The following is a 229,131-nucleotide window of genomic DNA, read 5'->3' on the forward strand; positions in this document are numbered from 1 at the left end:
TCAACCGCTGCGCCACCAGGGGAGGCCCCATAAATTGTTTTTCTATTAATGTGTTCACATTTTTTTGATAAATACCTAGAAGCGGGCTTGCTGGATCATAAGGTATTTCCATTTCCAGTTTTCTAAGGATTATCCACACTATTTTCCACAGAGCCTGCACTAATTTTACACTCTCACCTAATGAATGAGTGTTCTTTTCTTTACACCCTTATCAATACTTATTTCCACTTATTTCCAGTCTTTTGGATATAAGCCATTCTCGAGTGAGTTCTGGATATAAGAACTCACGAGTGAGTTCTTAACTAATACTGCTTTTAATTTCATTTTCCTTATACCAAGTGATGCTGAGTATTTTTTTCATGTGCCTGTGGCCCATATGATGTCTTCTTTGGATGTGTTAATTTAGATATCTTGCCCATTTTTTGGTTGAGTGGTTGGGTGGTATGAGGTCTTTGTATATTTTGAAAATCAATCCCTTGTTGGACATGAGAGGTTCTTAAGATGAGAGAGAAAGCATAGTTGCAAGCAGTAGGAATAATCCAAGAAAGAGAGGGAAATGGAGCCTCCCTGGTGGCACAGGGGTTAATGTCTCAGCGCTATCAAGCTATCACCAAGTGGCATGACTTTGATCCCTGGCCAGGGAGCTACCCACATGGCGCAGCAGACCTCTCCTGTCTTGCCCACTGCTTCCCTCAGCAGTGTATTTCAGTCAACCCACCTGTTGCTCTCCACTCTGCCTCTGGTGAATCCTCTTATCCCCCCACACCTCTGGCCTAGACTCCAGTTCTTTTATGCATAAATAAATACACCTTTTAAAATTAATAAAATAAAGAGGGGAAATGATGATTCAGGAGAAAGAAGGGAGTACTGCTGGAAGAATATCATTAAGTGGGTAAAAGGACTAGTACCTAACTCACCAGTGGAGGGGTTGGTCTTAATGTAAGCATAAAAACAGTTAATTTATAATCCTAGACTGGAAGGCAATGTACCTGGGCCAAGACGCTAGTGGGTAATTGTATAAAAGGGGTTTGTGCAATTTCTATGAAATTGAAGCTCTAAATACAGATCTTCATATGATAGGCATCTTCTCATTCAGGATTCAGCTCATATATCATCACCCCATGTGGTGGAGCGCCCCCTGCCTCATCATTCTGGTCTCAACACTTATTTTCTTCACAGCACTGATCTCAATTAGAAAATTTTGAATTATTTTTTTAAATCATTTTCTGTTTCTTTAGTATTGTGTTGAAAGTTCCATGAGAGCCACAACTGTTAATCTTGTTTGGTTCTGGATCTCCAGTCTCTAAGACAGGGCCAGGTACATGGTAGGTGCTCCCTTTACTAAACCCTTTACTAAATAATTGATTGAATGAATGAGAGGAGCAGGCTGAGGGCTTTATTACTGTCTTGGGTTAAGTGAGAAAACATTGATGAACATTTTACTTCACTAAGGACAAATAAAAAGATTTGCCTAATGTGTTTGAAATATATGTCATAGAGCCAAGCACAAGTCATGTGGGATTTTGTTTGTTTGTTTTAATCTGGTAATGCATAGCAGCTTAGGGACAGGATGCAGGCATTCAAAATTGGGGATGGGCAGGACAACTGTGACCCAAGGATTGAGCAAATTGTGCTGACAAGGACAAGGGTATATATGATTACCACTTCTATATGACATTGTACTAGAGGTTCTGGTTATGACAGTGAATCATAGAAAAGAAGTGGCATCAAAATTGGAAAGCAAAAAGTAAAACTCTCAATTTACAGAAGTCAATTTCACATGTATAAAAAATCCTGTGTATTCATGAAAATATATTAGAACCACTCAAGTTCAGTAAAGTTACAAGGTGCAAAATCCATATACAAAAATCAACACTTGGAATGAACATCCCAAAAATGAAATTTAAAAAATTCCATTTACAATATCAGCAAAAATAATAAAATACTTATGAGTAAATATAATGAAAGGAGAGAAAAACAACACTCTAAAACTATAAAATATTACTGAAAGATTTTTAAAAGATCTATATAAATAGAAAACATCCATATTCATACATAGATCTTAATGTTGCTAGGATTTCAGTTCTCTTCTAAGTGAGTTATAGATTCAGTGACATTCTAACAAGAATTTAAGTTGATTTTTTAATATAAATTGACTAGCTGTTTCTAAGTTCAGAGGTATTGAATAGACAAAGCAAACATACATGTATATTTATACACATAAAGAGCAAAGTTGGAGGACTCACATTTCCTGGTTTCAAAACATTGTATAACAACAGCAATCAAGACAGTGTGAGACTGGTGTAAGAGCAAACAATGAGATCAGTGGATGCGAAGTGGGAATCCAAAAATAAGACCATGTTTTTATGGTCAGTTCATTTTGAGGAGGATGTCAAGAACATTCAATAAGGAAATACTAATCTTTTCATAAATGAAACTGGGGTATATGAATATTCAGCTACAGATGATGTTGGGCACTTGTCACAGAGAATATGTACAAAAATAACTCAAAATGGGTCAATTTCTTAAATGTAAAAAATAAAACAATAAAACAATAAACAATAAAAAACAATAAAACAATAACATTACTAGAGGAAAGCATTACTAGAGTTAACATTACTAGAGTTAATTTCCATGAACTCTGATCTGGCAAAATTCTTAGATATGATAACAAAAGCAAAAGTAATAAACCGGATTTTATCGAGATTAAAAATTTGTGCATCTGAAGACATTATCAAAAAGATGAACAACAATTTATAAAATGGGAGAAAATACTTGCAATTTATTTTTAAATGGATATATTTTTAAAAGATTTATTTATTTATGCATATAGGAGCTGAGATGTAGGCCAGAGGTGTGGGGGTGAGAGGATTCACCAGAGACACAGTGGGGAGCAGAACAGGCAGATCTACTGGAATACACTGCTGAGGGGAGTAGCGGGCAAGACAGGAGAAGTCTGCTGTGCCATGTGGGTTTCTCCCTGGCCAGGATCAAATTTGTGCTGCAGTAGCTGCAGATTGCTTCATAGTGCTGACGCTTAACCCCTTGTGCCACCAGGGAGGCCCCTACTTGCAATTTGTATGTCTGATAATAAGCTAGTATACAGGATATATAAAGAGCTCCTCAACTCAGCAACAAAAAGACAAGCCAAGTATAAAACAGGGAAGCAGGGCTCCCTGGTGGTGCAGGGGTTTAGTCTCAGCACTCCAACAAGAACTGTTCTGCCTGCCAACCAGAGAAAGAAACCAGAGAAAGACTGCAAGTGGTTCAGGAGCAGATTCCCCAAGGGGAAGGCTCCACACAGAGCTAGAAAATCAATTATATTGAACCAATGTCAGTAGCCCTGGGTGGGCAGTAAATGAATCCTGACTCGTGCAGGGCTGGCATGCCTGGTGGAGCCGCCAAATGCCCAAGACACTATTGAATGACTAAAGTGTTAGTGTACCAATTGGGGCCTCCAGGTTACCTTTCTTCAGACCAAGAACCAAACTTTATAGCCCATTAGTGTTCAACACCAAATGGGCAGATCACCTGCATGTCATCCTCAGAGTTTAACAGAGAATTGGAATGAGTAATTGAAACATTTGTTGACTAAAACAGGAGATGAAATCATGAAGGGCATGCTTACATGCTGTCATGAGGGTAAGCTCACACTCAACATGAAGAGTCAGATTCTGGGCAGCTGGTGACAGGATTTCAGCCCTACCTGGAAAGTTATTCAGCCATGAAAGGTAGTGAAGTACTTACTGATACATGCTACAGCATGGGTGAACCTTGAAAATATTGTTCTAGGAGAGAGAAGCCAGTCACAAAAAGATCACATATTATATTACTCCATTTATATGTAATGTTCAGAATTGGAAAATCTATAGAGATATAAAATAGATTAGTGGTTGCTTAAGGATTGGGGCTTGGAGGACGGTGTAGGATTAGGGAGGTGACAGTTGAGGGTTCAAGTTTCTTAATAAAGTGGTGAAAATATTTTAAAATTAGCTGTGGTAATAGTTGTACACAACTGCAAACATACAAAAAACATTGAAATGTATATTGTAAATGCACAAATTATATGGTCTGTAATTTATATCTCAATAAAACTTTTTTTGTTATTTTAAAGCGAGGTTATCTTTTATAGATATATACTAAAATAGCTCTGGATGAAAAAATAAAAGATATCTGGGATTTGCTTTAAAAGATTCCATTGGGGGGCCTCCCCAGTTCCGCAGCGGTTGAGCGCTGGGTTGCAAAGCTGCCAGCAGCTTCTGCAGTGCCGGTTCGATCCCCGGCTGCTCCCCGGCCACTGGAGGAGGGTCCCGCATGGCACGCAGACCTCTCCTGCCACCTGCTGCTCCCCTCAGCAGTGTACCTCGGTCCCTCTGCCTGCTCTGCTCCCCGCTCTGGCTCTGGTGAATTCTCTCACCCTCCTGCGCTTCTGACTGTACCCAGTGCTTGTATAAATAAATAAATAAATAAATCTTTAAAAAAAAAAATTCCATTGGGGGTGGGTGGGAAGGGGAACAGAAGACATAAGATTGGCCTCAAATTGGTAATTTCTGAAGCTGGGCACCTAGAAGTTCATTATAACTTTCCTTCACAGTTGTGAATGTATTTAACATTTTTTTTTTTTTTAATTTTCTAGAGGCATGTCTTATTTATCTATTTGTTTGTTTGTTTGGTTTATACATGCACTGGGTACAGTCAGAAGGGAGGGTGAGAGAATTCACCAGAGCTAGAGCGGGGAGCAGAGCAGGCAGAAGGACCGAAGTACACTGCTGAGGGGAGCAGCGGGCGGCAGGGGAGGTCTGCACGCCATGTGGGACCCTCCTCCGGTGGCCGGGGAGCAGCCGGGGATCGAACCGGCGCCGCAGAGGCCGCGAGCAGCTTCGCAACCCAGCGCTCAACCGCTGCGCCACCTAGGAGGCCCTATTTAACATTTTTCATAAGAGGAGAAATGAAGAAAAATCACATGCAGTGTTCTAAGTCACTCAGGAAGAGGGGACTGTCACCTTCTTTGATGAGCAATTATTTAGAGGCCCTGTCCATAGCATCTCAGATCAGGGAGATGAATTATTGAGGGGAATTTGAGAGGCATGGAAGCCATGGACTGTGGACAGGCAGTGAACGCAGGAGCTGGTTTGGATCCGGGCAGCTCAGGCCCCTCATCCCTCACCCACGACCAACAGGCCATGCTGACTGTGGTGGTAGAAGTAGAGCAAAGTAGAGGATCAGGTAAGAAGTCCACATACATTCATTTCCAGAGATCGTGCAGCCTGGGGAGCCTCTTGGCAAGGAGGCAGACTTGACCATCTCAAGTTAAGAAGCAGGCAGGACTCGGAGTCCTGGGAGTTGTTTCCCTTGTGAGAGTTGATGTGAAGCCCCCTTTCTCAGGCCCTGAGGAGACCTGTCACTCTGTGCTCCTGGAGGGGGACCAGAACATGTGCCTGTTCCAGCCAGGGACCCTGGAGAATCAGGTAGAGCTGGGATAGGTGTGGGTGGGAGCAGAGGAAGATGGACATGACACCGCTGACCCCAGCCCTGCCCACAGGAACAATGCCTTGCTTTTGACAGAGTCCTGGGCCTTGATGCTGCTCAGGTAGGGGGGTCTGCTGGGCAATGCAGGAGGATGGGAGCCCTCAGTTGAGCTGGGGGGTTGAGCGCCTCCTGATCCTTTTGCTCAGAGCAGGCTGGATTAGGGCACCCCAAACAGGGGCATATGCTTGTGTCTCCCTGCAGGAGGCAGAGCAGGAGCTGCTAGCACGAGTCCAGTCCACACTGGGCTCTGTGGGCCGAGGGTACAGTGTGGCCCTGCTGCTTCGGGGTCGGGAAGGAGAGGCACCCCGGCTTGTGCCCCAGGTAAATCCCAGAGGAGCCAACAGACCTAAGTCTCTGGAGACTCAGCTGTTGCCTCTTCCAGAAGACTTTCAAGAACCTTCCCCTACCCATCCTAGCTGGACTAGGTGCTCCTTCTTGGAACTCCTAGAGTCCCTGGGATGTTTTGTCAGGGTCAGAGCAGGTGGTGTGCATAGATCAAATATCCAGAGAGGTCTAAATTTCATAGTTCTTTGAAATACCAATAACGATAACAAATTTAAAAGCTTTGTTTCGGGGGCTCCAGCAAAATGTTCCCAAATCAAAACTGCTATCTCAGAACCTTGTCATGGGCCCCTCTCCTAGCTAACAACAGGTCCCACAAAAACGTCTGCTGACTTGTCTGGCTTACCATGGACCATGAGGGCCGGGGCTCCTTCTGTCCTGGAAGCCATGTTCAGAGCACCTAGCACAGGGCCAGGCACAGACGTGATCAGACACAGACATCACCAGGCACAGACGTCACCCAGCCACAGATGTCACCCAGCCACAGACAGCACCCTCAGGAAATGTTGAAAGACAGACCAGTCCTTTCTCAATCCCCACTGACTCCCTTTTTCCACTTTAGCTGCTGCAGATGCTGTTTGAGGAAGCCCGGCCCCTCAGTAACTCTGATCCTGTGCTTAGTACCCTTAGCCTGGTGCAGGTGAGACCCAGGAGCGGGGAAAGTCAGGATCACAGTGATGCTAAAGAAAGAGCCCAAGGCCTGTGGGGAACCCTATGTGGCTGCTCTCCGGCATCCCCTTTTACCAGACAGAAGTGGCTGGCTTTGGTGCCTGCTTGGCCCAAAGGGCCCCAGGGGAGGCTCCTGGGAGGCAGAGGCTGAGGAGAGGCTTGTGTGTAACAGATATTGTGTGTGAATCCAGCTCAGCCCCAGTGGGAGGACGCGGGACCTGCTCTCTCCAGGAGCAGAGAACCTGTCGGTGCTGGATGTAACCCCTCTGGGCTTGTGAGTTTCTGGGGCCCAATGGGGATGTTTGTCTGAGGGAGGGCTGACACCCCTAAACCAAGACCTTGGAGGTTACTCCCCACTGCCACCCCAGGGGAGGGAAGCTCTGAGCTTGGGCTCATGCTTATAGGGTCAGGGTCTGTGCCCAGGAACCTCCATCCTTTCTCCCCTTCAGGCCATTCCCCTCCCACATCCTCCCCCTTCCTCTCACCGCATCCACTTACCCATCTTCATCCTGGGTGTTTTAAGTATCTCACTGAGCAGAACTTCAGTTTCTCCATCTATAAAATGGGCATAATCCCAGCTACCCTCTTTCCCTCATTGGGCAGTTGACTGTAATAAAAACAAGATCCTGAAGATGATAGGCTTTTAGGGGTTATACTGAACTTGGAGGTGATTCTTACAGGCTCTTGGGATCTCACGAGCTCCCCAAGCTGTGGTTCTAGGGATCTTGACAGAACCCAGATGTTTGGTAGCTGAGCTCAGCATCCTCTTCCTCCAGGGTGGTGGCAGGAGCCAATGAAGTGGAGGTGCCTGACTCAAGAGCTGCCTCAGACTTGTACTTGCAGGCTGCAGGGGGTGAAGGCAGGTGAGGACAGGAGGGTACCTGTGCTCCTGCCTCTGTCCCCTAGGCATGTGGCCTGCGCCTACCCTCTCCTTCACAGTGGCTCTTCTCTGCTCACTCTCACCATGTCCTGCCCCGGACCTGTGCCTCCTCAGGGGCCTGGAACCCAGGGCATGTGGCGAGGGGTCTTGCGCATCCTGCAGCTCCCAGGAGCCCGGTAAGTCTTGGAAAGTTGGGAGGGGGGTAAAATATTGATGTAGAGGCCCATCGCTCCTCTCCTCTCCTCTGACAGGGAGGGCACATCAGAGCCTGGGCTAAAATCCTTTGTTGGCAGATGGTATGGTCCAATGCAACCAGGTAGAGAATTAGTGGAATGAATTAAACGTAAATATATCCAGTCACTGTTTTAAGTGCATGGGGTTGGGGCGGGAATGGGAGCACTTTTACATATAATGTCTTCAAATATTTTAATCTGATTTTTCGTTTTTCTATTACTTTTTATTTTTATTCTTCAAATTCACTTCAGTTACTTATATTTCTTCTGTTCTATCAGACTAAAAACTTAGAAAGAAGGCCTCCCTGGTGGCGCAAGGGGTTAAGCACTGCACTATGAAGCTATCCGCAGCCTCTGCAGCATGAGTTCAATCCGTGGCCAGGGAATTACCCACATGGCGCAGCAGACCTCTCCTGTCTCGCCCGCTGCTCCCCTCAGCAGTGTATTTTTCAGTCAGTCTGCCTGTTCTGTTCCCTGCTCTTTTTTTTTTTTTTTAAAGATTTATTTATTTATTTATTTATACAAGCACTGGGCACAGTCAGAAGCACAGGAGGGTGAGAGAATTCACCAGAGCCAGAGCAGGGAGCAGAGCAGGCACAAGGACCGAAGTACACTGCTGAGGGGAGCAGCGGGTGGCAGGAGAGGTCTGCGCGCCATGTGGGACCCTCACCAGCGGCCAGGGATCGAACCGGCGCTGCAGAGGCTGCGGGCAGCTTCGCAACCCAGCACTCAATCGCTCCTTAACCGGGAGGCCCATTCCCTGCTCTGCCTTTGGTGAGTCCTCTTACCCCCCGCATCTCTGGCCTGTATCTCTGCTCTTGTATGCACAAAAAAATAAATCTTTAGGAAAAAAAAAAAAAACTTAGAAAAAACGTAAATGTCCTAAATCAAGATTAGAAAATTCCCAAGTAACCCTATCTTTACTCCCGGCTTTATGCCCTTTATTCAATACTCAAAAGTTATTCAACTTGAATTGGAGATAGAAATGCATCATTTCAAACCAACTTGAAATATCTGTAAAATCATGGAAATATTGCCAAATTCAAATATGCCTGAGAGGCAGAAAAAGAGAAAAATGGACCTCCCTGGTGGACTAGGGGTTCAGTCTCAGTGCTACTACCTCTATAGCCTTCCTGCCCTCCACAGGGAGCTAACCCACATGGCACAGGACACAGCAGACCTCTCCTGTCTTGCCTGTTGCTCCCCTCAGCAGTGTACTTGGGTCAATCTGCCTGTTCTGCTCCCCACTCTGTCTCTGGTGAATCCTCTCACTCCTCCTCCCCGCCCCCGCACCTCTGGCCTACACCCCAGAGGTGTAGGAATTATTCTTTAAAAACAGAAAGTACCATAAATTCCAGACTATTCCAAAATCTTTTCTTTCTTTTATTGTGTGAAATTTTAAAAATAACAACTTTATTGAAATGTAATTTATATTCATTCTTTTGCTTGGGAATATCCAATTGTGGCATCATTTGCTTAAGAGACTGTTCTTTTTCCCCACCAGATGGTCATGGCACCCTTGTCAAATATCAGCTGACTACAAATACAATCTATTTGACTATATATGGATTTATTTCAGCACTCTTGATTCTAGTCCATTGAGATACATATGCCTTTTCTCATGCTGTGGAATTTCCCTTTTTTCCTACTTAGTTGAATATTTTTTTAAGATTTATTTTATTTATTTATGCATATAAGAACGGGAGTGCAGGCCAGAGGCACGGGGCATGGTGATGAAAGGATTCACCAGAGAGAATGGGGAGCAGAACAGGCAAACTGACTGAAATACACTGCTGAGGGGAGCAGTGGGCGAAGACAGGAGAGGTCTGCTGCGCCATGTGGGTCACCTCCCTGGCCTGGGATCCAACTTGTGCTGCAGAGGCTGTGGATAGCTTCATAGTGCTGAAACTCAACCCCTTGGGCCACCAGGGAGGCCCCCCTTTGTTGAGTCAAAGGACTCTCGTGCTCTCCTATGTGGATAAATCCCACTTAGTTATGATATGCAACCTTTTTGATAGGCTGATGCATTCAGTTTACTAATATTTTGTTAAGGATTTTTGTATCTATACTCAAAAGGGATATTGATGGTAGCTTTCCTGTGCTGTCTTTATCTGGTTTTGGTATCAGGATGAGTTAGGATTTCTTCTCTCTTAATTTTTGAAACAGTTTGGGAAAGATTGGCATACTTCTCTAAATGTTTGCAGGAATTCACCAGTGAAACATTTGGTTCTGTTTGTTTCTTTGTTGGGAGACCTTTGATTATCTATTCAAACTCTATACTGTGTCTTTGGATCTAAGATGAGTCTCTAACATACAGCATATAGATGGATCATTGTTATTTTTAAAATCTATTCTTTTAATCTCTGCCTTTTAATTGGAGAATTTAATTCATTACACTTAAGGTAATTATTGATAAGGAAGGACTCAGTTCTGTCATTTTGCTATTTGTTTTCAGTAAGGTTTATATCTTTTTTGTGTTCTTTAATATTGCCAATATTGCCTTGTTTTCTGTTTAGTTGACTTTTTGGGTAATGTTGCTAGGGACTGAGTATAATGTTGCCATAGACTGAGTTGTGTCCCTTCCATTAGTCATATGTTGAAAACAAAACCTCCAATGTGATGGTGTTTGGATGTGGGATTTTAGGAGGTGATTAGATCATAAGGTTGGAGCCCTCAAGGACATTATATTAGTGCCCTCATGAAAGGAATTTCAGAGAATTCCTCATCCCTTTTGTAATGTGAGGACAGAGTGAAAAGTCCTCTATGAACAAGAAAGCAAGTCGTCATCAGACACTGAATCTGCTGATGCCTTAATCGTGGACTTTCCAGTCTCCAGATTGAGAAATAAATTGTTATTTATAGCACCGCAGATGAACTAAGACAATTTATTTTTTTCTCATTACCTTTTTCATATATTTTAAAGTTATTCTTAGTGGTTACCTTAATAATTAAACTTCTAACAATCTAATTTGAATTAATACCAATTTAGTTTCAATAGTATATAAACATTGTACTTCTATTGTATCCACCCCTACATCTTATATTATTGTCACAAATTATATCCTTATGCATTATGTGCATAAAGATTTATCATAGATTTATTATTTTATTCATTTGTCTTTTAAATTATGTAGGTAAAAGTGCCTCCCTGGTGCTGCAGGGGTTAAAGTCTCAGTGCTATCAAGCTACCTGCAGCCACTGCAGCATGAGTTGGATCCCGCCAAGGAGCTACCCACATGGCGCAGCAGACCTCTCCTGTCTCTCCCGCTGCTCCTCTCAGCAGTGTATTTCAGTAGATCCACCTGTTCTGCTCCCCACTCTGTCTCTGGTGAATCCACTCACCCCCCCACCAAACCTCTGGCCTAGACCTCAGCTCTTGTATGCATAAATAAAATAAATTTTTAAAAATAAATAAATTATATAGGTAAAGGAGGAGTTACAAACCAAAAATTCAATTATCCTGGCATTTTTTTTTTGGTAAAGATTTATTTAATTTATGCATATAAGAGCTGGGGTATAGGCCAGAGGTGTGAGGGGTGAGAGGATTCACTAGAGACTGAGTGGGGAGCAGAACAGGCAGATCTACTGAGATACACTGCTGAGGGGAGCAGTGAGTGAAACAGGAGAGGTCTGCTGTGCCATGTGGGTCACCTCCCTGGCCTGGGATCTCATTCATGCTGCAGTGGCTGCAGATAGCTTCATAGTGCTGAGTCTTAACCCCTTGTGCCACCAGGGAGGCCCTATGCTGGCTTTTATATTTACATGCATAGTTACCTTTCCTGGTATTCCTTGTTTTTGCATATAACTTTGATTTAACATTTACTGTCCTTTTACTTCAGGCTGAAAGAATTCCTTTAGTGTTTCTTATAAGATAGATCTACTAGCAATGAACTCCTTCAGTTTTGGTTTAACTGGGAATATTACTATAATTTCTCCTTTATTTTAGGATAGTTTTACCAGATATAGGACTCTTAGTCAATAAGGTTTTTCTCTTAGCACTTTAAAAAAATTTTATTTACTGAATATTGTTTTATTTATTATTATTTTTAGTGTATTTATACATTTTATATATTTTTGCATAGAAGAACTGGGGTATAGGCCAGAGATGCGGGGGACAGGGAGGTAAAAGGACTCACCAGAGACAGAGTGGGGAGCAGAACAGGTGGATCTACTGAAATACACTGCTGAGGGGAGCAGCGGGCGAGTCAAGAGAGGTCTGCTGCACCATGTGGGTAAGCTCCCTGGCTGGGGGTCGAACTCTGGCCATTGAGGGGTAGTGCTGAGACTTAATTCCTAGGCCACCAGAGAGGGGCCCCCCTTTTTTTTCTATCATTAGACTTTATTGTTGCTTTGAGAATCAGCACAGACATTTCACTTTGTGCACAAGTCTTTTACGTACCAAAAAAATCTCATGATTCTTTCTAAACATTTATTCTGGAGACTTTCCAGCTCAAACTCTGGAGGCAAATTTTCCTTAACTGGAAGCCCTTTTTCTTACCTCTTTAAATACGTCCTCTCAATGCCTTCTTGCCTGAATAATTTCTTTTTTTTTTTTTTTTTTTTTTTTTTATAGAGGCATGCTTTATTTATTTGTTTGCTGGTTTGTTTGTTTGTTTTGTTTATACATGCACTGGGTACAGTCAGAAGCGCGGGAGGGTGAGAGAATTCACCAGAGCCAGAGCGGGGAGCAGACCAGGCAGAAGGACCGAAGTACACTGCTGAGGGGAGCAGCGGGCGGCAGGAGAGGTCTGCGCGCCATGTGGGACCCTCCTCTGGTGGCCGGGGAGCAGCCGGGGATCGAACCGGCGCCGCAGAGGCCGCGGGCAGCTTCGCAACCCAGCGCTCAACCGCTGCGCCACCGGGGAGGCCCCTTGCCTGAATAATTTCTAATGAGAAATTGTTTTTTAATGTTACTGCAGAGTTCTTGAGCACAATAAATTTCTTCTCTCTTGCTGTTTTCAAGATTCTATCTTTGACTTTGGCTTTTGACAGTTTGATTCTAATATGTCATTTTATGGCTCTCTTTTGAGAGTATCCTCTTTGGAGTTTGTCCAGCTTTTTGAATGTGTAGATTCATGTATTTCTTAAAATTTGGGGACTCATTGACCATTACTGCTTTAAATACTCTTTCTATCCTTTCCTGTCCATCTTCTTCTGGAACTCTATTACATAAATGCTTGTATACTTGATAGTGAAACACAAGTCTCTTAGGCTCATTCCCTTCAGTTTCCTTTCTGCTCTTCAGACAGGATAATTTCATTTGACCTGTCCGTCCGGTCACTGTTTCTTTCCTGCGTCTGCTCAAGTCTTCTATTAAATCCCTGCAGTGATTTTTTAATTTTAGTTATTGTACTTTTCAGCTCCAGACTTTCTACTTGGTTCCTTTTTCTAATTTCTGTTCTATTATTGATAGTCTCTATCACTGGGATAGCATTTCTTCATTTCCTTCAGCTTTCTGAGCATTTTTATTTATTTATTTAATTATTAAATAATAAATTTTATTTTTATATTCCCCCATACAACTGCACATGCCCCATTCTGACCCCAATCCCTCCCCTCCCGGCCCCCACCCCCCAAAAAGTGTCTCTGGTTCATAGTTTTTTGTTGATTTTGATTTTCACTTTCTTATAGTTATTCTTTTTCCTGATCCCTTATTTAAGTTTTCTAGATTCCTGCTATGAGTGAGACCATCCGGTATTTTTCTTTTTCTTTTTGGCTTATTTCGCTGAGCATGATCCCTTCCAGCGCCATCCATGTTGCTGCAAATTGCATGTGTTTATCTTTTTTGAATGCTGAGTAATATTCCATGGTATATATGTACAACATCTTCTTGATCCAGTCATCTGTTTTTGGGCATTTGGGTTGTTTCCAAAGCTTAGCTATTGTAATTTCTGAGCATATTGAAGACAGCTGAGTTAGAGTTTTTGTTCAGTGAATCCAATGTCTGTATTTCCTCAGAGACAGTTCCTGTTTATTCACTTTTCTTGTGAGTGAGTCATATCTTTTTGTTTATTTACATGCCTCACAATATTTTGTTAGAAACTGGACAATTTGAGCATTTTTAATAAAAACTGCTCTTTGTGGTATAGGTCTCCTAAGTATTCATTCTTTTTGTTTGGTGTTCTGACATTTTCAATGTTATTATGGGTAACCCTGGAAACTGGATTCCCCCTCCTCTCTGGGGTTTACTATTGTTGCTTGTTGTGAGCTACAGCCATATATTTGCTTAGTGACTTTTCCAAATAATGTTGCAAAGAGAGAATTCACTGTGGTCATTGAGGTCTCTATTCTGTTATCTCAGCGGTTAACTAGTGGGCTGACATAGAATTTCTTAGATGTTTGGGCTCAGAAAAGCAAAAATAAGCTAAAAATAAAGGAAGAAAAGAATGAGAGGAAGGACAGGAAAGGGATAGAAAAAGGAACAAAAAATTCATATTATCTCACTCCTTTGTGCTCACCCTGGCTATTTACAACTCTGCCTTAACCTCACTTCCTGCTCATACTGAGTCTAAAAATCAACCAGTGGTAAAAAGCTTGTGGTTTGTCTCAGACCTTTTCAGCATGCAGCACAACCTGAGCAGGTATGCAAAAGTCTTGCTAGGTTCCCTACACATAGGAACTTTTCAAAGTCCTATTGCCCTCAAATCTCACTCCTTAATATTTTCTCTTCCTATTTGTCTGTTGTGTGTCTCAAAATGTTGTTTTTCCTTCTTCTAATGCTTTGGTGGGGGGGCATCCTCTTTATAGCTGCTCTGCTCTATGAGAGTTCCAAGGTAAATAAATGAAAGGGGAGCTCCTTTTGTCAGTTTTTGTGGGAAGCCTCACATAATCAAAATAGACAAACACAATTCTCTGGGGACAAGATCCATTCTGCTCCCCCAGAACCAGGTTTGCCCCTCCAGAAATCTGGGCTGTTGTCTTCAAGACCACTCCGTGCTGAGGGTCTCCCTGGTGGCCTAGAGGTTAAGCTCAGTACTGTCACTGAGAGGGCCTGAATTCAACCCCGGGCCAGGGAGCTGATCCACATATGCTGCAGCAGACCTCTCCTGTCTCACCCGTTGCTCCCCTCAGCAGTGTATTTCAGTAGATCTGCTTGTTCTGCTCCCCACTAAGTCTCTGGCAAGTCCTCTCACTCCTCAGGGCCCCCCACCTCCCACCCCTGCACCTCTGGTCTACACCCCAGTTCTTCCACCCCAACAAAAACAAACAACAGACTACTCTGCTAGGGAGGAGGTTGGGGGCTAGGCTGAGTTAAAACACCACAGAGCCCTCAAACCTTATTTAAGCTGCCTTTTCCCTGGTTAAGCATCACTTGTTTGCTATAAAATTCTGATTGTTTCCCAGAGTTCCAGTAAGATTGATTCTGATCATTTTTGCCAGATATCTGTGGGTGGAGAACTCCAGAGTTCCCTCCTCTCCATTTTTGCTGATATCCCCTTGCTATGCCATCTTTATTTTGAAAAATCTGTTAGCACTTCAAATATTTTAATATAAATTTACCCTTTTTAAAGAAAGATTTATTTATGCATACAAGAACTGGGGTGTAGGCCAGAGGTGTGTGTGGGGGGTGAGAGGATTCACCAGAGACAGAGTGGGGTGCAAAACAGGCAGGTTGACTAAATACACTGCTGAGGGGAGCCGCGGGTGAAACAGGAGAAGTCTGTTGCACCTTGTGAGTCAGCTCCCCGGTGGGGGGATAGAACTCATGCTGCAGTGGTTGCTGATAGTTTGATAGTGCTGAGACTTAACCCCTTGCGCCACCAGGAAGGCCCAAATTTTACCCTTTTTTAAACTGAAATACTTTTTGAAATTGAAGCAATATTGCTTTATAACATTACATACATTTTAGGTGCATGGCTTTTTATTTCTTTTTAATTTTCTTTATTTCAATAACATTGGGGGTAAATGATTTAGGGGAGTAGGTTTACACCTCTTCAGGTGTATGTTACACTTTACCATTTTTAAATTGGATTTTCTTTTTCATTCTCTCTTTTTTTTACTATTGAAGTAGAAAAGCTCTTTATATAATCTGCATCCAAGTTTCTTGTTAGATATGTCAAGTCTTGACTATGAGAATATACTATTTGTGTAATTTTTAAAATAATAAAATAAAGATCAATATAGGGTTGCTAATCTGTCTGGAGTTGCAAGAGTTCCTGAGAAGAGTCAACCTTTCCATCAGAAAGCAATTTGGGCCTTCTCTTTGCCCATCCACCAGTGGGCATCTCCTTTCTTCCTCCCTCCTCTGGCAGAGACTGCCCCCTGCTACAGGTATTGGCACGTGAGGTTGCTGGTGAGGAGTTGGAGGGCTCTCTGCCCTGGATTGTCTCATGGCTCCTGGAAGGAAACAGCTACAGTGCCCTGCTTCTTCGTCTGGACCCTCAAGGTGGTCTGGGGGAGGGCATGGGATTCATTGGGAAGTTCTGGGGTCTTGCTTTAGGCTTGTGCCCTCTTCTCACCTGACCAGCAAGATCAGATGGGAGGGCCAGGATTCGGAAATGTCCCTGGGTGGCGAGGTTGCTAATGTCTTGAGAGGAAGACCAATGGTAAAAGTAACCCCCCACACTCCAGAGACGTTCAACATCTCACCAAGTGTTTCTACATTGACTATTACATCTTTGATTCCTACCACAATCTGATGAGACAGATCTAATTTACAGATGAGGAAAGAGACACAGGCCTAATTTATAGAAGAGAAAAGGAGGATCAGAGAAGGGAAGGTACTTGCCTATTTTTACATCCCCATTAAAAATCAGGTGTCTGTGACATACAATGTTAGGGCTTAGGGGAGGTCAAATAGAGGGCATAGATCAAACAAGAATAGCTATGCCTTGATAATTGCTGAAGCTGGGTCATAAATAGATGGATTTTCTATACTTTGTACATATTTGAATGTTTCCATGATAAAAGAACAATTGAAAAAAAAGTCTGGCACTCTCTCTCCAAAATCAACAAAAACACTTTTATTTGCCCAACAGGTTCCCAGACTTTCCCCTCTGCCAAGCCCTGTGGAATGAGGAAGATAAATTGGGGCAGCTCATGCCCTCAAGCATAAAGCAGTGAGGGGAGGTCATGTGTTTAACGGCCAGTTTGGCATCATGTTTAAGGGCACTGGTTTTACGTCAGGAAGAACAGGGGTTCATTTGCAGCTCTGCTACTTACCAGGAAGTTGCCTGATTTCTCTGGGCTTCAGTCATCTCATCTGGAAAATGGAGGAAGGAGAGAATAAATTAGAATGTTACGTGAATAAAAAGACAATCTAGGAAAAGTCTTAGCACAGTGCCATCAAGTATTTATAAAACCTGGTAGCTGGTAGCTGCAGGTTTTTTTAAACCTTTTTTTAAAAAGATTTATTTATTTATACAAGAACCAGGGTACAGGCCAGATGCTCAGGAGGGTGAGAGAATTCACCAGAGACAGAGTGGGGAGCAGAACAGGCAGACTGACGAAATACACTGCTGAGGGGAGCAGCAGGCAAGACAGGAGAGGTCTGCCGCGCCACGTGGGATTCTCATCCACTGGCCGGGATCGAACCCATGCTGCAGAGGCTGCGGATAGCTTCACAGTGTGGCGCTCAGCCGCCTGCGCCACCAGGGAGGTCCATGAATAGAATCATTAATAAAAATTAAAATATTACAAGCAGTGTACTTTAGAGTCCAGAGGCAGGGGTTGATTCACTCTGAGTCTCCCCTTACTAGGCAACTCCCTGAGCTTGCTCCAGGCTGCTTTGCTGGGGGTGGCAGAAAGGAGGACGCAGGTGAAACAGGTGAGGCCTACACTGTGGAATGCAGTAGAAGAGGCCCGGGCCCGACGCAATGGCCTGAAGAGCCTCCGTTCAGGCCTCCTAGGGGATACCCTGACGGATGATGGACTCAGCCAGCTGGGCAGGGCACTGCGGGAACTAAAGGTGAGCAAGGCAACGCCTGGAGGTGATGGGGCAGCAATGACCAGAGCCTACCCTGAACCCTCTCTTCATAGGTGGTAAAAGCCTGGAGCCAGCGCCTAGAAAGCTGGACACTCAAAGAGGTCAAAGCTGAGGCCGTGGGGATCCCAGAACCACAGGTATGTCTTTCCTCGCACTCTCTCAGGTATACGCCCATTGATGTCTATCTTTCTCTCTTGTTTTTAGGGTTCTAGGAGGGGCCCTTCCTTCTTTCATTAATTTACTGATTCCCAAACATTTAATGCCTGCTCACCATGTGCTGGGCAGAGTGCCAGGTAGGCTCTGGGAACTCCTTGACTTCATGGGGTTTACAGTTTACACCATCAGCACCCTGAAGGGCCTATCACCACAGGGTTCTACAGGACCAGCTAAGTTAGTCTTGGCAAGAGAGGGACAGAAGATTCCAGGGAGGAAGCTGGTTTCTGAAAGAGGTGACTGGGGCGATGAGTGAACAGTCGATGCGGAGAGAGTGACAGGCAAAGTCTCAGAGCTCAGTGAGTAGTTGGTCTCTTTGGGGGCTGCAAGCACCTCAGCTTGTTGGAGAATAATGTTTGAGTGAGAGTCGGGGAGGACAGAAGAGGCAAGTAGAGGCCAGGTCACACAGGACTTCGTAAATTTATTGAGATGTTTGGACTTTGTTTTGAGAGGGAAGCCACAGAAGTATTTTAAGGAGGGAAGAAAACATTGCTTCCGCCTTTCAGGTGAGCAAACTGACACGCAGAGAAAGGACGTGGCTATCTCAGGGTTGCTGGGTCATGGAAGGCAGCAGAGGTACAGCCACACCCAAATCCTCAGACTATACAGTGCTTTCAGCACTTTTGGCTGCATGGCATCTCTTGGGCAGGAGAGGGCGCTGTCTGCCAGGATTTGCCACAAGGTGGCTGGTCCTTCCATCTCCTGGTTCTGCCCTTCTCATAATTACTTAAACTAGGGTTTTCAGGTCCTGGGCCTTAAGAATTAGGCAAATAAGACTTCCCGGAGCGCCGCGCAGGTGTCTGGCGGGGACGTGGGGCTGGTGGCCGAGGCCTCTGGTCTGGGATGAGCCGCGCTCTCGGTGGAGGCAGGAGAGCTGAGCCGGAGCCATGGCCAGTACAATGGTAGCAGCTGGACTGACCATTTCTGCTGCAGGATTTGCAGGCCGCTATGTTTTGCAAGCCATGAAGCATATGGAGCCTCAAGTAAAACAAGTTTTTCAAAGCCTACCAAAATCTGCTTTCAGTGGTGGCTATTGCAGAGGTGGATCTGAACCAAAAATGACAAAACGGGAAGCAGCATTAATATTAGGTGTAAGCCCTACTGCCAATAAAGATGCTCATTGACGGATTATGATTTTAAATCATCCAGACAAGGGAGGATCTCCTTATATAGCAGCCAAAATCAATGAAGCTAAAGATTTACTAGAAGGTCAAGCCAAAAAAATGAAGTAAATGTTACGATGAATTTTAAGTTCTTAGCAGTTTATGTATAAATACCAACTTTTTAATAAAATGCTTCAAAGCTATAAATCTTAAAAATGATTTAGCATAAACTAAAAGCCTTTGGATAAGATTTTTTTGTTTAAATTGAGCCCTATATGAGGGCTTTAGATCACTGTAAGTAACTGATGCAGATATAAATCAGGCTATTTGTAACTCATAAAATTTGGAGATTAATATTCAGTTATGGATAAACAAATGCGATTTGAATAACAATACTGTTCATTACTCATTAAATTTTGTACCTACTTGAAGGCACAGTGTACATAAAATTTCTGTTTTCAGTAAGTATCCAGTCTTAATGGGAGACCAATAAACTGGCAATGAAAGTTAAAAAAAAAAAAAAAGAATTACGCAAATAAGCTCTCATTTATTGATCAGTGCCTACTTGCGCAGTGCTTTGTGTGCTTATCTCTTTTTATGCTCTCTGCAATTTTTTTAAATCAAATGTTATCAATTTACTGTTCATTTACAAACCCATATAATTTGGGGGGGGTACAGTTTCATACCTAAACATGTACACATGCTTTACTCAACCACCACCAAAACTCCAATGCCAATACACTGTCACATTACCCGTCCCCTCTGTTCCTCCCTGCCCTGATCTGTCTGATTTCAAAGGCCTGGTTTTAACAGATGCTGTCCTGGCAGGGTGTGCACTGCTCACTCGTACTATCTTCTCAGCAGGCGACAGATTCGGCAGCAAGCTACAGCCCAGGCCTCCAACAGGAACCCCAAGGTGGGTCAGGAGTTTGGGGTGAAGCAGGGGGTCTTCTCTACCTTTGATATGCTTAGTTGCATTTTCCTTTGGTGGCAGGGAGAACAGCATCTCTGGGCACTGAGCATTACCAGAAGCAACGTCTCACGGACTCTGGGGAAGAGGTAATAACTTGTGAATCCCAGAACACTGGGTGCTATTGGGGGAGTGAAGAATTACAGAATTTGAGATCCCAGCTAATATGTGTCCTGCTTGCCGTGCCCCAACACCAGGGAGATCTATGGAGTTTCGAGGAAAGGACTAAAAGGGCTACTAGTTGGCTAAAGAAGGAGTGTGGGAAGAAGCTATTTTCCTCCTGGGTTGAATTAGGGATATGTGACTCTTAGGCGCCTCCATGGCTGAGCCAATACTTCTTCCACCAGGGTCAATGAGTTTCTGTTCTGGATCCAAACTCTCCAAGCTGAGTTAGATTCTGATGTAGCTCTAGTAATGGGGTTCTCTTGGAAAAGCTAGGCCTTGTGTCCCAAAGCTGAATGCACATATGAGCCTACAATGACACCATCTATGCCCAGCAGGCTCCAGATGTGGCCCTGCAGTTCTTCCTGGCCCAGGTCCGGAGGCAGAGACTGAGAGAACAGCACCACATTTGGATCCAAGAGCAACTGCAACACTTGGAACAGGACAAAGTGACAGAGGACCAGGTCAAAGATCTGCTTGCTGGGGAGGAGTTGAGGGGCGTCAAATAGGGAGCTGAAGCTTCTAGTCAGGCCAGGTGCTGTGCTGAGGTCCAGCGCCAATCGCAACAGACTGCAGCACATCCTCTCTCATGGCCCTCAAGGCTTGTGGGGGATAGATGAGGCAATTCTCAGTGCTAACTGCTGTGATGGGTGGAACTAGGGCCTGTGGGGACGAAGAGGTGCACCTGACCCTGGCTGAAGTGGATCTGAAAAGATGGCACCTAAGCTATCTTTTTTTAAAAATTATTTTTATTTTTGCATAGAAGAAATGGGGTGGGGCCTCCCCTGGTGGCGCAGCGGTTGAGCGCTGGGCTGCGAAGCTGCCCACAGCCTCTGCAGCGCCAGTTCACTCCCCAGCCACCGGAGAGGGTCCCACATGGCGCGCAGACCTCTCCTGCTGCATCCGCTGCTTTCCTCAGCAGTGTGTTTCGACAGTCTGGCTGTTCTGTTCCCCACTCTGGCTCTGGTGAATTCTCTCACCCTCCCGTGCTTCTGACTGTACCCAGTGCTTGTGTAAATAAATAAATAAATCTTTTTTTAAAAAAAAAAAGAAATAGGGTGTAGGCTAGAGGTGCAGGGGATGAAAGGATTCACCAGACAGAGACTGGGGAGCAGAACAGACATTTACTGAAATATACTGCTGAGGGGAGCAGTGGGCAAGACAGGAGAGGTCTGCTGCGCCATGTGGGTCAGCTCCCTGGCAGAGGATAGAGCTCAGGTCATAGAAGTGATAGTGCTGAGGCTTAATCCCTAGGACACCAGGGAGGCCCTCTGAGTCCTTTTTTTTTTTTTTTTTAAAGATTTACTTATGCATACAAGAGCTGGGGTGAGAGGATTCACCAGAGACAGTGAGGAGCAGAATAGGCAGATGTACTGAAATACACTGCTGAGGGGAGCAGCGGGCGAGATAGGAGAGGTCTGCTGTGCCATGTGGGTCACCTCCCTGGCTGGGGATTGAACTCATGCTGCAGTGGCTGTCTTAACCCCTTGCACCACCAGGGAGGCCTGTAAGCTGAGTCATTTTTTAAAAAAAGATTTCTTTATTTACGCATACAAGAGCTGGGGTACAGGCCAGAGATATGGGGAGGTGAGAGGATTCACCAGAGGCAGTGGGGAACAGAACAGGCAGACCGACCGAAACACACTGCTGAGGGGAGCAGCGGGCAAGACAGAGAAGTCCACTTTGCCATGTGGTTTCTCCCTGGCCGGAGGGGGATCAAAGTGCTGCAGAGGCTGCGGATAGCCTCACAGAGCAGTGCTCCAACCCCTTGCATCACCAGGGAGGCCTCTCAGCTGAGTCTTAAAGGACAAACTAATCAGCCAGAGGAATTCACTAGATTCTGAACTTCACAAGGGCAGTTTGTACTTATCACAGAGGCATTCAGAAAATGTAACTTGTCTGAGCAAATTAAGAAACAGAATGTGGGCCTCCCTGGGGTGCAAGGGGTTAAGCACAGCACTGAGGCTGTCCACAGCCTCTGCAGCAGGAGTTCCATCCCTGGCCAGCAAGGGAGCTGCCTGCATGGCAGGGCAAACCTCTACTGTCTAGCACACTGCTCCCCTCAGCAGTGTATTTCAATCAGTATGCCTGTTCTGTTCCCCACTCTGGTGAATCCTCTCACCCCCTACACCTCTGGCCTGTACCCTAGTTCTTGTATGCATAAATAAATATTTTTTTTTTATTTTTTGTGGGACCCTCGCTGGTGGCCGGGGATCAAACTGGCGCTGCAGAGGCTGCAGGCAGCCTCGCAACCCAGCACTCATCTGCTGCGCCACCAGGGGAGGCCCATAAATAAATCTTTAAAAAAATAAACAGAATGTGTGTATGGGCTGTGGGGACACACATGTTCTGAGAGGACAATACTGCATGAGCAAATTTGAAAGTGAAGCAATGGCAGCATGGAGTCTGGTTGTTGTAAATTATCCACTTGACTGCTTCCTGGAAGGCTAAGGAGACTGGGGTGGGCCACACCTCTGGACTTGGATGATTGTGACTCATGAAAAGGCACGTGTCATCTTAGTGGCCCATTGGTCATGTGGTCATTTCTTGATCCACTGTTTCCACATCTGTAAAATTGCAACTATTCAGATGGTTGTTTTACTGGGTAGAATAACACACATGAAGTTATTTAGAACAGAGCCTGGCACATAGGTGGCACTAAGCATATTATGTATTATCATTGAAGGCCTCCAAGGAGAGGCAGAGACAGCACTGGGAACAGACAGTTCTTAGACTCCAGCTGGAGGCCCTTCAGGTGGAGCGGGACACTGCGGAGCAGGACCTAGTGGCCCTCTATGACCTGCATGTGCAGGCTGCCCGAGCACGGACACGCCATGTGCTGCAGGTCAGTGGGAACAGGGGGACAGCCCTGAGTTGGTTCAAAGAATGACTGGCTAACAGTTATTTCTGACCCTGGGCACAGGTGTTCCGAGCCTGGCGAGGGCTGTGGGAAGAGCAGGCCATGACCAGAGAGCATCATCACCGTGGCCTACTGGCATGCATTCTGCAAGAGACCATCGACCTGGCCACACAGAACCAAGAGCTCCAAGCCCAGAATCAGCAGCTTGGAAGGCTGCAGACTAGGCAGGGGGCAGTGATGCCAGATCCGTGTTCAAAGGATCAGGAACCCTTTGGGGACAGTTTTTCTTCACCTCATCCTTAAGGGTCCTGGAAGGAAGAGGAAGTTGAGGCACAATGACCAAGCTCACACTCATGATGGATAATTATTACCACCACTAACCAGGTCTCACCGTGCCAGTCCTTCCTAAAAGCTTAGTGTCCATTATTTCACTTAGCCCTTTGTACTACTACCACACCAAATATTTAGGTCAACAATGGACCAAATTTGACATTAGTCTCCAAGTTCCAATTGCTTAGTGACATTATAGTTGTCACCATCATGTTTTATGTTGGCAGCAGCCACACCTCTGTGACCTTCACATAATGAAAAAATTGCTTAAAGAAGCATTTCTTAGAATGTGTCCCCACTGCTAAGTGACCAGGATGGTAGTAGGTTGTATTTGGCCCTTATTTCAGACATCAGTCAATTAAAGATAGGAAAGGCTAAGAATTGCTCAAGGAAAGTCAGCTAGTGATAGGGTCTTTCTGGTTGGCCAAAGTCCTTCACAGTTGTTGCTTACTAGTTTCAGCATGTGTCTGAAACAGAGCTAGTAAAAAGAGGAGAAAACCCTCAAGTCCTGCTACCTAAAATTCTGCTTCAAGAGGTCAGGGTGTTTTTTTTTTTAAAACAAGTTTGCCAGGTACTAGGCCACAGGTGGATGTTCCCGCGTCCCAACAGCAGATGACAGATGAGAATGTCTGTGAGGGAACCAGAGCAATGGAGACTTTTCACATTGAGTCATTAAGAGTTTTGCGAGTCGGGCCTCCCCTGGTGGCACAGGTGGTTGAGCACCATGCTGTGAAGCTGCCCACAGCCTCTGCAGCACCAGTTTGATCCCGGCTGGCGAGGGTCCCACATGGCGTGGCAGACCTCTCCTGTCGTGCCCGCTGCTCGCCTCAGCAGTGTATTTTGTCAGTCTGCCTGTTCTGTTCCCTGCTCTGGCTCTGGTGAAGCCTCTCATACCCCCATGCATCTGGCCTGTACCCCGGTTCTTGTATAAAAAATAAATCTTTAGAAAAAAAAAGTTTTGGGCCTCCCCAGTGGCGCAGCGGTTGAGCGCTGGGTTGCGAAGCTGCCAGCAGCTTCTGCAGCGCCGGTTCAATCCCCGGCTGCTCCCCGGCCACCAGAGGAGGGTCCCACATGGCGCGCAGACCTCTCCTGCCGCCCGCTGCTCCCCTCAGCAGTGTACTTCGGTCCTTCTGCCTGCTCTGCTCCCCGCTCTGGCTCTGGTGAATTCTCTCACCCTCCCGCGCTTCTGACTGTACCCAGTGCTTGTATGTATATATGAATAAACAAATAAATAAATAAATCTTTAAAAAAAAAAAAAAAAAAAAGAGTTTTTTGAGTATTAGCTTGTCCTGCCAGGCCAAGCACGTTCTATTCTCAATACTCCCTCCAAATCCCCTGGGGCATAAGTTTTGTGCTTCAGAGAAATTTCAAAAGCTTCATGAGAGAATTGTCTTGGATTCACAGAACCCTCACAGCTTCTGCTGGCAGGAGCTAGAATCTTTTTTCTCCTAGTTTATGTCACTCCAGGGATAAGGTACTCGGGGCACCAGAGGAAGGAAATTATGTTTGTGAGGAGCTGCGCGAGAGAGAGGACACAGGACAACCACGGTCAATCGTAGGAACCACCTACTCTCCGGAACACTTTATTAAGACCTTATTGCTGACGCAATTAGACATACTGATTGAGTTATCCGCATTTCCCTTGTCTGGTCCCAGGCCACTCTGTGCAGAGCTCCTCTAGGCTGTTGGGAGATGGGATATACTGCCAGGCGGGTCAGGGCCTAGAGTGGGAAGGATGGCACCTCCTAGGAGCTGCAGAGGGGGCAATGAGCTTCCAGAGGGCCGTTGGGTTGAGCAGAGAGAGGTCAGGAGTGTAGGCTTAAGCCAGAGCCCAGGGGCAACATTCCCTGAGATGAGTCAAGCCCCAGCCCTCTTTGGGTTTTCCAGAACAGAGGCTGGGTATGGCGAGCAGTACTGTGAAGGAGCAGGGCACTGTCTCCAGGTGCTGCTGGAGCGAAGGGAGCCTGGCTGCTGGGTGTATACTCTGGCATCTGGGCTTTTCTGTGTGACAGTGGGGGTGAGAATCCCTTATGAGGGAGTCATGCACCACAGCTGGGCTAGAGCACCCAGAATCAGGCCTGGGGGCAGTGGGTCTGCTGGGGTGACCCCAGTTGGCAAGGAAAGTCAACTGTTGCCAACACCCCACTTGAAGTGACTGTATTCATGCAAGATGAGGCAGGTAGCCTCCTCCATCAGGGATGGGGTCATTTCTCAGGCTTAGGTATTAATGCTCCCTGAATTCCTTAGACTGCAAGAATGGGTGTTTTTTGCGGGGGCAGATTAAGAGCTTCCTTAGCCAATCCTACTTTTCAAGTCTCCCAGAACTACTCTTTCATCCACCCACCCCCAGAGACTAAACTGGCTGCTCTCACTTCCCCAGCTTTTCTCACAAGGCACTTGTCAGAGGGCTGCTGTGGGGAGGGCTGGGAAGTGGCTCTGATGGTGGTGGCCAGTCTTCAGTGTCAGGAGTCAGGGTGAGGTGCTCAGGGCCTAACGGCTGCCATAGTACAAACGTACTGCCAGGCCAATGAGCAGCGTGGCCAGGAAGAAGGCAGCTGTGAGCTGCAGCCGCAGCAGGGCCGCCGAGAGCACGGCGTTGACCACCAGTGAGCAGGACACAACAAAGAGGCGTGTGATGCTACTGCCGTGCTTCATGACGGCTGACATGAGCAGTCCATTCAGTGCCTGGCTCAGCACAACGAGCGCTGCCCATCCTGAGAAGCCCTCCAGGAGGCCTGGGCCAGGGCCGCCACCTGCGTGCAGACCGAGGTTCAGGAGCACACCGAAAGTGTAGAGGAAGAGGTTCTGAAGTGCCAAGGGCAGCCGCTGCCGCTTCATGAGCAGCTCTGTGTACACGGACGACAAGCCTGAGATGAGACAGTATAGGACGAGAAGCAGCAGTCCGAGCGGAGTGATGTGCAGGGGCATGGGGCTGGCAGCAGCTGCCGAAGGGGACCCAGGAAGGGCGTGCCCAGGGTCCTGGAGACCACCAGCGGCGTAGCAGGCTCCTGCAGCCATCAGCAGCAGCAGGGCTAAGCCCTGGCGTGCAGACAGCCGGTGCCGGAGACAGAGGCAGTAGAACAGGGCTGTGCTTCCGATCTTGAGATTGCTCAGCACCTGGTAGGTGCTGGGGTCCATGTACCGCTGAAGATAGATCACCAGGTTGTTGTTAGCCCCGTACAGGAGGGCTGAGAGTGCGAAGGGGGCAGCCTGGCGCCAGGGAAGGGCCCCTCGGGGCCATGTTTGCCAGCCTACCAGGAGGGAGAAGGCGCATAGCAGCAGCTTGGTCAGCTCAGTCAGCAGCACGGCTGACGAGGGCCGGAAGGGCACTCTGCCATCCACATGGCACAGTGCCAACAATGGGGCATGGGCACCATACATGGCAGTGGACAGGAGTAGCATCAGGGTCCAGCGGGCCTGCCTGGGACGGCCCAGGCCTGGCATACCCCCTTCCTCTATACTCATGCCCCTACCAGGCCCTGGGTTGCCTTTGTAGTTAGCAAGGGAACAGGCCACAGGGACTGTGACACGTTTGGAGAGAATCAAGTTATGGAGCCCACTCCCAGGAGGGAGTAGCCATGACACATCGCCAGAGAGAATACTGAGGTTCAGAATCAGCTGCAAACTCCACAGTCAGGGCCAGAAAGGAGCTAGTGGCCCTAGAAGCCAGTCTTAGGGCCAGTCCCATGGGGTTAGGGCGGGAAGGAGTTTAGGGTGCTGGCTGAGGAGCCACTGTCCACTCTCTGCAGGAAGGGAAGCAAAGATGAAGGTGGCAGGAAAGCTGGAGAGAGCAAACGGGTGACAGTCGAGGAAGCCAAATACGGCATCTGTGGTCGAAAGGCCTCCACCTGCAGGCCCCTTTTGCTCATCCTGCCTCCCCCATGGGATCCAGAGCTAGTTGGGCCCCTTGCGCAGTGACCGTAGATAGTCCCTCAAGGTCTTCTCCACATTGGGAACAGCATATGCCTGAGCTGCATAGATGCCAGTGCAGGTGCCCACAACAAAGCCCAATACTGCTGATGCCCTCAGTTTGGCTACCACATAGCCAGCCAGGAAGCCCTTGAGGAATGGGGAGGACAAGAGCGAGCCATCCTGTGGAGGAAAATGGAGGAGGACACTTAGCCAGGCTCCTCCCTTCTGTACTCAGGAACTACTCAAGCATCCTACCACTTGCACCTCCTCATTCTGGAAGTAGTCTGTAGCAGTCTATCCAAAGATGGCTTCAAGGTTCTACAGGCAGAAAAAGAACCTAGAAGTCCTGATCACACAATCTCAGAACCTTGAGGTGCAAAGGCTCCAATCACAGAACCCTACCGCTACAGGACACAAGCTGTCGCTGTCGTTTCCATACCTGCTTCTCCAGTCTTGCTTCCTAGCATGCTCCCATACTACTGCAGCCAAATGGAACTGCTGCCACTTTTTACATTCACCATGCTACCTCCCACCACAAGGGCTTTGCATATGCTGTTCCTGCTTTCCCTCTTCACCCAGTTTATCCCAATTTAAGATTCCAGTTCAAGTCACAGAGAACAGGCCCTCAATAGCCACTTGGTGAATAAATCTTTACCATCCATTCAAAAGCATATTGGGCAATAAAGTCTACAAGGGGGGTGGAAGAAAGATTCAGCTTTACCTGGCCCACACCACTGCTGACTTCGTCTTCCACACGCCGCTGCAGGTGCTCCAGCTGGTTCTTAAGAAATGCTAGGTCCTTAAGCTTGGGCAGAGAATCCTATGACAAGGAAGAGGCTGACTCTAGCAGACTGACACACTCCTATCCCTTGCTCAAGTCTATCAGTGGCTGGTATGGGGTAGGGGGCAGGAGTGGTGTAAGTCTGAAAAACTTCTACCATAAAAACCCTCTGAGATGACATTGAAAAGGAAGAAAACCAGTGAAATGTATAGAATTCACTGAGGGACTAGGGAGGGCATGACAGATGGGATCTACACTAGTAACTAACAACATCCCTTACAACTATTTTAAATAGCAACTGTCTAGGAGGAGGCAGGAAGGAGAGCAATGGGAAATTCAATTAGGTGTATCAGGAGAGCAGTAATGAACAGAATATACACTACCTAAAAGTGCTGACTAGTCTTTCCAGTCTACTGTGTCTCCAGGCCCAAAACATAGACAGGGCAAGTTCTCCATAAATGTGTGGGTTGTGCACAACTTCTAGGCCAATAGTGAGTAATGTCATGAGGGAGTTCCCTGTACAATTTGGGAGCAATCTGATTTCTGCCTGGGCTTCTCCCACTTTCCCCAAGGCCATCCCGAGCTGAATGAATAACTGGATGCGCTAGGGCGTGGGCTTGGGGAAGGGGAAATGGCTGGCTGCAAGACTGTGGGCAAAAGAACAGTTTGCTTCCGTGTAGGAATGAAATTGCGTGTGCACGCAAAGGATTGAATGGTTTTGAATAGTCGTGTGGATTTGGAAACACAGTGTGTCCGAGAGGGAAATTTCAGGGGCCAGCGGATGGAGCAGAGTGAGAAGTGTGGCAGAGTTGAATGTGTCTGAGCAAGACTAACTGGGGACCGTGAAAGCTCCGGAAGGGGTCACCTGGGTGATCCCGGGCTCCGCTTGCCTCTCCTAGCGCACCGCCACCTCACTCCCAAAGGCCGAGACAGTCCCCCGGGCGAGAAGTCCGCCCATAGAGGGAACCTGGGGCACCCCGACCCACCAGCTGCTCCACTGTCGCCTCTCCCCAGAATTAGAAAAGTGTGACCATCACATCTGACTGACTGCAGATCACCCTCACGCACTCACCTTGTCATCCGCCATCTTCCCCGCCGAACTTGTTGCGCAGGCGCAGCCCCGCCCCTCAATGCCGAGTGCCGCGGCCATCTTTACCGAGGGCGGAGGTACTTCCGGGGCATTTTTGGAAAGGGCGGAGGCGCTTTCCTGGCGACTGAGACTTCGCCCTCTCCCCCGCCGCGGGAACTCCCGCGTGACCCCTCGCGTCTGGTCCCGGGCAGCGTTCGCGCTTGCGCTCACGACCTAGACGCGATGACCTCACTTGTTTACTTGTGCACCCGGGGACGTTCCCCAGACCGGTTTCCGCAGTTGACGAGTTCACGGTGGCGCGGTGATGTCAGTGGCTGGGCTGGCGTCGGTGCGCCTCCCTCGTACTCACGCACGGAAACGTGCATCCACTGGGGAATCCAGACGCTTATTTACACGCGCCACCCATCGGTCCTTCCTCTCCAGCCTCCGGGGGCGGCCCCTGCCCCGCCCCGTTTTTGTGCGGCGCTTGCGGGCCCTCCAGACTCCGGCGCAGAGAGGCTGGGCTTATAGGCGCAGCAACTCCAGAGGTCGAGCTGGGCTGAGAGTCAAGGCCGGCGCAGGCCGGCGGGGACGCGGCCGGGGCTATGCTGGGCAAAGATTACATGCTAGCCATCATTCTGGTCAACTGCGATGGTGTGCACGGAGGGGCCCGATGGGTGGACTCGAACCTGAAGGGGGGACGAGGGAGCGCCGAAGGCTGCCGGAAGGCTCAAAGACCGGGAGGGGGTTGGGGTACGTGTCAGGGTAAAGACCGGGGGACGAATAAAGCCTGATCTTTGCGCTGCAATATCTGAAATTGAAAGTCCGAATCCTCAGACGGGACCTCCAGTCCAAGGGTTGCCCCATAGGGGTGAAGAAAGATTATTCTGAACCCCTGAATATGTCCCCCCCTTTCCAATCCTGTCCCCCTCCCTTCCTTTGCTTCTGTAGATGACTTGTGGGGGGACCAGAATCTGGAGGGTGAGCCAGGCCTTCCCCCTGGCTGGAGGAAGATTCGGGATGCTGCAGGTACTTACTATTGGCACGTACCTAGCGGTAGTACCCAGTGGCAGCGCCCGACCTGGGAGCCAGGAGATGCAGAGGACCCAGGCACGGTAAGTGGAGGGTAAGGAGGGGACGGACCTGCGCCCTTATGTGGAGCTAGGCCTGCTGCTACACTGACCTAGCTCTCTCTTTACAGAGCACGGAGAGGATTTGGGGACTTCGGCCCCCCAAGGGGAGATCCTTCTCCAGTTTGGAGAGCTCACTGGATCGGAGGTAACATAGATAGGCTAGGCAAAATGAAAGACTTGGGGTTCCATGGCATCTAAAGTTAAAGCTGGTGTCAGTCTGTTTCCCAGCCCAGTTTCTGGAATCTGTCCCGTGTTTGGGGCTGTTTTGTGTTCTTGGCTCTGTCCCATGTTATTGACTTTCAGTATTTAGAATTTGTCCCTTGTTCCAAGCGCTATCTTTTGCTACATGTTGTTTTCCATATTCTGTGTCCTGATCTAGCAGGTTCTAGACTTTGATCACTGTCTTAGGCTCTGCCCATGGGGCTTCCTATCCTGTGTTCTAGGCCTCTTGCCCTGATTTGGGGCTCTGGTTCACAGTTTGGACTCTGCTCCATATTTGCAGCTTTTATTCTACATTCTTTGTCCTGCCAAATGAGACACCACACTCTATGATACCTTTGTTTAATATGTCCTGGACCCTGTTCTGCTCTGGTTTTATATTAGAAGTACTAAATTATGTGTCTTATCCCATATTTTTGTTCCCATCAAGTAGTCTGAGCTTCACCAGTGTCCCTTCTGTAAGAAGTGTTCCTCTTACCAGTTCTGCTCTGTTCTAGTAACTCTCTGTCCTGGTTTGGTGAGGAATCCTACATCCAGAGCATGGAGCCAGGGGCTAAGGTAGTCACATGAGCTTGAGGGTCAGCCCAAACCATGGGGGAGGGCCGCAAGGGGGAATGTCAGGGATGGGATTGGGCTGAGCAGAGGTGATCTGGGTGCATGGAGCAGGTACCAGAGGGTTTATATGTGTGGGATCTTTGATACCTTCCATCCTACTCCACCTCTACTCAGGACCCTCCTGACCTTTCCTTCAACCCCAACAGTGCTTTGCAGTCCGCTCTCTGGGATGGGTAGAGGTACCTGAAGAGGACCTGGTGCCAGGCAAGAGCAGTATTGCAGTGAATAACTGCATCCAGCAGCTGGCCCAGACCCGTACTCAGAGCCGGCCCCCAGAAGGTGCCTGGGGCGAGGTGAGCTGCTGGTCCTTTAAGGGGTTTAGCCTAGTGCCTGGTAGAGGTAGCTTTCATTGACTTGCTTCTCCCCAGTGGCAACCACAGTCATCTGAGCTCTGGACTGATCTCTGTCCTTGGCAGGGCCAGAACATGCTAATGATCTTGAAGAAGGATGCCATGAGCCTGGTGAATCCCCTGGACTACAGTCTGATCCACTGCCAGCCTCTGGTGCACATCCGTGTTTGGGGTGTGGGCAGCTCCAAGGGCCGGTGAGGAGCCCTATATTCCCCCCACGTTATAGTTGCTCCTCCCTCCCCCTTGCAGCCTGTGATTCCCACTGATGTTTTTCCCCTGTACTTGAACCCTTGGACACAGATCCTCTGTCATGGATCCAAGCTCTGCCTCCCCTGCCTGGTCCAACACTGGTTGGGGAGGGTGGGCCCAGCTCAGCAGGGACGGATGGGGGAGAGCCTGACAGGCTGGGCTGATTCTCTCCTGTGCTCCCACATGCTTCTGGAACAGTGACAGGTGAGTAACGGCCAGGTGTCTTGAGCCCCAGCCCTGACCTCCCTGTTCTTCCCCTGCCATGTCCCTTGCCTGACTTTACAGCTTCCTGTAGGCACTACAGGCCCCTGCCACTCCCCAGTCGCTACCTCGGCCCCATCTCTGCCCCTGTCCCAGCCCCATCTCTGACCCTGCCAGGGACTTCGCTTTTGTGGCGGGTGACAAAGACAGCTGTATGCTCAAGTGCCATGTGTTTCGCTGTGACGTCCCTGCCAAGGCCATTGCCAGTGCCCTACATGGGCTCTGTGCTCAGGTAAGGGTCACGAGTGGTGCAGGGAATGTGGGTGAGGAGCTGGGCTTGAGACTTCCCAGATGGTCGGGGCAGGTGGTATTGGCTCCCTCACCTCAAGGTCCCTCTCCCTGTGCCTCACACTGACTCATTTGTGTTCCAGATCTTGTCAGAGCGAGTGGGAGTGAGCGGTGGCTCCCCATGCTGCTCCTTAGACCCCATCTCCCCTGAAGACCTGCCGCGGCAAGGTATGGGAGGGAAGGAGCTGCCCTGCTTTGGCCAGAGGTGGAGTGGGGGGTGGGGTCCTGGCTATTTAGTATTTCCCTGGAGATAGGGGGCTTCTGAGGTGCCCTGGTTCCAAGGATCTCAAACCCTAAATTGGAGGAGTGCCGTGGCCTTTCTCCTGCGCGCTCCAGCTCTCTCAGAGGGGTGGGGAAAGGTGTCAGTGAGAGAGTGCCCAGGCCACTCTGTGTGTGTGTTTCAGTGGAGCTGCTGGACGCAGTGAGCCAGGCTGCGCAGAAGTACGAGGCACTGTACATGGGGACTCTGCCGGTCACTAAAGCCATGGGTGAGGACTGAACGGGCTGGAGGCCGTGGGCTGTGTAAGGTCATGAGGAGGTGGGACCTAGCTCCTTTTCTCAGCTCTCATGGCTCCGTATACCCCGGATGTACCACTCCTGCCAATTCAGGATTCTAAACCCTGCCCCAGTATTCTGTTCCTGTCTCCCTGAACCCCAAGTCAGTGAGAAGGGCTCTTCTTTCTTCATGTCTGTGAGACACCGTGTTGGGCATTTCCCTCCAGGTATGGATGTGCTGAACGAGGCTATTGGTACCCTCACCACCCGGGGGAGCCGGGATGCCTGGGTCCCCACCATGCTCAGTGTATCTGACTCTCTCATGACTGCACATCCCATTCAGGTACCAGAGGGTGAAGTGGGGGGCTGTGGAGGAGGCGGTGGGTATAATGAAGGGTCACTGCTGGCTTCTGGGAGGGTTCAGTGTGTCCAGCCTGTGGCCCTGTAGTGACTAGGCCTGGTGTGGGCAGGCAGAAGCTGGTGCAGAGGAGGAGCCACTGTGGCAGTGTCCTGTGCGCCTCGTGACCTTCATTGGTGTTGGCCGCGACCCACACACCTTTGGCCTCATTGCTGACCTGGGCCGTCAGAGCTTCCAGTGCGCTGCCTTCTGGTGCCAGCCCCATGCTGGGAGACTCTCTGAAGCTGTGCAGGCTGCTTGCATGGTGAGTTCGAGGTGGAGTGGGAGGGTGGGGTTGCCCATGTTTTCAGTATTGGGAACTGAGGCTCAGGATCAGTCTTTTCTCCAGAGATTACAAACCAGCAATCCCAGGGTTGGCTGTCATTCTATTTGGTCCTCCTGCTGTTTTTAGTAAGTTTTAGTTACCAGCATATAAAGGCTGGGACATTTCACACAGTGATTGCTATTCTTGTTTTTCCAAAAATGCCCGAAGCTCTGACACTGGGTCTATACACAAATTTCCACACTCAACTGAAATCATGGATGTGCTATGCCCTGTAGAGTGGACACTGCTTTTCCTGCTCGTCTAATTTAGTTTATGTCCTTGTATCTGTAGGCATTTGGGTGTGGGATGCTTACACTCTGCTCTGTTGGTTCATTTTGCTCATTCCTTAACAAGTATCAGTGCTTTCGGGTTACCAGGCATGGTACTTGACTGGGGGAGTTCAGTGGAATAGAGGGCATAGCTCTCATCCTTACAGAACACTGAGGTTAGAGAGAAGGTAGTTTAGAACGAAGGTACACCACAGGATGATGGAGACACACCCTTCTGGGGTTCAGAAAGGTTATCCCAGAGAGGTGATAGAAAAGCCAGAGTTGAAAGAACAAAGAGGAAGTAAGCCAGGTGAAGGGAGTGGGCTGGAAGGTGTGCCAAGTACAGGGAACCCCAGCAGAGAAGGTGAGAGATGTTAGTGGATTAGAGTATCTGGAAGAATGTAGTGTATCTGGAGTACAAGGCAGGAGTGGGTGGAGTGAGAGAAGGGGGCAGAAAGAATGGCAGAAATCAGGTCATGGAAGAACTTAGAGGTCACAGTGATGAATTTATTTTATTCCAACACTTCAAACCATTGAAGGGTTTTGGACAGGACAGTGAAGTCAAGTTTGTGGATCAGTAAGACCACTTAAACTACAGTATAGGTAAAAGATTTGGAAGACTCGAGAAGTACTAGGAAGATCCTTGGTTAATTGCATTGGGAGTTTGGGTTGTCCATTCTCCCTTTGACTAGGGAATCCACTATGCTTGAGACCAGTCCACCCCTGTGAGAGATGAGAGTCAGCACAGCAGTCGGTGAGGTTGGGGGCACAGGTTCTGCAGGCAGAGCCAGGTTTGAATCCCAATTCTGCCATTTTCTGGCTAGATGACTGAGCAAGTCATGTGTGCTCTCGCTCTCTTAATATTTAGTTAGTAGAAGAACTGGGGTACAGGCCAGAGGTGCAGGGTAGGGGGCGTGGGGGTTGATAGTGGTGAGAGGATTCACCAGAGACAGAGTGGGGACCAGAACAGGCTGATTTATTGAAATACATTGCTGAGGGGAGCAGCCAGCAAGACAGGAGAGGTCTGCTGTGCCATATGTGGGTTAGCTCCCTGGCTGGGGATCGAACTCAGGCGGCAGAGGTGATAGCGCTGAGACTAACCCTTAGGCTACCTCGGAGACCCCATGTGCTCTCTCTAGATCTCAGTTTCCTTATTTGCAAAATGGGGATAATGACACCTAATAAATAACCATGGATTAAGTTAGATTATACAAAACACTTAGCATAGTGTCTAGCCTTCCTTGAATGCACAGGAAATATCATGTTTTGTGTTTTTTTCCTACCTGGAAGTGCTGAAGGGGTTCCAATGTGGCTTCCTAACAGCCTCATATTAGACCGATGCCTTCCTGCAGAAACTTTCAGGGAATCCAGGAACAGAAAGGACCTGGAATCTTACATTCACCTTCTCCCTAGGTTCAATACCAGAAGTGTCTTGTGGCCTCTGCAACTCGAGGCAAGGCCTGGGGTGCTCAGGCTCGTGCCCGCCTGCGGCTCAAGCGGACCAGTTCTGTGGACTCTCCAGGAGGTCCCCTGCCTCTCCCTCTACTGAAAGGAGGAGTTGGGGGTTCAGGGGCAGCCCCTCGAAAGAGGAGTGTCTTCTCTTTTCTTGATGCCTTCCGGCTGAAACCCTCTTTGCTCCATATGCCCTAAATTGATCCAGGAGGATTGGGGAAAAGAGGCTCTGGCTCCATGCTCAACTCTACACTTTCACTCCCCAGGGGCCTGTAGCCTCTCCCCCCTTGGAGCCTTCTCTGCCTGCCCCTCAGACCTTTGCCCACCCTCTATTTATTGCCCAATTTATTGTTTATGTGGGTGACTGAGAGGCCCTGCATCACAATTAGGCCTCTGGCTTCCCTTCTCCTGGGTCCCTGTGTTCCTTGCCCCTGTCTGATTCTGGACAGTTGGCTCTACCTCAGCAACACTTTATAGCAAAATCATTACAAATAAAAATTCCTCAGTGACCTCAATGGGTGTGAGTATATTGGGCCTGGGTCAGAATTGGGGGTTAACATGTGAGGTGAGTGAGTCTGTTTGGTGTTGGTGGCTGCTTACAGTTGCATGAGAGCCGGGGTGAGAGGGAAGCCCGAAGTCCATTCATTCAACAGGTAGATCTTCTAAGGTCTTTTCTATGCCAGGCACTAAGCTAGTCACCGGGTATGTAGTAAGAGTCAGGAGTTCATCTTTTGATACTGTCAGAAGGGGGAAGACTAATGAATCAAAGACTAAAAATAATAGGTAATCTGAGGCGTGATCGGAACTCGGGTGAGATGTGACTTCAAGAGTCGGCATAGAACACCGAAGGAGTTTTAAGTACTAGTTATTGAACTTAGTATAAATGTGAGGTGGAGGTGAGATTTCAGAAACCCACCACTGAGGGCCACGTGTGGGACAGGAGATGCCTGGTGGTTTAAACGCGGGCCTCCAACACTGGCGCGATGGGACCCAGAGCGGACTGGGGTCTAGACCGCCGCCTCCTGGTAAGAGGCTCCGCTGCGTCATTATTTGGAGGAAATTTCGAGCCCCTTGGGGAGCCGGTGTAGCGTTTCGGGTCCACCCTCAAAGGCGCCAGGGGGAGCGGGCTCGGGCGGCGCGCCCCAGCCCGCGGGGCCTTGCGGCCGCCCCGGAAGTGACGCGCTGCCCCGCTGGCCGTGCGGAAGTGGAGATGGCGGAGCTGTACGTGAAGCCGGGTGAGCGCGACCAACGGGCTGGGGGCGCTGGGGCCTCCCTGAGGCGGAGGCTGGGTGCGGTTACCGCGTGGATTGCGAGCCCCGGGTTTCCCCCAGGTTCGCTTCACACGTCTCACTTCCGCAGGCAACAAGGAGCGCGGCTGGAACGACCCGCCGCAGTTCTCCTATGGTCTGCAGACCCAGACCGGCGGACCCAAGCGCACGCCGCTCACCAAGAGGGTTGCCGCCCCGCAGGATGGATCCCCCAGAGGTGCGTGGGGTCCCTGAGTGCGGAGACCACCGAGATTGGGCGGTGCGCCGATAAACCTGTCCGGAGGGCCCTTTTTGCTCAGTTGAGGACTCCCCTGAGAAAGCTTGGAGCCCCACAAAAGATCTCAGGGGAGGCCTTTCAAACATCTTTGGGGTTGTATTTTTCATTCTCAAATTTTATTTTCAACCTGCGCCGCTTTCCAGAACTCCGTAGTGATATATCCATTTGTCTATTTTCTACATCTTCACTTGGATTAATAAGCATCTAGGACTTAACGTCTTATTCACCCATTTATTTTATCCTGCGACCCTGAGGTCGACCTAGACAGCAGTAAACAAGAAAGAGGTTTCTGTTCTCACGGAGCCCACACTCTTAGCTCTGGAGATACACATGGAATAGTAGTGAGGGCTCTGACAAGAAATAAAACGGTGATGTGCCTGAGGGGCTGATATTTAAGCTGAAATCTGAATGATTGAAAGCTAGTGACCGAAGATCAAGTGTAAGAATGTGCCACGCATTGGAAACAGCTGGTCCTGCAATGGGAACAAGTTTGGCAGATTCAGACAGAATACCTAGTGGCTAGAGCACCTATGCACTGGAAATAGATATGAGATCTGAAAAAAGTAGTAAGGTGCCACGTCACAGTGGGCTTTGTAAATCAGGATAAGGCATTTGTATTTTCTATGTGAAATTGGAAGGCATTGAAAAGTTTAAGTAGATGGGTCTTTAAACTGGGTCAAAGCCCCACCTTTTGGCATGGGAAATGCTCAGGGAGAGACTCAGATTCAGGTCTTTCATCGTCCCTCTATTCTTCATACCTAGAACACTGCATTGGAACGATTTAAACCAGGGTTTCTTAACCTTGGAACTATTGACATTTTGGGCTAAGTAATAGTTTGTTGTGATGAACTTTTTTTTTTTAAAGATTTATTTATACAAGAACCAGGGTACAGGCCTGATGCACAGGAGGGTGAGAGGATTCACCAGAGACAGAGCAGGGAACAGAACAGGCAGACTGACGAAATACACTGCTGAGGGGAGCAGCGGGCGAGACAGGAGAGGTCTGCTTGCCATGTGGGATTCTCACTGGCTGGCGGGGATCGAACTCGCGTTGCAGAGGCTGTGGACAGCTTCACAGTGCGGCGCTCAACCGCCTGCACCACCAGGGAGGCCTGTGATGAATTATTTTCACATTGTTGGATGTTAGCAGCATCCCCAGCCTCTACCCACCAGAAACCTTAAGCACCAATCCAGATCTGATAGCCAAAAGGGTCTCCAGATGTTGGGCTTAGGGCAGAATCTTCCCCAATTTTTACATCTATATGTGTGTGGAAAACCAATTTTAGGGAAGAAGTGGGAAGGATTAAGAGGCCACAAAAAATAAATTAAGAGGCTATTACGGTAACAGGCAAAATATGATGATTTGGACAAGGATGGGAGTTCTAGAGATGGTAGGATAGACCGATAGGGAGAAAACAGCAATGAGTAGATATAGGAGGTGAGGGAAAGAAAAGCGTAACTTAAATTTTTTGCTTGAAGAACTGGCTGGGGTATTGTTCATTGATACGGGAAGACTGGGGGATAAAGGTTTTGTGAGAAGGGCAAAAGCAAACTTTCTGTTTCTGCCATGTTAAATCCGGGCTGCTGTTTTGGGGAGAGATCTAGACCAAATTAGAGAAACGAGTCACCATCACATGGATGGTATTTGATGTCATTTCTGCTTACATAGAAAGTGTGTGGACAGACGACCAAAGATCCAAGACAGAGTCCTAAGGCTCTCTAGCATTTCAGCATTGAGTAGGGAGGAGACTGAGAAATAACCAAAGAAGAAAGAAAAGTAAAATTTACTCTGGGAGAGAGAGACTGCTGAGAGGTCAAGTTAGATAGAGAAAAATGACTACTAGTCGATAATTGTAATGACCTTAAGAACAGCTTGTGGAGTGGTGAGAGTAACCCAGCTGGAATGGGCTGAAGACAGAATGTGAAAAGTAGAGTGATTACAGACGTTTCATTTAAGATATTCTATGAACTACCTGAAGATGAAATAGGGGGAGGCCTCTTTAAAATACAATAAAAATAAAAAAATAGGGGGAGGCCTTTTTAAAATACACTAAAGCATCTTCAGCATGTTCTTATGCTCAGGGATGACTCAGGAGGAAGAGAGACCTGCTCTTCAGGAGGAAAGCGCGAAGGCAGGGAGGTGGGGGTGTACAGTAGGGCTGGAGAGGGTGTGGGAGAAGAGCAGGGAGCTTTCATCTACTAGAGGAGGGAAAGTGCCCTAGATGCAGGTGGGCTAGTAGAAGTGGTGGAAGATGAGAATTCCTGTCTAATTGACCTCTATTTTCTTAGTGAAATCTGAGGGAGGGGCAGAACTAGAGAGACAGCAGGGAAAGGAAAAGAAGGGGGAGAAGGCAGAAGAGTTTAAAAGAGGCCAGGTGTGGATTTAAGGCAAAGGGTAGGATTTAATGTGTAGCCATGAATTTTAAAGTCTAACTCATCAACGTGATTCTGTTTTTCTTCCCAACAAGTGCAGCCAAGCTGGGTTTACCAGAAAAGTGGACAGTGAGAGCAGATCAGTTAGGTGAGAGTGCTTTTGTAAGAAGTGATGAAGCTGGGGTAGCTGAGCTGGAAGCGGAGGAGGAGGGGTCCAACTGTGGAGGTAGTATGGTGGCGAGACAGGCAGAGGGGAGTGAGAGGCTGAGGTAAGGTGTAAAATACATAACCATTGGAGAAACCAAGAAATCAAAGGCCACCTTAGTAGAGTAACTGTCCATGTGGATGTACATTTTTTTATTTTTCTCCTCCAGTAATGGTCCCATTGGCCCCTTACTAAAGCCAGAAGCCATGAGTCATCTTTGACTTATCTCTCTGCTCCACAAAGTCCTGTTGTTGTCTTCTCTAAATAAGATCTCAGACCACTCTATTTCCCCTCATCTAGTCTCTGCTGACATGCTCTTTCCTGGACTTCTCCACTAATCAACCAGCTATTGTTCCTGCCTCCATTCCTGACCTATTCTCATCAGTTTTTTACATGCTATACAATGAATGTCTTAAAACGCCATGTAGTCACATCCCTTGCTTTTATAAACCCCGGGTGACTTCCTATTAGGTTTAAAACCAAACTTCAAAGCCCTGCAGGGTGTCGATCCCCTGCTTACCTCTCCCTTTGTTGTTACTAATTTCCAGCCGCACAGGCCTTGGTTCTCTTCCTTGAACAAGTCAGTTTCCCTGCCTCTTGGGCATGGCGCTTGCTCTGCCTAGCGCACACAGTTCCTTCAGCTCTTCATGGCTGCATCTAATATCCATTAGATCTTCACTCTGAACACTTTTTGCTGCTACACATTAATCTAGCAGCTCTACCTGTATGCACAATTACTGCAACCCTGTAAAATAACTATTATTTTAGTATTCCCATTTTGCAGAAGAGGAACCCAAGCTCAGAGGTTAAAAGTAACTGCTAAACATCACATACTGAGTGAGCTAGGGTAACTTACATATCACCTTAGAAAGGCCTTCCATGAACAGTCTAATTATGTCCTATTATATTTTCCATTTTATCACACCATCCATTCTCTTTGTAGCATACAGCATAATTTGGTAATTTTCTTTTTTTCCCTCTAGAATTTAAGCTGAGATCAGGAACCTAATCTGGCTTATTGTTCTATCTCTGTGGCCTCGCTTAAAAAATTAAGTTAGAGTTGAGCTTCTTACCAATTTAAATCATAATTGCTTGACCCTGCTTTACCTTTTCAGTCCCCACCTCAGAGACTTCTCCTGGGCCATCCCCAATGGGGCCTCCACCTCCTTCAAGTAAGGCTTCTGGCCCGCCCCCTATGGGGAGCTGTCCTGCCTTCAGTGTGGAGCCCACAAATTCCCCAGTCATTGAGTCAGAGACTCTCCTAGAAGAGGTGCTGAGACCTTTGGAACAGGCATTGGAAGACTGCCAGGGCCACACAAAGGTAAGCACTGGCATGCATGTTGGGTGATGAGGAAGGCTCCACTGACCCCAGATGCAGGTATGGCTCCCGGAGTTAATCTCTGACCCTCTCGGCAGTGGCTCTTAACCCTTTTTGAGTTAGGAGTCCCTTTGGGATCTGCTGGGGATTTCACAGAAAAATGAACACAGGATTTCAGGAGGGTTCATGGAGTTTTGAAGACCATTTAGTAGAGATGTGTAGGGACACAAGTTGAATTGAACTCCCATTAGTGATAACAGCCTGGTTTTTGTACCCTTACATCACTCAGAGCAGACCCTGCTGATTCTGTGCTCAGGCAGAGAGGGAAAGCCTCCCCACCCCCCACAAATCTATAGTGTTGTCCTAAGTTCTGTGGCGGCAAGGGATCTGAAGATTCTTAAAAGAAGGTTAAAATTGCCTAGTGATTTCTATCTCTTGGGTCCTTAGTTCTCTATTTGTAGAGTAGCACAGCAGAATGAGTTTGAGAATTTGAGATATTCCTGAAACTGAAAAATTCTAGGCACACATGTACTTTTCTTAAAAGGAGATTAATAGTTTTTACTAGTGTCTCACTGGGGTTTCTAACCTTTGGGTAAAGTACCAGAACATGAAGGTTAAATGCAAAGTCCTTTGGACAGAGAAAGCCGGTGCTGCCTGTGTGCACTGCCTCCCCTTGCCCGCTGGGCTGGTAGCTGACTGGGAGGGGGCATCTATCTCTCAGAAGCAGGTCTGTGATGACATCAGCAGACGCCTAGCTCTGCTGCAGGAGCAGTGGGCTGGAGGGAAGCTGTCAACGCCTGTGAAGAAGAGGATGGCGCTGCTGGTGCAGGGTAGGAGTGGGTCCCTGGTGGCGCAGCCCAGTTCCTTCTTCCAGCCGTGCTGGCTGACCTGGGACAGGTGCTGAGAATTTGGCTGAGAGGGGAGGAATGGGAGCTGTGTTTCTTGCTTAAGGCTACCTGCTCAGCCCCTCTTTCTCCTCAGAGCTTTCAAGCCACCACTGGGAAGCCGCAGATGACATCCACCGCTCACTCATGGTTGACCATGTGACTGAAGTCAGTCAGTGGATGGTAGGAGTTAAAAGATTAATTGCGGAAAAGAGAAGTCTGTCTTCAGAGGAGGCCAATGAAGACAAATCTACAGCCACAGCTGAGAAAACCCAGATCGTACCAGGCATCCAACAGGCTCCATAATTCTGCGGGTTCCCCAGACTCAAACCACACCATCTCCCATGTGTTGGCAATGGAGGCCTTCTCATTTGGCTCCCTCTTAGCACTTGAGAGACTGTCTGCCCCATTGGGGTCCTTGGCCTGACCCATCTCTGGGGAAGAGGTCTCACCCGGGCCACTTGTTACCCATAACATGGATTTCAATAAAAACACCTCAACGGCAGGCCCTGGTTTAGGAGAGGTGCACCCTGTCCTATGCCAAACTGTCCCCCCCCCCCCCCCCCCCGTGTCTTTGACTACCCTGTTCCCCAGGCATCCAGCAAACCTGTTTTTCCTCCATGCTCTGGACATGAGCAGATTACTGCTTGCTACTTCCCCCCTCCCCCCCAATTAGAATGAAAAGTACCACTCTTGCTGGGCTGAGCAGCACTATCTTTGGATGATTTCATTTCAGCATGATAATAGAAGCTGAAGTAGCACAGGGGATTTCAAGAAAATGAGACTACCCTATTCTGCTACTACCTTTGAGGTATATGTAAAAGGGTAACAGTGATTGGAATGAGATTAGGAAGAACGTAGCTGTAAAAATTGAAGGAGAAATTACCTCAGATGCTACAGGGATTAATTAGAACCAGAGATTTGAAAATGGCTGTATAAATTAAAGGAGAAAAGGACCAGATTACTAAACTGTGGGATTATGACTCTGACTTGCTGAATAAGCTGCTGCCTCAGTTTAGGCCCTAACTCTGAGGACAACAGAGCCATAATAGGTGGAAGGGGCCACAGAAGTTTGTGTCATGCTATGAGAAGGGAGGGTAGAGGTTTTCAGTGTCAGAATAAAGGGGGTGGTACTTAACAGGTGAGAGGCAGAAAAGGCACGGAGAGACAGTAGAAGGCTGGGCGCCACCTCTTCCTGCTTTGGAATAGCTAGGGAAGGACTGCCGGGAAAGTCCAATTCCAGGAATGCTGCGTCCTGGAAAGACTGGGACAGTCCCTGGCAGGGGCTAGACTATTACTGTTCATGGTTTGGCAGCTCTTGTAGCCTATCCCCATAGCTTCAGGCTCTACTTGCTGCTGGAAGTGGGCCCAATGGAGAGGGACCTGGGACCTCTGATCCTGACTAGGCCAGCTGGGGCATCTCAGCTGTATGACTGAGATGGAAGATCAGCATTGAGGACACTGGAGCCAAGGCATTTCTTTGAACCTTTACTAAGCAGAAGGTGACATACTCCATTCCCCAGTCCTAGCCTCAGCCCTTAAGCATGGAGGGCTCGGGGTTGGGAGGAGTGCCTACAGACCACAGAGAAAGTAGAGCAAAGGGCTTGGCAAGTTGCCCACTCCTATCTCTGGTCTAGCTGCCTCAGAACTAAGGGAGGCCCAGAACCAACAAGTCACTCCCTTCCAGATTAGATGAGGCCAGTTGGCCTTTGGCTACCCCTGGAAGAGGTGGTGGCAGGAACGGCATGAAGGATCCCTCTAACTCCATACACACAGTCATCGGCACTGGATTAGATGTCCATTTCAAATTGTGCGTCATCTGGAGAAAAAAAGAACTGTTTCAGGCTGAGGGTTTGCAAGCCCAGCATTGGTGAAGAAAGTCCTCCTGGAGTAGAAGCCCCACTCTAGTGAAGTAATTTTTAAATTTTAGGCCCTGCTTTCCTTACCGGGTATCTCTTCCTCTGTCTCCTTCTGCTCCTTCAGCTCCTCCAGCTTGGAAGGTGGGGCTGTTGGAGGAGTTGTGACCCCGGGAATCTGAGGGAGGCAGCAGGGTGGTGTCCGGGCAATGGGTGAGTTCTTGCACTCCAGCAGGAACTTTCGGTCGTAGGTGATCCTGGTGCCTGTCAAGGGATATAGGTAAGAGGCAGCAATTTGGGTACAGAGCTGTCTGGAGCTCTAGATGCAGGCCTTTTATTAGAGACCCAAGAGTCTCAGTTCCTGTATATTAAAAGGTTAGGGCTCTGCAACCTAGCCAGGATCTCAACCAACTAACCTGCACAGCCACATTTGGACCTGAACAAGATGTGGCTAAGCTCCATAAAGCAAATGGAGCATCCCAGCTGGTTAGTTCTAGGAGCACCACCAAACTGAGAGCTCAGGTTTGATTTTAGGCAGGCTGCCACTGTACAGTTATGCTGGCTGTGGGACTTGACTGCTTTAGTCTACTTGGTGGGGCCCAGCTCTTCCACCTCAGCTAGATCAGGAAGCCACAGATGTGAAGGCTTTTCAAAACTCACCCTGCCACCTGGGCTTTAATTCTCTGATGGAAGGAGTTGTGTTCCCCGTAAAACACAGGCACAAAATGTCCTTAACCTGACCCCTCCCAAGTCCCAGTTCAGGCTCAGCCCTGACCCCTCCCAAGTCCGATTGGGCTCAGCCCAGCCTAGAGGAACTCTGTGTCCTCATAAAGGTCCTGCCCTGCTCTTACCCCTCCCTCCGCCTCCACGTGGCAGCAACCCCTGGTTCAGGAGCCCAGGATCTTCTGATCCGGGGCTGCTGGCCCAGCCAGCCCAAAGACTCTAAGTCCCTGCCTCCAACTGCCCAGTCCCGCGGTAGCTGCTTGGCAAGACCCAATGTGTGTTCCTGAGGCTGCGGTCAGATGGGGCCTCAGTGCCTGCTCCCAGGCGCCAAAGTCTGAGAGGGCCAATGAGTAAGTGGCCAGAACCCAGCCCAGCGATTTCAGCCCAGTCACCCGGAAGGAGCTGTGTTGCAGCACTCTGAAGTTTTAGGAACTTGAGTTTCGGCTCCACACAACAACCCCCAAGCCCCCCAAATACAACCTGCACAGGCGCCAGTGGACAAGTCCAAGTCTCACACCGCCCGGCCCCGGGCCCCCGCCCCGCCACGGCACGCGCGCGCGCTCGCCAGCGCTGCCTGCAGATCCCGTCCCTGCCCGCTGACCTCCCGGGGTGGTGGCGTATAGCGTGCCCCCCGGCGTAGTGCTGTAGCAGTCGGGCAGTCGGTCCCTGCCCCCGGGAATCGGGCAGCTCGTGGACGTGGACATAGCGAGCGGGACGAGCAGGAATGCAAGCGGCTGGTACTGAGGACGCTGAGCGCAGCTGAGTCTGAGGCGGACTCAGTCGACCACGTGCGGCCGCAGCAACAACACCAGGACGACGTCACGCCCGGGGCGGGACACCCGCCGTCACTCAACCCGACGGTCCCGCCCTACCTGCGAGGGAGCAAGCCCAGGCTAGCATAGAAGCTGGAAGGAGTCCCAGGTCCTGCACTGGCCTCCAGACCCTCCTGGCCTCCAGACCCTCGTTGGCCTGACTGCCCGAGCGTTGCCAACTTGCTATTGGTTGTTTCCAGCTGGGCGCTGGGGGCAGGTGACCTATGACACACTTTACTCCTATCTCTCTCAACAATTTTGGACATTAAAGCACTATTACTGGCCACATTTTACAAGGGAGGAAACTAAAGCCCAGAGAGGTGATTTGTTTAAAGTCACATATTGTAGGAGAGGAAGCTGAGATTTAAACTTGAGTAAACCTGTGCCCTTCAGCACAGCTGTGTTCAGCCTCCCATTAATGAATTACAGTACAAGATGGAAAGTGCTCTGATGGTCCAGTGCACAGCAGGAAGGTCAGGCCAGGAGGTGTCCTTTCTGGATGGAGACCTGGGCCCAACTATGAAGGATGAGTCAAGTTTGGGGGATAAAAGAGGCCTGTCCTTTGATCTCTCTGCCACAGCTAACCCACCCCAGGAAACTAAGAAAGGGCAGGGAGGCTTTGGTTTTTATCTCCCAGGAAAGGAAGGCTGGAGAGAGTGTGGCCTTAGGTTAGATTTAAGATTTTTTGATGTTGGTACAGTGATATGATATGAAAGGAGGCAGGAAGACTTGGGAGAGTAAGTACTAAGTCTAATACCTGTGTACTCCAAGAGCTAGGGAACTAGAGAATATGTTGTTGGCTTTTAGAGAGAAAACCAGATTCATTATTCATGCAACCTGGATGCAGAATCAAGAGTTTAAATCAGTGGATCAACAGTGATGGTTACCTATTAAGTGTATGGGAGCTTAAAAGAAAACAACAACTATGCCCAGGCCCATCTGCCCATATAACCTGAATAAGGGACTATCAGGTCTCTGCTTACCAGGCAAATTACTTGGGACTCACACAAATATTATCAAGATCAAAAATGGTAAGTAAAAAGTAATCACAAAATAGGTTTGCAATTAGTTCATCAGATTCATGGTCTTGTTTTCCAAATCTGTTTCTGAAGCCCAGGCTTCTGCCCTTTATTGGAGGTGGACTTAATACACTTGTTTATATAAAACCACTTTTTTCATGCTCATTGCCAACAGGAGAGAATGAAGGTGAAGGAAACTGCCTGTTGGCAAATAGTGACAAATCTTTGAAGATGAATAGAAAATGTAACATTATTAGAGTCCCCTCACTCCAGGACAAGGTCCACTGGGAAGACGTCATAACCTGCCACATTTTTGGTGGAAGATATCTATGGCTAGTTAGAGAACAAGGTGTTCAGAAGCTGTTTTCCTACAGGCTTGTTTGCCTCTTTCTAGGTTTACAGTGTGGTCCAAAGGTCGTAAAACAGTGGGAAAGTACTGTTTTATACTAAGTACTTTTCTCTGTTTGGTTTGAAACTATTATTCAACCAGCTATTCCCTTTCTAGAAGTTACATCTAACAAAGATTGGTCCCCTTGGGCCTCCCTAGTGGAGCTGGGGTTAAAGTCTCAGTGTTATCAAGCTATCTCCACCCACTGCAGCATGAGTTTGATCCCTGGCCAGGGAGTTGACCCACATAGGGCAGCAGACCTCTCCTGTCTCGCCCTCTGCTCCCCTCAGCAGTGTATTGCAGTAGATCCACCTGTTCTGCTCCCCACTCTGTCTCTGGTGAATCCTCTCTCCCCGCCTCCCTGCACTTCTGGCCTACACCCCAGTTCTTGTATGCATAAATAAATAAATAAAAAGCAAACAAACAAAAAAAAAAAACCCCAAAAGAGTGGTCCCTTTGTGCACTAATTTTGCAGTTTGGAGGAAGTTGGTCAGAATCTACAAGAATAGATGAAAACTGCAGTTCCAATTCCTGAGATTTCTTACCTCTGGTTAGGAGAGGACCCCATTGGCTGTCCAACTCTCTTCTTTGGTCTGCTTAGCTGAGTTGATGGGATTTCCCCTTTGAGAGCAGGGACTGAAGGAAGCAGACTGGCCTATAAAAGGGCAAGTCAGCACACTGTAGCCACAATAGGTTTAAAGGGTCTTAAAACAGCAATAATTTTATTGGTGGTGGGAATTTTATTACATTCAACACTACTTTAAATAAGTGGGTCCAGGAATCTTGATGATACAGAATCATTCCTTAAAAGAACTGTTATTCACAATGGGTACGATCTATGCCCCAGCAGGATGTTTCTTAATGATTCGAGGGCTCACTATGGATAGGCAAGGTTTTCTTCTGCCTCCACTAAATGCTCAAAGTCATTAGTGGTCTCCACAGAGCAGGCTTTTGATTCCATGTGAGAACTAATGGTAGGGGCTCTCAAATCTCAGCAATGTAAATGTTCCATTGGCTTCAGAATTCCCATACTTTATATTCTAATTCATAAGAAAACCTGTGAGATCTAGGAGACTCTCTTGAGTTCATTTATGTTCAATTTCATTTTCAGATGAGATAATTGAAGCTCAGAAATGAGAAATGACTTTCCTGAAGCTAGAGAGCTTAAAGTGGCAGAAATGAAAATAGAATTTAAGCTTCTGACCCTTGTTTCACTGTACCCATGCTGCCTCCCCCCAAATCCCTTATATATATTTGAAAGTAATTAAGTTCTTACCTGAGCTACGTTTAATCCAAGGTTCAGGATGGTAAAATAGCAGTAAAGTAATGCCAGGAAGAGGCAAGACAGAGGAAGAAGAGATTATAGCAGGCAAAACGGGGCAGGGAGTAGGTTATTGGGATCCAAGTAGAAATGAAGGCAGTGCTGATAAGAGGACACAGAGAAGGGTACCCTAAATAACTACTCTCAACTGCACAGCACGTTTCTTCCTAATCTCTGTAGAGGCTTCTCATAATTACCTCCTCTGCTCATGGGTTTTAGTTCCTGACCTGTGATAAAATTCCTTATCCTAATGCCCTCAGAGAGCAGATGACAGGCCTAAACCCTCTTGAATTAAATACATAATTAAAATGCACTGTGGATAATTAAAACAGAACAAAACTCACCTTTTGATCCCACTGAATAACTTAATATTATCTCTCACTAGCATATGTTTCATTAAGAGTAATTTCAATCGTTTCACCATTAGGTGATTTTTTTTGACTAGTAGCAAGTGAAAACAGCAAGATATGTAGGTGATGCAAGGGTCTTTTGTCCCCTTCAAGGTAAGGGGTCACTTGAAAATACCTGACATGGTTATCAAACACTATAGAGGAAGTAGCTACAACACTAGTGATACTTTCTGAATTCATTAAAAATGAGCTGAAATATAAAATGATACAGAAGACAAAGAATCAGGTATGTCTAACACAAAACAAGCATGGTATGTCTGATCTAGGGCTTGCTTTAGGAACCAGGCAGAGAAGATTAAGAACCCTTGTTGGCATGAGTGCTGCTTGTGTGGTTCTGCTTCTAGTTTCTATTTTTTTGTGTATCCTTCTTTACCCCTGATAGGTATTTTGGCTTTTGTATCAGCCTGAAACATTTTCTCGTTGACCTTTTCAGATTGTCTGTACCTAAGACAAGGAAATTCTACTACATTAAAACATGATCAAGTTGATGACGGTTCTTTTCAGTGGGATAGTTTTTCCTTCTCTATTGCATCAGATAGTTTGGCCAAAGCAATCCAGTCCAGTGTTCCTGTGTTTAGCTTGTTAAATATATTGGTTCTTTATACCTGGGGCCATGGAACTAAGCCCAGAATTAGTCACATATTTATTAACATTACTCAGCTGTTTCAATAATACAACAGTTATAGGAGTCACCTTTACCCCTCCCATGTCCTAACCCAGGTAAAACTTAAAACACCTATAACCAAATAAATCTTTAGGTTAACAAGTCAGAAAGCACAGAATGAACCTGAAGTTGATGAGCTGGGTATCCCTAAGTTTGATGAGTGCTATCTGACTGAATTGCTTTTGTTCACATACTCTCAAACTATAAAGAGTCAAACCTATCAATGGCCTATCTGCTAAAGCCAGATAAGTTGCAGGGACTTGAAACTTTCTCACTTATAATAATAAAATGATAGGGAAGAGAATAAGGAATGTTTAACACAGACTCAGTAGAACTAGTCTGAGAAGTGCTTTTTTCAAGGCTGCCTAAGAATGGCGTCTAAAGTGTAAACTGTGATAAATAATATTCAATATGGTTCAGTATGATTGTGAATTGGGTGGTACCTGCATGACCACTGAAAGGATCACACCCCACTTCTAAATACTGTTCATCTTTTTATTGAATATTCTGGTAAATATTTCACATTAATACAGGCTACATTAAGTAGAGCCACTATACGACAAGAAATTTACTCAACTTTTTCCTTTTAAGTATGTAAACAATTGTACATGTATTTACCACCCTAAAAGGTTGAAACATGTAATCATCTAATTCTCTTCTGCATACAAGTAGCATTCAGTATGTTTAGCCAAAAGCACTAAGTTCAAAATGGCTAAACTAACCAGAGAACATAATCAGATGGATAGGAAATCACATTGTTCTTAGACAATGGTCAATCAAATTTCCATTGCTAAAGCCTCAGAGAAAATTTCTTAGTTAGGCACATTAAAAAAAAAAAAATCCCCAGGGTTCTTCCAAGGTCATAGGTTTCTCAAACAAGGCTAAAGAGTAAGACCTTCTAACTTAGTTGACATATTTGAGATGCATGTTTCCAATATGAGGTGCCCACGTGCCAGGCCAAATCTGAAAAGGGGGAGGAAAAATTGGAATTTCTAATTAGGAATCTTTAACATTTACAAAATGAATATATAAATGCAATGGCAATTCACTGTTTCTGCCTAGGAAGAATATATATACAATGAAATAAAATGTTTAGTAGTATCATGATATTGAAAAACTTAATTCAGATCAAGTGGTCAGATGTCATGACTTAATATTCAGAACTCGTACTACCCAAAGAATTAAAAGAATGACACAATAAATCTGAAAAACAAAAACCATTAAGTCCATTTTACCTGCTGGGCATCAGTGCATTCTGTTGAATTTTGAATAACTTTTATCATAGGGTTCCAAGCAGGATCTGGGTTGTGAAGTCCATTAAACAGAGGGCCTCCTGGAACATCAGCAAGCTGAGGATGAGAGGGTATTATGGTGCCTCCATACATGGAAATTGGTAGACCCTAAAACAGCAGAAAGGTTTAATCATGAAGTAATTATAAACGATGATTCCATAATACCAGCTTAAATCTCTCTAATTTTCCTTCATTCAAAGAAATCCAGAGGATCCTGTAAGTACAACACTGTAATGTGTTGAGAAATCAAAAGTGGCTATCTGCATCAGGGAACATTCTCTTCAATGAGAAGAGGAAAACACAACGAAATTCAGTATCAAATTATCAGAAAATTTCCCAAATTTGATGAACACATATCATTTCTCAACTTTCCTAATTTCAGTTTCACTAATAAGCTTGTGCTAAGAAGAAAAGGGGAATTCTGTATAACTGCTTAGGGCCATAATCTAACTTTACACCAGCCAAGCTCTCAGAGCAAAGAAGAGGGCATTGGAGAGTTCATAGTCAGCTTTGTAGAAGGGCAGAAGCCTCCTTCAAATCTCTTGCAACAAAACACAAAGCAGCAAAACCCAAATCTCTGGTTCTTTTGGAGGATTGGGGCATCTTCAGGATAGTTTGAGGACAAAGTTTTGTGTACAACATAGCACCACTTTTGAAATTGGACAAAAGATCTGGCAAAGTTGTGGAAACAAACTAGTTACACCAAAAGGGAAAATTATTGATATATAAACTATTCAATATAATTATTCAATATAAACTGTTCCTTAGTCACCAGTGTGACTACATTGATTGGGAAAGTGTTGGACAAGTTACAATGATGTTTGTCAACTCACTTTAGAAAAATCCACAAAACTGCTTGCCATAGGCTGATGGAAAATGTTAGAGGGGGCTACCATTCCAGAATCATCTCTCTCCATTGGTTGATGCTGGGAGAATGTGCTTGGGTCTGATAACTGTTGATGCATTGGATGGTTCCCTATTACAGACTGTGACCAACCCGATAAACCTTCTGGAAAGAAGAATTGAGAACAGGGTTTGATATTTTTTTGGATAAAATAACAACATTACCATTTTATCTTTTTTCACATTCATTTTTATCAAGATCATTCCACTGAAGAACTCAGAGCACAATCATGACAATCTCTGCAAACTAAAAAGCAAGTTCCTAGAAAACTGAATGAAGTAATCTGAATACCCCAAACATTCTACCTTGTCATTCAAAAGATTAAATGGTTTCTAAAAGGATTTGTCCCCTTTTGTACACTGGAAGGCTTGAGGAAAAAGAATATACTTTGCACCTTTTACTTCTAATCAACTCTATTTTATTATATACTATTATTATAGTTTTTACATATATTATTATGTCCCACAATTAATATTCCACATTCTGAGACTGGATTCAATTCTTCAAAGGTATGAACGCTCTTCACTGACAAGCATAGGAACTAAGTTTTGTTTTGTCCTCCCTCCACCCCTGCCTTGTTTTATTTTTAAGGAACTCTGTTTTAATGGCAAAATCATACAACTTACTTAAGATATTCCTCCAGACAAAATGGAAGGCAAGGCAACTGTACCTGACATAGCGTTGACACCAAATGACCAGATTCCACTGTGTCCAACAGGAGCAACAAAACTGGTCCCCACAGGGGCTTGTGTGACAGACCCTCCTTGCCGAATCCGGGCTAGTCTCTCTGTTCCAATGGGAGGAGGTATCTTTCGATCCTGACTGGCACTGCCTCCTTTAGGTTGTCCCAATGTTGGTGGGGCAGAAGTGGCTGAAAGAGGTGAAGATGATCCCGAAGAAACAGATGGAATAGGAGAGTCACCTGGTGACAAAATATTTCTCTATTGTTTTATTACATATAAAAATTATAAGAATATGAGAAACCTTGTTGGAAAGATCTATTCCACAACATAGGTTCTATAAAGAAAAATTTCATTTTATATCATTCTAAAAATATATAATCTCTATAAACATTTTCTATACTACTTATGCCTACAATAAGCATAAAAATCGTCTAAAATTTTTTCACAATGAACTAAATGTGACTAGAAAGGAAGGCTATGCTGTTATTCTAGTTCTAAATTTTCTCAAAACATCTATCTTCAATCTTAACTTAAAGGTGGCAATGTTTGCACACCACCAAGTATGTTGTCTAGAAAATAGTTGGTGGCTTTCTACACTTAACTGTCTTTCTTCTTCCTTTTCTACAGCCCCTTTTCCCATAATGAAGGAAGGTTAAATATTAACAAAGTATCAAGGGATTCAATTCACAAATTTCATTTCTTAATGAAACTCTCAGGTAATACTGGGTAGTTCTCCTTGTCAACAGGGCCAATATTCACTGACTACCTCATGATGCTCCTTTAAAAAAAAAATTAAATCCTATTCAAGTCCTTTCAGAACTTCAACTGTTCTAAATATTGAAATAAATGGTCAGAACACAGGACTCCTTTGACTAACAATAGCAATAATATAATTTCCTAAAATGCAAAAATTAGAACTCAATCCTATCAATATTACCAAATATATAAATTCAACTTATTTTCAGATTTAAGAAATTATTTCACAATACTTCTTCCAAAGGGTTCTTTTATAAAAGCTACTTGTAGTATTTCTTTTTTGATCCAAGTCCTATCGTAGATATTTATGGCTTGGCTCAGAAGAGTAGCTTGACCCTTCTCAAGCTTTCTATCCTACAAATGATCAACAACTTTTAACATGACTGCAATACAAACCGTGGGTATCCGCATACCATTTAGTTTACTAAATTATAATAGAGATTTCCCTGAAACAAACAGTTAATAACTTTTTCAAGACTCTTTGGAAGATTTCCTCCAGTATTCCTACATGAGTTTGAAGCACTTGTCCAAGGATGGGGAGAAAAATGTTGTCTGTTGAAACTGGGAGTCCCAATAGGAGCTGGCCCTTGCAGGAATACCCGAGTTCCTGGTATGCCGGAAAAACTTGTCAGAGGAGCAGAAGAGGAGGACGGGGAGCTGCCTGATGGGTCAATAGATGGTAACCCTGAAATAAAACAGGTCCGAGACATTTAATTAGCTAAGGTGTTAAAGTCCAAAGTCCAAGGTTTACATCATTCCTTTTTTAAAAGAAAGCATGCTTTTGCGGCCATCGCTGGAGCACCGGCGGCCAAAATGAAGTTCAATCCCTTTGTGACTTCTGACCGGAGCAAGAATCGTAAAAGGCATTTCAATGCGCCATCCCACATTCGTAGGAAGATCATGTCTTCTCCTCTATCCAAAGAGCTGAGGCAGAAGTACAATGTCCGATCCATGCCCATTCGGAAAGATGATGAAGTTCAGGTTGTTCGGGGACATTATAAAGGACAGCAAATTGGCAAAGTAGTCCAGGTTTACAGGAAGAAATATGTCATCTACATTGAAAGAGTGCAGCGGGAGAAGGCAAATGGCACAACTGTTCATGTGGGCATTCACCCCAGTAAGGTGGTTATCACTAGACTAAAGCTGGACAAAGACCGCAAAAAGATCCTAGAACGCAAAGCCAAATCTCGCCAAGTAGGAAAGGAAAAGGGCAAATACAAGGAAGAAACAATTGAGAAGATGCAGGAATAAAATAGTCTTATATACAACTTTCATTAAAAACTGCTTAAATGAAAAAAATAAATAAATAAAAGAAAGCATGCTATTTACTTTTGTAGATCATAGCAAAATGAATCCATTTAGGGCCTCCCCGGTGGCGCAGCGGTTGCGAAGCTGCCCGCAGCCTCTGCGGCGCCGGTTCGATCCCCGGCTGCTCCCCGGCCACTGGAGGAGGGTCCCGTCCCACATGGTGCACAGACCTCTCCTGCCACCCGCTGCTCCCCTCAGCAGTGTACTTCAGTCCTTCTGCCTGCTCTGCTCCCCACTCTGGCTCTGGTGAATTCTCTCACCCTCCCGCGCTTCTGACTGTACCCAGTGCATGTATAAACAAAACAAACAAACAAATAAATAAATAAAACATGCCTCTATTAAAAAAAAAAATGAATCCATTTATGTCATACCTTATGTAAAACCCATTTTTATTTCTTTTTTTTAAAAAAGATTTATTTATACAAGAACTGGGGAACAGGCCAGATGTATGGGAGTGTGAGAGGATTCACCAGAGACTGAGTGGGGAGCAGAACAGGCAGATTAACTGAAATACTCTGCTGAGAGGAGCAGTTGGGCAAGACAGGAGAGGTCTGCCGCACCATGTGGGTATCTCCCTGGCCGGCCTGGATAGAACCTACACTGCAAGAGGCTGCGGACAGCTTCACAGCGCTGTGCTCAACCGCCTGCGCCACCAGGGAGCCCCCATTTTTCTTTCTTATAGTTAGGAAGAATATTACCAAACAGCAGTAGATATGAAAAAATGAGCCCAATGTTCAAGAATGACAGTGACTTGGAGTAATGTTCAGGATAATCTCAGAGTTTTCCCTGGGCATGGGGGGAAATGCATGTTACGACTAAATGGTACCCACTGATATTTTCTTGCTTTCCCTTATGTGGAAATTCTTAAATTGTCAAAACTGTTTACAAGCAGGGCTTATTCATCCATTTAAAGTATCCAATTCAAAAGACTTTAAGCATATTCACAGGATTGTGTGACCATCACCACAAACACTTTTTTTTTGTCTTCCCTAAAAGATTGTATCCATTATCTGTCATTCCCCATCTTTCTTTGCTCTGTACCCCTACCTTTAAGCAACTGCTAATATACTTTCTTTTTTTTTTTTTTTTTAATAAATGAGGTCCATGTTTATTTGTATTTTTTTTTTTTAAAGATTTATTTATTTATTTATACAAGCACTGGGTACAGTCAGAAGTGCGGGAGGGTGAGAGAATTCACCAGAGCCAGAGCGGGGAGCAGAGCAGGCAGAAGGACCGAAGTACACTGCTGAGGGGAGCAGCGGGAGGCAGGAGAGGTCTGCATGCCATGTGGGACCCTCCTCAGGTGGCCGGGGAGCAGCTGGGGATCGAACCGGCGCTGCAGAGGCTGCGGGCAGCTTCGCAACCCAGCGCTCAACCGCTGCGCCACCGGGGAGGCCCTAATATACTTTCTATCTTTACAGATTTGCCTATTTATTCTGGAAATTTCATACAAATGGAACCATACGATATTTGTTGTTTTGTGACCGGCTTCTTTCACTTAGTATAAATCAGCACTTCATTTCTATTTAGTGCCAAATAATACACCATTATATAGGTGCAACACATTTTGTTTTTCCATTTATCAGCAGATGGACACTGGTTTTTTCCACTTTTTGGTTCTTATGATTAATGCTGCCATGAACATCTGTGTACGTAGATAGAATTACTAATCATATGATAACTGTTTAACTTTTGAAGAATTATCAAACTTTTTTCTAAATTCTTTACCATTTTAAATTTCTACCAGTAGTGTTTGAGGGTTCCAAATTTCCTTTCCCATCTTAAATATCAATATTTTTTACCCATAATCCAGGAGAATAAACAATATCCACCAAAGAAGAGAAATCAACAAAATAAACCAGTTAAGAAGAAGGAGGTCATGTATATAAATCCTGGATTCCAGCAGGAAGGTAAGGATTCATGCTTGCATTTTAAAGTTACTGTTTTTCATTAGCAATAAATAATTTTGAAGTTATAGATTTGGATAATTAAGATCCCCAACCCTTGTTTTCTAATAAACTAAGTAGGTAATTTCCTTGACCTTTTTTTTCCCAGAAATTTATAATTGCACATCTTCTGAGATGCTATATGTGAAGTACAAAGAGCTTAAATATTGGAACATGAGAGATCTAAAGTCAAACTCTGCTTAAGGCACTCTAAATTCGTAAGTCAAGGATTAATGCTTTCTACACAGCCTGAGCTAGGCAATGACCCCGACTAAATTCCTTCACCCTTAAGGCCTCTGAAAAACCTCTCCCAGTTTCCCTAAAATGAAAAGTTAAAATATTTTGAAAGAAGACATACATGTGACCTACAGGCACATGAATAAATGCTCATCATCACCTGTCATCAGGAAAATGCAAATAAAAACCACAAAAAGATACCACCTCACACTCTGAGAGGGGCCCATATCAAAGACCAGAAAGGAGAAAAAGGAACCCTGTATAGTTGGTGGGGATGCAGACTGTCCAGCCCCTATGGAAAACAGTAAGGAGGTTTCTCAAAATATTAAAAACAGATTTATTATATGATCTAGCAATTCTACACCTACCAAAAAAAATGCAAAGACACTAATTTAAAGGGATACACCCACCCATCCTTGTATTCACTGCAGCATTATTTACAATAGCAAAGTCAAGGAAACAACCTAAGTGCCCAAAGACATATTAGGGAGATGTGGGAATATACATAATGGAATACTTCGTGGCTATAAAAAAGACTCTTACATTTGTGTTAACATGGGTGGAACTGGAGGGGGATTATGCTAAGCAACATAAGTCAGAAGGAGAAAGACATACACCAGAAGGTGTCACTTAATTGTGAAATAGAGAGGAACAAAACAAAAGGCTAGATAAAACTAAAACAGTAACAAACTTTAGAAATCTGACAGGAGAACTGAGGCTACCAGAGTGGGAGGCAGGATGCATAATAGGAGGGAGTACAATGGACTATGGGTGGTGTAGTGACATACACCTGGAGGGTATGTTACTATCTCAATCATATGCAGCATTATAACCATTGTTGCCTCAATAAAATAAGTCCCTTTAAGTAATTGAAAAAAAGATTTGGCACATATATACAATGGAATACTGCTCAGCTATAACAAAAAAAGATGAAATCTTGCTGTTTCTGATATCAGTGGAACCAGAGGGGATTATGCTAAGCAAAATAAATCAGGAGAAAGAGAGATACTAGATAATTTCACTCACATATAGAATATAAAGAAACAGACAAAAACTAAACCAAAACAAACCCTAGAAACCTGACTGCAGAATTCAGGCTGTTAGAGGAGGAGGTGAGGGATGGGAAGCAAAGGGGAGAAGCAGCCCAATGGACTATGCTGGAGGATTATGTGTGCGTTGATGGTAGGCATGGATGTGATAGATGGTAGGCATAGATGTGATAATCATACATCTGAAATGGTATGTTTGAATCCATACACCTAAATTATATAAGTGCTATAAATCAAAATTACCTTAATAAAAAAGTTAAAAACAAAAGTTAAGTGGCAACAATGCTTCTTACCATTCTAAGTCACAATTTATCATCTGTTTTTCAGAATAGCACAAAATTAATTAAAATTGGGCTTTTAGGGCCTCCCTGCTGGGGCAGAGGTTGAGCGCTGGGCTGCAAAGCTGCCCGTAGCCTCTGCAACGCCGGTTGGATCCCCGGCCGTTGGCAAGGGTCCCACATGGCACGCAGACCTCTCCTGCCATGCCCGCTGCTCCCCTCAGCAGTCTACTTTGTCAGTCTGCCTGTTCTGTTCCCCGCTCTGGCTCCGGTGAATTCTCTCACCCTCCCGCACTTCTGACTGTACCCAGTGCTTGTATAAATAAATCTTTAAAACAAACAAACAAACAAACAAATAAATAAATAAAATTGGACTTTTAAAAGATTCTGGAAAATAGGTTCTGGTTTTCCAAATATCTCTAAGCTAACACTAGCCTTATCTCTCTCTCTCTTTTTAAAAGATTTATTTATTTATGCATACGAGAACTGGGGTACAGGCCAGAGGTGCGTGTGCAGGAAGGTGAGAGAATTCACCAGAGCCAGAGCCGGGAGCAGAACAGGCAGACTGACAAAGTACACTACTGAGGGAAGCAGCGGGCATGGCAGGAGAGGTCTGCGCGCCATGTGGGACCCTCGCCAGTGGCCAGGGATCGAACCGGTGCTGCAGAGGCTGTGGGCAGCTTTGCAGCCCAGCGCTCAACTGCTGTGCCACCGGGGAGGCCCTAAGTTTTAATTTTAATTTTTTTTCCTATTTTTTCATTCTGTATCTTTCTTTTAATGCCTCAAGCAGCTAATTTTTAATTTTGAGAAACTAACAACCAAGTCTAAATTTGTCTTTTAAAAACAGGAGACAACAAATGACCAGATCTCTTCAAACAGCTCCACTGAATGTAAATAATATAGAGTACTATTAAAGAAGATCTTTTAATATCCAATCTGAGCACCCAAGACTGAACACAAAGAACAATACAGATTATGGACTGGCGCCTACAATTTTGTAACTCACTTTTTAAATCTGAGAAATGTAAATGAATCACTATGATTTTATTTTATTTATTTATTTTTTTTGGTGGGACCCTCGCCGGTGGCCGGGGATCGAACTGGAGCTGCAGAGGCTGCCTCGCAACCCAGCGCTCAACCGCTGTGCCACCAGGGGAGGCCCGAATCACTATGATTTAAAAATGTATACTTGGAACTCTTGAAGCATTTTACAAGTCTTTTTTCATTAATATCATCTTACACCAATTCCAAGAAAATGAACTGACATAATAAAGTGTAACCTTCTTGCTACAAAGGACAAAAGGATTATATAAAGAATATAAAGCAGTTCATAATATGTATTTACTTGCAGCTACTTTTTGTCCACTAAGCAATCATTAGAATCCCAAAATAAAATGCAGTAATAGTTATAATAACTTACCAACTGGACTAGTAGAAACTCGCTGGGAAGGTGGTCTGAAGCCAGGTGCTTTGGAGTTGTCAGGGTGCACGTTTTCCAAGTGTCCGAGTACAGAGTTACCCAGGAACGCTGACTGAACAGTGAAAGAGGCATCTGCAGCAACCCGAGAGGAGAGCGGACCATCTCCCCAGCCCTGGTTAGCCGGAACCTGACTGCTATCAAAAAGACTACTGAAGTGATTGAAAAGTGTGGCTGGGCCAAATGTAGGCTGCAAAGACTTATTTGCTGGATTAATGTGCATCTGAGAACCATTCATGATGTTCATGGCTGATGAAAGCTGCACTGCAGCTGGTGGGCCTTGAGGTGGTGTTAAAGGTAGTGGATTTGTAACAAAAATAGACTGGGGATCCTGGTGTATAGTTGCATTGGGTACCACTGAGTAAAAAGAACCTCTGGGCTGCATTCGATGGGAAACTCGAGGTGCTGGTACAGCTAATTGAGGTAAATTATTGGAGTCCTGATTATCAGCAGCAACCAATCTGGGTGATGCCAAAGTCAACGAAGCAGGTTCTGAGTTAGATGAAAAAGGCATTGTTGACATAGGACTTAAATCAGACACGCTGGATGGCTCTGCCTCCTCTTGTGTGTTATTGGAGGGAGGAGTGGGACTACTGGATGAGTGAGTTTCTGGAGCTCCTGGGGTGTTGCTGGCAGAGTTACTGCAACTATTTCCAGTAGAAGATGGGGTACAGAGGTTTGCCATGGGTTGATCCTGTGTGGACACTTTCTCTTTGGGGGGTGGCATGGCAGAGAAAGACTCCATCTTTTGTGAAGAAAGTTGTGCTTGCGGTGTATTTGCAGGTAGAAATGTTGTGGGAACTTGCCCACTAGTGACAGGTGCAGAGGAGACGGAAGGCAGGGAAGAACAAGTGCTTGTCACAGAAGAGATCACTGTTGATGGAGGACTTGTCTTAGGCACACAGGCAAACAACTGCTTTCTGACTGATGAAGGAGTCCGGGTATTAGTCACACATAGTTGTTGACTGGCAGCAACTACAGAAGAGACAGTGATAGGACAACTGGCAGTAGCTAGTCCAGCAGACTCTGAGGATAAAACAGTCCCATTCTGGTTAGGTAGACGGCATGTATTATTATGCTTTGGAGAGCTATTGGTGTTGCCAGGATTCACAGGTCTCACTGGAAATGGTCCCCAAGTGTTAGGAGAGGGTGAAAAGCTTCCTCCAAACTGGGCCATGGGTAAGCGTGGATGCCGTATCTGTTGCATAGTTTGCGCAGCCAGCAGGGCAAAATGAGGGTGGGGATAAGCTAAGGGTAGGGAGACTGGGAAAGAAGAACGTACATTTGTTGGAACGTTCTTATTAAGTTTATTAGGAGGCTGGAACGTAGATAATGTTGTTGCCTGTGAAGTCACAAGAGCTGGAGCACCCAAGGGAAATGCATTTTTACTGGAAGCTGCTGTGGTGCCTACTCCAGATGAGAAGTTTGCATGGATGGATTTGGTACTGGCAGGTGTTCTGATATGATTTTTAGGTATCAAGTCTTCTAGTTCCTTAGCTGGATCTTGAATAAGTGCATTGATAAGTTGAACTGCATATCTTGTTGATTCAGTACCACCCCTGATGAAAAAACATAAAGCAAAAAAAAAAAAAAAAAAAAAAAAAAAAAACGTAAAAAGTCAGGTAATTTTAACCATCAAATAAAATTCTTGATTGTATCACACTTAACAAAGTATGCTTCTTATAAAATTTGGTTACTACACTGAACTAGGAATATACATTTTCCACAATTACCTAATTGTGATCATTCTCTCTCCATTCTTATCTTTTTGTTTATCCACATCAATATGGGCACCAGTAACGTCTTGTATTGCAGTGATATTACATCCTCCTCTTCCCATTATCCTGGAAACCACAGAGGCTGGAACAGACAATTTCTTTGACCTATAAAATGAAGACTACACATGAGCTTAGGAAAGTAATTTGAATAGTAAATACCTTTACTAAATAGATTGTAAATATCTTTATTAAATCTCAGTAGTATGCTCATGGGGACCTGTAATGTTTCTCAAATTTCAAAGAGCAAATTATTATTAGATGTTTTTATTTTAGAAACTGACCTCTTATATTGAGCTTAATTTAGTAAGGATATAAATTGCTATTTAAAATAAAAATTGTACTTAAATCACTGATGATGTAAGCATTCAAATCTACCCAAGGGCCTCACTGGTGACGCAAGGGATTAAGTCTCAACACTATGAAGCTATTGCCAACCACTGCAGCATGAGTTCGATCCCCAGGGAGCTAACCCACATGGCAAAGCAGACCTCTCTTGTCTTGCCTGCTGCTCCCCTCAGCACGGTATTTCAGTAAATCTGCCTATTCTGCTCCCTGCTCTGTCTCTGGTGAATCCTCTCACTCTGCCTTCCGCACCTCTGGCCTATACCCCAGCTCTCTTGTATGCATAAATAAAAAAATTAAAAATTAAAAATCTTCAAAACAAACGACTCCCTCCAAAGCCCTACAAATTCACCCAAAAGAGCACATTATCTAAACTGCAATGTATTGATTCTTTCTAAATTAAAATGAGTATGAGTGTGATTGAACTCCATATTGGGTAACAGGCTAGCTCATCAGTACCATCAACTTATACTCAGCAACAAATAAATAAAGCCTCAGATTTAAACTACACAAAACTCAACTCATAAAATTTAAGTGTGGCACTCCACCTGTGAATGAGGCAAGCAGAGTCAGAGAGAAGACCAGAAGTTAAGTCTTAGGATTTGACAAGATGCCTGGGGTGCCCCACAGGATTATCAAAGAAAAGTGTGTGTTGGCAGAACCAGTTCTCAAGATTAAAGCAGAATCAGATGAGAGTAACATTTATGACTTTCACATGCTTGTCGCTGAATCCCAGGATTCCCCACTTTGAGGGAGGAACCTTTAAACTGGAACTATTTCTTCCAGATGAATGCTCAGTGGCAATCACTAAAGTATGTCTCACGATCAAAATCTGTCACCTTAATGTAGACAAGCTAGGAAGAATATATTCATCTATCCTGAAAAGTAGAGCATGGCTAGGCTATATTTCATGATTTTTTTTTAAAGATTTATGCATACAAGAACTGGGGTGTAGAACAGAGGTAAAGGGAGGTCAGAGGATTCACCAGAGATAGAGTGGGGAGCAGAACAGGCTGATCTACTGAAATATATTGTTGAGGGAGCAGGGGGTAAGACAGGAGAGGTCTGCTGCACCACGTGAGTAGCTCCCTGGCCAGGGATTGAACTTGCGCCGCAGTGGCTAATGACAGCTTGACAATGTTGACTTTGACCCCTGTGCCACCAGGAAGGCCCAATATTTCATGAGTAACATTTAAATTGATCTGATTGGGCCTCCCCGGTGGCGCAGCGGTTGAGTGCTGGGTTGCGAAGCTGCCCGCAGCCTCTGCGGTGCCGGTTCAATCCCCGGCTGTTCCCTGGCCACCAGAGGAGGGGTCCCACATGGCGCGCAGACCTCTCCTGCCGCCCGCTGCTCCCCTCAGCAGTGTACTTCGGTCCTTCTGCCTGCTCTGCTCCCCGCTCTGGCTCTGGTGAATTCTCTCACCCTTTCCCGCTTCTGACTGTACCCAGTGCTTGTATAAATAAACAAACAAATAAATAAATAAATCTTTTAAAATAAATAAATAAATAAATAGATAAAATTGATCTGATTGTCGAGTGTGTATTGTTTCTCTAGTTTGGCCAAGATTTTTCTTTCTTGTTTGAATGTAGTGGACATATTCTTAGAAACATCATAGAATAAAAGCTCAAACTTATGAATTCTTTGGTTATTAAATGCACATTATTAAATTTATGTTTTTCCTGCTGAATTGCATGAGCAGAGGGTATAAGTATCATCTGAACTGTGAGAGACGTTTAAAAGCAAAGGGCTCTCTTCTGCTTTTATTAATTTCTTACACTACAGTTTAAGTAAAAAACACTATAATGAAGGCAGCTGTCAGGATTATCTACAGGGGTGTGGGTGGCTTTATTTTATTTTCTTGAGGAAGAAGGTAGTTTTATTAAATTATGAGCTCCTTACTTGTTTCATATTGATCTAATTGCACTGGTTAAAACCGTATGTTCTCCAGCCAATTTTAACTTTACTTAAACACTAGGTAGATGGAAAAGCTTGACTCTTTGAATCAAAATGGGACTATCAATTAAAAATCAGAGCCCTCACTAAAATATTGTCTTTGCTGTTTAGTATAGAATCTTCTCTTAAAGAAGCTTGAGCCATTTTGTATGGTTTATATAGAAACTTTTGTATATCTTGTTTTAATAATTTTTTAAAATTCAAAAGCCAACATTTGTGTGTCACATAAAATATGTATACAAAATTTACACATTGCTTTAGGCTACTGTGGATTTAGCATGACACTACAGTTTAAAATAATAACCATATTCAAATTATTCATTAATTGAATCTTCTTGCAAAAGGAAAATAAATATGTGAAAGTAAAAGATGAGACTAATAATTCTTACCTTCGTACAACTTCTTTCCACCCTTCTTCTCTTTTTTGTCCCCTTTTAGGGCTAGTCAGATTCAGCTTTATGTTTGGAGAGCTTAATGGCAATGACACCGACTTGTAGCCAGTTGATAAAGAATTAGAATTCACTTCACCTTCAAGTCTGAAAAGTGAGAAATATCAATAAAGTAAATAAAAATTAAAGATAAATTTTAAGGCAGAAACTTGAGACTATTATTTAATAGATTAAGTTATACCAAAATATTTTAATTCAAAGTTGGCATATTTAATCACCAAAATTCAGAAAAATAGAAACAGGATAGAGTTAATCTATTTTAGTATTAAAATGGATTCAAAAGTCAAAAGTTGGAACCCATAATCAATAATAGTTACAATCAAAGTATGCTAATATTTTAATTTCAAAATTAAATCATAAAAATTTCTAATATCATTCCATAACTGGGACATGATTATAAGGACACAGGTGAATTTTACCTTTGAATACTCAAGATAGATAATGTGGTAGACTTAAACTGTTTTAATACAACTTGGGCTTAGAGAATGTACTTCAAATTCTTGTTCCAGGCATGATAAAGAAAAGGTGGATGCAAAGTTAACCAAGTAGAAAAACTTACCGTGTTTGAGGTTTGGAAGTGGCAGTATTTGACTTTTCATCTTGGGACTGGAGTAGCAGTGTGGAATATCTCTTATCACTAGAGGAATTCATATCCATAGTAAAATTTAACTCTTGGCTTTTACCACCACTGCTACTCTCACTATTGCAATCTGTGCTGTCCAGGTTATCTGAATCACTATTTCCACCTGCACCACCACCTCTGGGTTCTCCATTTATTTTACTTTTATCTGTCTTTTGCTGTGCTAAAGATATATGTTGTTCTGGTAATATTAAATGTGCAGTGGGAGGGGTCTCTTTTATTTTGTTCTTCTTGTTTTTCCGATTGGTACTGGGTGTTGTCACTACGTTGGCTCTTTTTTTCCCAAATACATTTGTGAAGGTTGCAGATGTTGCAGAGATTCCAATTGTGGTGGTGGTGGTTGCACTAGGAGGTTCTATGGGAACTTCTTGCTCCACTGAAATGACCAAAAACAATAAAAACCACACTGAGAGCAACAGAACTTAAAAATTCTCAAAATAAATCATGATATAATATACCTAAAAATTCACAACTCTATCCCTTAGGCCCTATTTTCCTTTCTCTAGTATTCACTAGTAAATAAAGAAACAAATAAAGAACAAATATACTATGTCATATTTAGATGTCTAACTTGACACAAATCATATACACCATTAACCTCTTTAAGATATGAAGCGGCAGTCTCATGAACTAACCAAAAATCACAATACAGTTTGAATTTAATAAATTTTTCAAATAATATTTTAGAATTAGAGTGAGGTTATTCGCCTACTACAAGCACTGCCAGATGGTACAATAACAACTTGAAAGTAATGAGAAACTAGGGACTCCCTGGTGGTGCAAGGGGTTAACACACAGCCTATGAAGCTCTCTGCAGCCACTGCAGCACCAGTTTGATTCCTGGCCAGGGAGCTACCCACATGGCACAGTAGACCTCTCCTGACTTGCCTGTTGCTCCCCTCAGCAGTGTACTAAAGTGGATCTGCCTGTTCTGCTCCCCACTCTGTCTCTGATGAATCCTTTCACCCCCCACCCCACAACTCTGGCCTATACCCTAGTTCTTGCATGTATAAATAAATAAATCTTTAAAAAAAAAATTTGAGAAGCTAGACCTCTCCCCATTTTCCAATTGGAGGAGGAAAGAGTAGGGAAGAACATGAAAACTAGCTGGTAAAACCAGTTTTTTACTGCATCATTATAGGACAAACAATGTTCTACTTTAAATTACAATTAAACTTTGAATTATGTGTTTACCTTCCCCTTCTGTTTCCCGTATCACTTTACAATGTAAAATATTCAGAAATACTATAAAAGTATTAATTTCATATTAAAGTAACAGCAACTATAGATAACGAAAACAAGAAGCACTCAAAATGCAGTTGATAAGCACAACAGAATTTTATCACTAACTCAGATAGGTCATTTCTTACCATCTTCATCATTCTCCTCTTCATCTTCATCTTCTGGTAGTTCTGAATTCTCCTTAGGTTTGTTTTCTTCATCTTCTTCCTGCTTCCTTTTCTGTTCCTCTTTTTTCTTTTTTCTCTTCTCTTTTCTTTTCTCTCTCTTAGCTGCGAGAGCCTGCTTTCTGCTCTCTTCTCTTGACTGAAAATATAGTAGGCAAATCACTTATGAAAATACAATAATTTAAAATAAAGGAGAAATAATCTTATTTATGTTCCATGAGGCTTCCCATGGATGTCAGTTTCAAATCACATTTATAAGAGCAACAAAAGAAAAATTAGATAAACTGGACATCATCAAAATTAAAAGCTTTTGTGCTTCAAAAGAACTATCAAGAAAGTAAAAAGACAATCCATAAAATGAGGAAAAATATGCAAATCATACATCTGGTAAAGCATTTATATCTAGAATATAAAAAAACTCTTGAAACTCAATCATGAAAAGACAATTAAAAATGGGCAAAGGATCTGAATAGATTATTTATTCAAAGAACATATACACATGGTCAATAAACACAGGAAGAGATTGATGCTCAATATCACTAGCCATTAGGGAAAAGCAAATCAAAACCATATTGAGATACCCATTTCACATCCACTGGGATGGCTATAATGAAAGATAAAAAAAAGTATTGGTGAGGTGTGGAGAAATTGAACATTTATATACTGTTGGTAGGAATGCAAAGTGGTTTAGCATTGGAAAACAATTTGTCTTCCTCAAATGGTTCAACATCAAATTAGCAACTTCATTCATCGATATATACTCAAGGGAAATGAAAACATGATCAAACAAAACACCTAAATTTCTGAAGTGAAAACAACCTAAATGTTCAGATGAGTGGAAAACAATATGTGATACATCTATAAAAAGGAAGATTGTTCAGCTTAAGTTTTGAAAAGAAATAATTGATACATGCTCTACAATACAGATGAACCTTGAAAACATTGTGAGGTTAAAGAAGGCAGTCACATAGGACCATTCTAATCATTCATGTAAGTGTGTAATTTTATTTAAATGAAATGTCCAGAATAACCAAATCCAAAGAGACAGAAAGTAGATTAGTGGTTACCTAGAATGGAGGGTTTGGAAGGCTGAAACCTAAGGGGTATGAGTTTTTGTTTTAGGATAATGAAAATATTCTAAAATTGATTATTGTGATGGTTGTACAATTCTATGAATATAGTAAAAGCCATTGAATTATACACTTTAAATGGGTGAAATGTATGGTATAGGAATTAAATCTCAGTAAAGTTGTTTATAAGCTACCTATTTGCCCAAAATGCAGTTATCATGATTCTTTTTTTTTTAAAGATTTATTTATTTATTTATTTATACATACAAGCACTGGGAACAGTCAGAAGTGCAGGAGGGTGAGAGAATCCACCAGAGCCAGAGCGGGGAGCAGAGCAGGCAGAAGGACCAAAGTACACTGTTGAGGGGAGCAGCGGGCGGCAGGAGAGGTCTGCGCACCATGTGGGACCCTCCTCCGGTGGCCGGGGAGCAGCCAGGAATTGAACCAGCGCTGCAGAGGCTGCGTGCAGCTTGGCAACCCAGCACTCAACAGCTGCGCCACCGGGGAGGCCCTATCATGATTCTTATAATACAAATTTCACTGGGAAAATACTGACAAGAGGCTATTATACAAATTTTCCCCCTACTCTGTAAAATTTGTAAGAGACACACACATTCATGATTCTAATCACCTTGAAATTCGGCTAACATCTGCTTTGGTCAGTACTAAAAAGTATTATTTGTTTCAGAAAGAAAGTCATAATAATATTAATAGTTGTCTAGCACCACAAATGAAAGTTTGAAACAAGTAGAAAACAAATCAAGTTACTCCTTATTCTATGGGAATTATCCAAACAGGCTAACAGGCTCATCACTGAATTTGTCTACAGAGTTTAGGTCTCTCGAAAATCAAGCAAAGTATTTTCCTTAAAACTGTAATTTCCCATTCTGGGGGTAAAATGATTAGTCTCTGGAATTTTTAATTGTCTAAATTGGAGAAGAGCAAATTATGGTCTAAATGCCAAATCTAGTCACCTGCCTTAAGTTTCTATGACCCTAAGGCTAAGATTGGCTTTTGTGTCTTAACTGGTGAGAAAAAGATCTCCTGACATGTGAAAATTATATAAAATTCAAATTTTAGTGTCCATAAATCAAGATTTATTGGAACACAGTCACATTCATTTAGCTATTGTCTACAGATGCTTTGTGCTACAATAGCAGAGACAAATGGTTATGATAGAGACCATATGGCCTGTAAAGGATATTAACCATTAGGCATTTGATGCAGGAGATCAAAGAATTAATGACGGTGCTAAAGAACTCTGGGAAAAGCAATGAAAGCAGAATAGATGAAATGGAAGAACAAATAAGTACTCTTGAAGACACAGAAATAAAAAGAACCAAAACAGAAAAGGAAAGAGAAGTACGAAGGAAAAAGATCAAAGAAAGACTTCGGGAACTATCTGACTCCATTAGGAAAGGAAATATAAGAGTTATAGGAATCCCAGAAGGAGAGGAGAGAGATGTAGGAACAGAGAAAATATTCAAGGAAATAACTGAAGAGAACTTCCCAAATGTGAAGAAGGAGCTGAAAATTGATATACAAGAAGCAAGAAGAACACCAAACTTCCATGACGAAAGGAAAAATACAGCAAGACACATAATAGTAAAGCTCCCAAGAATCCAAGACAAGGAAAAAATAATGAAGCTGACAAGAGGGAAGAAACAGATAACATTCAAAGGAAAACCAATCAGACTGACATCAGACTTCTCCAAAGAAACACTACGGGCAAGAAGAAAGTGGAGGGACATAGTCAACAGACTCCAAGAAAACAGATGCCAACCAAGAATACTCTATCCCGCAAAGCTCTCCTTCCTCTATGAAGAACGAATAAGGACCTTCCCAGACAAACAGAAACCCTGGAATTTCATTACGATTAAACCCCCACTCCAAAAAATACTAAAAGGAGTCCTAAAGCCAGAACCTCAGAGGGACGAGTAACAATGAAAGAAGGCCAAAAAAAAAAAAAAGTTATTAAAAGAATAAATAAATAAAATTAAAGGAAAGACAAACACAATGGCAAATACAGATGCTAATATATCAATATTAACTCTAAATGTAAATGGACTAAACTCTTCAATAAAAAGACACAGAGTCGCAGGCTGGATTAAGAAACAAAATCCAACCTTTTGCTGTCTCCAGGAAACACATTTAGCTACAAAAGATAAAAACAGACTCAAAGTTAAAGGATGGAAAACAATCCTACAAGCAAATGGGCCAAAAAAGAAAGCAGGAACAGCTTTACTTATATCAGATAAAACAGATTTCAAACTCAAAAAGGTAAAAAGAGACCCCAACAGTCACTACATTTTGATCAAGGGGACAATACTTCAAGAAGAAATAACACTCATTAACATATATTCACTAAACAAAGGAGCACCAAAATATATCAGACAACTATTATCATCTTTGAAAACAGACATCAGATAAAACACATACATAGTGGGAGACTTCAACACACCACTATCAACAATGGATAGACCAACGAGACAAAAAATAATAAGTAAAGACATTAAAGCTCTAAATAAGGATCTAGAGCGCTTGGGCTTAACAGACATCTATAGAACACTAAACCCAAAAAAATCTGAGTACACATTTTTCTCAAGCGCACACGGATCATTCTCCAGAATCGATTACATACCGGGACCCAAGACAAACATCAACAAATACACCAAGATTGAAATCATACCAACCATCTTTTCTGACCATGAAGGCATCAAAATAGAAATAAATCATAAAAAGAAGGCAAGGAACTCTATTACCTCATGGAGATTGAAACCCACACTACTGGAAGACCACTGGACTAATGAGGAGATAAAAGAAAAAATTAAAAAATTCTTTGAATTGAATGACAAGGAGGACACCAATTTCCTAAATGTATGGGATGCAGCAAAAGCAGTAATAAGAGGAAAATATATAGAAATAGAGGCTCACATCAAGAAACAAGAAAGAACTCAAACAAACAACCTAATCTCGAAGCTCAAAGATCTAGAAAAAAGAAAAACAAAAAAACCCCAAAACCAGTAGAAGAAAAGAAATAATAAAAACCAAAGCAGAAATAAATGTAATTGAAACTAAAAAAACAATCCAAAAGATCAATGAAACCAAGAGCTGGCTCTTTGAAAAAATAAATAAAATAGACAAACCCCTAGCCAGGCTCACAAAGGAAAAAAGGGAGAAAGAACAAATAAAAAGGATCATAAATGAAAGAGGAGAAATCACAACAGACACAGCAGAAATCAAAAGAATAATCAGAAACTACTATGAACAGTTATATGGAAACAAGTTCAACAATCTAGAGGAAATGGACAAATTCCTACAACTCTACAGTCACTCAAAGCTAGATAAAAAATAAATAGAACACCTAAACAGACCAATTACAAGCAGCAAAACTGAAATGGTAATCAAAAACCTCCCCAAAACAAAAGCCCAGGACTTGAGGGATTTACAAATGAATTCTACCAAACGATCAGAAACGAATTAGTGCCTATCCTTCACAAACTCTTCCAAAAAATTGAGAAGGAAGGGATAATACCAAACACGTTCTATGAAGTCAACATTACACTAATACCAAAACCGAACAAGGACAACACAAAAAAAGAAAACTACAGGCCAATCTCCCTAATGAACACTGATGCAAAAATCCTCAATAAAATTTTAGCTATCAGAATCCAACAATGTATCCATAAGATAATTCACCACGACCAAGTAGGATTCATTCCAGGAACACAAGGATGGTTCAACATCCGAAAATCAATCAACATTATCCAACACATCAACAAAAAGAAATATAAAAACCATATGATAATATCAATAGATGCCGAGAAAGCTTTTGACAAAGTGCAACACCCATTCATGATAAAAGCCCTTGAAATTCTTGGGATACAAGGAACATACCTCAACATCATAAAGGCCATATATGACAAACCAACAGCCAGTATCATTCTCAATGGTGAAAAGCTGAAAGCATTCCCATTAAGATCTGGAACAAGGGGGCTCCCTGGTGGCACAGCGGTTGAGCGCTGGGTTGTGAAGCTGCCCGCAGCCTCTGCAGCGCCAGTTCAATCCCTGGCTGCTCCCCGGCCACTGGAGGAGGGTCCCACATGGTGCGCAGACCTCTCCTGCTGCCTGCTGCTCCCCTCAGCAGCGTACCTCGGTCTTTCTGCCTGCTCTGCTCCCCACTCTGCTCTGGTGAATTCTCTCACCCTCCCGCACTTCTGACTGTACCCAGTGCTTGTATGTATAAATAAATAAATAAATCTTTAAATAAAGTAAAAAAAAAAAGGATCTGGAACAAGACAAGGATGTCCACGCTCACCACTGCTTTTTAATATAATACTGGAAGTCCAAGCCAGAGCAATAAGACATGAGAAAGACATACAAGGAATCCAAATAGGAAAAGAAGAAGTCAAACTATCACTATTTGCAGATGTTACGATAATATACATAGAGAACCCCAAAAACTCCACAGAAAAACTAATTCAACTAATCAATCAGTTCAGTAAAGTGGCAGGATACAAAATCAACACGCAAAAATCAGAGCCTTCCTATACACAAACAATAAATCTGAAGAAGAAATTTAAAAAAACCATCCCTTTTATTATTGAAACAAAAAAAATCAAATACTTGGGAATAAATCTAACAAAAGAGGTAAAGGACTTATACAAAGAAAACAATAAAACACTGTTAAAAGAAATAGAAGACACAAAGAAATGGAAAGACATCCCCTGCTCATGGATTGGAAGAATAAACATTAAAATGGCCATCCTACCAAAAGCAATATACAGATTCAATGCTATTCCAATAAAAATTTCAATGTCATTCTTCAAAGAAATAGAACAATTATTGATGAAATTCATATGGAATCACCAAAAACCCCCAAATAGCCAAAGTTCTCCTGAAAAAAACAGAAGGGAATGGAGGCATCACACTCCCAGACTTCAAACTATACTACAAAGCCATAATCATCAAAACTACATGGTATTGGAACAAGAACAGACATACAGACCAATGGTATTGAATAGAAAATCCAGAAATAAACCCACAGATTTATGGTTAACTAATCTTTGACAAAGGAGCAAAGACTATGCATTGGAGCAAAGAAAGTTTGTTCAATAAATGGTGCTGGGAAAACTGGGTCGCTACATGCAAAAGAATGAAGCTTGACTACTACCTCACACCATGCAGAAAAACCAACTCAAAATGGATGAAAGAACTAGACATCAGACCTGAAACCATAAAATACATAGAAGGAAATATAGGCGAAACACTACGTGATATGCACATCGAAGACATCTTTACAGACACATCACCCAAAGCAATGATAGTGAAGGCAAAGATAAACAGCTGGGACTACATCAAATTAAAGAGCTTCTGCACAGCAAAAGAGACAGTAACAAAAACAGAGAAACCCCACTGACTGGGAGAACATTTTTGCACACAACACTAATGATAAAGGACTGATCACAAAAATCTACAAAGAGCTGATGAGACTCAACAAAAACAAAAATAATCCAGTCAAAAAATGGGCAGAAGAGGGCCTCCCCGGTGGCACAGCGGTTGAGCGCTGGGTTGCGAAGCTGCCCGCAGCCTCTGCAGCACTGGTTCGATCCCTGGCTGCTTCCCGGCCACTGGAGGAGGGTCCCACATGGTGCGCAGACCCTGACTGTACCCAGAGCTTATATAAATAAATAAATACATCTTTAAAAACAAAAAAATGGGTAGAAGAGCTAAAAGGAAACTTCTCTGAAGAGGAAATGCAAACGGCCAACAGGCATATGAAAAAATGTTCAACATCACTTGCAATCAGGGAAATGCAAATCAAAACTACAATGAGATACCATCTTACACCAGTGAGAATGGCACATATTAAAAAAAACTAGCAACAACAAATATTGGCGAGGTTGTGGAGAAAAAGGAACTCTCCTGCACTGTTGGTGGGTGTGCAAACTGGTCCAACCACTATGGAGAGCTGTGTGGAGATTTCTTGACCTACTAAACATAGAGCTTCCATATGATCCAGCAATTCCACTCCTAGGTATTTACCCAAAGGACACAGAAACATCAATTCCAAAGGGCACCTGCACCCCTATGTTTATAGCAGCACTATTTACAATAGCTAAGCTTTGGAAACAACCCAAATGCCCAAAAATAGATGACTGGATTAAGAAGATGTGGTACATATACACCATGGAATATTACTCAGCATTCAAAAAAGATAAACCATGCAATTTGCAGCAACATGGATGGAGCTGGAAGGGATCATGCTCAGCGAAATAAGCCAGAAAGAAAAAGAAAAATATCGGATGGTCTCACTCATAGCAGGAATCTAGAAAACTTAAATAAGGGACCAGGAAAAAGAATAACTATAAGAAAGAAAATACAAAATCAACAAACAACTATGAACCAGAGACACTCTATGGGGGGTGGGGGGCGGGGAAAGGAGGGCTTGGGGTCAAAATAAGGGGGTTGTAATTATATGGGGAATATAAAAATAAAATTTAAATAAAAAAAAACCATTAGGCATTTGATAGAAAAGTCTACTGACTAAGAGTTTTCATACACAGCTAAAAATAATTTCATCACTATTGGCATGAAAGCACACTGGCTTTTTAGGGAATTAATGACCACATCCTTGGGTAGATAGAAAAAAATAAAAATTACAGACAAGGGAAAGGACCTCAGTAGTCAACTAGCTTCAAACATCACTTTAAAGTGAATATAAATTTTTCCCCTTATGATTTTAACTGAAAACAAATTTATCATGGAGGTAAATTTATCATGGAGTTAAATTAAAACTTATTTAATACTCTAGGACAAGCTTTAAGGCTTCTACTTTTCCTTCTATTATAAGTAATGCAACAATGAATGTATTTATACATTCCCGTCTTTTAGCTGTTGTCTAAATATTTACCTTAGGTTAAATATCTATAAATGAATGACTGGAATAAGGGTTTGTGCTCTATTGTCTATTGTCATTATCATTTTTTGATTCATTTGTCAATTAATCTTAATAGCTACACTAATTTAGAGCATTCATCAAAATCATAATAGAGTATGACTTTTTTTTTTATTAATTTCTCCACATCCTTGCCATCAATAGCAATCACCAAACTTAAATTTTAAATTTTGCCTATCTGGTCAAAAAATTTTTAATCATTCTTACTGTGCATTAGTTAATTCATAAAATTGAGCATTCTATTTACTATTTTTTTCCTTTTTTGTTCCCCACCACCATCCTTTATATCCTTTTGACCATTCGTCCCTCTCAATACCTCTTAGTCTCAGAAACCTCACTGCTTACCAATATCTGCTAATTTTTAATAAGTATTTCAGGTTGTTGAATTGTCTAATGTATAGATGTTCAATATATTTCATTCTGAATTGCTTTACTATACATAATTCACTCGAACTACTTTCATTTTGCTGTTAATGGCAGCATTTCATTTTTCCTTATGGCTGAATGGTATTCCTTTATGTGGATTTTCTTGATCCAATCTTCTACTGGGCATTTAGGTTGCTTCCATGTTCGAGCTATAGTAAATAGTGTTGCAATAGTATCTTTTTGTTTGTTTGTTTATTTATGCATATAAGAACTGGGGTCTAGGCTGGAGGTGGGGGTGGTGGTGGTGAAAGGATTCACCAGAGACAGAGTAGGTATTAGAATAGGCGGATCTACTGAAATGCACTGCTGAGGGGGGCATCGGGCAAGTAGGAAAGGTCTTTTATGCCATGTGGGTTAGCTCCCTGGCTGGGGACTGAACTCATGCCACGTTGGCTGTGATATCTTGATAGCACTGAGACTTTAACACCTGTGCCACCAGCGAGGCCCCAGATTTCCAGTGTTTTACTAAATTTCTTCTCAGATGAGTATTAAAACCACTTAGACAGTAGTACCATTTGGTAAACTGTAATTTGCATGAAAACAAGTCCTTCACTCAGATGGTTCAGAATATTGAGGTCAGAATAAAAAATTGATGGTGGTTTGGTAATCTATTAATCATTTCTGTTTGAAAGATTTTGTGAAGATTATTGGTCATATATTGCTGATTTATACTAGCAGATTTTGAACAATTTCTGAAAAAGAAAATTATTTCTCCCACTCACCTTTTCCAGGTCAAGTTCCTTTAAAAGAATACTTGCATTCTTATTTGCTTCTGCAGCCTGTTGGTCTTTAGCTTTCACAATTGTCTCAACACACTGATGACATTTTTTCAATAGTTCCTATATTAGAAAATGGAATTATATGAAAATAGGAAAATCCTATATTAACAGGTCAAAAAAACAAAGCAAAACAACAACAAAAACAAAATAAGCCCCAAACTTGAGCTAATGAGCACAAAAAAGTTCAGGGATTAAAGCTCAAACAGCTGAAAAGTCCCTAAATCAGATAAAGCTACCCTTTGAGTCTAGTCATGTATCAGTCTTTCATCAAGATAAGGCGCCATTTCCTAAAAAGTGAATGTGTTCTTCAAACACTTTCTAATCAGGCTAATGATCAAGTAATAAACTTTAGCTTCAGTCACTATTATTACAGTGTATATTAATGAAGGACATCTCAAAATAATTTATCAAAAGAATTACATTCATTCTCCACTTGCAAATGGAAAAACGAAAGCATAGGAAAAAAAAAAGGAAAGCATAGAAAGATCATGTCATTAGTCTCATAGAAGACAAAAAGAACAAGTTGTTAACTGCACACACTGACACTTAATTTCATAGATAACAAAAATGTGCTTCAAGAGCATATTAAACCTACCTTATCTGTAATTGTTGCTATGTATCTCATGCATTCTATATCAGAAGGGAACTGATTGACTTCTTTCACCAAATACTGAACAACTTTTACATGACCCTATAAGGAGCGCAACAAAAAATACACAAAAGAATCCATTAACATTTTATCCCTATATTTAAACTTAAAAATGAAAGGTATAGTATCACTTCCATATCATTTACTAACCTAAAATTCAAATTATGAAAACAAGAAGTGTTGCGTTAATAAACTGAAAAAGATAAATAGAACATGCTAAGGAATATATGGGGGGCCAAAGGACATTTTTCTTTAATTTAGTCTGCCACTAAAAGTAATAAAACTTTATAGAAAAAAAATCTAAAATCAATCTATTAATAAAATAAAAATTGAAAGCATGAAATTAACCTAAATCTAAAAGAGAAATTAGTCCTGAAACAAAGAGAATGTTCCGGATTGCAAAGAATTATTTTGGCTCTCAGACAAGGTAGATGGTCATATTTATCTAAGTTCTATGAATTGAGTATTAGGTAGAACACTTTCTAAATGTCATTATCAAAGGCTGAGTGATCTGTAATCAATTCTAAAAATACCTATTTTAACATTAACCAAATTTGTATAGTTTCCCCCCATTAAGGTTTGAAAAAATCCTCAAGAACGAGAATGATGGTGACAAAAATCAGAAAAGAAGTTGCTTCTGGGGAAGGAATTTTGGAATGAGTATGATAGAACTATCTAGGATTATAGAAGTATTTTATAACTATATGGAGCTTGGGTTACACGACTGTATGCATTTACCAAAATTGAGCTTTTCACTTTAGATCTTTACATGTCATTAGAAATTATATCTCAATTAAAAGTAAAGAAAAAATTTTTAAAAAGAATTAAGTCAAGGGCCTCCCCTGGTGGCGCAGTGGTTGGGCGCTGGGCTGCGAAGCTGCCCGCAGCCTCTGCACCGCCAGCTTCATCCCTGGCCGCCGGTGAGGGTCCAACATGGCGCGCTGACTCTCCTGCGTCGCCTGCTGCTCCCCTCAGCAGTGTATTTCTCATCATTCTGCCTGTTCTGTCCCTGCTCTGGCTCTGGTGAATTCTCTCACCCTCCCACGCTTCTGCCTGTACCCAGTGCTTATATAAATAAATAAATAAATCTTTAAAAAAAAAAAAAAAAAAAAGTCTAAAAAAAATTTTAAGTTTTTTAAGAGACACAAACTGTCTTCACTCAGTAGCTTTTTAATGATCACCTAGCACGTGTCAAGTACGTTATTAAACAGTGGATATAAAAGAGTGGTGGAAAAAAGTCATGAATTTTGATCTTCATAAACTTTCCAGTCTATATATCCTTATGTATACTAATAAATTTGAAGAATACACTCATTTTTGTTCCTCCTTAGGTAGAGAAGACATCCATCTATATATATTACTTGTACTTAAAGGCAGTGTTTAATGGACAACATAACAAAATCAGGCAAGATATCAAATGATTTACCAACTAAGTTGCTTATAGTGAACTACCACATAAATCTTATATTTGGCCACAAAGAGAATGGAAAGATAGCAGTGATGTGTGCATGGAAATAGTCTATACTCCAAGATCAATTTAACATTCTCACATAATTTCACAATTTATTATTAGTTTAAAATTATTAAATTTTATCTTTTCCCCACTGTGTCAAATTACCTTTCGAAATGCTGACATAAGAGGTGTAATTTTTCGATTATCTGCTGCATCCACATCAGCACCTGCTTGCACTAGCAACTGCACCACATCGAAATGACCACCATTGGATGCCAACCAAAGTGGTGTGTTTCCCTTCTTATTACGAACATCAATATGAGCTCCCCTATAAAATCAAAGAATGTTAATATAGTATGTTTCCTATGACAAGAAGCTAACATTTTCTATTTTTCTCTATTGCCTTTTATTACTTACAAAATAGCTTGCAAATAATTTTTTTAAGTCAATAAAGTAAAAACACTTTTAATAACTTTAAAGGCTCTGAAAAGGGATCATAGGAAGTTGTATATAGAATATATATATTACTCACCTATTAATCAGGAGCTCACAAAACTTGTAGTGACCTTTGTCTGCTGCTATTGTTAAAGCAGTATCTCTTGAGGAAGGCACAGGAGGGGCATTAACATCTGCTCCTTTGTCAAGGAGAACTCTTCCAACCTCTGCATATCCTCCAGATGCAGCTTCCATCAAAGGGGTAAGACCAGTCTGTTTAAAACAAAAAATTATTATAATAAATTAATATGATTTCTTTAAAAAGCAATTGACTTATAAGTGAACTCTATTCTGATTTTCTCTTATAAAAGAGCTAAGCAATATTCATTGTCTTGAATTATACTAAATAGAAGTAAAAATTGTTAGGTTAAGTTAGATAAGCTAGAGTGAATTCACTTATCCTAACATAGGCTTCTACAGTTATAAATTTATACATGAGACTAACTTCTGTACAACAAAAGAGATGTTTAAAAATGAATAAAAAGAAAATTAAGTGGTACAATATTCAATGGGAAAACATTGTTGAGAATACATTCTAAGAATGCAGTTTTTAAAACTCAGAATAAATTCTTTAAATTCTACTCACACTTGTGTCAATAGATTAAAATGTCACTTCATAAATTTTATTTACCTGTCTTTTTCTCATTAGTCGCCAACATTTTTGCCAAAAGATATTTCCTACTTGTATCATTTCCAAAATAATAATGAATTTCATTAGGGGCCTCCCTGGTGGGGCAAGGGGTTAAGCTCAGCACTGTGAAGCTATCAGCAGGCTCTGCAGCACAAGTTCAATCACCCATCGGCCAGGGAGCTACCCACATGGCACAGCAGACCTCTCCTGTCTTGCCAGCTGCTCCCCTCAGCAGTGTATCTCAGTAGATCTGCTTGTTCTGCTCCCCACTCTGTCTCTGGTGAATCCTCTCACCCCTCGCACCTCTGGCCTGTTCCCCAGTTCTCGCATGCATAAATAAATAAATCTTTAAAAAAAATGAATTTCTCTAGGACTTCTAATAGATAAGTGGGTCACACTGAATAACGCAAAAAGGAAAACTAGAAGGCAGTTAAGACTCATTTCTCTTTGCAATAAAAAGTCTGTGGGAAAATTATACTTCCTAACTTCTTAGATTAAAAACATAAATGTGTGGGCCTCCCTGGTGGCGCAGCGGTTGAGCGCTGGGTTGCAAAGCTGCCCGCAGCCTCTGCAGTGTCGGTTCGATCCTCAGCTGCTCCCCGGCCACCGGAGGAGGGTCCCACATGGCGCGCAGACCTCTCCTGCCGCCCGCTGCTCCCCTCAGCAGTGTACTTCAGTCCTTCTGCCTGCTCTGCTCCCTGCTCTGGCTCTGGTGAATTCTCTCACCCTCCCGCGCTTCTGACTGTACCCCGTGCTTGTATAAATAAATAAATGAATGAATGAATGAATGAATAAATAAATAAATCTTAAAAAAATAAATGTTGCCTTAAATTTTAAGAAATAATACAAATAAAGTTTATGAGGAAATATGAGCTTTCATGTAAACCTTTTCAATTTGAATGACTCTAGATTGGCCATTGATTATAAAGAATTCTATGTAAGTTACTTATTACAAGGACTCTAGGGACCTAACAATTATATATATATATATTTTTAAAGATTTATTTATTTATACAAGCACGGGTACAGTCAGTAGCGCGGGAGGGTGAGAGAATTCACCAGAGCCAGAGTGGGGAACAGAACAGGCAGATGGACCGAAATACACTGCTGAGGGGAGCAGCGGGCGGCAGGAGAGGTCTGCGTGCCATGTGGGACCCTCGCCGGTGGCCAGGGATTGAACCAGCGCTGCAGAGGCTGTGGGCTGCTACGCAGTCCAGCACTCAACCGCTTAACCACCAGGGGAGGCCCAGGACCTAACAATTATAAACCAAGAATACGAAACACTCTAAGTGCCAAAATAGTCATGAAATTGTATCTTTCACAGTCAGATTAGATTTTAGTTGTCTTATTTTTGTAATTAAAACAGTACTTTTTTTTAAATGTTTTATTTTTGCATTGTAGAACTGGGGTGTAGGCCAGAGGTATGGGGGTCGGGGGTGGTGAGAGGATTAACTAGAGACAGAGTGGGGAACAGAACAGGTGAATTGACTGAAATACACTACTGAGGGGAGCAGAGGTCGAGACAGGAGAGGTCTGCTGCGCCATAGTGGTGATAGCGCTGAGACTTCAACTGACCTAGGCTACCTGGGAGGCCCAAAGCATAACTTTTTTGACTGCGGCTTTTTTTAAACAATGATAAACACATTAAAGAAGTTTTTAATGTGTCTCATTAAAGAAGTCTCATTAAAGAAGTTTTTCTTATATTAAAGAACTCTTAAAATAATCTTATAATACACAAAAATTGCAAACTAGGGGATAGATCCACTCACAGCTGAGGTTGGAAAAAGTACTTATTCTTTTTTTTTTTTTTTCATTGTCTTTAATAAGTATCACGGATGTGAAAGTGTCGCTGACCCTGTGTAGCACAATTCCCCTGTCAGGGGGCATCAGTTTTAACTCATGGATAATTTGAAATAACATATTTGATTTGAGTTGAAATTCCATATTCTTTCCACTAGAAATATATCTGAAGTCATTGACAAGTTATAAAATTCTTACCTTGTGCCTCCCCGGTGGCGCAGCGGTTGAGCGCTGGGTTGCGAAGCTGCCCGCAGCCTCTGCACCGCCGGTTCGATCCCCGGCTGCTCCCCGGCCACCGGAGGAGGGTCCCACATGGCGCGCAGACCTCTCCTGCCGCCTGCTGCTCCCCTCAGCAGTGTACTTCGGTCCTTCTGCCTGCTCTGCTCCCTGCTCTGGCTCTGGTGAATTCTCTCACCCTCCCGCACTTCTGACTGTACCCAGTGCTTGTATAAATAAATAAATAAATAAATTTTTAAAAAAAAAAAAGAAAAAAAAAATTCTTACCTTTGCTCTATGTTCAACATTGGCTTTTCGGTCCAGAAGCAAACTCACTACTTCTGCTCGGCCTTGGAAACAAGCCAAGGTGAGAGCCGTGTTCCTATTGGTCTCTATCTGGGCATTAATGTCTGAACCCATATCAAGGAGCAGTTTCACCGCAGGAACATGTCCATTCATTGCAGCCAACATCAAGGGAGAAATACCTAGTTTACTCCCAGTCCTAAGTGGGGGTAGGGGGGTGAGGGAGGAGAATGTACTTAGCAAATTAAAATATTATGTTGCCTATTGTTTTCTAAAAAGCATAGATAATATTAAAGACAAAAATGCTTTGGTCAAAATGGTTGACACTAGAGAACAGATTTCATTTATTTAGACTAACAATAAGGAATAGGAAAACCTAACAATTTAAAACATAACCCGCATTTCATAAATTTCCAGCTAACCTAACAAAGTATTTTCTGAAATTAATACCTCTTTAAAAACAGTCACTTTAATAAACTTGTAAGTTATAATTGTTTATAAGCACATAATATGAATGATAATTAGAAAGTGTTGGAACTTAGAAATTAAGCATTGTCTTAGTTAAAAATTGGATTTGTCCAAGTAATAAAGGAAGATATTTAACTTCAAGGAAGCAACTTACTAATTACAAGTAGTAAAGTGGACAGGTGATAGATACCTTGAATTAATTTCTGCCCCAGCATTAAGCAGAATCTTAATGATATTAACATATCCTCCAGACGCAGCTAGACTCAGTGGCGTATAATCAGATACATTTCTGTGTTCTTTATTTGCACCCCGAGCCAGCAGCAAGTCTACCACCTACAAAATAAAATGTGAACAGAGAAATCCAGCATATTCCATGGGCTGAACTTTTAACGAAGGAAGCACAAAAAACGGGACTTAAAATTTCCTTGTCTAAATATCTGACATTTACTAGGCCCTATTATATATTACAATAGTAGAGAAATGGAATCCATTTTATATCTAGGAATTTAGAGCTTTGAAATCCCGATTATGTTGAAATAACACGATGTTACTCTTCTTATTCATCAACTGTTAAGTGATAATTGACATTTTATTTGATAGTATTAAGTTTCAATCAGCCCAATAAATCAAAGTCTAAGGAGTATTCTTATTTTGCCTAAAAGGCAAGAAACAAATTGCTTATAAGGGCACTTATTGTTCGCATTAAACTTAATATATGGAACAGATCAAAACATATAGTAAGTTTTATTCATGTAGCTAAATTACAAAGCATATGCATATTTAAAATACATGCAAAATATTTACAAAAATGAAAATTAATATTAACACACCTCTTGTCGTCCACCAGAACATGCCAATGAAAGTGGAGTATCCTTAGTTCTTTCAGATTGAGCTTCTATATCTCCACCTTTATCTAAAAGGATTTCAACAACTCCAACATGTCCTGCTGTTGCAGCCAGGATCAGTGGTGTAAAACCTAAAGTAGAAAATTAAAATCTCAGACAAATTTTCCTTATTAAGTGACTGTTTTCAATTCTCTATTAGTAGAAAAAAGCTTTTTAGGGCAGATACTTATAACCATTTAACATAAAACTGCTCTAAACTTTCTTTTGGTACAAAAGGAAATGCTAAGTCAACAAAATTATTAATGTTTATACACATAATGAACTTTGACACCCTGCATTCTCTTCCTTTGGATTAAGGAGAAAGACAATTCCAACTTGCTAGACTTCATGGATGATTTACAGTCTAATTTTTGGAGAATAATTTGGCTCTATTGATAAACACATTTTGATATTCTCAATTGAAATATGTTTATCCATTTTTTCACTGAGGCAGTCTAAGAACTACTTAGAATAGTGAAATCAATAGGGATAAAACTAATTTTCCCACATAACTACACTCCAGCTTTATTCTGACTTATCTTACCTTTTTTGTCTCTGTGCTCAATTTTAGCATCTCGTGCAATGAGTACAGACACAAGTTCTTCATGACCACCTGCACAAGCTAGTGTTAAAGCTGTGTCATGATTACTTTCAGTCTAGGAAAAGGAAAAAAGAAAAGTTTTTTTTGTGGGGGGGGGGGGTTGTTTACAACAGAATTCTTAATCAAAAAGCAAATAATACTTATTTTCACAACAAATATACAATAATTTTCCTTTCCAAATAAAGAAAACCAGAAAGTAAAAAATAAGTTTAAATAAAGCAATTTACTCACATGTGCATCGATGTCAACTGAAGGGTACACAGGGGGCATAGACTGGGAAGTCACACTGCTTGGAGACTGTGAGCAGGGTTCAGGTGTAAGACATTCTGTAGTCTGAGAGGAACTGTTTGAACCAGTGGGCACTCTGCTACTCACAGCTGAAAAACAATATTTATACTGCTGAATTCTGCTTAAGAGAGTAAAACCACAGAAAAACACAGAAAATAGAAAATTCTATAAATAATAATGTAGTCGTTAAATCACAAGTTTTGGACTCATAGATCTATTAAATCCTAGTTTAATTCCCAGTTCTACCACTGACTTTCTGATCTTCAGCAAGTAACTTAATCTCTCTGAGCTTCAATTTTCCTTATATGTAAAATGAGTACCTGCCTTGTAAGGTTTTGGAAAGACCACTTGTGATAATACAGGTAAAATACTTAGTATGGAACCAGTGGATAATACAACAAATGGTAGTCTTTTACATTGTTAATAGGGAGAAAATAGTTTCCAATGAAAAAGTAAAATTTTGTAAAAGACAATTAGATAAAAATGCCCTGAGAACAACTTAAAAAAAAAAAGAGGGGTGGGGTGGGGAGAACAAATAACAAGTAGATGATTTCTCATATAAGTTGCAGAGTATTTGTTTTGAAAATTCAGTGTTTACTTTGAAGATTTGCTAAACTGAATCAATGTCTAAAAACCTATTTTTTAAAAATGAGTATTGGGACTTTTATTTGGGATCTCAAAACTTGGTATTTGAAAAGTTGAGTTATTTGAAATTACATCTTTATGTTTCTATCTATTACCTATGTTTCATCAGAGATGGAGTTTGCCCCATGCAGGGGAAATAGGACCTATCTTAGAGGGATGCTGTAAGTTGTCCATAAAGAAATGTACATAATGAATTTAACACAGTGTTTGGCACATAGTAAGTGCCAAACTATTTTTCACTATATTGAAAAATAAAAACACTACTCACTAAACAAAGAAAAATTTCAGAGAAAAACCAGATAATCAATAATATAGAAAAGAGAATAAAATTTCAGTGATGGCAATAACCTTCTAGTACCTAAACTAAAAGTCAATCAAAAACACACATCTTAAGGGAAATGTAAACATTTCAAGAATTGGAGAAGATTTTCTCTCTCAAATTGTGATACGACTGGATTCCAATCAACGATACTCTATGTAAGTGTGAAAGACTAAGTTTAGTATAGTACTTTTCTTAAATAACTTAGCAAATTTTAAGATGCTAGATATGTTTCACATATGCCCTTCTTTCCTCCCCACTAATACATATAATTATCTTAGCCATATGAATTTCTGCAGCTTCTGGCATGACAAAAATACATAAATAACTTAACTATTGGGTTACAAGTAGGAATGATTATTATATATATTTGTATCACTTATAAGAACATGTACAATGGAAATAAAGTTAAAAAATTTCTGCCATTCAATGAATTAAAAGCAGTAGTTTGTTATACATTCTCAAAATACTGATATGTTTGGAAAACAGCTCTATAAAAGACACTAGAGATTGAGATATAGTACCTTATAATAGTAAGACTTTAACAGTGGTGTTATAATTACTAATATACACCTTACGAAAGATCTACTTTTCTGTATACTATAAATTTTGTTTATTCATGTTATCTTTCTGTTACTATGAAAAACAGACTTTAAAAATTTATTAAATACTTGATTAGAGTTCGAGGCCAGAATGTGATATTATAAGAGACTTTACAGAGCTGGTTTTTAAAAATATTCTTTTAACAGGTCTATTACCAAAAACATGTTGTTACATTAATTACTGTATACTTCTATACATGACCTTCAGAAACATTCCATAGAAGTGACTTTCATAGGAATAATCACATATGATGAGTTATAAAGACAAAACTAGAAAGTAGCAAAGACTTTAAAAGAATATGGATCATAAAACTGTTATTCAGATGAAACTGTAGCAGGACTGTTACATTTTCATAAATCCTAAAACATATCCTACCTCTGAAGGAAATGTCTCTTAAAATAACTAAGATCACTATCACAAAAGTTACCATATAATTCAAATTAAATTTATGCTCTATGCTAAAATGGGATGATAGAAAAACTAAGTACAATATGCTACTTAAATCTTAATGATATTTAGGATAATCTTGTAGGCTATATAGATGATAAAAGCCTTACTATATAAAAATCTCAGATTGCAGGTTTATATAAACTATGTTGTGAGATTTTAAGAAGGTAATCTGTTTTAATACCTATTAAAAATTATTCAAAAATAAAAAGCTAATTATCTTTTCATTCTTAAGTCTGTGTTGACCACATGGGATTATTTAAATCAATATACTTTATTTTTATTTTTTTTCTACTTAAATTTTTTTTATTATCTTATTTTTAAATTTTATATATTTTTTACATCATTTTTCATTTTTGCACAATGTATGCATTTGCATCTTGGTTATATATTTCCCATACAATTCCCACCCCCCTCAATATTTAAATCAATATACTTTAAATTAGTTTGTTTTAAGAGTTTACTAGGGTACCAACAACAGTAACATGGTGAAATCAACATACTAAGTTAAACCTTACACACACATAAAATCTCAGTATAAAAATAAGGGGAATTTTAATGTAATAAAATCTAAGGAAATAATATCTTTAAGATAAATTCAGAACTTCAATTTGAATGAGATGCTTGTATATTACATCTAAAGTTCTTAAGCCTGGTTGGAATGAGTGTGAATCTTGGCATTTAATAGCAACTTAATTTCCACAAGCTTCATTTTTCCAACAGAAAAAGAGAGGTGCTATTTTACAGGAAGGATGATAATAAATAGTCTACAAGATAATATATATAAAGTATTTAGCACAAAGTATGGTACTTGATAAGTGCTTAATAAACATAAGTAAATTGGTTGATTTTTAATCTTTATATATTAAGAATGAAAGTGTTACTAGATGTTTGTAAAACTACTGAATGATGAAAACTATTTTGAATTTCACTAAATTGTTTTAAATTTCCAGTCATTTGAACTGAGAAATCTACTATTATGATAGTATCTAAAATTCCAACATATACTTTAAGAAGAAAAGGACCTAAGAACCATGCTCACAAGCAAGACTTTATGTACATTCTGTCTGGAACTAGATCAAGGATAATACATGTAAGATTATATTTAAAGGCTGAATTAAGTAAGTCAGCTAATCACAGCACAGGACTAATAAATTACATATACAACTAACTCATTCACATGACATTTTCAGACTAGAACAGCAATAAAGAAAAAAATATTCCTAAAAAGAGTAAAATTTATTGCTATTATATATGGGTACTCTCTAAAGTAAAACTCTTAAGACATATAGCATTCTCTATTAAATATAAGGGGTGAGAACTGAATTTTGTTTAGGTGGAATTAATTACATCTTTGGCTTGAACTGAATCCTACTGATAGGTTAATATATTGATTATAGAATTAGATATTCACTTAATTCATCCTAGTCTAATTTCTTTTATCTTTCAATTAAGAAAATTACAAGAAACTCAGACTTAATAAAAATAACATTTTAAAACATTGAAACAGATCATCACTTGAAACAAGGAAAATCTAATTATTGCTATATATTTTAAGATAAACTTATTAAAAATGAAAAATTTTATATGAAGATAAATTTTGTATTTATTGTCTGATTTGCAAGTTAAAGCTTACTAACAAAAGACTATTATACAATATGGTAGGCCAACAATCATTAGATAGTAATGTCTAACAGAGAAATTAAACTGCACTAGTATATGTTAACATTATGTAAAATTAAAAGATATTTTCTGAAACAGTTTTTTGAAGTTACATGTAAACTTTGTAAAAGAGCATTTCAATTTAACAAATACTACAGTAAAATAAACAAAATTTCATCTCCCTTATAAGAACTATTGTATATATAACCATAAAGTAATTACCAACAAGTTCCCTTTAAAATTTTTTGTAGATTCTTAAAAGGGAAAAAAAAAAAAAAAACACTTCCTAAATTACAATGAAACAAAGGTTTTATAGTTGCAAACTGAGAATTAGGAGCCTTATAATGCTAGTTATAGAACCCAAAGTCTTAAAAAAAAAAAATAATACTCTTATGTCTCCAATTTCATCATTATATGCTTATACCCAGATTAGAAATGAGAACTATTAATGAATCATGAGTTAATTCATAATTATAACAACTCTCAGCACTAATGACATAATGTTAATTTGAGTTAATTGGTTGTAGGCTGAAGACTGAAAAACCCAAATTAAAAAATAAACTCCTTAAAATATTTCCCAGCATTTTTATTTTCTTTATGAAAACTAAGCCATTCCTCCTCTGCAGAATGATACCTTTTACATCAGAGGAGCCTCACAGGCAGTATTACAATTCTATAACCACTGGAAGACACACATATGTACAATTAAATCCCCAATTTAAGTAATCTTATTCCACATTTTTAAAGATTCAGTAAAGATTAGGAAGACTAAAGGCTCACAAAAGAAGAAAGAAAACTGGGACAGCATAATTGGGATGGGAAAAGGAAAGGAATATGACAAGAGGAAACAGACAACAGTAAGGAAAAAAATGTTGCAATCAAGAGACAGAGGACTGGCCTGCCTTTGAATATCACTCCAGCTACATCTTAGTTCTTGGTCTTCATCCACTGTCAACAGCCATTCTGGCTGCATTTCTGAACTGGACTCTCATGGAGGTGATACATTCACCAGCCATCTTTAGGAAGGTAAATGATTAATTGCACTCTTTTCCCACTGCTGCAAGGACAATGAAAGGGAAAGTAAACTTGGTGCACCTCATTTCATATCTAGTTGTAAATTTCCACACAACAATAAAAAGAAACATATACTTTTAAGATTATCAGGCCTTTCCTTTTGTGTATGTGCACGTGTGTTGTGTGTCTCTGTGCTTTCACCAAGACAGTTAACACAAATATAAAATAGATGATAAAGCCAATGTACTTTCAATCTTCTGATCACAAGTACTGCAACAACATAAAATGCTTAATCTTTGGATCCCCCTTTAATTAGAAATATTTAAATTAATCAGATAAAATTCTAAATGAAGAAAAGGCAATGTGATTTATAATTATGATTACCAAACATGAAAATCACTAGTACGGAAATTTACTTTATAATCTTATGTGAGTATTTCTAAAACCTACAAAGAAATACAACTTTGAGATTTCTTCCCTCATACACAACACGGAGTAGTTTTGATATCAAAGGTCTAGAATAAAGGATCATGGCAACTTTATTTCTTCACTTTGCAATGTTTAAAAACCAAAAAAAAAAAAAAAAAAAAAGAGGAAAAAATACTTCTTTGTGTGTTAGTGCTGTTGCATTTAGTTAAATTCACTTCCAAAACATCTCAAGAAATGAGTAACTTTACAAAGATAGCTCTAAAATGGAAAAGTACAAAGTCAGGGTTCTGGGAGGGCTGTGTAAAGAAATTGAGCACACAGATTAAAGAGAAATTATTACAGATATATTTCTTAACCCACCTGCTATCAGGTCATCAAGAGTGTCGGTAAGCGTCTGGGCTGGAGTTGCAACCATTAGTCCATCTGGTTCTTGAACTAACAGCCCCTGATCATGTCCAGTAATAGCAATCTGAGGCTGTCCTATAATCTGATGATTACCTGATACTTTCTGAAGTTCAAGAGAATGTGTCCCATTAGAACCTAAGTCACTGGAAAAGTTACACTGTGATGATAAAGGCTGGACTGGGACAAAATCAATTTGTTCTGCCGATGGTGGAGACTGCTGCTCATCATCAACATCATTATCTTTAAATAAGATTGTGTCAACCTGAGATAACTCTGAAAATTGATCCTCTGGGAGACTACCATCTCCTTCCCCTTCTGGGAAGTCTCCTCTATGAGAGCACTGCTGGTGTAGAGATACTGCGTCTTTCTGACCTTTGGTTTCCAAGTATTCTTTGGTAAATTGCTGCTGTGTTTTCATCTGCAACTGCCTTTCCACTTTTTGCAGTTCTTTCAGTATTTTCTTCTTCTTCTGGACTTGTTCTTCTCTGTTCTTTTTGAGTTCTTCTATCTTATCTTTGTTCAGAGGTTCACCTTGAATTAACTCCAGTGACTTAAGCTGTGCTTTTTCAATAGCACTAATTCTCTGTCCCAGTTCATTCAGCTTGCCTTCAGTCTCCTCAACTATGCACTCCAAAGGCTGGTATGGGTGAAAAGGTGGCAGTACGTCCTGATCTGCTACCTGCAGGGAACTGGACTTCTGCTTGGATGTACCTAAGCACATGAAAAATGTTTGAAAAAGTGCCATGCTAAAAAAAAAAAAAAAAAAAAAAAAAAAAAAAAAAAAAAAAAAAAAAAAAGAAAAAAAAGAAAAAGAAAAAAAATCAGCCCCCCGCCACCCCACACACGGACCTCCCTCCCAAAACCCTTTTAACTAAAGCTGTAGAATGAGTGTTCAAAGATTCATACCAGTGATAGGTAAAAACTATACTTATCTATTCAGACAGCATAAACTGGGATATTGCCAATTCCAAAAAAGTAAATTTTTAACTTAAAAAAATCTAATCTCTAGGACAGGAAAATTTTGAAAATTGAGAAAGACAGGGACAGAGAGAAAAGGAAATCAAAGAAGAAAGAATTCTGCTTATTAAATTGGACTTTTTAAAGAACATCAAATCTAAATTAGTATCAAAATAGTGTTAAATTGTCTATCTTTTTTACAATATTAACTGTGCAAGTAAAGGTTACCGCAAGAAACTATAGCTTGTAGATCAAAGCAAGGAAAACTATTTTTCAAGTTGCCCAAGTATTTCTCCTATTATATAAAAATATAACATGAAATATAACATGAAATCAATTTTTTCAAGACATATCCTTTGAAATTTTTCCATTAAATAAATCTTTAACATTTCTGCATCTGAACACTCTATTAAACTTATATAACAAAGGACAATATTTCTAAGTTTAAATAAATTCTTCACATAAAAGTCTGAGAAAAACAATGAATGTTACCTAAGAGAAAATAGACTTCCTATACAAAATTACTCACATTGACAATGTATGTTTAAAATGAAGTAAATGCATACTATATTAAGGCTTTGAATAACACTTGTTACTTTCATTATGACAAAATAATATTAACAATCTTAACATCTGGACATAAAATGCAAGAAATATACAATAACTACTGTGATGTAAACTCACGGCTTAATCTTCTTGTTTCAGGAGAACTGGGACTACTCAACAATAAAAAGGAGCAAACTACTAATACATCCTACAACATGGATGAGTCTGGAAATCATGCTAAGTAAAAGACATCAGATAAGAAAGAGCATATATTATTCAATTCCATTTATATCAATAGAAAGGAAATTAATGGCTGCCTGGGATTACAGTGGTAACAGGATTAATCACAAATAAGCGAGAGGAATTTTTTTGAATGATAAAAATATTCTAGATGCTGGTGATGTTTACAAAACTGTAAATTTACTAAAACTCACTATACTATTACACTTAAATGAGCAAACTCTATGGTATGACTTTTTTTAACTTTTTTTTCATCAATACATGGTAAGTTGGTTAAGGAAAGTAAAAAAAGGAAAGAGAGAAGTCTGCATAGACACAGACAGGCAGTCTTAAAAGAGCTGCCTGTTATGTAAATTAAACAACAAAGTTGTTATAAAGAAAGAACTGGACAAAAAACATAGCTGTCTCCTCTTTTAGACTGCAATCAACATATGTGAATAACACAGGTTAGTGAAGAATTTAAAAACTAAGATCTAATGCACTGCCAATGATTCTCAAGTTCAAAGAGAAAACATCATCTATTAGCTGTAAAATGTTCGTAAATTGCAAGATGGTGACAAAACCAAAAGACAAAAATAATCAGAGATTCAACTGCTTTTTTGCTAGAAATGGAGATTTCAAAACTGCAGGTAGCTCAAACATTTGCAACATGTTATTACTGAAAAAGTCATAACTTTCCCCTAGATACTGCCTTGAACAAGGTCAGAAGACTACAGTTACAAAAGTAATACCAGATGGTCTCACCATAGCAGGAATTTAGAAAATCTAAATAAGGGACCAGGAAAAAGACTAATTATAATAAAGTAAAAATCAAAATCAACAAACAACTATAAACCAGAGACACTACAGGGGCGGGGGGGGGGGAGAGGGAATAGGATCAAAACAAGGAGGGGGTGGGAATTGTATGGGGACTATAACCAAGATGAAAATGCATACATTGTGCAAAAATGAAAAATGATGTAAAAAGTATATAAAATTTAAAAAAAAGCAATTTTCAGCAAAATGTATTGTCTATATTCAACTGTATTTTTCTATTTGATCAAAGTGGTGGGAAAAGACATCCTTTCAGAGAAAATCTGCTAGATTTGTGAGACAATTTTATAACTATTTCCATAAGATCACACAGTGAGGGATACATGGTTTATTTGTGAAAGAAAAGTGAGATAACTGCCATAAGCAGCAATGTATAAATCTGCTAGCCCAGTAAGGAAATTCTGAGTCATAATGAACAGCAACAGAATAAATTCAGTCTTCTGCAAAGACTGAATGCTCTCTTGAACACTCATTAACTTTAATATACCCCGGTACAGTCGCTGTGTAATCTGTATTTAAGATTAAGAAAAATTAGGTAAGAAGATTACAACACGAATCAGATTTATAATTCTATACACTGGACATTCACAGACTTAAAATCTTTCAGTGTAATTATCCAAAACAAAACTTGAATTTTGAGTACAATAACAGATAAGAATGGTCCTATTTTTAACAAATAAAAATGCAAGAAGCTCAGAGTACAAGATTACTAAGAGTAGATTATTTAACTGAATATAGAGACTATAAGCCTAAAACATATATAGCATGAAAAATAGAGGATGGGAGAATAATGCACAAAAAACAGTTCTTCCATAAATAATCAATGCTGAGTATATATAAGTATGAAATTAATAGGATTGCTTAGATACAGATCTAAGCACTGACACAACAGCATCAGAAGCACATAGCAACAAAACAAATAATGTCACCTAATTATTCCTAGAAGCTGAAGCAAAGAAGCAAAGCCTTTCAATTTTGGGAAAGCAAAGACTATGACAAGTGTCCTTTTAGCAATAAAATTTTCAGTAGGTAGGATGGTAGTAGTGTAAGATGCCAGAAATTAAGAGTTCTATCTCTTGCAAACATCTTCCTCCATCAGCTACAAATAAGCAAACATCTACTGGTGGTACTGGGTGACATCATGGAGTACTATTTAGGAATATAGATAAAGTCACTATCCCATCTCTTTGGTTTGGTTTTCCATCCTAATTTCTTCACCTTTCTCTTTTCTTCCATTAATGAAACAAGAAACAGTTTGTAATGGGAAACCACAAGACAATTTAGAACATTGCTTTTCTTTTTTATTGGTGTTACAGAGTGAGGCACAATAATACTTGCCCAGTATTTAGTTTACTATTGAAACAAAGACTTTAATTCTACCAGCTATTTTTTTTTGTCTAAAATAATTAGTATACTGTGCAACAGAATGATAATGACCAAAGGAAAAAACAGATGACATACAGATGGATAAGATTTGGTTTCATATTTTCTTACTTAGTTTTATCTAATTAAATTTAAACCTTGAGGTGTAATTCCCTAGCTTGCTTACATTGCCACATAGTATTTTACCAGAATAATTTTTAAGCAGCATTGACATCTGGGACTTAAATAGGAAAAAAAAATAAGGTTGATGACATAGAATTGAAAATAACAGTATACCACATGTAGCAGAACATACATCATCTAATGGAATCTGTGTTTGGATAAATATATACATGTTTTGTCCTGGGTTTTAAAATAAAATATTTATATTTTAATATGAAACAGAAAAGTTGTGATCACAGCTAAAAATGAAAGCCACTAGCATAGAACTGATGACTCTATCCTTTATGTCTAATCTCTCTCAATATTTCCCAGTGTAATGGAGTATGCTAAACATCTTTAACACAGTAAGATTAACTAAGGTGTCGAAAAATGGAGCATCTGTGTTATATACTGAGATTAATTCAACCTTTTGCCTTTAACTATGAGCAGTCATTTATTAAGAGGCATTATTAAATTTGGGTATATGTATGTCCACATAAGCTTGATTACATATGGAATTCTACAAAACCTGAGAATATTAGTAGTAAAATTTCCCGAGGAATACTTAATTTCATTTATTTACCTATAATTCTTCTATACAATTTCAATGATTTAACATAAAAATGAGAACTTTTCGTGTAAGTTATTCTATAAACTCTAGGAGACAAAGCAGCATGTTAATTTCTTACTTCACATTTAAGTTTGTTTTGACCTTTCCCCCACCATTTTAGAATACTACTTGATTTGTTCAAACATCCTCTTTAATCACATCACTCTTGTTTAAAAAATTCTTAATAATTTTCTTTGCCTTCGAAATAATTTATATTCTTAGCCTGGCATTCATTAATAAGGTCAACAAAAACATGAACACCTAGTACAAGCAAGGCATAGAGGAGCATGTGAAGATGATGAGCAACATAAACCCTGCCCTTGAGGAGCTTACAGTCTAAAAGGGGAGACAAAGATGTACAAATCCAAATTTAAGAATAAAGTCAACAGTTGGCAAGCACAGAAATGGCGGAGGATGAGCAGGGAGGGGGAATATAAGAACCTTTTTACATTGCTGATAGGAAATCAAACTATTGCAGCCATTCCAGAGAGTGAATTTATAATACTCTGTCAGATAAACATTAGGCATTCCTATGGTAGGCAATTCTGTTCCTGAGTTTGTCCTATAGAAATTTTCACAGATACATGAGGAGATTACACTAGGATTTTCATCACAACATTTTCTGTTGTGGTGGTGAATTACAGGTAATCTGGGTAGCCACCACTGAGAAAAAGTACAGGTAAAAACTGGAGGATATACTGGGTGAAACACTACTATAGGTAGGAGCAATCTAGAGGTAGACCATGGATAGATCTTAAAAACAATATTCAGTGAAAAAAGCAAAAAACTAAACATGTACTAGAGCACAATACTATCTGTATAAATTAAAAATACAAAGTAGTAAATATTCTCTAAGAGCTTATGAGAACAAAAGAATCTGCATATCAAACACATCAGACTAATTGTCTGTAAGGCAAGTGGGGGGATGAAAAGAGGGATAAAAAGAAATAAAAGAGAAGCCATGATGACAAAGCATCAGCAATTGTGTATGATTAATTCAACCTTCTATACTTGAGGCCCAAAAGGAATGGGAAGGGAGAGACCAGAGCCAGAAGGATGATCTAGTAGAGTGTTACAGTAGTAAGAGAAAAGAAATTACTCAACGAGGCTTGAGTTGCACATAAAAGATGTGTTTGTTGTTTTTTTAAAAAGATTTATTTATACAAGAGCTGGGGCACAGGCCAGATGTGTGGGAGGGTGAGAGGATTCACCAGAGACAGAGCGGGGAGCAGAACAGGCAGATGACAGAAAGCACTGCTGAGGGGAGAAGTGGGCGAGACAGGAGAGGTCTGCTGCACCATGTGGGTATCTCCCTAGCTGGCTGGGAATCGAACCCGCACTGCAGAAGGTGCGGACAACTTCACAGTGCTGTGCTCAACCCTCTGCGCCATCAGGGAGGCCAAAATGATGTGTTTTGATAATCCCACATCACTTTAATGCTTTGCTACTGAGTAGTTGTAAGTCGTACAACCTGCAGAGGATAATCATGAGTCCTCTTTTTTTAGAATCTCTGCAGCATCAATTACAACAAATAAGTCAGATGCAAAAACGGCTTCAATCAATTTTGTTTACAAAATTTATAATGGAAAGGCAAAGGGCTGATAGTCCTTATGCGTCCTTTCCTATCTGAAAATTCATTAACTGTGGTTAATAAAGCCAAATAATGCTAGAAAACTGAACATATCATTTTCACCTAGTTTCCCATTTTGTTTAGAGAGGTGTTTCTGAGGTCTCTTGTCAGATGCCACCTAGAATCTCCAACACTTAAAAACCAGCAATCATGAGATTAAGTGCCTAAATCAGGAGAATATGGGTCAAGATGGATGGACCCTGCATAATGGGTCATGGGTGCACATGCGTCATGAACAAAGAATAGCTGAGTAGGATATATGAAAAACACCCAGGTAAGATTTGAAGAATGAATATTTTTCAAAGATGCAGACTTTTGTTTGTTTTAAATAAACAATAAAATGTTATAAGAACATGAAAAGATGAGAGCTAGAAAGGGCAAAGTGTGCTAGATTTTAAAAACACTTCATCCATCCCTAGTCAATATGCAACTCAGATGTAATACTGTATACTGACTCAGAAGAAACAAAACCATCAAATAGCAATTTTATTATTCAAAGTAATACTTCTACAGACATGACTGAGAATTTTTAAGAGAAAGAGCTACTTTAAGGAGAAAAAAGGAGTAATACATTTAAATAATTACAGTTTTTCTTCCTAGTTAGTGTATACTCTTATATCATCAACTAATCTTCCTCATTTACATTGATACAATATTCTATGATGCACACATTATTTATAATATTACATGTTAACACAATGCATTACCAGTTTTGATTCTGTATAAATATTAAGTTGGCAGTGTCACTTAGCAGTTGATTTTAATTATTTTCTCCCCTAATAACTTAATAAAATGAAAGATCCCTTAAAAGGTTATTACATTTTAATTCTATTCAGTAGTAAAACATCAAAGTGAAGAAAATAACTTACTCAGCATAAGAAGGTACTTCAGTAAGCAAAAATATGATTACTTGTGTAACAACTTAAAAAAAAAATCACTACCCAAGTACTTCTGTTTATTTACATATTAAATCTAAATTTAAAACATTTTCCTTCCTCTCTGCACATACCACTCATCCTTCCTGACTTATTTCTAGGTTATTTTGTGGCTGTGAGTTAATAATTTTAAAAAATTATTTCTTAGTACTAAATTTTCCTAGTCAAAATTATAATAGTCTTCTACAGGGTTTTTAGCCAAGTAAAAGCAATCTGGGTTTTTTGGTTTAAATAATTTACTAAAGACTGTTAGTAAGTTATGATGTTCAGCTTTCTTCACAAGTACATGCTTAAATTTTCTTTTTATTTGTTAAGATTAAAAATAGAATTATTAAATTTATGAAAAGTCTGAATAGTTAAATGTCCAAAGGAAAACTGATGGCATTAGCCCAAGTCAGAGAGACTACAGATATTTTATCTCAAAAATTAATCATCTAGAAATGAAATAATCCTTGGGAAAGGCCCTCAAAACTTCAAATTACTGAAATTGATGTAATAAAATATTCTTCTATTTGCTGCTATAACAGCTAGTCATACCCAACTTTTCTTAAATCATAATAAACACGAATACGTACATACAACACCTCACTGTAATGTCAAAAACGTAGGATTTGATTATCACATTCTGTAAAAACAGGCTCATAAATCTGTTTATTTGTACTTTTTTTAATTTTTTAATTTTTTTTTAACAGAGTCATTTTTTTTATTTATTTGTTTGTTTGTTTATACATGCACTGGGTACAGTCAGAAGTGCGGGAGGGTGAGAGAATTCACCAGAGCCAGAGCGGGGAGCAGAGCAGGCAGAAGGACCGAAGTACACTGCTGGGGGGAGCAGCGGGCGGCAGAAGAGGTCTACGCGCCATGTGGGACCCTCCTCCGGTGGCCGGGGAGCAGCCGGGGATCGAACTGGTGCCGCAGTGGCCGCGGGCAGCTTCGCAACCCAGCTCTCAACCGCTGTGCCACCGGGGAGGCCCTGTACTTTTTCTTTTTAAGTATATTTTACTCTTTAAAAAAAAAAGAAAAAAGATTTATTTATTTATTTATGCAAGCACTGAGTACAGTCATAAGTGCGCAGGAGGGTGAGAGAATTCACCAGAGCCAGAGAGCAGGGAGCAGAGCAAGCAGGAGGACCGAAGTATACTGCTGAGGGGAGCAGCGGGCGGCAGGAGAGGTCTGCGCACCATGTGGGACCCTCCTCCAGTGGCCGGGGATCGAACCGGCGCCGCAGAGGCTGCGGGCAGCTTCGCAACTCAGCGCTCAACCGCTGCGCCACCAGGGAGGCCCTATTTGTACTTTTTAATGTCTTACATACTATTTTATTTCAGAGAACTCAAATATGACAAGTGAGGTACTTTATATCTGCAAATGGAAAAAAATATCAGCGTTCATAAAGTTGAGTCCTTTAAAAATAGTATATACTCCTCCCTTAGCATTCACTTGGATATTATCTATGTACTTTTTTGATAATTATTTGTTCAGGTTCTATACTGAATTGAATTGGGCTATTAAGGCTTAACTAGACAATAAACACAAATTTTCATTCCTTACATTATACTACTGTTTAAAGAACAGTGAAATGGAAAATAAATGTCTGATAAATTTCTTTTACTTTAATAGATTCAAGAACTTGGTTTGCCACTTAAGTATTTTCATTTGTGCCATATGAAAGGTAGACCTAACAGTGTGTTTACAGAAAAACAAGAGCCATTTTTCACAGTACTTATGCCTTTTTTGTACCAATAGCCTATAAGACTATCAGCATTTGTCAAAATTACTTACCTCAATTAATCATGGGTACACAGGAACCATTACACTGAAAGTACTTTCATGAATTCATTGACTAGGTGATGAAATACCCATTTTAAGGAAAATAATTAAGTGACTAACCTTTCTGTACTCCCAAAACAGCAGGAGAGTTCTCCTGTGACGTTCTGTCAGGTTCCTGGGGAGGTACAACCATGGCAAGTGTATGCATTGGTACACGTGGAACCTAAAAAGTCAACTCAGAAAAAAATAATCTCAGACCAAAAAAACCACAGAGACCCATAAATAAAAGAGAGATTCTGTCTTAAAGTTTCTTTAATACCACCAAATTCACTTATTTCTTAAAAATTAAAAAAAAAAAAAAAGCCTTCACCAAGGAATAACTTCTGAGAACATTCACTGGGCAAATAAACTCAAGCCAACTGTATATAAGTAGTTAATGATTTAAAGCTAAATGTAATTAATATTCCTCTCTTGTTAAGGAGAAAATCTTAATGGTTCTCATTATAACTAAGAGTACAAGTCATATATTCACTGGTCAAGTTAACCTACATGGTAAGAAGGAAAACAAATCCAGATTATTTCCTGAATTAGGGTATATTAGCATTTCTCAGCATAACTTCATAGAAAAGAAATTAAGATTTTTAACTTTGTATACTTAGTACATTCTCTATATTCTCACCATATTTCCAGGTAGGTTTAAAAATTAATGACTTTTTGGTGCATACATCTTGTTTAGTAATACTTTCCTAGTTGAAAAAAGCAGTCATTTGTAGGATAATTAATACTGTCTTGGGAGGTACATTAAGGGAAAGGCTTTCTCTTAGTCTAAGATTACGCTTGAAGTATTCATTAAAGAACAAAAAAACTTAAAGACTTAGTTGTGGTAAGATGACAACCTCAAATATTTATATTTATATTTGGTATTGGGTGTTTTTAAAAAACACTATTTTCGATGAATAAGACAAAAAAAATTCCATGTACTTTTGAAGAAAATAAATCTTAAAGAATATAGGACCATGTTTATCCCAAAACACAATAGAAAAATCAATGCATTTTGCTTAAAACAAATTTTAAACAAAAACTCCCAATCTGAAGGAAATTTATATTTACAAATAAGGTCCATTTTACTTTACCTGAGATTGATCTTGACAAGGAGGGGTAAGCTGAGACACATCTGGGGTTGGAACTGACAGAACATTGTTTGGATAATCCAGGAGATAAGAAACAACATTAGTATGGCCACCTTTTGCAGCTTCAATGAGCATTGTTGAGCCATCCTAAGAAAAATAACACCATAAATTATTTGTAAATTACTTTTTATGATTGTGATGCACATTTTTTTTTAGAAACTTGCATGAAATCAGAACACATTTACATAGTAATAAATTTTAGGTCCTAAGACAAACATTTTTAATGAAGTATATGTATTTATTTATTTACTTATTTTTATGTAGCATACCTTGAGTCGATGAGTAGGGTCAGCTCCATGAGCCAAAAGAAGCTCAACAACTGCCAGGTGACCTCCCGCACATGCCAGCGACACTACTGTATGATCATTATTGGCTGTAGCCCTATTCACATTGGCACCTTCAAAGAAAAATTACAGTAATCATAGCAAAAGTTGGGATCACATCAATTCATGGACAATATCATTTTAAAGATTTTTTTTGAAGTACAACATAGATATAAAATAGTGCACAGACAATGAGTGTACAGCTTGAAAATTTTTCACAAAGTGAATACACCTGTGTAACCAACACCCATATCAAGAAACAGAACATTATCCACATACCAGAAGTCCCATCTCCTTGTGCCCCCTTTCAGTAACTACCCACCCCTCCAACGATAACTGCTATCCTGCCTTCCAAACTAGTTTTAGTTTTTAACTTTATATGAATAAAATCATACAGTGTACTCTTTTGTGTCTGGCTTCTTTGGCTCAATATAATATTTGTGAGATTCATCCACACTGTTGCGCGTAGTTGCAGTTTGTTCATTCAATATCACTTTTGAAATGGGAAATCTAGAAGACTAAGATTAATAAATATATACAGTTAACATGAGCATCACATAATACCAATGTGTAACTCTCAAATGTTTCAAAGACATTTTTCATCTACTTCTAGGAATGTGGCAATATAGCCAGGATTCAAAGTAGACAAAACAGATTTTTTTTAAACAATATTTTAAGAGTCAGAGGACCTGGATATGGAGAGTAGATATAAGATCATCCAAATATGTTATCTGAAAGGTTATTTGGTAAATTATTCAATTGCTGTATACAATATGTCCTGAAGAAAGTCTAAATGCAAAATACTTTCTTGGCCTTTATTTGATAAATTATTTTTGATTCCTGGAAGAACTGGTTTTTGCTCTACCTCGTATAATCCCAAATGGTCTCAACCAGATAGGTAACACTATAGCAATACTCATTCTTTGTTCTTTCTTTCTTAGTTCCAGATTTATCATACGAAAAGGAAAATAAACCTATGGTAAAAGCACTATTATTAATTCAACTTTCAGAAATACCCTGCTGAACCTAATCCTTTTTTTTTTTGGTGGGACCCTTGCAGCCCAGTGCTCAACCGCTGCGCCAGCAGGGGAGGCTCCGAACCTAATCCTAACTTGCATAAAAGTAGCTTTTGGGAGAGGAAAGGCACACAAATTAACATCCTTCCATTAGCAACATGAGATTGTTGTTAAAGTTGTTAATAAAATAGTGAGATTGTTTAGGATTTATTATATCCTAGAAGAGCTGTTAGTATAGAGTAGAAAATCTTTTTTTTTTTTTTTTAATAGAGGCATGCTTTATTTATTTGTTTGCTGGTTTGTTTGTTTGTTTTGTTTATACATGCACTGGGTACAGTCAGAAGCGCGGGAGGGTGAGAGAATTCACCAGAGCCAGAGCGGGGAGCAGAGCAGGCAGAAGGACCGAAGTACACTGCTGAGGGGAGCAGCGGGCGGCAGGAGAGGTCTGCACGCCATGTGGGACCCTCCTCCGGTGGCTGGGGAGCAGCCGGGGATCGAACCGGCCGTGGGCAGCTTCGCAACCCAGCGCTCAACCGCTGCGCCACCCGGGGAGGCCCAGAGTAGAAAATCTTTAATCAAAATCAATCCTATTCCTAACAAGTCTAGCTTTTCTTAAAGATTTATTTTTTTTATTTTATTTATGCATACAAGAACTTGGGTATAGGACAAAGGTGCAGTGGGTGAGAGGATTCACCAGAGACAGAGTGGGGAGCAGAACAGGCAGATCTACTGAAATACACTGCTGAGGGGAGCAGCAAGTAAGACATGATAAGGCTGCTGCGCCATGTGGGCTAGCTGCCTGGGCTGCTATTGAACTCATGCTACAGTGGCTGGTGATAGCACCATAGCTTGTAAGCACTGAGACTTTAAACATTGTGCCACCAGGGAGGTCCTAACAAGTCTAATTATATGCTTAGTAGTGTAGTTGTTTGATACAAGATAACCTTCTACATGGTTGAAGTAAAAAGGTTTTACAGACTGTTATGACATTTTATAAAAATATGCTTTACGTGGTAGCAAAAATGTGATATGAAGAAAATAAAAGTAATCTTACTCAATTAGACAAAACAGTGCTATTTACTCAATACAGACATTTTACATTTGGCTTATACAACTTTTGAGAGCAATTATATACTATTGAGTTGGTGAAAACTTCAAACTCAATACTAATTAAGAAAAATTCTAATAAGCACCTCATGAACTCTACACTTAGTAAATAAATAAAATACAGCAACAAAAGACTAGAGCACAATTCTTACAATGTAAATAAAGTAGCTTTAACACAACTTGCAACAGTTTATGAATATTCAGAAATGTAGCCTCTTAGAAATGATAACTGGTATTTTCTTTACCTTTACTAATAAGAAACTGCACAGTGCATAAGTGACCAGCTCTTGCAGCTTTCATCAAAGGTGTCCTTCCACCTTCAGACTCATGTTCCTATTGAAGAAACAAAAAATCAGTGCCAATCATTAGCCATTTATTTTAAACACTTAGTATCAATGACATAATGAAGATTTAACACTCAAGTAACCACTTACACTACCTACCTCAAATCCACACTAGATGAACTCAGTTTTGCATATCAAACAATAACCACTAAAGACAATACTTATGTTCAGTTTGACTTCCAAAGATAAATAATTGCAATTTTCTAATATTAAGTTTAAAAAGATATTTTCCTAATTATTCATCTGAACTGTGAAAAAGGAACCTTAGGTCTTGTAGGGTGATTAAGGAGGATCTTGATCTTATATCAGAACCCTATTAAAACTCTATCATAAGATGGAAACCAAATTCTGAAGGGAAAAAACACTGCGGTATTTCAGGGTAAAGGGAAAAAGAAAAAGAAAAATATACCAATGAGCAGGTATTTTGAGTAGAAATAAAATACTTAAATAGACAAAAATAAGCAGTTTGTAATAGCATAAAGATGGCTATTTTTTTCAAGGAAGTTTGCCAGCAAAAGGAATAAATGATAAAACAGCTCCCAATCATCCTAATACCAACTGCCAGGAAAAGGAGCCTGCTTGTGTAAATAGTACTGTCTGCTGGGAGAACTGCAAACTCTTATACATTCATCTAAGTATTAAAATGTAGCAGATACATGGTTCTATGAAAAGTTCTCTCACCTAACCCCTCTTTCACTTTGAATGCAAACATAAATTTCTATTGTTATGGTCCTCTTTTGTTACCAAGAAAAACTTGATAAAGAACAGTGATTAGGTCAACTCTATTCTAATAAACTCAGAGAATCCTTCAGCCACCACAAAGTGTGCTCTGTCAACAGAAAGCAATTTAGTCTATTTACATAACTATATCTAATCTAAGATTTAGGCAAATTAACAATGACAAACAAGAATAGATTGTCAACCTAATGGTAAGTTTTAAATGAACTGCAGTAACAAGAATTCCATTCTAAAAGAAATGTATATTTTTATAGTGTAGACATTCTAAACCTATAAAAATTAATCTTTGACTTTTTAATTGTTACTATAGATTAGAAAACAATCATGACTAACTCTTAAGGTATGGAAGAATGAATAACTATAGATAATGCCAATGACTTAGCTTTAGAATGAATTTTAAACTTACACTGAAATGTAGGTTTAACTAACATTCTGGCAATTTACACCAAACACAGTGGAATACACACCATGAAAACTTTGTTCAGAAAGATCTAGAAAGTTGTCCAGTTTTTCCATCTGATTTGTTTCTGAATTAATATGATCAATTACATACTGGAAATAGATTACTCTGTATAGCAACTTATTATTTCCCCCTCCCAGCTCAGGACCTTTTTTTTGAAGCAGTTCTCTCTTCCCTGTAACACTCCTCTATTGATCCCTTTTTAACCTTCACATCTCAAGTCATTTCCTCAAGGAAGACTTTCCTGAACTTCCTGACTATTCTTCCTGACTAATACTGACTTTAAATTTCTATGAACCACTCCTTGAAAGTTCCAATCATCTATTGGTTTGTGTAACTATTTGGTTAATATGTCTCCGTCCTCTGAAAGAACAATTGTGTCCATTTTTGCATACCATTATATACCTATTATTTAAAATAATGAAATGCTTGAATTCTGTTTACCAAGGAAGAACCTAAGCATAACTGACCTCTTATATCTTTCCTCTCATAGTACTGAGGTTTGAAGTTTTAATTTTCTACTAGGCAAATAAAAGAAAGAAAAGTTAATTTAACAAGAAATTAAGACTAGTAGTTAAACTTAGAGTAAGATATTCATTATCTGCATTTGATAACACATCATTACTAGAACATGGGTAGGCAATACTAATGTCACTTTTTCTTTCTTTTTCTTTTAAAGTTTTCTTTCTTATCTCTTAAGCTTAAGACTGGTAGTGATACCATCAATATAAACAAACCCCCATAAGTAATGGCAAAGGCAAAAGATTTTTGAAAGCTCTACTTTAGAATAAACTTTTAAAGTAACTACTAATTCTGTATATTTAAAATATACTTGTTATATAAAAAATCAGAACATAGAATCCCAAGACCCTCACCCCAAGTTGAATTTCAGAATCCAAGATACTAGTAAAATTTTTGAAATGAAAGGTGTGGAAAGCTACCTATTTTTCTCTCTAGAAATCTGTTACTTTGGTTTGAATACATTTTAGAAAATGGTTGGTAAAACAATGCCACAACTTCATAAGTATATGCAGTATTTCATGCCATAAAATAATGCATATCCACAACATATTTGTTTCATAATATCTGACCCTTAAATCCTCCTTTTAAAATAGGAATCAAATTTGATCAACTACTTACTTATGTAGGATGGGTTTCTTAGTACAACCAACATTTGTTCAAGATCAACAAACTTTTAGGACATAAATTATGAATTTTTTCCTTCATAAATACTGAAAATTATTTTCTAAGGTCATAAATTTAGATAGTGCACAGTTTAAAACTTCTTCCTCTGTTTTTGGGAACTGAAATAAAATAGGAATAAGCTATCCCTTGAACATTTGGTAAAAGTCACCTATAAATCATCTGGGTCTCTTCATTGGATGGGTGATTTGTTATGTGGATATTTCAAACAGTTTGTTATGTGGATATTGCATTATTGAGGTTTCCTATTGTTGAGTCTATTTTGATAATTTATAGAAAAATTGAGTATTCACTTTATCTAAGTATGCAAATTGACTGGTCATACAATTGCCAGACACAAATTTTAAAGATCTACTGTATTAAGCAATTATAATGTGCTTTAAGTTTCTATTATTTACCTGTGCCATTTTCCCTTTTTTAAGTCTGGCATATTTTACCTATTTCAATACTTCCTTTAAAAACTCAGCCTTTAATTTTGCTTTCTATCCTTTAACTTTTTATCCTTATTTTTGGCTGTTTTCTAGACTATTAACTTCTGCTTTTATCTATATTGTTCTTCTTTGTGCTGTTCTCTTATTAGTCTCATTTACTTTCACTGTAAATTTCATTTACATATATGTAAATTTTCCTTCTCAGGACCACATTAGTTACCTCCTTTCACCCACGTGTGATATGTAGGTTTTGTGATTTCTATTTTGTAATTTTTACTATGATTACTCCTTTACGCCATAAACTATGTAAAAGCATCATCATTTTCTAGATATATGAATTTTTTTAAAATTTACCATTAATTTGTAATTTTAAAGCAACAGAGATCAGAAAATGTAGTTCATGAATAAGAAGCTTGTTTTCAAGACTTTTTTGTAGTCTAACATGGACAATTTTAGACATGTTCCATGTATGGAGGAAAGTACAGCACACTTATTGGAAACAAAGTGTTAGCATATTTCTAAAATCAAACTTGACATTTTTTTTCTTAATCACTGCTTTATCTATTTGATGTATAAGTATCATAGAGAAGGGTGTGGAGAAAATCCTACCACTATAAATATAGATCTATTTTTCTTGTAGTTTAGTAATTTTCTATTCTAGTTGAGGGCAGACTGTTATCAATTAGTTGCAAGTTAAGTATCGGAGAAGCATTTATCTCTAAAACTGTTTTGGCTTAAAATTTCATTTTAAGGAATATTGATAGGAATATTGCCTAAGATAATCTTTTCCATCACTTTGATGGAAAAAACCTTTCCCTGTCATTTCTGCTTCAGGTTTGTCTCCTAGAAGCATTATTTGCTAGTTTTTGATGTTAAATGTAACTCAAAAGTCTTTGTTCTTGAACAACTGATACAGTAGGTATATATTTGTTCTGATTACTGATAAATATTTCTGAAATTTTTAAAAAGTTTTCAGTACCCAATCCCCTGCTGAACAACACAAGAACTCAAGCATGGCATTACCCTTCTATTCACATCCTTCCACATGCCCACATTCTTCCACATGGCTGTCTGGGAGTTTATTACTACTTTGGTTTTAAGCATAAAATTTTGGGGTTTTAAATACTAAAAATTCATAACATTTTACCAATTTCTTTGCTTACCGTACCTTCTGGCATTCCACGCCTTCCTCCAGGGTTCACTTTCCTCTTTATTGATGTACATATCTTTTAGTAGTATTTTGGTAAGGGTCTGATGTGTAAGTTCTTTTATTCTTTGTAGATTTGAAAATATGCTTATTTTCCTTTTCTGTAATGGTAGTTTAGTGCAGAATTCTATATTGTGTTGTATTCTCTTGTTATTTTGAGGGTATTATGTCTCATTGTCTTCTTTGATTATTATTGTTGATGAAAAACTACCTTTAAAAATCTGATTGCTGTTCCTTTGTATTTTTTCATACAGTAACTTTTAAGATATTATTCTTTATCATTTAAATCCTGAAGTTTCATTTGTTCTACTTACTGATTGCCTCTTCAATCAAGGATTTGTTTCTGCCTGTAATTCTAGAAAATTTTCCATTATCAAATCTTCAAACACTGCCTCTGCTTTCTATTTTCATCCTATCCTTTCCTTCAGGTATTTGAAATAGACATACCGTGGAGCTTTTCAATCTATCTTTAAATTTCTCTCTCCTATTTTCTCTCTGTGCTCTATTGTTATTTCTTGTTTTATCACCTGATTCACTCACTAGTTCTTTATTCAATTGTTTCCAATATACTGCTTATCCTAGTTTGAGTTATTTCTATAATTCCCCTCAAACTTTATTTTTATTTTTTATTTTTTTAAAGATTTATTTATTTATTTATACAAGCATTGGGTACAGTCAGAAGCGTGGGAGGGTGAGAGAATTCACCAGAGCCAGAGCGGGGAACAGAACAGGCAGACGGACGAAGTACACTGCTGAGGAGAGCAGCAGGCAGCAGGAGAGGTCTGCGCCCCATGTGGGACCCTCGCCCAGCGGCCGGGGATTGAACCGGCACTGCAGAGGCTGCGGGCAGCTTCGCAACCCAGCGCTCAACCGCTGCGCCACCGGGGAGGCCCCCCCTCAAACTTTAAATTTGTTTTATGTCCACCTGTTTTTAACTCATAATTATCAGTTTTGTTGTCTCACATTGTTATGGGTCACAGTTTAAAATGAGCAAGTATAAAAATTTCAAGATCAGTCTTTCCTTGGGCCTGTATTCTCTTATTCTGCTGCCTGCGCTTGCTTTTGTTATAACTATCTCTCAATGTAGATTTGTTCATGAGCTTTATAATTTGAAAAAGCTTTATTTGAAAAGCTCATTTTGCAAAGGAGTTCCTTTTTCTTTTCTTTCCATCCACAAAATTATCCCTTTTCATCAGATGGTTTGAAAGGTGCTCTTAGAGTCCATTTCAGAAGTAAATCTTTCATTGATGAATTAAGCTTCTGGTCCCATGAAATTTTTCAGTGTATCTCACTAAATCAAAGAATGATGTCCTCCAAGTTTTTAGTTGCAGTTGTCTTTACTTCTTTCCTCTAAAAAGAACAACTGGCTCATTTCTGACTGCCACCCTAGGCATCTGCTTATGAACTTTTTCCCCTCTTGGCTGTCAGCTAGGTCAGTAAGTTCCTAGCTCCTTGCTTCATTCAAGTAGACTAGATCTAGGCTGGCTCCCTATAAGATGTATTCAGTTCCTATTCCTCTATAGAAGTTGAAATGCCAGCCCCCCACAGCCCATTTATTTATTTTTATTTTATTTTATTTTTTTGTGGGACCCTCGCCGGTGGCCGGGGATTGAACTGGCGCTGCAGAGGCTGCGTGCGGGCAGCCTAGCAAACCAGCGTTCAACCGCTGCGCCACCGGGGGAGGCCCTGCCCATTTATTTTTTAGGTTTAATTTTCCTTGGGTCTATACATTCTGCTATTGATTCATGCTCCATTTATACTTCACAGAATTCTTTCATATTGTTTTGAGTATAGCTATTTATTTTTAGTTTTTCTCCAAATTTTCTTATTATGTCTATGTACTTGAAATGATAGAGAGCGGAGAGGTTTCAAAATATATAGCACTTTACCTTCGTGACTAAAAGCCATTTGTACTTACATTTAAACAACATTAAGATAGCTGAAAAGCTTTCATTCAATAAACAACCTAGGAAGACAGAACTCGGCCTTTTAAAAAAATTAAAATGTTTTAGGTGTTTTGTGTATATCTCAGCTTCAGATCAAGGAAAATTGTTAAGTTTTCTGGCTTTGAGTAGTAAAAATTTTAAATATGTACATGTGTTATTCCTTAATAAAAAGTTAACATTTTAAAAGTGGGAAATCATACTTAAAAATTTATTAAGGGAAGTTAATCACTAGCTTTTAAAATATATTGGTAAGTGAGTAATTAGAGCTTAGAAGGCCCCTAAAAGTTAATCTGTGAAAAGTACAGCGCGAAGTTCTGGTTCTGATGAATTAAACACTATGAAAAAGAAGTGCAGGTTTTTTGTTTGTTTTTTTTTCCCCCTATTATGCTGTAGATACAAAATTTAAACTGTTTATTTAAAATAAATTTATTTCCTTTAAAAATCACAATTATGGGCACCCAAGGCATATATCTAAACATTGTAACTATCCCACAGAGGCAGGTTTTCTTAAAGTTCCCCTGTCTAGGGGAAATGACCAGAATTACAGGAGAGGGGAGGGAGACTCTTATTCTATATCTATGTTTGAGAATTCTGATACTCTCCCTAGGGACTATGTTCTTCCAACCCAACACTGCATATTATTAATTACCTTAGTGACCTACTACTACTGATCAGATTCACATCCCTCAAGAGAAGTGAAATGGAAAAAAAGATTAAGAGGCACTGTTCTAGGGCTTGGGGTTAAGCTCAGTTTCTAAAAATTGCAAGTAACAAACAGAAAAACCAAGCTTATTCAGTTTGGATGGAGGGAGAATGATTGGTTAAAAAGACAAGTTGGGAAAAAGAATAGAACTCAACAATGATGCAGAATAATCTATATGAACTCTAGCAATGTCTCAAAGTGTGGAATAGGGAGGATATAAAGTCTCCTGGGATATCAGTTAAAATGCAGACTCCCCATTTCAGAATGAGAACCTTTAAAATTGGGTCACAAACCTAACTTTTAAAAAGTATTCTAAGTTTTGAGACTTGTTACTTGAGAAATAGATTTATAATCATATTTCTTGTAACAAATGTGGGGAGAAAGACTTTATCTGAAATAATACTCAGCTTTACATTCTGTAAAGGAGTCTCAGATATAACACAAACAGCAAAAATTCATATTACTTTTTTCAAAACTATAACAACTGCTCATTCAACAACTCATTGAAGATAATAATAGTGACTTGATACAGAAAAATTAATTTTAGGTGGCCTACATTAACTGTGATCCAATTCAAATTTACTTCTAATTTAGATTAAGCATTATTCATGAGGTAAACAAATTTCTCTGGACTGCAATGGATATTAAATTTGTTTGACTTTTAAAATAACAAGTATAAATCCCACACATTTTTTCCAAAGAAAGTAATGCCTGTTTATGAACAGTATCAACCTCTTAAAATCCAATTTCATAATGAGGTAATAGGAGACAGTTTTAAGAAGAAAAATTTAACCTTTTAGGACTTGAACAAAATAATATATGTTTCACTAAACTATGTTTTTGTTAACTGTAGGATTATATGAAAACAATCAAACGTGTCATTCTAGATCTGAGTATCAGATCTTGATGAACAAAATTGAATGCTAAGGAATTTTCAGATGAGATTTTCTGTCTGAGTTATCTTAACTGGAGAATATAAAAAAAAAAAAAAAAAAAAAAAAGAAAGAAAGAAAATCCATTTTCACCTAAGAGATTTTTTTAGGAATACAATATAAAAAGAATACTAAGGAAGCAAACTACTAGTAATGTAAATCTCTCTTTATTGTAACGTCATAAGCTTTATCAACTGAAGAGGATTTCCTTTGTCACCCAGCAGGGCCTTGGAACTTCTTGGTTGGAATTCAGATATCCAGAGTTCTGGTTACCTACAACATCTATTCTTTTTGTAGTAGCTTACAAGCATCAAAGGCCACCCTCACCTGATGCTTGGCCGGATCTATGCCCTCCAAAATAGTCTTCATGTCCTCCTGCTTGTCCTGTGAAAGGAAAAAGAACAACTCACGGATCTTATTCCAAAAATTAAAATCACATTTGGCCATGAAGACCTTGTGACTGAGACTTCAGATGCTGGCCTTTGTTAATTCAGGATCTTCAACTAAAAAGATTCTCGTCTGTAGAGACCATAAACTCATGAGTATTATTTTTTTAAAGGTATGATAATGTGGTTCTCTATCAATTATAATTTCAATATAAACCTTAACATATGCAGATAAATTCTGCTGAATTATATCTCATGTCTTTATTTCCAATACAACTAAAGTCACAAAATCAAGGATGGTATCTTTTATCATCTAGCCAAGGAAAATAATTAAAGCAAAAGACATGGGAACATTAGAAGTTGGAAGGAAAAAGGAAAATATTATAAGATGATTAGTCAGGTAGTTCTCCAGCCTTCTCACTCATCAATATAAAAATAGTGTGCAAACTTTTCAACTAGAACAGAAATCTTCAAAGAGATTAAGAGACAGAATATCTGAATTTTCTCTAGATCTAGACTTCTGATGAGAGAAAATACTTTACAGTGAGAGAAGGATACAGTTTAGAAAATGGTAGTAAGTTTTGCAGGCATTGAACAGAGTCAACTATGTCTCCAAATCAAAGAAATATAGCCTCAGCAAGGTTTCACTAAGTCACTTCTACCTCCTACCTGGATGGTTTGCTTACTCTAAAGGGATACATGTTCCTCTGAGAGATTTGGTAAGAAAGCATTCTGAGACAGCTAGCTGATTTGAAGAAGTTGATAGTTAAGACTCATTTCCTTTCTCTACCCTATCCCCATATGAATCTCAACATATAGCAAGCAAGCCTCATTCAAATATGAATAAGCACAAAGTATTCAACACAAAAACTAGTAAGAAGTTCCTACGAAAAAAAAGTAATTTTAGTTTACTATTCCCTTGTAAATTCAAATAAAGAAAATATGAAGTTTTTAAAATGCTGAACAAATAACAGCAAGATTTAGAAGTGAGTAGAAGAACAAAAGGAACTAAGTAATAATGAAACCATGAAAATCTCACAGAAGCAGCAACAACATATAGAAAAAAATAGTGACCTGGAGGATACGATTAAGAAAGAATGCAGAGGAAAAGGACAAAGAAATGAAAGGATTAAACATAAAGATAATTCAAAAGAGGGAGATCAAATATATAAAGAGGTATTCAAGGGATATAACAAAAGAAAAATTGAAAAATAAGAAATAGAGAAGAGAAATCTAAAATCTTTAGTTAAAAAGTATGTGTTGTTTTCTAGGAAAAAACTCATCCAGACTAGTAAATACTAAGATATACTCCAATGATGAAATTACAAAGGTTTAAGCATAATAAAAGGAAATTTATGATAATCCGGGCAGAGAAAGGAAGTCACACATGGCAGGGAATATTCTAACAAGATCTGGTGATATAGGGGGCTTAGAATTTTGAGAGGAAAACAAGATATTCAGTAAGTTCATATTTGGTTACATTCTTTCAAAAATATAACATACAACAGCTTCAAAAATGAAATAGCAACTCTGAAATCTTTTCAGAGGCGGGGAAGAGTAAATTCAAATCCATATCAGCCAGCCAAAAGATGAGTTCAGAATTAAGAAGCTACTTAATATGAAACCCTAGTAAAGTAAACAATGGCTTTACCTTAGTAAAGCTAAACATACAGTAATACAACTGTGAGAAACAGGGTCATTAAACAGACTGTAAATATTATAAAATCATGACTGTAAAAAAAAATAAAGTCTCATGAAATCCTATAGTGGAAGATAAACTAATCTCTATCTGTTGGAGTCAATAGATACTGTCTGTTTTTTAAAAATCAATATGTTCTTTAAAGATATTAACAACATGTCCAAATTTGCATTTGTAAACAATGTCTCAATATTCTTCCAGAAAGTAACCTTATACTTGTGTTTTATATAGTTCACCAAAGCTATGGGAACAATTAATGAACAGCTCATAGGGCTACTTGGAACATAGGGAAAATTTTTGATAAAACAAACATGGGGACTGCATCAGAGATTAGAAAATTAAGCTATTCAAAACAGAAAGAAAAAAGGAAAGGTAATGCATATAAATAAGAATATGGTGAAGCAGGAGATAAAACAGAAATATAGACTAAATCAGCGTTTGAGAACAATTTGGCAGCAATAATCAAAACTTTAGATGTAGACCCTCCAATAACCAAAGATTTTCACTTCTAGTAATTGATCCCTATATAATAAGAAAAGTTGCAAAGATATGCAAATGTGCTTAATATTTAGTGCAGTACCTTTTGTAATATTTAAAAACTGTAATAACCCAGATGTTTATCAATTAGAACACTGGGTACCTGTGAAAAAAAAATGAGAAAACTATAGGAACTTAGTTTAAAAACATTAAACTATTGATAATAAGAAAGCACGTGGTAACAAATGGTAACAAATGGTTACATGTGGTAACAAATCCATTCATAAGCTATTCATTAATTAACATAGTCCACATACACTGAATATATATGTGCTTGGGCATATAGAAATGTTTAAGGACACACAACATATTGCTTAAATTAAAAAAAAAATCTTTTTTTTTTTAAACTTTTTTTTTTATAGAGGCATGTTTTTATTTATTTATTATTTATTTGTTTGTTTGTTTGTTTTTTGTTTATACATGCACTGGGTACAGTCAGAAGCACGGGAGGGGGAGAGAATTCACCAGAGCCAGAGCGGGGAGCAGAGCAGGCAGAAGGACCGAAGTACACTGCTGAGGGGAGCAGCGGGCGGCAGGAGAGGTCTGCGCGCCATGTGGGACCCTCCTCCGGTGGCCGGGGAGCAGCCGGGGATCGAACCGGCACCGCAGAGGCCGCGGGCAGCTTCGCAACCCAGCGCTCAACCGCTGCGCCACCGGGGAGGCCCTAAAAAAAAATCTCATGAAAAAGGACTTGATTCATATTTCTGTATCAGTCAAGATTTAATATAGATGACAACTGATATTTAAAATTTTTTCTTTAAGGGGAGTCCAAATTTGTCCCATTTGTCCAAATGGGACAAATTTATTTCAAAGGAAATAAACTCAAGAAATATGAATCACAGCATTAATATATCCATGTCCAAATAACCTAGTTTCCATTAACACAAATGTTCTAGGAAAATACCCCATAAAGTTCATTTAGCTGGAAAACATAGTACAGGGAAAGCAAAGGTCATAAAGCTTTATGGTTAAGGATGAAAATTAGTGAGACCACTATGACATAATCAAAGGGTTCAATTTCTTCATTAGTGCAAAGTGCTTCAATTTTTATTAAAATGTTAAAAATAAACCCTTAAAAACTAGTCAATCCTACAGAGAAAACTGAATAGTAAAAACCAAAATTCTATTTCAATAATACATTGAATATATGAAATCAAGCATTTATAATTTTTTAAATGTTTTCATCAAATTTAAATAAAATATCTCTGAAGTGATACAGAAATAAACAACACTGATTGTCAATAAAGAAGGAAAGAGGTGCTTAGAGGACACTTTTAAACTTCAAGAATTTTGAACCACATAAAGATGTGAGCTACTTAAAAATAAGAAAAAATATTTTCCACTAATTATAAACTTATTTCATACAAAAATTTAGTTACAATAATGAGGAAAATAAGTGATTAAAATGGGACAAATTATTTTTCAACTATTATGGCAAAGATGGCATAATTAGTGACATTGAGTGTCTCCCATACTTTAGGTTATTTTTTCTGATCCACACCATCTAAAGCAGATACATTTTGAGCATAAAGAAAGAAACCACATTCTATCTTATGTCCTCAGATCTTCTTTTTCCACCTGCATCTTCAAAGTGCAAAACACTTTGAAGCAAAATGGCAATCTAAATTCCTTGTCTCTCTTAAAAGTCAAAGCAGAAAAAACAATCTTAAACAAAGGGAAGTCTGTAAATTTGAAGGTATATGAGAAGAGATGCCAATACAAATTTCTTCTGTTATTTGAAATAAACTTTAACAGCAGGAAAAGAACACATTTATAATTCGGTAAGTCCAAAGATAACTAGGAGAGACTATAATCTTGACTGATCTTAGTATTTCACAAGGAAGGGGAAATGGTTTCCTCATGACAAAAATCCATGCAAAGGAAAATCTTCCTATTTCTTTGAAAGTACTTAAGTAGTATAAAATATTGATAATACAGTTATGGTGGAAGAGATATTTAGCATTATAATGCCAAATCATGGTGGTACCCTAACTAATTATGTTTGAGATTAATAACCTAATTAAAAAAATCTATAGAATATAATAAATCAAATCAGCTAATTACTAATTATAACCCCCAAAATAATGTATGGGGAAAGCTAAGATACATGTAAGTACATACAAAGATGTTAAGAGGTCAAATAATTGATATAACATTTATCATCATTATTAGTCATGATGATTTATATAAAAAATTTATTTCTTTAAGGATCTCACCTTTATACATTCTTGGGCTAACAAAGCACTCAAAATCATCTAATCTACCTAATACCTCCAAATAGGTAGGTAGTATGCTTACTTCTTCTTTAGAAGTCACAAGATTTCTTCTTTTTTTTAAAGATTTATTTATGCACACAAGAACTGGGGTACAGGCCAGAGATGTGGGGGGTGAGAGGATTCACCAGAGACAGAGTGAGGAGCAGATCAGGTGGACTGACTGAAATACACTGCTGAGGGGAGTAGCAGGTGAGTCAGGAGAGGTCTGCTGCACCATGTGGGTAGTTCCCTGGCCAGGGATGCTGCAGTGGCTGCAGGACAGCTTCATAGGCTGTGTCTTAACCCCTTGCGCCACCAGGGAGGCCCTAGCAGTCATAAGATTTCTTAAGCCCGATCATTAAAGGTCATCTGGTCCAAGCTACTGATAAAAAAAAGGGAAAGTGGGAGAGGAAGAGGAGGAAACCTGGAGAATTTAAGTGATTTGTCCAAGGATACCCAGCAGATCCAAAGTAAGATTACTTATATGACTGCAGTAAAACAGTCCAAAAATAATACTAATTTCTTTTATAGGTGAGGATTTTGAGACAAGTTTTTACCTACAAACCAGTGATTTGATATCTATGATTAAATTGTAGGTGTCTTGTTAATGTTCAGTGGCATCATTTCTATCTAATAATACATTATAGCCTTTGTCACTCATTAGGCATCGATAAACATACAGGATTATAGGAGGGCTTCCAGAGGCATTTCTTCCTTTTAAAAGTTACCTTCTAAGAGCAACAAAGGCCTACAAACTGCCAAACTGTGTCACAAAATTTCTTTATATAAGTATAGCTATTATAAAATCTATTAACCTTCTCTATTATCTGTTAGTTGTTTATGATAGGAAATACTCCTTGAGTTTTGGGCCTACTGATCAATTATGCTACCCTATACCTCTCCTGGAAATGAAAACCCAGAAGCACGGACAGAAAGGAATACTTATTTACCAGATTATTGTATCACTCTTTCTCACATTACAACTTTAGCTTTGTTGAGAAATACATGTGAAGGAAATTCTAATGCATGCCATGAAAAAAAGAGATTCTATCAACTTTACAAATGGTTTGAAGAACAAAAACACCAAATCAAAACACTACTTAATAGGTTAGCCAATACAATATTGCCACCTAAACATACTGTATGCAAACTATCACTGAGGGCCTTTGAAAATTGTGACCTGATGCCATCATAATTAGATAAAGATTGTGTCTATTACCAAGAATTAGTAGAATCCAGAAAAATACAGAAAACAAAGTAGGTCAAAATTAAAAGCAAACAACAGGAAGGAAGCAGCAGAGTAATCCAAGCTACACTGTTGAATAATTAACAGCAAGTTCTCACTTTGAACATGGGAAGTGAGAGTGAAAGGGTCCAAAGGACTGTGGTAAAATAAATCAAGTCATAAAGATTTTAGCTGATGTAAACTCTAAAGATGAGAATAAGCATGACATATTAAAACACTGCCTTGTGACCTAAGACCAGTAATTGGGGAGAATGGCTTAAAGTAAACCACCACCAGAGCAGTAGGTCAAACTGCTATGGGAGTTGGCCAACTTTAGTTTTTAAATTGTGCTTCTTGATTGCTTCTGGTCAAATTTGTAAGGACACTAATACTATGAAAAATTATTTTCAGAAAAACAAGATTACATGCTTTCCATAGGTGGGATTTTTAAAAAAAAAAATGCATTTCTTTTAGATTTTATCACATTTTATCACATTATACCTATAACCATACAGATATAATCTGGGCCTAATAAACAAAAATGCTATGCAAAAAAAGAAAACAATTAAAAGAATAACATTTATTTCAATATACAACAGTTCCCATTACAATGGTAATGAGACGAAAATTGCAGGAAGATATAAACTGAGTCATTTGGTCAAGGTTCTCTACTTGTAGAGTAAAAGCTCAAGGCTTATAGAATAATTAAAATTATCCTTTTTAAAAAGATTTATTTTATTTATTTATGCATACAAGAACTGGGGTGTAGGCCAGAGATGTGTAGGGGTGACAGGAATCACCAGACAGAGTGAGTAGCATAACAGGCAGATCTACTGAAATACACCACTGAGGGAAGCAGTGGGCAACAGGATAAGTCTGCTGCACCATGTGCTTAGCTCCCTGGCTGGGGATCGAACTTATGCTGTAGTGGCTGGTGATAGCTGGATAGTGCTATGACTTTAACCCCTGAGCCACCAGGGGGGCCCTGTAGTTAAAATTATTGTACATGTTAAAGAGGGAGAAATTTTAAATTAAAACTCAGAAAATTAATGGAATTTTCATTTTATTTCATTTTTGATTTTCAACAGGAACATTTTAAGTAGTCTGTTTAAGAATACTAAATGAGTCTAATTGTCTTAGCTAATGAATTATTCAAAATTATGCAATTATTAAAAAGTTAGATAAGCTACATATTAATTGATAATATATAGTGTACTTTCACTGGATATACCTATAAATATTTTCAATTTAAATATTTTTATAACTAGAAAATTAAGTTTTGAGTAACTTTCAAGTTATAGCATGCATATATTTTAGCAAACCATCAATATGAATCTTTTAAAAGTAATGAATATGAAAATTTCTAGATGACCTTTAAAACTAAGTTCTAAGTTATACCGGCTACACATTTAGAATGAAAAGCCTCAGTTTACCCTAAAAGACAATACAAGAAAACTAAATAGTTGCATAAAATTTTTCTAAAACTGTAACAACCTAACTGATTCTGATACAGAATATTTTTTAAATGAGAAACAGCCATCAAACTCCTTTCAAAAATCTGTATCAAAACCTTGAATTGTGGCAAAAGTTAAGCTCTAAAATCTAACAAATCATACAGATTATGTTCCAAAGATTGATTTATATATTGTTATATAAAACTGAGGGAAAAAGTAGATCCCCCAAAATTAAAGGTTCTTAGCCAGCCAATAAAAATATCTGTTAAACTTAAGGATCAAGCAAACTTAAATATCAAGAACACACCTATGGGATGCCAGGAATGGAACAGATCTCTACTCCATTTAATGGGAGTGGGAAGTCTCCCATCTGCAAACCACTAGAGGAGACTATAGACCAAAACCGGTACTACGAGGTGGCATCAAAGAATGGAGGGCATGTAAGATGTTACTGCTTTTATAAGCCCAGCTAATAAGAATTATCAGTCACTTTTTCTCAAGACTGATTTGCCTGCTTTATTCAGGGTTTTCCCTGGCGCCTACATGGCTTACTATCAAGCTTGAAATTATAAAGCTCATTTACAGGTTTTAAATATAAAATTTGCTATAACTGCTCATATTTTCCACATTCTCTATAAGAACAAGTATTATTTGTAATAATAATTATCAGGAAATGAACTAATTTTAAAACTGTCTCTCCAGACAGTAAAATATTAAATAGGTAATATTTGTTAAAACCAAAAGTCAATGTATGAAATAATTAAAAAAGAAAAAAAGAGCATTGTACAGTTATTAAACCTAACAAAGCATCTCAAAGTTCAACAAATGAATAATTATGGTTTATCAACTTGAGATATTATGCAAAAGAATTTTAAAGACTATAGCAACATGGGAAAGATTATGATGGAATATATGGTGAAAAACTAGAAAAGAATAATTACTGTAACTGTATGTAGATATGACTGCAAAAACAGGTTGCAAAGTAGAAAAATAATTATTTTGGAAAAACTGTATTCTTTGTATTTAATTAGGCTACAGATTTATCTGAACCACTTTTTTTAATCTTAAATTTTGAACATAAAATGGTATAAGTTTAAATCTATCTGCTCATTTAATGCAATTCTTCTAAGGAATTCTAATCACAAACCTAATTCAGACAACTATTAAAATAAAATATTTAAAAATATTTCACAGATTTTTAATATGGTGAAAAATCAATAATGTTTTGAAATATTAGGATGCATCTAACAGATCATTCCTTTCTCCTGTTTAATACTGTTAGATTAACTCTCAATAGATTACAAAAGTGATTTTTTGTAGAAAAGCTGGAAATTCAGATCAGAAAGTAGAGGATAAAGTACCATACTGTTTAAAAAAGCATCTCAACTTTATCCTATTATTTTACTTGAAATGATAAAATACTTCAATTCTTAATTTTTACAGATGACCCAAAGCAACTCTACAAAAAGAAAAAATATTTTACAAAGGCAGCAGATCTACTTAAAACCTCTCCATTATAACTCTCAAACAAAAAAGAACACACCTTTCAGAAATTCTAACTGATAGGGCAGATCCTGATTATGAAAATGTATTCTAGCATTATAATTGCAATAGTTAAAATTAGTAGAAATGATAATAAGTAACATAACCACACTATATCATTATTTTAGTCAATAACTGTTTTCCAACAATGTTCTCAGGTATCTTTGTGAATGTGTTATAGAAGATGGTTTAAAAGGCAATACTTGTGCAGTTTTTTCCAAATAGCTGAAGCAAATAAAGTTGACTACGGCATTTATTTATGTATATCTCACATGGACTGTAGAGAAATAAATAATGAACAAAAAAGAAATATATCATGGAATTCTAGGGAAAAGTCTGGAGGACAATTTATGTATCCTCACAAAAGAAAAATTAGTCAAAGTAAGTATTTCAACAAGTATGAACCTTTAAGTGGGTTATTATTTACAGTTATCCACATTTGTAAAGATTATTACACATATGAAATGGCTATCTAATTTGAAAATCTGAAAATTCAAAATAGAAAGTACTAAAAGAACAGAAAAATCAAATGCAGTAATAATTTTGTTAATAGTGGTTTTGTTTTCAATTAGAGAAATAAAAGAAATCAAAGGCACTTGACAGGTTTTTCTATTCTGTAAACCTGCCACTGAATTTATGATATAGATGTCTAATAAAGAGCAGTTAAAAAAAATCAGTGTTGAAATGAAGAAACAGTTTTACCACAGAAGAGACAGTATGCTCTATTAAACACTATTTTTAAATACATTTAATAAATGCAACAATTAGAGCAAACAGCCAAACTTTTATTTTATATAAAGCATGCAAATTATTGATCTTTACTAGTGTTTTTAAAGGTTAAAAATAAAAAACATTTACATTAACACAAAAATATTTGAAATTAAAAATATCTTACTAAGTCGGCCCCTGCTTGAAGTAAAACATCTGCAACATCTGTATGTCCATTTTCACAAGCATAGGTTAAGGCTGTGTCTCCTGTTGCTGTTGTAGCATGGACATTAGCACCTAGTAAACAAAAACATTCATTTACTTTGTGAATTATAAAACTATATTAGTTACTTCAACTTGGTAAACTGGTGAACTAATAAAGATATGAAAATAATCAGAATGTATTTTAAATATCCAGTTTCCTTTAAATATGCTTTTTAAACAAAACTTTGCCTATACATCCCTAGTAAAATATACCCTAGGAAATAAAAGAGCTACAAAACAAAAGAAAGCAAAGTTTCATCCATCAGATTGTTGTAAATATTGGTTTAAATTCTAGGATGGTCCTATGGATACTGTGGCAAAAATTAATTGAATAATCCTTTGATGGGAATTGAAATTTTTGGCATGGTTGAGAGAAAACACAGATTAGAAAGCGTGAAACAAGGTTTTGTGATTACGTAAAAACACCCTGGCTCTGGAGCGAAAGTACTGACACGAACTCATGATGTATTTTATGGATAAGAAAATAAGTATTTCCTAACTCTGACCAGTTGAAAAGAACTAGAGACAGTGACAGGCCAAGTAAAGATAGTATCTTTAGTTTAAACTGTTATCTCTAGATACCATTTCCTATTATACAGAGTTAGAGCTTCTTAGATAAATGATTGGTTCCAAGACAGAAACAGAATTTATATTAGGTGCACCTGAAACACCTTTGCAAATCAGAATTCAAGGAAAGCATCAGAGACTATAAAGATGCCATATCAAAATGTTTAGGAACTAAATTGATCAAATATAATCACAACATTGTAACTTCTGACAATTTTTTGCAACAAAAAGAATGAGGACTATGATTGGGTAAAAGTCATCATATTTGGGTTTAAACCCATAAATTTTAGATGATGTCCAACTCAAAACCAAAAAACCACTTCATTGGTCACCAGTGAAGGATGTTAGGTGACTACCTAAATACCAGTTCATTTTGGAAACTGGTAAATCTAACTAGGGGGAAAAAAATCAAACATATTATCACTCCTATATGCTTTATACCCGAGGGTAACCAAATAATTGATATGGGGAAGTTTCTTTTTTACTGATGTATTCCAGCTAACAAGGAAAGAATAACAGAATTTAGAATATCAACACTAAGCAACTCCAAATGAGTTAGTGAATCTAAGTAATGATCATCAATGGCTAATAAAAAGAGACATTTATTACCTCCTGATGAAAGTACACAAATACTACCTATGAAGAAGTCCAGTAACACACAAATACATACATGTATCATAGCAGATACCAGTGAAGTCTCTAGATCTGATTACTGCTTTTAGGAAATACAAGGGGCACAAAAACAAGTCAAATGAAATCATGGAGGTTAAAAGAGGCTTATTGAATCATAATTAAAAAGTCATTAAATACACACATTTACAAGATTATCAGGAAAATACGAAAACTACTTGGATATTTAATGATTAATATTAAAATTTTAGGTAGGAAAATGGTTATTTTTTTTAAAAAATGATATTTTAGAGGTACATACTGACAAATTCATTTATAAAAATAATTTTAATGATTTTCAAATCAGAAATTAAACTAAAAATATTTAAGTAAATAAACATCATTTTATAAGAATAAATGGGATACGGAAGAAAAAATGAACTGAGACTGAAATGAGATTGGCCATTAATTAAAAAATATTAAAGCATGAAGGGAATTCTATGGGGACTACACTTGAGGGGGTGGGGAGAAGCAAGTATCATTTAAAAATGAACAATGACGTAAAAAATAATAAGAAAATAATAAAAAAAAGTATTAAAGCTGGATGATGGGTTCAGGGTTCATTGTACTATATTTTCTATGTGTTCGAAAATACACCACTTAGCAAAATAGTTTTTAAATGTTTTTAGTTTATAAGCAATGTATGAAAAGACCTATTGGAGGATTTTTTTTAGCCGTATACTATAAGAATTTCATGTTAATAAATCACACTCTAATATGGAAAAAGGAACTTTTTAGACAGTGATCTATTAACAAAAATGTGATTTCCAAACTGCTGAGATAGTTCTCGAAACTATTTACTTCAAATTAGCAAAAGTAACTAAACATGAGAATCAATGTTGACGCAATAGAAAAAAACAGTATTAGGAGTTCTCAGTTTGAATACTGGCTCAGTCACTTACTAGCTTATTTACTAACAGGGAAGTTACATAACATGGTTATAACATAAGTTTCCATATCTATAAGAATGTGTTTAATATTTCTTACTATATAGGGGCAAGTGACAACAGAGATAACACAGGAGCTGAGCAGAATGCCTGGTATTCAATAATTTCTTAGTAAATATTTACTCCATCTTGTAAAAGCCTCTTAAAATAGCATGACTTTACTTGACAGAAGGATGAAAGGGGAAAAAAGAAGAAAGGTAACCACTAATAGAGAAAGTCTTGAATGGGACAGAGATAGTTAACAAAAATGATGGCAGAACAAAGGCTGAATAAAAGTATACACTAACTATAGTAATCAACAGTATCCAAGTGAGGAAGAGATCAGCTTGTATGATTGTTTTATACATTTGTTCAAAAGCTAAAAAATCATCCAAAGTTATAAAGAAACTAACAATAATTCAGGAAAAAACTGAGGTTGGCCTACTATATTCAAATTAATGTTAAGAGTGGAAGTCCCAAAAGGATGAATACTATAGTTCTGCTAAATATTTTATTCTCCTTTACATATTTACTTATATTTCAAGTTTTAAACAACATGTTAGATGTGGACAAAGTAAAATGTTTATATTCTTTCTAAAGGATATACAAAAGTTTACGTCTGTATTTGGATAAATTTTTCTGGTATAACTTTACTTTGCTTTATAAAACTATAAATAATCTATATAAAAGTACTTATTTTCTTACTACTGCTTAACAATGTATAAAGCAAAAATTATTTTAAAATTAAGTACTTCTGGCCCCCAAAATGAAAATCTCACTTGCTCTTTTTTTAAAAAAATTTTTTGAGAAGACTTAGAAATGTGAAGAAATGATCAAGATTGAAGATGCCAAATTATAGTCTCTATTATGTCATCCCAATCTCCTCTAATTTTTTAAAATATTTTTTTCCAATCTCCTCTTATTAACAAAGAGTAGGAAGAACTAACTTCTGCCTCCAGAAGGCACAAATCATTCAATAGAGAGGAGGTCAATGAGAAGCTTTATGGTCATTAAGCAAAAATTAATAACAAGAAACAATGTAAAAAATTACATTTTTAGAGACTTGGGAACCTAAAAAGAACAATCAAATTGTGAAACTATGCTTCAACTTTCATAAAATGAACAAGTTAAATAGCTCAGTTATAGAAGCTTTATAAAAGCCTTTTTGTAAAAGACATTTTAAAGCTACATACCAGCAGTCAGTAAATATTTAACCAACTCCAGGTGACCCTCCTGAGAAGCCTCCATCAGAGGTGTGGAACACCCAAGTTCTATATCAGCCCCTGCTTTAATCAGAAAGTCTGCAACTTCAGAAAATCCTCCACAGCAAGCCAAGGTAAGAGCAGTTTCTTGAGTTTCTTCTGTCTGGGCATTTATATTTGCTCCTGGCATTAGAAGGGGGAAAAAGCATAATATATGATAAAACTAGTTGCTAAAGACTTACGACAAAGATATTAATTGCTCTGAATTGTGATTATCATCTCTACTATTTCTACTTTTGGAGTTTCTCCTATAATCAGTGCAAAAAAATTTTAGTTGTAAGTAATCTACACTGATACTGACAAAACATGCAAAGCGAATTGATTGTTTTTATTAAAGAAGTAACACTACCTTGTGCTAAGAGTAATGCCACCATTTCTTCATGTCCCTCCCGAGCAGCTTCCATCAGGGGAGTGTATCCTTCATCATTAACTTCTTCAAGATTTGCTCCCCTTTCAATCAGTAGAGCTGCCAATTCAACATGTCCTCCACAGGCAGCTAGCGTTAATGGAGACTCGAATGAATCTGCAGGCATGTTCACTTGAGCACCACTATCCAAAAGCAAACGTGCTACTTCTACATGTCCATCCTGCAGATTTTCACAAGCAAAGCAAGAAGGAAGGAAATTTTTTTAAGTTTTTTTTTTTTTTTAAGTGGGAGAAAATAAACAACAGATTAAGGAAAGGAAAGGAAGAAAAGGAGAGGTAGCTTAGATGCATATATATTACCATTCCCATTTGGGAAATTTAAGCTCTGTCTTATGAAAAGTCAATGAATATTATTTTGCCTTACTTTTTTTGAGCAAGCGCAAATATTTCCAAGAGAATGAGACTTATGACAGTTATAATTCCACAGAATTTTAAATTGTCACATTCTTTTAAGTTCAAAAAACTGTTAATTCCATAGTCAATGGCATGTCAAAATAATTACTGTTTATACTACTGTCTGGTCATATACAATTAGTTATCCCTCAAACTTGTCATGTTTAAGCATAGAAACTGTGTTAGATCTATGATAGAAAGGCTTGGCAAAAATAGTAACAAATTCTGTGAGATCATTACCACTTGGGGGGTAAAACTCCTGCGGATACTATCCTAAATTTTCCTCATCATTTATTTGTTGCAATTAGGCAAAACATTTTACAAAGATTTAAAAACAAATATTCACTTGTAAATAATTTTACCATGTATCAATATATGTAGAGAGCAAGGCAATTAACAATACACTCAGAGAGGGCTATCTTCAAACACCACTAATGTTCTTTAGTTTCAAATTCTTCAAATTTTTGTGTAGGCCTTAACTCTTGTTTTAGCATAAAGTCATATGCTGTATTGGGCCTCCCCGGTGGCGCAGCGGTTGAGCGCTGGGTTGCGAAGCTGCCCGCAGCCTCTGCAGCGCCGGCTCGATCCCCGGCTGCTCCCCGGCCACCAGAGGAGGGTCCCACATGGCGCGCAGACCTCTCCTGCAGCCCGCTGCTCCCCTCAGCAGTGTACTTCGGTCCTTCTGCCTGCTCTGCTCCCTGCTCTGGCTCTGGTGAATTCTCTCACCCTCCCGTGCTTCTGACTGTACCCAGTGCATGTATAAACAAAACAAACAAACAAATAAATAAAAATCATAAATAAATAAAAATACATGCCTCTAAAAAAAAAAAAAGTCATATGCTGTATTGTTCTATATTTTATAATGACCAAAATATTGCTAATGAAAACCAAAACTGAATGCAAAAGTAATTATACATTTGGACAATTCTTTTTCATTTTTGAACTCTTTTTCAAGAAATAAAGAAACCTTAATTAAATGTTGGCCTTCAGGGCCTCCCTGGTGGCGCAAGGGGTTAAGACGCAACCTATGAAGCTATCCACAACTACAGTGACACGAGTTTGATCCCCGGCCAGGGACCTACCCACATGGTGCAGCAGACCTCTCCTGACTCGCCCACTGCTCCCCTCAGCAGTATACTTCGGTCAATCTGCCTGTTCTGTTCCCCACTCTGTCTCTGGTGAATCCTCTCACCTCCCCCCCAACTCTGGCCTGTATCCCAGTTCTTGTATGCATAAATAAATCTTAAAAAAAAAAAAAAATGTTGGGCTTCATTTTCCATTAAGAGCTTGATGATACTTAACTAATTTTTTTCTATGTTGCCTGTATTGTTTCATCAAAAATATCTTTTAATCAGAGAGTAGTAGCTCTAAAGAGACTTACTCTCCGATCATAAACAACTATAAAAACTAGGAAAAATGAGAAAGCAATTGTTTAGAGGTCATTGGAGAGCAATGAAGCCTGGACTAGGATTATCGAAAATGCAAGAAGGAAGCACATTAGATGAATGCTACATTCACTCTTGCTTTCTCTCTGCCATCTTCCAAAAGATGGACCAAGTTAAAGAGAGCCTAACCAAAGAGTAAAGACCTCTTTGGGCAAAGAAACAAAGATTAGGCTAAAAGCAAGACAAATAGTCAAGATTTGGGGAGTATGGGTAGTATACCCCAGAAAAAGAAAACACAGGAGTTCCAAAAATCTATATAAAATTATCCTAGATAACTTGGGAAATTCCTGAGTTCAACATACCAATGATGAGACTTCAGGATGCCTAGCAGAAAATAGTCAGACGACTTGGGAGTCCATACTCAGTCAGAACAGAGAAACCTTGGTGAATATTCCACACTTTCAACTGAGATAGCAGAGGGAGATAACCAAGCAGTTAAGACTTGAGTGCTTACTCTAGGACTAAGCAATAATGAATGCCCTAGGAGTAAGAGCTAAGCTGAAATTAAACTTCAATAGGATTAGAGTGGTCTACTGGTATTTTCACTGCTTGCTAGGATACCATCAACAGTCTTAAAAAGAAAACAGAGTAATCCAGAGTATCTAAAAAGCACCAACAACATATAGCTAATAATTAAAAATTACTAGATATACTAAAAGGCAGGAAAAAGTGATAATCCACATATAATGAATAAAAGTAGACCCAGGCACTAACAGAAAAGGACTTCCAAATAACTTTATATTAAAGAAAACGGAGGGGGAAAACTAAATGGATGAGAAAAAAAATTTCAACATAGAATCAATATACTAAAATGCTGTATCATTAGTTGCATTTGAATGTAAATGGTCTAAACAAATGAATTAGAAAAAACAGGAATTGGCACAGTGGGCTATGTATATACTAAAAGACCCAAAATATATTCTGTCTACAAGAAACTCACTTCCATATAAATGATACAATTTTTAAAAAAGGATATCAGACAAATATTAATCAAAGGACAGCAGAAGTAGCTATATTAAAATCAAATAAGTGAGACCTCAGAAGAAAGAAAACTAGCAGCAACAAAGACTTTATACAATGATAAACGGGTCAACCCAAGAATATAGAGCAATTCTAAAAATGCATCAAACACAGCTCCAAAATGTAAATTGTAAAGCAACTAAAAGAAATAGACAAGTCTACAACTACAATTGGAGATTATCAACACCTCTCAATAATTCTTAGAACTTGACAGAATATCAAAAAGATGTAGAACTCTACCATCAATTAACAAGATCTAATGAACATCATAGAATAAATACTCTGCCTGCTCTCAGGTGAATATACATTTCTTTCAAATGCCCACCCTGACTATAAAACAAACCTCAAAAATTTTAAAGAAGTTTAATCATACACAGTATGTCCCCCAATCACAATGGAATCAAACTAGAAATCTTTAACAGAAAGTAACAGAAAAATCTTCAAATGTTCGAACATTTAGAAACTAAACAGCACATATCAAAATTATCCATGGGACACAGAGGAAGTCTTAAGTGAAATTTGAGAACAGAATGAAAATGAAATACAATATATCAAAATCTGTAGAACACAGCTAAAGCAATGCTGAGAAGAAAATTGAGTATTAAATACAAATAATTGAAAAGAGGAAATGTCTCAAATCAGTAACGTAAGCTCTCACTCAAGTCTAAAAAAGTGCAAAACAAACCCAAAGCAAGTAGAAAGATAAAGTGGAATTAAATAAGATGCAGATTAGAGAGAAATTTTGAGAACCCAATACTGATTCTCTGAAAAGATCAATAAAACTGACAATCCTTTAGATAGACAACCAAGAAAAAAAAAAATTGAAATTACTAAACTCAAGAATAAAAGACACTGATATTGACCAGAGAAATAAAAAGTATCTATATGCAACAACAAAAAAAAAACAGATAACTTAGATAAATGGCCAAGTTCCTAAAAGACATAAAAGCCAAAACTAACCCCCCCCCAAAATAGAATTATCTGAACAGACCAATAAATTGAATTAAAAATCAAGAATTTTCCCACCTATAAATCTTACTCCCAGATATATACTCAACAAAAATGTGTTCCAAAAGACATGTACAAGAATATTCATAGCAGTTTTATTGGTAACAGGAAGTCTAGAAACAACACAAACGTACTTCATAGCAAGACTAGATAAAGAGTGGTATATTTATACAGTGGAATACTACACAAAAATTTTAAAAAATGAATGAGTACTATAAAATGCAACAATGTGAATAATACTCCTATAAATAATACTGTGTGAAAAAGGCAGAAAAAATATGTATTTATGATGACATAAGGTTACCAGAGCCTCCCTGGTGGCCTAGGGGTTAAATCTCAGCACTATCACTGCTAAGGCTTACTAAGTTCGATCCCTGGCCAAGGAGTTAACCCATGTATGTGTAACAGATCTCTCCTGTCTTGCCTGGTGGTCCCCTTAGCAATGTATTTCAGTAAATCTGCCTGCTCTGCTCCCTGCTCTGTCTCTGGTGAATCCTCTCACCCCCCACACCTCTGGCCTATACCCCAGTTCTTCTATGCATAAATTAAAAAATCTTAAAAAAAAAAAAAGATTGTGGTTACTGTAATGCTTGGGAGAGGGCAGAGGTGAGCCACCTGCTAGAGAACTATCTCTTAATTTGGTTGATTAAATGGTATACATACATATGAAATTCCAGTTATCTACTTAAGATTTGGCAGTTTACTGTATGTAAGTTAAACACAATTTCAAAAGTATTATATTTTTCATCATTTCCAGGAGAAAGATTCCTGATGTACCCTGCAAACAATTATTTAGGAGAGTCATTAAAAAACCATAATAATTCTTCCAATTACTAACTTATTTGTTGTATAGATTGCTAACTAACTTTTCCCTATAAGTACTATACTGATGATCTTTACTTACCTTGAATTGTTGGCATATCCTTGTTAGAACAAGGTTATCTTGTTCAAAAATAAAGTAATACAGATACGGCTTGAGAATTGTTTTCCTTAGGAGTTGTGCAAAGATGACTGCAAATTCTTTACCACACCCTCTCATCAAGAGATAAATTTTATCTCCCACACCCCTCTGAATGTATGCTGCTCCAAGACTGCTTTAGTCCGTAAAATTTGGTAGAAATGATGCTGTGCCAATTCTAAAGCCTTTCTCTTAGAACGCTAATTCTTGACAGCCCATGGAGAGATCACCCAAGGAGGTCCCAGACTTCCAACCATCACCAGCAAGGTGCCAACCTGTGAATTAAATCATGTTGGAAATTCTAGCCAGTCACTATCTGACAGCACTGCATGTGAAACTTCCCCACTAAAAGAAAACAACGGAATAAATCAACCCAGAGTCATGAGAAATAACAAATAAGTCACTATCTTCTGAGTGATTTATAATACTGTCATGGACAACAAAATAGAAATTACATAGTACTTACTTAATCACATCTCAAAAAATATTTTCACTTCTAGGTAATTAAACTTGTCTTAAACACTCAGCTTTAATTTCTTTGTATTTGATGTCTTGTTTATAGATATGCATATATGTATGATATCTATGTGCCCACAAAAGAAGTAAAATGGTCCCTGGATTTATCTATATGATCAAATATACTAGAAATAATTTTGAAATCCAGTATTGTTTTATGTTGCCTGTATTGCTTTATCAACAAAGGCTTACATTTGCTAAGTACTATTCATTAAAATATTTTTATTCTGAAAGTTTGTGCTGTCAACAGAAAATTTATGTTAAGTCTTTTTGCAACTGTTAGCATATGCAAATAAATTATTGGCACATATATTTCATTTTACTATAAAATTTACCCATAATTTTTCTAACAAATGAAAATTTTTAAATTGCCTCAAATAAGAGTAAACATGTTAATAGCAGAAATATTTTACAGAAAAAATAAAACCTACACTAAGGCAGGCTATCACATAACCTTGTACAACCTACACAATTATTTGTGGTAGGCCTAGGACTTGAGCATCTGCTACCTACCTAATTGCATGATTTGGGGAAAAGATTATTGAATTTTCTTGTTTTTCAGTTCTTTTAGTTATGAAATGTAGAAAATGGGGGCCTCTGTGGTGGCGCAAGGAGTTAAGTCTCAGCACTATCAAACTATCAGCAGCCATCACACCATTAGTTCAATCCCCAGCCAGGGAGCTGACCCACAATATGGCTCAGCAGACCTCTCCTGTTTTGCCCACTGTTCCCCTCAGCAGAGTATTTCAGTGGATCCGCCTGTTCTGCTCCCCACTTTGTCTCCGGTGAATCCTCTCATGCCCCCTACACCTCTGGCCTACACCCTTGTTCTTGTATGCATAAGTAAATAAATCTTTTTTTAAAAAAATGTAGAAAATGGCCTTAACTTCCATTTTAAAGAATTTATGTTGACAGCATTGAAGGTGAATGATGAATCTAATCCGAGGTTATCCTGAAAATAAATAAATGCTTTATAGGATATCCATAGCGTACATATTAGTCAATATATATTCAATGTCAATTTGCTATATAGGATTTTAATATGAAGCTTACAAAAACATTAAAAATGTGTCCACAATCTCCAAAATTAGGTTTAAGCAATAATTAAAATCAAATATATTACTACGAGATTACATGTCACCATCCTTTCCAAAAAAATATACTCAGGTATTACTTGTGTTTAAAATCAGGTTAAGAAATAACACAAACCAAAAATCACTTAAAGGAACTAGAAAAATACTAAACTAAGCACAGAACTAGTAGAAGGAAATAATAAAGATCAGAGCAGAGATAAGCAAAATAGAGAATAGACAAAATAAAAAAAAAAAAACCCATAAAAGTTTATTCTTTGAAAAGATCAACAAAATCAACACACCTTTAGCAAGCTGGACTAAGAAAAAGGAAAAAAGACTCAAATCACTAAAATCAGAAATAAAATTGGGAATATTATTACTGATTCTTCAGAAATAAAAAGGGTTCCAGGATTAAGTTACCATGAACAACTATGCACCAACAAATTGGATAACAGATGAAATGGACAAACTGCTAGAAATACAAAACCTACAAAAACTAAACTATGAAGAAATAGGAAATCAGAATAAATCTATAGCTAGTAAGGAGAATGAATCAGGAACAAAAAAAATCTTTCAGGGCCTCCCTGGTTGAGTGCCGCACTTGTGAAGCTGTCTGCAGCCTCAGCAGCACGGTTTCTATCCAGGCTGGCCGGCGAGAAAACCACATGGCCTGGCAGACCTCTCCTGTAGTGCCCGGTGCTCCCCGCAGCAGTGTATTTCGTCAGTCTGCCCGTTCTGTTCCCAGCTCTGTCTCTGGTGAATCCTCTCACCCTCCCGCGCATCTGGTCTGTACCCTGGTTCTTGCATAAAAATAAATAAATCTTTTTTTCTTTCTTTTTTAATGATTTATTCATTTATTTATACAAGTACTGGGTACAGTAAGAAGTGCGGGAGGGTGAGAGCATTCACCAGAGCCAGAGCCAGAGCAGAGCAGGTGGAGTGATAAAGTACACTGCTGGGGGGAGCAGCGGGGCAGCAGGAGAGGTCTGCGCGCCATGTGGGACCCTTGCCAGGAGCCGGGGATCGAACCAGCACTGCAGAGCCTGCGGGCAGCCTCCGCAACCCAGCACTCAACCGCTGCGCCACCAGGGAGGCTCAATAAATAAATCTTAAAAAAAAAAAACAAAAAACCAACCTTTCAACAAGTAAAAGTACTGAACTTTACTACTTCACTAGTAAATTCTACCAAACATATCAGTAAGACTTAAACTACTCTTTCTCAAACTTTTCCCAAAAACTGAAGAGGAGGGAACACTTCTTAATGCATTATATAAGGTCAGCATCACTACGATACTAAATTCAGACAAAGAAAACTACAGACCAATATTCTTTATAAGCATTAATGCAAGAGTCCTCAGCAAAATACTAAAAAAAGTAATTCAGCAGCAAAAATCCCACGACCATGTGGGATTTGTTCCTGGAATTCAAAAGACAGATCAATATATACAAATTGATCAACGTAATACGCCATATTAACAGAATAGGGGGGAAAAATCATAGGATCATCTCCACTGATACAGAAGGAGTTGACAAAATAAAACACCCTTTCTTTCTAAGAATACTCCACAAAGCAGGAGTAGAAGTAAAGTACCTTAACATAACAAAAGTCGTATGTGAAAAACCCACAGTTGACATCGTACTCCATGGTGAAACACCGAAACCTTTTCCTCTAAGATCAGGAACAAGATAAGGATGCTCACTTTCACCATTTTTATTCAATATAGTATTGAAAGCTCTAATCAGAGCAATTAGGCAAAAAAAAAAAAAAAAAAAGCATCCAAATCAGAAAGGAAGAAGTTTAATTATCTCTGTTCACAATTGATATACTTGTATATGTAGAAAACCATAAAGACGATACACAAAATATTGACAGGTAATAAATTCAGTAAGGTACCAGAACACAAAGTCAACACATAAATCAGGTGCATTTCAATACACTAATAGTAAATGATCCAAAAAGGGTATTACAAAACCAATTCCATTTACGATAGCATCCAAAAAATAAATAAATAAGGGCCTCCCTGGTGGTGCAGCGGTTGAGCGCTGGCTTGCGAAGCTGCCCGCAGCCTCTGTAGCACCGGTTCGATCCCCGGGCTGCTCCCCGGCCACCAGAGGAGGGTCCCACAAGGCGCGCAGACCCCTCCTGCCGCCCGCTGCTCCCCTCAGCAGTGTACTCCGGTCCTTCCGCCTGCTCTGCTCCCAGCTCTGGCTCTGGTGAATTCTCTCACCCTCCCGCACTTCTGACTGTACCCAGTGCTTGTATAAATAAATCTTTTTTAAAAAATAAATAAATAAAATACTTAGGAATTCAAAATAAAACACCTGTATAATGGAAACTACAAAATATTGCTGAAAGAAATTAAAGATATAACTAAATGGAAACATGTTCCATATTTATCAGTCAGAAGACATAATATTGTTAAGATGACAATACTATCCAAAACGATCTACAGATTCAATGTAATTTCTATCAAAGGCCCAGTGGCAATTTGGCAGAAATAGAAAGGCCCATCCTAAAATTCATAAAGAATCTAAAGGGATCCTGAAATAGCCAAAACTATCTTGAAAAAGAAAAATAAAGTTGGGGACTCACAGTTTCAGATTTCAAATTTTATACAAAGCTACAGTAATCACAACACAGCAGTACTGGCTTAAAGACAGGGATAGATATAAATAGAATAGAATACAGAGCACAGAAATAAACTCTTACACATATGGTCAAATATTGCTGACAAGGGTATGAAGACCATTCAATTGAGAAATGACAGCCTTTTCATTAAATGCTGTTGGGAAAACTGGATATCTGCATGCAAAAGAATGGAATTAGACCCTCACCTTATACCACATACAAGTATTAACTCAAAATGGATCAAAGACAAAGCTTTATATCTTTGGATTTGGCAATGATTTTTTTTGGATATGATACAAAAGGCAGAGGCAACAAAACAAAGATGAGCAAAGGATTTGAATGGACATTTCTACAAAGAATATATACAAATGGCCAGTGAAAACATGCTTAGTGGCACTAATCACTAGGGAAATGGAAATTAAAAGCACACAATACCACCTCAAACCATTATAAGCACCATCAAAAAATAAAGAAAATAACTGTTGGTCATGGATGGAGCTGGAAGGGATCATGCTCAGCGAAATAAGCCAGAAAGAAAAAGAAAAATATCGGATGGTCTCACTCATAGCAGGAATCTAGAAAACTTAAATAAGGGACCAGGAAAAAGAATAACTGTAAGAGAGAAAATATCAAAATCAACAAACAACTATGAACCAGAGACACTCTATGGGGGATGGGGGGCGGGGAAAGGAGTGCTTAGGGTAAAAATAAGGGGGTTGTAATTGTATGGGGAATATAAAAATAAAATTTAAAAAAAAACTGTTGGTGAGGATGTGGAGAAATCAAAAATCTGGACACTACTAGTGGGAATACATAACCACTGTGGTAAACAGTTCCTCAAAAAATTAAAAACAGAATTACCATGTGATTAAGAAATGCCACTTTGGGGTATATAACCAAAAGAATTAAAAGCAGAGACTCAAATAGCTATTTGTACACCCATGTTTACAGTAGCATTATTTATAATAGCTAAAGCACAGAGGAAAGCCAAATGGTTGTCAAAGGCGAAATGGACAATCAAAATGTGGTTTATACATACAATAAAATATTATATAGTCTCAAAGAGGAAGGAAATTCTGACATATACTGTAACATGGATGAATCTTGAAGACATTATACTAAGTACTTTGTCACAGAAATACAAGTGCTATATGATTCCATTTATATGAGGTGCTTAAGAATACTGAAAATCAGAGATAAAAGTAAAATGGTGATTGCCAGGGTATAGAGTTTCAATTTTACAAGATGAAAAATTCTGTAGATAGGGACTCCCTGGTGGCGCCAAGGGGTTAAGCATAGCACTGTGAAGCAATCTGCAGCCTCTGCAGCACGAGTTCAATCCCCAGCCAACCAGGGAGCAACCTACATGGCCCAGCAGAACTCGCCTGTCTCGCCCACTGCTCCCCTCAGCAGGGTATTTCGATCAGTCTGCCTGTTCTGTTCCCCACTCTGTCTCTGGTGAATCCTCTCACCCCCCCCTGCATCTCTGGCCTGTACCCCAGCTCTTGTATGCATAAATAAATATATCTTTAAAAAAAAAATTCTGTATATAAATGGTAGTGATGGTTGCAAAATATTATGAATGTATTTAATGCCAAAGGACCGTACACTTAAAAATGGTTAAGATGGCAAATTTTATGTTACATGTATTTTACAACAATTTAAAAAGTTGAAAAGAAAAAGTTTACCAGTGTTGTGATTTTGCAATGCCTGCCTTTTGTACTGTCTCCTACACTGACAGATTTACTATCAAACCATTGTATACTTCCCCTTTCCTCTCTGATAATGTACAGATTTTTTCAAATCTTTACGGATCTTATAATGAAAATTTTCAAAAAACCCCACTAACTTTTAAAGGCTTAAACACACACAACCTTTTCTTCCCATAAAATCTCAAGTGAACACAATTAAAAATTACCATGCAAGCCTCCATTAAGGCAGTATGCATCTCATCTGTTTTGTGTTCTTGATCTGCACCAGCATCAAGTAGAAAGCGAACCATATCCAAATGGCCTTAAAAAAAAAAACAAACACACAAATTAAAACACAAAGTTTCTAAAGACCTGAGGATCAATTTAATACATAAGTGTTAAAAAGGGAATTTTTTTCTTTCAGATGCCTGTACAAAAATTTTAAGGCAAAGTATTTTGCATTCAATTAATCAATGAGTTTTATAAAGCCAATCCAAAAAAAGAAGGTTCTTGTCAAAGTCTATCTAAATTTGATTTAATCAATCTAAAAAATACACAAGTCAAGTAAAGCAACAACAGTTATTCTTTTATTTAATCTGTATAAACTATCAAATTAGAAGACCAAAATCAAATAGAATGCCAGTTAAAGTATGTTTGGCTATTTTTTCAGAAAAACAGCTTTGAAATAACCATAAACTCACTGTGGTAATAAATAGCAGGCACAGAAAACTCCATTCAAAATAATTTCAAACCCTCTTGATATATTTAATATATAAAAAGTCTTAATCATCAATAAGGCACACTTCAATAGAAAAATGGATGAAGGACATGAAATGGCAATTCAAAAAAGAAAGGCAAATGATGAAAAGACTATTAAGCCTTCCTACTAAACAAGCGCGAATAAAATTAAACACCATTTTCACTATCAAAATGGCAAATATTAAAAAGAATGATAATACCCAGTGTCGGTGAGGGTGTAGGGTGGGGTAAAGGGTACTCTCAAACACTGCTGGTGGGAGTGTAAATTGGTTCAACCTTTCTAGAAGGCAATTTGGCAATATGTATCAAAAGCCTTAAAAATGTCCATACCCTTTGACCCAGCAATTCCACTTCCAGGAATTTATCCTAAGGAAATAATCAGAGATTAGGCAAAGATGTCTGTACAAGGATGTAATCACAGTGTTTTTAATAATAGTGAAAAACTGGGAACAATTCAATTGTCCAAAAATAGGCAATTATGATGGATCCATCTGATGTATTTGGCAGAGACTGCCAGTTCCCTACCCAATATTCATCTCTCATTTCTTCTTAAAAACAGTACTCTGATTTCATCTGAGTGGCAACATGTCTGACTAAAAGACTACATCTCCCAGTCTCTTTTGCTGCTATGTATAGTCAATGTGAAGTAAGTAGGGATTTAAGGCAGAACTTCTAGGAAAACTCCTTAAAGTAATATGACTAAACTTGAAGGCATTCCCCATTTTGCCCTTACCCTCTTCATCCTTCCTAGAACATGAATTGCTGGGGCTTTAGCTACCATCATGGATCGTAGGTAATCTTGATGATAGAAACTACATAGTAGGATGGTAGAAGAGAAAAATATAATTCTGAGATCTTGCTGCAATGGAACTGCCATAATAGCTCTTAGATAGCCTATCTTTGGACTTGATTTTTTGCTCAAGAGAAAAAGATTTTCTTTTATTCACATCATTGGTAATTTAGATTTTATGAAACGTAAACGAATCTACTTCTAACTGAAATTACAATACTATGTGACCATCAAGTTATAAGAGTTATTAAGATGGGAAAATGTCCACAACATACCACTAAATAAAATACAGATTGTAAGTGTTAAGGGTACAATTGTTTTATTTATATATGTCTGTATGTCTTTATTTATACATATACTTAAAAACACTGGAAGTAAATGAACTGAAAATATTCTTTACGTGCTTTTTAAATCTTTACATGTCATTGTAAAATTTCTTTAAGATACTCTGTTTTTCAGGTTTTTTCTATCAGTGTGGTTATTATTGAGTGTGTATTATTTGTGAAACAAAGGTTGGAAAAATCATATAAAACAAAAGTTATTAAATAATGGAAATCCTTTAAAGTCATGCTAAGAATTTAGCTGTCTTTATAATTAATTGAATAAATTTGAGTTAAAATAATAAACATACACTGTGAAACTATGTTATAGGAAATACAGGCTAAATAGACTTGCTATATAATCTCTTATCTGCTAGATAATTTATAGGACAGGAAAAACAAGCAATATAAAATTAACTCAAATACTCAATACTCAAATATTCAAAGATTTTATGGAAAAAACTATAAATACTCATATATGTTTAGAAAGTACCTTTGTAGCATGCAAGTGTAAGAGCACTTTCTTTGAATTCATTAGAATGAGTGTTGATTCCTGCCCCATGATCTAGAAGAACTCTCGCAACTTCCACATGACCTGCACTGGCTGCTTCCATTAAGGGGGTGTGTCCATTTTCATTATGATCTTCGATATTGGCACCTTCATTAAGCAGCACTTTTACAATGTCAACAAATCCTCCAGCACAAGCATAAGTTAGTGCAGTGTTTCCTAACAAAGAATAAAAGGAAATACAAAATTATGACAAAATATAAAGTTATGCTAATGTATTTCTCTAGTATATCTTTTTAATCTCCTTACATAAACCACTAGAACCATCATTAAGGGTTTTTTGTTGTTGTCATATTGATTAGAAGCATCATCCTAATTTTCTTGTTAAAGATTTTCCTAAATTCCAATATAAAAGAATATATACTATAAATGTCCAAATAACATAAATGTCCACAATCTTAAACCTGAAGACACAGATTAATACTGTTTGATACTGGGGGTGACTGCAAATGGGCACAAGGAATTTTTTTGTTGTGATGGAAATGTTCTAAAATTAGATTGCATTGAAGACTGCTCTACTCCATACATTTCCTAAAAATCAGGTACACAAAAACTGGTGAATTTTATGGTATGTAAAATATTCTCAATAAAGCTTTGAGGACCTCCCCGGTGGCGCAGTGGTTGAGCGCTGGGTTGCGAAGCTGCCCAAAGACTCTGCAGCGCCAGTTCGATTCCCGGCTGCTCCCCGGCCCACCGGAGGAGGGTCCCACATGGCGCACAGACCCCCTCCTGCCGCCCGCTGCTCCCCTCAGCAGTGTACTTCGGTCTTTCTGCCTGTTCTGCTCCCCACTCTGGCTCTGGTGAATTCTCTCACCCTCCCACATCTGACTGTACCCAGTGCTTGTATAAATAAATAAATAAATCTTTAAAAAAATAATAATAAATAAAGCTTTGAAAAAGAAAAGGAAGTGGCTACATTTAATCTATACATCAAGGGTAAGTGGGACCCTACATTCTGGGGTCAAAGGGAAAACTTAAGTAAAAGCAGATACCTAGAATAGTCAGCACATTCCACATCCCCTCCATAGAAATGCATGTGGAGACATGGTTTTTGGTCTCTCTCTAGACTCACTGCTTTGGACTATGAAAGGACGAATCCTGGGAAAATGTATTTTTAACAAGCTCCCTAAGTGATTCTAACATGAAAGCAGTAGGCGTAATTTGTTAAGCCAAACAATTAAGTTAATTAAAAATTGAACTTGACCTCAGGCAAGCCCATTCCTCTCTCAAGATGTCTATCCTACTACCTTTTGAAAAATAAAGGTGTTGGAATAATCTGGTGCTTGCAAACTGAGTTCCAAAGAACTTCAGACTTCCCCCTAGAAGTTCCTCAGAGACAACAGAGAGGAGATGGAGAGCACCTCAGGACCTTAAGTCCCCACCTCTACCTGTTATATTTCCCATTTCGTCTGTGTACCATTATTACATCTCTGCTTCCACGTACTCATGTTAAAGTCTGGATTCTCGGATAAAGCATTCTACTGAACAACAGCAGAATATGCATTCTTTTCAAGTGCTCATAGAACGTTTTCTTTGCAAATTCAACAAGACTAAAATCATAAGATCTCTTCTTACCACAGTGGTATAAAACTAGAAATCAACTAACAGGAGAAAAACTAGAAAGTTACAAAAAAACAAGGAAATTAAAAAAGACTCTCCTGAAAAAAAGCAATGAATCAGAGACGTGAAAGTAAAAAAGCAACTTGATGTAAAATCAAAATTTTTTTTAGCTGAAAGCAACTTCAAACCCCAAGGAATTGGATGATCTCCAAGAATCCTCAAAGAGAAATTTAAAATATCCTTGATGGCAGCAACTTCTTTGCTAAGTATGAACAAACAAGTATGTACACGGCATTAATGTTACTAATCAAAAGCAAGTTATTTAGCACCCTATTTTAAAATCTTTTGCTGTGATTCCACAATGAATCTCACCTCCATTAAAAAAAACTGGTATAACAATGCAATAGATTATACAACTCTTTTAAATGTTTGTGAATAGTTAATAAAGTAGAAAATAAGTGGTCAGATACAAAATTGCATGTAGACTATGGTGAGTTCAAGTATGTAACTATACAAAAATATTGTAAGGCATGAGATTAACATGGTAACAGTGGTGTGAATTTCTGTGCCACAGAGATTTTCAGAGAGTAACCCTTTATCCTATCTACTTCTCTTCATTTTTCAAAAGTTTTTATGAGATATACTTTTATAAAGAGACAAATAAATCTGATGGTTCTAACAAATGCATTGCTTTCTTTTATGTAACTATGAGAGATACATTCTGATGTAATTGATAAAAGGAGTGATTTTCAAAGGTTAAAGGGTGCACACCAAATAAATTGCAAATTTATTTAAACTGCGAATTGCAATAAATGATTGGCACAGCCCAGTTTTCACATTCCATACTTGTATTTCATATAAAAACAGAAGAAAAAGGGAAATATCAAGGTGTTTTCCCTAAGGAAACACCTTAGGGTGATGTAGCAATGGCTCGGTGCCAGTAGTGGCAGGAGCAGTAGCAACAGTAGTAAGGGCTTCTTAGTCATCTACATTATTGCCATAGCATTTAATTACTTCATATTCTATTGAATTATAGTTTTAATTGTTTTATCTATATTACTTCGTATTGTCTCTTTGACTCAAAGCTAACCTACTTGAAGACAGAGAGATTTTAGTTATCATGTCTTCCAACTGGCCAAGCACAGAGCTTACAAAAAAACGAATAAACAACAAATACATTTTGACCTAAGTAACTCAAATAATTAAACAATATTCAACAAACTTTAAATGAGTCTATATTATTCTTCATTACCACATATATGCCTCTAATAGTATGATCTTTTACAATTTTCTTAATATATGAAATATTTGCTAAAAACAAAATGCATTCTTAGGATTTATTATAAATATCAATTTACAACTTTTAATATTTTCTTAGCTTATTTAATAGCATTCAATGCCATTTTGAAAAATCACATTCAACATTCTAATCACTCAAAATTACCCTAATCATTCAGAATATTCTAATCATTCAAAGTATTCCTTTTTCTTCTACTACTATACAACTTAGAAACACTTTACATTTTCTGAGTAACATTTTCTAAATTATAACTTGCATTACTACATGTAATTCCTTGAACTCCTTCCCTTTTTCTGTAAATGGCAACATTTTATCTCTCCTAATGGCTGAATAATATTTCATTTACCATGTGACTCAGCAAGACAAATACAAATACCCCTCAACAAAATTCCTTAAAATTTTTTTCTTTAAAAGTCCTCACCCCTTGGCTTGTCACTTAATTTTTTTTTCATCAAATTTTATTGATTTGCCATTCATTTACAAAAATATATGTTTGGGAGTTTTCACATTTCTTCCCTGATCTTTTGAAGATTTCTGTTTATTTAAGGGGGTTTCATCATTCAACAGTATAGGGCTGAAGATTGTTTTAAAAGCTCAGCAAAATATTATCATATCAGAACTCAAATTGCTCAGAATCTAACTGTTTAACAGTCTCAAGTAATTACGTATATCGATGTTACAACTAAGACAAAATGGCTGGCAGAAAACCTAAAATCCCTCCTATGGAGTATTGTATATTTTAAAAATAAAATTACTTTTACATTTAATATTTACTTAATGGTATGGAACACTGATAAGCTTATCTTATTAGTAAATGCATTTATTATACCTGACATGATAAATCTGAAGGTAAGTATTTTCAGGTTAATCTAAAGTCAAAAGTAGTTGTATCTAAATGAGACAAAGAACTATAAGAAATGTAGTTTTTAATTTTGCCTTTCTATATATTACAAATACTCTAGAAAAAAGGAAATTGTCAACAATAGGAAAACTGTTACTCTTGATCTACAAGACTCTAAGTGTGTTTTAAAGATTTTTGAAGATATTAATCTATATTTTACTCAGAGATTCTGAACAAGGGATAAGAGTTTTCTGTCGGTTTTCAACTAGTTTTCCCTAGGGACCTTTTTCATTGTCACAGGTTATAATTAATTATCAATTGGTTTTCCTCCAACTAATGTATCATTTTCTACATACCTGTTGCAGACTGGGAGTTGACATCTGCATCATGAAGAAGTAATAATTTCACAATATCTAAATAACCTCCACTGGATGCTGCCATTAAGGGAGTTATGTCTCCCTTATTTCCTCGGTCTTCAACGTTAGCATGCATAGCAAGCAATACCTTTAAAACAGACACACAAGAAGGAACTGTTAATTCTTACTATTAGTACTATTTCTAGAGAATGTACTGAATTTAGAAGATATTCTTTTAGAGGAAAAATGAAAAAGAAACACATTTTGGGAAAACATGCTAATATTCACTGCTTAAAATACCAGGCTAGATGCTATATTTTATAACACTATTACTTATTAATCTTTAAGTAATCAGATTAGCCATCCTGTTATAAAATGTATCTTCTCTTGTCAAATGATTTATATTGTTTGGGTTATATAAAAGAGAACAACAAGGGCCTCCCCGGTGGCGCAGCGGTTGAGCGCTGGGTTGCGAAGCTGCCCGGTGGCCTCGGAGGCGCCGGTTCGATCCCCAGCTGCTCCCCGGCCACTGGAGGAGGGTCCCACATGGCGCGCAGGCCTCTCCTGCCGCCCACTGCTCCCCTCAGCAGTGTACTTCGGTCCTTCTGCCTGCTCTGCTCCCCGCTCTGGCTCTGGTGAATTCTCTCACCCTCCCGTGCTTCTGACTGTACCCAGTGCATGTATAAACAAAAACAAACAAACAAACAAATAAATAAAACATGCCTCTATTAAAAAAAAAAAAGAACAACAAAACTATACTCACAAGTGAGAAACTAATTGGTTAAGCACATGTCTCACGTAGAGTGAGAAAAGTAAATGAACTGCGGTAATTTAAATGAATTAAATGAAATGAAAACAAATCACTACTTTGTATTATAGTTGTGTACTAGTGCTAAAGAGAAGGTTAAAATACCATTTCTATGTATTTCTTATTCATGAGGACTAGTTTTGAGTAAATGGTAGAAAAGTGGACCAATGCCAGTTGTATGCATAGGCAATAAAATTATCTACAGTTTCAACTTTACCAACTGCCAAAAAGAAAGACCATGGAATCTATCAAGTTTCTCTTATTAGCCATGAAAACAGATAAATCATCAAAATACTTCCACAATTTTAATCACTAAGGATTACTTCTGCTTACTTGTGCTAATTCATAATAGCCAGCTGAACAAGCCAAACACAGCAGGCTTTCTCCTTCTTCTGTATGTTCATTTACACTTCTGCCTTCATCTAGCAATTTACGAACAGCATTCACATCCCCATCTGAACAAGCTTCTGCCAGACTGCGACTGCAAACAAAACAATCAACAATTAACCGACACAGAAAGAGTCAGGGTTCTGTAACAATAAACCATTCTCCCTTTATGCCTGTGGATGCCACCAACTAAGCATCTAAAAGTCTCCCCTTCCACTGCCATCATATCTAAGTTAGAGTCTCCCAGGGAGCTAGGACAGCTGTGGAAGCTCTTTATCAGAGGTTAAACTTTGAAACAACCAATGAGAGACTAAGAAGTCATTTTACACAATGGGGAAAGCCCACAGACTGTGTGTTAACAGATTCAAATACCAAGTGATCCAGAGGCTCTGGGTTTTTCACTTACGCCACAGTGGAGGAGGTGGATGCAGCCAAGAATGCAATGCTACACAAGAAGGATGGATGGAAAGAGTTGTAGTTGTGGAACCAAAAAGGACTATGTCAAAAGAAGGTTCTCAAAGACCCCAAGCCCATTTAACTGAAAAAGATTTTTGTTGGTGGCATTAAAGAAGACACTGAAGAGCATCACCTAGATTATTTTGAGCAGTGTGGGAAAACAGAAGTGACTGAAATCATGACTGATCAAGGCAGTGGCAAGAAAAGAGGCTCTGTTTTTGTAACCTTTGATGAGTGTGATTTTGTAGACAACACTACGAATGTCCACAAGGAAAGCCCTATCTAAGCAAGGTATGGCCAGTACTTCATCCAGCCAAAGAGGTAGAAGTGGTTCTAGAAACTTTGGTGGAGGTCATAGAGATGGTTTTGGTGGGAATAACAACACTAGTCATGGAGGAAACCATAGTGGTCAAGGTGGCTTTGGTGGCAGCCATGGTAGTGGTGGATATGTTGGCAGTGGTTACCTACAATGGATGTGGTAATGACAGAAGCAACTGCAACCGTGGTAGAATCTACAATGGTTTTGGCAATTACAACAATCAATCTTCAAATTTTGGACCCAGGAAAGGAGGAGACTTTGACAGCATAAGCTCTGATTCCTATGGTGGTGGAGGCCAATATTTTGCCAAACCACAAAAAAAGGTCCTGTGGTGGTACCAGTAGGAGAAACAGTAGCTATGGCAGTGGTAGAAGGTTTTAGTTTACTGCCAGGAAACAAAGTTTAGCAGAAGAGGAGAGCCAGAGAAGTGACAAGGAAGCTACAGATTACAGCATATTTGAGAATTCAGTGAACTCAATGGTGGCAGAAGAAATGTTTTAGACAATGCTCACATATATGAGCAAAAAAAAAAAAAAAAAAAAAACACCTTGAGGACTGTATTTGTGACTCATCATTTAACAGATTAATTTAGTTCCTGTTCTGTGGAAAGTGTAAAGCATTCCAACCAAGGACTTAATGTATAATTTTTTTTTGCACTCACACTGTTGATAGTGTGATCATGACATTGAATTTTTAATAATAAAATGTATTATGTGTATTTTTAATAATAATAATCATACTAAAAATAGCCATACATAGAAAACTGTTGATACAGTAACAAAAATATGAATATATTTTTAACTGAGCATCTTTGTTTGCAATACTAAGTATTTGTGTACAGCAAGCAAGCCAGTAAGGCAATAAATTGAGTATGAAAATAGCCATTATTTTTTTCCTTCAAAATATTCTAACATATTAAAATTTTAAATGCCTTTAAAAGCATTAGACAGATACGTTTTTAAACTTTACCGGTAAAATGATTCCCAAAGACATATAAGACACAATCCTATGGGTTAAAATTTTAATAGCAGGTGAAAAACTAAGTAAAAATGTTATTGCAGAATGATTTTAAAAATTGGTGACTCCAAATTTTAATGTGCCTACACATCACTTGTGTTTCTTGTTAAAATGCATATTCTGATTCAGTAAATCTAAAGTAGAATATGAAATTCTGCATTTTTAAGCTCTCAGGTAGATGCTGAAGCTGCTAGTCCATGAACCATATTTAGCAAGCACCTAGATTAATGCATTGATGCTCAAGCTGTTAGTTTAGAGTTTAAAATAAACTCTAATTTTTAAATTTTAAATAGAATAAACTCACAATTTTTAGAATAAATAACTTCCTTAGCAATGGAAATTATTTAGTTTGGATTTTTATTCAGTTTGGAGATCTCACAGACACTAATATAGTACATTCCACAAGAAAACTCAGAGAATGAGGGGAATGAAGAAAATAAAACATACATTTTATATCCATATTAAAAAAATACACTTATATCCACTCTAACATCCATTTGTTAAAATTTATAAATCCCTCCAAAATACATGTTTAATCAAAAATTGCTATTTCAACATTCACTCAAGAAAGTCAATAAACACATACGTGTCCACTTGTCCTGCATTGTGGCTGTTTTCTGCTCTCATTCGTGTCAGTGCGGCAGCAGCTTCATCCAGTGCACAACTTACTGAGGATGTCAATCTCCGGAGTACCTCAGGATCTGCAAAAGCTTTACCATCAGCAGTGGACAATTTGCCAATTCCTTCAAGTATGCATCAATCAGGTTGTGCAGAGGAAGAAAAAGTAAAAAATGCAAATTATAATTACATTTGTAAGCATTATCATCTAAGGTAAAAATGGCATAGTCTCCATAGATAAGGCTAACAGAAGGTAAGGCTGGTAATTTTCATTGGGTCACTAACGTCAAAAGGCATATCCACCTGTTTTAGTCTTTCACCTTCACATGGTACATAATATTAATTTGTCCTTTATCTAAATCCAAGTATAACTTAATATGATGCTTATATCAAATGAATAGTATTTCTTTCAAAATATATAGCTATACTATAAGATATCAAGTACAGGATCCCATTTGTCTATACCTGTTTCAGTAATAATGAAGAGGATATTCTGTAATATTATAAAATATCCAATTGTTTCTTCCTTTGCTTGAAATCCTAGAACCATGTTCTGGGTCAACACTGTAAATTAAATTCATTTTAATTTTTTTATATTTATTATGTGCTTATAAGGTGCTTGACACTAAGACAAGAAAAGGTCAATAAGGGAAAATTCCTGTCCATCAGAGTCCACATGTCCAGTAGGACTATCAGATATCTAAGTTGTCATAGATCTTTTTCTTTAGATTCAGTGATGAATCAATTACTACCATAAGAGAAAATTTAGCTGATAAAATCACCTATTATTGCTGAAAATGAGAATATTCAATAAAATTTTGAAGAACCCAGAAAAAAAAGGGAAAACTTACCCAATAAAATATAGTGTATTATGATATTATGCAAATTATAATATGAAACTCACACTGAAAAAGAATAATTATATCAAGAGTATATAACAGAGGGGCCTCCCTGGTGGCGCAGGGGTTAAGACGCAACCTATGAAGCAATCCGCAGCCACTGCAGCACAAGTTCGATTCCCTGCCGGCCAGGGAGAAACCCACATGGTGGGACAGACCTCTCCTGTCTCGCCCGCTGCTCCCCTCAGCAGTGTACTTTGGTCTGTCTGCCTGTTCTATTCCCCACTCTGTCTCTGGTGAATCCTCTCACCCCCCTGTGCATCTCTGGCCTGTACCCCAATTCTTGTATAAAAATAAATAAATCTTAAAAAAAAAAAAAGAAATTTCTTTAAAAAAAAAAAAAAAAAGAGTATATAACAGAGACCCCTCCCTCAAAAATATCCTAGATCATCTGTAAATTCAATATATGATAAAGATTACATTTCATTATCAGTAGAGACCAGAGGGCTTATTTCATAAGAACTATTCAGAAATTGGCTACCATGTGAAAACTGAGTAAGAACTCTAATTCACATCATTCACAAAAATAAATACCAGGTAAATTTAAGATCTAAACGTAAAAAATTAAAACTAAAAAATAACATTAATATTATACTACGTAGAATTTTATCATATAGAATTTATCATGTAGAACTTATCATGTAGAATTTTTACAATGCTGATATAATCCATGAAAAGATAAGCATATATATAATTTCTAAAATTTCAATAAAAAATTCTACATAAAGCCATAAAGTTAAAAAACTGGAAATAAATCAATAGCCAATGATTTATCTCATTCACAAAGAGCTACTAGATAATTTATATGGATAATATAAAATTACTATAATCTATGAAATTGACCATAAAAAATTGGTTGGGGTGTGAGGTCCTCTCAAAAACCATTAATAGACCTGTTGGGGTACCAATTCAATAATAGTTATCAAATTTTTTAATGTAAATAAACTCTGATGTAGTGATAACCACATTGTCAGAATCTGTCCTCTGAAGATAGCTGTACAAGTAAGAAAAGTTACAAATATTTAGGGATATAAACTGCAGCATTATTTCTGATATGAAAAAATTGAAAATATGGAGGTTCCTCAAAAAGAAAAATAGAATTACCATATATAATCTAATAAGCCTACTTCTGGGTATTTCCTAAAGAATATGAAAACACTAATTTGAAAAGATGCAAACACTCTTATTTTCACTGCAGCATTATTCACAATAGCTAAGACAGGGAAACAACCCACGTGTCCAAGACAATGGATGAATAGATAAAAATATATATCTGTGTATGAATACACAGAGGAATACTACTCAGCCATAAAACAGATTATCTTGCTATTTTCTTTTTTTAAAGATTTAATTATTTATGCACACAAGAGCTGGGGTGTAGGCCAAAGGTGCAGAGGGTAAGAAGATTCACCAGAGACAGAGTGGGAAGCAGAATAGGCAGATGAATTGAAATACACTGCTGAGGGGAGCAGCAGGCGAGACAGGAGAGGTCTGCGGTGCCATGTGGGTTAGCCCCCTGGCTGGGGATCAAACTCGTGCTGCAGTAGCTGCAGACTGCTACATAGTGCTGACACTTAACCCACTGCACCACCAGGAAGGCCCCATATCTTGCTATTTTCAACAACACAGATGGCCCTTGAAGGGATTATGCTAAGTGAAATGAGTAAGGAGAAAGACAAATACTGTATGATTTCACCCATTTGGAACATAAAGGGGAAAAAAAGCAAATGAACAAAAAAAAATAAATAAATCCTTAGACTCTGACAACAAAATGGTGGTTCCCAGAGGTTAACAGAATTGGAAAGGAACAGAGGAGGCCAACTTGTTGGTGACGGATGGTGACTGCACATTTGGTGGTAGATGCAGGATGAAATATATACAGTTGCTTAAGTGAAAATATGTTCTCAGAAAACTTCTATAGCTATTATAAGAGAATGTTACTGCAATTAAAAGATTTTTAAAAACTGAAAATAATGTAAGTATTATTAAATAAGGAATTGGTAAAATAAATTACAGGCACCCAAGCAATACAATATTATCTTTTAAAAGGAGAAAGAACAACATGTTATGGAAGTATTTCACAATAAGTGGGAAAAAATAGTTACTTTTGCATGATATAAGCCTATTTTATTTTTTTTAAATTATGTATATTCAAACATAGACATGTATTTATATAAGCACAAGGGGGAAAGAACAGAAGTATATGTAAACCTTAACAATAAGAAGGTTTCATTATCTACTTAATACATTTCATATTGCTTTAATTATTTTTAATTCATTCATTTTTAATTGAGGTAATATCTGGAAATCCCCATTAGGTGTTGCCACTGTAGTGTCCTTACCACCACATGATTCATAGTCCACCACTGCAGTCCACTGTACTTCCTTCCCTCTTTGTTCTTATGGCCCCTGACCCCTAAGCCCTTCTGTATGTTTTGGTTTTGTAGTCAACCTTCAAGTGTCAGTTTTTACTTGTTTTTATCTGATCCTCAGTTATTCTATATTCCATCTATTAGTGACACCATATGGTATTTACCTTTCTCCTGACTTAATTCACTTAGCATTATCACTTCCAGCTTCATCCATGTTGCTGCAAATGGCATACATTTATCATTTTGATCACTGTGCATATATACCACATCTTCTTGATCCACTCATTTGTTTTTGGGCATTTAGGCTGTTTCCATAATTTAGCTATAGTAAATAGCGCTGCAATAAACACCAGTCTGCAATTTTCCTTTCAAATTAGTATTTAATTTTTCCTGTTGTATGGCAAATCCATTTTAAAGTTTTGAGACACCTCCATGCTGCTTTCCATAGGGCTGGATCAGTTTGCGTTCACACTAGCAGTGTAGGAGTGTTCTCTCTCTTCTCCATGTCCTCACCAGTACTTCTTTCTGACCTTTTCAATATGGGCCATTCTCACAGGTGTGAGATGGTATCTTACTGTGGTCTTAATTTGCATTTCTATGATGATAAGTGATGACGAACACTGAATGTCTCCTTTGGAGAAATGTCTATTTCATTCTTCTGCCCATTTTTTGATAGGGTTATTTGTCTTTTTTTGTTCATTTGTATCAATTCTTTGTAGATGTTTGCTATCAGTCCCTTGTCAGATATATGGTATGCACACATTTTCTCCCATTCAATAGGGTGTCTTTTTAGTTATGGTTTCTATTACTGTGCAGAAGCTTTTAAGTTTAATGCAGTCCCAGTTGTTTATGTTCTCTTTTGTTATTCTTGCTGTTGGGGATGAATCCCTAAAGACATCACTGAAGCTTATATAGTGAAATGTTTTGCCTATGTTTTCTTCTATGTATTTTATGGTTTGATGTCTTACATCTGTCTTTTATCCATTTTTAACTGATTTTTGTGTGTGGTGTGGAGATAGTGATCGAGTTTCATTCTTTTGCATGCAGCTGTCCAGTTTTCCCAACACCATTTATTGAAGAGGCTATCCTTGTTCCAGTGTATATTCTTGGCTCTTTTGCCATAGATTAACTTTCCATATAAGTGTGGGTTTGTTTCTGAACTCTCAATCCTGTTCCATAGGTCTTTGTGTCTGTTTTTGTTTCAGCACCAGGCTATTTAATTATTATGGCTTTGTAATATAATCTGATGTCTTAGAAATGTGAGGACGCCATTATCTTTTTTGTCAGGATTGTTTTTGCTATTTGGGGTCTTTTGTGATTCCATATGAATTTACGTACAGTTTGTTTCAGTTCTTTCAAAAATGCCATGGGTATTTTTATTGGGATTGCACTGAATCTGTATATTGCTTTGGGCAGGAATGCCATTTTGACAATATTAATTTTTCCAATCTATAAACAGGGAATATTTTTCCATTCCTTTGAGTCTTCTATTTCCTTTAACAATGTCTTAGAGTTTCCTTTGCATAGATCTTTTTATCTCCTTTGTTCGGTTCACATCCAGGTGTGTGTGTGTGTGTGTGTGTGTGTGTGTGTGAAAGATAGTGAACAGAATCACTTTCTTAATTTCTTCCTCTTTTATGTCATTGTTTGCATATAGGAAGGAAATTTTTTTTCAATGTTTTATTTTTAAAGATTTATTTATTTATGTATATAAGAGCTGGGGTGCAGGGCAGAGGTGTTGTGGTGGGGTGAGAGGATTCACCAGAGGCAGAGTGGGGAGCAGAACAGGTAGATGCACTGAAATACACTGCTGAGAGGAACAGTGGGCGAGACAGAAGAGGTCTGCTGCACCATGTGAGTTATCTCCCAGGCTGGGGATCGAACTCATGCCCTACACCACCAGGGAAGCCCGACAATTGATTTTTGTGAATTGACTTTATACCCCTGCCTAATTGTTCTAGCTAGAACCTCAAGTACTATGTTGAAAAATAGTGATGAGAGTGGAAATCCTTGTCTTGTATCAGATCTTAGTGGAAAGGATTTCAAGTTTTCACCATTGAGACTATTAGTTGTGGGTTTGTTGTAAATAGCTTTTATTATGTTATATTCCATTTATCCCATTTCTTGAGGGTTTTCATCATAAATGGATGCTGGATCTTATCAAATGCTTGCTTTCTTAGTATCTATTGATATGATCATATGGTTTTTATCTATCTTTTGTTGATGTGATAAACTACTTTTATGGATTTTTGGATAATGAACCGCCCATGTGTCCCTGGTATGAATGCCACCTGGTCATGGCATATGATTCTTTTAATGTATTTTTCGATTCATTTTGTAAGGATTTTATTGAGGATTTTTGCATATGTGCTTTTAAGGGATATTGGTCTGTAATTTCCTTTCTTTTTCTTTTTTGTTTTGTTTTGGTATTAATGTATTTGGCAGTATTCCTTCATATCAGTTTTCTGGAAGAGTCTGAGCAGGATAGGTATTAGTTAATCTAATCTGAAGGTTTGGTAGAATTCACTTGTTATCTAGTCCTGGATTTTTTTTTTTTTTTTTGAGTTTTGATTAGTGTTTCAATTTCTTAGCTTATGATCAGTTTGCTCAGGATTTCTCTTTCTTCCCTATTTCATCTTGATGGTAATGTAATTCTAAAAATTTGTTCAGGGCCTCCTCTGGTGGCGCAGGTGGCTGAGCGCAGCACTGTGAAGCTGTCTGTAGCCTCTGCAGCACCGGTTCGATGCCGGCCAGAAAGAGTCCCACAAGGCGCGGCAGACCTCTCCTGTCTTACCCACTGCTCCCCCCTCAGCAGTGTATTTCGTCAGTCTGCCTGTTCTGTTCCCCACTCTGTCTCTGGTGAATCCTCTCACCCTCCTGCACATCTGGGCTGTACCCTGATTGTTGTATAAATAAATAAATCTTTAAAAAAATCTCTAAAAAAAAAAAAAATTTAAAAAAATTAAAAATTCGTTCATCTCTTCTAGGTTATTGAATGTTAGTGTATAGTTGTTCATCATAGTCTCTAATTAGCCTCCAAATTTCTGCAACATGTGTTGTTGCAGAATCGCCTCTTTCATTTCTGATCCTATGTATTTGAGATTTCACCCTTATTTTTTTAGAAAGCCTTGCTAGAGGTTTGTCTACTTTTCAAAAAAATCAGCTTTTGGTTCCATTAATCTTTGGGTATCTTTTTAATTTCTTTACTACCTATATCTGTTTTGATTTTTATTATTTCTCTTCTACTGACCTTTGGATTTGTTTGTTCTTTTTCTAATTCTTTGCGATGACAAAAAAAGGTTATTTTATCTGTGTTCTTTCTTGTTTCTTGATGTGGGCCTATATTGCTATACATTTCCCTCAAAGTACTGCTTTGCAACCTCTCATTAAGTTTTTGGAAAGTTGTCTCCTTGTTATTTGTCTCGAGGTGCTTTTTTATTTCCTCTTTGATTTCTTCATTAACCCAATAGCCTTTCAGTATTGTGTTCAGTCTCCCTGTATTAATGGATTTCCCTGCTTTCCTATGACAGCTGATTCTAGTTTGATGCTTCAATGGTTCAAGAAAATGCTAGATATGATTTCAAGCTTTGTAAATTTGTTGATATTTGTTTTGTGTCCCAGAATGTGGTCTCTTCTGGAGAATGTTCCATGCGCACTTCAGAAAAATATGTATTGTTTTTGGGGGTACAGTGCCCTGTAAATGTCTATTAGATCCATGTAGTCTAATTCTTTGTTTAAGGATATTATATCCCTGTTTATTTTCTGTTCAGTTAATCTATCCATTGGTGAGAGTGGAGTATTAAAGTCTCTGAACACAAGTGTTTTTGCCCAGTGTTTATGCTTTACTTATTTTATAGTATGTATATTTATACTTTAGAGAAAAGGGCACAAAAGAACAGACCCCAAGGAAGAATCATGGGGTGCCCAGAAAAACAGAAATGAGTTTAAAATGCTTAATTATGGAATCAGGGTTATAGGACAGTACTCACAAGAGTCTAGTGTCAACCTAAACCAGAGAGCAAAGATGTACTACCACCTATAATCAGGCCTGGTCTGGGAAAGGAAAGGAAATTAGCATAGAGAAGAACTGCAGAAGAGAAACACCTTTAGTTCACATTTCACTCTGCTATAAGCAAAACAAGTAAGTGTAAGGTACTAAAGCACAGACAAAAAAAATTTAGAGCATACCCATGGCACTTGTATTTCAGGAGTCTTATACAGCACATATACCTAAATCACAACTAGCAGACTCACAAGAAATCCAGACTAGAGGGAAAGGATGCCAACAAAATTAGCAATATGACATTATATATACATATATATATATACACACACACACACACACACACTATATATATTATTATTACTATATATTATATATTATTATATTATTACTATATATTACTATTATTACTAGTCCTGTCCTAAATCTAAGTCTTTATTGGATAGTTATTTAGTTTAATCCAATTTTAAGTTTCTATCAGTTCCAAAAAACACATTAGATGGACTAAATATCAACCTGCTACATATGGTACCTACGGTTTTCCGTAATAGGATAAAGTTAAAAGAAATACAAGATGATATAAAATAAACATATTCCTAACATATTATCTGTCATCGCAAGACTATCTATACAATGTCTAGAGTTTAAGCATCAAAGTACACAAAATTTTAACATTTACAACTTACTGTCTTAGAAGACAGAAAATCATTGTTTCCAAGGTTTATTTTCTTTCTACCAATATAGATATGAAAATACACAATTTCTTTTCATTCTTACTCTTCCCCGGTAATTATTTGGTGAAATACAACATTGTTTTTCTTCTTTCAATATGAAATGTGATTTTTCTGAATACCTACCTTTAATATTATGCGTCTTACAGCACTAAAACTAAATGAAAATTTCTGTAGGCATTTTAATTTTCTGCATTTTAATAGCTTTAACATGGGATTAAAAGACACATATCTGTGATACATACATGATATATTAAGATACAGCTATATGGGACTCTTAATAAATTTCTAGGCACTATTTTAAAAATCAATCTGATAAAATTCTTATGTTTAATATATGCATAATTTATATTAAATAAATAGACTTACACAAGTGAAAATACATTGGGGGCCTCACTGGTGGCCCAGGGATTTAGTCTCAGCGCTTTGACTACTAAGGCCTGCGTTTGATCTCTGTCAGGGAGCTAGCACATATATGGCGCAGCAGACCTCTCCTATCTTGCCTGCTGCTCCCCTTAGCACTGTATTTCAGTAGATTCGCCTGTTCTGCTCCTCATTCTGTCTCTGCTGAGTCCTTTCACACCCCAGGCCCCTGGCTTATATCCCAGTTCTTCTACTTTAAAAAAAAAAAAAAAAAAAAAAAGTGAATATATATCAGCAGCAATATGAAAAATTAGAAAAATTTAACGTTCTTCTTAAAACAATTTTATGAATTTCTTTCATTACAGTGTAAAGGAAACTTTGTATAGCAAATAATGAGCAGGTTGTATGATATAAAATGTGGTAAGTAGCTATTATTTTTAGAACATATGCTCATCACAGATTTTTCTTTCCTGCAACTTCATAATAAGAAGTTAGCAATGTTTGGTATATTTTGTACCAAGTTTGTGTTCAATGTCTTAAGTCAAAAATAGCCATGCATATTAAGTCACACATAGACTAAAATGAAAAAATATTAAAATTCATGCAGAGTTCCTTAAATCGGTTAAAAGATTCATAATCTGATGAACTAAGCTTATCTCCCACATTTTTATTTTATATTGTAATTGGTATTAGACATGTTTTCCTTGAAAAGTAGCTGATTATCTAATACCTTGAAAATGTTAGTGCTGACCTCAGATATCACTTACTGAAAACTTTCCACCAAGAATCTTTTAAATACCAAATGTCAACTTTTCTTTAGGAATAAAAAATACAAATTTGAAAAGGATTTCAAATTTTATACATTAAATAATGAGGGTATCTCATATAGTTTATGTAGAGCGAGTTAATTCTTTTTAGCTGCTTTTAACAAAGCAGACAAAAAATAACATACCTGCTGCTTCTAGCAATGCTTCTAGTCGTGCCTGTGTCTCTGGATCCACAGTGCGTAAGTCTGCTCCTTCTGCGGTACTTGATAAGAATATCTCTGACGTTGTTTTAAGCACTGGATTATCCAGATCTTCTTGGTCCAATATAAATGATTCAACCTGTTTATGAATTAAAGATATCAATTACTGTTAGAATAATTACAATTTAAGGTGACTTGTGAGTTGTAATTTAAATATAACCAGATTAGTTATTGAGGCTATAGGAAGGGAATTTAAGAGTCTCCCAACTACCTGCTTATCTTCAGGTATGTTTACAGGTATAACTCAGGCGTACCAGATTCATTGCATATCTTTTGTGCTAACACAGAGCTTAAGAAGCAGTGGTTGATTGTTTGTTTGTTTTATTAATAAAACATGTACAGGAACACAGGTCATAGGCAGGTGTATACAGGACTAGATAGTAAAAAGATGGCATAACATAGGTAAGTTATTAAAGCACAGTTTTTATTTAGTCAACTCTGACTCTCAAACAAAAGAAAGTAAGATTTAGCCCACTGCCAGATATCTAGAGTCATATAGACAAGAAAGGTCCATGAGGCTAAAAACCATTCCTTGTTTGTTCACTGCTCTACCAGTGGGTCTTCGAATACAGCATACATAGCAAGTATTCAATACATACTGATTGAAATGAGTGTCAGAAGAAAATCAACTTATGAAAATAGACATGAATCCTTTAATTTCAAAGTTAATTCTAAAGTAATTTTCTTAAAAAATATGCACAATCTTCCTCAGATTGGAAATGTCTATCAAAATGCCCTTCAATTCAGTAATTCCACATTTAAAAATCTGTCCTTAAAATATTACCTGAAAGCCAGACAAAAAAGAGTTTGCAGATACAAACCATTCACTACAATTTTCACTTAAATTTATGAATGCTTTCTTTATGCCATTAAATATGCTTCAAAACATTGTTTTTTAAGATTTATTTATTTATGCACATAAGACCTGGGGTACAGGCGAGAGGTGCAGGGGGGTGAGAGGATTCACCAGAGACAGAGTGGGGAACAGAACAGGTGGAATGACTGAAATACACTGCTGAGGAGAGCAGTGGGGAGACAGGAGAGGCCTCCAGCACCATGAGGGTCACCTCCCTGGCCGGGAATTGAACTCATGCTGCAGTGGCTGAGGATTGCTCCATAGTGCTGCGACTTAACCTCTTGCGCCACCAGGGAGGCCCCAAAACATTGTTTTCAATGACTGCACATAGTCCATCCTATGAATATACAAAATATACTTACCAAATTCTCTACCTATTTATATGTTAACGTTTTCATTTATTTTATTTTAAAAAAACAACATTGATATGATATAGTATTATATATATTATGGAGATAAATACAGCATATCTTCATCATGGAACATTTTAAACCTTTTCAAGTTAAAGATTCCAATTCTCCCCCATTTATTCCATGACCTCAACAACTATAACAAAAGGTGTGAAAGCATTAACTACAATTAAAAACACAAGGGGGGAAAACTGTAATAGGGAATTTGATAAGTATATTTTATATATTCATAAGATGGACTATATGCAATCATCAAAAACAATGTTTTGAGGGATATTTAATGTCATGAAAGCATTCATAAAAGTAAGTGAAAAACACATGATTTAAAACAGTAGCATCTTGGGCCTCCCCAGTGGCACAGCGGTTGAGTGCTGGGTTGCGAAGCTGCCCGCAGCTTCTGCAACGCCGGTTCGATCCCTGGCCACCAGGTGAGGGTCCCACATGGTGCACAGACCTCTCCTGCCGCCTGCTGCTCCCTTCAGCAGTGTACTTCGTCAGTCTTCCTGCTCTGCTCTCCGCTGTGCCTCTGGTGAATTCTCTCACCCTCCTGCGCTTCTGACTATACCCAGTGCTTGTATAAATAAATAAAATAAAATCTTAAAAAAAAAAAAAAAGTCCAGGGCCTCCCCGGTGGCGCAGCGGTTGCGCTCTGGGTTGCAAAGCTGCCCGCAGCCTCTGCAGCGCAGGTTCAATCCCCGGCTGCTCCCCCGGCCACCGGAGGAGGGTCCCACAAGGCGCGCAGACCCCTCCTGCTGCCCGCTGCTCCCCTCAGCAGTGTACTTCGGTCCTTCTGCCAGCTCTGCTCCCAGCTCTGGCTCTGGTGAATTCTCTCACCCTCCCACGCTTCTGACTGTACCCAGTGCTTGCATAAACAAACAAACAAACAAACAAACAAATAAATAAATAAATCTTTTTTAAAAAAAGTCCAATTTGTGAACTGTGTGTATTTCACTCAGTTTCTAAGGCGGAATCATATTTAAAATAAATAAATAAATAAAACAGTAGCATCTTTATTTTATTTAAAAATGTATTTATATTAACATGAGTCATCATGTATATAACCATGAGCAAATACTTACATACCTATGTCTATAATATGCAAGTATCTATAGGCAGGGACTATGTATACATACAGGAAATCAGGAACAGAAAGGTTAAGTACCTCTCCAGGATCACACAGCTAATAAATGGGAAAGCCAGATTTCAAACCCAGACCATAGAGGTACAAGAGTCTGTGTTCTTAACCACAAGGCACAACTACCTCATAGATTTATTTTAAAAAAGGATCACAGGGCCTCCCTGTTGGCATAGGGGTTAAAGTCTCAGTGCTATCAAGCTACTGCCAGCCACTGATGTATGAGTTCAAACTCTGGCCAGGGAGCTAACCCACATGGCACAGCAGACCTCTCCTGTTTTGCCTGCTGTTCCCCTCATAAGTGCATTTCAGTAGATCTGCCTGTTCTGCTCCCCTCTCTTTCTCTTATGAACCCTCTTACCTCCCACACATCTGGTCTAGACCCCAGTTCTTATATGCATAAATGAATAAAATGAATCTTTGAAAAAGGATCACAGTATTTTTGGACAACATTATTGACATATTTGGCTATTTGGTCATCAGTTTTCACAATGACATTGCACCAAATATGCTAAATAAAGACAGTAAAGTTAAAATGATTCGGAAACATTTTATAACCTAATGACATACTATGATTTTACAAAATAATTCTTAAACTACAGAGTTAATAATATTAAGCCATATACTATGTTGAACCAAGCTTCTTTAATATATAATTGACACAGATTCTATTCTAGACTCATGTCTACAGGTAAATGTAGACCAGCTGTCAAATGATATCTAAAGGTAACTGCTTATATAACAAGAAGCTTGGTACAAGTCCAAGAAATTATTAGGTATTTGCAGATTTATATACTTGCCAGTTGTGAAATAGATTAAACCATCATTTCAAATTCTGAAATTTTACAAATTAGAGATGGCATGTATTTATATGTTAACTTCTGTTCCATTTAAAAAAAACCAACAAAACAACATTAGTGTGATGTGGTATTATATATATTATGTGGTATTATATATATAAACACAGCATATCTGCATCGTGGAACATTTTAAAATTCTAAGTTAAGGATTCTAATTCTCTCCCATTTATTCCATGACCTCAATAACTATAACCAAAGGTGTCAAAGAGAAAAAATGAGAGCCTCCCTGGTGGTGCAAGGGTTAAGATGCAACCTATGAAGTAATCTGCAGCCACTGCAGCACGAGTTCGATTCCCGGCCAGCCAGGGAACAACCCACATGGCACAGCAGACCTCTCCTGACTCACCCGCTGCTCCCCTCAGCAGTGTACTTTGGTCAATCTGCTTGTTCTGTTCCCAACTCTGTCTCTGGTGATTCCTCTCACCCCCCACACCTCTGGCCTGTACCCCAGCTCTTGAATGCATAAATAAATAAATCTTTAAAAGAGAGAGAGAGAGACAATGATATACCAATGTGCGTTAAAGGGAGAGAAATCACTTTTAGCTTGAGTAATCCAAGAAAATTTTGTACAACAAATAGCATGTGAGAGCTACATTTTGAAGAATGCATATAATTTCAATAGATGGGGGTAGAGGTAGAAGGGAATGAAAAAAAAAAAAAAGAAGGCTTGAAGATGCACTTGCAAAGTGATTAATGGCCCACCTCACAAAACATAAGATCTTTCATATATTGTTGGCCACCGTGGAAAAGTGTGGCAGTTCTTCAAAAATTAAACAGAATTACTGTATGACCCTGAAGTTCTACTTCTATGTACAGCCAGATTAACAACACTTTCTATGGTGGTACCAATAGGCTATCCTACAGAGCCTAGATGTGTCGCAGGCTGTGCTGTCTACTTGCACTCTATGATGCTTATACAATGAAATCACCCAGTGATACACTTCTCAAAATATATCCCCATCATTAAGAGATACATGACTATACACACCTAAGAGGACTGAAAACATGTACATTCACTCAAAAACCTGTACAGAGTTGTTCATAACCGCATCATGTTATGCCCTACACATGGAAACCCAAATGTCAACTGACAAATGGTTAAACAAAATGTAGTATATCCAGACAATGGAATGCAGTCATAAAAGGGATTAAGTAATGACACATACAATACCCCAGAAGACACTTTAAAACATCATGCTTAGTCAAAGAAGCCAGTCACACAAAGTCACATATAATTCTATTTAAATGAAATGTCCAAAATAAGCAAATCCATAGAGACAGAAAGTAGATTAGTGACTACTTGTAAAGTTAGGAAAGAGGAACGAGACTGACTGCTAATGGGTCTGAAGATTCTTTTTGGAAGGATGGAAATGTCTATAGTAAGATAATGGTGAATTTTGCACAACATTTTGAACATACTAAAAATGGCAGAACTGCATACCTTAAAATGCTAAATCTTATGGTAAGAGTTACATCTCACTTTTTAAAACACCATAAAGTATCTAGAATACAACTATGGCTTTAGGTTAGAAAGAACTGGGGACAGTTTTGAGTAAAAGGTTATTTGCTGCCAACCAGGTCACCACTATTACAAAGAGAAAGAAGCAGCAATGTCATCATGAGTATCAGTAATGTTAGCACCACATGCACATGACAGCACATTCCTAAGTTCTTGGGAGAATCAAGTTCAGAATAACAACACGAAATAGAAATGTGCCCTTTGCCTTCAGAGGGCTTATAACTTCTCTGAGAATTGTAACTCATAAGAAAATTTCTGAGTCTACTTCTCCAATGTTTTAACAGTGTACATAAATTCAAGTTTTGACCAGCTCAAAGGAAAAATTAGTGCATTGGAAACCAACTAGGTTAAAACACCAGTATCCTTCAGATACTCTGTGTGACTTCAGGTAATTTATTCAATATTTCTGACATTTCATTTCATTCTCAATAAACACAACACTTACTCCACCTATCTTACAGTGCTATTGACATGACATAATACAATAAAAGTATTTTAAAATTAATAAAACACTAAGTAAATATAATTTTTAGAATATAATTCTGTGTGATTGCAACTTTTTTGCCTTGTCCCTCACCAGAGCCTAGCTTCAATGGCTTCAAACTGGTAGAATTACACTGAGAATCTAGCATGATGCATTTTTATTAGCATTCACTTGAATTTTCTTTCTCCTATTATGTTTATTTTTTCAGTGTTATTGAGATATAACTGATATTTAACATTGTTAAAAGAATTTTACGTCTGTATATATTGTGAAATGATTGCCACAAGTTAATATGCATCATTTTACGTAGAATTTTTTTTTCCTGTGATGCTCATTTGAACCTTCAAGTGCACTTTTGGACATTTCTTATTTACATTCTTACCTAGTTAAAAGATCAAATTTTAAGTAGTTAACAACACTTGTGGAAAAAATCAGAATTAGTTACACTTATGTGAGTTATATATTAGTTATACTTATTAGTTATACTTACACATATCACTAAACACATAAATGGTTTGTGTACATTTTTGTCAATTAGATGTGCCTAAAAATACTCAATTTTACTATTGCCTTTTTCCTATCTTTAAAGATAGGTGAATTCCTATCTTTAAAAACCCATCTCAATATAAAACCAATAAAAGAACAAAATATCCAATGTGCCTATTACTTTGTGAATATTTGGGATATTATTTTTGGTAGTTCATAAACATCTTATGTGATAAACCTGTTGAAATATATTCTTACAATTTTGAGTATAATATATCTAGATAGTATAATATATCTAGTCAGTCAAGATAGAAACCATTTACAGCTACATGGAGAGATTAAAATCAGTTCCACACATTTAATATAAAAGGCTTGGGGACATAACACACAAAAAGTCTACAGCATGGATATGCCATTCTATAATAATGACATATCTAATGAAATAAGTCTTCATCATGTAAATGAATATAAAAACCTCAGTTTCTCACATATAGTTAAAAGCTTACAGAAAATTCCTTATTGCTTAATGGTAAAGTTACACAGCTCATCTTATCCTGAAGCATCAATTAGCAACAAACAAAACATTCATCTTTAAAGGCACTGTTTTGCCATGGTAAGAAAGTTTACTTCAAGTCTTAAACATTGCAGATATTTTTTCGACCAATGGTTAGGTACAAAAATAAAAGGTGAAGGAAAATGGCTAAGAGTTAGTCTGGCCCACAAAAAACTACCTGGTTTTTCTCTTTAGGTAATCTCTTCTAATATGCTAAAGGCAAATCAGTTTCTATTTTCCTCCTCAAAAGTCTTTTCCCTGCTGCCTTTTTTTTAAAAAAAAAATGAGGGTTTTAGCCTTAACTAAAATTTAAACAAAGGCAAGGAGGAACACACATTTTGTCTCATTTTTTTATCCCATCTGACATTTCAGAAATGAACCACTGGATGGCAACAGTTACAAGGGAATTTCACCAGATTCAACTATTATTTCATTAAAAACAAACAAACAAACAAACAACAACAACAAAAAAAACAAAAACCCTGAGTCATCCTGGTCAAATCTAGTTAGAAAAATCATTTATTAACCCAGCTATGAGTTGGCCAAAACTCACCTACACTAAAAAAAAAAAAAAAAAAAATTCTATCAGGCTTCATTAAGTAAGCAGTGCTATATATAATAAAAGTTTTCAATGTTGGGCCTCCCTGGTGGCGCAGCGGTTGAGCGCTGGGTTGTGAAGCTGCCCGCAGCCTCTGCAGCGCCGGTTCAATCCCCGGCTGCTCTCTGGCCACCGGAGGAGGGTCCCACATGGCGCGCAGACCTCTCCTGCCACCTGCTGCTCCCCTCAGCAGTGTACTTTGGTCCTTCTGCCTGCTCTGCTCCCCGCTCTGGCTCTGGTGAATTCTCTCACCCTCCCACGCTATTGACTGTACCCAGTGCTTGTATAAATAAATAAATAAATCTTTAAAAAAAAAAAATAAACTGTTTTAAAAAAAAAAAAAAAGTTTTCAATGTTAATATTTTAAGTCTTATAATAGTAAAATAATAAAACCAATAACCAATTATTACCTTCTCCAAGGTTGTATTTTTGGAAATAGCATTGCTAGTTAGAAAAATTTGTAAAAAAGAATATTCTATCATAAAACTTCCATATTACACATTTTTGTGTATATATTCTCCAGTCATGTTGTCAAATGCAATTAAAAAAAACAGCAAGCTCTCAAATATTTTGAAAATACATTTTTTACAGACTGTCTTTTAATAAACAAAATGGTTTATGAATTTTTTATTTTTAACACAATACATGATTTTGTATTGAGCTAAAGACTAAAATATTAGTAGCCACAGTTCATTTCTGATAACCTTTAAGAATAATTCCCTAAGTTCCAAATGGAGCTATGACCAAGTTCATGAGAAGGCTAAAATTTATAAAATATTACCTTTCCTCACAAACCTTCAAAAACAAAGTTCCCTTAAGAAATTCAAATTTGTGGCACCTCCCTGGTGGCCCAAGGGGTTAAGTTTCAACACCATGAAGCCATCAGCAACCACTGCAGCACTAACTTGATCCCCAGCCAGGAAGGGGACTCACATGGCACAGCAGACCTCTCCTGACTTGCCCGCTACTCACCTCAGCAGTGCATTTCAGTCAATCCACCTGTTCTGCTTCCTACTTTGTCTCTGGTGAATCCTCTCACCCAACATACCTCTGGCCTGTACCCCAGTTCTTGTATGCATAAATAAAAACAAGTAAATAAATCTTTAAAAAAAGGAAATTCAAATTTGATCATTAAAAATGGGATGCTGGGCCTCCCCGGTGGCGCAGTGGTTGAGCGCTGGCTTGCGAGGCTGCCCGCGGCGGCCGCCGGTTCGATCCCCGGCTGCTCCCAGGCCACCAGAGGAGGGTCCCACATGGCGCGCAGACCTCTCCTGCCGCCCGCTGCTCCCCTCAGCAGTGTACTTCGGTCCTTCTGCCTGCTCTGCTCCCCACTCTGGCGAATTCTCTCGCCCTCCCGCGCTTCTGACTGTACCCAGTGCATGAATAAACAAAACACACAAATAAATAAATAAATAAAACATGCCTCCATAAAAAAAAAAGTTTAAAAATGGGATGCTATATTACACATAAAAATGAAAATAACTCTAGTATTATATACCTTAAAATCTATCATATTGCAACCAAACCATTGGACACAAACAAAATTAGAGTGTATTCTAAAATACACAGTGGAAGAAACTTGATAACCTAGGTTCAAATTCAATCCTACTTGAAATATTCTCCTAGAAGGATGTTTGCCATTTGACTTATTCCTATTCTGAACTTTAAGTGTAAGGCACAGTGGTTTGTTAATTTGAAAAAAAAAATGGGATGCTAAAACATTTTAAATGTCAAAAATGTACATTTTTAAAATTATCCTTGCTATTTTTCTTCTTTTTTAGTTTATATTTGAATAGATCATCATGTTGTGACCTTTCCATACCCAAATTAAGCCCTCTACTTCAAGTCAGCAGCATTTACACAAATTTTAGAATGCAGGTGACTTCCTATTCATTTCTTCTTGTAACAGTGAAAAGAAGAGGTCAGTGTTCCACAGAAAATTACTAAAGGACACAGCAAGCACTTTTTGCAAAAAAAAAAACACTGTACTCCAAATTTGCAACAGTGACATCCATCACAAAACATGCCCCAAGATGCACTCAAAGGAAGGAAGTAATAAAGTTGCAATCCAGGACTTCATAATGATACATTTAAGAATGAATTTTGAGGGACTCCGCGGGAGCGCAGCGGTTGAGCGCTGGGTTGCGAAGCTGCCCCCAGCCTCTGCAACCCCGGTTCAATCCCCGGCCACAGGGCGAGGGTCTCACATGGCGCGACAGACCTCTCCTGCCACCCGCTGCTCCCCTCAGCAGTGTATTTCGGTCCTTCTGCCTGCTCTGCTCCCTGCTCTGACTCTGGTGAATTCTCTCACCCTCCCGCACTTCTGACTGTACCCAGCGCTTGTATAAATAATTTTTTGAAAAAAATGAATTTTGATACTATATGGCTCAATACAATCAACAACAATATTTTGAAATAGTAGAATGAAAAGGCTGTATTTTTTTTTTTTTAAGATTTATTTATACAAGAACTGGGGTACAGTCAGAGTCGCGGGAGGGTGAGAGAATTCACCAGAGACAGAGCAGGGAGCAGAACAGGCCGACTGACCAGACCGAAGACACTGCTGAGGGGAGCAGTGGGCGCAGCAGGAGAGGTCTGCTGCGCCATGTGGGACCCTGGCCAGCCGGACGGGATCCGCTGGGATGTAACCCGCGCTGCAGAGGCTGCGGACAGCCTCACGGCACGGCGCTCAACCCACTGAGCCACCGGGGAGGCCCGAAAAGGCTGTATTCTTTAACCTAAAAACATTTCAAGTTTCTTTCTACAAAAAAAATTGTGCTCCCTATTTCAGATCCACTATTTTTTTCTCAAAAAACATAAATAGCATCTTGGGATTTCTGATACTTCACAAAAGCACGAGAAAATCATCCTGCTTTTTCTAATTCTAAGTTAAAGCTGGAGAAAATGAACCCTACTTTGCCCAGCTACAGAAACTTCATTTCTTAACTATAGTTTTAATGTAGTCGCTATTATTTTTTGAAGTCTCTAAATGTGATGGCTTTTTAAATATCTATCATTAAGTGCTTTTAAAAAAATCATATATACAATGGCCTCCCCGGTGGCGCAGCGGTTGAGCGCTGGGTTGCGAAGCTGCCGCGGCCTCTGCGGCGCCGGTTCGATCCCCGGCTGCTCCCCGGCCACCGGAGGAGGTCCCACATGGCGTGCAGACCTCTCCTGCCGCCCGCTGCTCCCCTCAGCAGTGTACTTCGGTCCTTCTGCCTGCTCTGCTCCCCCTCTGGCTCTGGTGAATTCTCTCACCCTCCCGCGCTTCTGACTGTACCCAGTGCATGTATAAACAAAACAAACAAACCAGCAAACAAATAATAAAGCATGCCTCTATAAAAATAATAAAAAAAAAAAAAAATAAATAAAAAAAAAAAAAAAAAAAAAAAATCATATATACAATGGCTCACGTGTGTCAGCATTTTCCACATATTATTCTATTCAATCATCTTAACTACTTGATAAGATAAATTGAGTGATCTTCATTTTAAGTAACTGAAATTCAAAAAAAAATTAAGTGACTTGACCAAGCACACATAACCATGCAGGGATCTGAAGACAGGTATTTCAGACTTCAAAGCTGACACCTCCTTTACCACATCAAGTGTACGAAGTGAATCTCCCAAATAATGGAATATAAAAATAAAAATACTAACCAATGAAGTAAGCAGAGAATCTAGAAGTATCATGTCACAATTCAACCATAAAAGTTATGTCAGGAAAAAAAAAAAGTTATGTCAGTAAAAAAACTTACTTAAATATAATGGATTTAATTGTATTTCCTCTCTCCCAGAGTTCCTACAAGGACAGACAAGTCATGCTTGTGTTTGGTAATTTCTGGCAACGACATCTACATTATTTCTAACCAGTACACAAACAACAAATTTTGTGACACAATTGGTTTTTGGAAAAGTAGACTGCTCACATACTCATTAGAAGTCACAAGGAATGAAGTATATGGCAATTAAGGACATGAAAATCTTAACTTTGAAAAAGAAACATTACTCTGTATTTTCCCAATGATAATAAATGGGTTTTGTTGATTTCAGAAAGAAGTCCTGGCTTCTGCTCTAAAAAGAAAATAAACATTGACACTCTAAAGAAGCACTCAATTTTAGTAAGTTAAAAAGAGCCTCAAACATCTATAAACCTCCAATTAATGCCATTAAGACTAAGAGCAAGAAACCTCAGAATGCCAGACCATCTGGCTCAGTGATTTTAGCTAATCTGTTTTACCTCTCTGACATTCATTTTCCTCAGTTATAAAATAAGAATGGCAATTAGTATATTACTGGTTTATTGATGATTAAGTATAAAAACATTAATAAAAGTACATAATAGTGTTTAACACATGGTAACTCCTCAACAAATATCAATTATTATTATGATTACTACTATTAGTACTATTAAATTCAATTTACCTAAAGACCTTATCTTTCTTACTCTCTACACTTTGTAAAAATAATATAAAATCGGGGCCGTCCCTGGTGGCGCAAGGGGTTAAGTCACAGCACTATGAAGCTATCAGCAGCCAGTGCAGCATGAGTTCAATTCCCAGCCAGGGAGGTGACCCACATAGTGCAGCAGACCTCTCCTGTTGATCCCGCTGTTCTCCTCAGCAATGTATTTCAGTCAATCTGCCTGTTCTGTTCCCCACTCTGTCTCTGGTGAATCCTCTCAGCCCCCACACCTCTGGCCTGTACCCCAGTTCTTGTATGCATAAATAAATCTTTGAAAAAAAATGTAAAATCCATTATACCTGTTTTAGACAAACAAGTAACCTGAGCATATACAATCATTCAACATTTATTAAGCACTCACCATGAGCCAGACATTCTACTATATACTGGGAACACAAAATTAAATAACATGATTCCTGCTCATTAAGACAGATAATCAAATAAATGTAATAGTGTACCAGAAATGCTATGATCTATACACAATTACACAGGGAACAGAGTGGAAGGAATGGTCAATTCTAACTGGGGTAGTAAGGAAGAAAATCAGTTGGAGATGACAACTCTGGAACAAGAAAGAATCCAACAGGATAGGAAAGAAGGACAAAAGTGACAGCAGCAGTGTACAGTAGTGGTAATAAACATGGACTTGGGAGTTATAAACTTGGACTTAGAGTCCAAAATACCTGAATTCAAATCCTGGCTCTCTCATTATTAGATATACAATTTTAATATATGTTACAGAATGCCTCTTAACTTTGCCTTCCTTATCTGTAAATTGGAAATAATACACCTTTCTTCTTGAGAATACGTAGATTAATTATTAGCCCAGCAGGCAATAAGCATTCCGCATATATAGTAGCTAAAATGATTTTAGAAGCAGTGGAAGCAAATATACCAGGGCATAAATGTCTTGATATGTTCAGAGAACTACAGCAATTTGATATGGCTGGAATATAAAATGCAAATAAAGTAGGGTACAGCAAGAATAGGATTGGAAAAATAGAAGCCTAAATCCTAAATAACCTTGTATGCCTTTATAGAATGTACAGAAAGGATTATTTGACAAGGGAGTGATATAATTAAACTTACAGTAAGTGCAGAAGACAAATGATGGTTTGACACAGGGTAAAGGGAGTAAGAATAGGAAAAGGGACAAACAAGATGTTAAGAAAAACCTATCAGACTTATGCCTGCTTAAATGAGTGTGGTGAGAAAAAATAGCAGATGGGAACTCTGAGGATTCTGACTACAATGACTAGTTTTAAAGCAATACAATTCACAAAGGTGGGGGGTTATAGGAATGGAGGAAAAAATGAACTCAATTTCCGAACTGGTGAGCCTGGGATGTTTATGGCACATATATACAGGAGACAGGTGGAAGGCCTCTTAGCAAACTGATAAAAGATGTGAGAGAGGAAAGCCACATGGATATCTAAGAGAAGAAAGCTACTGCAAATGCCAAAGGCACAGAAGCAGTACATGCTTGTAGATTTTATAGAACATAATGAAGCACTTGTGGTTTTGCTTAAACATAAGTACAAGACCATTTTATGCTGATGGACTTGGTATCCTTTCATTTTAAATCACTGCCCCTTTAAACCTGCCACTTTAAACTCCTGATGTAACACACCCAAATATCAACCTATATGGTGGTCATCCAACTAATGCAGGGGAGTGATCCACACATTGAATTTAGGATCTTTGGCTATTATAAGATCAGAGAAAAGAAAATAAAGAAATGCAGTTGAAGTGTACAATGCCTAGAACTAACACTCAAATACATAATTTCTTAACATCTAAAAAGAATTTAGAAGGGCAAATATAATTTGAATAAATTTACCTATTTCCCTGAATTGTTCATGTTCCTTAAAAGAGTAATACCTTCAAGGTCAGGTACCATTTTTTTTCATTTTTATAATCTGAAAGTCTAACACAAAGCTTAACAAATAGTAGACTCCATTTATTGTGGGATAAATAAATCCACTCTACCATACCATTCAGAATTCTTTAAAAAATTGCCAAGAACTGAAATCTCTGAAAGACAAAATTTTACTATGCAAGATTTGAGTTCATGAAGAAAGGCTCTACCTTACACTAAACTCTATCTTTCTTCTGTAGAGAATGAGTGAATAATACACACTAACATGTTCCTTTGATACTATGATACTACTCTGTATTATGTTGGAGAAATATAGGTCAAATCTATGCACTTGATTTAAGTATAGCCTTCAATAATTGTCTCTTCAAACTAAAGGAAAATAAACTTTTCTTTGTTAACCTGCTGGTCCAGTCCTAAGTAAAACAGGTACTAAAATACAGTACAGACTCACCGTTCATAGAGTCAAAATAACTAGTAATTTAACATAATTGGGAGGGACTATCTGAACAGCGACATCCATGATTTGCTTTGCAATTTAATCACATGGGTGATAACACTGACTTTGGTGTCAAGCAAATTGCATGTTACTTAAATATTGAATTCACACCTTTTACGTGGTTATTAGAAGATACCTGATGTAAAAGTCTAATTGCTATGGTTTTTTCTCTCCACTTACCCACTTGTGGAAAAAGAAATTTTGTATATATTCTTCTTGTTGACTACAATCTACATAGAATACACTTGGACTGTAACTACCCAAACCAACCATCTCTTCCCTCTTCAGCTCTATTTCCTCTCAAATGTATACTCAGGTTTTGGTGGGAAGGAGAATCATTAATTTAAAAATAAATAAAAATAAAAACCCACTAATACTATGACAATTTGCTCTCTGGCAGCCTGAAGAACAGGCTTAAAAAATGATTTCCTCCATCAACCTTCAGTATATAAGAGAAGGGCAGAAATTTCAGGGAAGGTAGAATATGAATGCAAGGAGGAAGACAATCTTTTATATGTGCACAAATTTTGCAGCAAATTAAACATTCCCTATTACACCTCTTTCAAAGATCACATGAAGAGAACAAGAACATATCAATAACTCAGAATAGCCAAATAAATCTTGAAAAAGAACTGTTGGGAGACTTACACTTCCCAATTTAAAAACTTATTATAAAAAGGTACAGTAACCAAGAAAACATGGAATTGACATAAGACAGGTAGATCAATGGAATAGAAATAAATCGTCATACTGATTTTTAACAAGGGTGGCAAGACAATGTAATAGCAAAAGATACTTTTCAATATATGGTATTGGGACAACCGCATATCCACTTTCAAAAAACTGAATTAAGTCTCACACCTTACATAAAAATTAACTGAAAAAAGGATCAAAGTCCTAAATATAAGAGTTAAAACTATAAAGCTGTTGTGAAAAAAAAAAACATACAGATTGGGTTGTGCATTATTCATAGTAGCCAAGGCATAGAATCAACCTATATAACTATCAGTAGATTATTGCATAAAGAAATTGTAGTATATATACTCAATGAAACAGTATTCTACTAACAAAAAAAAAAAAAGATACAGTGCTTTTTTGGATAACATGAAAGGATTTTAGGGGATTATACTAAGTTATATAAGTCAGAAAGTAAAAGACAATTTTATAAGATGATTTCACCCACTTGTGGAGTATAAATAACCAAAGAAATCAAATTGGGAGAGTCAACTACTCTTAGACTCAACTGGGAGGGGACGGAAAGGAAGGCTAGAAGGGATAATGTGATAGTACACTGGCACTGGAGCTTTGTGGAGGAATAATTAGGCATGTGTGCATGATGAGGTGTGAAGCTGTAGTCCTGATATGTCTACAAATGAATGGGAAATCAATAAATTTTTTTAAATAATAATTGGGCATCACTACAATTTTTAAATTTTAATGACACAAGAAAACTGATAAAACTCATGGAATGGGAGAAAATATTTGCCCACCATCACAATTCAACAATAAAAAGACAAATAACTCAATCAAGAAATGGGAAAAAGGTTTTGAATAGACATTTCTCCAAAGGTATACAAATGGCCATTAGGCACAGAAAAAGTTGTTCAGCTTCATTAGTCATTAAGAGAAATGCAAATCAAAATCACAATGATATACAATTCTATACCAAGATGGCTATAATCAAAACAAACAAGATGTTAGCAAGAATTTGGAGAAACTGAAACCCTCATATACATTACTGATGGGAACGTAAAATGATGCAGCTACTGTAGAAAACACCTTAGCAGTTACTCAGAAAGTTCACACATAGAGCATAATATAACTTAGCAAATTCTACTCCACCATACATACCCAAGAGAACTGAAAAAATAAGTTCATGCAAAAGTTGTAAACAAATGTTCAAAGTATCACTGTTTATAATGTCAAGATGTGGAAGCAACCAATGTCATCAATCAATGAACAAAATGTGGTAGATATATCATGATTAGATAACAGTTATTCCAACCAAGCACTGATACATATAGAACAACTTTGAAAACCATACTGTAAGTGAAAAAAGTCTGACACAACCACATCTCATATGAGCCCATTTACATGAAATACTGAGACTAGACAAATGCAGAGACAAAAAGTAGATTAGTGGTTTCCTGGGGCTGCAGAGAAAGGGGAATGGGAAATGACTGTTAATGGGTACAAGGTTTCACATGGTAGTAATGAAAATAATTTTAAAACAGACGGTGGTGATGGTTGTATAACTTTGTGAATATATTTTTAAAACCTCTAAAGTGTACCCTTTAAAGAATGAATTCTACAGTATGTGAATTATATTTCAATTTTTGAAACTATGGGAACCTGAATTTGAAAAACATTTCAAAAACTGTTTTAATTTCCTATTTTGATAAATGGATTGTGGTTATATAAGAGAATGTTTTTATTGTTAGGAATGTATACTGAAGAATTTAAGGGTAAAGGAGGCATGGTGTACGAAATGTACTCCTGAATGATTCAGAAAATAAACTGTATATAAGGAAAGGTGAAAAGGGAAAGGGAAGAGAGAGAGAATATGAATTAACATTAATTGGTGGTTCAGAAAATTGTTTATGGTGAGAGAAAAAGATGAACAAAACTGGTGAATTTGGATAAAGGATATAAAAAATAAATTGATTATATCATTTTGCAACTTCCCTGGAAATTTGAAATGTTATCAAAATAAAAAGCAGCGGGCCTCCCTGGTGGTGCAGGTGGTTGAGCGCAGCGCTGTGAAGCCTTCGGCAGCCTCTGCAGTGCCGGTTGGATCCCCGCCAGCCTCAGAGTAACCCACATGGTGAGCAGACCTCTTCTGTCTCGCCCGCTGCTCCCCTCAGCAGTGTATTTTGTCAGTCTGCCTGTTCTGTTCCCCGCTCTGTCTCTGGTGAATCCTCTCACCCTCCCGCGCATCTGGCCTGTACCGTGGTTCTTGTATAAATAAAATAAATCTTTAAAAAATAAAATAAAAATAAAAAGCAGCAACAAAGAGAATGTATCCAATATAATTGCCTGAGAGTTTGCTCTTTGATAATGATAGTATGTTTCACATATGGTACTAAAAATTCAGCAACAGTACTATTTTTATTTTTTATATTAATTTTTTATATCATTGTTCATTTCTAAACAATATTTGCTTCCCCCCACCCCCTCAGGTGCTATTTTTAAAAGGCAAAAATAAAAATGTAGAGATTTCTCAGAAAATAAGTAAACACAGATTTAAAAAAATCAATTACAAGCTGATAGGAGCGCAAAGTCCTCTCTAAGCTATTAATTGACATGGGCAAACTCTTTTACCATCTTATTCATAAAACGTCTATGTGAAAACTTTCCAATTGTACTTCAGTAAAGAAAATACTACAGATTCATTTAAGTAGGCTTAATAACTATCATATCGAGATAATTCTTTTAGAATGGGCTCATATTTAATCATATAAAAAGATAAAAGTATTCATCCTAGCATTTACTCAAATACAAAGCATCATCACCAATCACAAATTAGTCACTAGGACAAACTGAGAAAAAAATGATTATATTACACAAACATCTACTCATAGTGCAGCATTCTATGTTAACTGAGTTCAATGGCTTTAGGGAGGGCTTTAGGGTGGCACAAGGGGTTAAATCTCAGCACTATCAGCAGCCACTGCAGCACAAGTTAGATCCATGCTAGGGAGCTAACCCACATAGCGCAACAGACCTCTCCTGTCTTACCCACTGCTCCCCTCAGCAGTGTACTTCAGTCAATCTGCCTGTTCTGTTCCCCACTCTGTCTCTGGTGAGTCCTCTCACTCTCGCCCCATACCTCTGGCCTGTACCCCAGTTCTTGTGTGCATAAGTAAATAAATCTTAAAAAATTTCTCTCTCCCGGGCCTCCCCTGGTGGCGCAGTGGTTGAGCACTGGGCTGCGAAGCTGCCCGCAGCCTCTGCACCGCCGGTTCGATCCCCGGCTGCTCCCCGGCCACCGGAGGAGGGTCCCACATGGCGCGCAGACCTCTCCTGCCGCCTGCTGCTCCCCTCAGCAGTGTACTTCGGTCCTTCTGCCTGCTCTGCTCCCTGCTCTGGCTCTGGTGAATTCTCTCACCCTCCCATGCTTCTGACTGTACCCAGTGCTTGTATAAATAAATAAATAAATAAATAAATAAATAAATAAATAAATAAATAAATAAATAAATCTTTAAAAAAAAATTTCTCTCTCCCTCTAAAGGTACATCTTAAAATTTATGTGAAATCTCAAGGGACCTTGAATAACCAAAGCAATCTTGAAAACAAAGAAAAAAGTTGAAGGACTATCACTTCATGATTTGATAACAGTTACAGTTATCAAAACAGTGTAATATTGGCACAAAAGACAGGCATATTGACCAATGGAAAAGAACAGGACCAGAAATAAACCCTCTTATATAGTCAATTGCTTTTCAACAAGGATGCCAAGACCATTCAATAGGGAAATGATTGTCTTTTCAACAAATAGTATTGGAAAAACTCAATATCTGTATGCAAAAGAGTAAAGTTAGTTGTACCCTGTCCTTACACCATGTGTGAAAATGGACACTAAGAGCTAAAACTACAAAACTCTTAAAAGAAAACACAGAGTAAACTCTTCATGACATTGGGTTTGGCAATGACATCATGAATATAACACCTAAAGCACAGATAGCAAAAGAAAAAATAAATTGGACTTCATTTAAATTCAAATGTTCAAGGATGAAAGTTTTAAGCAGACTGAAAAGGCAGCCAAAGAATTAGGAGAAAATATGTGCAAATTTATACTGATAAGGGATTAATACCAGAATATATGAAGAACTCCTACAAAAAACCCAATTTAAAAAGGGCAAAAGATCTGAATATATTATTACTGTAAAGATATAAAACACAAGTATTGGCTAGAATGTGGAGAAACTGAAACCCTAGAGCACTGCTGGTGGGAATGTAAATTGGTATAGCTGCTATGGAAAACAGTACAATGACTCCCCCAAAAAATTAAAAATAGAATTACCATATAATCCAGCAATCCAATTTATGGGTATATACCCAAAAGAACTGAAAGCAGGGATTAGAACATTCATACGCCCATGAACACACCAACATAATCACAATATCCAAAAGGGAGAGACACCCCGAATACCCATCAACAAATAAATGGAAAACAAAATGTGGAATGTACAAATAGTAGAATAATATTCAGCCTTTAAAAGGAATGAAATTCTGACACATTCTACAATATGGATAAACCTTGAAGAAATTACACTAAGTGAAAAAGGACAGTCAAAAAATTATGCCATTCCATTTATTTGAAATTGACTGAGTAGTCAAATTAAAAGAGAAAGAAAGTGGATTTATGGTTGCTAGGGGCTGGAAAAGCCAGGCTAAGGAATTACTCTTTAATGGGTACAGAGTTTCAGTTTGGGGAAGATGAAAAAGTTCTGGAGATGGTTGATGGTAAGGATTGTATAACAATGTGAATATACTTAATGCCACTGAACTATGAAATTATGTAATGTGTATTTTAACAAAATTTTTAAATGATTAAAATGGTAAATTTTATGTTATATATCTATTTTTAATAAAATTTAAAAAACAAAGGGTTAAAATGATAAATTTTGTTACATAATTTTACCACAACAAAACTTGTTTTCCAGGCCTCCCTGGTTGGCACAAGAGGTTAAAACTCAAAGCCACTGCAGCACAAGTTCGATCCCCAGCCAGGGAGCTAACTAACCCACATGTCACAGCAGACCTCTCCTGACCCGCCCACTGCTGACTCACCCGCTGCTGACTCGCCGGCTGCTCACCTCTGCAATGTATTTCAATCTGCCTGTTCTGTTCCCCACTCTGTCTCTGGTGAATCCTCTCACCAGGCGCCCCCCCACCCCCCCCCACACACACACCTCTGGCCTGTATCCCAGCTCTTGTATGCATAAATAAATAAATCTTTGGGAATAAAAAACAACTTGTTTTCCAACCTAACTGTCCTCATTACAAATCCTTAAACACATCCAATTTATACCTTATCAACTCAAACTGTTCTGTTCAATTCTTTGGTTTTTAGGGCTAATCCCTGGGGGTATATTGCATTTTCCTTTTCCAAATTGCACACTAACACAAGTGAGTCAAACCACTAGAATACAGTGGGGGGAGAGCTCCTTTAAAAAAAACACACACACACATACTTTTTACTACTGAAATCATTATTAAGGACAATGAAGATGTATGTAGTGGAGGAAAGTCAAAATGTGCTCTTAGATAAAGAGCTGCTTGGGCTTCCCCTGGTGGCACAGCGGTTGAGTGCTGGGCTAAGAAGCTACCTGCAGCCTCTGCAGCTCCAGTTCAATCTCCGGCTGCCAGCGAGGGTCCCACATGGCGCGCAGACCTCTCCTGCCGCCCGCTGCTCCCCTCAGCAGTGTACTTCGGTCCTTCTGCCTGTTCTGTTCCCTGCTCTGGCGAATTCTCTCACCCTCCCGAGCTACTGGCTGTACCCAGTGCTTGTATAAATAAATAAATAAATATTTTTTTTTTTTTAAAAAAAAAAGCTGCTAAATTTCAGTGTAGCAAATAAAAAAGAGCCTATTGGGCCTCCCTGGTGGCGCAGGGGGTTGGGATGCAGCCTGTGAAGCTGTCTGCGGTCACTGCAGCACGAGTTTGAACCCCAGCCAGGGAGCAACCCACATGGAGGAGCAGATCTCTCCTGACTCACCCGCTGCTCCCCTTACCAGTGTGTTTCGGTCGATCTTCCTGTTCTGTTCCTCACTCTGTCTCTGGTGAGTCCTCTCACCCCCCACACCGCTGGCCTGAACCCCAGTTCTTGTATACATAAATAAATCTCTAAAAAAAAAAAAAGCGCCTATACGCAATGTTACTTTTTCCCTGGTTTAGATAAAGTTGCCAGGAAGAAAGGCAAAACAGTAAATCATCCTTCATTAAATGATCTTCCTTCTTCAAAGCGTACAGTGGCGGTAACTACTAATAAAATACATGGATTTTAATTTTTACAGATAAAATTATAGTATAACAATATTGCAAGAAAACTAATGTTTCCCATGTTGGCAAAGGTGTGAAGCTGGATATATGCCTTTCTAGATCAATGCTTTTCATATTTCTTAATTCTTTTAAAATTAGTAATGACAAGGCCTCACCTTTTCAAGTAAGTTAAATTATGAAATTCTCTTAGAAAAGAGTGCCCGTTATACTCAGTGGCAGCATTTGCAGCACGAGTTCGATCACCGGCCAGCCAGGTAGTTACCCACGTGGTGCAGCAGACCCCTTCTGCCTCGCCCGCTGCTCCCCTCAGCAGTGTATTTCAGTCAATCTGCCTGTTCTGTTCCCCACTCTGTCTCTGGTGAATCCTCTCACCCCCTGCACCTCTGACCTGTACCCCAGTTCTTATATGCATAAATAAATCTTTAAAAAAAAATAAAATTAATAATGAGAAGGCCTCACCTTTTCAAATTCTCTTAGAAAAAAGTGCCCTTATACTCAATGGCACACATTTGACTGCTTTCTTAATATGTTGAGCTACATGGTAATCATCAGTTTCACTAAATAATATTAAGTTTTTTTCAACAAAGTCAACCATGAATTATATGCCAGTCTGAGTTAAGCTTTTCTTAAGCAATCAATTTAAATCTCAGTTGTAATGCATCAGAAGAGAAGTAGATAGTAAGACAATCTAGCAGGCAAGATAATTAAAACAAGAGTGAAAGGATATATTCTCTTCTATAAATTTTCTGCTACTAAATAGCTGTGTGAACCCGGGCAAGTGACTTAACTCAGTGGTTCCCAGGTTTGAAGCTTTACCCAGGGTCCTGATATGAGGTTTCCAATTTGATATTTTGTCAAAAATGGATATTTCAGGGGGCCTCCCTGGTGGGGCAAGGGGTTAAATGTCAGCACTATGAAGCTGTTGGCAGCCACTGCAGCACGAGTTCTATCCCCAGCCAGGGAGCTAACCCACATAGCACAGCAGACCTCTCCTGTCTCACCCCCACTGCTCCCCTCAGCAGTGGATTTCAGTCAGTCTGCCTGTTCTGCTCCCCGCTCTTACTCTGTTGAATCCTCTCATCATCCCGCACCTCTGGCCTGTACCCCAGTTCTTGTATGCATAAACAAATAAATCTTTAAAAAATAAATGGGTATTTCAGGGGCCTCCTTGGTGGCCTAGAGTCTCACACTATCACCTCCAAGGCCTGAGTCCAATCCCCAGTCAGGGAGCTAACCCATATATGGTGCAGCAGACCTCTCCTATCTTACCTGCTGTTCCCCTCAGCAGTGTATTTCAGTAAATCTACCTGTTCTGCTCCCCATTTTGTCTCTGGTGAATCCTCTCACCCGCCCCTGCACTTTCTGGCTTGCACCCCAGTTCTTCTGTGCAAAAATAAATAAAATCTTCAAAAAATGGATATTTCAAAAATATATGAACATTATCTGAAAACAGGAAACAGTGGGGAAAATAGCTTTGTTTAGAAATTCATTGGCCTTACTTTTCTCATTTTACTTTCAATCTATGAAAACTCCAAACATGAAAGGAGCAAGCATTTATTGAAGAAACAGCACTTGGTAACCAAAAATTGCTAATTTCCTAATATGAAGAAGGAAAATTGTAGCATGGCCTTTCAGCTTACTACTTTAGCTTTACTACTCACTAGCTGTGTAACATTTTAATCATTTTTTTGTTAGCTGTTTGTTTTTTGGAGTCATCATTTCTCTGCATCTACATGTATTCATCTATAAAAATGTAGATAATACCTACCTGAAAGGGGTGTTGAAACCATTAAATAACAAAAGTATCCAGGATGATACTGGAATACACTAAGTATTCAATAATCAGAGGCAGGGGCTTCCCTCGTGGTGCAAGGGTTGGGTCTCCCCAGTGGCCCAGTGGGTTGAGCACAGCACTGCGAGGCTGTTGGCAGCCTCTGCAGTGCAGTGCCGGTTCGCTCTTGCAGACCTCTCCTGTAGTGCCCCCTGCTCCCCTCATCAATGTATTTCGATTGTCTGCCCTTTCTGCTCCCCCGCTATGTATCTGTGTGAATCCTCTTACCCTCCCGCGCCTCTGGCCTGTACCCCAGCTCATGTATAAAAATAAATAAATCTTGGGCCTCCCCAGTGGCGCAGCGGTTGAGCGCTGGGTTGCAAAGCTGCCCGCGGCCTCTGCAGCGCCGGTTCGATTCCCGGCTGCTCCCCGGCCACCAGAGGAGGGTCCCACATGGCGCGCAGACCTCTCCTGCTGCCCGCTGCTCCCCTCAGCAGTGTACTTCAGTACTTCAGCCTGCTCTGCTCCCCACTATGGCTCTGGTGAATTCTCTCACCCTCCGGCGCTTCTGACTGTACCCAGTGCATGCATAAACAAAACAAACAAACAAACAAATAAATAAATAACATGCCTCTATTAAAAAAAAATAAAATAATTGAATCTTAAAAAAAAAAAGTAACCTATGAAGCCATGCGCAGTCACTGCAGCTTGAGTTCGATCCCCGGCCAGGGAGATACCCACATTGCGCAGCAGACCTCTCCTGACTCACCCGCTGCTCCCCTCAGCAGTGTATTTCAGTCAGTCTGCCTGTTCTGTTCCCCACTCTGTCCCTGGTGAATCCTTTTACCATTCCCCCCAACACCTCTGGCTTGTGCCCCAGTTCTTGTATGCATAAATAAATAAATCTTCAAAAAAATAATCAAATAAACAGAAGCAGTCACCTAACAATGAGGCGAGATAGGATTATTACCAAGATTCTATGATTTTATAGACAAGCAATAGGAGACGTAAATTGTAAATAATGAAGTCCAAGGAGATAGACTGAAACAGTTCATTTATAGTGGGGAGTGAAAATAATTTTATTTCTTACAACTTCGGTTCTGTAGGAAGATAAATTTGGCAAAAAATAAAAAAAAGTAGGCGGTTCATTTCTTTTCATTAGCCAACTGAACTAGTTCTTTTTGAAAACTGCTTGCTTTCTTTAAAGCAATATATTTTGTTTATTTATGATTAAATCAAAAGGCCAAAATTGATTTTCAAAGGTGATCTAGGACATCACTCTGCTACCTAATAGGCTCAGAAAGAAATGCACTAAAATGATCTCCTACACTTCATTCTAACATGTTTTATCACTTTGATTAGATTCAAGGGTCTAAATACTTTCCAGATTTATCACTTAAAAATCACACATGGATAGTATGTTATCTCTTGTATAACAATGGAGAAAACAAAAATGCTTATTTTGTATTTTCTTAAAGAAATTCTGAAAGGATAAGACATTAAAAAGTATAGCAGACCAGAGTAAGGAAATAACCAAAAGAAAACCCTCTACATACTTCAAGTTTCATAAGGATTTCCTTATTACAAAACCTAATCAACTCTGTTTTGACCCACCATTCAATAAGCACACATTCATCAACACATCATTCTGTTTTTGAGGTTTATTTATGCATACAAGAGCTGGGGTATAGGCCAGAGGTGCAGGGAGGGTGAGAGGATTCACCAGAGACAGAGTGGGGAGCAGAACAGGTGGAGCTACTGAAATACACTGCTGAGGGGAGCAGCAGGTAAGATAGGAGAGGCCTGCTGCACCATATGGGCTAGCTCCCTGGCCAGGGATCGAACTTGTGCTATACAGGCTGCAGATTGCTCCATAGTACTGAGACTTAACCCCTTGTGCCGCCAAGGAGGCCCCTAACAGATTATTTTATATGTAAAATATTAAGGCTTTATATAACAAAACTTGCACAAGACTGATACTCATGCCATATGTAACTTATCCTTCACAAGTATTTCCAGTATCTCCAAAATCTGCTCACTAAATATAGTCATATGTCCTATTTTCATTGTAGTGATATTTCATAGAATCAACTCTTTTCTACCTTGACCAAGTTCCCTAAAGTTTTTTAAAAAATTCATTTTTGGGCGTCTCTTCTGGCACAAGGGGTTAAGCACAGCACTGTGAAGCAATCCACAGCACGAGTTCAATCCCCAGTCGGCCTGGGAGCTACACACATGGCGCAGCAGACCTCTTCTGACTCGCCCGTTGCTCCCCTCAGCAGTGTATTTCAGTTAGTCTGCCTGCTCTGTTCCCCACTCTGTCTCTGGTGAATCCTCTCACCCGCCTCCCCCCCACTTCTGACCTGTACTCCAGTTCTTGTAAGCATAAATAAATCTTTAAAGAAAATTCATTTTCATGGAAAATAAATGAACGTTTCAAAAATAATATAGTATATTAAGTGGAAATTCCCAAAAATGATAAATTTACCATAGAAACTGACAGCATTAAACTTTTCTGTATCCTGTCTTAAACTTAGCTCTTGTCCAGGTTCTAAGTGTTTAAGTCTTCAGATGCTATTAAAGCAGTGACTCACCATGTTTACCTGAAGTTTGAATACAAAGAATTCATGACAAAATTGCCATCCTTGGTAAAAGGGGCCTCTAGACCAGTGGTTTCTCAACCAAGGGTGATTTTGCCCCCTGGAGACATTTTTAGCTGTCATAACTGGTAAATTTACTGAAAGAAAAATTTTAATATTGGTTACATCTGAAGAGTGTGACTTGAAGGGTCAGTAGAGGTGAGGACAATTTTTACTTTTCATCTTATATCTACTACCTATACTGCTTAATTTTTCACTTTTATAATTTTCAGAGGAGACTGTCACAGATATGCATATGCAGTATATTCACAAATTCTTATGACAAAAAAAAACCTAAAAGTCATAAACCTCACCAAAGTTCATTCTTTAGGAGTTTTTTTTTTTCTTTTACCTTGCGTAAAATAAAAGACTATGAATCTAAAATCAACTCTTAAAATTGGATTTTATACAATTTTCAATCTGATCTCTATTCTAACAATGGATACATTTCAATAGGCTCCAACGCAAGTTCTGATTGTTCTAGTCAAGGCCTTGAACAGCTAAGAAACTTGCTCAATATGTCTGAAGAAATTATGAAACAAATATTTACCCCAATGTTTAAAACAAGAACCAAAGAATCAAATGGTAACATTCCCTAAGCTAGTAGTTCTAATACTAAAAAATAAAAATAAAAAACAACTTACAAAGACCCAAACTCCTTCCTCAAATTTAAAGGTCTTTTGATTCAGCAAAGGTAAACAGCTTTTTTTTTTCCCCCACTCAGCTGTTAGCTCTGATAATAAGGAGAGGTCCTTAAACTATTTACATCTGTCTGCCAAATGTATAGAACTTCAAGTAATTCTAGAGCAAATACACTAGACCTCCACATTTCTTATTCATTTCTCACCTAAGTCCTCTCCCATGTAGGGAACAAGACAAACTTCACTCAAACTACAATCCAACTCATTGTTGATCTGGAATTCCAGATTGTAAAAACTCAGTTCTATAATACCTTGGAAAGATGAAAATAAAGATTTTTAGTATTAGTCATCAGATGCCACTTGGGTGAGTGTTTTCTAAAGAATATTATTTACAGTCTCTTTACACTGGAAATTCAAAGCCAATAGTATGGGAGAAGATAACTCATCCTATCAGAGAGAAAAGGTAAGAAATTTGCTTGGGAAAATAAGTAATTTCATTCAGAAAGCCATAGATTATACCCTACCACATACAATATAGAGCAAAGACTAGATAACCTAGGAATTTCTTCTCCATGTGATATGGGAGAAACATTTAAAAAAAAAACTTACATTTTCCACAGATTAAAAAAGAATCTATATACATAGCAGGCATTACCTGAGACTATGCTAAAGTCTCTGGTATCCCAGGAACCTCCATTCCAAAAAAATGAAAAACAGTCTCAGACTTAATATCTAAATCCTTTTTAGGCACAGAAAACTTAACAGAAACTAAGGGTTTTTTCCCTACCATTAACCTGAATGGGTGTAAGAATCATAAATAACTTCTATGACAAACATAAAAAAAAAAAAATACAATACAAAGGTGCAGATTCTCCTCCTAACTTTTAAGCACATGGTATAGGGCCTACAAATGAAATTGTGTGTGGGTGTGTGTGTGTGTGTGTCCTCCCGCGCGTGCACAATCTTCATAGAAATGGTTACTTCAAAAGCTCTTGAGTCCAAAGAATTAGAGATTTATGACTTTGGAGACTCATTAACAGTCAACTTCTGAAGAAATTTAAGAATATGACTTATGCAAAAGCAAATGACTGAGTGCTGATCTCACTTATGAGAATTATGTAAAAAATGGTCCAGAAAATCAAGACATCATCTTTATATCACATTTAAGCCAAAGCAAACCTTTTCAGTCTCTCCTACAAATTTCACAGAAAAATATTCTAATCTTTGTATATGTGTTCTAAGTTCATCTTTCATCACTTTTCATCTTAAGTATAAAAGAAAGCCTTCATAAGCCCAACAGTGGAAGTGGTTCACAGGCTCTCCCATAACTGCCTACTCTGTAAAATCCTGTCCCGCCTTGGTTAGAAGTAATTTCTCTTATGCTGAAATTCAAAAATATACAGACCTAAGGGAGTATCTCTCTTACAACCCACACACTGTTATTTCCAAAGCACATACTATGGTTTTAAACACCTAGAATAAGACCTAGAATAAGACAATGCAGTTTCTCTTTACTTCTCTCAAATACAAAAGCCAGGATAATTGTACACACAGAGAAACTCAAGTATTTTAACACCAAAATCAGTCATAGGGAATGAACCAAAATCAAAAACTCTGAGGACTTAAAGCAACAGTTATCACAGGACGGTATTAATCTAAGCCATAGTCCAGACAAAAGTGTTTGTGTGCGTAGTGTCCTTTCCCCTACAGCCCAAAGAAGACAATGCCTACCACCCTAGGTTGCTCAGACTAAAAGGTTCAGTATATGCTTAAAAGTCAAAAGAAATGAGGGATCGGGTAACTAATTCCCCTCACTCCAAAAGGTGTCAGTAGGGTGCCTCACCTCCAAGCTGAAAGGTGAGGGGGGAAAAAAAAAAACAAACTCCAGAGTTCAGCTATCCAGTTATTACGAAGCTCAAAGATGCACTGGAACTTTCTTTTCCTGACTTCACAAAGGTCCCAGATGCAAGACTCACGTGATTTTCCAGGGTAAAGCAGAGAGCTCCTTAATACTCACCTGACTCGAGCTAAAGAGGGGCAATTGAGAATCCTCCTTCGATACACAGGAAGGCATAAATGCCAACCCCTCAGCCTTGGGGAGAGGCACACAGTGGAAAACCTCCCCCCGGCGCCCCCACCCTCGCCCGGTCTCTTCTCTCAGTACCAAGGGCAGGGACTCAGGCGAGACCCCGCCCCCGCCCCCGCCCCCACCCCCCCAATCGCCACAGCGGGGTGGGCGGGAGGTAGCCAGACTCCCAGTTCCCGCGCGAAGCTCAGAGACCAAAGGACTCCCTATTGTGGATCTACTGAAGGTGCCGGGAACCGGTTCGGCTCGAGCCGCCGGGCTGAAGAGCAAGCTGAGGGCGCACTAGGCCCGCACCCCAGCCGCTGCCGCCATGGAGCCGACGGCTGTCAGAGAAGGACTCCGCCGGGGCAGCGGGAGGGTGGCCGGGCCCTAAGCCGGCCCGGGAGAATTCACGCCTCACGCTGTGTGGGAGGCGGGGGTCCCGAAGCCGTACCTCAGACACCTCGTCCTCGTCGCTGCCAGCGGCGCCACCTCCACCCCCGGTCCTCAGCACGGCGGCCGCCAACTTGAAATCCAGCGAGGCGTCCCCTCCGCCCGCTCCGCTGCCGCCGCCACCGACTCCCGGCGCGGGCCCGGCCTCCCCAAAGAGTCTCACGGTGCGGATCCCTAGTCCGACCCCTCCCGGCGGAGGCGGCTCCGAGGCCCCGGCCGGGGCGGATCGCGGAGCCACTGAGTCCAGGTCCTCCTCAAAGGAGGTGCCGCCGCCTCCGCCGTCGGTCAGCATGGTTCGCACGCGGAGCCGGAGACGCTGCCGAGTCACTCGCGGCCGCCGCCGCCGATCCCGGGAACGAGAGGAGCAGCAGGAGGAAGAAGCGTCTCCTTCCCCCCGTCCCAGCAGCGCCACCAACTTCTCACTGCCTAACCTGCTGACTCCCGCCCCCCGCACTCGCCACTGGCTGACGCTTCCCAGCCGCCGCAGATCATTGGCCAAGGGACCCCGTCGCTCAGGCTCTTCGTCACGCGCAGCTCTCTGGCTCGCGGCCCCCAAGCTGCGTTGACCCGCGCAGACCTAGGCGGTTGCGAACACCCTCCCCCTACTCCCCACGCGCCTATTTCCGGTCTTTTTCTATGTCTATTGGTCAACCTCTACGACTGTCGCGTCACGACCTTAAAGTCGATTAGTTGAACTTATGGTCAGTCATAGTGACCCCTGACAATGGGAGACTTCATTGGCGCCATTAAGTGTCGGTCATTGTGTCACAGGACGTCGCGCGGTACAATTGGCCGGCGAGAACGCATTCATCCCGCCTCCATCTGAGGTGACGGGAAAGGGTTGGGGAATTTCCACTTCTGATTAAAATGATGGCTGAGGTGACGACCTACAGGATTTGGTGACATTCGGAGTAAAATTCACCCTGCGTTGGGTGGGGCTGACGCTTCGAGAACGCGAGCGGGGCGGAGGGAGCGCGGCTCCCACCTGTCGCTCCGCCGGCCTCGGGGACTACGGACCCAGAGCTGCCGCCCGCGGATTGGAGGAAAGAAGCCATCCGTCTCGGCCGGGCGCCGCCTTCCTGCCCGGGCCGGGTTGGAGGAGCGCACCGTCAGTCACTGGAACGGTCGCCGCCTCTGGGACAGGTGAGGCTGCGGAAGCTCTCTGCCTTCGGCCCTCTGGGCGGGAGTAGGGGGCCGCAGAGGCGAAGGCCAGGGCCGTTCTCGCAGCTCCCCTCCCGCCATTCCCGGCGGAGCCCACCCGCCAGCGCTGAGGGGATGGGCGGGAGGGGAGGCCGCCGCTGGAGAGGGTTGCCCGGGGGCGAGTCGGCCTGCACCGGGCTGGGCGCGGCTTTTCTACGACCTGCGGGCGGGATCGCCCCGCGGGGCCGCGTTCTCTTGCTTGTGGAAGGCGGCAGGCCCGAGGGCTGGACAGCGCCAGGCCTCAGTACCGGGAACTGTCCCACGAAGGAAGGGGGGGCGGGGGGGGCGCGAACTGCGCGCGCAGCCAGACGGCGGGGCTGGACGCGGTGGTGGCGAGAGCGCGCTCAGGAGCCCTTTGCAACTCTGGGGCCACCGGTGCTCTGTGACCCCTGAGCATTTATTGTTTAATCTCTGTGAGTTTAAGTTTGTTCATCTGTAAAATGGGGTAACAGTATTACCTCTCGATTGTGTTGTTGTTATGAATAAATCAGATAATAAGGCTTTTAGCTAAACTTAAAGACTAGTTTTGTTCATCTTTGTTCTGGTAAGGCCCCTCGGTTTTACCAGCCACACTGATTGTTGTCAGATCTCTGCAATGGCAAACAAAGCTGGCTAAGAGGGATCTTCCCTCTGTAAGGATCTCTACCTCTGTTCTCTCTGTCTCCTTTGTCAATAAAGAGGGGTTTAGAATCCTCACGCTTCACTAATCCTATGATTAAAAATCACCACAAAGTCATTTTGGTGAGGTTTTGTATGGCAAATGTCCTTTGACCCAGAGACTGTCGGTATGAGTTTTAGCCAACAGAGGTTGGCCAAAAAAAGAAGGGAAAAAAAAAGATTTGGCGTTGTCTGTTCTCTCGCAATGTTAACAAAGGGCTCTGTAGATCTTGATTGTGCAATATTTACTGTTTCACCTCTCTTGAACTGGAATCTGAAAATTCTGTAAAGAATATAATGATTTTTTATTGACTTTAAAAATGGACTCTGACAAACGTTTATTTAGAGGACATTTTGAAAATTGTGAACATTTCTTTAGCTTGTTAATTGCTCGTTTTGGCATTTCACAAGCAAAAAGGGGCAGTGTTTAATATGACCAGAACATACTTGGTAAATGGTCTTTCTAGTTGTAGAAAACTGATGGGAGGAGGGAGTCTGTCTCGCTTTTCTAGAAAACAATTTTGATATCAATACTATATACACCAACTTAGTCGCAATTTGTGGAACTTATTTTGTTGGTGTCCTCACTGCTGTTTAAGTTTTCAAGACATGTGTGACTAGGTCACTACCCAAACTAATAGCACCAACAAAAGAAACCCAGCACTGCCCAACCCACTTCAAAGCTGGATTATCCAGAATTGGTATGGATACATCCTTAGGCAAAAACAGGTATTGACTGGTGCAACATTACAAAGGAACTACTTCTCATTCCTACCACAAATACAAAATTAATTTCTGATGCAACTCCCTGAACAAACTCATTAAATTCTTTAAACAGATTTATGAAACTGAAGGAAAGAGAGAAAGGAAGTCTGGGTACCTACATTTTTCCTAAGGTATTTAAGAGTGAACAATATACAGTGCATGAAGCCTAGCAACAGACCCTGGGAATAACCAGGAAAATATGATTGAGCAATAATCTGTTTCACCAGGCACTCTAGATGACATATTGGTTGTCAGTAGTTTGGGAATTAAGAACTTCCAGTCTCCTAGATTTTGGTGACTGCTGTATAGAGTCTACATTAATTATGACTTAATATTTCCAAATATACCACATTCTTTTAGTTTCACAAATGTAAAAACTGATAAATCATTACCATGTCAAGGAATAATTGGTGAATATATAAAATCAAACTCAGTGTATGCTGTGTAAAATATCCAAAAGTATTAATGTGATTTAATAAGTAACCTTAATTTTTATGTATCTTAAGATGGCATTTAATACTAAAAGTAATACACTGATTTTTCAAATGCTGAATTAGCAGTAGAAAGCAAATCCCAAGGAAAGTACCTTTATTAGAAATGAACTTTAGGGCCTCCCCGGTGGCGCAGCAGTTGAGCGCTGGGTTGCGAAGCTGCCCGCAGCCTCTGCAGCACCGGTTCAATCCCCGGCTGCTCCCCGGCCACCAGAGGAGGGTCCCACATGGTGCGCAGACCTCTCCTGCCGCCCGCTGCTCCCCTCAGCAGTGTATTTCGGTCCTTCTGCCTGCTCTGCTCCCCGCTCTGGCTCTGGTGAATTCTCTCACCCTCCCGCACTTCTGACTGTACCCAGTGCTTGTATAAATAATAAATAAATAATTATTTAAAAATAAATAAATAAATAAATAAATAAAAAGAAATGAACTTTAGGGGCCACCTTGGTAGCTCAGGGGGTTAAGTCTCAGCACTATGATGCTATCTGCAGCTACTGCAGCACCAGTTAGATCCCCTGCCAGGGAGGTGACCCACATGGTGCAGTAGAACTTTCCTGTCTCGCCCACTGTTCCCCTCAGCAGTGTATTTTAGTCAATCCACCTGTTCTGTTCCCCACTCTGTCTCTGGTGAGTCCTCTCACCCCCCACATCTCTGGCCTGTACCTCAGTTCTTGCATGCATCAATAAATAAATCTTTTTTTTAAAAAAAGGAAATGAACTTTAGAATAAAATATTTTCTCACAGAAAAACCACTGGGAATATTTATTAGGGCATAGTTGTAATATGTTTATTTTTTTTAAAGATTTATTTATGCATATAAGAACTGGGGTGTAGGCTAGAGGTGCGGGAAGTGAAAGTTGGGAGCAGAACAGGTGGATCCACCGAAATACACTGTTGAGGGGAGCAGCAGGCAAGACAGGAGAGGTCTGCTGTGTCATGTGGATAGCTCCCTGGCGGGCAATTGAACTTGTGCTGCAGAGGCTGCTAATAGCTTGATAGCACTGCGTCTTTAACCCCTGTGCCACCAGGGAGGCTCTGTAATATGTTTAAAAACACTCTTCCTTTTGACTAGTTTTCAGACAGGGAAAAAAAGTGAGGGAAAAAAAGTGAGGGAAAGAAACTGGATAGCCCACGGAATTTTAAATTTTTATTATTTTATTTTTATTATATTTTATTATTTTGAAATCTTAAAAGGTGTCTTTCCTCACAAGAAATGTAAGATTGAGAAATGATATGATAGCTACAAGGACTTAAGGTACAGATAGTTATTTTACCTGCACTCTCCATTTCCTCAAGACTTAATTTCTGCATGTCAGCACTCTAAGTTCAACCTGTCTATGTGAGGAAAAAAGGATAACCAAAAAATGTCTTTGTACTTGGATGTTATATCACTTACCTTTTATAATAACCTATCAAGGATTCACCCATTTTATAGATGAGAAAATTGGAACTTCAAAAAGGTTAAATCATATACCCAAGCTTATAAGGCCAGCATGTAGAAAAGCTAGGATTTGTTTCTGCCTGATTCCAAAACCCATACTCTTCCCAATATATCATGTTGATTCCATGGCCTCCTCAAAGAGGAGTTAATTTCTTAACTGGTTTCTCCAACTGTGTTCTTAGTTTCTTAACCCATGTCATTTCACATTTAAAAATCTGAATATTGGCCTCCCTGGTGGCACAAGGGGTTAAAAGACACAACACTATCAAGCTATCGCCAGCGACCGCAGCAGGAGTTGGATCCCTGTCGGCTAACCCACATGGTGCAGCAGACCTCTCCTTGCTCACCTGTTGTTCCCCTCAGCAGTGTATTTCAGTAGATCTGCCTCTTCTGCTCCCCACTCTCTCCCCGAATCCTCTAACCCTACCCTGTACCTGTGGTCTATAGTTCTGGTATGCATAAATAAATAAATCTTTTAAAAATAAACATACATTCATATGGTTCAAATTTCAAAAAGAATTTTAAAAATACATCCTTTTATTTTGTTCACTAAACATCCACATCCCTTCTTATAAGTAAACCATATTATGAGATTTCTAAATATCATTCTAGAGATTTTTATATAGAAACAGAGGCACATACATGTAATTTATTTTTCCCTTTTAACACAAATGACAGCATACCGTACACATTTCTGCATCTTGCTTTTTTTTTTACCTAATTTATTCTGGAGATATTCCATGTCAGTGTACAAAGAGTTCCATCATCCTTGTTTACTACTTAGTAGTATTCTGTTGACCAAATGTTCCATAACTTATTTAACCCGGCTCTGTGTGTTGGACATTTATATTTCTTTCCTTTAAAAAAAAAATTAGGGCCTCCCCTGTGGCACAGCGGTTGAGCGCTGGGTTGCGAAGCTGCCCGCGGCCTCTGCGGCGCCGGTTCGATCCCCAACTGCTTCCCGGCCACCGGAGGAGGGTCCCGCATGGCGCGCAGACCTCTCCTGCCGCCCGCTGCTCCCCTCAGCAGTGTGCTTCGGTCCTTCTGCCTGCTCTGCTCCCCGCTCTGGCTTTGGTGAATTCTCTCACCCTCCCACGCTTCTGACTGTACCCAGCGCATGTATAAACAAACAAACAAACAAATAAAGAAAGAAAGAAAACATGCCTCTATAAAAAAAAATTTTTTAAAAAAATAAATAAATAAAAAATAAAAAAAAATTAACAAACAATGCTATAGATTTCTAACTTTCCAGCTCACTCTTTAAATGCTGAACATTTATTAGTTTAATTGAAAAATATGAAATTGCAACCAGTTGAAAGCTATCACTTATTTGAGCTATTGTTGAATATATTTGCAAGATGTTTAGCAAAAGCTAGGCAGTGGGCATATTTTAAAAAACAAGGAGCTATGCCTCACCTAAACTACCCCCACCATGCAGTCTAAGAAAAGGAAACCAATTATTCGGAAAGTTTCTTAGCATTTTGCTGAGGGTGAGCCCACCCTTCCTGAAAAGGGGCAAAATATACATAAACATAAAGAAGTGGCTGCTTGCACACTAGAAGTTCTATCCTTGCTAAATGCTTAATGAGGCAAGGAAATGATATTGCTCCTTTTGATAATACATCTTTAGTGCCAAGAATAGTTTGATATTTTTCAAACTTATGAAACTAAGGGGTATATAAATACCTTTTGTAGGCCTCCCCAGTGGCGCAGCGGTTGAGCGCCGGGTTACGAAGCTGCCCTCAGCCACTGCAGCGCCGGTTCGATCCCCGCTACTCCCCGGCCACCGGAGGAGGGTCCCACATGGTGCGCAGACCTCTCCTGCCGCCCGCTGCTCCCCTCAGCAGTGTCCTTCGGTCCTTCTGCCTGCTCTGCTCCCCGCTCTGGCTCTGGTGAATTCTCTCACCCTCCCGCGCTTCTGACTGTACCCAGTGCTTGTATAAATAAATAAATTAATCTTAAAAAAAAAAAAAAAAACACCAATCCTTAATTTGAAGAATTTTAAAAATAAATAAATAAAATAAATACCTTTTGTAATAACATCATTCAGGTTATCAACAAAAGAGGAGGCACCGATATCCACTTTCTTCCTTTGGTTGCTGTCAGGATCCTTAACCATGAGTAGCTGAAAAAAAAATCAACATGTAAGAGAATATACATTAGGGTTATTGAAAGGAAATAGGATTTGGAGGGATGGTCTGCAAGCTGGGAATTAGAAATAACAAGTCTACCTCTGTGTATGATGCTGTGCTTTTAAGCCTAGAAAATAGTCCGCTTGAGGACCTCTGTGGGGGCGCAAGGGTTAAAGTGTCAGCACTATGAAGCTATGAGCAGTCACTGCAGCATGAGTTCAATTCCCTGCAAGGGAGCTAACCCATATGGCATAGCAGACCTCTCCTGTCTGGCCGGCTGCTGCCCTCAGCAGTGTATTTCTGTCAATCTTCCTGTTCCGCTTCCCACGCTGTCTCTGTGAATCCTCTCACTTCCCGCACCTAAGGCCTAGACCCCAGTTCTCGTATACATAAATAAATAAAATAAATCTTTCAAAAAATCATAAGAGGAAGATTACAATTGTTTGTCTAGGCTGCATTGTGTAAATTAGGTTGGAACAAGTTGATACTGGATTCTAAAAAGCAAGTATGAAAGTATACATTTGTGGAGCTTTGAACCTATAATCTCTGGAACCCATGCAAAGAGGTAAGAGGTAAGTCTTTACCTCAACAAACATTATCTGGGGGAAAGAAGGAAAGCAGGGAGGGAGAGAGGGGAGGGGACAGAAGAAGTCTTCCTGTTGCTCTTGGTCCAGATGTGAGGCAATAAAGGCCTGGGTTGGGTAGATGGCTATCAGAATACAGAAAAAGAACTGTCAGCACAAAGAAACAGCATGATTTGGTGCCTGATTAAATGTGGGTAACAAAGGAGTATAAGAATTAAAAATTGGGGCCTCCCTGGTGGCGCAAGGGGTTAAGCACCGCACTATGAAGCAATCCACAGCTTCTGCAGCACGATTTTGATCCCTGGCCAGCCAGGGAGAAACCCACATGGCGCAGCAGACCTCTCCTGGCTTGCCCACTGCTCCCCTCTGCAGTGTATTTCAGTCAGTGTGTCTGTTTCTGTCCCCCACTCTGTCTCTGGTGGATCTTCTCACCCCCCACATCTCTGGCCTGTACCCCAACTCTTGTATGCATAAATAAATATAAAAAAAAGACCTAAAATTACTTTAGATAAATCAATACAAATTTCTGAAGAGAAATGTGGAATTATGTGTCAACATCCTTTCTTTAAATTTTTCTTCAGCCACTGCAGAATGAGTTGGATCCCCTGCCAGGGAGCTGACCCTCATGGCACAGCAGATCTCTCCTGTCTCACCCGCTGCTCCCCTCAGCAGTGCATTTCAGTAGATCCACTTGTTCTGCTCTCCACTCTATCTCTAGTGAATCCTCTCATCTCCCCACACATATAGCCTACACCCCTACTCTTGTATGCATAAAAAAATAAAATAATTCTTTTAAAAAAATTTATTTCCTCCTGTTAGATGGCTAAGATCCAAGTAACTGAAAATACCAGTTGCTGGCAAGGATACAAAACAGGGATCTCTCAGTCATTGTTGGGAATGTAAAATGGCATAGCCACTTTGGAAGAAAGTTTGGAACTTTCTTACAAAGACTAACATAATTTAATCATAAATCCACAATTGTACTCCTACTTACCCATTGATTTGAAAATTTATATCCACATAAAAAAACCTGCATGCAGGGCCTCCCTGGTGTCACGAGGGGTTAAGCACAGCATTGTGAAGCTATCCACAGCCTCTGAGCATGAGTTCGATTCCCAGCCTGCCAGGGAGTAACCCACATGGCGCAACAGACCTCTCCTGTCTCACCTGCTGCTCCCCTCAGCAGTGTATTTCAGTCAATCCACCTGTTCTGTTCCCCACTCTGAATCCTCTTACCCCCCACACACACCAGTTCTTGTATGCATAAATAAATAAATCTTTAAAAAAAAAAAAACCTGCATGCAGAATTTTGTAGTTGCAGCTTGTTGCTTCCAGCAATTGAAGAAGTCCTTCAGTAATTGAATGGATGTACAAGCTATAGTGCAGCCATACAAGGGAATACCAATCAATAAATGAATGAAATAATAAAAAGAAATGAGCTATCTAACCATTCGTGACATAGATGAAATTTTTAATACACATTGCTAAGTGAAAGAAACCAGTCTGAAAATGGTACATATAGTATACGATTCTCTTTATTTGACATTCTGGAATAGATGACACTATGGAGATAGTAAAGAGATCTGTGACTGTCAGTGGTTGAGGTGAGGAAAAAGTTGAATAGGTGAAGTCAAGAGGATTTTTCCCCAGTTTTATTGAGATATATTGACATATAACATTGTGGGAAAGTGTAAAACATGATTTATATGTATTTATGAAATGATTACCACAATTCAGTTAACATATATCACCTCACATCGTTATAATTTTCTTGTAAAAGAAACTTTAAATCTACTTTTAATATGTTTGTTTTTTTAAGATTTTTCCTTTGGATTTCTAGGGATTTATCTTTAAGAGTACATCAGACATCGGCACAAAATTATTACATAGCAGGAAAAGTCAGTACAACCTAAATATCTAATGCAAAAACAGTTAAGCATGGTATGCAACTTGATTCTATAGTCATTAAAATGAAATTCACATAATATTAAGTAAAAATAAAGTTATAGAAAGAACTGCCTTTTCTCCATTAGGTATTCTTGGGTCCCTTATCAAATATTAATTGAATGTATAGGCTTGCGTTTATTTCTGGGTTCCCAATTCTGTTCCATTGGTCTATTGCTTTTATGCAATACCATACTGGTTTTGATGACTGTACCTTTGTAGTATAGCTTACAATCCAGAAATGTGATGTCGCTTGCCTTGTTCTTTCTCAGAATTTCTTTGGGTTTTCAGGTTTTTTTTTTTGTGGTTCCATGTACATTTTAGGAGTGTTTTTCCTTCTACAATAAAAAAAATGCCATTTGGGCCTCCCCGGTGGTGCAGCGGTTGAGCACTGGGCTATGAAGCTGCCCGAAGCCTCTGCAGCACCGGTTCGATCCCTGGCCTCTGGTGAGGGTCCCACATGGCGCACAGATTTCTACTGCCGCACCCGCTGCTCCCCTCAGTAGTGTACTTCGTCAGTCTGCCTGTTCTGCTCCCCGCTCTGGCTCTGGTGATTTCTCTCACCCTCCCGCACTTCTGACTGTACCCAGTGCGTGTATGAATAAATAAATAAATCTTAAAAAAAAAAAAAGAGCTATCTTTTTAAAAAAAAAAAAAATGCCTTTGGAGCAGCGATCCCACTACCCACCTGTGACTCTTTTCACCAACTCTCTTCCTCTGCAGGGCAGCAGCCTCCCTGCCTGCCTGTGACCTGTCAAGGCCGCCCACCTGCAACCATGCAGGCCTCTTTTAGCAAACCTGTCCCTTCTGTGGCAGCTCTTGCTGCCCCTTGTGTCTATGAAAGTGTCTTTAACTGTTTTATCCCTTCCCTAACAAGCTTGCCCTTTAAATTTAACTACCGTCTCTGTCTCATGGGAAATCTGGCCGGGAAACTCATCACGAAACTCACCACGTGCCACTGAAAGGGTAGCTCTGGTGAAACCTTTCCCAGAGTGAACCCAAAGATCCCGCACTCCAAACCCACAGACTCCAAAAATGACACCATAATCAGAGAGAACAAAAATATCACCTGGGGAAGAAGCACCTGGAAGTTTAGCAAAGAACACACCAGAAAGTTTAGCATTGTATGCTTATTTGGAGCACCAAGCTGGGAGGAAACAGGGATATGGTAATGATTTGCTTATTATTGAGGGACTTGCAAATTGAAACTTATGCAAAATCAGATTAAATATATTCTGAGTCTACATGGAATTAAAAAATTTGAATCAGAGCTCAGCTGTGTGGAAACATTTCCTACCAGGATAGAAAGAGCTTCAGTGGTTGCCAAACAATTGCTGAAGGAAATAATTCCTTACTTTGGATCACTCTATTCTATTCAGAGAGATAGTGAACCTACCTTTGGCTGAGAAGTCACTTGGAAAGGAGGCAGTGCCTTACAGATTACTTGGAAGCTACATGTTGCCTGGGTACTGAAATCCACAGGACAAACTGAGAAAATGAATCACACCCTAAAGAAGAGGAGGCAAAACTATGCCAAGAAGCCCATCTGCACTGGGATTAAGTATTGCCCACAACGCTCCTTCAGATATGAGTGGATCCTAGAAGTGGGCTACATTTAAGCCCTCTGAAATTGTCTTTGGAAGATCATTCCAAGTTTCTATTTTGAAAACTGCACTGGACATAGAACAAGAATGTAAATCAAATAGTACATACAACATATGCAAGAAATTTTAGCTGTAACTCACAACTTTGCTCTTTCTATTATTTTTATGCCTCTAGATGAGCCATGGCATCCTTTTAGACCTGGCGATTGGCTCTTACTCAAAACCTGGCAAAGTGGAGATGCCCAAAGATATATAAGTGGAACAAGAATATAAATTGAGTGAGCAGAATTCCAAGATAGGAAATGACCTATATATTGTAAGGACAATATAAGAAAAATAAAAGAAAATGGTGCAATGAATTTGTTTAAAGATAGCTTGACTTGTGTATGAAGTCCTCTGGAATCACATATTTTCCCCCAAACCAACATGCAGAGTGACCATCTTGATTCAACTCAGGTATCTCCTCTCTCGCCCGCTGCTCCCCTCAGCAGTGTATTTCAGTCAGTCTGCCTGTTCTGTACCCCACTCTGTCTCTGGTGAATCTTCTCACCCCCCACACCTTTGGCCTGTACCCCAGCTCTTGTATGCATAAATAAATAAATATTAAAAAAAAAAAAGAAAGAAACAGCTCTCTGCAGAAAGGTTAGCAATGAGGTTTGATCCACTTTTCCCTCAGCCGATTCTTTGGTGAATATATTTTGGGTATTGCCTCCACTGAAAATAGGAGTATTAGCAATAATTCTGTGAGCCCCCTACCATTACTAATTAAAAGGGAAGACCAAGAATTATTGAGGAATAAGTACCAGCAAGTGTCCTGGGTTTCAGCAGATACCCTGATCCATTGTCATGCAAGTTGTTTGTCAAGAATCAGCTTCTAAGAGTCTGCACTCATTTGGAGATACCCAGAACCTTACCATGTGCATAACAACAAAGCCCTCACCTCTCCTATCCCATTCTTGGGAAACCTGAGGCTAACCTCTCCAGACACCCTCTTTTCATACAACCTCTTGTACCCTGCAACTTGGGCAGTCACGGCCACCTCCTGTAGAAGCTCACCTTAGCTGGCACCGTGGCATTCTGCCACAGACTTTAGAAGACCCCAGGAGTAGTAAGTGTTTATAATCTCATGGTCTGAGCACTTCCCCATGAGAGAACTGTTAGAGAGTAAGCCCCACAGCAAGAGGCAGCTTATCTTCCAGGTCATGGTTGTCTGGTATATAGTGAATCAGTACTTTTGAATCAGAAAACCTTGAGGAGTCCTCTAAGAAAGTTACACTTCCCTTTATAATATTAGGGAGAAACTGAAGAACCGGGCATGAGGGTTAATAGCTCCCAAGAAAACCTCTTGGGTGACCTTCATGACCTTATCCATCACCCTCTGATGTTTCCTATGAAAATCAGAAGTACTTCATTGTTTACTGAAGTGAGGAGCGAGCAAGCCCAGGATTCTAATCTAACTCAGGGAGTAATTTAGGATTATAAGTGAGAACTGAGTCACTCTGAAGGCTGATCTTGGAGACTCTTGTGGAGTGTTTGAACTCAATTCATTTTACCACACCCCTTGCTCATCAAGGAAAGCCTATAAATCAGGAGACGCAGCATGGCGTTTACCTGCAGGGCAGGTAACAGTGCCACCTCCCAGATTTTCTTCACCAAGGAAGTGCATGCTGTGTGGTTTGGCCTCAAAAGGATACCTGTAGAGAATTTTCCCAGAAGTTATAAGAAAAATTGTAATCTGGACTCTACCCTGAAACTTTTCACCTAGAGGGCCCTCTTAAACTGTTGCTACCAATGGCATTGCTACCACTGGCAAGAAAATAACAGCCAGAGTTGAACTTCTCCAGTAGAGATCTAGTCAATGCAAAAGGTTTGTCAGTTGAAGAGGATTGCTTCATCGTTACAAGAGTTATGTAGGACAAATGTCTGAGGAGTGGACAAGCCTACCAGTGGCCTCTGGGATTTGGTGAAAGCCCTATCCTGTCCCAGTGCCCCTGCCCACAAACTGACATAGTTTTTTTCACAACTGAACCATTATAGAGTCCAAAATAATCAGCATAACTGTTCTGCGTACAGAGATCTCAGATTAATATTCAGATTCCTGGATCGTGGGCCTCCCTGGTGGCGCAAGGGGTTAAGCACCACACTATGAGGCAACCCGCAGCCTCTGCAGCACGAGTTCAATCCCCGGCCGGGGAATTACCCACATGGTGCAGCAGACCTCTCCTGACTCACCCACTGCTCCCCTCAGCAGTGTATTTCAGTCAGTCTGCCTGTTCTGTACCCCACTCTGTCTCTGATGAATCCTCTCACACACACACACACACACACACGCCCCCCCCCCGCATCTCTGGCCTGTACCCTAGCTCTTGTATGCATAAATAAATAAATCTTTTTTAAAATAAATAAATAATTAATTTTTCGTTTTGAAAAATAGCTTTTTATTAAAATGCTGCTTTTGTTCACATTTATGAAATGAAATTTTTTAAAGATTTATTTATTTTTATACAAGAGCTGGGTACAGGCCAGAGGCACAGAAGGATAAGAGGATTCACCAGAGACAGAGCCGGAAACAGAACAGGCGGACTGACTGAATTACACTGCTGAGGGGAGCAGCAGGTGAGACAGGAGAGGTCTGCTGCACCATGTGGGAATCTCCCTGGCTGGCCAGGAATGGAACTCATGCTGCAGAGGCTGTGGACAGCTTCACAGCGCTGCGCTCAACCCACTGCACTACCAGGGAGGCCCGAAATGAATTTTTACATATTTTTTTAATTCCTCAGTTTTGGTTTCTGATAGAGCAAATATCAGTAGATAAAAGCCACATAAATAAACAAGAACTTTTTAGGTTCTTATTAATCTTTTTTTTTTTTTAAGATTTATTTATTTATTTATTTATTTATTTATATAAGCACTGGGTACAGTCAGAAGCACAGGAGGGTGAGAGAATTCACCAGAGCCAGAGCGGGGAGCAGAACAGGCAGAAGGACAGAGGTACACTGCTGAGGGGAGCAATGGGCAGCAGGAGAGGTCTGCGCTCCATGTGGGACCCTCGCCCTGTGGCCGGGGATCGAACCAGCGCTGCAGAGGCTTTGGGCAGCTTCGCAACCCAGCGCTCAACTGCTGCACCACCAGGGAGGCCCTAATCTTTTTTTTTTTTTTTTTTTGAGATTTATTTATTTATGCATACCAGAGCTGGAGTACAGGCCAGATGCACGGGAGGGTGAGAGGATTCACCAGAGACAGAGTAGGGAACAGAACAGGCAGACTGACGAAATACACTGCTGAGGGGAGCAGCGAGCGAGACAGAAGTCTGCCACGCCATGTGGGACCCTCGCCAGCTGGCCGGGATCGAACCCGCGCTGCTGAGGCCGCAGACAGCTTCACAGCGCTGTGCTCAACCTCCTTCACCACCAGGGGAGGCCCAGTCTGTTAATCTTTAAGAATTAAAGGGGTTCTGAGACCAATACATTTCAGAAATGCTGCAGTATCATCGGGCAGTTCCAATGAAGGCAGAAGCATGGAGAGGACCTAAGAGACTCTGCTTGCTTTCAGTCTTTCCCCACGCATCCAATTCTCATCTGTAGCCCAGCAGTCAAAGCTTGGGGACAAGAGCTCTGAACTGTGCTTGGGGTGTCGCTGGTGTAAATCTTTGAAAGGTAAAAAGTATTCCTTCTCCTCTTTCTCCAGGCACAACTTGGGGCTGCACAGAGTGAAAACAAAAGACTAGAAAAGGGCAGGTGAGAGTGAGGAAATGTCCCAGCCATTAAGACCTTATTTAGGGCCTGGTGGCGCAGCGGTTGAGCGCTGGGTTACGAGGCTCTCCGCGGCCTCTGCGGCGCCGGTTCGATCCCCGGCTGCTCCCCGGCCACCAGAGGAGGGTCCCACATGGCGCGCAGACCTCTCCTGCCGCCCGCTGCTCCCCTCAGCAGTGTACTTCGGTCCTTCTGCCTGCTCTGCTCCCCGCTCTGGCTCTGGTGAATTCTCTCACCCTCCCGCGCTTCTGACTGTACCCAGTGCATGTGTAAACAGAACAAACAAACAAAACAAATAAATAAAGAAATAAACATGCCTCTATAAAAAAAAAAAAAAAGACCTTATTTAGAGACCCTAAAGTTGGAAGGTAAGGACAAGCTGCAGGGACCACAGCTGGGCCCCTGGGGCTCAATATCAGGAAGCAGGTGGAACCAGGGATGTCCTCTGAAGTAGCAATACTCATATTTCCTTCCTCTTGCTGTGAGCCATTTCTCAAAATGGCCTAAATCATCAGTGGCCTTTAAATACCAACAATTCTTCTAGGCCACAGCAGTGCATGATTAATGAGAAAAGGCCAATATAGAAAGAAATCAAGCTAAATTAAAAAAAAAAGTAAGCCAATACAGTAACAACTATTACTTTACCACATACCTCTCTCCACCTCACCTACTTACTTCTCTCCCTTACTCTCCTTCCATTCTTCTCCTCCCCCTCTCTTGCCCCCCCTCTCACCTCCCCCCACCCTTGCCTAAGGCTATTCATTCACTAGGTTTATAGTCACTAGGAGGATGGGGAATTTAGGGGGAAGGCATGTCACCATGATTTGAATCCCCTCTATGCCATTTATGGTTGTGTAATGAACAGGTAGCTCTCCTCTGGGCCCTCAGTTTCCACATCTTTCAGATGAGATGATCTTCCAGCTCTGTGGCCCTGTGGTTACTAATACCCAGGAGATGTCAGGCTAGAGCTAAGGACTCTGAAATAAATGTCTTATGAAAAGAGCAGAGGATGGGGGCCTCCCTGGTGGCGCAAGGGGTTAAGCACCACACTATGAAGCAATCCACAGCCTCTGTAATATGAGTTCAATCCCCGGCTGGCCAGGAAGCAACCCACATGGGGCAGCCAACCTCTCCTGTCTCGCCCGCTGCTCCCCTCAGCAGTGTATTTCAGTCAGTCTGCCTGTTCTGTTCCCCAGTGTCTCTGGTGAACCCTCTCACCCCCCGCATCTCTGTCCTGTACCCCAGCTCTTGTATGCATAAATAAATCAATCTTAAAAAAAAAAAAAAAGAGCAGAGGATCTAGAGAGAGAACACAGCTCTAGTTTGCATCACTGTACATTATCCCCTTTGGACATGGACATATTCATGGGAGATGAACAAACACCTGTCTCTGAAAACAACTGGAGAAAACCTCCCAAGGCCATGGTTCTTCCCTTGGGCTCACTTAGCTGGTAGGTGCCTGGAGTTGGTATTGGAGAATTCTCCAGTTCTTGCCCAGCAGTGGTAATTCCTTTGGTCTTGGAAGCTCTAGAGGTTTTCAGTCTCCCTGTGGTGACCCAGCTAATTAGTAGGCTCTGGCCCCTCCTCTTCTTTTTATTTTTATAACAGTTTCACTGAAATTCAGTTGTGCATATTGATATAATTCACATGCCACACAGTTTTCCCACAGTGTACAATTCAGTAGCTTTTACAAGGTTCAGGGTTGTACAGTCTCCACATCTATTTTGCAACATTTTCTTTTCTTTTTTTTTTAAGTTTTTTTTTTTTAAAGATTGGTTTGTTTATTTATTTATTTATTTATTTAATTATTTATTTATACAAGCACTGGGTACAGTCAGAAGTGCGGGAGGGTGAGAGAATTCACCAGAGCCAGAGCAGGGAGCAGAGCAGGCAGAAGGACCGAAGTACACTGCTGAGGGGAGCAGCGGGCAGCAGGAGAGGTCTGCGCGCCATGCGGGACCCTCCTCCAGTGGCCGGGGAGCAGCTGGGGATCGAACCGGCGCTGCATAGGCCGCGGGTAGCCTCGCAATCCAGCACTCAACCGTTGCACCACTGGGGAGGCCCTTTTTTTTCAAGATTTTTTTATTTTATTTGTTTTATGCATATAAGAGCTGGGGTGTAGGCTAGAGATGTGGGGGGTGAGAGGATTCACAGAGACAGAGTGGGGAGCAGAACAGGTGGATCTGCTGAAATACACTGCTGAGTGGAGCAGTGGGCGAGTTGGGAGAGGTCTGCTGCTCCATGTGGGTAGCTCCCTGGCCAGGGATTGAACTCATGCTACAGTGGCTGCCGACAGCTTCATAGGGCTGAGACTTAACCTCTTGCACCACTAAATATTTTAAAACTTAAAACACTTAAGATGTTTACATGGGTCATCAATGTTGAACCATATATCAGCGCTTCATTCCATTTTGTGGTTGAATGGGTATAACACATTTTGTCTCTCTGTTCATTATCTAGGTTTGTTGGGTCATTTGGTTGTTTCTACCTTTTGGTTATTGTGGAAATGCTGCTGTGAACATTGTTGTACAAGTATCTGACTCCCTGCTTTCAATTATTTTGAGTGCATACCTAGCTGTGGAATTAATAGGTCATATGAATCTATGTTAAATTTTTTGAATAACACAAACTGTATTCCATGCCTGTTGCACCATCTTACATTCTCACTAGCGTGTATTAGTACTATAGTTTCTCCACATCCTCACCAGTACTTGCATTTGTGGCCGTCCTGGGGGGTGTGAATATTAGCTTATCATGTTTTCAATTTGCATTTCGCTGATAGTTGAAGTTGTTTAGTATCTTTTCATGTGCTTATTGGTCATTTGTATGTCTTTAGATACATATCTAATTAGATCCCTTGCTCATTTTTTAATTGGTTGTAAGAATTCTTTATATATTCTAAATACAAGTCCCTAAACAGATAGATGATTACAAATATTTTCTTCCATTTTTGTTGACTGTCTTTCTACTTTTTAGAGAGTCATTGCAAGCACAGAAGTTTTAAGTTTGATGATACCCAATTTACTTTTCTATTTTGTTGCTTGCGCTTTTGCTGTCATATCTAAGAAACCCTTGCCAAATCCAAGGTCATGAAGATTTGCACCTATGTTTTCTTCTAAGAAGTGTTTTATCTCGGCCTCCCCGGTGGCGCAGCGGTTGAGCGCTGGGTTGCGGAGCTGCCCGGAGCCTCTGCAGCGCCGGTTCGATCCCAGGCTGCTCCCAGGCCACTGGAGGAGGGTCCCACATGGCGCGCAGACCTCTCCTGCCGCCCGCTGCTCCCCTCAGCAGTGTACTTCGGTCCTTCTGCCTGCTCTGCTCCCCGCTCTGGCTCTGGTGAATTCTCTCACCCTCCCGCGCTTCTGACTGTACCCAGTGCATGTATAAATAAATAAAATGAAATAAATAAATAAATCTTTAAAAAAAAAAAAAAAAAGAAGTGTTTTATCTCTTACACTTACATTACATTTACATTTTATTACAATTACATTTTATCTCTTTATTACAATTTACATTTACAATTTATTACATTTATTACAATTACAATTACATTTTATCTCTTACACTTACACATCCATTTTTAGTTCATTTTGCATATAATGTGAGGTAGAGGTTCCAATTTCACTCTTTCGCACATGGATATCCAGTTTTCCCAACACTTTGTTTTTTGAAAAGGTAATTCTTTCATGATTGAATTGTCTTGGTGCTCTTGTAAATTAACTATAAGTGTGAGGTGTAAATTAACTATAAGTGTTATTTCTGGACTGTCGATTCTATCCCATTAGCTACATGTCCTTCAACCAGTACCAGACTGACTTGATTATTGTAGATTTGAAGTCGTTTTGAAATCAGAAAGTGTGAGTCATCCAACTTGGTTTCAAGATTGTTTTGGCTATTCTGGGTCAGCCCCTGCTATACTTACCCCAAGGATCAAGGTCTTACCCACACTGTCTGTTACAAGGTATTCATTATGGTGGCCTGCACCCTAAATCCTCATCCTCTCCAACCTCATCTTGGAATGTTCTCTTACACCACCCTAGCTACACGAGCCTTCTCCCGGTTGTTCAAACGTTCAGAAGTCCTTCCTGCCTTTGGACTGATACTCCCTTTGCCAAAAATGCTTCCCCTCCACCCACTCCCCCCTATTCCTCAGACTGACTGCCTTTTTTGTCATTCAGGTCTTTGCTAAAATGCTGTCTTCTCAGAGAGGGCCTTACTAACCCTCCTATCAATAGTATTTACCCACCAAACCCTTCTTCTTTATCATGTTAGCTCATATTACTCTACTTATCACTGCTTGAAATTGTCTTAAGTATGTATTGTTATATTTACTGATTTCCTGTCTCTCTCTACAAGAATGGAAACTCCAGGAGAGCAGAAATCTTGTCCTATTTAGCACTGAATTCCTATACCTAGCACTCTATCTGGCATATAACAGATATTTGACACGTATTTTTTAATGAATGGATGAATAAATGATCAGTCAAGTCCTAAAGAACTCCTATAGTGAGGCTTCTTACCATAAAGAGATAAGGAAACCAATATTCCTCAAACCAGTATTACTTTCCCAGAGCTCACCTCTTTCTCTCATTTTGAACCAGTCAGCAACTCCTTCCTTTTATTCAAAGGTTTCCCCAAACCTGGCCTCCCTGGTGGCACAGGGGTTATCTTTGGTGGGTTAAGTCTCAGCACTATCAAGATATCACCAGCCACCGCTGCATGAGTTCTGACCCACATGGCACCACAGACCTCTCCTATCTTGCCCACTGCTCCCCACAGCAGTGTATTTCAGTAGATCTGCCTGTTCTGCTCCCCACTCTGTCTCTGGTGACTCCTCTCACTCCTTCCCCCCACCCCCTGCACCTCTGGCCTATACCGCAGTTCTTGTGTGGCATAAATAAACAAAATAAATCTTTATTTTAGAAAGGGGGGGGCTTCCCCAAGCCCTCCTCTTAACTCTGTCTACATTTGAGAAGTAAATACAAACACATTCCTGCCACGCCTAATCTCTGCTCTGGGTTGTTCTCAAAAAAAATGACCAAAGCTGTCTGTGACCATAGAATATATAGACAAGTGTACAGTCAGGTCCTCTTGCAAAGACAGAAGTCTAGACTGTTGGGAAGCATGAGGCCCTAGACAAGGAGAGAGAGAAACACAGAACTGAGAAGACAAGAACCCACAACCTCAGACATTGAGCCAAGAATTGAATTCACTTTATAAGAACGTTTGATTCTAATACCAACAAAACTTTGAGAACCATGGTCCCACGGACACAGACTAGAGAGGACAGGGCCTAGTTACTAATGTGGAGAGATTTTCCCTGAGGTTTGTGATGCTCTAATAACCTTCTATACAGCCCTGGGTCTTTCATCTAAAGATCTTAAAGAATCTTACAGGTATCAATTAACCCTTGCAGCACCCTGGAATCCAGGCTTTGGCCCCATTTTACTAACAGAAAACTAAGCCAGTGGTTTAGAGCCAGTAAAGGAACATCTCACAGTCATGTGACTTGGACTGAACAAGCTAAGGGCTAGGTTTGAAGGCAATACTGGCCTCAAAATATTTTCCTTGTGACAGTGGTTCCCAACCTAGGGACTGTAGAGAGCTTAAATTCACATGTATGTTTACCACATCTTGACCTGCAAGCAGATGATAATTTGGCTGGGTCCTTGTTACTCAGGTCCCAGCTTAAAGCTTACTCTTCAGAGAAGCCTTCCCTGAACATCCATCTTAAGTAATGTCTTCTCCAAGTCCCTATCTTATTACCCTTCTTAATTTTCTTCAGAGTATTTACCATTATCTAAGATGATCTTATATTTTGGTTGTTACTACTCTCTAATGAAAACTCTATGAAGTAAGATACCTTATCTGACAGAACACTGTCAATTTTCAGTAATCATTTGTTGACTATTTCAATAAGGAAGTCTTTATGAAGATGTTTTCAACAATATATAGATGTTGTTGAAATAAGTAAAATATTCAGGTATCTATACTTAAATGATATGTTTGGCATACATTTCCTCTCAGTCATTAAATAGATTACCATTTTAGGTCCTTCTTTATGACATTAAAAGAGAGCCATCGGAATTTTCATTTCTAGCTTTGTGTGGTTTAAAACTTCCTGGACAACCTTCCTAACTAAAACAATAACGTAATTCTTAACTTTAAAATTCATAGATGAACTAGCAAAAAAGTAAGGCATTAGAATGACCCCCAAAACAAACTACAATCAGAAACATTGTCCTTGAAGCATCTCTTTTCTTTAAGAATAACACCTCCTGGGCCTCCCTGGTGGCGCAAGGGGTTCACAGCACTGTGAAGCTATCCACAGCCTCTGCAGCACAAATTAGATACCCAGCCGGCCAGGGAGCTACCCACATGGCACAGCAGACCTTTCCTGTCTCGCCTGCTGCTCCCCTCAGCAGTGTATTTCAGTCAGTCTGCCTGTTCTGTTCCTCACTCTGTCTCTGGTGAATCCTCTCACCCACTGCACCTCTGGCCTATACCCCAGTTCTTGTATTCATAAATAAAAAAATCTTTAAAAAATAAAAAGTTAAAAAAAAAACAAAACATTTCATTCTTCTGGTTTTCCTTTCCTGTCAAGAGCCCCCCTTAGTCTGTGCCTTTTCTGATTCCTCACCTACCTCCAACGTCTCAGCATGAGAGTATGCCAAGATTTGGTCCATGGATCTCTTTTTTAATTATGTCCTCCCTTGGCAATCTTATCTAGTTTGTTTTAAATATAATTTATGTGCTAATAACCTAACACAGTTTTACCTCTGACTCAGACCTTCCCCCAAACCTCGTATTTGCATGTCTGACTGCCTATTTGACTTCTCTACTTGATTATCAAAAAACATCATACTGGGCCTCCCTGGTGGTGCAGCAGGTTGAGCGCAGCACTGTGAAGCTGTCCGCAGCCTCTGCAGCGTGGGTTCGATTCCCAGCTGGCCAGAGAGATAACCACATGGCACGGCAGACCTCTCTTGTCAGGCCCTCTGCTCCCCTCAGCAGTGTATTTCGGTCTGTGTGCCTGTTCTGCTCCCCACTCTGTCTCTGGTGAATCCTCTCACCACCACCGCACACCTCTGGCCTACATCCCAGTTCTATGCAAAAATTTAAAAAAAAAAAAACCTTAGCTCTCTTTCCAGTCTTGCAAGATGTCAGGTGAAAAAGCTGAGAAGACTGCTAATAAGGAGAAGAAACCTAAAACCAAGAAACCTGGTGCCAGTGCAAGGTTAAGAAAGGCCAAGGCCAAAACCCCTCAGAAGGGGAAGCCCCACTGCAGGCGAAGCCCTGTCCTAGTGAGAGGAATTGGCAGTTATTCCCAATCTGCTATGTATTCCAGAAAGGCAATGTACAAGAGGGAGTGTTCAGCAGCTAAAGCCAGGATTGAAAAGAAAAAGAGGAAAAGGTTCTTGATACCATCAAAAACCAATTGGTAGTGACAAGAATAGTGCTACCCAAGTAGTTAAGCTTTGCAAAATGCCTAGATATTATCCTATTGATAATTAGGTATCCTATTGATACCTCGAAAGCTGATGAACCACAGCAGAAAAAAACCCTTCAGTCAGCATGTGAGAAAACTGCAAGCTGGCATCACTCCTGGCACCAATCTGACCATACTAATTGGGCGTCACAGCACAAGAAGGTATTTTTCTTGAAGCAGCTGGGCAGTGGCTGCTACTCATGACTGAACCTCTGTCCCTCAGTGGAGTTCCCTGCGTAGCACACACCAGAAATTTGTCATAGCCACCTCCACCAAAAATGATATCACTGGTGTGAAGATCCCAAAACATGTCTCTGATGCTGACTTCAAGAAGAAGCTGCATAAGCCCCAATACCAGGAAGGTAGTCTCTTTCACACAGAGCAGGAGAAATGTGAGATAACAGAACAGTGCAAGGTTGATCAGGAAGCTGTGGACTGGCAAATTCTGCCAAAAATCAAAGCTGTTCCTCAGGTCGAGGGCTATCCCTGCTCTGTGTTGTGCTTACAAATGGAATTGCCCTCACAAATTAGTGTTTTAAATTTCCTACAAAGAATCTGATTAAATCATGTTTTTTTAAGAAAAAATGAAAAAGAAAAATATATAAAAGCAAAAATTTAACAGATCTATAAGACATAGTGACAAAGTCATTATCACAGTATGTGTACTAACATACCTCCTCCTCCAGTATTTAATAGTTCAAACAGTTCAAAAAAAAAGGTTATGACATATGTAGGACATTTTGAACAGTATAATTAGTTGACTGACTTAATAGAAATAGATAGAAAATTGCTTCTGGAAACTGGACAATAAACATTTGCAAGCACAAATGGAACCTCACACAAGCTAAAATGCAATTACATTAGAAATCAGTTACAAAAAGTTAAGAGGAAAGAAAACATACACTTGGAATTTTTTTTTTTTTAAGATTTATTTATTTATTTATGCAAGCACTGGGTACAGTCAGAAGCGCGGGAGGGTGAGAGAATTCACCAGAGCCAGAGCTGGGAGCTGAGCAGGCAGAAGGACCGAAGTACACTGCTGGGGGGAGCAGCGGGCGGCAGGAGAGGTCTGCGCACCATGTGGGACCCTCCTCCGGTGGCCGGGGAGCAGCCAGGGATCGAACCGGCGCTGCAGAGGCTGCGGGCAGCTTCGCAACCCAGCACTCAACCGCTGCGCCACCGGGGAGGCCCCACTTGGAAATTTTTAATTTTTAAAATTTTTTTAAAGATTTATTTATTTATGCATACAAGAGGTGGGGTACAGGCCAGAGATGCGGGGTGTGAGAGAATCACCAGAGACAGAGTGGGGAGCAGAACAGGCAGACTGACTGAAATACACTACAGAGGGGAGCAGCTGGGGAGAGAAGAGAGGTCTGCTTCGCCATGTGGGTTGCTTCCTGGCCGGCCAGGGATTGAACTCGGGCTACAGAGGCTGCAGATTGCTTCATAGTGTGGTGCTTAACCCCTTGCACCACCAGGAGGCCCCCACTTGGAAATTTTTTAAATGCACTTCTTGAAAATTTTGGGTTCAGGAAGAATAATAAGAACGTGTGTGTGCAAAGCACCTCCTTCTGTTCTGGATGACTGAAAGGAAACCACCATCATGATTTGTTGAAAGTTTTAGTTGTATCTGAAGAGAAGAGGGAAAGCAATTGATGGTTGATACTAAGTAAAAAAAGAAGGAAAGGGAGAGTAGTTTTGTCTTAAAATTAAAATGTCTGGTTGTGCCAGAATGTGGAAGAATAGAGAAAAAGCTAAAATTAAGGGTATGTAGTAAGTTGTAGAAGGTTTGAGGGGAAGTGAATTTTATTTGCCTTGGTTTATAAAATCTGCAAATAATGGGTTTGAAGAGAAACAATGATACGTGTTGGAAATTTGACCATATTGCATTATTTGGTCGATTTATTCATATGATGGAAAAATACTGATTAATCTTTTATTGTAAAATGTTTCTGTTCAAATGAGATCCTAGTCTTAAAATTCTTGTCACGGCAGATTTACAATGTTGATCCATCCAAGTAAATGTTGAATATTTTGTGAAATATATTTGGCCAGTGAAAATGAAAACAAAACAGAAAAAAACCTGTAAATAGATCAATCCAAATGATTTCTCTGTATAAATGAATTATATAAGTAAAAAGAATCACACACATAATCACCATTAAAAAAAAATGTGTGTATACACACATGCATATATGTAAACACATATATACATATATGTAAAATAAGAATACTATATCAAAACTTGTGGGAACCGAGATAACAAAGATGCAAAATAATGCACTAAGAACCTTAGAAAAATAACAGAATAAGCCTAAAGAAAATAAAAGGAAACAATAAAGAACAGAAAAGAATGAAATAGTAAAACATTCAATAGAGAAGCTCAACAGAGTCAGAAGCTAGTTTTTTTAAAAAACTAGTAAAACAGATTAATTTCTGGTAAGAATACCAAGAACAAAAAGAGAAAGTCAACAATAATATTAAAAACAATAAGGGAACGATTCCTAAATGTTCTATATTGATAAAGCAGATAAAGTTTGTAATAACTTTATACCAATAAATATGAAAGCTTAGGTAAAATTAATAGATTTCTATAAAAATGCAGTTCAACAAAACTGACTAAAGAAAGACCCTGAAGACCTTACAACTGGAACCTAAAATTTCTCCCAAAAAAAGTCATTTAAAAAAATCCTACAATAGAGACCTCCCTGGTGGCGCAGGCAGTTGAGCACAGCGCTGTGAAGCTGTCCACAGCCTCTGCAGTGCAGGTTAGATCCCAATCGGCCGGGGAGATACCCACATGGCGCAGCAGACCTCTCCTGACTCGCCCGCTGCTCCCCTCAGCAGTGTATTTCAGTCAGTCTGCCTGTTCTGCTCCCCACTCTGTCTCTGGTGAATCCTCTCACCCCCCACACCTCTGGCCAGTACCCCAGTTCTTATATGCATAAATAAATAAGTCTTTTAAAAAAATCACTTGAATCAACTTAAATTTTCCACAAAGATCCAGGTGGCTTCACCAGTGAACTCTTTGAGTCAACAGAAAAATGGTGAATGAATTGTCATGGAGTCATACAATGGGATGCTATACAGACTATGAAAAATGAACAAAGTACAATTATCATCAACTTAATTGATTCTCAAAAGAATGTTGAGGAAAGAAGCAGTCAGAAGAATTCATATGGTGTGATTTCATGTATCTAACATTCAGAAATAGGCAAAATAATAAATACATGGATACATAAGTAGATGTTAAAACCATAAAGAAAAGCAAGAGAATACTAATTACCATAAAATTGGGGATAGTGGTTACCTGGGATTGGGGTTGCAATCTGGGAGGAACATAACAGAGGGAGATTTTGAGGCAAGAGAAATATCCTGTTCTTAACTTCAGTGTTGGATACATAGGTATACTTTTTATTCTATAATCCTGCTCGTAAGTATAGACTCTAAAGAAGTTCTTGCATTCACAGAAAACATTTTATTTGCTCTTTTTGTATATATCATATATTTTTCAACGTATAGAATCATTCAGTCTATGTAGACTGAATATCAAAATAAGGTAGATAGGTGTGTTCTGACACAGGGGAAATATCCAGTGTATACCAAGTGACAAGCATGTTATAGAACTCAACAGTATATTCCATTTTAATAAAAATAGTAACATGTCCATTGAAATAAATCAGAGCAACATTTATTAAAATGTGAACACTGGTTATCTCTGGGATGGTTTCTATTTCAAAATTTTACATTTCTGTAGTGTTTCAATATTTTGCAGTGATATTTACTATTGTAGTCAAAAGAACAAAGATTATTTTTAATGTGTAAAAGAATTTCAAAAAGAGGGCCTCCCTGGCGGCGCAAAAGGTTAAGGCGCAACCTATGAAGCTGTCCATAGCCACTGAAGCACGAGTTTGATCCGCGGCGAGCTAGGGAGAAACCCACATGGTGGAGCAGACCCCTCCAGTCTTGCCCGCTGCTCCCCTCAGCAGTGTATTTCAGTCACTCTGCCTGTTCTGTTCCCTACTCTGTCTCTGGTGAATCCGCTCCCCCCCCCACCTCCCCCGCCCACACCTCTGGCCTGTACCCCAGCTCTTGTATGCATAAATAAATAAATCTTTTTTTAAAAAAAAGAATTTCAAAAGAAAGAATACTTTATTCAGGAAAGAGGTACTTTTTCCTCCCTCTTGCAAGCTATAGTCACTGACAACCTCCTGATTCTGTAAAAGAGAATTTATGAGAACAGCAAGTTCAAAATGGGAAGGACTTCTGGACTTGGTCCCTTTAAAGGGGCCAGAGTAAGTTGGGCCTGGTCAGTCCTTCTGACTTACTAGCCTTTCCTAACCCCAAGCAAATCTGCTTGTTCCCCGCCTCTCTGCACCCTGAGCTCAGGAGGGTGACTGAGGTCTTGGCCAGCTGCCCTCCTGTCCTGCCCATTGTTCCACATTCCCAGCCAACTGAGCATCTGCAGTTAAGCCAAAGGTCATCAAAGTCCTGACTTCCTGAGTAAACACCTGTGGGCTGAGAGAAGACATGGCAGGGTCAGGGCAAGTGCTCAGGGACACACAGGACACAGAACAGAACAAAGCAGTGCCAGCGCATAAGGAAAGCTTGTTCTGGCTAGGCCAGCCCGTGAACCTCCGGTCTCCCTCTAATCCCTAGACTTGCCGAGTGGTGAGGGCTGTTGGACTCTCCGACTTGCAGAGGCTTGGAGAGGATGGTGTTCCTTGGCCCAAAAGAGAGTTCAGCTTATTAAGGCACCCTCTGCCTTAGAACAGTTCCCCCCCTCCATCTTATCCTGACTAGCTTCTATTCATTCTTCAGATCTCAAATTATGGACCACTTCCTCTTGGAAGCCTTCCCCCAGCACCCCACCTTCACTCCTCTGCAAGAAGGACTTTAAAGGTCTCTCTGCTCCCGCCGCTGACGTACTTCCTTAGCCTAACTCTTAACTATTATTGACTGTCTTGCCCTGGAAGTTAAGCTTCCTGAGGTCGGGGACCATGAAGACTGTCTTGCCACTGTATCTCTAGCATCTAGATACTCCATAAGTACTAAGAAAATGTTTTGATAAATAGATGAGTAAAATAAAGGCATGGTAGAGAGCGCAAGTGACAGAATCCCTCCGCGAGTCTGGCGCGTGGTTCTCTGCAGCAGAGCGGAGAGCCCGGCTCCCTTCTGCGCCGCTCCTCCGAACCACATCCAGTTTGATGTGAGCTTGGGCTCCCTCTACCGGCCAGACTCCCGTGCTGCAGGTACCCTTGCTTTCTTGCTTCTGCCACTTGAGAGACCTTTCTTACCCCTCCCTCCCCCAGTCTCGGGGTCAGGAGGGACTGGAGCTTGAAAAGAAAACAGTGTGGTCAGCACATTGGAGGTTTCCAAGGCCTGAAACCCCACTTTCCCACCCTTAGCACCAGGGATGCTTCTCTCACACACTCACCTCATGTTCAGTTTCCCCAGGTCTCCACGCCCAGACTCCTATTCCAGCTAATTCACAGAGATGTTGATTTCCGGAGCCTTTGGCTGATACATCAGCTCCGACTGTACAGCAAAGATCCCAAGATGAGTTGGGAATAAACAGAAAGAAACAGAGATACAGCAGAGAGAAATGGACCCAGAGACCAAAGACACACATTGAGACAAAGATCAGGGTTGAGACAGACAGCCCAGTAGAGCTGGTCCCCATCCCTTTCCATCGCCATAGGCTCATAAACCAGGGACCCTGGCCTAGGAAGAAAGATTTCCCACACCCTTTCAGGGTACCTATGTCAGTACAGACCTAAGGGGAGTGATTGTATTCATCAGATCTCCAGACTTAATAGAGATATTTGACTTGAGGGACAACAGGGCAAGTGCATGCTCCCCACCCCTACCCCATTCTGAGAGGGCCCATCCTGGAGCTCACATCTTCACTGTCACTTCCACTGAATGAGTTTTCTGGCTCCAGCCCCTTCTCAGGGATGCTCCTCTCCTCTGGCATCAGCTCATCCAGCCAGAGGAGTTCCTGTGGTGAGAAGACCCACTCCAGCGCCTTTCGAACCCCCATGAGGCCCAGCAACTGCAAGGATAGAAACAAAGCCCAGGGCTGTAGCAGCAGCTGCATGAACAATGGCAAGACTTACCGAGCACTTCCTACATGCTAGGTATTGTGTATTGTTTCCCTGGATGCCTGCGCATTCCTATGAGGTAGATATAATAATTATTCCCATTGTACAGAGAAGGAAACTGAGGCCTTTAGTATTATCTCAGAGGTCACACAGCTGGGATGTGGTAACCAGATCAGTCCTACTGCAAAGCCTATGGCTCTTAACTTCCTTAGTGAGTAAGAACAAGGTGTGTTATCACCTCACTGAGTAAGGAAAATGTCAGCATTGCCTCTCCCAGGGCCTCACTTTTCTTCTGGGTTATATAACCCTACTTGTAGTTGATCAGCCCAAAGAGGTTGAGTAAAAAGTTGGATCCGGTATCCTGGAGCCAGCCCATCTGCAGGCATCCTTCAGTTATCTTTCTTTGCCCTACAATTTCCAACCAGCAAAGCCAGGGCAAGTGAGAGAGGGGAAATTCTTCCTCTTCTGAAGGCCTAGTGCACCCTCTCACACTCAGAGTCTCCCAAGCCCTCCAGGATACCATCAACCCTGGCCCAAGTCACCATGAGGGGGAAGACGATGGCTGCAGGAGTAGACTTGATTATCCAAAGCAGACCCAGGCAGGCAAGTTGGATGGCTGTGAAGAGGTGGACCCTGCCCAGACGCACATGCCGTAAGAACAGGAGATCTGGCTGGTGTTTTGCTGGCATCAATAATAGCTGCACCCTCTTTGTGAACTGGAGGAACAGAGCAGGAGGGAGGCAGTGTATTCAAGTCTCCGGGGGGGTGTCACTGTTAGCTAACCAAGCCCAACACGGGGCGTGGGGAGGTACTGGAAGGCTCCCTTGGCCTTCTGCCCAGCCAGAGCATGGAGCAGAATGCCTGTGCCCTAGAGAGGCAGGAAGAGGACAAAAGGAAATGGCAGGTGCAGACAAGAGGTACCAGTAGGACAGAAGACAAGGAGTGGAGTTCCTTGGTAGTTTTAATGGGCTCACCTGGATGCTGCTAATTGCTGCCACCCCCATGTAAAGGAAGATGCCATAGAGCACAGGCATCGGGATGAACTGGTGGGAAAAAAGTGGAGAACTGGTAATGGAGTTTACCTCTGCCAGCCCAAATGCCCACCCAGATCTCGCTGTTCCTTTTCCACTTTGCATGGCTACTCTCATCCATCACATCTGTCACATGAGTTAAATTCTATGATTGTCTCCATTTTAGAGATGGGGAAATTGAATTTCAGAGACTAAGTGACTTGCCCATTACCAGACCCACCTCGCCAATCGTATCTATCTCTGCTGTTTCCTCTCAACTGGCCTCCGTTCCCTCTTTCCACATGCCCAGGTTTAGTTCCACCCCTAGCAAGGCCTTTTGCTTTGCTATTCCCTCCATTTGAAATGCTCTTCCCTCACTTCTTCCTCACTACTCATCTCAGGACACTCCAGAAAGGCTGCCCCTCGCCATCCACTGGAAAGTAGACCCCTGGTGCTCTTCACCATCTCACTCTCTTCTTTTTTTCATAGCAGTTGTCACTATCTGAGATTATCCTATTTTTTTAATCTGTCTCCTCTCACCGGACTACAAGGATGTGGATGATCTCCTTTGATCACACTGTATCCCCAGTCCCTGGCACAGTGCTTGGGCATGGTTTATGCTCAGTAAATATCTGCTGAATGAGAGTCACCGAGCCAGTAAGTGGCTGATCCGGTCCATCTGGCTCTGTCAGCTACTCCACTCTCACCCAGCCTTTCCCTCCCCTAACCCCTTGTTGTCCTGCCAGGGGCTGTGTGCGTGCTCCAGCTCTCCACGCTCTCCTTCCCGGCTCTGCTGTCTTGGCTCGTTGAACCTCTGCTATTACCTGTTACTTAAGTTTTGTTTATGCACGTGTGTGCATGTGCACGTGTGTGTGCATGTGTGTGTGCATGCGTGTGTGTGTGTGTGTGTGTGTGTGTGTGTGTGTGTGTGTTGCCAGCAGGGACTTGGTTCCTTATTCTTCTCACTACTCCTCCCTTCCCCCACCTCCACTTCCCCCAGGTGCCCAGCAGAGCCTGACACACAGCAGGTGTTCTCTAAACATCTGGTGAGGGAGAAGTGAAGGGGTTTTGCCTCCAAGTGTCTCTGGGGTGTGATGCTCGTACTCAACCGCTTGTTGAGAGGCTGGAGCGAGGGGGTGGGCAGTGCCTCCACCCTGCCTGCTGGGTAGAAAGCCCACTGGGTAAGAGTTTGGGTTCTCAGATCTGAGAAACTAGCGCTCTTGGTTTCTTCCTTTATAACGGACAGATGCCCCTCACAGTTAATGTGAGGGTTCGTTGAGACCACGAGTGGAGAAAGCCTGCCCGGGACCTGGCACGCAGTCTGTGATCAGCCAGTGTCAGCTCTTGCTGTTTATCACCACGGCCCTGACCCTAACACTGGCCCGTCTCACAAAGGTACCTTGAGCACAGGTGCCAGGAAGAGCGAGACTCCAGTGAGGATGAACACCACCAGGCCTGTCAGCCTCTGCTCCCTGTGGGGAGAGGGAGGAGTTAGCCATAGTCTGGGAGAACCCTTGGGTTCAACTGGCTGGAGGGAAGTGGAAGGATCCGCCAACAGTCACCTGGCAGGGAGGGGTCTTAGCTTGGTGTGCAAAACTGTAGACACAGCAGGGCACTTAAACGTGAGGATCGGATCCCAGGCCTCGCTGTACACTCAAGCTTATAGTTGCTCTTTGTGTTTGTTTTTTACTTTGATGGAAAATTAGCAATTTTTACACTACTATACAGACTTTTATTTCACAGTTTATAAATCTGAGTTCACGTACTTTCCACAATGTGATTGTGGAAACATTTCTATGATGACTCCTTTGTAACTTCAATGAGGTGCTTATGCTTTGAGCGGGGATTATTAGGTGGCACTTCACCCTCGCTCAGCCCTGGCTGAAGGAGAGGGGAAGATGTGACTCGCCCGCCTCAGGGCCCAGAAGCTTCTTACCCATTCAGCTCCTGCAGTGCTCATGGGGCAGTGAGATAGAACCCTCCAAAGAGACCAGCTTATAATTTAAGCTTCCCACGTAACTCTGCCTTGTACCCTCTACCCCAACTTGCTGCCCACTTCCCACTCCAGTCTCCTAAATACAGGCCTCACCTGATGCCCAGAAAGCTGGGGGACTCCCCTGGGGCACAGGCTCTGCTCTCCTTCCGAAGACTGTCCATGTGTGCCAGGGAGATGACGGTGGCCGAGACATACCAGGGCAGCCCAAGCGCTGAGGTCAGCAGCAACAGCACAGCCACACAAAAGAGGTCCAGGTGGAAGCCAGCTCCTTTCTGCGGGTTGAGGTGGGGCTGCAGGATGCAGCTAGCGCAGGCCTGGGCCTTCTGTCCTTTGGCGTGGGGCAAGAAGAACTTTGACCGCCCCCCATCCAGCCCCTGGGAGCTGCTGTCCCTTGGTCAAGGGGCCCAGAGTCTTGCCCACAAGCCTTACCCGAAGCCTATACTCGGTGCGGTTGAGAATGACCGCTGTGATCTGCTGGTCCATGAAGATGAGGATGGACAGCAGCAGAGCGGGCAGGGCGGCTGCCACACTCAGCCACCAGGGGTTAGCTCCAAAAGGCGACACCAGCCAGCCACGCCCAGGGAGAGTGGGCTGGGGAAGGAGGATCCATGGATAGGTTGGAGAGGGTCTCCTAAGAGAACCTAGCCCATACCCCTCAGCCTTGGCATTCTGCCACAAGCCCCCTCCCCCACCACCGGAAGACACTGGCTGCTAGGTGGGAGACGTGGGCCTGCGCACCCAGCTAGTTCAAAGCATCTCAGCTACTTCAAAAAGGGCAGAAGGGGATAAGCCTGAGGGTGGGCTGGAGCCAGGTGTTCTGTACTTTATTTCTCAGAGCCCCTCCCCCCTGCAAGAGGAAACATGGTAGATCAGGCCTGTGCTCGCGTCTGGGTGCACAGAGCCCTCCTCCCTAGCACCCCCTAGGGTGGGGCGACTCAGGCTCAGACCTGCCTCATCTGAGGCAGGGGCAGGGCTGGGTGTGTCTGCGTCTGCTCTGATTACAAGCGTCTGTGTGGAGGAGGGGACCCAGGTGTTGCCTCTGTTCTGTGCTTCTGAGGCTGCCCTAGTTGGAAGACCCCCCTCCCGTTTGGGGGGATACTGGAAAGGAGAGCTCCAAATGTACAAAGTCTAGGTGCTAAGTCAGGGCTAAGCTTTATCCAGTGTACCATCCCTCTGGACAGGGAGCTCCAGCTTTGTGGGATCAGACCTGGCAACTAGGGGTGCAAGGAAGAGATTGGGGAGTAGTGGGGTGGGTAGGGCCATACCAAGGATAGGGAGAACCTGTAACAATTGTTAACATTTATGAGGTCTTGGTATGTGCCAGCCCCGGGCACCATGATAAGTACTTGGCACTATGATCTGTGAACCTCAGAACGACTTATGGGATAGGAACTATTATGCATTACTTACATTTATAGATGAAGAAATCAAGGCTCAGAAATGTGGGTTAACTTGCCTAAGGCCACACAGCTGGGAAGTGGCAGAACTGGAATGCAAACCCAGGCTGGATGGTCAGGACCATCCTCTGAGCCCCTTCCCTATAATAATAGCTTCTGTGGATTCTTCACTCACTTTGTGTCTGGAGCGGCACCTCATTAATCCTCTCTGTGAGGCCTTTATTCTACTCTTTCTATTTTATGAGCAAGGAATTGGAAGCTTAGAGGAGAAACATGGCATCTATGCATTTCCTTCCTCCAGGGTCCTGTCTGCTGGCCCTGCTTTTCCCTCGGCTCTGCACTCCCAGCACTCACCTTGAACTCTCTGGGGACCATGAGCTTCGGCGTGGCCAGGCCCAGGAAGGCGTCAAGGCCACAGCCCAGCAGAATGGCCAGGACTGAGGAGAAGTCACTGAGTCCCTTGCGCACCTAGCCACACAGTGGACACTCAGCCAGGTTCAGGACGGCCACCCGCCTCCTCCTCCTGACCCTTTCCCTTCCACAAACAGGACCCAAGGCCGAGAGCCAATCCTCTGACAGGAAGAAAGCTGACACTTACCATGGAAGGGAAGAAGCGACTGGTCTTAGCGTGCTTGAGGGCCATGGCAAAGAGGAAGGAGGTAAGGAAGAGGAGCAGAGAGAAGAAGGTGATGTCTGGGACCGTATGACAGCCAGGGCCACGAGGGCGGCCGCCTCGCCGGGCACACTCAGATGGGGGCAGCAAGGATACGTTGACCAGGCCTAGGTCCTATGTGGAGGGGCAGTCGGGGATGGGTTTGTGGGCAGCAGAATAAGCATCCTGCTCTCCTGGACCCCCCTCAAGGGTAGGGGGACCACAGAGACACGAAGGACCCAGGATCATAGGGCACCAGCCTCAGCTAATGGCCAGACCTTGGTGAAATTGGATGGCTTTCCTTGCCCACAGGGTGGAAAGGCCACTACTTTGGCCTTCACCCTTTCTTTCCCAGGCCCTCCAAGAAGCAGGCCCTCACCATGCTCAAGATGTCATCTCTGTCTTTTGGCCTTGGCCTTATCCAATGAGACTCATTTCCTGGGAAGGAGACAAGGATTCAGGGGTATGCCCCTCCCCTGGAAAGCTTCTCTAGCCCTTCAGGAGCCTAATCTCACAGGGCTAGTTGAACCAGGCAGTTCTTCATTCTGGCTCATTTGTCTGCAATTCTTGGTTTATTGCCTCCTGCCCTTACGCCTTCCCAGCCCTTCACTATCTGTGTCCCTGGTGGCCAGCACAGGACTGGACAGGGCACATGCCCAGTAAATGTTTGCTGGGTGGCTGAGCCCCCAGAACTGGCCATGTCCATGCCTAGCACAGGGTCTAGCACACTGGCGAGAACACCTCTTCCCATGTGGAGGGATGTTCGCAAGAGTAACCCTCCAGCTCCTCTCTACCAGGTGAGTCAGTGGGAAGCCATATTCTTGTGTCAGCATTGTCAGAAATAAAGATGTTCCACCTCCTCTGTGGTCTTATGTCTCGACTGATTGAGAACCAGAGTACTTCTGCTTATTAGGTGAGTAAGTACTCGGCATTTTGCTGAACTTAACCAGGGTGAACAGCAAGGGGATAACCCCGCCCCCCACTAAGCCTCCCTCCTTGCACCTAGTTCCCTCACCCACCTCCTGGATCTGGGTACTGGCAGAGGCAGCCGTAGGCAGGGGATCCAGACCTCTGGATGGGGTAGGCCCGGGTCAAGCTGAGCATTTTGCCCATGGCATCATAGATGAAGATGAGACTGATGAGGGCACAGAAGCCTTCCTCCGTGAAGCGGGTGAAATAACGCACCAGCACACTGGCCTCCGTGGCCACCAGTGCCAGGCAAAAGGTGGCCACCCAGATGCCCACCCAGAGGCGGAAGGGCAGGTAGTCCAGGCTGTAATCTCTGGGGGTGAAAGAGGCAAAGGCTTGGCAGGGCTGTTCTGCAGGATTAACTCCCCCCGCCCCCCAGAAGCTCTGGAGCCCAACTGGCAGATCGCCCCCTCTACTGTTGACCCACAGGACCAGGCCAAGCGTGGCTAGTGAGTGGCTGGTCAGCAAGTGTGTTCTCCTACTTGCTGAAGGCGAAGAGCAGGCGTTCAAAGACAAGCACTGGTCCCGTGCTGCTGAGGATGGTGAGGGGCTGGCCGGCCATCAGGCAGAAGGCAGCTCCAGCCACCGCGGTGCCCAGGAAACTTTCTAGCACTCCCTAGAAGTGAATGGACAGGGGTTCACTGTAGGATCCTTAGCACCTAACAGAAGCTTCAGCCCACCCATCATCCCAGGAAAGGGAGAACAGGGAGGAGGCTGGGTGGTGGAATGCAAAACCCTGCCTGCTGGGGTCACACAGCCCCACGCACCTGAGCACCCTCCGTGGCTTCTCCCAGCAGCCCCCCGAAGGTGATGGCATTAGTTACTGTGGCCAGGTAAATGTAGAGTACAGCCGAGATGCACTGGGGGTGCAGGGCGTCCAAGAAGTCGCTTGGGTACCAGGAGGCCTTCCGGCGTACATCCTGGATGAGGCCCCCAAAAAGCCTCCCCACCGTGGGTCGTCAGTGATCCAGATTCCCACACCCATGCCCCCAGCCCGGGGTGAGCCCATGCACAGTGCCCCCGTGTCTCCTCCTCCACCAGATCCCCTACCCCGCTCCCACCACAGTTCGCCTCACCTGCCGGTCCGCTGCAACTCTGGGCTGGGTGCTTGCGGCCCAGGGTCGTGCCTGCCTTCAGCCAGGGCCCCATGCCTGGCAGAGGTGCCCTTGACCTCCTGCGGTCGCGAGGGGGGCCTGATCAGAAGGGGAAACTAATTTGGCTGAAGATCCCCGACCTGTTAGCTACTCGGACCCGAAGTTTGTGACGCGCTGCCCCCTAGCGGCTGCTCATGTCACTGCAGGGGGACTCCAGATGCGAAGGTAAGTCTTTCCTTTCCTGCACCCTGCCCCTTCTCAACTGTAGAACTGGATCCAAGGCCTGAGGGGAGGATCTAGATACCTTTTGTACTGAGGGGGCAGACATCTAGGCGGGGGAATCCGAGCTGTTGGGTCCCACCGACCTGGAGGAAGCACTGTCACCTCCTCTAGGAAGGCATCCAGGGCTGCCAGAAGGTCATGAACGTTGCTGGCCCGACGAGCTGACCCCTGGAATTGCTGGAGACAGGGCAGTAAATGCACATCTGGACCCTGAGATGCATTTTCACGATCTCAAAACTAGACACACAAGTCACTTAGACAAGTCATTCAGATACATTCATTCACAAATGCATTCACAAAGGAAGCTGGGAGCTCATAAGGGATACCAAGGTAACCACAGAAACTTTAGTCCTTATACTCAGGGACAGAAAGCTACACTGTTTCATTGTTTCCTCAGTTACAAATACAAATCTGGTCACATGTGCACACAGCCCATCTCACCCAGTCGCTCAGGAGGACAGCTGCTGCCCGGCCCATCTCATGGTAGCCCCTTCCTAGTGTGGGGGGGCCAAGGAGGAGACAGAAAAACCTGGTGACAGAACCAGGTCCCAGAAAGTGTCAGTGGGTGCTACCCCAGAGGGCCACTCTGGCCTCTGACCTTCCTATCAGCCTCAGATATTCAAATGCACACCTGCTCCATACACTGACCCCTGCCACTCTTCCTCCCAGGCTCCTGAGCACCATCCCCACCCCCCCAGCCCCAGGCAACAGCAGCTGGAGACCACCCAATTCCCTGCCCAGTAGGGGCCTTTCTTCTGGGCCCCAGGGTCCCTGACTCCCACGGAGAGCAGCCTCACCTGCTTGGGAGGGGCACCTCAGTGAGGGGTCCCAGCACTATCGGCTCCTGCAGTCGCACAAAGGCCCCCAGTGGCTGTACCAGGAAGCCCAGCTCTCCTGCCAGCACAGCCCCCGCTTCAGCCCCGGGTGGCAGCTTCTGTCGTAGAGGGTTCTGACACTGGATGGGGGTTCAAGGAGACACGAGTTAGAGGTGAGGGGGTAGGCCTCTGTTAACCCCTCATCCCTTTCCCGTCCTGCCCAAGGAAGGGCCACAAACCTGCTCCTTCAGGGGAACTTCCTCATCAGGAGAAGCCTCTCTGGGCTGGGCAGACCCTTCAAAACAGGATCATGCAGCGATGGGGAACACAGGCTTTGAAGGTGTATCCACCAGGCTCCCTGAAGGCTTTGCCGCTGACAAGCTGTGAAGGCTGGGACATCCCCCTCCCTCTCTGAAATTCAGTTTTCTCTTCACTAAAATGGGGATCGTTGTGCTACTACCTCAAGGGGCGTGGGTGAAAATTAAATGAGCTGTATCTACCAAGAACTCCTCTTCATTGAATTCTGCCTGCTGTGTTCAACCCCCTGCTGTGATTCGCCCCTCACTGTGCCACTTCCACCCCCCATTCATCCTCACACGCCCATGAGAAAAGGTCTGAGCTGAGGCCAGGCCACTCCTGGTCCAGGAAAGTGCAGGACAGAGCCGAGACCCTCCTGCCCCAGGGTCTTTGGTCCTAGGTCCGGAGAGGGGCCTCTCACCCCAACAGGTCCTGGGGCCTGGGGCCTGGATGACGTGCTGGGGTCTCTGCAGCAGCAAGGCCTGCAGCTGCCCTCTCAGCTCTGGACTCAGCGACTCCACTCTGGTCACCTGCTCTGGAGAACAGAGGTGGGACTTCAACGCTTGCTGGTAGTGTCGGAACTCAGAGGTTGTTGAACTTGTCCCTCCATTCTATTTTCTCCCCTGGTCATAGGGTTGGATAACTCCCAGGTGGGGTGGGGTGGATTCTGGAAAATTCCAGGACTTTGGGGGGAAATCTTAGGGAAATGATGAGCTACTCAAGCCCTCCCTGCAAAGGACCCCAGCATACCCACAAGCTCCGGGAGGCTCCGAGCTGGACAGTCGAGCAGTACAAGGCCCTTGGTCAATAGGCTGCGAAGCTTCTGGAGGCTGGGCAGTGCCAGGGTTGGTACATGGGGAGCGCTCCATCGGCCTGAACCCACCTCTAGTTTCTCTTCAAACAGCACCCATCTGCAGTGGAGAGGAGTGCACAGTGTTACTGGGGGCCTCTCTCCTGGATCCAGGAGCAGAAACACAGGAGAGCCAGGGAGGTAGGATAATGGAAGGAGTTGTGGGCCCTGTGGTGCCCCTTCCCAGGCAGTTATCCCTCATGTTGGGGTAACAGATAACTCAAAACTAGCTATAGGGCCTCCCAGGTGGCGCAGCGGTTGAGCGCTGGGTTGCGAAGCTGCCCGCGGCCTCTGCAGCACCGGTTCGATCCCCGGCTGCTCCCCGGCCACCTGAGGAGGGTCCCACATGGCGCGCAGACCTCTCCTGCCGCCCGCTGCTCCCCTCAGCAGTGTACTTCAGTCCTTCTGCCTGCTCTGCTCCCCTCTCTGGCTCTGGTGAGTTCTCTCACCCTCCCGCACTTCTGACTGTACCCAGTGCATGTATAAACAAACAAGCAAACAAACAAATGAATAAATAAAAAACATGCCTCTATTAAAAAAAAAAATTAAAAAAAATATCAAAACTAGCTATAGAGAAGCAAAGCATTATGGAGGGTGAGGCCTAAAATAGGGACATATAAAGGAGCTCCTGATTAAGAGTGAGAACACCCCCTCACTGAAGGAATTAGGGATCATAGAGGCAGCCCCAACTGGGGAAGGGGAGAAGCCCCCTAAAACTGGCCTGGATCCCACTCACCTGCCTGTCTGTCTCCACTCTGGTGTCTGAGGCCAACCCAGCAGCTCATTCAGCTGAATGAAGAGCAGAGGATCCTTGGGTGCCCCCAGTTTCCTGCTGTCTGTGTCGGAGGGGACATCAGGGCTGAGGCCAGAGCCAGCACTGCCACCCAGCTCTCCCATGGGCACATTTTCTTGAGCACTGGAAACATCAAGCTCCTCCTGGCCTGGCAGCTTCATCTTGGAGAGGCGTGCGCAGACTCCTGGGATGGTGCAGTCCTGGGTTCTGAGGTCAGGGGCCTTCAGGCTGGCTGCATTTATAATCACACCACAAGCAGCACAACATAAAGCAAGGCCTGCTGACACCGGAGCCAACCGGGTCACTTCCCCTACTGGCTTGCCACAAACTGCCCCACCCTAGCCTGAGAGCATTTGTAAGGGTAGCTTGACATTTTTTGAGGTTCTCCAGAAATGCCCAGTCTGTGGCAAAAATGGAATCAGGTCTGACCTCTCTTCGTTTTGTGAAAATAAACAGGAGTAAGTCTCTGGGCTGGATCTGAGGACCAACACCCCTTGGTTGTACTGCCCCTTACTCTGTATCAAATACAAACACCAAACACCAGAACTGTTTGGGGTGTCACCAACACCCTGAGGGCACCCACTTGGACAAACAAAGATCTAATAAATAACTGGGTCTGCAGAAGCCAGGCAGGGGCCTTGCTCATGAAATGGTTTAATGATGCAAAGTGGACAGTTTGCAAAAAACACAAACCTTGGCCTCCCTAATGGCTCAAGGGGTTAAGATGCAACCTATGAAGCTATTCGCAGCCTCTGCTGCATGAGTTCGATCCCCAGCCAGGGAGGTACCCACATGGCGTAGCAGACCTCTCCTGGCTCGCCCACTGCTCCCCTCAGCAGTTAATTTCGGTTGATTCTCCTGTTCTGTTCCCCACTCTGTCTCTGGTGAATCCTCTCACCTCCCCCCACACACACACTTCTGGCCTGTACCCCAGTTTGTGTGTGTATGCATAAATGAATAAATCTTAAAAAAAAAAATCACTGAGTCTTCTATTCTTCTGTCCAACAACACCTAGAAACTCCCCAATTTATCTGTGTCTGCCCCAGCTCAGCCCCCCAGGAAGGACAGAGGAGCCATCCAGAGTGTGAGTGAAGGAGCTCCTGAAGCCAAATCAACAAAGGGCAATGATCTATTATCAAGCCCTGCTGGCTGGGCCTTCAGATTCATCTAGCATCAACATGTCCTCTCCACTTCTACCCTCTTTTCCCTGATCCAAGCCGCCAGCATTTCTCACCCAAATCATTGTGACAGCTTTCTAACCTAACCCTTTTAGTAATCTCCCTGTTGGCATTCTTCCTTCATTGCCCAAAGTCCTTTCTCCACATAGCAGCTATAGGGATCAAGCCAGATTATATTTTTCTTCAAAACTCACTCCCCACATTCTCATTACTCCTTGAAAAGAGGTGAAACTGGGCCTCTCCGTTGGCGCAGCGGTTGAGCGCTGGGTTGCGAAGCTGCCCGCAGCCTCTGCGGCGCTGGTTCGATCCCCGGCTGCTCCCCGGCCATCGGAGGAGGGTCCCACATGGTGCGCAGACCTCCCCTGCCGCCTGCTGCTCCCCTCAGCAGTGTACTTCGGTCCTTCTGCCTGCTCTGCTCCCTGCTCTGGCTCTGGTGAATTCTCTCACCCTCCCGCGCTTCTGACTGTACCCAGTGCTTGTATAAACAAATAAATAAATCTTTAAAAAAAAAAATAGAAATGTCATATTGTAAGGATTTAAAAAAAAAAAAAAGAGGTGAAACTCCCTCAGGGGTCTACCACGAGGTGTACAGTCTGGGCCCACCCCACCGTTCTGAAACACATCTCACACCTTCCTCTTTCTCCAGCCACTGTGGCCTTGGTCTATTCTGCAAAGCCTGTCCTGCTGGAGGGTCTTTGCATTAGTGGTTCTCTCTGCCAGGAAATCTTCCCACCCGATCGTCACAGGACTGGATCACCTAGTTCTCATCTCAGATGATATTTACTCAAGGAAACCTTCCTTTCCCATCACATGGCGTCCTAAGTTTCCCTCTTGGGTCACTCTCCATCAAATTTATTTTATTTTCTTCCAAGCAGTTATCACTATTAGTAACGGCCTCGTTTATTTATTTGTTTATCTTTTATTGCCTGCCCTTCCACACTCACACATTGGAATGTATCGTCCACAAAACAGGTATTTTATCTATTTTCTTCATCGTTGTCACACGAGTATCTAGCGCCGCGCAATAAATACTTGCTGGATGAGCGCATACAAAGTGCGGGACTAGGAAGTGACTGCGCTTCTCCTAGAGGCCACACGAGGGCGCTGCTCCCCGCGAACGGGCTCGCTAGGGCCGCTGCCCTACGCGGAGACTCGGGGTTTGCTTCCCGAGCTCCCCCCGACCCCCCGCAGAAGGTGAGGTGACTGGGAGGAGTCCTTCATTCTCCACCTAGCCCCCGCCCAGAGCGGATTGGCCCGAAGGGCGCGAAGGGGGCCGGGTGTTGGAAGTCCAACAGGGATGGGGTTCATGTGCATATGAGTCTGCCAATCCCCAAAATACCACCCCTTGTAAATACCCTCAACCCTTTTCCTCCCTGAGAAATGGGACCCAGGCCAACCCTTCCCACCGCCCCCTGGTCTGGAGATTCCTCTCAAATCCAAAGTGCTCCCCCAACAAGAATTAGAGGAACAGTCACTGAAGAGAGAGGGCGGGGTCTGCTTTCAGTCTCTCGGGATGAATAGAAACTGACTAGAGGGTCTGAACAGAAAGTATGACCTCCCCTTTCAAGAATGCTGGTCTAAGGGAGCAATCACTGCCCAGGGGCAAGTGGCTCAGGGGAGCCTAAGGTGGATAGGAGCTTGGAGTTGTTCTCCTCTCTAGGCACACGCCCCCTGCCTTCTCTTCCCCCAGCACCCTGTCAAAGTGCAGAGGTCTGCCCTCAACCTCTCTGTGGCCCCAACTTCCCTGGCTCCCAGGCCTACCGAGTAGAGGACCACCACTCATCTCAGGCCCACTCCCACCTCTTGGGCCTTGAGTGCTCTGAGCTGAACAGGTTGGTGAGAGAAGCCAGTAGGAACCATAGACGGGCTTATGGCCTCCCCTGGACTCTGAGGGGAGGGGTAGGGTGTCATGAGTAGGCTGCTTTGGGTGTAAACCCAGACTTGGTCACTTTGTAGCAAGAGGAGAGACAATTCATCTCTGCAGAACTTGAATTTTCTTATCAGCAAAAAGGGACTAATGAAGTCTTCACTTCAAAGACTTTATTAAATGAAATAGTGTGTGTAAAATAGGACCGGGACATATTCTCACCATACGTAGTCGATACTTGGTATACTTAGGGGATTGGTTCCAGGACCCCCTGGAACAGCCAGATCTGAGAGGTAAGTCCTTAACTAAAATGGCCTAGGGTTTTCATAGCCCTTAAGTCATCCTTCTGTAGACATGAAGTCATCTCTAGGTTAGTTACAAGACCCAGTGCAATATAAATGCTATGTAAATAGTTGCTATATTGTCTTGTTTAGGGAATAATAACAACAAAAAAGTCGTGTTCAGACAGATGCAACCTTCTGAGGTCCAACTACATAGAACATATTTTCCACCGTGGACATGGATACAGCCCTGTAACTATGAAAATAGTCACTCCCAAGGGAGGAGAGAGAATATGCCACTCTGTCCAACCTCCAACCTAGGTACGTCAGCTCACACAATCCTTGTAAGCTTTTTATAAACTGTAAATTGTTTAATTGAACTGATTTTTCAACTATTTCTTTTCCTTTTTTTGCATAGAAATGGCATGTAGGCCAGAGGTGAAGAGGTGAGAGGATTCACCAGAGACAGAGTGGGGAGCAGAATAGGCGGATCTACTGAAACACACTGCTTAGGGGAGCAGCAGACAAGACAGGAGAGATCTGCTGTGCTATGTGGGTCAGTTCCCTGGCCCGGATTGAACTCAGGTCATAGTGATGATAGAACTGAGACTCCACCCCAGGCCACCAGGGAGGCCCTCAACTATTTCTTTATGTGAGTCTAGTTGTGGGAGAAGAAATAGAGAAATGGAAAAAACAAAAAAGGACAGAGAGGTCTCCAGCTGGTAGCTTTTGTCCACCTTCCTGGAGTGGTAACATCTTACACCAGCACGGTACCTACAAAACTCAGAAAATCATGTGAAGAGCATCCTGAGTACTGAGATTCTATGCTTCTCGTTTATGTGCATGACTCTGTCTGTGTCTCTGGTTTTACTAACTTTATCACTTGTATAAATTCATTAACACCAACCTGGCAAGTTGCTCAACGTCCTGAGACTTTGGTTTTCTCATCTATAAAATGGGAGTGAAATGTTACATTCCTCAAAAAACTGTTGTGAGAATTAAACTAGGTTATAAAGTGTTCGATGCAATGCCTGAAGTCTAGTGAGCATTCAGGAAATTCAGGTTATTTAGAAAAGGGGTGTTTTTCAAAAAATAATTCAGGGCCTCCCCTGGTGGCGCAGCGGTTGAGCACTAGGCTGCGAAGCTGACCACAGCCTCTGCAATGCCAGTTCGATCCCTGGCCACCAGGGAGAGTCCCACATGGCGCGACAGACCTCTCCTGCTGTGCCCGCTGCTCCCCTCAGCAGTGTATTTCATCACTCTGCCTGTTCTGTTCCCTGCTCTGGCTCTGGTGAATCCTCTCACCCTCCCGCGCTTCTCTCACCCTTCCCAGTGCTTGTATAAATAAATAAATAAATCTTTAAAAAAATAATAATTCTTATTGGTTATAGAAAAACAGAAAATGGGGCTTCCCCGGTGGCGCAGCGGTTGAGCGCTGGGTTGCAAAGCTGCTGCTGCCGCGCCAGTTCGATCCCCGGCTGCTCCCTGGCCACCGGAGGAGGGTCCCACATGGCGCGCAGACCTCTCCTGCCGCCCGCTGCTCCCCTCAGCAGTGTACTTCGGTCCTTCTGGCTGCTCTGCTCCCTGCTCTGGCTCTGGTGAATTCTCTCACCCTCCCGCGCTTCTGACTGTACCCAGTGCATGTATAAACAAACAAAAAAACAAACAAATAAATAAATAAAACATGCCTCTATTTAAAAAAAAAAAAAAAAGAAAAACAGAAAATGCCCTTAAGAGTAAAAATAACACAAAATCTATTTTTCGTAATGCAATTACTAAAAAATAACCACTATAAGAAAGCTTACTCATCACACAGATTCTGAGGCACATTTTATTATTCCCACTTTAATGTAAGAACACTGAGAAAAGTTAAGCAATTTGCCTTAGTCATTTAGCTTGAATGAGGAGCTGAGATTTCATGAACGCTGCCTCCAGGGGCCCCCCAGCTCAATGCGGGGAGTCGGGCTCTTGAGTAACAGCAACTTTGGGCAGCTCGGGACGCCTGGTGCTTGCTGTGTCCTAAGGCTGCCTTAGCACCTTTCACCTTCTCAGTGAGTCTTCACTGAGCCCTCTGAAGTAGCTATCATCCTTTTCTGAAAGAGGAAACTGAAGCTCAGAGAGATATCTTGCCCAAGGTCAGAGCTGTGGCAGGTGGGCCCAGGGCTCAAAAAGGGAACATTCCAATGCCTCCCTTGGAAGGCCTTCTATGAGGGATGCAGACAAGACGCTAGTGGAGCATGTGTGGAAGCGGAGTTTCTCCATTTGGAGTCTTGGGCTTCTCTCATCTCAGAGCATGGATGTCCTTCCCTGACCCCACCATGACCTCAGACCACCAGAATCCACCCAAGACTTGGAATGGGCCTGATGGCTGGAGCTTGCTTCTACTTCCCATCATGCCCACACTCCATCTGAAGGGGTGAGGACCTCTGAAGGAGAGGAGGAGGAGGTGTCTAAGAGTCTGGCCTAAATTGTTCTACTCAAGTTTTCCCGACCCTTCTGATCAGATTTCAGACTCAGAAAGTGTTGGGAGGGGCCTCCCTGTTGGCACAAGGGTTAAGATGCAGCCTGTGAAGCTGTCTGCAGCCTCTGCAGCATGAGTTCAATCCTGGCCAGCCAGGGAGCAACCCTAATGGCGCAGCAAACCTATCCTGACATGCCCGCTGCTCCCCTCAGCATTGTACTTCAGTCGATCTGCCTGTTCTATTCCCTGCTCTGTCTCTGGTGAATCCTCTCACCCCCTTCCCATACCTCTGGCCTGTACCCCAGCTCTTGTATGCATAATAAATAAATCTTAAAAAAAAAAAAGGTGTAAGAAAGTGTTGGGAAAGCAACTGCAGGTAAATGACTTTTGAGTTTCACATAAATTATTTATTCTGCCTTTCTAGAAAAGAGTTAAAGGTAGCTTAAAACAAGGGCCTCCCTGGTGCTGCAGGGGTTAAGTATCAGAGCTATCAAGCTATCACCAGCCACTGTGGCATGAGTTTAATCCCTGGCCAGGGGGCTGACCCACATGGCACAGCAGACTACTTTTGTCTCACCCGCTGTTCCCCTCAGCAGTGTATTTCCACAGTGTCTCTGTGGAATCCTCTCAACCCCCCCCCCCCACTTCTGCCCTACACTTCAGTTTTTGTATGGCATAAATAATAAATTAAATCTTTTTTTTTTTTTTTTAAAAAGGTAGCTTAGGGCCTCCCTGGTGGCTCAAGGGGTTAAGACGTGTACTTCGGTCAATCTGCCTGTTCTGTTCCTCACTCTGTCTCTGGTGAATCCTCTCACCCCCCACACCTCTGGTCTGTAGCCCAGCTCTTGTATGCATAAATAAATAAATCTTTAAAAAAATAAAATAAACAAAATAAAAAAGGTAGCTTAAAACAAAGGTAGAGGTACAAGCAGATATTTAAAAGAATGATTGAAGTTGCCATAAGGAAACCAAATTGGAGTAATTATCTTCAAAATGTTTGGTGAGGGGCCTCCCTGGTGGCGCAAGGGGTTAAGACACAGCACTATTAAGGTGTCAGCAGCCACTGCAGCAGGAGTTTGATCCCTGGCCAGGGGGGTGACCCACATGGCGCAGCAGACCTCTCCTGTCTCGCCTGCTGCTCCCCTCAGCAGTGTATTTCAGTCTGTTCTGCTCCCCACTCTGTCTCTGGTGAGTCCTCTCACCACCCCTCCCCCCTGCATCTCTGGTCTGTACCCCAGCTCTTGTATGCATAAATAAATCTTTAAAAAAAAAAGAAAGAAAAAAGAAAAGTCAATACCCTAACAATTAATATACAAAAGAAATAGATTAAAAATAAAGTATTATTTGAATATGCAATGTTGGTCACAAATGCGTTAGAAATCTAGTGAAATGACCCATTGCTTGCACTTCCAGACTTACCTTGAAAGTGACAGCTAAACAGGGCCTTCCCGGTGGCGCAGCAGTTGAGCGCTGGGTTGCGAAGCTGCCTGCAGCCTCCGCAGCGCCAGGTCCCACATGGCGCGCAGACCTCTCCTGCCGCCCGCTGCTCCCCTCAGCAGTGTACTTCGGTCCTTCTGCCTGCTCTGCTCCCCGCTCTGGCTCTGGTGAATTCTCTCACCCTCCCACGCTTCTGACTGTACCCAGTGCTTGTATAAATAAATAAATCTTTAAAAAAAAAGAAAAGAAAAGAAAGGGACAGCTACACATCCTTACTCAGGTGTGTTTGGCAACATCATCAAAAAGAACAATTTATGCTAATTTTGTTCCTGAAAATTCAGTGCAAAAACTCTCTTTACATTTTAAGTTAGAGATGATTCTAGGCTCAGGTAATTATCATCAAGTTTTTTACCCATATGAATGGCTCCTGAGGGACACCAGAAGCAGTTGGAAAGTGGGGCAATTCTTAATTGTGTGGGCTTGACAACCTCCCTCCCCCCGCCTCGGCAATGCTCCAGAACTCCTCAATCAGTGACAGCCAGAGACTCCCCCACAGATTCCTAGACTGTCCCCTAAGGGGGACAGTATCTCCTCCTTTGTGACCCACTGTCTTAGATTAATTCTTAGTTATAAAAAGAAGCAGAGCCTCCCTTGTGGCACAGGGGTTACAGACAGTGCTATTAAGCTATTGCCAACAACTGCAGCACGAGTCCAATTCCCGGCCAGGGAGCTACCCATATAATGCAGCAGACCTCTCCTGCCTCGCCCCGCTGCTCCCCTCAGCAGTGTATTTCAGTAGATCCACCTGTTCTTCTGCCCAGTCTCTCTGGTAAATCCTCTCACCCCCAACACCTCTGGCTTACACCCCAGTGCTTATATGCATAAATAAATAAATCTTTAAAAAAGTAAAAAGAAGCAAATGGACAGCGTTAAATTGTTCAATCACAGCTCTGTGACCACATTTCTAGGAGGAATCAAACTTTCACTTTCCTGGTATCGTATGTAATGTGACCTCATTCCAAAGTCGAGCCCTGGAGAAGTTCATGATAGCACTGATCTGTTTATCTAGGGCTTTCCACTTTGCTAAATACGTTCAGTGATGCTGTCTCCTCCTTGTCACAAGAACCTCCTAATGGGTTGTAATTCTCCTCATTTGTAGCTGAAGAAACTGAGGCCCAGAGAAAACGGTGGTCGAGCCCGTAGACCAGGCGCTGAGAATTGTCATGTATTGTCTCTGAAACTGACAGCAGCCTGGCGGCAGACAATTCATGGTGATGTCAGTGGCCAGTGTCTGCATGTGGAACAATTGTTTAGTTTCTCATTTTACTTGTGAGGAGCCTGAGGCTTTACAGCCAGTGAGGTGGCTGTGTGATGGATGACTGAGGACTCCCCACCCCTTCCCTGTATCTGCGTTAGGGAAGATCTCAAGGGGTAAAGTTCTGGGGCTGGAGATGTCAATGTCTCAAACTCACAGAAATGAGCCTGGAAGTGAAGGAGGATGGCAGGGAATCCAGGCCTGAGCCAAGCACATTCATGTCCTTTCATCAGCATCTTTTGGAGATAACAGGAGTTCCTGAGTTGCCCAAATTCCCTCCTTAGCTCATCCATTCCTATTCTTCACCCAACTCAAATTGTGAGCCAGGGATTTTCAGGAAGTGTGATCTGGCACCGCCTCCAGGAGCCCCCAGTTAACATAGAAGGAGTGAGGAACTCCAAAGGGCAGGCGTGAGTTCAAATACAGGTGCACCCTAAAAAATGCCTGATCATCTGGATCACATCCAGATAGAGAGCAGAGTTGATGAAGCCAGTTTGGGGGAAGGAGCAATGAACCCTTACCCTCAATTTCCAGGTTTGGGTTAACTCTGGGTGTGTGGCCACTTGACACTACAAGTACCCCCACTGGCCTCCCTGGTGGCACAGGGATTAAACACAGGGGTTAAACCCACATGGCGCAGCAGACCTCCCCTGGGTTGCCCGCTGCTCCCCTCAGCAGTGTATGTCAGTAGAATTGCCTGTTCTGTTCCCCACCCTATCTCTGGTGAATCCTCTCAACTGACCCCCTTCCCCGCCCCGGCCTATACTCCAGTTCTTGTATGTATAAATAAATAAATCTTAAAAAATAAAAACAAAAAACCAAGTACCCCCACTGGAGGCCCTCTTAAACCTGCTCTCTAGCCAGCAGAGTTCTGGGTGTGCTTAGAACTCATGTCTCCTGTCAGAGTGGAAGGAGGTGACTGAATTCCCTCCCTCAGGGAGCACATGCTTTTACTTGAGCTCTGAGTCAGGTTGCTGTCTTGGGTGGAGGCCTTGCAGATCACCATTGCATCCATAAAGCATGAGCACCTCCTATCGGAGGGACCACTTCAACTTCAGTTCTGAAGGTGGCTGGCCCAGGATAAAGCAGCCAGTAAGTTTCCAATTAAAGACAGGAAAGGAGAGAGAAAGGAAGAGAGAGAGAGAGAACTGGAGGGAGAGAAGGAGGCAGAGAGGGAGAGAAGCAGGGAGTGAGGGAGGGGAGCATTTGTTTTAATAAGAGCTATCACCAGGAAGCACCTACTGTGTGCCAGGCATCCTATTCCACTTTATATATATGATCTGATTTAATCATCACACAAACCCTATAAAAAATAGGTCCTATTATTATCCCCATTTTGCAGATGAGCAAACCATAGGTCAGAGAAGTTGACTAACATGTCCAAAGTTAGAAAGCTAAAATTATAGCAGAGCCAAAATTTAAACCCCGGGCTGTCTGGCTCCGAAAGGGTACCCTACCCGTTGCACGGGGTGCCTTGCTGCCCTTAACTGATCCTCCTTCCAGCCTGTGAGGTGGAGAGTGTTATCATCACGTCCAGAGCAGATAGAGTCCCAGTAAAGCTGCTGATGTTACGGTCCACAGAAGCAGAGAGCCAGCGGCGGTGGT

General features: G+C 40.6%; 9 protein-coding genes and 2 pseudogenes across 15 annotated transcripts; 6 read left to right on the forward strand and 5 right to left on the reverse strand.

Moving 5' to 3' along the window:
- Positions 1–5,087: 5,087 nt before the first annotated feature.
- LOC119242905 (uncharacterized) lies at positions 5,088–23,189 on the forward strand. Its single transcript, XM_037508340.1, has 13 exons — positions 5,088–5,226; positions 5,386–5,468; positions 5,731–5,850; positions 6,434–6,511; positions 6,732–6,814; positions 7,317–7,403; positions 15,906–16,039; positions 17,352–17,560; positions 17,632–17,715; positions 19,867–19,953; positions 20,365–20,526; positions 22,725–22,871; positions 22,950–23,189. The coding sequence occupies exons 1-13, from the start codon at positions 5,088–5,090 to the stop codon at positions 23,187–23,189; spliced, it is 1,653 nt and encodes a 550-aa protein (XP_037364237.1).
- Positions 18,598–19,158, forward strand: LOC119242719 (mitochondrial import inner membrane translocase subunit TIM14-like; annotated as a pseudogene).
- Positions 23,190–24,523: 1,334 nt separating the features above from the next.
- LOC119243391 (probable UDP-sugar transporter protein SLC35A4) lies at positions 24,524–26,689 on the reverse strand. Its single transcript, XM_037509147.2, has one exon. It carries the CDS (start codon positions 26,679–26,681, stop codon positions 25,707–25,709), a length of 975 nt encoding a protein of 324 aa, XP_037365044.1. The 5' UTR covers positions 26,682–26,689; the 3' UTR covers positions 24,524–25,706.
- Positions 26,690–27,098: 409 nt separating this feature from the next.
- On the reverse strand, positions 27,099–29,341 carry LOC119243392 (SLC35A4 upstream open reading frame protein). The gene is made up of 3 exons (XM_037509149.2): positions 28,982–29,341; positions 27,850–27,948; positions 27,099–27,308 (listed from the first exon to the last, which is right to left on the reverse strand). The coding sequence occupies exons 1-3, from the start codon at positions 29,057–29,059 to the stop codon at positions 27,111–27,113; spliced, it is 375 nt and encodes a 124-aa protein (XP_037365046.1). The 5' UTR covers positions 29,060–29,341; the 3' UTR covers positions 27,099–27,110.
- APBB3 (amyloid beta precursor protein binding family B member 3) lies at positions 29,214–35,546 on the forward strand. 3 transcript variants are annotated; one of them, XM_037509146.2, is made up of 13 exons: positions 29,214–29,632; positions 29,930–30,093; positions 30,180–30,256; positions 30,828–30,888; positions 31,092–31,238; positions 31,362–31,489; positions 31,743–31,748; positions 31,902–32,037; positions 32,177–32,261; positions 32,498–32,581; positions 32,816–32,931; positions 33,059–33,250; positions 34,993–35,546. In XM_037509146.2, the coding sequence occupies exons 1-13, from the start codon at positions 29,584–29,586 to the stop codon at positions 35,227–35,229; spliced, it is 1,482 nt and encodes a 493-aa protein (XP_037365043.1). In that variant the 5' UTR covers positions 29,214–29,583; the 3' UTR covers positions 35,230–35,546. The 3 variants fall into 3 exon arrangements, with proteins under 3 accessions (XP_037365043.1, XP_037365042.1, XP_037365041.1); XM_037509145.2 differs by having other exon boundaries at positions 31,923–32,037; XM_037509144.2 differs by lacking the exon at positions 31,743–31,748 and having other exon boundaries at positions 31,923–32,037.
- A 637-nt stretch (positions 35,547–36,183) lies between these two features.
- On the forward strand, positions 36,184–41,913 carry SRA1 (steroid receptor RNA activator 1). Its single transcript, XM_037509155.2, has 5 exons — positions 36,184–36,266; positions 36,391–36,516; positions 40,270–40,475; positions 41,194–41,302; positions 41,454–41,913. The coding sequence occupies exons 1-5, from the start codon at positions 36,242–36,244 to the stop codon at positions 41,660–41,662; spliced, it is 675 nt and encodes a 224-aa protein (XP_037365052.1). The 5' UTR covers positions 36,184–36,241; the 3' UTR covers positions 41,663–41,913.
- A 916-nt stretch (positions 41,914–42,829) lies between these two features.
- EIF4EBP3 (eukaryotic translation initiation factor 4E binding protein 3) lies at positions 42,830–46,692 on the reverse strand. The gene is made up of 3 exons (XM_037509158.2): positions 44,537–46,692; positions 43,303–43,476; positions 42,830–43,175 (listed from the first exon to the last, which is right to left on the reverse strand). Exons 1-3 carry the CDS (start codon positions 44,637–44,639, stop codon positions 43,147–43,149), a joined length of 306 nt encoding a protein of 101 aa, XP_037365055.1. The 5' UTR covers positions 44,640–46,692; the 3' UTR covers positions 42,830–43,146.
- A 2,339-nt stretch (positions 46,693–49,031) lies between these two features.
- Positions 49,032–181,108, reverse strand: ANKHD1 (ankyrin repeat and KH domain containing 1). Of its 5 annotated transcripts, XM_037509150.1 has the most exons (35): positions 180,677–181,107; positions 152,288–152,441; positions 142,936–143,092; positions 140,504–140,651; positions 139,363–139,510; positions 135,231–135,464; positions 133,096–133,190; positions 122,059–122,296; positions 121,641–121,832; positions 118,209–118,318; positions 108,543–108,599; positions 100,497–100,584; positions 98,075–98,202; positions 97,749–97,892; positions 96,736–96,838; positions 87,549–88,304; positions 82,013–82,158; positions 81,725–81,836; positions 81,127–81,272; positions 80,487–80,629; positions 79,814–80,027; positions 76,916–77,091; positions 76,549–76,711; positions 74,877–74,972; positions 74,225–74,341; positions 65,013–65,187; positions 63,562–64,018; positions 62,943–63,089; positions 60,213–60,362; positions 58,423–60,038; positions 52,693–52,869; positions 51,416–51,667; positions 50,675–50,850; positions 49,785–49,949; positions 49,032–49,512 (listed from the first exon to the last, which is right to left on the reverse strand). In XM_037509150.1, exons 1-35 carry the CDS (start codon positions 180,965–180,967, stop codon positions 49,453–49,455), a joined length of 7,731 nt encoding a protein of 2,576 aa, XP_037365047.1. In that variant the 5' UTR covers positions 180,968–181,107; the 3' UTR covers positions 49,032–49,452. The 5 variants fall into 5 exon arrangements, with proteins under 5 accessions (XP_037365047.1, XP_037365049.1, XP_037365048.1 ...); XM_037509152.2 differs by lacking the exon at positions 108,543–108,599 and having other exon boundaries at positions 180,677–181,108; XM_037509151.2 differs by lacking the exon at positions 108,543–108,599 and having other exon boundaries at positions 51,416–51,616.
- LOC119243397 (60S ribosomal protein L26) lies at positions 52,949–53,477 on the forward strand. Its single transcript, XM_037509157.2, has one exon. It carries the CDS (start codon positions 52,998–53,000, stop codon positions 53,433–53,435), a length of 438 nt encoding a protein of 145 aa, XP_037365054.1. The 5' UTR covers positions 52,949–52,997; the 3' UTR covers positions 53,436–53,477.
- Positions 181,109–202,274: 21,166 nt separating the features above from the next.
- On the forward strand, positions 202,275–203,267 carry LOC119243395 (60S ribosomal protein L6-like; annotated as a pseudogene).
- A 4,634-nt stretch (positions 203,268–207,901) lies between these two features.
- SLC4A9 (solute carrier family 4 member 9) lies at positions 207,902–219,148 on the reverse strand. Its single transcript, XM_037509154.2, has 22 exons — positions 218,931–219,148; positions 218,095–218,255; positions 217,766–217,879; positions 217,287–217,342; positions 217,030–217,187; positions 216,674–216,761; positions 216,255–216,409; positions 215,933–216,049; positions 215,624–215,798; positions 215,339–215,472; positions 214,907–215,169; positions 214,267–214,325; positions 213,834–214,022; positions 213,590–213,703; positions 212,268–212,429; positions 211,932–212,110; positions 211,242–211,314; positions 209,807–209,875; positions 209,375–209,548; positions 208,631–208,783; positions 208,166–208,266; positions 207,902–208,064 (listed from the first exon to the last, which is right to left on the reverse strand). Exons 1-21 carry the CDS (start codon positions 219,146–219,148, stop codon positions 208,213–208,215), a joined length of 2,865 nt encoding a protein of 954 aa, XP_037365051.1. The 3' UTR covers positions 207,902–208,064; positions 208,166–208,212.
- Positions 219,149–229,131: the final 9,983 nt, after the last annotated feature.

This window comes from Talpa occidentalis, unplaced genomic scaffold (genome assembly GCF_014898055.3).
Source record: "Talpa occidentalis isolate TD23 unplaced genomic scaffold, MPIMG_talOcc4v2.1 talOcc4.13, whole genome shotgun sequence".
NCBI classification, from domain to species: Eukaryota; Metazoa; Chordata; class Mammalia; order Eulipotyphla; family Talpidae; genus Talpa; species Talpa occidentalis.

Coding starts and splice junctions, on each gene's coding strand:
- LOC119242905 (XM_037508340.1), top strand. CDS start 5,088: ATGGAAGCCATGGACTGTGGACAGGCAGTGAACGCAGGAGCTGGTTTG. Junction 7,404..15,905: donor GCTGCAGGGGGTGAAGGCAG/GTGAGGACAGGA, acceptor CTCCTCTGGCAG/AGACTGCCCCCTGCTACAGG. Junction 17,716..19,866: donor TGGGGATCCCAGAACCACAG/GTATGTCTTTCC, acceptor TGATATGCTTAG/TTGCATTTTCCTTTGGTGGC.
- LOC119243391 (XM_037509147.2), bottom strand. CDS start 26,681: ATGAGTATAGAGGAAGGGGGTATGCCAGGCCTGGGCCGTCCCAGGCAG.
- LOC119243392 (XM_037509149.2), bottom strand. CDS start 29,059: ATGGCCGCGGCACTCGGCATTGAGGGGCGGGGCTGCGCCTGCGCAACA. Junction 27,949..28,981: donor GGAAGATGGCGGATGACAAG/GTGAGTGCGTGA, acceptor TCCTTGTCATAG/GATTCTCTGCCCAAGCTTAA. Junction 27,309..27,849: donor TCAGCAGTGGTGTGGGCCAG/GTAAAGCTGAAT, acceptor TTTCCTCCACAG/GATGGCTCGCTCTTGTCCTC.
- APBB3 (XM_037509146.2), top strand. CDS start 29,584: ATGCTGGGCAAAGATTACATGCTAGCCATCATTCTGGTCAACTGCGAT. Junction 32,262..32,497: donor TGAAGACCTGCCGCGGCAAG/GTATGGGAGGGA, acceptor TGTGTGTTTCAG/TGGAGCTGCTGGACGCAGTG. Junction 32,582..32,815: donor GCCGGTCACTAAAGCCATGG/GTGAGGACTGAA, acceptor ATTTCCCTCCAG/GTATGGATGTGCTGAACGAG.
- SRA1 (XM_037509155.2), top strand. CDS start 36,242: ATGGCGGAGCTGTACGTGAAGCCGG. Junction 36,517..40,269: donor GCAGGATGGATCCCCCAGAG/GTGCGTGGGGTC, acceptor TTACCTTTTCAG/TCCCCACCTCAGAGACTTCT. Junction 40,476..41,193: donor ACTGCCAGGGCCACACAAAG/GTAAGCACTGGC, acceptor TCTATCTCTCAG/AAGCAGGTCTGTGATGACAT.
- EIF4EBP3 (XM_037509158.2), bottom strand. CDS start 44,639: ATGTCCACGTCCACGAGCTGCCCGATTCCCGGGGGCAGGGACCGACTG. Junction 43,477..44,536: donor ATACGCCACCACCCCGGGAG/GTCAGCGGGCAG, acceptor ATCCCTTGACAG/GCACCAGGATCACCTACGAC. Junction 43,176..43,302: donor GACAGAGGAAGAGATACCCG/GTAAGGAAAGCA, acceptor TTTTTTCTCCAG/ATGACGCACAATTTGAAATG.
- LOC119243397 (XM_037509157.2), top strand. CDS start 52,998: ATGAAGTTCAATCCCTTTGTGACTTCTGACCGGAGCAAGAATCGTAAA.
- ANKHD1 (XM_037509150.1), bottom strand. CDS start 180,967: ATGCTGACCGACGGCGGAGGCGGCGGCACCTCCTTTGAGGAGGACCTG. Junction 140,652..142,935: donor AATGCAGGACAAGTGGACAC/GTATGTGTTTAT, acceptor TTTTGTTTGCAG/TCGCAGTCTGGCAGAAGCTT. Junction 60,363..62,942: donor TGGAAAGAAGTTGTACGAAG/GTAAGAATTATT, acceptor TTCATTTTATAG/GTCAAAGAAATTGTCTGTTC.
- SLC4A9 (XM_037509154.2), bottom strand. CDS start 219,148: ATGAAGCTGCCAGGCCAGGAGGAGCTTGATGTTTCCAGTGCTCAAGAA. Junction 217,343..217,765: donor AGGCCCCAGGACCTGTTGGG/GTGAGAGGCCCC, acceptor CCTGTTTTGAAG/GGTCTGCCCAGCCCAGAGAG. Junction 214,023..214,266: donor GAGATGACATCTTGAGCATG/GTGAGGGCCTGC, acceptor CCCTCCACATAG/GACCTAGGCCTGGTCAACGT.